This window comes from Poecile atricapillus, chromosome 33 (assembly GCF_030490865.1).
Source record: "Poecile atricapillus isolate bPoeAtr1 chromosome 33, bPoeAtr1.hap1, whole genome shotgun sequence".
Classification (NCBI taxonomy): domain Eukaryota; kingdom Metazoa; phylum Chordata; class Aves; order Passeriformes; family Paridae; genus Poecile; species Poecile atricapillus.
Window position 1 is genome coordinate 16,296 of NC_081281.1, and position 262,442 is coordinate 278,737.

The following is a 262,442-nucleotide window of genomic DNA, read 5'->3' on the forward strand; positions in this document are numbered from 1 at the left end:
GGAGGGAAAAAAAAAAAAAACCCCCCCAGCTGGGGATTTTTTATTCTAAATTTAAAAGTGAATTTAAAGTCCTGAAAAGCAATACACACAAGGTTAGAACCCCACAACACACACCCCTCCTACCCCACGGGAACTTGGTTCCCGGGGGCCTCGAAATCACCCTGCCTGACGAAAACCCCGGTCCGGGGCCGGTCCGTGCCCAAACTTAGGCGATGACTGTCGCCTCGCAGACCGGCCGGGACCGAGGAAAAAAAAACCCCAGCTGGGAGGGAAAAAAAAAAAAACCCCCCCAGCTGGGGATTTTTTATTCTAAATTTAAAAGTGAATTTAAAGTCCTGAAAAGCAAAAGCAATACACACAAGGTTAGAACCGCACAACACACACACACACACACACCCCCCTCCTACCCCACGGGAACACAGTTCCCAGGGGCCTCAAAAATCAGCCTGCCTGACGAAAACCCCGGTCCGGGGCCGGTCCGTGCCCAAACTTAGGCGATGACTGTCGCCTCGCAGACCGGCCGGGACCGAGGAAAAAAAACCCCAGCTGGGAGGGAAAAAAAAAAACCCCCCCAGCTGGGGATTTTTTATTCTAAATTTAAAAGTGAATTTAAAGTCCTGAAAAGCAAAAGCAATACACACAAGGTTAGAACCGCACAACACGCACACACACAAGCACACCCAGACCCACCGACTCTCACAGACAGACACGCCCTGACACACAGCAGGAGACTCTAACTCACACAGTGACCGCAACCCTTATTTGAAACACTGTGCTGAACAAAATGCCCCGAGACATCTTCTCGCTGCTGCTTCTCAACATCAAATGGTAGATCCTCAGAAAATAGGCATCAGAGACCTGCAAGACAACACAAGGTGGTCAGTGAGGGATTGTATGATAGCTATGACTCAGCCCCCCTCTAGGCCCACACATTTTGTACACAAAAACCTCATAGAAAACAGGACCTATAACCTTTTATACCTGTTCTACCTAACTCTAACTAGGTGCCAGGGCAGGGCAGCTCCAAGCCAAGGCACTTTACAGAGGCGAGCACAGCACAAGGCACTTTTTTACAGAGGCGAGCACAGCACAAGGCACTTTTTTACAGAGGCGAGCACAGCACAAGGCACTTTTTTACAGAGGCGAGCACAGCACAAGGCACTTTTTTACAGAGGCGAGCACAGCACAAGGCACTTTTTTACAGAGGCGAGCACAGCACAAGGCACTTTTTTACAGAGGCGAGCACAGCACAAGGCACTTTTTTACAGAGGCGAGCACAGCACAAGGCACTTTTTTACAGAGGCGAGCACAGCACAAGGCACTTTTTTACAGAGGCGAGCACAGCACAAGGCACTTTTTTACAGAGGCGAGCACAGCACAAGGCACTTTTTTACAGAGGCGAGCACAGCACAAGGCACTTTTTTACAGAGGCGAGCACAGCACAAGGCACTTTTTTACAGAGGCGAGCACAGCACAAGGCACTTTTTTACAGAGGCGAGCACAGCACAAGGCACTTTTTTACAGAGGCGAGCACAGCACAAGGCACTTTTTTACAGAGGCGAGCACAGCACAAGGCACTTTTTTACAGAGGCGAGCACAGCACAAGGCACTTTTTTACAGAGGCGAGCACAGCACAAGGCACTTTTTTACAGAGGCGAGCACAGCACAAGGCACTTTTTTACAGAGGCGAGCACAGCACAAGGCACTTTTTTACAGAGGCGAGCACAGCACAAGGCACTTTTTTACAGAGGCGAGCACAGCACAAGGCACTTTTTTACAGAGGCGAGCACAGCACAAGGCACTTTTTTACAGAGGCGAGCACAGCACAAGGCACTTTTTTACAGAGGCGAGCACAGCACAAGGCACTTTTTTACAGAGGCGAGCACAGCACAAGGCACTTTTTTACAGAGGCGAGCACAGCACAAGGCACTTTTTTACAGAGGCGAGCACAGCACAAGGCACTTTTTTACAGAGGCGAGCACAGCACAAGGCACTTTTTTACAGAGGCGAGCACAGCACAAGGCACTTTTTACAGAGGCGAGCACAGCACAAGGCACTTTTTACAGAGGCGAGCACAGCACAAGGCACTTTTTACAGAGGCGAGCACAGCACAAGGCACTTTTTACAGAGGCGAGCACAGCACAAGGCACTTTTTACAGAGGCGAGCACAGCACAAGGCACTTTTTACAGAGGCGAGCGCAGGCGATGTCTGCCGGGTGAACGTGGCGATAGCCGCGGGGACGCGAAGGCCGGTTCCTCGGACGAAAAAATCCACGACGACGTCGAGAGGCTGAGACGGCCGACGACGTGAAACGCGAGAGCGTGAGAGGATGGATTGGAACTGCCCTGCCCGGCAAAAGCTCTGGGGAGCTCGAAAAGAAACCCTCTCCCTTGGCTTCAGAGGGGCCCACCCCACTACAGCCCTGTCCTGTACCTTAACTTTAAATTGGCTCCACTGATTATAAATGCTTTTCCCCTGATCCCAACTTCCACCTGTGACGCTTACCTTTTGTAACGTAATAGGACAAGACCCATCCTCGATAGGATGCGTACGTCGAGACGTCCCCCGCGCTGGCTTCGGTGCGGCCGATCGCAAACTTCGGCTCTGCCTCTCTGCACGGAACCTCGGACGAAACAGAAAATATGACTGGCACCATCCGCAAGGTGGAATTCCTGATGCGGTTCCTTTATTCCATCTTGGACTACCAAAGCTTGTCAGCCAACCAGGGACTTAAACAGAAGAAAAACCACTCAGTCCCACCTCTCGTACTCAAAGATCCCCTGTAAAGTTCTGAAGACAGAGCCCTCAAACGAGTGTGGGGTGCTTTGCATCTAGGCGTGTGCAGTTTTTAAAAAATTCGAATCGCCTCCCTTGCTTTCTAGACACTGCTCACCGGCGTGGCAGGCTAGGGGCGGCTGAGGCGAAACGTCTTTCCCCCGATACCGAGTGCACAACAAATCTGCGACCCCTTCTGTCTCTCAGAATCCTGTCCGTGACACCGATTCGTGTCGGGATCCACGAGGTGGGATTTGTCATGTGGTTCTTTCATTCTATCTGAGAGAACTAAACATTATCAGCAAACAAGTACTTTAAACAGAAAAATCAGTCAGTCCAAACTCTTGTACTCAGATATCCCTTGTAAAATTCTGAAGACAGAGCCCTCAAACGAGTGTGGGGTGCTTTGCATCTAGGCGTGTGCAGTTTTTAAAAAATTCGAATCGCCTCCCTTGCTTTCTAGACACTGCTCACCGGCGTGGCAGGCTAGGGGCGGCTGAGGCGAAACGTCTTTCCCCCGATACCGAGTGCACAACAAATCTGCGACCCCTTCTGTCTCTCAGAATCCTGTCCGTGACACCGATTTGTGTCGGGATCCACAAGGTGGGATTTGTCATGTGGTTCTTTCATTCTATCTGAGAGAACTAAACATTATCAGCAAACAAGTACTTTAAACAGAAAAATCAGTCAGTCCAAACTCTTGCATTCAAATATCCCTTGTAAAATTCTGAAGACAGAGCCCTCAAATGAGTGTGGGGTGCTTTGCACCGAGGCGTGTGCAGTTCTTGAGAAATTCGAATCGCCTCCCTTGCTTTCTAGACACTGCTCACCAGCGTGGCAGGCTAGGGGCGGCTGAGGCGAAACGTCTTTCCCCCGATACCGAGTGCACGACAAATCTGCAACCCCTTCTGTCTCTCAGAATCCTGTCCGTGACACCGATTCGTGTCAGGATCCACAAGGTGGGATTCGTGATGTGGTTCTTTCATTCTATCTTAGAGAACTAAACATTATCAGCAAACCAGGGACTTAAACACCAAAACACACTTAGAGCTTGCACCCACCTGTCCTCTGGCATCCTGGGCTGGGATATCTTGCAAGTAGACCACCTAACATAAAAAAACAAGGGATTAAAGTTATAGCAGAAAATGAGACCCCAGCAAGAACAACTGCTTCTCTCCACCGACTGAGGCTCACCTTCACAATGCTTCGCCTTCACTGCTGCTATCCGGCTTTACTTCCTGAAAAAAAATACAAAGAGCAGAGCTGTAACACAGTGACTGACTCCAGCCCCGCTGCAAAAGAAGAACCGTGACCGACCTTCTCGGGGGGATCCCCTCATCTGGGACAAGGCGCTCTGCCGGGAGGTCGATCCATCCGCATCTGAAAGAAAGTTAGGAAAAAAGTCAAAGTGCTGCAGGGTAACTTCACAGCTCCAGACACCTTCTGCCAACATAAGAATACTACCTAGACTCCAACTACAGCCCATATTACGAGTCTCCACTTACAAGTGCCCGGGACTTGTCCTTGAATACCTGCAACGGGGCCGGGCGGCAGGGCAGAGCAGTTCCGGACCCAATGCCCCCAGACACCCGTGACACGTGAGACGAGGGGACACGACAGGGAGAGAAAACTCTCTGAGACGAGAAAGTCCTCACGAGGACCAAGAGAATGCTGAACGAGATGACCGAGGGGGGACCGAAGGCGAGCCCGCCGGGCTCGGATGACCCCGGGGGAAAAAGATGCTAACGGAACGACTTATTCCGAGAACCGCGGACACGGATGCCTGAGAATCCTGTGGCTGGAAGCCTCTGCCTGCCTTTAAATCGGCACAAGTCCTTATCCACTGTAAAGAAAGATGACTGCACACAGCTGTCAACACAGCTGAGAACAAGACCTAAGAAGACATCCGATCGGATGCTTCTGAAGAGAGATGCAATTCCGACGCCTGTCCGAGCTCCCGAATCGAAACTTCGCCGGCGTCGGCCCCGGGCCGAGGAACGCAAAGATGGGAGATGACCGGAAGGACCCCGGGGTTTCTCAAAAGCCCCTGGGAGGACTAAGGCAAGAGACATGTTACACGAGATGCGCGGAAGACACGGAAGGCACGAGAGACATGTGACGACACACCCTGGGACTGCTCTGCCCTGCCCGCCTCAGCGCTGCGAGCCAAAGTGAGGCTTTCCCTCAATGGGGCCTATGGGGTCATTTCTAGAGCCTCCCCATCCCCAAAGCTCACTCAAAAACCCAAACCGATCTGAGTCCCGACCCGCCGCCCTGCTTTGATCCCCTCTGCGGGCTCCGCTTATCTCTCGGGTGGCTGAAGACGTGAGTCACGGCGAGAGGCCGGTCGGGGGCCAAACGAAGCCACCTCGCCATCTGGGAAGTTCTTCTCTCGCCGAGCTGTTGTCTCAGACAAGTATCATCACCTATGATAAAAAAAACCAAATATAAGTGCAGAATCTTAGTGGCATATTCACCAAAACCCAACTATGCTCCTACTCACCGTCTCTTAGGAACGCCCGGGTCCTCGGGCCGCACGCTTCGGCCACGCTCCGAGGCGGACGCCGTCGTCGCGGGGCACGCCTAGAATAAACGGAGAGGAGGCGATGCGGCGTCGCTAAAAGTTGAGCGCGCCGTCGCCGCTCCTCCCGACGCCCCCGACTCGCCGCGACTCCTCGGCCGTGGCTAAAGGCTACCCGGACCGCACCTTCACGTGGACGAGGTCGAGGCTTCGTCACGGACTCCGGTAACATTTGCTGGGGCTCACCGGAGAAGCAAACCGGGTCTCTTGGCATGTCAGTGAGGGGGCCTCAGCACAACATCAGGAGGCAGCCTAGAACACACAAACAAGCAGGAATGCTGGAAGTTGCACCAGAAACTGAGACCCCAGCAAGAACAACTGCTTCTCTTCACCAACCGAGGCTCACCTTCACAATGCTTCGCCTTCACTGCTGCTATCCGGCTTTACTTCCTAAAAATAAAGACAAAGAGCAGAGCTGTAACACAGTGACCGGTTCCAGCCCCGCTGCAAAGAAAAACCATGACCGACCTTCTCAGGGGGATCCCCTCATCTGGGACAGGGCGCTCTGCCGGGAGGTCGATCCATCCGCATCTGAAAGAAAGTTAGGAAAAAAGTCAAAGTGCTGCAGGGTAACTTCACAGCTCCAGACACCTTCTGCCAACATAAGAATACTACCTAGACTCCAACTACAGCCCATATTACGAGTCTCCAATTACAAGTGCCCAGGACTTGTCCTTGAACACCTGCAACGGGGCCGGGCGGCAGGGCAGAGCAGTTCCGGACCGAATACCCCCAGACACCCGTGACACGTGAGACGAGGGGACACGACAGGGAGAGAAAACTCTCTGAGACGAGAAAGTCCTCACAAGGACCAAGAAAATGCTGAACGAGATGACCGAGATGGGACCGAAGGCGAGCCCGCCGGGCTCGGATGACCCCGGAGGAAAAAGATGCTAACGGAACGACTTATTCCGAGAACCGCAGAGACGGATGCCTGAGAATCCTGTGGCTGGAAGCCTCTGCCTGCCTTTGAATCGGCACAAGTCCTTATCCACTGTAAAGAAAGATTACTGCATACAGCTGTCAACACAGCTGAGAACAAGACCTAAAAAGACATCCGATCGGATGCTGCTGAAGAGAGATGCGATTCTGACGCCTGTCTGACCTCCCGAATCGAAACTTCGCCGGCGTCGGCCCCGGGCCGAGGAACGCAAAGATGGGAGATGACCGGAAGGACCTGGGGTTTCTCATAAGCTCCTGGGAGGACTAAGGCAAGAGACATGTTACACGAGATGAACGGAAGACACGGAAAGCACGACAGACAAGTGACGACACACCTTGGGACTGCTCTGCCCTGCCCGCCTCAGCATTGCTAGCCAAAGTGAGCCTTTCCCTCACCGTAGCCCCAGAGGCCAGTTCTCAAACCTCCCCCTCCCTGTAGCTGACTCAAAACCCTAACCGGTGTGAATCCTAACCCACTGCCCTGCTTCGATCCCCTCTGTGACCACAGCCCTCGACTTATCTCTCCGAAGCGAATCCATCGGAGAGACCGATCTGCTGCTAAGGAAAGCTGCCGCAGTGGTTCCCTTTTGTGTCACGATGAATCTGCTGAGAGAATCTGAAGTATCGCACTTGACGTGACCGAGAACTTCAGGAAACTGCAATCCTCCTAAAAAAAACCCAAACAGAAGAATCATTATAAAAGCATCTTATCACCCCTGAACTCCCAACCCAAAATCATGAACTTAAATACTCCCTGTGTTCAATAATGTTTTCTTCAAGGTGTTTTCAAAACCTCTGCTGCTTCAAATGCCCAAAAGATACCTGCTAAAAGCAGGCTGGAGTAAATTGAAAGAGCCTCTTCGCTGAAATGAGAGACAAGCTCTTTAGCCCAGCTGATTCCCTTGGAGGGAATAATGCCCCTTAGCACAGCCTGGGGTTAATATACCCCTAATTGAGCCCGCCTCTTTTTCCCACGATGCCTGGGAAAGGGGAGGCGGCAAATCCCACCGGGTATAAAAGCCCTCAGAGGGACCGTAGCTGTTTGGCTCCTCTGAGTTAAAATTGAGGTAAGGAGCTCTGCGTAGAAGAAAACTCTTTGGGAAAAGACAGTGTTTTCTTTTTTTACTGCAATTACTCAGAGCAATGGAGCAAAGGAAAAAAAAAAGGTAAGAAGCAAAACTTTGTGTTTCAGCAGTGTTGTCGGCTAAGTTGGATAATTTATGGACTTGCATAATTATTTATTAGTGATTACTAAGTAGCACTCCCCCTGTAATTAATTAGGGTGGAGAAGAATAGTATAGATATGAATGGTGTCTCACAGGGACCTCTAATTCGGGCTCTCTACATTATAAATGAAAATAAGAAAAAAAATAGACTCCCAGTTGGCATTACCGTTACGTACCTGCTGGACTCGCTCCTGTTGGAAATATTTGGTGCCGGGGCGTGGGTAGAGGTATCCTGAAATGCAGCTTTAAACCCTTGAAATGCTGTGTCCTAGTTTAGGGCAAATTAGGGAGGAAAACTCCAAATGGGGATTTCCCCAGGGAAATGACCCCTCCCTACCAACTGGTCCAGGAAAGGAAAAAAAAAATTCCTTGGAAAGAAGTGGAAAAAGCTGTTTATTTAACAGAAATTGAATAATATGAAATAATAAAACTTCTCACTGTTCAATGGGATGGCAAGTCTAGGAAGAAAAGTCCTTTTCATGTGGTGTAGCTCGCCTCGCTCGGGTTCTTATCGGTCCTTCCGGCGCTGAAAAGTGCCGAGGCCCGGGCCCCGGTGGGCCAAAGGCGTGAGCTCCCGGGGTTTGGCCGGGTGTTCGGTCCGGAGCAGGTTTGCACAGATCCAAGGAAACAAAATAAGGAAAAAAAAAACAAAGGTCCAGGGAACTCCTCTGCCTCAGCTAGCTAAAACCAACTAAAAGCCAGAGAGAAGCTCTGTCCCGTTGTCTGTCCGTGCTGCAGACACCACGGTCCAGGAGCGGGATGTGTGGGACTGATGTTTGTTCCTTAACGCAAAGGGCGTGCTTCTTCTTCCCCCCGCTCTCGCCTTCAGAGCCGGTCTTAAAGGTGCAGAACTTAATATTTAACATAAACCAGACGATTGGGGATACCGGTATCATAAAGTCACCCCAGGACATGCTGGAAAAGGCAACGCTAAAAATGAGCAAATGGGGCAGCTACATCCACTTAAACGGATACAGTGGTAAATAAATGGCTTCTCCCCTTTAATTTAAACGTGTCAAATATTGGGAAAAAGAGTGGTTTTCCTCACTTTAAATCTCTCTGGTGATTGAAAAGGGGGCATTTTTCGGTTAATTCAGATCCATAAAAAAGCATCATCCCTGCTTTCCCTTTCCACTTAAAGTGGAAAAAAATAGAAAATGGGCATTCTCTATCAATTAATATCTCTAACAGCACAGAAAAGGCAGAGTACCTCCAATTGAGACTATCAAAATTGCAGGGGAAGTGGATTTCTCTTCAATTCAAACACAGGCGATTGGGGAAAAGAAAGCTTTTTCCCTCAGCTTAAACGCCTTTTTTCCTGATAACCCATCCCTTCTTTGGGGCTGTGGAGATGGAGTAGCGAGGTAGAAGAGGAAAGCTGAAAACTGCCGCCCCCCGCGCCCCCCCCCCCCCCCCCCCCCCCCCCGGGAATGTGCGTGCTGCCCCGCCCGCTCGGGTGACCCTGCTCGGCAGGACGGGCTTTTCTCTCGGCTTTATCTTAAAGTGACGCTCCCCGTCCGGGTGAAACCGCCTGATCCCCCGGTCCCTGCTGGGTGCCGTGACCCTCGTTCCCGGAGGAACTCCCGGGATGCCCCCGCTGGCCCCTCCGGCGGCTCCCTGCACGAGCCTTGCCCGGGTAACCCTCTCAAAACTGCCTCTGCCGGGAGCTGCTCCCTTCTCGTCCTCACCGGTCACGCCTGAGGCTGCACCTTGGAGTGGGGGGGGGGGGGGGGGGGGGTTGGGGGTGAGGCGCAGAAACGTGCTGCCGGTCGTTCCCTCCCTTACGTGTCCCGCTGTCCGTCCCCGAAACGCCGGGGTGCTGGGCTTTCATTTCCGCGATAGAGAACCGGTATCCTCCTCCGAGTGCCGTGGCCGAAATTGGGATTCTGCCGCATAAATCCCCTGCGTGCTGGGTTTGTGATTACGGAGGAAATTCCTCACGGGGTCCTAGGCGATTACCGGTTACTGACTTCCGCTTCCCTTGAGCGGTCGGGGGTTGGCCCGGCTCGTTTAGGGCTAATCCTGGCCGACCCCGAGCGCCCCCGTCGCTGCTCTGCCCTGAATTTCAGTGAAATATCGATATAGTTTATAAATGCTCCCTTTGCTCGCCGCTCGGTCTTCCCCCGCGCAGCCGCGCGGACCGGGCTGGCTCTCTGCTTCGATCCCGGCCCCGGCGGTCCCGCCCGGAGGCTGCGGGTCACGGACGCGAGCTGAGGACCGCTACAAAAGTGGGGTTTTAAAGAAAAATTTTATTACGCCCGGCTAAATGATCAAAATAACTACGTGTATTGATGATCACCAGGGAAAGCTTTTCAGGGAAGAAAATAGCCGTTCTGGTAGCACAGATCCCGTTTTGACAATAATTGCATTCATTTGGGTTTGGGAATCCTGCCGGTGTAAGACATCTGAGAACTGGTATTTTGCAAATAGATATTTTGAAATTGGGTGCTTTTCATATTTTGGAACTCACTAGTTTACTATTTTGAAACGGAATCATTTTGGAATTTTGGAACCCCGTATTCTGGTATTTTGCAATTGGATTCCTTTGGAAATTTTCAACTCGGTGATTTGAAACTGCGTGACGCTGGTATTTTTGGACTTGTTCTGGTGTTTTAGAAGTGGTCATTTCTCTCCCCCTCCGCGGTTTGACAGCCTGGCACGGGGGGGGGAGACGCGGGGAGCGCGGGGACGGCTGCAGGAGCCTCGGCGATAAAAGCTGTGATTGCGCATGCGTGGATGGCGTCAGCGCCGCAGGGCAGCATGGGGGAGTGGTGTACGGCAGCGGGAGTTTCGGATCGGCCCGGGCCGCACCGCTCGGATCGGTGTCGCTGGACGGCGGCGGCGGCGGCGGCGGCGGGGCCGGCGGCCCCACGGGCACCGGGAAAGCGAAGCCTGTGGGGCGGCAAGGCGGCGCGGGCGGCACAGAGGGGGTGTAGGGGAGCTGAGCTGCGGGAACGGCGATGCCGAGGGTGGGCGGGGTGGCGGAGCCGGGAACCACGGTGTCGGCGGGGGAAGGCGGGGCCGCGGGGACGGCGGCGGCGGGGACCATAACCGCGGGGACGGTGGAACGGGACGGGACCGCAACATCGGGGGTAGCTGGGATGGCAGGAGGGAGGCAAAAGCGGGCGGGCGGTGGGAGGGGTGGGAACGGAGCGTACCGGAACTGGGGTAGGGGGAACGGGGGGCGCGCGGTCGGGGGCGCGCCGGTCTCAGTGGGCAGGAAAGGACGGGGGCCGGCGGGGACAGAGGATGCGGGGGCCGCGTGGTCGGGGGGAGGGGTAGGAGATACGGGGGTTGCGGGGGTACGGGGGGCTCGTCACGCGTTGTGTATTGGCAGCACGCATTTCTACGAGTGCTCTGCAGGCTGGGAGGAGCTTAGCGGCCGCCATAGTTCGGCGAGAGATGTTATTAAAAAGCTTATTATCAACTGTGTCCCAAAAATCTCTAGTAAAAAATTCTGAGTGTTTTGCGTTTGGGAAATTAACTAGAGTCCAGGTTAGGAGGGTTTTTAGTTCTCGTTTAGGCAATTTACTTTGGCTGGCTTTTAGTGAGAATTTTAGTTGCTTATACAGCTTTTTTTCTGGGGTTGAATAGTTTTGACCCGTGATAGACTGGTTTGTGACTCACCTCTTATTTTAATGATGTCGGCTCGTCTCTCAGAGCTCGGGTGATGGGTGCTGGCCAGGCACCTCCCGTCCGTTCTCGGGTGTCACTTAGTAATACTCGCACATAACCACGCTGCAGAGTCGTCTGAAAACTACAGTGTGGACGCTGCAGCGGAAAAACTTTTAGAGAGTTCGGGGTGTAGATGCTGTGACAGCGTCTGCCCCTCGCTCGACCACGTAGAGGCTTTGCCCACCTAGCCCAGGTGAGACGTCGCCTCGCAACGCCCCCCTGAGCTCGGGGGCTCCACGGAAACCAGGGGTTCAGACGCTGCTTGGCAACCTTCACCCCGAAGAAACCACGCAGGGTATGTCCCGTGTAGCACAGAAGAGGCGTGGCTTTGCCACCCTTCTCAGTGCCGCGGGGCCCTGCGGAAACCAGGGGTGCGGACGCCGTTCGGAACGTGCGCCCCGAAAAAGCCACGCGGCGGATACCTCTAGAGCTCCGGAGCCGACGCTGCTGAGCGACGGCCGGCCGGTGCCCGAGGGTGCCGCGGAACAGTGGAAAGAGAGTTACGGTGTTATGGTGATCAGCCGCATAAACTGCGCTCTAGACGGCCTTAAAGGGTGAAAAAACCTGTCTTCGTAGTTGCCAGTGATGATGGAGCAGTGTCTCACCGATGGAGGAGTCGTGGGATGGCTCGTAAACGTGCGGGTGCCAGGTATTGGTGTGTAAAAACGCTCACTCACGGTGAGAGACTTCTCCGGGGTCAAGCTGTTCAAGTATAAGCAATTTATTATAAGGGTAAAAAGAGGGGAGATCCGTGTCCGCCGCCGGCCTCGGCGTCCGCGTGGTCCGGGGAAGGGGAGAGAGAACGGGTAAGAGCAGGGGAGGAGAGGTTGGGAAAGGGGAGGGAGGGAATAAGAGAGCAATAGAGGGAAAGAGGGAAAAACCAGAGGTAGACAGTAGGGAAGACTAGTGGGGTAGGACCAGGGAGAGGGGGCTGAGAGTTAAGAGTGGGGGAGAGGGCTAGACGGGAAGGAGGTGAGGGAGCGGGGTTCAGAGGTAAGAGCGGGGGAGAGGGGAGCTGAGAGAGGGGTAAGAGTTGAGAGCGAAGTTCTTGTTACAATCCAATATATCTTTTTCTATCGTGAATATTCTAATTCTTAGTAACCGATCACCATGAGACACGGCCACTAAAGAGTTTACATACAGCCTATGCGCTTCCCTATATTAACATACAGTGCTGCACTTTAGACTCTACAAAGCTTTACAAGTTCTTTCCTTGCTTCTTTACCTTTGGACTTCTCGATCAGCAGAAGGACATTGTTTTGTCAGCAGGGATTCTCGTTCAACTGGCTAGGCTATTGTTCTTTGGTTAACCGGCACTCGGTATCCTAGGACTCAGAGCAGGCTTTCATTTCTACTTTGATTCTAGCCTTCATATTTTCAGAATCTTCTGACAAACAATCACATTCATAAGGTTTCCCTGTTTCACCCTCCCCAATGGAGTTGCTTCCCTCAGTTTCAACTACTTTCGTCCTCATCATCCCCATTTTTTCTAGGGACGCTTTGGAGGGACTAGGAAGATGAAATCAAAAGGAAAAAAGGAGAAAGATCCCCCCTGCAAATCCAGTTCCCCCCTGCAAATCCATGCACCGGTTCATCTGCTCGGCTGCTGCTGCTTGACAGAGGTTTGTCCGATACCCGCTGCTGTTGCCCCTGGGTGAGAGGGTAGGGGCGGAAAGGGCTCGCCGCTAGTTCCCTGAACGCCTCGTTGTCTGCGCCTGACGCGCTGGGGCGCTCGGTTTCCCTTTATGTGGCTAAGGACTCCTGTCCTCCTTCGGGTGCCCAAAGCTGAAACTAGAATTCCACCTTCAGAATTTCACGTGTCTCGGGTTTGTGACTCCTGAGGAATTTTTCCCCAGCAATCATTCAGTCGTGAATTTTTCCTCTGCAGTCATTACTGCCTTGGCCTTCTGTGGACGTGTTTCAAACGCTCATTGAGAGCTGAGGAGCCGAGTTGGCTTGTTTATGACTTAGCTGACAAGCCCAGGCTAAATCCAAACGCCCCGAATTACGGCGAAATATTAATGCGGTTTAGAAAGAGGCCTCTTCCATGCGACTCGGTCCTTTGCCGCGCGTCCCCGGAGATTTACTCCGTCCTTCGTTCCCGACCGTGCCTCTTCGGCGGCCCGCCTCTCGCGGACGCAAACCGAATGAAATTCTACTACGAGTGTTGCCTTGAAAAATAATCTTCTAAGTACATCTAGCTACGTGATTAAAACACATCCGTGCCTTGGCGGTCGTGTACGGAACGCTTTTCAGTGGAGAAAATAGCTATTTTGATAGCACGCTTTCATACGCCTTCAGAAAAAGCAGAATTCGTACCGGCTCCTGAGACTCCCCGCTGAAGAACCCGGCCGTCCTCGCGACGCCCGATGCGGCGGACGTCGGGGGAAAAGCCGAGCCTGGAGTGAAAAAGAGACGGTGAGTATGCGGCCTTTAAAAAAAGCCTTCGCGCGACAATAACGGGAACCTGTCGTGTTTATTCTTTGCTCATTTTTTCTGATAATGTAAATACCACGTAAAAGTACATGAAACACGAAGCAGAGCTAGGATTTTACGGGTCTTCATTTCGGCAGTCTGGATGAAAAATGTCTCTTCCTGCGCTAACACCCGGTCCGGTTTGAATCCATATTTAGCCTGAATCTTCCTTGCCTCCCGTTTCCCATTTCTAGGAACTGCTTCCCGGTCTAAGGACGAGGCTGGATGCCAACCCTGTTCCACAAAGTTCAAGGAGAAGCTGGATGTCCTGTTTGATCGCTTGTGACCATTTGTACCACAGATCTTCTCTGTTGTATCCTGACCAGAGGCAGAAGTGAATCCTCAGGTCTCCAGAGAAGTAACCCACATTTCTTCGATAATTTTACCGACAAATATTGTCCACGTATTTGTTACTACGGCCTAAAGGAATTACTCACGTGAGACGCTTACGGCCGAGGTCACGTGGGGTAAGTTGAGATTCAGATGTGGGCTCTGGGATAGCCTTCCCTCCTGGCATTGGAGGCCCGGTGATTAGCTTAGGACTAGACGGGACTAGTCCCTGGTGCTTCGAAGGAAGGTACGAGAAAGCTCGGGAGTAATAACTGTTTTATGCGTCCATCCGTAAGTTTTTGATCGCTGTAAAAGTGTTCTTTCCTATATGTATACGTATGCGTGCGTATATGATACCGTTTACGGCAATCAAAAACTGGTTAAGAAGACGCATAATTAATATTATGCGATGTTAAACTTATCTAAATGATCTGTAATATGAATTGCCAAATGTACTAAATATATACTCTCATCCCAGAGTCTGCCACAGCTGGTAAATCAATGGAAGATTGGAAAATCGTGTCCGGATAACGATTTTCCGAGCCCGCCGTAAAATCTAGCTGCTATATTAATTCACTAATTGCCAAGTCCAATTGACCTGAATATTGCTTTGATGCGGAAAACTTCTGGGTTTATTGGTAAATTCTCTATCTAGGTAAAGTCAAGGCTTGGTCAGAGCCTAAGGTTTAAACTGGAAGGATGTCTCTGAAGTAATTTTCAAAGCAAGGGGTTTAAAAATAGCAGCTATAGGGTGCTTAAAACACAGCAAACCTTTAAAGGCATTTGTATAAAACAAATGATCGGATGTCTTAGGTAATTGACTAATTAAACTATCCAATAGTTAATTTAATCTGAAGTTTCTTTCATAACACTTAACTTTCAACCGTGACGCATTTTCTTAGAATTTTGGAAACTAAAATAATAAAGTTACATTGGATTAGGTAAATGTAAATCTTTTTAAACAAGGAAAAGAGTAAAAACTAACACAAAAAAAAACTCTACGTAGAAGCAGCTGCATAACTTACTGACCGAGATACATCTGTAGTTAGAAAACAAAAAAATCTCAAATGACACGTGTCTAAAAGGTAATTACACAAATATATATCAAAATATGTATAAAGCGGGCTGTAAATAAAACGACGCTTTATAGATAATGCTTATCATAGAAACCTATAAATTTACACTATACAATGCATATGTCATCAGTAAGTGTCTGAGGAAATCGAGATAATATTTTTGAAACATTCCTGTCTTAATGACTAAAAATGAATTAAAGTGAAAAACTTTTAAATTTTTTGTAAATAACTATCATTATTTTTTTGTGCAACTTATAGAAAACTAAAACTGCAGAGATTATAACAAACGATAGAACTTCTAATGAAATCAAGGGTGTCACAAACAGCATTCACCTCTGTTCTTAAGCAGGTGTTCACCAGTGTTCTATCACAGCTGTTTCAGTTGTAGTTTTTTTCATCTTTCTAGGAAAATAACTATGTAGTTTAAACAAATGTCTTCAATAAGACATGAAGCAATTTAAATTTTAAACTTGTTAAAAATTAATTATGACAAAAGGAAGCAACAAAACTTAACATTAAAAAATACCAAAGTTAGAACTGAAGTTAAAAACACTTAAATTTAAACATAGTGAAGTTTAACTTTGCTTAATTCTGTTAACACTTAATCTATATTAGATGAAAACATGACTTAATCTTACTCTGTTATTATAAAAAAAGACAACTAAAAGTTTGGTACACGCTTTTTTGAACACAATATAATAGGAATATTGGTTCACGATAGAGATTATAGGGATGCAACAAATTTATCACCTTTCTATGTTACTTGGTTTTGAGAATAACCTATAATAACTGCAGATGTTATTAAAAATGCTTATTCGTAACAAGAATTTGCTTGGCCTATGTTTAAATGTATTAGGATTTTTAGAGTGCAGTTTTACTGGAAAAAAACCACAACACCACAGATTTGGTAATTTGCTATTCAGCTTTTGTAGTACTTTTCAGAAACATTAAGTCTAGCTTTTTAACTTAAATTCAAAATCTAAATTGGTATATATGCTGTTATACATGTTTGGGGTTTTTTTTATAACAGAAAGACTCATATTAAAATTACCTTATTAAAATTGTAAAAAAATACCAAGCAAATGGGTAATATATGGTTAATATATCTTTGAGATTTTTGAAAACTATATTGATCTAAATCCACAATACACTTATTCAAATGAAAGGTTAAAAATGAAAGCAACTTCTTATTCAATCCTTTTTCTGTAGGGTTAATCATATGATTTTTAACTCAATTTTAAAGAAAAGCATCTTGCAGAAATTAACTGTAATTTCGGTAATAATACTTGATCACTCCATATCATACAATACTACATTATCAGCAGATGTATAGAGAAGATAACATTTTCAAAACTTTCATGTATTACGAATACTGAAACAGAAGAAAAATCTTTTAAATTTCTTGGGTGCGTAAGTATCATCTTTTTCCATGTTATTCTGTAGAAACAAAATCTACAGCTATCATTAGAAATATAACATCTATATGTATTCTATTATGCAACATTTTTAAACTTTTTGATCCATTTTTGAAGGCATTTCAATAGGGGCTTCTCTCTGAAGCTTGTGACTGCTATAATTTGCAGATTAGCCAGTAATGCATCTTACAATGCTTTTGATTTTTGCTTTTCGGCTATTTTTCTGAAACCGTGAGAGAGATGCTGGACTTGATATTGACATGTGCCGTAACCCTGTGTCCATGTCTGTGGGAGGATTGAAAGAACTGCATTAGCACGGCTGTGCTCAAAAGACTCTTGGCTTTATGTGGTATCCAGTGAAACCATCTGCTGTGGTGAAGCTGTTGTTTTTCCAAGCTGTTGTTGCTCTGCTGCAGCTGTATTGCAAAGCGAATTCAATTTTAAAAGTGCCGCCGCAGCGCTCGGTGCACGCCGAAGCTCGGTTCCTCCACCCGCCTGTGCCCCGGCTCCGGGCTGGGCATGGAGGGACGGGACCACGCCTCCCTGTGACGTCACGGGCGCCCCGGATGACGGCTGGCCTGGGGACGGTGCCGCAGGCGGGGTCTGGAGCTGCGGCTGTGCTTGCGTCACTGCTGACGTCACGTTGACTGACAGCTGTGGCTCAAAGCCCACCCCTGGAAGGCGGGGCACAGGGGTCGCCGTGCCCGTGGAGGTCCCGGACCGCTCTGGCTTGGGCCGAACCCTCCCGTACCCTCCCAGGGGGGACAGGGCTGTCCACTCCACTCCCTTAGGGCCGGAAAGGGGCTCGGCTGCTGGCACGCAGGCGGCCAAGGAAATTTCCCCTCCCTGTTCTGCCGGCACCGGCAGACCGGGCGCTGGAACAGTTTCAAGAGAACTCAGACGCTCTTGCAAAAGCTCTAAGACCCCTTTTTGCAAATTCTGCCCGCATTTTTGAATCGCCTCCTTGTCTCGGTATAGTTGTTTGTCTGGGCTTTCAACAGGCTTACACATTCTCTTTGCTAAGGTAGATTTCCGGGACGCTGACACAGACTTTACAGCGTGCGGTAACGAGCATTCCGCATCTGACTGAAACAAACCCTTCTGTTTTTCTGGACCCATAGTGTCCCTTGCCTGAGTTTCAGAGTCCCATATACTGGCGATGACTTCATAAGTCACTGCAGAAGCTGTTAGAAGTTCAGCTGCTACCTCGTCTCTAAGAGTGGTTTTTTCATATACTCTGACGTTTATCTTCTCCCATAGGCTTGGGGTAAAAATATTTTCTGAATCCACGTTAGGGAATTCTACCCGTACCCAGGATAGAAGGCTTTTAAACTGATCCGTGCAAACAGAGAGCGGGTGCTCCTTTACCGTAGCTTCCAAGGTAGCCGAAACCTCCCCCTCAGGTTTGGACACGTTTCCCATATTTTTGCTCCCTTTTGATGGCTTACCTGACCTCAGGGTCAGCTTTGTCTCAGCTCCTCTATCCGTGATCCGTTCCACAGCTCACAGACGTCCGGCTTGGCTTGTCCGCTCTCACCGGCGCCGGGATTACCGAGATCTTCTTTTTCCCCTTTCCAGGGAGTTTTCCAGCTTTCTGCTGTCTTCTTTTTTTTCCAGCTTCCCGCTGTCTTCTCTCTTTTTTGGGTTTTTTTTCTGTTTGTTTGTTTGCTTGGGTCTTTTTTGTTGGGTTGTTTTTTTTTTTTCCTTCAACAGGAGCATTCAGTTCAAAGTGCCCCAAGGTTGGGAGCCATTTGTCTAGTTAAAGGACTTTTGGATTTGGGTTCTTTTCCCTTTGAACTGAAGATTGATGAGAGGGAGGCTGGTTTTTCTCGTTTGGTCTCAGTTGTTTATTTTTTCTTACGAGCATTACAAGGTACAAGGAGCTATGTGCACTACGATAGAAAAGGGGTAAAATGGCTAACAAAGATCTTCTTCAAGGTCTTTTATATGTCCGTTTACCCAATTACCAGATGCCAACCAAGCTATTTTTCTTAGTGACCCGATGACCCGACAGCTGTGTGCTGCACTGCCGCATTTTCTACCCGATGACCTACTACTACCCAAAAACCCCTAGGAAAAGAACATGAAGAGGAAAGAAGGACAAGAGACAACACCCTAAATCCTCCATCTTGTCTCCTGTTCCCTAAACTACTTTTTCACCTAGTGATTTAAGAAACTTTCTAATCTACACATTTACACTTTCCCGATCTAACTTGAACATTTGTTTTCATGTATCACCAGGAAAACATGCACATGAATTTCATATTATATGAAATTCAGTGTTTCTTTGAATCCTAGAACTAAATATTAAAAACAAGGGCACACAGTCTGTATCTCAGACTCCAACATCTCATAGCTGCTACTATTGAGAACCTTGTTTCAGTAATACGTTAAGAGGCATCTTTCCAGTTTAAACCTTAGGCCCTGGCCAAGCCTTGACTTTACCTGGATAGAAAATTGACAAATAAATCCGGTTTTCTGCATCAAAACAATATTCAGGTCAATTGGACTTGGCAATTAGTGAATTAATATAGCAGCTGGATTTTTACTGTGAGCTTGGAGAATTGTTATCTGGACACGACTTTCCAATCTTCCATTGATTTATCAGCTGTGGCAGACTCTGGGATGAGAGTATATATTTAGTACATTCGGTAATTCATATTACAGATTTAGATAAGTTTAATATCGCATAATATTAATTATGCATCTTCTTAATCACTTTTTGATTGCTGTAAAAGTTTTATTTCCTATATCTATACATATGCATGTGTTTTACTTTGGTTTTTCATTGTCAGAACAAGACAGTGGATATTTTACCTTTGTTTATAAGAGAGGAGGAGGAAACGGGTTGCGGTTCAGAAGCGTGGAAACGCTATGTATGTATTTTAGATTTTGGAAAAAACGCAAATATTGTATATCTATTGCAAATAATTCTTGATCGGTCCTTTTTAAACAAGTCTTTCACGAAGCCAGTTCCATCAATTATCAGGTATTCTTCTAACAGTACTCAAGCAAAGTTGAGAGAGAATTCTTTGGTTCCTGTCAAAGGTTCAGAAGCAAGAAGATAAAAAATTAATTTCAGTTAGTAATTTGGAGTAAAGTGTAGTTTCTGTATTCACAGGTTCAAAGCAGAAGTAACTTGCTAGCGAAGAACATGGAAACTCATCAGGTGCAGAGACGAGCAGACGGCCCAAAGAGCAGAAGAGCGAGCACGCCGATGTGAACCGTATCGAGACCGCAGTTGACGGCTGAACACCTTTGATCCCGCATGCGAGAGCGATGAACTTTGGGTTTCGTGTGAAAGAGTAGGAAAATCGATATTGTAAAGCCTCATTTGTTAAAGCGTGGTGTGAACTGTGTCAAGATTCAGAAACCTGCATGAGAGATAAAGTCCTTGAAGATGAAGGTGAATCAGGTATCCCCCTTGAGCTGTATCATTTTGGTGATCGCTTTGTGATGCGATTTCACCTGCATCGCTTCTTTTAGTTAACTCAGAAGAAAGTATACCTTATCTCAGTGAAAATAAATTTTGGTATAATATTCAATTTTTCTTTTTATTTATTATGTTCTATATAAAGAGTCAACATCTTAGTGTAACCTTATATCAATCTTAGTCACACTTGATTGTGAAGAGTTTGACTCATGAAATTTCAGGTAGAGATTTATAACAACTCAGCTTTCAATTCAAGTAGTTTCAGCAGAAACTTTAAAGCAATTAGACAAATTAAGCTACTGGTTAAGTAAGCAACCTAGATCTAATACTCTAGCTTTGAGTGGTTAGTTAACTGATGTTCAAACCTGGAGGCAGAGCGCTCTGTAGAACAGAGCAGCAGTTCTGTTGTTGGTGCATAGGGCTTGAGAGAAGGAAAAATAACCCTGAGTAAAAATTAATCAAAGAAAAGGTTTGGGTTGATTTTTTTTTTTATTTTTTTTAAGGAGTGGGGCAAATGTTGGAGTCCGGAATACAAAGTGCATGCCCTTGTTTCTGATACTTAGTTATAAGATCCAGAAAAACATTGAATTTCATATAATATGAAATTCATGAGCATGTTTTCATGGTGATACATGAAAACAAATGTTAAAGTTAGAAAAAGCTAAAAGTGTAAGGGTATAGATTAGAAAGTTTTTTTAAATCACTGGGTGAAAAAGTTTAGAGAACAGGAGACAAGATGGAGGATTTAGGGTGTTGTCTCATGTCCCTTTTTCTTTCTTCTTCATGTTCTTCTCAGAGAGATCAGAGATGTTAAGAGAGACACCGGGGTTTCTGATAAACCCCTGGAAGGGATAAGGCGAGGCACGTACGACACGAGAGGTACAAAAGGCACGGAAGGCACGGTAGAAAAGTGACACGACACACCCCGGGATTGCTCTGTCCTGCGCACCTCAGCACTGTGAGCCAAAGTGAGGAATTCCCTTGAGGTGTGGCCTAAGGGGACACAGCTTGGACCTCCACATCGCCAAAGCTGACTCAAAAATCCTTGGCCACGAGTGCTGACCTAGCACACCGCTTTCATGCCCCTCTGTAGGTCTTGGACTTCGACTTAGCTCTCATATGCGTGGGGACGAGAAGCCACGTGGGGCACAAGGGAAGGCCGCCTCACCGTCTGGCACGTTTCTGGCAGGCTGTTGTCTCTTGGACAGGTACAATAAAGAAAACCAAATATCAGTGCAAGATCTTAGCAGCACATCTGTGAAAACCCAACACTCACGGTCTCCTGACAATGGCTGGGTCCTTCGCCTGCATGCTTCAGCCCCGCTGGGATGCTGAGGCTTGCGGAGCGAAACTCTTCAAGCGGTATTGCTGTGGATCCGAATGAACCGCCGCCTCGATGAGGTTTGGGAGCCTCCCCGGTTGCGGATGAACGGGGAGCCCGGGGTGGGCCGGGGCTGGAAACCCCTGGTTATCCCACACAAGTGGGACCTAAATGGCCACTATTTCTTCTCAACTGGCCCTAGAACACGGTGTACTGCCTGCACCTCTCGAGGTTCTGGCACTCTGCTGCTTTAGGATTCCTGCCTGCAGCTGCCTCAGGGAAATGGGAGCGCTGTTAGGGCTGCTGTTTAGGGTTGGGGGTGGGGTACAACTGTATTCTACTGTACCTGTACCCCTTCTTTTCACTGTTTGGTCAGCCTTTTTTTTTTTTTTGGAATTCTTGTGACAGATTGAGGGCACCGGGGAGGGACTGCCAAGATGGAATCAAAAGGGAAAAGGAGAAAGATCAGCCCTTCAAATCCACACTGGCTCACCTGTTCAGCTGCTGTTTCCTGGCAAAAAGCTTTGTCCCTCACCACCTCCTCTGAGCAATGCTCCGGGTCCAAGTGCATCCTGGTGCTCCCCCAGACCCTATGAGATGCTCTCACCGTCATGTTGGAGTCTGAGATACAGACTGTGTGCCCTTGTTTTTAATATTTAGTTCTAGGATTCAAGGAAACACTGAATTTCATATAATATGAAATTCATGTGCATGTTTTCATGGTGACACATGAAAACAAATGTTAAAGTTAGATAGGAAAAGTGTAAATGTGTAGATTAGAAAGTTTCTTAAATCACTAGGTGAAAAAGTAGTTTAGAGAACAGGAGACAAGATGGAGGATTTAGGGTGTTGTCTCTTGTCCTTCTTCTTTCTTCTTCATGTTCTTCTCCTAGGGGTGTTTGGGTAGTAGTAGGTGATTGGGTAGAAAATGTCACAGTGCAGCACACAGGTGTTGGGTCATTGGGTCACTAAGAAAAATAATTTAGTTGGCACCTGTTAATTGGGTAAATGGACATATAAAAGACCTTGAAGAAGATCTTTGTTAGCCATTTTACCCCTTTTCTATCATAGTGCACATAGCTCCTTGTACCTTGTAATGCTGATAAGAAAAAATAAACAACTGAGACCGAACAAGAGAAAATCAGCCTCCCTCTCATCAATCTTCAGTTCAAAGGGAAAAAGAATCCAAATCTAAAAGTCCATAAAGAGACAAAGTCACTCCATCAGATGTCACTGGGAGCCCACCACAAACTCCGCTCCTCCAGCATTCCATGCCAATGTTGATTTGCCACTCGAATTTGGCCCTGTAATAACGGCAAAATTGTTGCCGTCCGTCAGGTATGTGTTGTTACACCCAGGTTTTTCCATAGCCATCTTTTCAAGAACGGGGTGCCATCCCTGCTTGATTGCTAAATTATCAATAAATTCTGGAAAAACTAAATAAGAAAAAGAATCTAAGACACTGAGGAGTTAAAATGGAAACCTTTATATCATTAAAGTAGTATGTTTTGAAATAAAGTGAATTCTTCCAGGCCTACTGCAAAAATCAAATTCCTAAAAATAAAATAACCAAAAAACAAACAGCATCAAATTCTCATCAATGTCATCAATAAAATCACTTTCTCCACCAACTAAGGGAAAAAAAATCTTAACCTAGAAAAAATCTGAACCCCCTCAAAAAGATTCAACACTGAAACACAACTCATCCAAACACTTCAACTAACAATACCAAAACAAATTTTCAAAACAAATATTCCCCCTATCTAAACCACCAATACCACATAAAACAACTAATGTACTCTCATCACAGTGCATCCATGTCAAAAATCTAAATTGCCCTAAAATTTTTAATTTAATCACAACCCCAAAATAAAAACTTTAATGTCACTAACAAAAAAAAAAACCCAAAACAGGTAACACAAACAAAACCCACACCGTACAACCAACTACCAGCAAAAACAGATGCTATGCTCTGTCACTAACAGTTCTTATCACATCAGCAAAGTTAAATGTAAATAAAAAGCAACCCTATTGAACTCCAGACAACAAATCACACCAACTATTAAAAAATAATCAGACCGATGCACTGAACTCAAAACCATTCAACTAACCCAAACATTAGTTAAAAAAACCCCCAAAGCTCTACCTTTATACTAATACATTATTACAATACTCAATAAAAAAAATAATACCTAATGAAAAACATAAAAAATCCATCTAAACTACTAAAATGTTAAAAAAACCACCCCCAAAAATATACCTATAAAAATCCACCATATAAATGCCTGTGTCCCCAGAAGTAAAACTAATAAGAAACACCACAACCGAAAGAAATCCGAACTTATCATCAACACCTAAACTAAAAAAAAGACAACATTAAATAAATAGAACATATATGTTATTATACACCAACTACAAACAAAATAAAATTATACCATCAATTACTAAACATTACCTTAAATCCACTCAATAAAAAAACTTTCAAAAATTGAAAACTGCATCTAACAAAAGCCACCTAATTAACACCCAAAACTCAGCTAAACAAACCAACCCTACCCCATCTGAACCCCTACATCCAATAAACAAAACCCAATAAGGTGTGTTCCTTCTATCCCAGGTGAGTTCCAGATGTATCCTCTCCATCCCAGGTGTGTCCCAGGTACCCCCAGGTGTCCCCAGCTGTCCCCCAGATGTATCCTCTCCATCCCAGGTGTCCCCAGGTATGTTCCCAGGTACCCCCCCCCAGGTACCCTCAGGTGTGCCCAGGTGTGTTCCTTCTATCCCAGGTGTCCCCAGGTGTGTCCCCAGGTGTATCTCAGGTGTCCCCAGGTGTGCCCAGGTGTCTCCAGGTATATCTCAGGTGTCCCCAGGTGTGTCCCAGGCGTATCTCAGGGGCCCCCAGGTGTCCCCAGGTGTGTCCCCAAGGTGTCCCCAGGTATCCCCAGGTGTGTCCCCAGATGTCCCCAGGTGTGTCCCAGATGTCCCCAGCTGTCCCCAGGTGTGTTCCAGGTGTGTTTCTAGAACGTGTTCTAGATTGTTCTAGATCGGGTTCTAGACTGGGTTCTAGATTGTTCTAGAGTGTTCTAGATCATGTTCTAGAGTGTTCTAGATCACGTTCTAGATTGTTCTAGACTAGGTTCTAGAGCGTTCTAGACTGGGTTCTAGACTGGGTTCTAGATTGTTCTAGACTGTGTTCTAGAGCGTTCTAGATCACGTTCTAGATTGTTCTAGACTGGGTTCTAGAGCGTTCTAGATCACGTTCTAGATTGTTCTAGACTGTGTTCTAGAGTGTTCTAGATTGGGTTCTAGAGTGTTCTGGACTGGGTTCTAGATTGAGTTCTAGACTGTTCTGGACTGGGTTCTAGACTGGGTTCCAGGTGTGTCCCCAGGTGTGTCCCAGCTGTCCCCAGGTGTCCCCAAATGTCTCCCAGATGTTCCCCAGCTGTCCCCAGGTGTATCTCAGCTGTCCCCAGGTGTGTCCCCAGGTGTCCCCAGGTGTGTCCCCAGGTGTCCCCAGGTGTGTCTCAGGTCCCCCCAGGTGTCCCCAAATGTCTCCCAGATGTTCTCCAGGTGTCCCCAGGTGTGTCTCAGGTATCTCAGATGTTCCCCAGATGTTCCTCAGCTGTCCCCAGGTGTGTCTCAGCTGTCCCCAGGTGTCCCCAGTTGTCCCCAGGTGGCCCCCTGGTGTCACTAGGTGTCCCCAGGTGTGTCTCAGGTCCCCCCAGGTGTCGCCCCAGCTGTCCCCAGGTGTGTCCAGGTGTCCCCAGGGGGCCCCAGGTGTGTCTCAGGTCCCCCCAGGTGTCCCCAGGTGCGCTCACGTTGTCAGTCAGGGTGACGTCGGCCCCTCGGGTCAGCGGTCGCCGAATGACCTCGATGTGTTTGTGCTCGGCCGCCCAAATGATCGGGGTGCAGCCGCCGTTGTCCTGAGGGGTCATCCAGGGGTCAGCGCCGCCTCCAGACACCCAAAATCACTCCAAAACACCCCAAAAACAACCCAAAACCAGCACAAAAACAGCCCCAAAATAACCCCAAAAACAACCCCAAAAACAGCCCTAAAACGGCCAAAAAAACACCCGAAAAACAACCCCTCAACAGCCCAAAAACAGCCCCAGAGCAGCCCTGACCCTCTGACTACTGCCAGGACACTCCGGACACTGAGTGGACACTCAGGGGTCACTCACTGACCTCTCACCTGGGCGTTGACATCCACCTGTCCAGTTCCCAGCAGGGACACACAGAGTGGACACTCACACACTCAGGACACACTCAGGGCTCACTCAGAACACTCAGGACAGTGAGTGGACACTCAGTGGTCACTCACTGACCACTCCCCTGAGCGTTGACGTCCACCTGGCCGGTTCCCAGCAGCAGCTCCACCATCTCCAGGTTCCCGTTCTTGGCCGCGTGGTGCAGGCAGGTGGAGCCGTCCTCCTCCTGTGACGTCATCGATGGCAGAGCCGTGATGTCATTGACGGCAGAGCCGTGATGTCATACACGGGGGACATGGTGACGTCATACACGGGGGTTGTGACATCATATGGGGGCATGTGGTGATGTCAGACACCGGGGGGGTGGTGACGTCATACATTGGGGGGGGCTTGGGACGTCACGAGCTGGCGATGACATCACGGAGTGCGGATGACGTCACCGGGCGGGATACGAAATTTCTGTGCCTAAGTTCCAGAGAGACGAGCGCATTTTGCACTCGGGGTTCACCAGGGCTTTATATTTTTGTCATTCTGACCTGTTAGCTGAATGAATGGGTAGAGTTTCAAAGAGAAAGCAATGCAAATTTCAAAAAGCAGAACATTGGAAAGAGAAATATATAAATCTATACATGTAAAAGTAAATATAGGGGAGCTAGATAGATATATAGAGAGAGAGAGTTAGAGAGAAAGAAAAAAGAAATAAATACAAGTAATCCAAATCTAGACAAGTAGATTAATATTCAGTATGAAAACCATATGGATAGATGCTAATATAATATATTTTAATATCTGTTGTGTATTATATCTAGGTGTATAAAAAATGAAGTTCAATATGATAGAAATAGGTATGAAAAATATTTAAATCAAGGGACTATTTGTTTTTTATTTAATTACAGGCATGGCATTTAAATGAATAATATAGAAATGAAAACATACACATCTATAATAAACAAATGACTATAGATAGACAGATAGATAGGTAGCCAGCCATAAAATAGAAATAAATACAAGTAATCCATTTCTGGACAAGTAGATTAAAACCTCAAAAAAAGCTCAGAGACTAGAACTACATGAAGGCCTCCACCCTGAGAGAAATGAACTTCAGCAACACCATTACAAAGTCCTTTATCCCAAAGTCCTTTTTCCCAACACAAAGGAAGTACCAATACAACGTAAGCAGTATAGATTTTTCTTACTCTTTTGAACCCCACATCGGGCAGCAAATAATGTAATGGTTAGAAAGCTAAGACAAAACTCAAAGAGCTGAAGGATAACTTCACAGCTCCAGCCACCTTGTGTCCATCTAGGAACACCCGCTAGACTCCAACTACACCCTACATCACAAATTTCAAATTACAGGGGCCTGGGACTTGGCCTTTTACACCTACACCCAGGCTGGGCAGCAGGACAGAGCAGCTCCGGGACAACTACACCCAGACACCCGTGACACACAAGACAACAGACGAAGGGACACAACAGGGAGACACAGCTCTGGGCCACAAGAATAGCCGCAAGGACCGAGAGAACGCGGAATGAGATGAGCCGGGTGAGAATGAAGGCGAGTTGATGAAGCTCGCAGAACCCGGGAGGAAGAAGATGCTGACGGAATGACGAACTCCAGCAACTGCCAAGACGGATGCCCGAGAATTTTAGGGCCACAGTCCTCTACCTATCTTTGTGTTTCTTCAAGACCTAAGCCGCAACAATGGATCCTCGCGGCGCACGGCTGTTGACACAGCTCGGAACAAGACCTCTAAAAGACATCCGATCGGATGCTTTCCAAAACAGATGCAATTCCAAGGCCTCTGCGAGCTCCTGAGGCAAAGCTTCGATGGCATCGGGCTGAAGAGCCCAGAGATCGGAGATGGTACGAGCGACGCCGGGGTTTCTGGTAAGCCCCCAGAAGAAATAAGGCGAGGCACATACAACAGGAGAGGCACAAAAGACACAGAAGGCACGACGGACAAGTGATACAACACGCCCCGGGACTGCTCTGTCCTGTGCACCTCAGCACTGTGAACAAATGTCAGGCTCTCCCTTCACGTGGCCTAAGGGGCCACAGCCTGGACCTCCCCATCCCCAAAGCTGACTTGAAAATGCCAGATCCAGAGTCCCGACCCGGCACCCCACTTTCAGCCCCTCTGCAATTCGCAGCCTCCGACTCAGCTCTCGGATGCCCGGCGGGGAGGATCCACGTGGAGCGCCAAGGAAGGGCGCCTCGCCATCTGGGAAGTTCCTGCCATCGCCAGGCTGCCGTCTCTCGGTCAGCTACAATAAATAAAACACAAAATCAGCGGCTGATCTTTGCAGGGCATCAGCCAAAATCCGACAATTCCGCGACTCACGGTCTCCTGTGAACGGCCGCGTCCTGAGGCCGCACGCTTCGGCCACGCCAGGAGCCGGACGCCGTCGTCGCAGGGCGCGCCTGAGTTAAAAGAAGACAAAGTGATGCGGCATTGCCGAAACTCAAAGGGACCCTCGCTCCTCCTCCCGACATCCCCAACTCACGGCAACCCCTCGGCCCGTTCCTGAAGGCCACCCACACGGCCCCTTTACGTGGAAAAGGCTCCATCACACGGTTCCATAACGCTTCCGCAGGGCTCACGGGAGCGGCGAAACAGCTGTGCCGGCCGGTTGGTTGGGGAGGGGATCTCGGCGAAATGTGACTGGACCGCCTAAAGCACCCAAACAAAAAGGGACGCTTGGCATTTGCACCAGAAACTGAGAGCCCAGCAACAACAACAGTTTCCCTCCACCGGTAAATGCTCACCTTGCCCGCTTCGCCTTGACCGCTGCTAGCCGGCTTCACTTCCTAAAAATAAAGACAAAGAGGAGACCTGTAACACAGTGACCGGTTCCAGTTGCCCTGCAAAGACAAACATTGACTTACCTTCTCGCGGGAACCCCCTTACCCTGGATGGGGCGCTCTGCCACCGATTTCATCCGTCCGCATCTGAAAGAAAGCTGAGACAAAAGTCAAAGTGCTGCAGGGTAACTTCACAGCTCCTGACATCTTGTGTCAATCTAGGAACACCCGCTAGACTCCAACTACACCCTACATCACAAATTTCAAGTTACAGGGGCCTGGGACTTGGCCTTTTACACCTACACCCAGGCTGGGCAGCAGGACAGAGCAGCTCCGGGACAACTACACCCAGACACCCGTGACACACAAGACAACAGACAAGGGCACACAACGGGGAGACAAAACTCTGGGCCACAAGAACGGCCACAAGGATCGAGAGAACGCGGAACGAGATGAGCCGGGTGAGAATGAAGGCGAGCTGATGAAGCTCGCAGAACCCGGGAGGAAGAAGATGCTGACGGAATGACGAACTCCAGCAACTGCCAAGACGGATGCCCGAGAATTTTAGGGCCACAGTCCTCTACCTATCTTTGTGTTTCTTCAAGACCTAAGCCGCAACAATGGATCCTCGCGGCGCACGGCTGTTGACACAGCTCGGAACAAGACCTCTAAAAGACATCCGATCGGATGCTTTCCAAAACAGATGCAATTCCAAGGCCTCTGCGAGCTCCTGAGGCAAAGCTTCGATGGCATCGGGCTGAAGAGCCCAGAGATCGGAGATGGTACGAGCGACGCCGGGGTTTCTGGTTAGCCCCCAGAAGAAATAAGGTGAGGCACATACAACAGGAGAGGCACAAAAGACACAGAAGGCACGACGGACAAGTGATACAACACGCCCCGGGACTGCTCTGTCCTGCGCACCTCAGCACTGTGAACAAATGTCAGGCTCTCCCTTCACATGGCCTAAGGGGCCACAGCCTGGACCTCCCCATCCCCAAAGCTGACTTAAAAATCCCAGGTCCAGAGTCCCGACCCGGCACCCCACTTTCAGCCCCTCTGCAATTCATAGCCTTCGACTTAGCTCTCGGATGCCCGGCGGGGAGGATCCACGTGGAGCGCCAAGGAAGGCTGCCTCGCCGTCTGGGAAGTTCCTGCCATCGCCAGGCTGCCGTCTCTCGGTCAGCTACAATAAATAAAACACAAAATCAGCGGCTGATCTTTGCAGGGCATCAGCCAAAACCCGACAATTCCGCGACTCACGGTCTCCTGTGAACGGCCGCGTCCTGAGGCCGCACGCTTCGGCCACGCCGGGAGCCGGACGCCGTCGTCGCAGGGCGCGCCTGAGTTAAAAGAAGACAAAGTGATGCGGCATTGCCGAAACTCAAAGGGACCCTCGCTCCTCCTCCCGACATCCCCAACTCACGGCAACCCCTTGGCCCGTTCCTGAAGGCCACCCACACGGCCCCTTTACGTGGAAAAGGCTCCATCACACGGTTCCATAACGCTTCCGCAGGGCTCACGGGAGCGGCGAAACAGCTGTGCCGGCCGGTTGGTTGGGGAGGGGATCTCGGCGAAATGTGACTGGACCGCCTAAAGCACGCAAACAAAAAGGGACGCTTGGCATTTGCACCAGAAACTGAGAGCCCAGCAACAACAACAGTTTCCCTCCACCGGTAAATGCTCACCTTGCCCGCTTCGCCTTGACCGCTGCTAGCCGGCTTCACTTCCTAAAAATAAAGACAAAGAGGAGACCTGTAACACAGTGACCGGTTCCAGTTGCCCTGCAAAGACAAACATTGACTTACCTTCTCGGGGGAACCCCCTTACCCTGGATGGGGCGCTCTGCCACCGATTTCATCCGTCCGCATCTGAAAGAAAGCTGAGACAAAAGTCAAAGTGCTGCAGGGTAACTTCACAGCTCCTGACATCTTGTGTCAATCTAGGAACACCCGCTAGACTCCAACTACACCCTACATCACAAATTTCAAGTTACAGGGGCCTGGGACTTGGCCTTTTACACCTACACCCAGGCTGGGCAGCAGGACAGAGCAGCTCCGGGACAACTACACCCAGACACCCGTGACACACAAGACAACAGACGAGGGGACACAACGGGGAGACAAAACTCTGGGCCACAAGAATGGCCACAAGGACCGAGAGAACGCGGAACGAGATGAGCCGGGTGAGAATGAAGGCGAGCTGATGAAGCTCGCAGAACCCGGGAGGAAGAAGATGCTGACGGAATGACGAACTCCAGCAACTGCCAAGACGGATGCCCGAGAATTTTAGGGCCACAGTCCTCTACCTATCTTTGTGTTTCTTCAAGACCTAAGCCGCAACAATGGATCCTCACGGCGCACGGCTGTTGACACAGCTCGGAACAAGACCTCTAAAAGACATCCGATCGGATGCTTTCCAAAACAGATGCAATTCCAAGGCCTCTGCGAGCTCCTGAGGCAAAGCTTCGATGGCATCGGGCTGAAGAGCCCAGAGATCGGAGATGGTACGAGCGACGCCGGGGTTTCTGGTTAGCCCCCAGAAGAAATAAGGTGAGGCACATACAACAGGAGAGGCACAAAAGACACAGAAGGCACGACGGACAAGTGATACAACACGCCCCGGGACTGCTCTGTCCTGCGCACCTCAGCACTGTGAACAAATGTCAGGCTCTCCCTTCACGTGGCCTAAGGGGCCACAGCCTGGACCTCCCCATCCCCAAAGCTGACTTAAAAATCCCAGGTCCAGAGTCCCGACCCGGCACCCCACTTTCAGCCCCTCTGCAATTCATAGCCTTCGACTTAGCTCTCGGATGCCCGGCGGGGAGGATCCACGTGGAGCGCCAAGGAAGGCTGCCTCGCCGTCTGGGAAGTTCCTGCCATCGCCAGGCTGCCGTCTCTCGGTCAGCTACAATAAATAAAACACAAAATCAGCGGCTGATCTTTGCAGGGCATCAGCCAAAACCCGACAATTCCGCGACTCACGGTCTCCTGTGAACGGCCGCGTCCTGAGGCCGCACGCTTCGGCCACGCCGGGAGCCGGACGCCGTCGTCGCAGGGCGCGCCTGAGTTAAAAGAAGACAAAGTGATGCGGCATTGCCGAAACTCAAAGGGACCCTCGCTCCTCCTCCCGACATCCCCAACTCACGGCAACCCCTCGGCCCGTTCCTGAAGGCCACCCACACGGCCCCTTTACGTGGAAAAGGCTCCATCACACGGTTCCATAACGCTTCCGCAGGGCTCACGGGAGCGGTGAAGCAGCTGTGCCGGCCGGTTGGTTGGGGAGGGGATCTCGGCGAAATGTGACTGGACCGCCTAAAGCACGCAAACAAAAAGGGACGCTTGGCATTTGCACCAGAAACTGAGAGCCCAGCAACAACAACAGTTTCCCTCCACCGGTAAATGCTCACCTTGCCCGCTTCGCCTTGACCGCTGCTAGCCGGCTTCACTTCCTAAAAATAAAGACAAAGAGGAGACCTGTAACACAGTGACCGGTTCCAGTTGCCCTGCAAAGACAAACATTGACTTACCTTCTCGGGGGAACCCCCTTACCCTGGATGGGGCGCTCTGCCACCGATTTCATCCGTCCGCATCTGAAAGAAAGCTGAGACAAAAGTCAAAGTGCTGCAGGGTAACTTCACAGCTCCTGACATCTTGTGTCAATCTAGGAACACCCGCTAGACTCCAACTACACCCTACATCACAAATTTCAAGTTACAGGGGCCTGGGACTTGGCCTTTTACACCTACACCCAGGCTGGGCAGCAGGACAGAGCAGCTCCGGGACAACTACACCCAGACACCCGTGACACACAAGACAACAGACGAGGGGACACAACGGGGAGACAAAACTCTGGGCCACAAGAACGGCCACAAGGACCGAGAGAACGCGGAACGAGATGAGCCGGGTGAGAATGAAGGCGAGCTGATGAAGCTCGCAGAACCCGGGAGGAAGAAGATGCTGACGGAATGACGAACTCCAGCAACTGCCAAGACGGATGCCCGAGAATTTTAGGGCCACAGTCCTCTACCTATCTTTGTGTTTCTTCAAGACCTAAGCCGCAACAATGGATCCTCACGGCGCACGGCTGTTGACACAGCTCGGAACAAGACCTCTAAAAGACATCCGATCGGATGCTTTCCAAAACAGATGCAATTCCAAGGCCTCTGCGAGCTCCTGAGGCAAAGCTTCGATGGCATCGGGCTGAAGAGCCCAGAGATCGGAGATGGTACGAGCGACGCCGGGGTTTCTGGTAAGCCCCCGGAAGAAATAAGGCGAGGCACATACAACAGGAGAGGCACAAAAGACACAGAAGGCACGACGGACAAGTGATACAACACGCCCCGGGACTGCTCTGTCCTGCGCACCTCAGCACTGTGAACAAATGTCAGGCTCTCCCTTCACGTGGCCTAAGGGGCCACAGCCTGGACCTCCCCATCCCCAAAGCTGACTTAAAAATCCCAGGTCCAGAGTCCCGACCCGGCACCCCACTTTCAGCCCCTCTGCAATTCATAGCCTTCGACTTAGCTCTCGGATGCCCGGCGGGGAGGATCCACGTGGAGCGCCAAGGAAGGCTGCCTCGCCGTCTGGGAAGTTCCTGCCATTGCCAGGCTGCTGTCTTCTGGGTCAGCTACAATAAATAAAACACAAAATCAGCGGCTGATCTTTGCAGGGCATCAGCCAAAACCCGACAATTCCGCGACTCACGGTTTCCTGCGAACGGCCGCGTCCTGAGGCCGCGCCCTTCATCCACACCGGGAGCCAGACGCCGTCGTCGCAGGGTGCGCCTGAGTTAAGAGAAGACAAAGTGATGTGGCATTGCTGAAACTGAAAGGGACCCTCGCTCCTCCTCCCGACATCCCCAACTCACGGCAACCCCTCGGCCCGTTCCTGAAGGCCACCCACACGGCCCCTTTACGTGGAAAAGGCTTCGTCCCACAGTCCCCGTAACGCTTCCGCAGGGCTCACGGGAGCGGCGAAGCAGCTGTGCCGGCCGGTTGACGAGGGTGTCTCGACGAAACGTGACTGGACCGCCTGAAGCACGCGAACGAGAAGGGATACTTGGCATTGCACCGGAAACTGAGAGCCCAGCGATAACAACAGTGTTCCCTCCACCGGTCAATGCTCACCTTGCCCGCTTCGCCTTGACCGCTGCTAGCCGGCTTCACTTCCTAAAAATAAAGACAAAGAGGAGACCTGTAACACAGTGACCGGTTCCAGTTGCCCCGCAAAGACAAACATTGACTTACCTTCTCGGGGGAACCCCCTTACCCTGGATGGGGCGCTCTGCCACCGATTTCATCCGTCCGCATCTGAAAGAAAGCTGAGACAAAAGTCAAAGTGCTGCAGGGTAACTTTACAGCTCCACACATCTTGTGTCCATCTAGGAACACCCGCTAGACTCCAACTACACCCTACATCACAAATTTCAAATTACAGGGGCCTGGGACTTGGCTGCAGGCTGGGCAGGGCTGGGCAGCCAGGCTGGGCAGCAGGACAGAGCAGCTCCGGGACAACTACACCCAGACACCCGTGACACACAAGACAACAGACGAGGGGACACAACGGGGAGACAAAACTCTGGGCCACAAGAATGGCCACAAGGACCGAGAGAACGCGGAACGAGATGAGCCGGGTGAGAATGAAGGCGAGCTGATGAAGCTCGCAGAACCCGGGAGGAAGAAGATGCTGACGGAATGACGAACTCCAGCAACTGCCAAGACGGATGCCCGAGAATTTTAGGGCCACAGTCCTCTACCTATCTTTGTGTTTCTTCAAGACCTAAGCCGCAACAATGGATCCTCACGGCGCACGGCTGTTGACACAGCTCAGAACAAGACCTCTAAAAGACATCCGATCGGATGCTTTTCAAGAGAGACGCGATTCCAAGGCCTCTGCGAGCTCCTGAGGCAAAACTTCGATGGCATCGGGCCGAGGAGCCCAGAGATCAGATGCAAGGAGTGACGCCGGGGTTTCTGGTTAGCCCCCAGAAGAAATAAGGCGAGGCACATACAACAGGAGAGGCACAAAAGACACAGAAGGCACAATGGACAAGTGATACAATTCACCCTGGGGCTGCTCTGTCCTGTGGACCTCAGCACTGTGAACAAAAATGAGGCTCTCCCTACATGGGGCCTAAGGGGGCACAGCCTGGACCTCCCCGTCCCCAAAGCTGACTCAAAAATCCCAGGTCACGAGTCCCGAGCCGGCACCCCGCTTTTAGCCCCTCTGCAATTTGTAGCCTTCGACTCAGCTCTCGGATGCCCGGCGGGGAGGATCCACGCGAGGACGCCCAGGAAGGCCGCTGCGCTATCCGGGAAGTTCCTGCCATCGCCTGGATGTCGTCTCCTCATCAGCTACAATCTAGAAGACCAAATATCAATGCAGGATCTTAGCGGCACATCTGTGAAAACCCAGCACTTACCTTCTCTAGAGAATGCCCAGGTTCATGGGCAGCAGATGTCACCCCACAGGGAGGCAGAGGCTTGCTTCACAGCAGTATTGGCTGACAGCCAAATTACCACCACCTCAAGGAGGGGAGGAAGACTCTCCAGTCAGTGAGGGACAGGGAGCCCAGGGTACCCCAAGGATGGAAACCCCAGCTTATATGACAGCAGTAGGCCCTAGCACGCACTATCTCTTCCTGGCTGGCCCTAGCACCAGGGGTACTGCCTGCAGCTCTCGGGGGTTCTGGCACTCTGCTGCTTTAGGGTTCCTGCCTGCAGCTGTCTCAGGGAAACGGGAGCGCTGTTAGGGCTGCTGTTTAGGGTTTGAATAGTCCTGTACTCTACCTTATATCCCAACCTGTACCCCTTTTATTTTCACTGTTTGTCTCCAGCTCTCGACCTCTGAAGCCCTCCCTCAACCTCTCTGTGTCACTGCCAAGCTCCCCCGCTGAACCCTACAAACTTAGTTAGAACCCTACGCTTGCAACCGGGGATGCTCCTTATCCATAGGCCCCAAGAGATGTCCATTAGCCCGGACCAGGCAATCCACAGTTGCTCCCTACCCTACCTAAGTTTGGCCCTGAGACAGGGCAGAGGCTGACAGAGCCGAACTCTTTGCGGAGGCTAGGCACGAAGCCCTGCCAACCGCCGCCTCGAGGAGGGGTGGGAGCAATCCCCGGCTGCGGAGGGACCGAGAGCCCAGGGTGGGGCGGGGCGGGAAACCCCCTGTTTCCCCAACCCTACGGATCGTCCCCCCACTATCTCCTGGCTGGCCCTAGCACCAGGGGTACTGTCTGCAGTACCAGGGGTTCTGGCACTCTGCTGCTTTAGGGTTCCTGCCTGCAGCTGTCTCAGGGAAACGGGAGCGCTGTTAGGGCTGCTGTTTAGGGTTTGGGGTGGGGTGCACCTGAACTCCACCTTACCTATACCCCTTCTTTTCACTGTTTCCTCAGCCTTTTTTTTTCTTGGAATTCTTGTGACAGATTGAGGGCACCGGGGAGGGACTGCCAAGACGAAATCAAAAGGGAAAAGGAGAAAGATCACCCCTGCAAATCCACACCGGCTCAGCTGTTCAGGTGCTGCTTCCTGGCAAAAAGCTTTGTCCATCACCACCTCCTTTAAGCGGTGCTCCGGATCCAAGTGCATCCAGGTGCTCCCCCAGACCCTATGAGATGCTCTCACCGTCACGCCATCAGATGTCACTGGGAGCCCACCGGAAACTCCTCTCCTCCGGCAAATCCATGCCAACGTTGATTTGCCACTCGTATTTGGCCCTGTAATAATGGCAAAATTGTTGCCCTCCGTCAGGTACGTGTTGTTAGACACAGGTTTTTCCACAGCCATCTTTTCAAGAACGGGGTGCCATCCCTGCTTGATTGCTAAATTATCAATAAATTCTGGAAAACCTAAATGAGAAAAAGAATCTAGAAGACTGATGAGTTAATATGGGAACCTTTACATCATTAAACTAATAGGTTTTGAAATAAAGTGAATTCTTCCAGTCCAACTGCAAAAATCCCATTCCTAAAAATGAAATAACCAAAAAACAAACAGCATCAAATTCCCACCAATATCATCAATAAAATCACAGTACCTCCACCAGCCAAGGGAAAAAAATCTTAACCTAGAAAAAACCCAAACCACCTCAAAAAGATTCAACACTGAAACACAACGCATCCTAACACCTCAACTACTTATACTGAAGTAAACTTTCAAAACAAATATTCCCTCTGTCCACACCACCAATACCAGATAAAACCAATCAAGTACTCTATCACAGCACCCCCGAATCAAAAATCTAAATTGCCCTAAATTTTTTTAATTTAATCACAAATTAACCCCAAAATAAAAACTTTAATCTTGCTAACAAAGAAAACCCCAAAACTTGTAACACAAACAAAACCCACACCGTACAACCAACTACCAGCAAAACAGATGCTATGCTCTTTCACTAACAGTTCTTATAACATCAGCAAAGTTAAACATAAATAAAAAGCAACCCTATTGAACTCCACACAACAAATCACACCAACTATTAAAAAATAATCAAACTAACTCACTAAACTCAAGACCATTCAACTAACCCTAAACATTAGTAAAAAAAACCCAAAGCTCTACATTTATAGTAATACATAAATAATTACCAATAATTTATAAAAAAATTTAATAGCTAATTAAGAACATAAAAAAACCAAACTACTAAAAAGTTAAAAAATACCACCCACAAAAATATACCTATAAAAATCCACCATATAAATGCCTGTCCCCAGAAAGGAAACGAAGAAACGCCACAACAGAAAGAAATCCAAACTTATCATCGACACCTAAACTAAAAAAGACAACATTGAATAAAGAGAACATATGTTATTACACAGAACTACAGACAAAATAAAATTATACCATCAATTACTAAAAATCACCTTAAAACCACTCAATAAAAAACTTTCAAAAATTGAAAACTGCATCTAACAAAAGCCACCTAATTAACACCCGAAACTCCCCTAACCAAACAAACCCTACCCCATCTGAACCCCTACATACAATAGAGAACTAAAATCCCAATAATACCTATCAAAATCTATTTTAATTGATTCTACCTAAAATACAAACAAACCCATTCATAAAATCATCTTTATTCAGAAACGAAATTTCACATAGTATACAACATAAAAAAATAAAGCAACACACTGTGTACCACCAAAAAAAACTAATATTGAATAAAAACCACATATAAATACCTCTGCTTACTAAATATTACAACCGCTATTTATATTTATCTGTATTTCTATAAAAGTATATCTAAAATTAAAAAGCATTAATTTAATCATTAAGACAAAGATATACAATAAAAAATAAAATGTCCTAAAATTCCATTATATTGTATCCCCACCATCTGCTTTATGCCCAAACATAAATTCTGTAACTTCAAAACTAAGAAAGAAAAAAATTCTTTGAACACACAATCTACATACAGTACTAATACAGCCTCACACAAATTCTCTCTCAAATCTATTGTCTAACAAAGGCAACAAGAAATCCATTTTTTTACTTTTTTAAAATAACTTCTCAGTGATTAGTGAATACAAAATAATTGCCAAAACCGTAACAACTTCTTCTAAAACTATTCAGCTTTACTCCGATCCAAAAACCCGAGCTACCGCCAAAACACCCCACGGCTCAAAAGGATCCACGCCGCAGCCCAACTCCAAAAACATCCAAACCACACGTGCAGAAAAACCCTTCTAAATCTCCTGCTCTTTTCTCCACAACAAAACGATTATAATTTCGTTATTCTTCCTTTTTTTTCCTCTTACCTACGCCCTACTTATTAAAATAACCTTTTTTTTTCAATTTTCCTCAAAAGAAATTTCCTTTAGAATCAAAAAACGGACTGAAACCTGCCTTCTATTAAGAAACACATTCATTTTAAAACGTTTCCTCCCAGTTTGTCTCAAACCTTTCTAAGGTTTGGATCCCGTTCCAGTGCACCAGAACCAAATCAACCTGCTCTGGCTCTGGAAACATCAGCGACACCAAACCCAGAGCACGAAGCACCTCGCCGCTCCTACCCCGCTGTCCCTCGGCCCTGCTCTCTCGCGTCCTACGCTGCAGAGCGCTGGGAGCCAGGTTCAGCCCCGAGAATTGTCGCATCCATTTCCTCGGACATTCCAGCTTCCACGGGGATATTGCGGGGACCCCCTGCATTCCATTCCCTAGTACAGCCGCAAGACAAAGTTCTCCCCCAGCCCGCGTCTCCAGAAAATCGTGTACAAGCCTTAAACAAGCTCCGAGGTTTGAGAAATACGGCCTGCCCAAAAAGCCCAACTCTGCATCCAGAGGAAATGAACATCACAAACAGATTCATGCACACTAGATGCACGGGACGCTGTCAGCTTGGACCTGCAATTAACTCGGCAATGGAAAAACCTGAGCTCGAAGCCCTCATGTGGGAGTGCAAAAGGTATTGGACACAGTTTCTAGAAGGCGCCACATCGTTATTTAAAGGCGCGGCTCGGCTAAAGAGCAACACCGACAAAGCCCCCACACAAAAAGGCCGGAAGGTCGGGCTTTTCCCCCTCCCCTCCTCCCAGCGGCTTTTGCCAGCGCACTCTGAACCTGACGAGCCACGAGTGTTCCCCAGCGGCCCTCGCCGGGACTCGCTCCCGGGCTGGCGCCGCTCCAGGTGCGGGGGGACCGGGGGAGCCACGCGAGCCCCGGCAGCGGCGGCACTCGGCACCCAGGGGCGGCCCCGCGCTCCTGCCCCCGGACGGACCGGGGCTCCCGGCAGGAAAGCGGCTCCTCCGGCGGGCGGGGGCGGCCCCGGCCCCGGGAGAGCCCGGCCCGCCCAGCGGCACCGGGACCGGCCCGAAGGGGCCCCGGCGGTGCCCGAGCCCCGCGCCCGGAGCGGCCGGGACGGACACAGCTCCGCGCCGCGGCTCCCGCCTGCCGGCCCGGCAGAGCTCGCCTCGCCTCCGCACGGCTCTGTCGCTCCCCGGCAAGATGAAATCAAAAAGGAAAAGGAGAAAAGTCCCCCCTGCAAACCCGCACTGGCTTACTTGCTCCGATGCTGCTTCCAGACACAAAGGTTTGTCCCTCGGCACCTCCTTTAAGCAATGCTCCGTGTCCAAGTGCATCCAGTTGTTCTCCCAGACCCTACGAGATGCTCCCGGTATCGTTCTATGAGACACCCCCGGGGAGCCCACCGTAAACCCCTCTTCTCCAACTGCTCCGTGCCCAAGTGAACTGAGGGAAACCCTCCCCCTAAAACAGCCCCGGGCAGGACCCACCCGCTCCTCATCAACCTCACTGCTCACACCTGGGGCTGCTCTGTCCCCTCATCAACCTCACCGCTCACACCTGGGGCTGCTCTGAGCCCTCATCAACCTCACCGCTCACACCTGGGGCTGCTCTGAGCCCTCATCGACCTCACAGTTCACTTTGTGCTGTTGCCACTCTAAGAGTGAGGGGAGGGGCAAAAGGAACTTGTTGCTCATTCCCTGGACAGCTCATTGTCTGCACCTGACACACTGGGGCACCAGGCTTTCCTTGCTATGGATGAGGACAACTCTCCTCCTCCAGGTGCCCAAGGCCGAAAATGGAATTCCACCTCCACAATTCCATGTGTTTGAGTTTCATAATTCCCAATGTAATTCTCTATGGATCATAAGACATCACCTCTAATTTTTCCTCTAGAATCGCTGCTGACGTGCCTTTCTGTGGAAGGGTTTGACACATCGATGCAGCATTCAGGGGCTTGTTTATGGCTTATCCCGACGAGCACAAAGGAAATCCAAACACCCATAATTACAGGGAAATATGGATAAAGTTTATAAATACTCCTCTTCCCTGCAACTCCCTGGCATTGACCTCCAACTTTTGACCCTTCACCTTTGACCCTGACCCTTGACCTTTTACTCTTAACCTCTGAATTTTGACCTTTGACTCTTGACTTTAGCTCTCTGAAGTTTGATTCCCTGAGAATTGACCTTGAACCACACAACTTTGGAAAATTAACCCATAACATTGGACCTTGGACCCTTTACTCTTGATCTTTGAACCCTGACCATTCACATGTGACCCTTGAAGTTTGAATCCCTGACTTTTCACTTTAACCATTGACCCCTGATCGCTGAGCTTTTGCCCTTGACCTCAGCCCTTTGACCCTGCCCCAACATCAATATCACTGACCTCCAGTGATTTCAGCATATGAATGCTACCGTAGTTATCTCACCCAGCAGTGTCAATCCAATGATCTGTCTCTATCCCAGCCCCACAGTGATTATAGCTCCAGACCTAGTGACCCCTTCCCTGACCCAGTCCCTTCTGGAAGACGCTCAGAACCCTCGGGATGGATCCAGCACCTTCTGGAAGACGCTCAGCACCCTCGGGACGGATCCAGCGCCTTCTGGAAGGCGCTCAGCATCCCTCGAGACGGATCCAGCGCCTTCTGGAAGGCGCTCAGGACCCTCGGCATGGATAGAGGACCTGCTGGAAGGCGCTCAGGACCCTCGGGATACCACCAGCCTCAGTGTGCAAATGAGGTGAAAAGGAGCCCCTAGATCAAGCGGAGCAGATGAAAGACAGACAAAAGAGCCTCATAACTGAACTGACAGAGAGACCAGGATGTTCCTAGCCTCGACTCAGAGTCCGCGCCATCATCAGGGAAGAGCTTGACTGGGATGACACCCCTACACAAACAAGCCACGAGGGGTCTTCCACGGATTCCCGTGAGGATGGAAGCCCCGGGCCTGCCGAGGGGACAGGACCGGAACACCTCCTTCCTGGTGACCTCGTGGGAGCAGTGGTAGCGTGCGCAGCCCCCCGAGCCCCCACCCCAGAGCTGATATCTTCATAAAGGCACAAAAAGGACTCAGGCGTCCTGCCCATTCATTTCATTACCTGATTGTCACCTGACGGGAAAGGGGAGAAATCTAAACCTGTCGAGAGACAAACAAAAAACCCCAAAATTCAGCTTCTCCAAACAGAAGAGAATTTCTGTTTCTTTTGAAACTAAGGAGCTCACAGGCAAAGGTAGGGGGATAGGAATAACAGTACTTTACTAGCATGTATAACCAACGCAAACAAACCACAATAACCGTGGCATTAATAACAAAACAGAAACAGGGACCCTGTGACAGCCTTCTCAGCTGAGACAGGAAAGGATGGAGGAGAGGCTGTGCTTCACAAAGACCCTGAAAGACCAACTGAATTTCCTGAGATAACACACAGTGCTGCCAGGACACCTCAGCACGATTTTCCAGTGACAGTCCAGGCTGCTGGGCAGAGGTGCAGTCCACCAAAAATGAGCTACAGGGCCCATGAGGAGAGAAGAGGAAGATGGGGGCAGCTTGGAGGGGGTGTAGTAAGAAAGCAGAAGCCTCGGAGTAGGCCAGAGTAAGAAAATGAGGGGCAGGGAACAGGACAACATAGTAAACACACTGGTTTTATTTCTTTCATATAGGTACTCTTTTATTACATTTTTCAAGCCTTCAATGGTTTAATCTGTATGTACAAGTTATATTTGTATGTGCTGATGTCATGTGAGTTATGGCATATAATCTTGAGTGTGGTACCATGAGTTTCTTCCAGAGCCACCATCCTGAATGTGATGGCACATAACTAACCTTAAACTTGGCCAAAATCTGGATTCCACCTCCAAAACTCAACACATTCAAAGATTGCTCCCAGATGAAAGCTGCCAGGACAGACAGGTCATGCCAGGGACAGTGTCACTGTCTGTCAGTCATGGGAGACAAGACCGGTTTTGAGGGACACAAGAACAGTTCTGTGTGTCTCCCATGTCCTGTGTGTGTCCCCATGTGTCCTGCATCCTCGGTGTGTCCATATAATGTGTCTGTCTTGTGCGTCCATGTCCCCTGTGTCTTGCGTCCCCACGCCTGTCTGTCCCTGCATCCTGTGTCACTGTGTCCAGTTGACATGCAGGTGCATTAGCAACTGCTGCTTTATTCTCCTCAGCAGCACAAGCGCTGTGGGCAGAGGCATCTGATCCCCGTCCCCATTCACGTCCCCATCCGTACCCCTGTCCTTGTCTGTGTCCGTGTCCTTGTTCCCGTCCTGTTCCCTCATGGCCTCTTCGTGGTGCTCTCAATGAATGACTCCAGCACAAAGATGGTCTCATCCACCTGGTTCTCACTGGCATCAATCCTGGGGGACAGACAGTGATGGGCAGCCCCCCACAGGGTCCCCAACTCCCATCTCTATCCCCGTTTCCATCCCCCCTTACTTGTTGACGTTGTGTTTTAGGGTCTCAAGCTGCTGCCGCTCGGGACCTGTGATCATCTCCTCGACCTCGTGCAGCTGCGCCGCCTCAGCGCCCGTGGCCTGCATGGAGGCCAGGATGGCCTCCACACGCTGGGACTTCTCTAGGAGCCTCCTAGGAGGGAACGTGGACTCATGGACATGGCAGTGGAGGATCTGGACCCACCACACCAGGCCGCCCCCAGCCAGAGCACTCACTTGTTCTCCCGCATCTCATGCTGCCTTCGTTCCATCAGGTTAGCCACGCTCTGGGAAAGAAAAGGGTGAGTACCTAGCACGGGTGTGTTGGGGAGCCCCAATATGAAGAACCCCGTGGGGGAACATGAGCACGGTCACTGCCACCCTTGTGGCACCACAAGGGAGGGGGCCGTGACACTTGGATCCCGGAGTAGGAAGGAGCTCTGGAGGGAAAAGAACCAGGTGAGCCCCTAGCCCAGGTGTACTAGGGGGCACCGAGGGACCCTACGCTCCCAAAAACCCAGCGGGAGGACACACGGAGGACAGTGCTGCTGCTGCCATCCCTGTGGCACCAGGAAGGAGGGGGCTGTGACACCTGGACACGGCACTTCCAGGACTAGGGGCTGCAACGGTTCCCTGGAGCAGGAGCTGGCGGCAGGGCCTGGATTCCCCGGGAATTACTACGTGAGTAGACCAGGATCTGTGACACTTGGGGCACTGTGACACTTGGGCAGGCCCTTGGGATTCACCTTGTAGCATCTGTGAAGCAGCATCCGAGCAGCAGCCATCACATTCACCGTGTACAGGTAAAAGGTGCGGGATGGAGCGTGGTCCGGAGTCTTGGGAATCTCCTGGGCAGGGGCAGACACGGTGGGGAGTATCCCCTTCCCCAGAGGTGTCCCTGTGTTCCTTCCCCCATAGAATTCCCCCTCTCCAAAAGGTTCCCCATGCCCAGATTCCAGTTGGGATCACTTGGAAGTGCCCAGAAGTGCCCATCGCCTGGACAGCTGTTACACCTGGGGAATGTCTGGGATCCCAGAGCTCCGACACCGGTGGGGACACCGAGGTCTCCAGGATCCTGGAGATCCCTCACCTGCAAGGACACCAGGTTCTCTGAGAGCATCCTGTAGAGCATGTCCTTGGCTTCCTTGGCTGGGATCATGGCAAAATCCTCCACCTGCTTCTGCTCCAGGTGCTTCTTGCGCAGGAGCAGGCGGAATATCCTGGCGCAGCGGGAGCCAAACCTGTGAAGGAGGGGTGGGATAAGGGAGGGATGTGGGAAGGAGCTGGGGGAAACCCTGGAGACTCCGGGTCCCCACGTCACCTCTCCTCCACAATGGACTCCAGCGTGGCTGTGGCCAGGGACACCAGAGCCTTGTGCAGGTCTGTAGGGGCTGAGGTCAAGGACATTTCTGGAGCTTGTGAATGTTTCTGGCCTGGGAATGCCAAATTCCCCTCAAAGGATACTGACGGTGTAGGTGCCCCCACCGCTGTCCCCCGACTTCCCCACAAATTCCAGCTGCAGGGAGAGACAACGGGGAAAAGTTCAGGACACCCCGTGAAGGAAGGAAAATACGGATTTTTTTTCCTTAAAATCCGGAGTGGGAAGACTAAGAAGATGTTAAGGAGAAAAGATCTGGGACTTTAACAGCCTAAAAACATTGGCCAGGTCTTAATGACACTTCCAGGGGCTTTTAAGTATCTTTAATATCTCTTAAATATCTTTAGTGTCAGAACTTTAGGTAGCTTTAATGACTTTGACATAACTTCAGTATTTTTAAAATAACTTCGGGATCTTTTAGTACCTGCGATATATTTTACATTATCTCTCCAGTACCGTTAATAACTTATGTATCTGTTAAATAACTTGAGTATTCTTAAATAACTTCGGCATCTGTTAAGTATCTTCAGTGTCTGTAAAATAACTTTCATACCTGATAAATAATTTCAATATCTGTTTAATATCTTTGCTATCTGTTCAATAACGTAAAAAACCTTCGGTATCTGTTAAAAACCTTCCTTAACTCTCAGTAAAACGTGTTCCACCCTCAGACAGACAAATAACCAAGGAATCATTGAATCAACGGAGACTGGAAAAACCCTGGGATCTCCCCGGTGCTGTGTCCAGTGTCCCCGAGCTCACCGGGTCATCGGCCAGGAGTGCCAGGTACTGGTCCAACACCTGCTTCCCAATGTTGTACCCAGATGGAAGAGATCGGAATATCTACGGCGGAAAAAACAGGGAACATCAAGGGATTCCAAGAGGTACCGGCTTCCCAGGGGCTTCCAAGGACCCACCTCATTGGAGGAGAGGGGCTGTGTGTGGGATGCACCCGAGGCTGTGGTCACCTCGCTCATGCGCAGCATCGTCCGCACCACCTCGCTGCTGGTCTGTATTGGGAAAACCAGGAATCGGAACGGGAAAAGCTCGGTTCCAGAGTGGGAACGCAGGTGGGAGCCACAGACCTGGTCCATGCGGCTGGCCACGGCGCTGACCAAAGCCTGGTCACGGAAGTGCTGGTGAAAGCGCTCCAGGTTGACTTGCCAGTAAATGCCATCATCTGGGGGAGTCTGACATGGGACAAGGACGAAAAGTGAGGGCAAAGGGGGCAAGAAAACAGAAGAAAATGGGGAAGGAAACTAATGAACAGGAGACACAAAACTGAGGGATGCGAGCCAGAAAAATGAGGGAAAAGAGCCACAAAAAGTGAGGAAAAGGGAACCACCTGGTTTCCCCAGAACATGTTTGGGAATATGGATACCAGTCTTCCCGTGTCCCAGTTCTTAGGCCAGAGTACTGAGGGCACCGTCACTCCAGCATTCCCAGTACCTCTGAGCTTCCTCCGTCCTGCTTCTGTCTTTTGGTTTTGTGCTCCCCCTCCTCCTCCTCCTCGTCACACGAGTGTCTCCGCTTCCCTTTCCCTGTCAACCGAGACACTATTTCCCATCAAATCCGTGACTGCGGCCTCAACGCGTGGCTGAGTGCTGCCTGAGGCCTTCCCCAAATCCCAAGGGCTCTCACCAACAAGGCTGAGCCGAGGCACGATGTACATGTCCTTCTCGTCAATAGCCAGGGCGGGTGCAGAGTGCGGCAGTGCCTTGGCACTCCGGGGGCTTTCTGGGACTATCGGGCACCTCTGGATGAAGTGGGTATCTGCCAGGCGCACAAATGTGCTGGACACTTCTGTGTAATCCATGGTTTTCCCATCTAGGTGGGGGGAGAGACACAGTGGATGGATCTGGAATGTTCCTGAGGCTTCAGCAAATGTGGTCATGCCATCCTCATTGCCAGGACTGTGAATACCCCACAGATCCTTTGGGACCACATTCACAAACCCAACCCCAAATCTCTGTTTTTTAAGAAGCTTCCCATCCTCCGTGGTCTCAGTTAGCCTGTCCGAGACCAGGTCCTGGATGTTCCTGAGGCTCAGGAGTACACGGTGACACCACGGCCACCATCACAGTCTGACTGTGAATAGCCTATGGTGCCTCCGGTCCCGTTCACCGACTAAACCCGCTCCCAGAACCCTTTTTTTTTTCCTTCCCACCTTCCATGGTTTCAGTGAGGCGATCAGCGACCCTGGCAACGGCGCAGCTCATGGGAAGGTGCCCGTGGAGCAGAAGTTCCTCCACCAGCAGCTCCCCTGGGTCCCCATAAAGCGTCTTGGCTGTGTAGATATAGCGGGGGTAGCGCAGGATCCGCAGGATGCGCTCGCTCCTTGCCTCATATTCCACGGATCCCCGGGGCTGCACCTCGTACCGTACCAGGTTGTGCTGGATTAGGACACAAAGGGCCTTTTTCACCTGTGGGAGAGAGTGGGAGGGCTGGACTCTGCCTTTTAATGGTAATGGCCCCATCCCAGTCTTCCCGGGTGTTCCCTCCCTGCCCAGCATCTTCCCTAGGGAGAATCAGAATTTCCCTGCTTTGCTTCAAAGATCAGTTTTTCAGGGAAATACAAGCCACCTGTTACATTAAAATCTTTCTTCCTGGTTTATTAAAAATTCCTTGTCCTTTGCCAGGTTTTCCCACCAATCTTGTCCCTGCTCCTAGACTCTATTCCTGCCTTTGCTCACTACAGAGCATTAGTGTTCCTCCTTCTTCCTCACAAATTAGTTTTTTCAGAGACACACGGACCTCCCACTCCTGATTTATTTATTTAAAAATTCCTTGTCCTTCTCCAGGGTTTCCTCTCGGTCTCCCCTCCTGGACCCCTCCCATGCCGTACCTGATCCGGGAGCAGCCCCGTGTCCCCCACCAGGAGCCGCAGCGGCCGCGGTCCCGTCCGGAGCAGGGAGTTCCCGACTTTTTCCACGATCTCCCCGAAGTGCTCCTGGAGCAGGAGGGAGCAGAGCCGTAGCTCTGCCTGCGTCATCCCAGCGGCTCAGGAATCCTAGGAACGGAGCGGGGGGAAAGAACAGCTGAGTGGACGGAGAGGGGACGGATGCTGACCGTGTTGCAGGGGTCCTGTATCCCCTGCCGGGGGAGGATCAGCCCTGTCACAGGAGTCCTCGTGTTCCCCCAGGTGAGATTGACCTCGCCGTGCCCTCCCGCGAGTGGGACTCCCCCGCCCGGGTGGGACCCCCCGCCCCGTCAGGGGTCCCGGTGCTCCCCCCCCGGGTCTCACCACCAAGCCTGGCCTAGGCCGTCGCCGCCGCCATGACGACGGCCACGTCCGGTGTCCTCTTCCTGTCCCGCCACTTCCGCTGCCGCCACCCCGTTCCCCATTGGGAGCTTAGGCACTGCCTTACACCAGGGGGGGCGCAGGCCGCTCCCCGCCCCGGGGGGCCGCTCCATCCCGTTCGTCCGCGCTTTCCAGAGCGGGCGCGGAGCAGACGAGCTCGCCGGAAGCGAGGGGCCTCTCTGGGCCGCGCTCGCTGCCCTGGGAGGAGTGACGGCAACGGCGGCAGTGGGGGGAAGATGGCGGAGGCGGCGGCGGTGCCGCAGCACCGTTTTTTTTGCCACAGCTGCAAGGGCGAGGTCAGCCCCAAGCTGCCGGTGAGCCCCGGGCAGGGAGGGTCGGAGAGGGGGAGCTCTGAGCTTCCGGTGAACACGGGGCGGGGAGGGCCCGGGCGGGGAGCCCCGAGCTGCCGGTGAGCCCCGGGCGGGTGTAGGGGCAGCGCTGATACCCCAGTCGCTCCCTGTGTCCCCTGAGGAAGGGGTGACCTTCAGCCCCCGAAGTTGTTCCCACATGGAACGGTTCTCAGACTGGAAAAGGACTGGGGGAATCTTCTGTTCCTCATGGAAGGTGATCATCCCATTCCCATCCCACTCCATGAGCAGCCCTTGCAGCGTCTGCTCGTCCGACAGGATGGGCGTTCTCCATCTACTCCTAAATTATCCCAGTTCCTATTCCTTGGAACTGGGAGCATCCCAAATTTTTCTTTATGCCACGCTGGAGGATCCATTTTTCCCTCTAGTATTCCCAAACCCACTTTTTAAAAGGAAACATTGTCCAACTCCCACTCCAACTTCTCCATCCCCAAAAACTGGGCTTTCCTGGTTCCTCCATCACCTTCCTTGTTTATCCTGGGAGGAAACCTCCAGCTCCCGGGGAAGCACCGGGGAAACACCTGAAATTTAATTTCCTGGCATCCTCCACCGGGTCTTGCTCCAGTTCCCCTTTCGGGAGCCTCCCAGGCACCTGGCAGAGGGGAGACCTGGCCCTGTGGCTCTGCCGATGGACCCCAGTGAGGGCTGCTCCCCGCGGATTTGTCCTTGGAGAATCCAAATCCAAAACACCTTTTTGGGCCATAATTCCCTGGTTTGGGTCATTGAGAGGGATTGGGAATTAGGGATGAGGGCATGGAAAAGGAGGCATTGCCAAGCAGTACTTCTCCTGCATCTCTCAACACCAGAAGTGGAGATGTTGGGTTGGAGAATCCCAATCCTCCGGGAAGTCATCTGGAGACTTTCTAAGGAGACACTTCCCCAACCACATGGTATAAGGAGGGTCTGGACACATGAAAATCCCTGTGGATTGAGAAGTGGAACCTTGGAGGTGCCAGGGAGATAATTTTTTCTCTTGCTTTCCAAGTGAGGAATGTGGGGATATCGGAAGGGATGTGGAATTCCACAAGGTATCGATCCAATGCTAGGGTGCAGAAGCCGAGGTATTCTGAGTGGAGACCGGCGAAAGGGAGAAATTTAAGTTGGGTTACAGCTATGGATGAGCTGGTGAATGGAGCAAGAGCCAAGGAAAACTTCTGCACGGTCCCATTTGTTCCACACACCTTTCTTTGGGGTTCCATTTGCAACTCTCTGTAATTTTTGGGTGGGGATCGCCTGGAAAACCACCTGATCCAACTTTTCTGTCCAGATTTGGGATCAAGTCCAGGCTGGATGTGGATGTGCCATACAGCTCCAGCTGCCTCAGGAATGGTCTGAGCGCAAAGCAAATACTCATGGTGGGATTCTGGTTTGTTTTCCTTCTGGAAATCACAGACCACCAGGCTGGAAGGGAGTCAGAGCCATGGGATGCCACCGGATTACTTGGAAAATCTTTTCATGGCTTGATCCCACTAGGGAATGAGATCCCTGTGCAGATCCCAGGTCACGAGCACCCAGGAGGCTCCGGGATCATCCACTGCATCCCTAAACATCCCAGAGAAAGCAGGGAGCTCATTCCAAGGCTCTGCAGGATCCCGCACACCGTCTGTTCCCGTTTCCCTTCTCTCTCCTTCCAGAGCTGTTTTTCCCAAATGCTATTTTTATCTTTCTCTAGCTACTGGGTGGGAAGCTGAGTTCCCATATGGACTCCAACAGAAAAAATATTCCAAAGCTTCCAGGAATGCATCAGCATCCCACCTGCTGCTGGTGATGGTCTGACCCAAGATTTGGATGAAGTTCCCACAAAATCCACACCGAAGGTGTGGGGAGCATTCCGTGTGTTGTGGAATAGGATGCAGGATTTTCAGGGGCCTGGGAAGCATGGATGAGGGGAAGAATTTTCTAATCCAGGGGGACCGATTGGTTCAGGATGAAGATCTCACAAAAATTGGTGCTCAAAGTGTAGGATTTGGGAAGGCTCTGACTGCGGGACGGGAAGATCCGTGAGAGAGGTTCTGCGGAGTCTTTTTGGTTTTTCCATGGTTTTCTCCAAATCAAAGCCAATCTGCAGCTCTGGGACAAAACTCTGGGGATGGGAACAGGGAAAATTTTTCTTCTTTGAAGGAATTATTTTCCATGCCTCTGCAATTCCCACCAGCGACTCTTTTGCTTGCTGGTGCCCAAATTCCATGGGATTTGGATTTTGTTAGACTGTTGTTAGGAGCTGCTTGGGATCTAGAATCGGGAATCCTCCTGAAGGGAGATTTTTCTTTAGAATTCCAAATATTTTGAGTCTAATCCCAGATTCCTTTTGTCTTTCCAGGAATATACCTGCCCCCGCTGTGAGTCCGGCTTCATCGAGGAAGTCACTGATGATTCCAGGTACCAGAGAACCCAGGGATATCCAATGTCCAGGCACGTGGAGAGACAATTTCACTATTTTTGGTGTTTGGGTTTTTTTTTTGTTTGTTTGTTTGTTTTCTTCTTTTTTTTACCCTTTTTGGTCCTTTTTTATTTTTACCCCTTTTGAGGGAATTTCAGGAAACAAAAGGAGGATTTGGGAAGCACGGGGGGATTCTGGGAATGGGTCCTGCCCTCACTCTCCTCTTTTTCCCAGTTTTTTCGATGGCAACGCCCTGGACGACAGCCCCTCCTCACAGTTCGCAGAGGTGAGCTTTCCTTCTTTTCCTGTAGCGTTTTCCCCGGCAGCTCCTTTTCCTGAGAGTTTTGAGTGATCTGATCCCGTGGATTTGGGAGTATTCCTCCTCAAATTCCAGCCATTGAAGAGAGGGAGAAGCCAACCCCACAGCTTCCAGATTTACTGGGGTCTGTGCGGAGTGGGGAGTTGCACTGAGGTTGTTGCATTAGATCTGGATCCACTCGGGCTATAATTAAGCCTTTCTGCCAGACTTTTCCCCGGGATACACGACAGCTATGGGAACGTGCTCCAGCGAAGTGGACTCCGCTGCCTCCGCGTCCCGCAGGGATGAGCGCCAGAGCTAAGTGGGGATCGTGTCTCCTGTCTTCCCCTTCTCCGCAGCTTTGGGACCACTTGGACCACACGGTCTTCTTCCCGGATTTCCGGCCATTCCTGAACAACGGCTCCCTGGATCCAGAGAGCCGGGACGTGGAGAGGGGCCCCCCAGCCGAACTCTGGGGCCCCAGTCGCCCCCCACGGCTGCCGATGCCTCGGAGGTACCGTTCCCGTGGCAGCTCCCGACCAGATCGCTCGCCTGCCATTGAGGGGTGAGATTTTGGGGAGAAACCTGCGAAAATGACTTTCTGTCGGCACCCTTAGCACAATTCTGGTTCATTTTCCGTGTCCTGCTGCCTGGAACGCAGGGCATTCTCAGCACTCGCATCCCAGGATGAGCTCTCATCCCTAATTCCTTTGTGCTCTCCCTCCATTTTGGAGGTTTATCCAGGAAATTTTCAGCTGTGAGCCCTGTATCCATGGGGAAAGGATTCCCTGTTTTACTGCCTATTCCTTCTGCCACTATTTATTTATTTAGCTTGTTATTTCCGTGTTTTTCCTTGGTTTTCCGTGTCCCGGTACCAACTCTTCCGTTGGAACTCGAGTCATTCCCACTTCTCCCACCCTGGGATGAGCTCATATCCCTGATTACTTGCTGCTGTCTCTCTCTGTTTTGGAGCTTTATCCAGGGATTTTCAGTCATGAGCCATGCAGCCAGGCATCCAAAGAGCAGGAATTCCTGGTTTACCTGCCCATCCTTTCTTCCACCATTTATTTACTTACTTAACTTGTTCTTCCCATGTTTTTCCTTCCCATGTTTTTCCTTCCCATGCCTCCTTTTTCAGGATAATCCAGCAGATCTTTGCTGGGTTTTTTGCCAACTCAGCTGTTCCTGGCTCCCAACATCCTTTTTCCTGGTGAGTAGCTCAGATCCCACCAGTAATTACCAGTAACCCGGCACCTAGGGCTGGTTTGGGATTGGAGGGAATTCCTGGACTCTCCCATTGGCAGGAGCGGGATGCTGCACTCCAATCCTGGGGATTATGCGTGGGGACAGAGCGGCCTTGACGCCATCGTCACCCAGGTGAGGGGCACCTGTACCAGGGTCAGATCCCATCGCAGATCCCTGCTCCTGAGCACAGAATTTTTCCCTCTCTACAGCTCCTGGGACAGCTGGAAAACACGGGACCACCGCCAGCAGACAAGGAGAAGATCTCGTCGCTCCCAACAGTGCCAGTGACGCAGGAACAAGTCGGTGGGTGACTCCATCCCTGGATCCGATGGCATTTGTGTTGGCATCGGGGTGTTTGACATCCTGAGCTCCCCCAGTACCGCTTTGTTCCCTGTGGAATTGGGCTGGAAACGATCGGCTCCCGAGCTTTGCTGCTGCCATCTCTGGTGTTCATTTTTCCCGGGAATCTTGGAGCGCCACCGTTCTCCAGAGTGCACGGAGAGTCCTAGAATATGCTGTTCTGACTTCTCATTCCACAGTGGTTTTCCTATCCCAAATCCCTGTTTGTGCTCTCGACTCATCCCTTCTTCCCTTTCAGGATGGCTCTTGACATATTCTGCTCTGGAAATGTCATGGAAAACTGCCAGCAGGGGCCTGGGCATGTCTTGGAACAATCCGGGCTTTGCAATTAAAAATCCCATGAATTTTTCACCCCAAGGATCCCTCCCCCTCCCAGCTGCTCAGTTACCAGAACCCTCCTCCTCCATTATGGTTAAACTAGACAGTTCTACGCAGGATATTTTTAGCCCGTGGTTTTACGTATCCCTCTGCCCTCCTCTTCTCTGGGAAGCCAAGGACTAGCTGAAATTCCATGTGTCTGAGCCCACGGGGCCCAAAAAGGCTAGGAATCGTGAAATCTTGGAATATCCAAGTTGGAAGGGAAACCTGGGATTGCTGAAGGAGCTCGGCTCCTGGCAATGTCTATGTCAGCATCACGAGCTTGGAACAGGGGGAGAGGGAGTGAGATTTCAGCCACCTCCCGTCGCTGGTGACGCACAGCTTGGGGATCGTCGAGCCATATTCCAGGCTGGGAAGTTGTGGTGGGCAACCAAACATCCTGACTTTGATTTTTGTTTGTTGATGGTGATGTACAGAGAATATCAGGAATTCCTTATAGTCCCTGGGAGTTGTGTGTGGATGGGTGGATCCCAGCTGGTGGAGCTCAGAGCTCATGTTCCCAGCGGGAATTCTTCATTCCCATGATGCTCCATCCCCTGTGGATTGTATCCTAGCTTGCAGATCCTGATGCTTATGTGTCTAGTGGGATTTCATTGATCCCTGCGTGCTCCATCCCCAGAGGATTTAGTATGGATGGATGGGTCCTGGCTTGTTTCTGGCAGGAATTCTTTTATCCCTGGGTGTTTTCATCTCCGGCAGACATAAATGACCTGTAAATTCTGTTCCTGGTGGGATCCTTTTGGACACCCCATTCCCAGTAGACCCTACTCAAGTGACTCCCAAATACCAGAGCCTTCATTCCTGTTCCCCTAACCTGCGATTACCTGTTTTCTGCAGACACGGGGCTGGAATGCCCGGTGTGCAAGGAGGATTATGCCGTGGCGGAGCAGGTCCGGCAGCTCCCCTGCAACCACGTCTTCCACAGCAGCTGCATCGTGCCCTGGCTGGAGCTGGTAAGATCCCAGAAAACCCATGTATCCCACAGGATAATCCCCCAGGATAACGGCTCTGTGTTCCCCACAGCACGATACGTGTCCCGTCTGCAGGAAGAGCCTAAAGGGTGAAGATTCCACCCGGCAAATGCCGAATCCTGATGCTTCCGACAGCCCTGTGCAGGAGCGATGGACTTTCTGATCCTTCTGAAAGGTTCTGGAGTGCTCCAGAGGGTTCTGGAGGCCGGAGCATCCCCGCTCGAGGTGTACATTATCTGAGAATTCCAACAAACCCCCCCAAGTAGCAGGAATTAGGGGGCTCACCCTGTGGGATTACAGCACCAAGCGCTCTTCTCCCAGGAATTTATCCTTCTGCTCCATGGAATTGCCGCGTTAGTCCTAAATTGGGAATTTTGGAAGTGATTTGATTTCATTTTGTATCGGAAAAGGTTTTTTTCCAGTGGGGCCCAGTCCGGAGAGGGGTTCCGAGTCCCTCATAGCCTTCTCTGGAAAAAGGTTGGGATAAAAAGGGGATTTTTTGGATCTTCCTGCACTCTGGGAGATTGGAATTGTATCCACGAGAGATTTTATCGCCCTGTTTTGGATGGAATCCTTGGCATCTATAAAATCATGGCAGGTGGAAGAAGGAAGGGTCTGGAGCCCTTCCTTAGGGAGGTTGGACCCTCGGGAGCCCCTGTGGTCCTGGAAGAGGTCTGGGAATGCTGTGGTATCAGGAATGTGCTGAGCAGGATTTTGGCTCGTCCTGAAATATTCTTGGGGTTGATTCAGGTTTTTCTGACCCTTTTCCACATGCCTGTGGCCCCAGATGTGTCCAAACCCCACTCTGCCCCCACAGGTCATTCCAGGCAGGAATTACGGACCACTCCCTTGGGAATGCCCCTGCCCTCCCCTATATAAGTTAAGGAAACTCATTATTTTTGCTGATTATTCAGTTGTTTTGAGAATTTTTTCCCATTTCTGTGACTCTTTTCCAGGTCTGAATCCTGGGAGCTATCCTTGTACTCGTGGTATCCACTGACTGCCCTAGGGGGACATTGTGACCCAATGCATCCCTTGTTGGGGGGACAGTCCCAAACCCCTTGGGCTCAGTGGTTCCACATCCACATGGATTTAATTCCTGATTTTCTTTGCTCTTCCGTCCAATAAAGGCCTTTCTCAATGAACTCCAAGTCATCCTTGGAGCTGGGAAAGGGAGGCAGGAGCTGGGGTACTCTGGGGGTGGGGGGCAGAAATGAGCTTGGAAAAAGCTTTTGGGGAAGGAAAACCCTGATTTGCAGTATTTGTCTCCTAGGGAGGATATCCAAGCACCTCTTACTCTGTTGGGACACATTGTCCCTGTCCTCCCTCCCTGCTCTGCTGGAAGCCGTTCTAGACACAGGGACACCCCAGTCCTGGGGCAGGAGCTAGGACTGTGGAGCCACAGAGATCAGTAAAATCCAGCAGTGTCCTGGGTTTATCCCAGCGCTTTCCTGTTACCCAGCCTGTCCAGCTTCCCTAATAGGGATTTCTGAGGGGGTCACACCGACTCACTTTCTGCTTCCACCTCTTCCCTCTTCCGCATCGTGCTGGAAATCAGGAATTCCTTCTCTGTGGTCCTGGATTTAAGTCTGGAGCCAGTGGGGGCTGGGGTTTAGATTTCCCCCATCCCTCTCTGTGTTGCACTTGGGATCGGTCCAGAGGCTTTTCCCTGAATCAAGCCACTTTCCTGCTCTCACGTCATCTGCGTGCACAGGGATGCAGGACACGGCAGAACCGCAGGCCAGAGCTTTATTTCTGGAGCTGCTCCATTCCAGCTCATTGCCACTTTTCCTGCTTCTAGATGTTCCCCCAGATCCTCCGGCTCCACCCTCACGAATGCTTGCTCATCCCTCCACCAGCCCAGGAGTCCCCCATTCCAGGGATGGCCCTGGAATGTGTCCCCGGGAGGGAGGTTCTGGGACATCCTCCCGCCAGAGCTGCCATCTCAGTGCTCCTCATCCTCCTCCTCTCGGGAGGGCTTCCGGTGGGAGAAGAATCCCAGCTACAGGCAAGGGGGAAAGAGGAGGAATTGAGGAGGTGAAAATGTCCTTCCTCGCGAGGGAGGGGGGGGGATTGATACCTCCCCCTCGGGATGACGTCGTGACCCTCTCAAGGTGGCATTGTGACCCTCCCCCAGGGTGATAACATCACCCTCCTCACCCTCCAGAGGCCAAGGCTGAGTAGTGCCAGGAGCAGGAGTCCCCCCAGGGCACTGCCTCCCAGGATCCACAGAGACACGGGCACCCGCCTTCCCTGGAGCACTTCCAGCACCAGCTGCAGGAACACAGGGATTGTCGAGAGGAAGGAGAATTTGAGGAGAAAACCAGGATGGTGGGGAGGAAGAGGGAATTTGGGGAGGAAAACTTGACTTGGGTGGAAAGAAGGAATTTGTAAGGAAAAGCAAAGATGAGAGGGGAAACAGGGATTGGAGGTAAAACAGGCATTGATGGAGAATAGGGAATTTGGGGAGGGAAACCAGGATAAAGGGGGGGTAAATGGGGAACTGGGGAGGGGGTCCTACCTCCCTGCGCTGCACCCCCTCCTCCAGCACCAACATGCCCCCTGTGACCCCCAGCCAGACACCGCTGACTATCCTCACACTCCGGAATTTCACCTGGATATGAGAAAAGGGGAGTTCTGAGCCATGTGTGCTCCCCACTTGGGATCCTCCCTGGAGTGGGGGCACCCCAATTCCCCACATGCCCCCCCCCTTTACTCACTCCACTGAAGAAGCTGTCGTGGAGGGTCCGCAGGAGCTGGATGGAGACTCCCCCACCACGCTCCAGCCTCTCCAAGTGGCAGCTCAGCTCCTGGCACCAGGTGTTGGAACAGTCCTGGGGGGAGAAAATTTGGGGGGGGAGTGGTGGGGATCCCCCCCTGAACCCTCCAAATTCCTGGGGGGTGGGGGTGGGCACAGTGATCCCTACCAGCCTGTCCGTGTGCAGCAGATCCTCAGGGGGCACCGGGACCACCTGTGTCCTCTCATCGGGGAGTTGCAGCATGCAGGTGGCCTGGGGAGGGAGAGAGGGCGTTCAAAGGGAGGGCACAGGGACCCCCGCTGAGGTCCCCTAAGTATCCCCAGTACTCACATTTTCAGTGAAGACATGGGTGACAGACAAGATGGTGGCCTGATGGTGGCCCAGTGCTGGCAGGGCCATGTGCAAGGTGACATTCTGGATGGGGTAGCACCCCAAATTCTGCACCTGGACGGGCATGTGATGAGCCAGGGCTCCCCCAGGGCCCACTCCCCAGGCCCTCATCATCTCACCTTGACTGTGGTGGTAAACTCAGGGCCAGAGCTGCGGCTGAAGGTGCCAAGGGGATGAACTTCATAGCGATGCAGGTTGATATTACTGAGGGGGGCACACAGGAGAATCGTATCCATCATGCGTGTCCCCCTCCATGACTCCCCCACTCTGCTTTCACATTCTCTCAGCCCCACCTGGACAGGAACAGGTTGGGCTCATAGCGGATGGGGACAGAAAGCTTGACCACGTTGTCCTGTGGTGTCACCTCAGTGCTGTCACTAGACAGGGGACACTTGGAAGTATCCCCGGACTCCACCCATGCCCCTGGGGTGCACACCCCACCCCCTTCCCCCCCACCTCCTGAGGGTTCAGCACTCCCCCCAGACTCCTACCTGGTGGCCTGGAGAGTGACTTCGGCACGGTCCAGAAGGACGGAGCAGCTGAACTCCAGCTCCAGGGTGAAGGACACCTGGGGGGGCTCAGAGGGGTGTGGTGGGGGTTTGGGGGTCCCAAGGGGCTCATGAGGGTGTCAGGGGTCCTACCTTGGCCTGCGAGTGGAAGACAGGGTACCCGACACTGCAGCGCCGGTGGTGCCTCCCCAGTGCTGAGCACTCCAACTTCACCGTGCTGGGATCCTGCCAGGGGGACACGACGGGGGACCAGGACATCAAGTTTGGGTACTTGGGGCACTGGGATGTGGCAGCGATAGACCTCCACAGGGGGATACTGAGGGGCCACAGGGGACCAATGGAATACGATCTCCCACCTGGGAGGAGTTGGGGACACAGTAGACCCCCAGCTCCCGCCTGGGAGAGGTCGGGGACCTACCCCCCTGTTGCACTTGAAATGGGTTTGAGGTTCCAATGGACTCCAACCCATCCCACCTGGAATGGGTTGGAACAAGAATGACCTAGAGGTTCTCCAAAGACCTGTGTCTCCGCCTTTACCCTTTACACCTCAGCGATTTGGGCCTCCCCCAGGCCGTACCTGGAGCACGAGGCTGGAGAAGTGGAGGTTTCCAGGCAGGTGCAACCACAGGCTGACATTGTAGGCATTCTCCTCACGGTTCTCCAGCTCCACCTCCACCAGCATCCGCCTCCGGCCCTTCCGCAGGATGTGGGGGCTCTGCCTGGAGGCCAGGGATTCACAGGGGACTCTTGGGATCTCAGGGACACCATGAGGACACTGGGAGGACACCAGGGGTACCTGGAGCCCACAATGTCTGTGGTGGCCTTGAGCACCAGGTCGGTGACACACTCGTCGTCGTCCCCACAATCCTTGAAAAACGGGATCTGGAAGAAGCCAGGGGTGATCTTGATGTCTGGGGGTGATCCCAGTGTCTGGAAACACCCCTCCCAGTACACACCAGTTTGCGGATGGTGGTGGGAGATGCCTCGTCCAGCACCGACGTTGCAGCTACATCCAGGGCCCAGGTGAGGCTGAGGCTGAGGGGCCTCAGGTAATCTGAGGTGTCCTGCAGAATCAGGGGATCCTATCAGCCTCACTCCAGTCAGACCCCAGGAATGGGGGGCAGAAAGAGCCCTCCTGTGGCGCAGGGAGGAGTCCTGGGGCTGACCAGGACGTGGAAGGGGATGCGGATGCAGCTCTGCCTTCCCAATGGGAACTCAATTCGGCGCTGGAGCAGTCGGCGGGCACCAGAGTCAAAGGCGGCACGGGATCCCGGGATCTGCTCCTCCAGGGATACATTGTACCGGAGATCTGGGGGATAGGGAGCAGGTCAGGGACCAAGACACCTGCAGGAGGGGGTGCTCCAGTGCGACTCCACTGAAGTCTGGGGATGCTCCAGGGACAGGCTGGCTTGCACCGGGAGGGCACCGGGGAAGGTCAGAGGCTCCGGGATGTTGTGGCATGATCCGGTGGGGCTCCAGGAATCCCAGCAGGGATATGGGTGCTCTATTGATATTCAAGGGACACTACAGGATGTTCCTGGGAGATTCCAGGGCTACCCTGGGATACTCCAGGGGTGGTCCAGGATCACCGTCTATATGCTCTGGAAAGATTAAGGGAATGCCCATGGGATGCTCCTGGGAGGCTCCAGGGACATTGCGATCCTCCAGCAACACCCAGTGAGGGTGTTGCGAGGGCCCATCCAGGGCTTTCAGGATGCTCCAGATATGCTCCAGAAATTCTCCGGGACACCTTGGGACACTCCAGGAATATTCCAGGGACGCCCTGGGATGCTCCTGGAATGTTCCTGGAATGCTCCCACGTTCTCTAAGAATCCTGGAATAATCCCAGGGTGCTAATCCCACCCTGGGATTCTCTGGGGACAGCCAGGCATGTTCTGGTAATACCCTGGGATGTTCCAAGGATGCTCCAGGATGCTTTGGAATGCTTCCAGGATGCTCCAGGGACAACCAGGGATACTCCGAGGATGCTCCAAGGACCCTGCAGTCCCCTATTGCCAACACTCACCGATATCCATGTCCACGGGGTTCCGTGTGCGTGTCTCGGCATGGAAGCAGATCCGGGCCCGGAGGCAGACGGCACTGGAGCCACTGCGCTGGCAGTTCCGTTGTGTGACACTGACAGCTGCTGGCTCCACAGACATCCGTGCGAACACCTGGATAATCCAGCGGGACCTGAGGGACACGGTCACACCTGGGATTTCATCAGGATCATGTGGGAACAGAGACACCCACCCGGCCCTAACCTGGATCTTGTCACAGGGGAAACTGAGGCACGGAGAGCCCTGGGAGGATCCCACGTTCTTACAAGAGGAAACTGAGGCACAGAGTCCCCTTCCCCCTGAATGTCCTCATGACCCGCATGTCTCTGTCCCCGAGCTGTCTCTGTCCTTCTCCGTGTTCCTTCTCCTCCGTGGCTGGGATGTCCGTGTCCCTCACCCCCTGACCCCTACTTACCGGAGCACTACAGCCGCACCCTGTGCCCCCACGGCCACGTCCACCAGCCCGTCCCCGTCCATGTCCACCCGTCCATCCACGCTGATCCCGAAATACCGGAGGCTCCACCCCAGCGCCGCCGCCTCGATGCGCTGGGAACGAGAGTTGTGCCACAGCCAGTGGCTCGTACAGGGTCGTGATCACCGCAACCCCGACACCGAGCCCCTCCCAGCGCCATCTCACCTGCTTGTACTGGGGCAGGAGGGTGTCCGGGGAGACGTGGAACACGTAGAGAGCGCCGCGGTGCTCGTCCTCCAGCGGAGCTCCCACCACGGCTCCGGCCAGCCCGTCCTGGCTCAGGTTCGGCACCACGCCCAGGGCGGAACCGAATCTGGAATCCTGCTGCCTCGGCTCAGGGTGCAGCGACCCTGCGGGGCTCAGGCGGTCCTGGGTGGTGCGGGGGGACCCTCGGTACCCCCACGGGACAGGCACCCTCTCAATCCCGCTGTGTTCCCCCGATACCCTCCAATCCCTCTGCATCCCGCTGATCCTCCCAGACCTCTGTCCCCCGTGCACCCCGACCTCCCTGTCCACCCCGGTCCCCCGCCCGTCACCTACCCTCTCCCCAGCCCCCCACCTGCCCCACGACGTACAGCTACCCACCCTGCCCGACAGCCGCAGACCCACACCTACCCTCTCACCTGCCCCACACGGTACACATAGACCCTCCCAGTCTCCCTGCTCTGGCCCCCCAGGTAGGTGGGCGCGCCCACCAGCAGCAGGTCACTGTCCCCGTCTCCCTCCAGGTCCAGGGCCAAGACCTCGCTGCCGAAGTAGGAGCCGATCTGGGGGTACAAGGGGCTGTGAGGCTGAGGGGGGGTACGAGGCCCAAACTCTCTGCCCGAGGCCTTCAAGTCCCCCTGGCCACCCCTCACCTGCTCCCCCATTAATGCCTGGGCCACCGTCACGGTCCCCATGGGGTCCAGCTGGAAGAGGAGAACTTTGCCCTTGTGCTGGAATCGGGGGGCACCAGCCACTAACAAGCGCTGCCCCTCCGGGAGCTGCAGCGAGGACACAGAGTACCCTGGGGGGGGGGGAAGCAGGGTCAGTGAGACAGCCCCAGAGAGACAGGGTCCCCAGTGTGATCCTGGGCCACCCTAAATATCCAGGTTTGGAACATCCCTGGAGTATGGAGTATCCCCAGGGCACCCCAAATATACAGGACGTGGAGCATCCCTGGGACATGGAACATCTCTGTATCACCAAGCATCCCAAATATCCATTACATGGAGCATCCCCACTTCACCCCTGATCTCCAGGATATGGAACACCCCTGATTAATCTCAAATCTCAAGGATATGGAGTATATTCCTTGGGACACCCTCATCCCTTGGGGTCCCCCATACCCAGATACGCTGCGTGATTCTTCAGCTCCAGCGGGAATTCCTCCTGAAACGCTTCCCAGGGTGGAACAATGCGCCCACGCTGGCTCTCCTCCAGCACACCCCCCTCCCAGTCATAGGCTCCAACCATTCCAAAGAGGATCCCATCCTGCCAGGATGGGTGGGACATGTCAACCCAGAGACACTGCAATGCCTCAGTGTCCTCAACCCCCACCAATATCACTCTCCCTTCCCAGGATACTCAGCGGGGCTGAGATGGGCTGAGGGTTATTTTCCACTTTTCCCAGTGGGATCACCTCAAGGTGGTGGATAGAAAAGCCGATCTGGGACATCTCCAGCTCGAAGGCACTCTCGTTGTCCCCATGGGTGCCTGACCAGGGGAGGAAGGAGACTCTATTCCTCCAGCTGCACTTCCAGCTGGAATTCCCAGCCCGTCCTGGGATGCCAGCCTCAAGCCAGCACCTTCCAGGCTGAAGATCCGATCTCCCAGAGCATCCACGATATCATTGAGGGCAGCCTCATCTGTGACGTTGAAGAAATACTTCTCATCAGGATCACTGGCAATGAACTTGATTTCCCGGATGAAATCCTCAGGATCCTGCTGCCGACGCAGGTAGTGCCCCAGGACCTGAGGGAGAGGCAAGGGTCAGCAGGAGCCCCCCTGGGAGTAAGTGAAATGCAGGGATGGGGATCAGTGGGAGGGGCCTCACGGCGATGGCATAGCGGGTGACATTGTGCCGGTCGCACTCCTCCAGCGCTGCCGGCAGCTCGTCCCCGTCGTGGGACTCCCCGTCTGTCACCACCAGCAGCAGCCGTGTGGCCCCTGGGCGCCCACCTTGAGCCGGGCTGAAGGACTCTGTGCTGTGGGAATGTGGCTGGCAGAATGAGCCCTTGTTCCTCCTAATACTCCCCCCAGTCCTGACCAGCCCTGCTCCCAACCCTGATCCTGGTCCCAACCCCAACCCTGATGCAAATCCCAGTCCCAGTCGTGACCCCAACCACAATCCAAATCCTGACTTGATCCCAAGCCTGATACCAATTCCAATTCCCATCCTTTTTCGAATCCTAGACCCTAATCCCAATTCTGATCCCAATCCTAGCCTCACTCCTGATCCCAATCCTGACGCCAATCCCATTTGCAATTCTGCCTCCATTCCCAATCCCGCTCAAATTCCCATTCCAGAGCCCACCATGCCTGCCGGATGGCCATGGCCGTCCGCGTCTCCCTCCCCTCCTGACGCGTCAGGTTCCGGGCGGCCTCAAGCAGGCTCTGCGCTGTAGGGTGCTGCCCCAGCGCCCACTCCTGCACCAGCCGCTCCCCGTACTGCAGCACCCCCACCTGAAACGCGGAGAGTCAGAGCCAGAGGGAGCCCCAAATCCACACGGACGTCCCTCAAACCCCCAGGGAATACCCAAGTCCACAAGGACTCCTCAAATCCCCGGGTGCTGCCCCAACACCTGCTCCTGTACCACCTGCTCGCTGTACGGCAGCCCCCCCCTAAAATGGGGAAACCTGAGCCAGGGACCCCCCAAAACCCAAAGGGAGCCCCCTAAATCCCAGGGGAACCCCTAATCCCTGGAAAAGGGAACCTTTGGCCCCTCCAAAACCATCTCCAGCTGGCATAGTCCTGGGGACAACGATGTCACCCCAGGGCAGCATCTCCACAGGGGTGGTGTCACCTTGGGGAAAATGATGTCACTCCAGGGACAATGACATCACCCCAAGGCTGGCATCACCCCAGGGGCAACAGCATTGCCCTGGAGACAACCACCTTGCCCTTGATGGTGATGGCGACACCATCCCAGCCTCGGGGACACCGTGGTGGCCGAGGTACCATTGCCTGACCTGGGTCTGCCCAGGACCAATGAAGAAGCGTCCCAGGATGTTCCCGAGGAATGCCTGCACCTCCTCCCAGGGGTAGATGCTGTTGGAGCCGTCCAGAACCAGGATGATGTCCATGTAGGTAGAACAGCCTGGCAGGGGACACGGTGACACCAGGGTGGCACATCACAGTATATCCCAGTACATCCCAGTACATCCCACCCCACTCACGCTGTGCTGTGGGTGCAATGGTCCCCGTGAGCTGGAGCTCCTCATTGAGATGGACACAGCGGCCAGAGCTGAACACAGAGGTGCCACATTCCTGGGACCAAAGCGGGGCGCACGCCTTGGGGGGTGACATGAGGAAAGAGCAGGGGGTGACATTCATCTCCCTCCCCCCTTCTCCTGCCATGCCCCAGTTTTCCTCTGCAGAGGTTCTGCTTACCACAAACCCACCATCCTTGGAGTCCACTAGTGTCATCCCTAGGTGTCCGGCGCTGCTGCGGAGCCACGGAGCTGCAGCCCCTTGAGGACGCAGGGACAGAAGCGGGGTGAGCACCGTGGGGCGCCCCAGGCCTTACCGGCCACACCCACCCACCTGTACCGAGGTTGGCCTTGGCGCAGGAGGAGTTTTGGAGTCTCACGCCGCACTTGTAGATGTCACCTTGACCATTCCCATCCCACGGGGCCCCCACCAGCAGCCTGGAGGGACAATAGGGGAAACACAGAGAAGGACACATAGGGGACACTGTGGATATCACCACCCTCGCCCCATTCCAACCCAGCTGCCATGTTTTTGGGGTCAGGCTCTGCCTCCCACACTGCAGCACTAAGGCCGTTTCCGTCTGTCTGTCCAGCCATCTGGCCGTGGCCTCCTGCTGCTCCGGCCTCTGCCCTCATATGCTCCCCCTTCCCAATCTTAATCTTCCCCCTCCCTACCTAAGTTTCCCTTTCCCAAACTCACTTCCCCCGCTTCCCACCGCAGTTTTGGCTTCCCACCTCAGTTTCCCCCTCCCTTCTCCCCTTTTTTGACTCAGTTTCCCCCACCCACCCTCAGTTTCCCTCTTCCCCACCTCAATCTCCCCTTTCCTGCCTCAGTTTCCCCTTCTCTCCTGTCTCCCCCGGGTCCCCACAGAGATCACTCACCACTTGTCCCCATTGCCACCCCACTGCAGCACCCGGTACCCAAACTGGGACTCGGGGGGTCCCTGGAAGATCCGCGAATGCCCCACGTCGATGTTGAACCCCTCGCAGAGCCCTGCAGAAGTGACGGAGGGTCCTGAGGTGGGGAGGGCATCCCGCACCCCTCCAGTGGCACCCGGGAGGGGGGTTGGGGTGCCCAGCACCCCAGTGGGAAAGAGGAAACTGCAGGGAAGAGGGGAATGGAGAACCCCCAGCACCCCAAACGCATCCCCGCCACCCAAATTGAGTCCCTAGCCTCCCCCACCCGAAGTCCCACAGTGCCCAGCACTGCCCACGTGCCTCAGTTTCCCTCGCCGTGGGGAGCGTGGGGGGACCCCGCTGGGTTGTGGACGGGTGGGGGGATGAATATCCCCCCCTCCACCGGGGGGAAAGGGGGATGGAAATTCCCTTTTTGTTTTTTTTTTTTTTAATTAAAAAAAAAAGATTTTCCATTAAAGCCGGATTTTAGGTCCACTTTTGTTCCACCCTCACTCTACCCCAAATCCAAGGAGATATAGTTGTCTTCTCCCCCCAAAAAAGCTCCAAAATATATTGGGCGGGGGCAATGACCACAACCGGCCTGTTTTATCCCAAACCCTCCCCTCCCCCAAGACATTCAGAGAGGGGGGAACCACGCTTGGCTGCACTCGGATTAATGAGTACCCGGATCCACACCCTCCCTCCTCCAACAGCCCCCAAACACCCCAAAATGGCCCAAAACCAGGGGATTTGGAGGGGAGGGGGGAGGTAGGTGTGGGTGTTACCTGGGAGCAGAAACAGCGCCAAGAGCACCCCCCGGATCCCCACAGCCCACATTGCCGTGCTGAAGCTCAAAGGTGACTCTGGCTCCAGCCAGGACAAAATCCTGGGTTTTTCCCTTTTTCTTTGCTCTTTTTTCAGTATATTTTCCCTCCTCCTTCATCTTCAATTGGCTGCTAAAAATAAATGTGGTTTTGGGAGGGAGGGGGGGTGGCAAAGAGTTTGGGAGAAAAAAACAGGCAAAGTGGTACAAACACAGGAAAAAGGGGAGCGGGAAGAAGGGAGGAGGTGGGTGCAGGATTTCGTGGGGGTACCAGGCATTTGGGGGGTGCTGCAAAGGGATTTTTCCACTTTTTTTTCTGGAAAAATGGGGAGGGAAAAGTGTGTATCTCCCCCAAGGACCGAACCACACAGAGGTGGCAGTGACACCTGGATCTTCCCCGTGGGGACCGTCAGGAGTGGGTTGGAATAAGGGGTCTTGGGGGTCACCACTGGGTCTGGGTGGGGTTTGGTTAGGGCTTGGGCGTATTTTGTGTGGTTTTAGGTGGATTTTGGGTTGCCACGTCCTCCTGATGACACTGCCACCTCCCGGACTGAGCTCTTGAGTGGATTCGGGGGAAAAAAAAAAAAAAAAGGAAAATTTCAAACTCTGCAATTTAGGACAGAGGGAAACTTGTGCTGCCAGCGGCTGTGGGACGGGCTGGAATTTTCAGGGGAAAAAAAACAAGGAATGAGGAGAAAAACAGACAAACAGCAACTGTGCAGCTCCAGCTGCGGCCACAGATGGCCCCACCCAGGTAGGGCACCACCAGCACAGGTAGGGGCCTCCTCGGTCACAGGGGAAACTGAGGCACGGGGGGAGCTTCCTACCGCTCCAGATTCTTTCTCCTTCCCAATGCCCAAATGTTGATATATTTTATATATTAGTAAAGGCCTGTCTGCACAAACCAGTCTTTGAAATAAGTCGTGATATTAACGGCTAAAGTCCTTGAAACCTTCCTGCAGAAGAGAGAGTAAAGCAAAACAATATCCTTGTGTACAAGGGAAAAAAATGTAAACTTGTGTGCATTAGCCAATAGTAGCTTGCCTTGCCCGCGGACCCTGTAGAACCCTATAAAAGGTGTGCTAAAGATAGAAATAAACGGTGTTCACGTTTACTTCTGTGAAGGCTGGTGAATAAGCTGGTGGTCTCTCAATACCCAAATCTCACTGGACAACTCAAATCCCCCTCCAAAATCTCTCCGCTGCACCTCACCCCCGCCAAACCTCCTCAGGGCAGCCTCTGGGGTGCAGGAAGTTGGCCCAGGCTCAGCTGGGACAGGAAGAGCAGCAACGCCAGAGAGACAGGATGGGAATGGGAAGAGACAGGGAAGGGACTGGGTATCCCCTCTGCCCACCTTTTGGCACCAGGAAAAGCAGGGATTTCCCCTCCCCAGTTCCAAGGGTTCTCCAATGTCCCCTGAAACCACAGGAGGGTCCCAGGCCAGTACTCCCAGTCCAGCATTCCCAGCCCATCCCAGTGCCCTGCATATCCAAATATCCCAGGACATGGGGACTGGAGGCTGCTGCACTTTAATAATTTAATTAATTAATTAATTACACTGACGCTGTGGGATCCCCTGGAGTGCTTCCCCCCCATCCCAATTCCCACTAGGATATACACTGCTCCAAAGCCTTCAATGCCTGGTTTTTCCAGGAAAAAGCCTTTGGCACGGTCCAGATGGGCCCAGGAGTGGGTGGCATTTCGGTACAGAGCTCCCAAAAAACCTTCAAGAGGACATTCCTGCTCTCCCAGGAACAGGTCCAAGGACAATCTGTCTCTGGAATTAAGTAATTCCCAGCTCCCGGTGTGTCCCTCGGTCCAGGGCTTAGTAACAGGCATCAGAGCTGGGTTGGGGCCACACGCAATCCAGGGTTCAGAATCCAGGGAAAAAGGGAATTCAGTGAGGGAGCAGCACCACGAATACCAGGTGCAGGGAATCCCAACAGAGAGCCAGCCACATTCTGATTTTTCCCAAAAAACACCGCTGAACAGGATTGCTGGGAAGGGAAGTGCAGCCAGGGTGGATCTGTGCAGCTCTGGGCAGAAGAAGGGAGGTGGATCTGCTGGGAAGCACTCAGCATGCCAAGTCCCCTCCGTATTCTCCAGTGGAGGGAAATCCCTATGGGAATGCTGGGAGCGATCCCCCCCGGCTTGACGCAACTCACTTCAGTCACTTCCTTCCCCTGGGCTTTCATGGAAGGTTCAGGAGAGCAAATTCCTGCCTGAATTTCCCCCCAAAAGCCATGGATTTATCCCTGACACCCATTCTTCCCAGTCCCCTCTCCCTGCACTCAGATTTCTTATAAGGCAGGAAAACTGCCCAAACAATTTGGGGTTGGATACGCTATCTGGCACCAGATTCATCCCAAACCCATGGCTTCACCCCACCAAAAACCATGAGAAGCCCCCAGCAATCCTCATTTTCCAGCCCCAAAAGTTCCCCATTAGTTGGCTCCATGTCAAAGGCGCTTCCCAGACAGAAAGGGGGAATGTTGAACCTCCAAAATTGCTGGAAAAGTCAATGGGGAGAAACACATTTTGGGAGCTGATGTCCCTGTGGGATCCAATGCTGCATCCAATGCTGGAACCTTGTGGCTCCAAGGTCTCAGGAATGATGGGAATGGAATGAGCCAGTCAGCTCCAGGTGTCACAGCCCCTGGGATAAGCCCCCAGGATTCCCAAACATCCCAAGGAAGCCCCTGGGATAACTACGGCTTCAGTTTGAGCCAGGGATGGAGGATGGTGAGGATGGAGAGCACGGAGGAGGTGAGGCCACAGAATCCCACGATGCCTGGGCTGCTCCGGCACAGCCCCAGCTTTTCCAGCGGGATCACCAGGTCACAGGCATTCCGCAGCAGGTCCAGCAGTAGTGGGGGGTTGTCCCGGAGCACCTGGAGCAGGAGCTGCAGCTGGAGCTGCAGGTGGAGCCAGAGACGCTGGATCCTACCATCAGCCTGGAGCTGGGGCCTGTTTTCCGGGCTCTTCCCACGCTTCCTGGCTGCCTCTGCGTGCTCCAGCAGCACCCGGATCTCATAGGCATCCCGGCTCAGGTTCACCACCAGAGCAAACAGGTAATACCTGGGAAAAACGGGGAGCAGAGATAGGAGAGTGGGAAACAGTGGCAGCAGAAGCCTCTGGCCACTCCCAACAGCTACAGAAATGCCTGGGGGAATGGAAAAGTCATGTTCAGCCAGCAGGAACCCACTCTCAGGATCTCAGGGATTCCATTCCCTGCCCTCACTCAGGAATTCCATTGCCCAGTCTCCCTCAGAAGGCCTATTTCTTTGGAAATTCACCACTTGCTCTCCCTGGATGAATTTAATTCTCTGCCTTCTCTTGGGGAGCTCATTGCCTACTCTCCTTCAGTAATTCCACTCCCTGTCCTCCCTTGGGAATTCCTATCCTTATTCTCCTCAGGGGAATTGTCACTCCCTGCTCTCCCTTGGCAATCTGACCTCCCTGCCCCGCTCACCCAACAAACCTGCGGAAGCTTTTCCAACCTTCATTCCACAAATGCCCCACCTCACTCACCTGAAGGACCTCTGGCTCCACTTGTCCGTGGCAAGGCCAGGCAGAATCCCGGTTTTCCCGGCCCACAAGACGTTATCACAGGCCAGGAAGAGGGCACGGTTCAGGTGGGACAGGGTGAGGCAGAAGCGCAGGACAGGGTCGGGTAGATGCAGCGAGCGCTGGGCCACTCCCAGGGCCTCGGCCGAGCCCCCCAAGCGCAGCACTGCAGGAGGGGACACGAGGGGGTCACCGGGGGGCCCTCCATGTTCCCCCTCAAAACCACCCTGATCCCCCCTACTCACGCTTGCGGCCCAGGCTCAGATGAGCCTCCAGGTGCTGGAGGCGGCTCAGGGTCCCGGAGCTGCCCTCGGAGCCGTTCCCGGCGCGGCTCAGCGCGGCCCCAGCCAAGGCACAGGCGTACTGCGCGGCCCTGGGGACAATGCTGGAGTCAGGAGGGGCACGGACCACTGGGGATATCGGCCCGGGGCCTCAGACCCCCCTTCTCTGGGCTCTATGGCATCCGGGACGGCCCACCCGCCGCCCCGGGATTTTGGGAACCCCGCGACCCCCCTCCTCGGGTTCCCGGGTCTCAGTGACCCCCCCCCCTCCCCGGGCTCTCCGTCATCCCCCCTGCTCCCGTGACCGCCCCCTCCGAACCTCCACTACCCCCTTGCCCCGGGCCCCCCGCGACTGCCCGCTGGCCTGGGGAGCCGGAGCTGTACCTGAGGAGACGCTCCCGGGCCTGGCTCTGGGCGCTAAAGCGCACCCAGGCCTCCATGGTGGGGCGGGGGCCGCACCGGGCCCAGTCCCGAACGCGCTCCCGAGCCCGAACGAGCGTCACTTCCTATAACCACCGCGGCTCGTTCGCATTGGCTGTGCGCGGTTCCGCCCACTCCTATACCAAAACAGACTCCGTGATTGGGCGACTGCTGCAGTGTCAGCTTGTAAATCTGTGTCGAAGAGTTTGATTGGTTTCTTTTGCAATTAATTTCTTTTGCTGATCAATAAGAGTGTGGCTGTCATCCCGTACCGCCGTCTCTGCTCTTTTGTGCTTCCTGCATTTTGATTCGACTTTTCGCCTGTCAATGTAACAAACCCCAGCGCGATTGGACAATGAGCCCCCTAATCCCCGCCCTCTTACCGCCCCACGACCACACACCGCTATTTGTGTTAGTGGGTGAGTGCGCCGCGCCCTGTCCCCGCCCCGCAAGCCGCGCACCGCGTTGTGATTGGCCTGCTGATTCTTTCCCCGCCTCCGCCGCCCCGATCCGGCGCTTCTATTGGGCTGCTGGGCGCGGAGCGGCGCTGATTGACAGCGCGGTGCTGCGGAGGGAGCGCGGCTATGGAGGCGGTGCGGGCTCAGCGGCTGCAGCCCGGGGTGGGTGCCGGACCCCGCGGGGCCCGGCCCGGCCTCACCGGGGCCCCCGCGGGGCTAGGACCGGCACCAGGAACGGCGTCGGGGCTGGGGCCGGGGCTCGGTCTGCCGCCGCCGCCGCCCCCGCTGGGTCTGCAGGGCCCCCCCGCGCCCCCCGGGACGGGGGCCGGGGCCGTGCCCGGGCCGCCTGCGGTTCTGAGGGAGGCGGTGGAGGCCGTGGTGCGGAGCTTCGCCAAACACACCCAGGGCTACGGCCGCGGTGAGCGGAACCGGGGGGGAACGGGGGATGCCGACGGACCGGGGGAGGTCAATTTTCCCTTATTCACTTTTCTCACTTTTCCTTATTTCCGTGTTCCTTTTGCTTATTTCCATGTCCCACTTCCTTCCTTCTTCATGCCCTTCGCCCTCTCCCCTTGCCCCTTTTCCTTCTTTCCGTGCCCCATTGCCACCCTGCCGTGCCAATCCTGGGGGCTCTTCCCGCCGGTTCTCCCGGCTGTGTCCGGCAGTGAACGTGGTGGAGGCGCTGCAGGAATTCTGGCAGATGAAGCAGTCGCGCGGGGCCGAGCTGCGCAACGGCGCCCTGGTACTCTACGAGATGGTCCCGGCCGCCAGCCCCCCCTACGTCTGCTATGTCACCCTGCCCGGCGGCAGCTGCTTCGGCAGCTTCCAGGTACCATCCCGATCCCGGGAATACTTCGCCCGGACCCCACGGGAATCGTTTCCCAAATATCTCCTCCTAGTGCGGGCGTTCTCCTGCCGATTCCAGCCCCTGTGTCTGGCTCTAAACATCTTTAGTTCCAAAGAAATTTAATTGCGAGTTGCTCCTGGCCTGTAAATCCCCACCAGATCCCAATCTGGGAAGATTTGTCTGTGGATTGTGCTTTTTTTGTGTCCTTTATTCCCTATTCTGGTCACTTGCACCTTAGTGCTGAGGTAGGAGATGGGATATCAGGGAAGACTGTTGGAGTGGCTGGATCTGATCTTCCTTCTCCCAAGATTTGATCCTTCCTTTTCCTTCCCAGAATTAGGCAGAGGTTTAAACTGGCAGAGGAATACTCCTCTGCTGGGGCTCAGGATTCGTCCCAAAACCTCTTCTCCGGATGCCAAAAGACTCTGGAAATCAAATCAGAGCGTTGGGTCATGGGGTCCTGGAATAGCTTGGGTTGGAGAGGACCTCATACACCGTCCAATTCCAACCCTGTGCTGTGGGCCGGGAACATCCCACTGGAGGAATCCATTCCTTCACCCCTCCTGGGAAAATTCCTGACCCAAAGAGATTTAAGTCCCAATGTCCCATCAAATCCTGCCTGTGTTCCACATTCCTTCCTGCCCTTCCTCATGGTCGGGAACATGGATCCAAAGGAAACAATTGCAGCAGCCACAGGGTCATCCCATCCCAAAATCCTGGTCTTTGGGGGAATTCCGGAGCAGTTTGGGTTTGAGGTAATTAATTAATTGACAATGCAATGGGAGGTTCTGAACCTCATTTGATTCTGGGAGCATGATTTCCTAATTCCACCCCCGCTCAATTCCCATTCCTGGTGGTCCGGGGGGTGTCGGTATCCTGGGAACATCCTGACTCTGGTTGTGTGTCCCCAGTTCTGTCCCACTAAGGCTGAGGCACGCCGGAGCGCAGCCAAGATTGCGCTGATGAATTCCGTGTTCAACGAGCACCCTTCCCGCCGGATCACTGACGACTTCATCGAGAAGAGTGTCTCTGAGGCCTTGGCGTCCTTCAACGTGAGGATGGGGATGGAAAACCCCAGGAAAAGCCTCAAAGAGTGGATTAGAACTCCTTGGTGGGGGGTTTGATGGAGTATTAGGATTTTAAGTGTAGCTTAACTCTCTGTTCTGTTCTTTGTGCTGCAATCCAAGGTGGGATAACAAGGCTGTGGATTTTTTTGGCTGTTCCACGATAGGGTTGTCACATCCACTAGTTTTCCTTAAACCGAGGATTTTCTGGGAATTTTAGTTTCTATCACTGGGAGCTTTGCATTCTCCCTTTCCTGCTCTGATTATCTCAGAGGGAATTCTTGCCATGCGGCTCATGGTGGTCTGTGGTCTCTGGGGTGTTGTGAAAGCCTTAGAATCGGTGCAGGAAAAATCCTGTTCCCGGGGGATTCGCTGCTCCAGGAGAGCCAAATTTATCCTAAGGTGCTGCCCCAGATTTGTCCAGGGAGTGCCATAGTGGCCCATGCCATTCAGTCGAGGCCGGATCACCTGGATAAGAGTGCGACAACTCAGCCTGTGCTGGCATCAGGCTCTCCTCGATCCCGCTGGGATTTCTGGGAGTGGGAATGGTGCAGTGGGGATAGGAGCAGATCCGGTGGGAATGGCACCTCCTGTCTGGAATGTCTCTGCAGGGCAATCGAGAAGAGGCAGATAATCCCAACACTGGGATCGGGGCCTTCCGCTTCATGCTGGAGTCCAACAAGGGAAAATCCATGCTGGAGTTCCAGGTACTGTTCCCAGTTTTTGCAGATACTGTTCCCGATCTACCCAGGTCCCATTCCTGATTTGGTCAAAGGATATTTGGGTTGATCTCCCAGCTGCATTTCTAGTCTTTTCTATGGAAAATGAACTCAGGGTTTCCTTCTGATTCTGGTCAGATTCAGGGTACTTCTAGGTGCAAAGTCCTTGGAATTGGATTTCTCACTGTCACTGATGTTTCCAGGTGCTACCTCCAAATGTCCTAATTGCAGTAGCCCAGTTAATTAGTGGGATTCATCCTCTCCCTGAAAACAGGGAAGCAAGAGCTCTCACAAGGAAAGATGGGAAAATGTTTCCCCCAAAGACACTTGGATTGTAGAACTGGGAGCCAGTGGCATCATGACGCTCCCCCAAACCACAGGACTATCCTTGTACCCCATGGGAATGTGGCTGGGAAGAACATCTGGACAATGGGAAGTCTGAGCTGCCAAGGGAAAGTTCTGGAACATGGATCGAGATTAGGAGAACAGCTGGGAATGGAGAGTCCTCTGGGCTTTATTCCAGCCTTTATGAAGAAACAGATGGGAGTAGTGCCAGGGAAATGAGGTTTGGAACTCCCTGTCCATCCTAGGATGTTGTTCCAATAGTTCCTTGAGATTCCTGAATCCTTTTAATTTCAACTTGGCCTTTGGTAGGGACTGGGAATGATTCTGGAGCCGGATTTTCATTAGAAGAGAAATCTGGGTGTGACTCTGCTCCAGGGTTACAATCCAGCTTTGGAATGTGGCTGTGTTTGGAATTCTGTACTTTTCCAACCCCTCTGCTGGCTCCTTTCCCTGGTATGGGAATGCTCCAGGATGACAGACAAGCGGTGTTTATGTTCGGGGCCCTGTTCGCAGATGGAGACTCTGGGATGAAGATTCCCAGCTCCATCTGGGTTTGGGAAGCCTAACAGGTCCCAGTTTTTGAGCAGAATTTGTCTGGCCTGGAGGGAGAAATCACTGGAAAACCTGGAATTGTACCTGGTGCTGATGCTGGTTCATCTTGGAGAGGAGAATCACAGAATTCCCAGGGCACGGGGTGTATTGGAGGCTCTGTCTCCGTTGTAGTCCAGATTAATCAGGGAATTTTGCCCCAGTGTCCTGGTGCTGGTGGTGCCTTTGGATGAATCCATGTCCAGGGAACCTGCCCCATCTCTGGAAGTGCTCCAGGCCAAGTTAGAAGGGGCTCAGTGACACCCAGGCAGGTGTCCAGTGTACCCCCTGGGCTCCAGGTGATTCACAAGGTCCCTTCTGCCCACCCCATGATTCCATGATCCTGGTCCTGTATGTGTTCTCATCGTGCCTCCCGCTTGCCATCCCAGGAGCTGATGACAGTTTTCCAGCTGTTGCACTGGAACGGGAGCCTGAAGGCCATGCGGGAGCGCCAGTGCTCACGCCAGGTGAGTCCGGGGCTGCTCAGGGGCCACCTTGATCCTGCTGCTCCTTCCCACTCCTAAGCTTCACCCTGCATCCCATTCCCACCAGGAAGTCCTGGCTCACTATTCCCACCGTGCTCTGGACGATGACATCCGGAACCAGATGGCCCTGGACTGGGTGAACCGGGAGCAGAGCATTCCGGGTGCACTTTCCCGGGAGCTGGCGGCCACGGAGCGGGAGCTGGATGAGGCCCGGCTGGCTGGGAAGGAGCTGCGATTCCATAAGGAGAAGAAGGACATCCTGTTGCTGGCAGCTGGCCAGCTGGGCTCAGCACACTCCTCCGGCTGCTGAAGCCCAGGATCCCGCCCTGGGATCCTTCCCAGTGCTCCCAACACCCTTTCCTGAGTCCCAGCCCGTTTGCACATTTGAAAGAAATTTAGGGAAAAAGCTCCTGAATAGATTTTAGCAGTTTCATCCTGTTTTTTAGAGCTGGTCCTCAGTCTCCTCATTCCCTAGAGAATTTCTTATTTCCTTGAGAACTCCTTATTCCCTGGAAATTCCTCATTCCCTATGGATTTTTTTCTGTCCCGTATTTTCAGGGTTCAAGTCGCAGGTTTTGTCCTCTCTGCACTCCGTTGTTACTGGAGCAGGTGGGATTCCATGGAATCCAGTGTTTCCTCTGGAAAAGCCTGTTGGATCCAATGCCTGGCACCCACTCCCTCCTGTAGCAGAAAGGGATCAATTAAACCTCTTTGATAACCTCCTTAATTAAATCCAAATGAATGCCAACAAATGCAATGCCAAATATCCAAAGGGATTGAAAAGTGCAGTTTGGAATTAAACCTGGGATCAGCCTGCAGCATTCCAGCCCCAAGCACAGCAGGATCTGCAGTTCCCCCTGGAATTGCCCCGTCTGTAGCCCAACATTAGCACTGGCCTTTTCATGGAAGCATGGAAAAGTGGAGTTTGTGAATGAGGCAGGGATTTTCACTAATCGTTCCATATCTCTTGTATACATCTCCATATGGAATTTAGACTGTATTTAGCTTTAGAAACCCCTTTTATGACATGGAATTGTTCAAACAGCTCTAAGTTCACCCAAGAAAATGTCAGTGTATCCATGGAAATTTCAATCTTACTCCCCTTTTCCCCAGCAGACTGGAAATAGAAACTAAATTCCAAGCCAGAATTCCTTCTTTCACCCCAGTTTAGACCTTTTCCCACTTCTTATCATCCTCTTAAACCCTTCGGATTCCACTGTTCCCACCTTCCTTCTTCCCTCTTCCTGACCACAGGATATTCCAGCAATAATCATTGTTTTAAGACAAAATTGGAAGAATTCCATTACCTGTAGGTACCCCATTTTTATATCTGCATCCTAATGAGCCTATTTTGGGGGTTTATATATTTTTTATACTTTCTACAACCTATTAACGTTTGATGTCGCCGGAAATGGGATTTAAAAGGGATGGGGGTGGGGGGGTGGGGTGTAATTTTCCTGAAATATTGGAAAAAATTTGATTTAGGAATAACATGGAGTTAATCCCGCAATTTATACCCCTGATTCCGCACGTAAGGGAATCCCTGAAGCTCCTTCCAGCTCTTCTGGTGGCTTCTTTATGCTCCAAGTAAACAGATCCGGCAGGATTTTGGCAGTTCCATCGTTGTGGAAGAGAAAGAAAAAAAAAAAAAAAAAGAAAAAAAAAAAAAAAAAAGGAAGAAACCGGATATCCCATTGCCTGTGGGACTGAGGCACCAGTTTGGAGGCTCCGGATCTCCTTGGAAGGTGTAAAATTAAATTCAAGTTTTCTCAGTATGGAGAAAGTTGTGCTCCCTGTTGAGGCAGTGGAATTAAGGAAATCGGGCGGGATAAACACTGCTGTGGATTTTATACAATAAACCCAGCAATTTTGGTTAACTTTGGTGGTCTTGCTCGTTTTGTGAGGCCGGTCGTACCCAAGAGCTGCCTGAGCCGCCTGGTGCGGGGTTCAGGATCCCCGGGGCGAAGAGAAGCGTCCCGGTACGGCGGCCGTGACCTTCTCAGCATGGCTGAACGGGCACTTCCGCCACGTACCCTCCCACTATGGCGGCTCTTCCGGCGCGTTCCCGGCGTGCCCCGGTATCCTGGGCAAGATGGCGGACGTGCTGGATCTTCATGAGGCGGGCGGAGAGGATTTTGCTATGGACGAAGATGGGGACGGTGAGCGCGGGGCCGCGGCGGTACCGTCCAACCCAGAGCGGCTCCGCCGACCGATCCAGGCGGGCCCGGGCTCAGCGGAGCCGCTCTGGCCGCGTCCCCAAACCCCATCGGCCTCATGGACAGCCCCGGCACGGGGCGGATCATTCCCGGACTGGGGTGGGGGCTCCTGCTCGGCGCTGGGGACTCATTCCCGGCTCATGGGACCATTCCTGGGCCGGAGGAACTCGTGGGGTCCTGTTCAGCCTGGGGGAGGTCATTCCCATTGTGGGGAGACTGTCCTGTCTTTCCCGGGGGTGTCCAGGGTGTCCTGCCCAGCCCAGGGGGGCCTTTCCCGGCCAGGATGAGGAGTCCCTGTCCATCTGGGGGGGCTCCCTGCTCCTGCTGACTCCATGATCCCGGTCCCTCCCTGCAATTCCCACCAGAGAGCATCCACAAGCTGAAGGAAAAGGCCAAGAAGCGGAAGGGCCGCGGCTTCGGCTCAGGTAGGCCCCACAACACCCCCAAACCCCTTCCATGGTGCTCTGCGAGGGGCTGGGTGACCCAGAAGTTTGGGGGCCCCGTTCTTACCTTGTTTTCCTTCCTTTCCAGAGGAAGGATCCCGCGCTCGGGTGCGCGAAGATTACGACAGCGTCGAGCAGGATGGCGATGAGCCAGGGCCACAGAGATGTGAGGGGGGACACTGGGGACCTTGAGGGCTTCATGGGGGCTCTGCAGCTCCGGGTCAGGGCTCAGCCTTGCTGGGACAATCCCTTCCTCTTCCTCATTCCTAGGATTTATTTTAGGGCAAACCTCAGCTCCATATCCCCTTCTCAAGTTGGGAATGGGGAAATTTGGGGGAGATGCTCCTTCCTGAGAACCCCATGGTCTCCAAGTGTCACCAGGGGCACTTTCCCCATGGAAGGGAGGGGGAATAGGGGGGGACAGATGTTCTGGGCTCTGGATTGGGGTTCAGCCCCACTGGGATGAGTTTTCCCCAACCTCACCCAGGATTTGTGGATTCTGGGCCTCCCATCTCCCTTTCCTAGCTGTGAAAAAGAAGTGATTTTGGGTGACAGACCCTTTCCTGGGACCCACCACCAGAAGGAGGAGGAATTGGGGCCATGGTGGGATGATTCTTTCCCACCTTCCCGGGATCACTTTTGGGTCAACCCCCAAATCTCAGCCTGGAGGGCTACACATCCCCTTCTCAAGGCAAGAGATTTTGGGAGGAAGCTCCATTTCCAGCTCCGTGACACCCCCTTTTACTGCCCAGCCGTGGAGGGCTGGATCCTGTTTGTGACAGGGGTGCACGAGGAGGCCACAGAGGAGGATGTGCATGACCGATTCGCCGAATTCGGGGAGATCAAGAACATCCACCTGAACCTGGACCGGCGCACAGGATACTTAAAGGTGGGGGGCAGCATTTGGGGGATCCCCAGACTCCATCTCAGCTTGGGGGAGGCTCCAGGCTGGGAGGTGCCATGGGTGCACCCCAAAACCGAGCCAATTCGGGGGGTCATGGGAGTCCCTGCATCTCAAAATTGACTTACTGGGAGGTCCCTGCATCCCACAGCCAAGCTGGGAGTTGGGCTGTGAGCTGGATTCCCCCAGTGCCTGGGGTCATTCTCATTCCTGGTCCTAACCCCGGAGTGAGCTTGGGGTTCCCAGTGCCCAAGATCATCCCCATTCCTAAACCCAGGGTGTCAGGAGGTCCATGCACCCCAAACCCGAGCTGGGAGTTCCCCTGGTGTCCAGGCTCATTCCCAATGCTATCCCATCCCAGGGCTACACGCTGGTGGAGTATGAGACGTACAAGGAGGCACAGGCAGCCATGGAGGGGCTCAATGGGCAGGAGCTCATGGGGCAGCCGGTCAGCGTTGACTGGTGCTTCGTCCGAGGCCCCCCCAAGGGCAAGAGGAGGTGAGCGAATTCCTGGGAATTCCAGGAGCTGGTAATGGGAGGAACCTGTGGGAGCGCTGGAACCCTTGGCTGGAGGAATGGGGGGGCATTCCATGCACCATCATGAGGGGCAAGGTTAAAATAGGGATGAACACCCCAAAATGCCCTCCTTCTAGACTTCATCCTTACCTCTCCTTTCCCTCATTTTCTGTACTCTTTTCCCTCCCTTTCCCCCCACTTTCCCTATTTCCTCCCACTTCCTTCCCTTTTCCCCCTTCTTTTTTTACTTGCCTTATCTCCTTTTCCCTTACACCCTTACCCACCTCTTCCCGGTTTTCCAGGGGTGGACGCCGGCGGAGCCGCAGTCCGGACCGGCGCCGCCGATGATGGATCCAGACTTCCACCCATTTGTGTTCCAAGTCATGCTGGGGTAAACTGGGAAAACAGGGGTTTGTACACAGCCTCAAGGAGCCAAACCAGCTCCATCCCTGGGGAAATTCGGGTTTTATGGAATTTTATTGTTTTCAAAGGACAAATATGAGGGAAGCAGCAGCCTCTGAGGGTTGGGGAGATTTCCCTCAGGTTTGGGGTGATCCCTCCCACCCCCATATCCCAGTACATCCCAGGAGTTTTTTCCATGCCTCAGACAAATGGTCCCTAAATCTACCATGGCATTTATCCCACTGGGAATTCCTTGTTTTCTGTCCAATAACAAGTTTTTGTCTAAGTTTGTCTTCTTTTTCTTTGTCCTTCATTAAAACTCCCCAGCCCCTCCCATGGCCCTTTCCCTAAAATCCCTCCCCATCCAGGCTGCTGGATCCCCAAGGATCCTGAGGATCCCTCCCAGCCTGGCAGTAGAACAACTCAGGTCTTGGAAACCTTTTTTTCCTTAAAACTAGCATTGCGAAGCAACAGCTGTGCAGCTTCGGGGGACCCAATGGAGTTCCTGTGGCCACATGTCCTGGTGTCTGGCTGTGCCAGCGTCCAGCTGCACCCCCCAGCTGTCCCCTGTGTCCCCAAGCCCATAGATGTGCCCCCCTCTCACTCAGAGCCACTGATCTACACTGAGGCCTTTATTGCCAGAACCTGGGGACCTCCAGCAATGGGTCTGGGGGAAAAAGCTGCTGGGAGAATGAGGCAGGAACAGGAGGAAGATACCGGGGGGGGGGGGGGGGGGCCCTGGGAGTTGGGAGTGCACTCACCAGCTCCCCAAATTCAGGGTCGTGCAGAGTTTGTGCCAGCAGAGGGATGGAAGAGTTAACCCACAGCAGGGTTCAGAGCAAACAGTGCCACCACCCATGTGAGGCCTTCCCGAAGGGGTCCTGGGCTTGGGGGTTCGCCATATCCCTAGGGGGCCCCTAAGAGCCAGGCTCGGGACCCAGCCCCCCGCAGAAGGCCCCAAGATGCCGCAAGGCCTCTGGCTGCATGGAATGCCGGCGGAGCAGTGCTCGGGGGGGCAGCGGGGGCAGCAGCCCGGCCCTCCCCGGCCCGGGGGGCTCCAGGGGAAACGTTCCAGAGCCACGGCGCTCCAGCAGCCCAGCCGGGTGCCGGAGCGGCCCAGGGGTGGCTAGCTCAGGATTGGGGGGGTCCCGGCGCAGGGGTTTGCCCCGTGGAGGATCGGGGGCTGGGGCCCAACGCCCTGGGGTGGGGACGGGGGGCACCCGTTCAGCCCAGCTGACTCCTGGCAGTCCTGAGACCTCACGCCCCTCCACGCTGTGCCGGCGCGGGCGCAAGTGCAGCCCCTCCAGCCCCACCGCCAGCTGCTCCAGGGGGGCTGCCGTCCCTTCCAGGGGCCCCCGTGGGCCCTCAGGGGAACCCCATGAACCTTCTGAGGGGCCTCGTGTTCCCTCCAAGGGTCTCCGTGTCCCCTCCGGAGGTCCCCATATCTCATCTAAGGTTCTCCGTGCTCCCTCTGGGGGTCCCTGTGTCCCCTCCAGGCTTCCCTGTGTCCCCTCGGAGTATCCCTGCATCCCCTCCGCTCCCGGCACCGCCAGCCCCCAGGGCTCCGAATTGAGCCTTTTCAGCTGCCGCTTGGGCACGGCCCGGGATGGTTCCGAAGCGGTGCCTGGAGCCGCAGGTGGGAAGCGGAAGACGTCGCGCTCCTCGTCCCTCGCGCTGGCACCCGGCGACGCCGCCGCTCGCACCTGCACCTGGGAGGGGGACGCGCAGAGGGCGGGCGACGGGGGCGAGTTCAGGTACTGCCGGGTGGTCTTGGTGCCGCGGGGAGACGTGGCCGAGGTGATGATGATGACGTCGCGCCCGCGCTCCCGACACGCGTCCAGCAGCACCTGCAGCGTCTCCCGGTCCCCGCGCTCCAAGGCGTAAAGCAGCGCAGAGCCGCCCGCGTAGTCCCGGGCGCTGGGGTCGGCGCCGTGGGCCAGCAGCATAGCGGCCACGGCCGGGCCGGCGCGCTCGGCGCAGGCGTGCATGAGCGCCGTCTTCCCGGATTTATCGGGAATGTTGGGATCAGCGCCGTTCTCCAGAAGGTACTGGACCATCCGCGGCTGCTCGGGCGGGTCGGCGTAGCCGGCACGGCACGCTGCCATCAACGGCGTCGTGCCCGCGGCATTGCCTTCGTTGATGTAGGCTCCCCCCTCCAGCAGCAGCCGGGTCAGGCGGAATTTCCCTTGGGATACGGCGCGCAGCAGCGCCGAACCCTCCGCCGGGATCATGGGGAGCCCCAGTGGCACCGCGGCGCTGGGGGGGCGGCGGACAGGGCTGGGCATGGCCGGACTCACAGGACAGCGTGCAGGGACAGGGGTGGCACTCTCTTTCTGCAAGGGGATAGGACGTGGGGTGAGACCCCCGAGTCCCCCGGGATAGGCAAAGGCCACTCCCAGGATGGACACACCCTGGAGGGCCCCAGGAAGGGGCGTCCCCCCCTCCCTGCCTCAGTTTCTCTGGCAACGGAGGGATCCCGCGGGGCCGAGCCCCCCAGCCTGTGTCACTCACCCACGTCCCCCCTGCCCGCACCCACAAACCACACCTGCCCCTGCCGGCAGTTCCTCACATTCCTCAAATCCCTTTCTACACCCCCTCCTCGTCCTTCTCCCTCTCTTCCCTTTTCCCCATCTGCTTCTCCTGCCCACAACCCCATCCCTACCTGTACTCTCATATCCTGCCCGTACCCCCATCCCTGCCGGTACCCTGATCCCTGTCCACACCCCATCCCTGCCTGCACGGTTCCCATGGCGACGGCCGCTCATCCCGCTCCGAGCAGCCGGGAAAATGGGGGAGAATCCACCACCTTCCCAGTCCCCTCAGTGAGACATCCCCGAGCCCGGGCCTGGGGGCTGTCCCACCACCGCCCCCCCACGCACTATGTCCCCCGCAGTGGGGATTCCCCATCCAGCCCCTCTCCATCCCAGTTTTACCGTGGCAACGGGTGCGTGGGGTCCCTCTGCTCCGGCTCCCGGTTCCCACGGCCCCGGGGACGGGGGTGTTGGGGACGGAGGACCGTGGCCGCCATCCGGGCCTGCCGCCGGTAAGGTGGGGAGGCGGGAGGTGATGTGGAGGGTGTCCCCCCCCCCCCCCCCTCAGCGCTATTTTTGGCAGCTGCCGGCGCGGGGGGGCTGGAGCAGGATGAATCACCCACGACGCATCCAGCGCCCGGCCCTGCGTGGGAGTGAGGAGAGGGGACCAGGGGCTGGGGGGCACAAGCGGCTGTCGGAGGCCCGTGGGGCAGCTTGACCGGGGGTCACAGTCCAGCAGGACTGAGGGCCATGGGGAAGCGGGGCTGGGGGTCGCCGTGCAGGAGGGCTGAGGGCCCTGGAGCATCGGACATCGGGGGAGGCCGGGAGGCAGCGGTCCTGGGGTTCCAAAACGGTAGGGCCGGGGGCCGTGGGGCAGCGGCACTGGGGGCACAGCACAGCGGGGCTGGGGGCCAGGGTGACTCTAGTACCGGGGGGGCCGAGCTACCCCGGGGTAGAGGGGCTTGGGGAGTCAGGGCGTGGGGGGCCAAGAGACCCTTTGAGTCCCCCGTGTCCCAACCGGCTCCCCCACCCCGGCCATCTATTTATATCGCTCTAGGCCCCGCCCCTCACGTGTCTCACCAATCAGCGCGGGGGTCGCGCCCAAGCACCACCCCCTCTGCGCGGGGCGGGGCAGCGGCGGGCGGGTACACGTGGGGACCGACTGCGCATGCGCGCGGTGTGAGCGGCGCGGGGGGGCGACACCGAGACCGGGGGTACGAGGGGGGACATCGGGACCGGGAGTGCCACCGGGAGGACCCAGGAACGGGGATCGAGACCGGGGGCCACTGGGGGGAACCATCGACACTGGGTGGTGCATCGGGATAGAGATGGGGAGTACGGCAACGGGGACCAGGGGGATACACCGGGACTGGGATCAGGACCGGGACCAGTTTTCGGGAGGGCAAAGAACCGACACCGGGGAGCACCGGGACCAAGAAAGGGGTGGAATCGGGACTGTGGGGGAATACCGGGATCAGATCGGGGACCAGGGGTCGGGACGGAGGATAATCAGACCCGGGAGAACTGGGATCGAGTGGGTGAGAGAGGTACCGTGACCGGACCGAGGGAGGAGCTGGGCTGGGGAGCGGGACCGCGGGGAGGAGGGAAAGGACGGGGACTGGACTTGGGGCATCACCGGGACCGGGCAGCGGGGAGCTGGATGGAGGTGTCACCGTGCCCCCCTTGTCCCCAGCGGCCCCCGGGGCTCAGCATGGCGGGCCGGGGCCGCGGCCGGGGCCGGGGGCAGATGACGTTCAACGTGGAGGCCGTGGGGATCGGCAAGGGGGACGCGCTGCCCCCGCCCACGCTGCAGCCCTCGCCCCTCTTCCCGGTGAGTCCTCCGGGGCTTTGGGGGTCCGGAGGCCCCTCGGGGGTTGAGCACTGACATGCTTATCACATCCGTGCCCCCGACCCAGGCCCTGGAGCGCCGCGCCGCGCCCCTGCCCGGGGGCGAGGAGGGCGAGTACATGCTGGCCCTGAAGCAGGAGCTGCGCAGGGCCATGAGGGGGCTCCCCTACTTCGTCAAACCGGGGGCACCCCGCAGAGGTACCGGGGAGGAGGGGGCGGTGTGGATCCTGACCCTCCTGTGTGCCCCTATGCAGAGGAGGTGCAGGAATGGCTTTGAAAGGGAGCCTATCCCAATCCCCATTGTCCACCCTGCTGCTCCAGCGCTGTCACCCCCCTCAGCCTCCTCACCCCCACCCCACCAGGCTGGGACCCCCCAGCCCTCCCATTTTGTTTCTTCTTCCCCCATTTTATTCCCCCCAGCTGCACCACCTCGTGCCATCAACCATCCCCATGTGGGCCCCACTGGTGTCCCCGGGGTGGGTGTCCCCTAAGTCGCCCCAGAGGGTTTCCCTACATTCCCCCCCGCTGCCCCTGCAGACATTGAGCGCTACTCAGACAAGTACCAGCTCTCCAACCCTGTGGACAGTGCCATCGACTGGAACCCAGGTGGGGGGACACAGGAGGGGACCTGGGTGGAACATGGGGACGTGGGGTTGACTGGGAGGCTGACCAACCTCCCACTTTGCCCCCCAGACTGGAGGCGGCTCCCACGGGAGCTGAAGATCCGGGTGCGGCGGCTGCGGAAAGGCAGTGAGTGACCCCTTCTTGCCCACACCCTGTGTGTCCCCTCTTTTCCCCTGGGGGCTGACAGTCCCCTTTGCCCCCCCAGGGACCGCTCCCCTCGTCCCCAAGCAACACGTGGCACTCGACAAGGAGGAGACTATTAAGAAGCTAGAGGTAGCGAGGTGAAGGTGGGGTCGTCCCTACTGGCTGCATTTTAGAGTGTCTCCCCCCGGTAATGCTCCCCTGATCCACACAGAGCCTGGAGAAGAAGGAGGAGGAGGTGACGTCAGAGGAGGAAGAGGAGAAGGAGGAGGAAGAAGAGGGAAAGGAGGAGGAGGAGGAGGAGTACGATGAGGAGGAGCACGAAGAGGTGGAAAGGGGAGCACCCTGGGGAGGTTGGTGGGTTGGAGACATCCCCAGGTGCCACTGTGTTCCCCCGTGTCCCCCCACAGGAGACTGACTACGTCCTGTCCTACTTTGATAATGGAGAGAGCTTCGGCCCTGATAGCGACGATAACGGCGACGAGGCAGTGTACTGACCCCGCGAGCGGGTACCTGCGAGAGCCTGCACCCCGTAGGCTGTGGGGACCCTCCTGCAGCAGCGGGAACACCTTGAAAGCGGGGACTCCCCCACACTTCTCCCACAGCAGGGACCCTTTGCCCCTCCCACAGGACAGGGAGGACCCCCTCACCTCCCCAGGACAGTGGGGACCCCCTCTCGCCCCTCTTTGGGGCAGCGGGGTCTCCCGTCATCCCCCGCGCGCCGCCACCAGGTGGTGCCGGTGGGCCGGGCCCTCGGGGGGGGGCGTGACCATGCCCGGGGCGTGGCCACATGGGGGGCGTGGTCGTGCCGGGGGCGTGGTCATGCCGGGGGCGGGGAGGGGGGGGCCTGGTGTTGAGGTGGGTTTTGGTGATGGGGAGTCAGCAAACGTGCCCTGGCCCCCCTCTGATCGCCCTCCCCTTTTACAGCAGCTTTTAACGTTTGTGCTTTTCTAATTAAACAAATTAATCAAATTTTGCGTGGATTGAAGCGGATTTTGGTATTTCTGGTTTAGCTCTGGGTGCTTTTTGCGTGGGGGGGTTGGGTTAGGGGGTTACCAGGGAAAGGTGGTATTTTGGGAGGAAAGGTTTTATGGAGAGGGGAAGGTTGGGTTTTGGGTGGAAAAAGTGGTTTTCAGGAGATAAAGTTTTTTGGGGGGAGAAAGGTGTATTTTTTTGGAAAAGTTTTTTTTGTGTGGGAAGATGGGTTATTTGGGAGTAAAAGTATAGTTTTGGGGAGGGAACGGTATTTTCAGATAGAAGGTACATTTTTGAGGGAGGAAAGTTTGGTTTATTGTGGGGGAGGTTTTCTTTGGAGGGGCAAGGTGTATTTAATAATATGGGTTTTAGAGGATAAAGTGGATTTTGGGGGAGGGAAAGAGTTTTTTTCAGGGATGAGCTTTTGGAGTGATGAAAGGTGGATTTTTGGGGGGGAGGTTTTTCGGGGAGAGAGGCATTTTTTTGGTGGAGAGAAATGGCTCTTTTGGGGGAGGGAGTGTTTTCAGGGGGATAAAGGTATTTGGTGGGGGGGAAGTGTTTTGGGGAAAGGCAATGTGGGGTTTTTTTTGGAGGAAGGAGTGTTTTTTCTCGGAGGGGGTGTGTTTGTGCCGCAGGCCAGGGGCAAGGCTGCTCACATGAGCATCACATGCTGGCCCCCTCTCCACCCCCCCAAGCTGGTTCCTGTTTGGAGGCCAGAAACCTTCCAGCAGTTGTGGACTTGCAGCTGCTCCCATGCCACCCCGCTTTTTATCCCTGTTTCCCTCTTTCTCCCCTCTTTCCAGGTGTGTGTGGGAACCATGGGACCCTCATCTGTAGCCCCCAGTGCTTTCAGGGGGTGGGACCTACCCCTCCCCACCCCCTCCCCCCCAGCCTGGGGAAGGATTTGGGACGGGGCGAGATGCCCTAATCCCTTGGATACATGTCACCCTGTCAGCCGCATGCTTGTTTTCCCGGTATTCTGGGGCCTGTCCCACCTCCATGGGTCCCCTGGTGCTTCCATCCTGTGCCCATCCCATATTCCCACCCCATTCCAGCCCTGGAAGGCTCTCACTGCTCCCCTGCCAGTGCTCCCAGTTTACCCTTTGGCCCAGTTGGAATTCGTCAGGAAGCTCCGGAGGCAGCATGGATCAGAGACCGAGAGCCAGGGAGCTGCCCGGGAGGGGGTCCCCAAACTACGGGGAGTCCCCAAAAACCAGGGTGGGTCAGACTGAACTGCCAGATCTGTGTGGACCCTGCTTCAGAGCTGTTCTGGTACAAAGGCCAGGCAGAGGAATGGTGGGGGAAGTTTATGGCCTTAATTAAGTTAATTAGAGCTGTAAACTGGGGAGGGGAGCAGGGTGAGTGTAGGGTTCAGCCCCTAGGGGCGGGGGGGGGGGGGGGGGGGGGGAGCCTGGAGGGTGGTGCTGGCTCTTCCAGGGCCTTTTCCAGGGGAGAAAATTAATTATTTCAGGGGGGTGTTACTGTAGGGTCTCCAACAGGGGGCTGGCAGTTTCGCCCTACTCTGGGGGAGGCCCTGGGCTGCCTGTGCCCCCCTCCCCACAGCCCTCTCGGCCCAGCCCACGCTTGGCCCAGAGTAGGATGACCCTTTGCCTCCTTGGCCAGGAGCCAGAGCGGCTCCAGTGCCAAAGGAAAACTGAGGCACAGATGAGGACCAGGCTGGGGGGGCCAGCAGGGGAGGCAGAGCAGGCTGGGGGGGTTCCAAGTGGGTGAGAGAGCAAGAAACAGAGCCAAGGTCATGGCCTTGTTCTGCAACACCAGCACCTTTCAGCCACATCCCGAGAGTCAGCCAGGGGCCCTCTTACAGTAGCGCCAAAAAAAGGCAGGAACAGGAGGAATACTCCCCCACCTGCCTCAGTTTCCCTGCTCTGCACCCCCCTAAGCCTGTTTCAACCTCTCTGTGCTTCAGGTTCCCTTCCTTGGACCACTTCAAAGCTTTTTGCTTTTTCCCCTGGAAAAAACAGGAGACCCCGCCCCAGGGCTGCTCCCAGAAACACGGGGAATTGGGAAAGTAAGGTCAAATCCCCAGGCCAAAGAGGTTTCTGCCATCCTCCCACCCATGAGAGATATACGAAAGGCACCATTTCATTTGTTTATTACAAACTTTGCCCCCCAGGGGCCACACAAAGGTACAAAATTTGCATTTTTGTGCTTCCCCCCCCCCCCACGCCCCCCCCAAATACTATGTACAAAACCGAAGAGTACAAAAGGTGCCGGTCACAAAAACAGGTTTGTGTCACGACAGGACGGATTCACGATGTCACAGTGTCCCCCTCCCTCAGCGGGAGTGCAAGGCAGCCAGAGCAGCACCCAGAATTACAGAATTAGGATGGAATTAGTTAAAACCAGAATTTCCTGCCCATCACAAGTCATGACAGGGCAAGGACAGGCATTGTGTTCCAACAGTCACGACAGCCAAGGTTTTCCAGCTCTTTTCCAGCCGGATCTGCCTTGTCTCCCCCCAGTCCTTGCGGCTTCTCTGCCAGCTCAGAGTGCCAGGGTGCCCAGGATGGCCCTGCAGCAGAGGTTCCTCGAGAATGCAGCAGTTCCTCGGGAATGTGGCAGTTCCATGGGAATGTGCACTTCCCCTCCAGATGTGGGGCCAGACGTGCTGCAGGCGTGTGGCACACGGAGCCAAGTCCAGAAAAGTGGGAGCAACCCGCCGAGGTGGTGCTCACTGGACATTGTTGTTGGCGACACAGGGATCCACCTGGGCGACGGAGCAGGAAGCAGGTGAGGGATCCAGGCAGGTGATCCCAGATCCACCCGGCCCGTCCTGTGCCGGCGCCGCGCTCACCTCCGTGTACGTGGGGGGGGGCATGAACTTGAACTCAGGTGCATACATGAAGATGGGGCTGTCAAATCCATCGGGATCATCCAAGAGTGGTGTGGTGGGGCTTTCCAGCCGGTGATCCTCAGGAACGATGTCCAAGTAGCACGGGGGGGCTGTGGGAATGCAGGGAGGGATTGGTGAGATCACCTGTGTGCAGCCCCCGAGCCACTTAGGGGCTCCCCACACTGTGATCCCACCACGCAGGGATCCCACCCTGTGGATCCTGCTCCACTCACCCTCTGGAGCATCCGGGAGGTTCAGGTCCACCCAGCTCATCTCAGAACTTGTCTGACTGGCCATGCTGGAGCTGCGGCTCCCAATGCCCGAGCGACTCCCAATGACCAGTGGCAGCTCCAGGATGATTTTCTTGGAGCCTGGGACACTGACATAGATCTGCAAGAGAGACGAAATTTAGGGGTGTTTGGGAAAGGATGAAGATCCCCAGGGTAAGGAGGAAGATGAGGAGGAAGATGAGGGGATTCCCCACTCACCTGCAGGAAATACTCCACACGCAGAATGTTGCAGCCCAGTATAGAGGGTTTGAGCTTCCGCACACGGATGGTTTTGCCACGCCAGGATTCAGAGGTACCAGAGATGATGTGATTGCCACGAACACAGGAGAGTTTCTGACAGAAGACCTTGGTCTGGCCATTGGCCAAATACGTGTGCTTGGCCACGATGGCTGCCTTGGGCACCACGATGCGCGAGCAGGTGTTCTCAAAGTCCGCATTGATACAGATCTCATCGCCTGCCAAGTAAAGGACCCAGACATTAGGGATGTCAGCGGTTTCCTTACCATCTTCCCGGCTCCCAATTCCCTGTTCCCAGCAGTCCTCACCTTCACAGAAGCCCTTCCTGTCAATCTGGGCGCTCACAGACACACGTCCGTCCGGGATGAACATACATGACACTTTCTTCTCTTTTTTGGCTGCAACTGGAGACTGCAGAGAGAGGGAACGGTCACACACTGGCCCCATCCTGTCCTTCCCACCCTCCACCCTTCCTTCCCCTTTTGCAGCCAACCCTCCAATTCCCCTGGAGTACAGAATAGGCCCCGCCCAGTGTCAGTTTCTGGAATTATCCAGAACTCCTTAATCTCACCCTTAATCCCACTCAGGCCAGATCTGATTAAAGACACCTGGATGCCACCGGGTTGGGCTGATCCTCCCCAAGGGCTTTCCTCCCAAGCCTTTAGAGCACTTGGGGCTCACCAGCAATTCAGGGGTGTTCACATCCACAGGATCCATCACCTCGAAGCGTTTTTTAATCTGCTGTGTGGGGCACGCTGGACGCTCCAGAGACGCCTTCACCCAGTAATCCACGCAGCCGTACTTCCCCTTGAACGTGGTGCCCAGTGGCCTACAGACATGCAGGGGGTCACTCCAAAGCCCAAACATGGATTTTCCAATTTAATTCCATCCTCAGGGGTGGGTGCTGCCTCATACTCACCCCTGGGGCAGCTCAAAGCCAAACTTGTACTCATACTTGTTCCCAGGTCTCAGGATAACGGAGCCATCCTCATCTGGAGGACAGAAGGGGAGGGAAACATCAGATGGAGCTCCTGGGTGATCCTCCATTCTAAGGGCGTTGGGTAACACCTGTCCACACCCTCAGAACCCCGTGTTCTCTCCATGCTGCTCACTTCACCTCACCAACACCCCAAGCCCCCAGGGCAGAACACAGTGTCTCACGGGCTCCACCCCACCTCCAGCTCCCCCTTATCTCCTGGCTCCAGCCCCAGGGTGTGATCCTGCGCCACTCCCTTACTAGGCCACCAATGTTACCAACCCCTGTGGAGTCAAAACACACCACAGGAGTTCCCCAGGCTCTGATTTTGTCCTTTAGCTTCAAAACTTCAACTTGACTTGGCCAAACCTTCCAATGTTCCTAAGTTTTCCTAGATTTGGTCATTTTTCCACAGCATCAACTCTGTCCTGGTGGTCAAGGAGCTCCACTAGGACCCACAGCACCAACGTGGCCAATCCCAGGGGTCTGTGTCTTTGTCCCCTCCCAAACCCTCTGCCCCCATCCAGCCCCACCACAACCGCCATGTGGCCAAGCCCTGGGTCAGGGTTGGGGTTATGAACCGGTGTTTAAGGCAACCCTTTCTCCCCCTCCAGCCCCGTGCCCTCACCCGTGGGCTGTTCCTCAAGCGCCAGCACGTCCTCGAAGCGCAGGTACTCCATCTCCTGCCGGCACTGGGCCGGGCCCCTGGCCCAGGTCACCCTGGCCACGCCGCATGCCAACACCTTGACGGCGCTGACACGGGTCACCTCGGCCACCTCCACCAGCACACGTCCGGCCACCTTGTCCCCGCTGCAATAGACCTTGTCGGGCTCGCTGAAGGCCACCATGAAGCTTTTCACCTTCTTGAACATCACCATGGTTGGGACAGTACGGGGACGCACAAAGCAGCGGCTGCGACGCTTTATCCCCGTGGAGCAACAAAAGTCGCCCGAGTCAAGCAAGTCCGGGGCAAAAAAGCGACCGAACGCTTTGTTTTGAAGCGCTCCGAAGCCGCCAGAAGCCCCTCAGCCCCAGCACCTCAGCGCTCTGCGAGAGCCGCTGCCGCCGCTGCCTTTTATAGGCTCGGCAGCCCCACCCACCGCCGCCCGCGCCCGCTGCTGCCGGGGCCGCCACGCCGAGCGCGCGTGGCCAGGCGTGCTGCTCGCGTGATCAGTGCGCCCATTGGCTGTCGCTGCCTTGTTTACAGCAGCGCCGACCAATCAGAGCAGCGGCTGCGGAGCGTGGACAGCGTGTGAAGGAAAGCCGCGCGTGTTCAATGGGGCGGGCAGGAAGGAGGCGGAGTGACAGCTAGGCGAGCCAATGGGGAGCGAGGACGGGCGGCAGCTGTGGCCAATGGCGAGCGCGGAACACGATGTCATGTTCCCAGGCTCGGGGGCGCGGGGGTGGTGCTCCCAGTTTCGGACAGGCCGTGTTGTACTGGGCGAACTGGGGGGTGTGGGGGCTTCGCCGCCGTCGTCAGACTCCTTTTCCCCATCTAGGGCAGCCTCCTTCTTAACCCCCCCCCTCTAAGCTCTCCCTTGTTAATTGGGGTAAATAAGGGCGGATTTGGGGTACGGGATCGAACGTCACTGATCGAACTTTTCTGAGGAGGAAAGTCTGACTTTGGGGGTTCCCTCCCTCCTTTTGGTGTGCTTGTGCGAGTGTTTCCACCACCTCTGTTGCTTCCCGTTCTGTTTTGGGGACACTTCCCACTCCTTCCCCAAAATATTTCTCCCAAATACTGATCCAAGGTGAAGCAGACACCCACATCAATTCCATAAACTGTGGCCCTGTCTTCCAGCTGGGATCTGGGGAGTGCGACAGCATTTTGCCTCCCCCCTAACCCCTTCAGGAGATCTTTGGCTTCCACGAAACCCTCAGATTTCACTCCCTGGATCAGCATTTCTTCAGGACAGGAACTGCCTCTTTCCCCCTTTCTTCCCAGCCCTTAGTGCTTTCCCATCTCAGGAAAATGCTGGGAGCAGAGGAAACAGGAGAACAATGTTCATGGAACAACCCAGCACTGGAGGAATGGAAATGGGGGGGCTCCCCACCATGACGAGGAACAGGGAGGTGTTTTTGTTGGGAGTTGTCCTTCAGAGGTTGTTTGTCAGAGTGCTCCTGGCACTTTTCCTGCCCTTCCATTGCCTCCTTCCCCCAGAGTTAATTCACACCTGATCGTATAAACCGATAAAGCACTGGATAAACCGTGGGGCATAAACTGTTCTCCTGCCAAACCACAGGACAGAATTCCTCCTTGAGAGGGAATTATTCCGTGGTTTGGTGCAGAATGGAGGAATTGCACCTTTTTTTCCTCTGGTCCCCATTGTCTTCCACTAGGAAAAAGATGGTGGGTTAATGGAGAATTAGGGATTTGCTCTAATTTGGCAAAAGGTGGGGAGCTTTTTCCAGCCTTCCCTGCCATGAGATATTTGACCCCTTAGATCTGTGCTGGCGTTCCTGTCAGAGTCATGTTTACGCTCTCCCTCTCCAGTTCCCGTCGGTGTGTGCCTTTCCAAGGAAACTGTCCCCAGCCTAGGGCTACTTAAACACATTCCAGCAAAGCCAAAGGGCCTTGGAGCCCCACACCAAGGAACTTGTCAAGGATATGATCCAAGGCATGTTCCGCGTCCCAAATCCTCCCTAAATTCCTCCAGACTTGTCAATCAGTGCTGCCTTTTCCCCCCCTGCCCTCCATCTGATGGCAATCCCTCCCCACTCTCTGCTGCCAGAATTCCCTTGGGGGTCAGACTTGCTCCAGGAACAGTTCTCACACCAGCAGCACCCCTGGGTGGATCGGGGGGGGTCAGGAACACTGTGGGATTTTCACTCGTACAGTGTCAGACCTCCTTCAAAATAAGAAAATCAGGAGAGAAATCATCAGGAGTTCTGGGCAGGGACAACCAACCTCCTGCTCTCACGAAACTGTTATTCAAGGCATTCATACTCCTCCAAGCTGCTTTCCCATGGGATTCTGGGGCTCAGAGGATCCCCCACACTCATTTCCACTGCTGAAGGTGGATGGATGGGGAGAGTGGCAGGACCCATTGCTTTTCCCAGAGCTCCTAGCTCGGGGAAAGAGATGGCCAGGACAGTGTGACTAACACTTAGCCTCAGAACATCCCACTTCCAAAGCCACAGAGCGAGAAAATGGGCCCTGGGGTGACTCACTGAGCTCCGGGTGGGTCCCGGGGAAGGAACTGGGCATGGCATAGACTTGTTTCTGCCAGCACAGCTCCTGGTGCTGATAAGATCCTTGTTTTTCTGCTCCAGGTTATCAGGATTGGTTTCCAGGAGAAGCCACGCTGCTCCTGTGACAGCCTGGCCTTTGTCCTTGCTATCAGACAAGCAGTGTCCAGCTGGGATCGCTGGGAAGCCGGAGGGTACTGGCAGCCCCGCAGCTTCTCTGGGCTGTTTGCTCCATATTTCTCACCTTATATGGTCTTTTCCAGCATATTCCAGGCTGGGAGGGGGCAGAGAGGGCCAGGGAAGGGATCCACAATGGCTGGAGCGTGAGGACAGAGTGTCCCGGGTGTGCAGTTGGGAGCTGGGGTGGAAAAGGCATTTCCTCTGGTTGTTTGTGTACAGGGAACATTGGGACTAGATCCCAGCTGGAAAACAAGGCACTATGGGACTGGGGTGGCTCCTGGAAAGCAACTGCTTGTCCCACACCGGGGATTTTCAGGAGTGGAGGCTCCAGAGTGGGGTCAGATCAGTTCCTAAATCTCAGCAGTTTGGGGGTGGGAGGGAAGGTTTCTAGTGCCTGCCTGGAGGCAGAGAACGATCAGCTATGGAGGATCACCAGGTAGAGAGGTTCAACATTGATTTTCTAAGAATGGCTCAGAAAGCTCTCAAGGCAGATTCCCACAGGGGATTCCAAAAAATTCCCCTTTTTTGCTGTTTTGCCCCCAGCAGAATCTTTTGACCCCGATGTCTGAGATTCTCCAGGGACACAGATCGGGATCCCCTTTTCCTCTTCCCTGAGCAGGGACAAGTCCTCTCAGGGCTTGCACAGGAGGGTTTTCCCCCTGAAGTCCCACTTTTCCAGCTCCCACTGGAGACTGGGATGTGGAAGCTCCCCCTACCTGGCAGTTTCTTCCCCTGTTTTTTGCCCAGAGGCTGTTTTTGGAGCAGGGAGGGGGAGATAAGGCTCCAGAAGAGCTCAGACATCCGTAAACAAGGAGGAATTCAGATCCTGGGTCTGCAAAGTCCCGTGTTTGTCATCTGCTCTGGCAGGAAGAAGCAGTGACATCAGCTCCACTCCAGCTGGGAGAGAGGGGCTTTCCCCAGCTGCTGGCAGAGCCCCTGGAGCCCCTCAGACAGCAAAGGAATATGGAATTTTTCCTCCTTTTCAGCAGCCAAAGCTGCTCCAAGGCAGCAAGCAAGAGCTGGGACTGTCAAGCTTGGGGAAGAGAAGTGTGACTTGGAGCCATCTAGTCTCTGGAGGGTGGCCCTGCCATGAGCAAGGTGATCTTTAAGGTATTTTCCAGCCAAAACTAATCTGGAATTCTGTGATTTGTTTGGTGTGAGGATGGACATCCTGGCACTCTGGAGCTGACTGTGCTGGAGCCCTTCCTGTGCGCTGGGTTCTGTGGACACCTAGAGGCTTTCCCAGGAATGGCAGAGAATTCTCCATTTCTCCATCCATCCATCCATCCATCCATCCATCCATCCATCCATCCATCCATCCATCCATCCATCCATCCATCCATCCATCCAGGTTTCCTCCTCTCCAGGCTGGATTTTTCAGCTCTCTCTCACAGCCTTGGAGCAGTCTTGGCTGCTGAGAAAGAGGAAAATGTCTTTATTCTTTTGCTGTTGTGAACTTTCCTGGCTGTGAACACCTCCAGGGATGGTGTCCCAGGTGTGTTCTGAGTGTCTCCACCTCAGATGGGCCCTGTGACTCAGAGTCTCGCCCCTAGAGGAGGAGACTTTGGCCAATGCTCCCTGGACAAGGTGACCTGGACCACTCAGAGCAGCTCACGGTGGGGCTGCAGCTCTGGCTCTGGTCAGGGCAGACATGGGATGTCACAGCAGGTCACAGGGCCACCACCTCACTCTGTCACAGGGATACCAGCTCCTCTGGACACCCTGCAGAGGTTCAAACCTGAGCTGTAGTCAGGCAGAGGTTCAGCCAAGTGGGGAGAATATGCCAAGCATGGGATGGTCCTGGCCTATTCCCAAATCATTCCACACTACCCTTCCTCAGCACGAAGGAGACATGAGGTCTCTCAGAGCCGCACTGAGGCAGAGAACAGACCTCTTCTCCCACCCTGAATAGAGGAGCAGAACGTCGGCACCAATCCAAGTTGTAGATGTCAACAAGCGTGTTTCCATTGACGTCAGCGGACTTTGGATCGACCCTTTCCCTCCCCGGCTGATGTCACCTGCTAAAAACCATCCAGCTCCAACAGGAACCCACTTTGTGTGGTTCAGCATCCACGTGCCCAGCCTGGGTGGTTGGAGCTGAGGGGGTTCAGGGTAGTCTCCCAAGGGGCAGGACCAGGGAAAGAGGCCTCAAGGGAAGGTTTAGGTTGGATATTTGGGAAATTGTGTTCATTGGAAGGGAGGTCAGACATTGGAACGGAGCAATGATGGAGGCACCATCCTGGATGTGTTCAAAAGTAAGTGGATGTTGTACCTGGGGTCATAGGTCAGTTGTTGTCACTTGGCGGTGCTGTGGGAGAGTTAATGATTAATGATCTCAGAGGTTTCTCCAACCTTAATGATTCCATAATTTATCAGCAACAGCTTCTCCATGTTGTAATCCTTTTGTCAGAAGTCTCCATGTTGGGCCACTCCTGGTGTAATTCTGGGTCAGGTGGAGCCTCAAACCAGGAGTCAGAGCTCTCCAAATCAGGTGCATGTCTTTAGAATTCCTGGACATTTTCAGTTTGGGAGCTGCACTCTAAATTTCAGAGGTGGCTTCTGAGAATGGGTTAGCAAGGAAGGCACCAGGCCCAGTCCTGGTGGTGCAGATGATCAGCTGTTCAGGAGGAGGGGAAATCTGCTTCCATTGGGAACCCTCCTTTCCCCATGGAATTCTTGTTGAATGGCTCTACTGGCCAACAACTAAAGGACAATTAGGTTCTGCATCATCAAATCCATCCCATTTCTATCAGGAGCTCCAGCACCATCAATGCTGCTCCTGAGGATTTCATCCCTACAGAGGATTTTATCGCCATGGAGAATGTTCTCCCCACAGAGTATTTTCTTCCCATGGAAGATTTTATCCCTCCACAGAGGATTTTATTCCTCCCCAGATGATTTTCCTCCCAAAGGGACATGTGGAGCACATCAGGAAGCAGCCTGCTTTCCTTGCCTCATTCCTGCTTCATTTCATCCACCCAAAGCTCTGGAGTCAAAGGAGCAGGGGAGGAAGGAGATATTATTATCTTCATCTGCCACTGCCGCCCAGCGACATGAAGAGACAGATGACAGGAAATGGGGACTCAAAAATAGACCCCTTTAATGTCAAAACCCATCAGGGATTACTAGGAGCAGGGTGAAAGACATGGAGCAGGTCTCCTGCTCATCACTGTGTGCTCCAAGCACCCATCCAAGGAGGAATTTGCCATGATACCCATGAAATTATTTCCTATGTATTTTTTGTGCTTTTGGCACAAAAGAATAAAGAGAGAGAAAACCCCATGGATGTATTGAAACGTGAATTGTAGAACTTCCCTTGACGCAACCTCCATGCCTGGAGGGGCTGCAGTTCTGTTTCCCCCATCTCCACAAGCCCTTCCTGCAATTCTCTGGGACAGGGATGGCCAAGTTTTTAATACTTTACTAAAAAATAAAGGAAAGTCTTCCCTATGGAAAAGATTTCTCCCGTAGAACTCCATCTGCCTTACTGAAATCCCCTGACATATATGAAATTTTCCCTCCCCTCTGCAGTTCTGCACCTTACACAGGGCAATGCCCTGCCCATCTCTGTGCCTGGCTGACTCTTTGCCATCAGGAATTCTGTTTTCCAAGCAAAAAATCCAGTTTTGCTTGGAAACAAAGTGACATTTTTTGATTTGTGCGGTGACAGAGAATCTGGGCCCAAGGGAGAGAATTCCCAAGGGGTGTTTTGTCCTCCCTGAAACCTGACACCGATCCCAAGTCCAGAGCCGGCTAAATTGAGTCTACAACAGGTGCCAAGAAAACAAGGAAAAATAGCAACAGTGGCCTGGGATATAGGAGGTCTCAAGCTCCACAGCTCCCACTGCTGGAGATCCACTTGTTATCTATCCTGGAAGAAGAGCATATAGCCAAAACTGGCTGATTTCTACTCAAAAGTCTCCCTGTTGGTCACATCGCTCCCCAAACCGATTTGTGGCCTTGCTCTGCTTTGGGAGGAGTGAATCCATTGTAAAACCATTATTTTCTGCTAAAAATTGGGCGTTGGGCTTTGAGTCTATTATTTCTGGATCTGTAGGGTTCCTGAGTGGAATTCTGCCAGATTAACACCAGGAGAAAGGTGGGAAGTGAGTTATGGAAAGGCTCTGAGGGACAGAGAGGGTTTCTAACCCAGGGGGTTTATTTGTCTTTGATGCACTGCTGTGTCACATCCTTAGGGGAAAAGCAACATGTCAGAATGGAAATTTGGATCTACCTGAAGGAGAGGAGCTGGGAACAGCTACACCATCCATATGAGACCAGTGGGTGCAAACCAGGGGTTCATCTCTCCCCTCTCCTGAGTCTCTGATTCCTTGTGGCTCTGGAGACACTTCCTTCAAGGTGAGGAATCTCTTCTGTCTGCAGCTCAGAGCCAGCAGCTCTCACGGGTTCCCTATGGAACAGGCTGGGGTTAAAAGTGCAACAAAATAGCCCAAAGTCCACAGGGGAGGAGGAAGAGGAGGAGGAGAGATGATGGAGGGGTGAGTGGGCAGCCCCCCCCAGCTTGGAAGATGTGGAGCTTCTCAGCATCAGGCAGGAACAGCCGGGCATCCTCCAGTGCCCCGTGTGCTGCCATGGTAAAGTTGGCATCTCCCGAGGTCACCACGTCGAAGACACACGACTGGAAGTAGACATCCTCCACGGGCAGCATCTCCCGGCAGAGCGCTCGCGCTGTCTCCGTAGGGACACGGCCGCGCCCACGGGGGCTGCGGGACATGCGCTGGCTGTGGGGGCAGCCGCCCACGCACAGCTGCAGGTCCTGTTCCTCCGTGAAGGCCTGGGCCACCTCCTCGGCAGCACGGATGGAGAAGGACAGCTGGCGGCCAGCCTGGCGCACGGCAATGGTGGTGCCGATGTAGTCGGCTCGGATCTCCACGTGCCGGCCGGGGCTGTGCTCCCGGATTGCCAGGCTGCTCCCACCTGGACGCGTGCCCCCGTTCACGGAGCCGTCCTGGAAGGCTGCCGGGACGTTGTCCAGCTCGGCCTGGTAGACCTTCTGGTCAATGCATTCCTTCATGTTCTTGAATATGATGGTCAGCTGTGGGGAGCAGGGCAGGAGGGGGATGAGCACGGTGGCCATGTCCCCATCCCAGGTATTCAGGGTATCCCAGGATGCAGGTCCCACCCCACCTATCCATCTTCAAACCACTCCTTTTAGGAGCACAGATCAAACCAATCCTTTTAGGATAACAACAATCTTTCCTTCTTTCTTCAACACCATTTAAGCAATGGAAAACTCAGGTGGAGCCAAACCCAGCAAGATTCCTCCAGGTACCCCATGGACCACATGGTCACCTGACAGCAACACCAATGTTGTCCCTTCTTCCTCATCTCCCCTGCGTTTGAAGCAGTTCCAAGGATTTTGGGAAGTATAGGAGGTGCCCTGACTCTGGATTTGCTGCCCAGCCGGTGCGCTAACGTTACCTTGCTGGTGACTGTTGCGTTGGACCCCTTGGCCACCGGTGAACTGGTGGCCTGCACAAACAGGTAGTCATTGTCCAAGAGCGGCCAGGAGCCCTCCACCCGGCACGTGTGGAAGTCATCGTGGAAGGTGCGGATGTGGGGGTCCCCAAAGGCAGCACAGTGCTGGAAACCGGGGGGGCGGCCATGCTTGTAGAGGAAACTCCGCTCGTAATCACAGATGTCAATCGACTCAAAGCCGTGGGGGTTGGGGGCCGGGGGCTGGGGCCTTGGTGGGGCTGTGGGCCCTTCCTTGGAGCAGTTGTTCTGGATCATGAGGTCCTCGATGCCGTGCACAGCAGAGTGGAAGGCCAGGTCTCCACGGCAGGTGCGGGCGGTGCGCCGGGTGCACAGGGAGTAGGAGCGGAGCGCGGTGCAGAACGCGGAGCCGCGGTCGGGGCCGCGCAGGTGCAGCGTAGCCGCCACATACTCCGAGTTGCAGCGTAGGATCTTGCACTGGGAAGAGACTGGGAGAGACGGGACAGCTCTGTGGGAGAGGGGATGGGGTGGGGAAGGGCAGCCTCTCCTCCCCCCACCACCTCCCACCATCCAGCCTGCTCTGGATTCTCATGGAGATTCTTCCTGGAAGCACTTGTCTCCTGGTTTTTACAGGGAACAACTCTGCCCATGCAGATCCTTACCATGCCTGCAGAGGAGAAGGAGCAGGAAAGCTCGGAGGAAGAGGCTGGAGTTTTCCAGCTGCCCTGGGCTCCCACTGCGGGCAGGTCTCCCCATTCCCATCCATGCAGAGCCTCGGGGGTCTCTCACCCACCAGCAGCTCCCAGCTTCATTTGGCAGCTCCCCTGGAACCAGAGGTGGGATTGGGAGAGAGACCAGCAGATGGGACTAAGAGGGGCCCTGCAGCTGGCAGCAAGTCCAACCAAGCACTTCCAAGGCCACCACTTGTCCCCCAGTGGCACATCAACATGGCTTTGAACACTTCCAGGGATATGACTCCATCACTGCCCTGAGTAGCCTGTGCCAGGGCTTGACCACCCTTTTCATGGGGAAATTTTCCCTAATGTCCAACCTAAACCTCCCCTGGTGCTGCCTGAGATGTTTCCTCACAGTGGTGTTGTTGAGCATTTCACTCCTCCCTCACTTTGGGGATACCACATGCAGAATCGGAGCCTGCAGCATTCCTGGGTGCCAGCGATATCCCTGGACCCTCATTCCTGCTTTCCTGCTGCCCCACTCACCTGTGTCAGCCTCCTCGGGGAACGATCTGGCTCCCAGCGCTGGGAGCTCCTTCCCTGTGGGACACATGGGCGTCCTTGTCACAAGCTCTGCCCCAGGTGAGAGCCAGAGAGACCCATGGGATGACCCAGGAAAGTTCCAGTCTCCCTGGGCTCCTCCATGGCCTCGCAGCTGGATAAAATCTGGGGTTCCACAAGCCTGTCCAGGGGCCAGGGAGTGGAGCCCCCCGTGGCTCTTCGTCCCTAGCCACCTTTGCTCCGTCCTTTCCCCTGCGGGGCAGAGGCAGGAGTTGAAATCGATCCTCCTAAATTTAGCTGGGCTCTGATCCAGCCAGGAACAACAGCCGGAGTGTGGAGAAGGTGGGGCACAGGAGCTCCAGGAGGAGGCGGGAGTCCCCAAACCCTGTGGACTGTGGGGTCATGTCACCCATGGGAGCTTCCCTGGAGCTCCATGGGTTTTCCTCCTTGGAAAGCCTCTGCCTGCAACCTGCAAGAGCGAGTCCCTGTGGAAAAGCACCATGCTTTGCCCTGTGGAATGTGTACAATAGGGAATGGGATGTTTCCTGACAGGGAATGCTTTCCAGCATTTTGTCTCACAGCCTGCCCTCCCGGGGCACAGCCAAGTCCTGAACACAAACATAGCACAGGCCAAAGTTGGCCAATGTCCCCAGGGATCGATGACCGCCAGATCATGCTGGCTGCACTCCTGAAATCCCACCTACACAGGTGCAGGAAGCAGCTGCACCATCCCCTGCTCCCTGCAAGGAGGAGGAATGGTCAGGAATGTCCACACCAGGATTTTTCAGGTCCATTCCAGAGGCCATGGAGGAGGACAGGGATGGGAAGTTGGTCCCTCAGCATTCCAGCACCCACAAATCCCTCTGGGAACACATTCAGGGAAGCCTTCTGCTGCCTAAACCAAGTTCCTGCTGTTTTCCACAGCCAGCTCTGCCCTGCAGGGAGCAAAGCGTAGTGCCCAGCAGAGATACAGCACTGGCACTGAGGTGGGAAGAGAAGTATTTGGGGAAAGCGGCATTTGCCAGAGAGCTGGAAGAGTGGATCCCTCTTCTTTCCAGGATGTGCCATGTGCACAATCAATCCCAAAGGATGCACTCTTCCTTCCACACCATGCTTGGCATAAATCCCATCCCTCCACCCCCACACCTCTGCCAATGATCCCAGCACTCCACTTACCCTGGCAAATGCCACGGGATGGGCACCAAATCACCCTAGACCCTCCAGAGGAAAATCCTGGTCCCCTGCCTGGGTCTGGCTCCGGGTGGGAATGAGGAGGAAATCCCGGCTGTTGCCACCCGGGCTTGGAGCAGAGGGAGCAAAAAACAGCTGAAGATTCTGACAGCCGGATCTGTCACTGGGAGCGGGAGCTGAGTGGGCTCCGACAGCACTTTAAAAATAGCTGGTAGGATTTTTGATCCCAAAAGGCGAATTCCAGTGGAGAGGGGAAGGGAGAAAGCAGGGAGAGCCAAGACTTACCAACTGCACACACAAGTGGTGGGTGAGGTGGACATGGAGCCCCTCAGAGCTGCCCATCCTGAGCTTTCTCCAGGCTCTGGGAGAAACAAACAGGTTGGCAATGCAAAGTGCTACTGGAAGTCCAAGGAGGCTCCCATTCCATCAGCACCTGGCAGCGTGCACCCCAGCAGGTGAGCACTCCCCTTCTGGCTCTGCGAGAGATGGCAAAACCCATGGAGATGAGAGTGGTGTCCAGTGGAACTTCTCCACTGAGATTCTCCATTCCAGAGTTTTCCCTTTCCCTCCCTTGGAGAGCTTGGGAGGTCCTGGAGAGGGGCCGACATTGGGAGAAATGCATATCCTATGCCTGGAAGACATTGAGAGAGGTGGGAAAGGAACCACCTGGCTCAAAGGTAGGACCAAAATCCCACAGGGCCCCACCTGTGTGAGCCGCTCCCAGGATACTGGCATGTGGATAAATCCCATCCCCAAGCACCTGCGCTGGGGCCGGGTAGCTGGGGGCTAAAACAATCCAGAGCAGGCGGAGGCAGGCACTCGTGAGCTCCGCGGAGAGACCCCGAGAGGGCTCCAGCGCTGGGCGCAGGACCCCCGGCGTCCCCCCCGCGCACAAGTGGCTCCGCCCCCCGATGCCCACATAAGGATAAAGAGGGGGCGGGGTTTGCTGAGGGGGCGTGTCCATCAGCGGAGGGGGCGTGTCCATCAGCGGAGGGGGCGTGTCCATCAGCGGAGGGGGCGTGGGCTCCGGTCAGTTTCATATATTATCTTGTGGTCACGTGATGCCGCTCGGCCGGGGTCACGTGACGGCGGCGGGGCGACCCCGGGCGGCGTGACCGGAGCGGGCGGTGAGAACCGGGAACCGGGGAGGGGCCCGAGGGAGATCGGGGGGTCCCGACCGGCATTGGGGACTATAAGAGGAGCTGCTCGTCCCAGGGGGTGTCCTGTGGAAGAATCAGGGGGTTCCCGACGTGGGTTCCACGGGGTTAGGGGGGGCTCTGGCCACACTCCCGGCTTGAGGGGGGTCGGGCCCTTCTCTCCTTCTGAGCCTCCTCCCCAGCTGCGAGCCCGAAAGCTCCTTTGGACCCCCCCTGCGACCCTCTCTGCCGTTCCCGGGTCAGAAGCTGGTCCCGCAGGGCTCCCCAGATTCGCCACCCCCAGCACCCCCTCGTTCCCCCTTCTGCCGTCCCCAGTAACAGCGGCTGACCCGGCAGAGCCGCCTCAACTCGCCCCTCCGTGCTGCCCCCCGCCTGCCATCCCCGCTTTCCATGTGGGATCCTCCAGAGAGCCTCAGTCTCGCTCCCTGCTCCCCCCCCTGCCCTCTCCTCGAGCCTCTTCCCCCTTTCAGCTCCCCCAAACCTCCTCCTCAAACTCCTCCGATGCCGGGGCCTCTCCCGGCGGCCGCGGTCGGCCGGGGGAGCCTCTCTCCCTGCAGCCCCCCAACTCACCCGTCTCTTGCAGCCCTTCTCCGATGCGGGGTCCCCTCCTGGCGGCCGCTGGGGGGGCCATGGGGGGCGCGGGGGGACCCCTGGCCCGCACCATCCGTGCCAAGCTGACGGCGGCTCTGCAGCCCACTCACCTGGAGGTGCGGGACGACTCCCCCCGCCACGGGGGTCCCCCCGGCGCCGAGACGCATTTCGGGGTGCTGGTTGTGAGCGGGCGCTTTGCGGGGCTCCCCCTGCTCCAGCGGCACCGCCTGGTGCACGAGGCGCTGCGGGCAGAGCTGGCCGGGCCCCTGCACGCCCTGCAGGTCATCGCTCGCACCCCCCAGCAGTGGGAGAGTGACCCCCAAGCCCCCCCCGCGCCCCCTTGCCTGGGGGGCTCCAAGAGGGAGCAGCGTCGCGGGGACGGGGAGAAGGAGCAGGAGGCGCCGGGGCAGCAGTGACGGCCCCGGAAGCCCCCCAGGAACAGTTCGGGGCTCCCGGGACCCCCACCCCGGTGTCAGCGCAGCAGATGGAGCCTGGAGTTGGGAGGGGGGAAAAGTCCTGGGGGTGACCCCGCCCTCATCATCCTCTGCCCCAATCCCCGCACCCCATACCACCCCCAGCCCCCTCCCCCCAACCTGGACCCACCCCCCTGTTCCCACCCTGTGGGGGATTTTTGGGGTGTCCCTCCCATTTAATGTCTGAATCAATTTAAATAAACGTGTTCTGGGGGCAGCTGAGTCTGGAGAACCCTTGGTGGGAGGATTTGGGTAAATTTTGTGCTTTTTTGGGATGTTTTTTCCATTTTAATTAATTTACAAACACCTGAAACTACAGCACGGCACAACAGAGCTACAGGGGGGCCGGGGGGGGCCCCAAGGACCAGCTACATCAAGGAGGGGACAAAGCACACGGGGGCTGCTTGGAATGGGAGGGGGCTGCCTGAGGGACAGGGAGGCTCCTGGGTGGTTCTGACCAACCCTGCCCAGCCCTGGGGCTGATCAGGTAGGGGGGCAGAGCATGGAGGACCCCCTTAAACCCCAGGTTTGAGGAGCACAGCACTGGGACCCCCTTGAACCCCAGATTCTTTTGAGGAGGACACAGCACTGGGGACCCCTTGTACCCCGATTTTTTGGGGGTAGGGGCTGTTTGTGCTTTGCAAACCGCTGGTGGTTTTGGGCTGGGGGGAGGTGAAAGGGGGTGCAGGGGAATAGTGTGGTGGAGGGGTTAAAAGGGGATGTGGGGGGGACATGGGTATGCAGGGAGGGAAAGGGGCTGGGGGAAGGAAAAGAGGGTGCAGGGAGCCTCCTGCACCCCCCCTCACCCACACCTGCCTCCCTCTAACAGGGAAAATCCTTTAAAAATCAGTTAAAAATCACTAACTGGCAGTTTTGGGGGTCCCCCACTGCTGCACCCCAAATGAGACCAAGGGCTGTGGCTGGGGAAAGCTGTGCTTTGTACCCTGAAAGTTGGGCACCCAAAAGTGGGGGAATCCTGGGGGAAGGGGGCATGTGCTTTAAGGGGGGGCACCCTAAGATTGTCAGGCAGCCCCAAGGGGATTCTTCACCCTCAACTGCTGCACCCCCCAAAGAGACCTGCACCCCAATATCCTGTGCCTCCCCAGGGCATTGCTGAGGCACCCCAAGGGCTCTTGCTGCCCAAAAGGCTTCCCCCTGATGCCCCCCAAATCCGTGGGGGTTTGGAGGACCCTGCTGGGTGCCCTCCACAGGGATGGGGAAACTGAGGCACAGAGCCCCCCCCCCCCTCAAGACTTCATCTTCTTCCTCCTTGGCTTGGCAGGGATTTGGGGGATGTACAGAGATAGGTGGGTTCAGAGAGCCTGTGCCATCCCCCCTCGATGCCAGGGCCCCCCTAAATCCTGTCCCACAGCCCCCCAGGAATGAGCAGCAACTCACATAGGGGGTGACACCAAGAAAAGAAATAGGGGGGCTGAGGGGGGTATTGGAGGTTGAGGGGGGTCAGGGAGTCGGGGCTGAGTTTTGGGGGCCGGGGGAAGTTTGAGGTGTTGGGGAGGTTTTGGAGGTACAGAGGGATCCGGGGGGGGAGAGGGGTCCAAGTGCAAATGAAAAAGATCCCAAATGCTCCAAGAAGACGTTTCACAGTGTCTAACGCGACTAATCCCAGGGGCACAGGGGGGGGGAAACGCTGGAGTTGGGGGTGCCCCGGGGAGGGGGGATCCCTCTCCCCCAGCCCCCCATCACTGCAGGACCTGCCCCCGTGTCTCGGGCAGTTTGAGGGCCAGGGAGCTGCCGAGGGCCAGCGCGGCTGAGGCAAACAGGATGGGCACAGCCTTGGTGATGCCCACAAAGGACGTGAAGATGCTGATGCCCAGCACAGCCGCCAGCTTGCACAGCGCGTTCAGGAACCCAAACGCCGTCGTCCTGGGGAGGATGGGGAGGGCTGGGGTCAGTGGGGACAGCCCTGGGGGTAGGGGTGGGTACCCAGCCTTGGGGGACACCTGCAGAGGGCAGGTGGTACCCCAAAATAGGCACCTGGAGGCCTGAAACCAACACCCGGCACTCCAAAATGAGAACTCAAAACCCTTGAATGTGCATCCAGTACCCCAAAAGGAGTACCTGGCAGCCCAGGGCTGGCAGGCAGCAGCCAGAAGCAGGTACCAAGCAGGTGGTAACCCACACCTGGCACTCAGCACCCCAAGACCTGTACCCAGCAGCTGGTACCTCAGGTCTTGCGCACAGCATCCAAAACTTCCCGACCGGGACTCCACATGCTTCACCCAGAACCCCAGACTCTCCCACCTGGCACCCAAAACACTGCCCCCAGCACCCAAAACCTCCCACTTGACACCCAAAAACCTCCACATCTGGCACCCAGCCCCTAAATCCTCCCACCCTACCCCCAAAACCTCAGCCCCGGCAATCAAAACCTCTCACCCAGCACCCAAAACCTCACCCCTTGCACCCAAAAATCTCTGTTCCAGGCCCGCACCTCTTGTCAGAGGGGTACAGCTCCACGGTGAGCACATCGAGCGCATTCCAGGAGGCAATGCTGACCCCCCCAAAGAGGCAGAGCAACGCAATCATGGCAGACTCGCTGTTCCCGAAGGACAGGAAGAAGCAGCTCACGCAGGACATGACACTGGAGCCAGCTGCGGGACACGTGGATGTGTCAGAGCACAGGGAAACTAAGACAGGAGGTGGGACTGGGAGGGGGGGCTGACAGTCCCAAGAGAGAGAGGGAGATGGGGGTGACCCACCAGGAGGGACAGGGAGGTCCCCAAGAGATAACAGAGGTGGAGGTGACCAGCAGGTGGGAGGAGGATCAGGAAGGTCCCGAAGGGGTGACAGAGGTAGGGTGACCCACTGGGGTGGTCACCAAAAGGTGATGGTGATGAATGATGGTGGGAGGTGGGTCAGAAAGATCAAGAGCCTGCTTTGGGCTGGAAGGCACCTCCAGGATCCCCCACCCCACCCCTGCCACAGGCAGGCCAGGCTGCCCCAAGCCCATCCCACTGCCCACCCAGCATGCGCAGGCGGCCGATCTTGTCCATGAGCAGGGCCGAGACGATGTTTCCAGGGAGCACAGCCAGGGTGCCCAGGAAGCTGACAAAGTAGATCATGTAGGCGTTGTTGTCGTCGCTGAAGTCCAGCTGGCAGCCCTCCTTGTTGTGCAGGAACGTGCTGTTCAGCACCCGGCTGTTGATGAACTTGTACTCAAAGAGATCTGGGGGAAGAGGGGGCCACGGGGTCACCCCATCTCCTTGCAGACCTGCCTGGCTACTCCCACCTGGGGGGGTCCATCCCACCCTTACCACCCCAGTGGGTCACATTATCACCCCAGCTCCATCATGCCACTGGGGACTTTTCTGATCCTACTCCAAGCTGGTGGCTCACCCTCATCTCCATCAAAACCCTGGGGCCACCCTGGTGGGTCACCCCCTCCAACCACGTGGAGATCCCATTCCCCCACCTGTGTTGTAGAAGACAGTAGAGATGAAGGTGCAGTTCTTGAAGAAGGTGTTGCTGGAAGTGATGTCCTCGAAGTAACACTCCTCAAAGAGCGAGTCCTCAAACGTCACCGACTTCATTTTCAGCCCGATGAACCTGCACAGGGGGACAGAAGGGAGGCCTCAGATGCCCCCCACTCCTGGGCTGAGCAGCCCCAGGCTCAGCAACGCCACACTCAGCCTCCCTGCACTCACTTGTCATTGAAATACTCCCCGCCACGGTGCACTTGGTTCTCCAGGGTGAAGTTGAAGGTAAAGTGCCGAACCTTCTCACGCGTGAAGAGCTTTGTGCGTGACGCGTACTCAATGCTCTGCAGGTGCTTTATCATGTCCGGGAACCACACGGTGAGCCCATAGTAGCTGCAGAGAATGGAGTGAGTGGGCACCACACACCTGGGGTTCCCAGTGCTGGCCCAGGGCTCCCAGGGCCAGCCTGTGCTGCCCCAGTGATGCTTGTTCCATCTCATCCCGCTCGGTGCTGCCCTGTCCCGTCCCATCCTGCCCCATCCTGCACTGTCCATCCCATGCCAGTCCCACCCCGCAGCACCTGAAGGACATGGTGAACCACACCGCCATCATCATTAGTGTCACCCGCCGGTACTCAGGCACAAAGCACTGCTGGAAGTTGCTCCAGACCTGCGGAGGGACGTGGGAGGTGACAAGTACATGGGAGGTGACAGGGGGCACATGAGGCACAGGGGACCCTGGGTGGCGCCAGCCTCACCTGCTGGGACAGGTTGAGACATCGCACCAGCCAGCGCCGGTACCATGTCCCGGTGTCCGACTGGATCTCGATGAGCTCGTCCTCCCGCTTGATGGTCTTGATGTGGGTGACCTGTGGGTGGGACAGTCTGGGGACACTGGGCAGAGCAAGGGGCCTGCCTTGTGCCTCAGTTTCCCCACCTGTTACAGCAGCACTGCATCCCCCGGGTGGTGCTTTTCCCAAAGGTGGGAATTGCACCCCTGCTCCTGGAGGACACCCCACCCTTGCTTGGGGTGCTGGGGACCCCAGGGCTCAGCCCCAGGATGCTCCTTACCGAGAAGACCCTCTCAGGGTGGCCCTTGGCCCTCATGTTGGTGTCATGGACCTGCTTCAGCACCATCCAGGCCTCGTCGTGCTTCCCATTCTGTGAGGGCAGGCACAGGTCACCCTGGGACAGCCCAGACCTGGGCCCTGACCACCCCATCAGCAATCCCTGCCTGGGTTCCACCACCCACCTGGGTCCTGCAGCCGCCCAGGGATCCCTCCACTATCTTCATCGCCTCCTCAGGGTCCCCCATCCCTCTGGGGTCCCTGGCTGGGTCCCATCATCCACTTGGGGGTTCCTGGCCAGTTCCACCCCTCTCCAAAACCCATCTGGGGCTTCCTCTCCAGGCCTCACCACCCCCGCAAGGGTCCCTGTTGGGGTTGCCCCATCTCCGCCCCACCTGGGGGTCCCTTCCTGGGGACCCTCATGCCCCCCTCCACTCCAGGTACCTGATGCACTCCAGATTCCCCCCAGCACACAGCCACAGCCTCCCAGACCCCCACCTCAAGGTAGAAGCGCGGGCTCTCAGGCATTGTGGTGAGCGCCCCAATGGCAAAGACCGAGGGGAAGGCGCAGACGAGGACAAAGACCCTCCAGCTGTGGAATTGGTATGCAGAGCCCATCTGGAAGCTCCAGCCTGGACAGGGACAGGACATGGTGGTGGGGCCGAGCCCCGGTGCACCCCCTGTGCACCACCGGCCCAGGGCTCCTACCGTAGTGGGGGATGATGGCCCAGGCCATAGCGGAAGCGTAGATGCCCCCGATCATCCAGAACATGCAGAGCCAGCTCAGGTGCTCCCCGCGCTTCTCCTGTGCCAGGAACTCCGAGAAGTAGGAGAAGACGATGGGGATGGAGCCGCCGATGCTGGGGATAGAGGGGAGGGAGTGGCATCACCCCCCGCCCCACACCCCAGCACACACAGGGGGGAGTCAGCCCCTGCTCTGGGGGTCCCTCTGCGGCTGGGCCCCCCCTTACCCCACGCCCGAGAGCAGGCGGCAGAAGAGGAAGGTGCCATAGCCCTGGACGAAGGAGGAGAAGAAGGCGAAGACGCTGTTGACGGAGAGGGAGATGAGGAGGCACTGCCTTCGGCCCAGCCGGTCGGCCAGCCCGCCCCACACGAACGCGCCCACCATCATGCCCAGGTACACGATGAGTCCTGGGGAGGGGGACACACAGCGAGGTCAGGCCCGGGGGACCCAAGGACCTGCACCTTGAGTCACCTGGAGGAAGAAGAGCATCCTCGGCACTTGGGGTGGGGCATAGGCAGGGACCCTCTCCTGGAGACACTGGGTCCCCTTGAAAGGAGGGGACAGAATCCCATGTCAATGGGTGGTGGAGGTTGTCCCCCTGCTCTGCCCAGGGCCTGTGGGACATGGGGGGCAGATGTGCCTCCAGGACCCCCACACCCAGCCCCTCCCCCTGCCCCAAGATTGCCAGATTTCAGGGATGGGGGGCACTGGTACCCCCTGGGATTTCGAGGGGTGTCGGGCTCTGGCAGGCATCACAGAGAAGAGGGAAGCAATTGAACAAAGCCCCCCGTGGCCCCCCAAACCCAGTCTCAGCGTCCACTAATTAGCCCAAGTTTCTGAGCTCACTCCCCGCAGCTGCCCCTTGCCATTGCTCATGTGGGGACCAGTGTGGGACTGGGAGGAGGATGGTGGGAGCCCTATGCCCAGAGGGTCCTGCATCCTTCCTTGTCCCCACATCCCTTCCTAGACCCCATACCTCACGGCCTCCTGGCACCCAATTCTTCCTGTGCTCTACCATAACTCCTATGGCCCTCCACATCTCCCTGAGCCCCACCATGTCCTTCTCCATCCCCAACTCCCTGTGTCCCCACCCTCCTGTGCTTCTCTGTCCCCCAACATGTCCTCATGTCCCCCTGTGTTCCACATGTCACTCTGTATCCCCATATCCCACATGGGATTCCCTCCACATCTCACCACACCTCCTGCATGGAGAGTGCCCCTCCATGTCGCCCTGACCCTCCCCTATCCATGACTCCCACATGCCCCTACCTGCCCCCCGTGCCCCTCTCCTCACCCAGCATGCCCTTGTTGGAGTCGGAGAGGCACATATCCTTCTCGGCGCTGGGTAGAACAAAGCCCACCACAAAGACCTCAACGCCATCAGCCATGAGGGCCAGACCCAGGACAAAGTAGAGGGTCCACTGGAACCGGCCGTGGCCACATTCCTGCAGGATGAGCTCGTACTGCTGCGCCAGCTCCTCCCGGTCCTTCCTCCGCTGCCCCTCGCTGTCGTCAAAAGCGCCGGCGGCCGCCGCGGCTCCCAGGCGCTCCCCCCCCTTCAGCGACTCCTGCCGGGGGATCCCTTGGTACTCGCCCTCGTAGATTTCATCCTCCTCGTCGTGGCCTTCAGTGGCGTCGCTGGACACCCCCTCCTCCTCGTTGGCCCCCTCACTCCCCCGGTAGTAGCCGTCCTGGGGCGCGTAGTCTTCGTCGTCCTCCTCCTCCTCGAAGCGGGAGTAGGAGCGCCGGGTGTACTCGTCCTGCACTCGGTCCATGCCCCGGCTCACCTTCTTGGCCGCGTGCTTCTTCACCTCCTTGGCAATGTCCTTGGCGCCGCGGATGAACGCGGTCCGGTCCCGGAACGATTCGTCCATGGTGCCGGCGGGATGGGACGCGGCGCTGGGGGTGCCGGGGGTCTCTGTGTCGGGGGCTGTGCCCTCAGGCCCGGGGTGCGGGGACAGGGGTGACGGCGCTACCCATCCGTGGAACGGGGTGTGGGAGGACCCTTGACTTGGACCTGGGAAGCCCAGACACAACCAGGGCTGAGGTTGAGTGGTAGCGGCCCTGCGTTCCACCTTGCGCTTTTCTCTGTCTCAGATGGAAACAGGAGGATTTGGGGACCCCCCGGTGAAGTGGCAGGCGAGTCGCCACGGGGTGCAGTGGGGGCTGGAGGGGAACAGGCTGAGAGATGCTGGCTCCATGCCAGTCCCCTTCCCCTCGCCTGGCGGACTCTAGCTCCCACCGTTCACTGGAACCCCCCGGTCCCCCTGGATCCATCCCTCCTGCATTCATCCCAAAGGATAGGGGGAGCTGCGGGGGGAACCAGGGGCACGGCTGTCCCTGAGCGTCCCCAGTCTATCCCACTATGACCACGAGTCTCCCGGAAAAACAAGGCCATCAGCAAGTCCGGGCTGAAGCCCCCCATTTCCTCGGGCACCACAGGGAGAATGAGGGGATCAGCCCCTGAGGGCAGGGAGGTCCCCGAACCCTCCCAGTGCCTCCAGTGCCCCAGTTGGACAGTTCAAGGTCTGGTACAGGAGGATCCCTCAGAGGATCCCTTGTCGGGGGGGGTCCCTTGAGTGACAGAGACCTGCGCGTGCCGAGCCACGCTCGCTGCGGAAGCTGCCAGGCAGGATTTGCTGCGGGAGATGCCAGCACCAGCAGATGCTGACCCGGCCAGAGGGGGCTGGGGGTACCACGAGTCTCCTGGGGCCCAGCCCTGGGGTAGGTGAGGGACATCCAGGTACCTGGTGTCTCCTTATCCGCTTACAAACCAGAGTCCCGCCCCCTCTTCCCCAGCCCAGCGCCCCCACACCCACCACACAGAGCCCACAGAGCTCGTGACAGGGATGGACCCGCAGCCCCCCAGCCCGATGCTGCTGCTCCACCCGCAGGGGCCGTCGTGACCCCCCCAAGTGCTATTTTTATCACTGGCGAGGCAGGAAGGAGCTGCGGGCAGAGGGACGCAGCCGGCGACATATCCTCCCCTGCCCAAGCGAGGGGACAGGGCACGCAGGGACGCTAAATTTAGCCCTTCGGAAACCCTGGAGGGAGGGGGGCTGCGGCACAGCATAGACCCCCATTCCTGAGCAGAGCCAGGCAGGTGGTTTTACAGGATAAAATGGCAAATACACTCATGTCCTCCCCTCCAACTGGGGGGAGACCCCAGTCCCCTCCTTGGGCATCCCGTGGACATCCTGAGGCTCCTGGAAGGGGCTGATCCGTGACCAAGGTCATTTTACTCCAGCCAGGCTTGCAGTTCCCTTTGGAACCTCCCAATGTGGGGCCGGCACTCCACAGACCAGGAGGTATCGGGGGCCAGCAGAAGGAATGGGGGAGCAGGGAGAGGCTGGGTGCACAGTGAGGAAGAGGATGGGCTGGGGAGCAAGGTCACTGCTGGCTCCGTGACAGAGAGCGGCCGTACAAACCAGGGAGCCTTGAGGGGCCAAGCCGACACCAGGAGTCAGCACTGGATGAGATCAGGGGTTTGATCCCACAAGAGAGCCAGAAATCCCTCAGACCACAGTCCCTGAAATGCAGGAGCCAGGGAGGTCCCCAAAAATGCCCGTCTGGGGGCTGAACATGCTGCCGGCCCTGCAACCCCGTCGTGGTATTGGACAGCTCTGGACAAGGTTATCGGATCTGGATCCGTCTCCTCCTGCCACGCATCCAAGCGGAGCCAAGGATTGATGCAACCATGCACACCAAAACCCCCGGGATTCCCACGCTGAGGGTCTGCATCCCCCCTGCAGCCCCCAGCCTCCCTGCGGAATGCCAGGAACATGGCGACAAGGGGGGAGAGTTGGAAATCACTCATGTCCAAGGTCACCCCCCAATAACCCCCCTTCTACCCCTTCCCCAAAACCCCCCGGTTCTCCCCTCCCATCCCTGCGGTGAATTCCCGATCCCCTCCGGCTGCTCTGCGGCCGCAGGACGGCGCAGGGGATGACAGGGGCCCCCAAAAACGCACATTCAAAGGCAGAGCCGGGCTCCAGAGAAGGTTTTCCAGGACAAAATGGCCACAGCAAGTGGGAAGGGGAAGACGTACCCCGAATCCATCAGCGGCCTTGAGGACACCGATTAACGCCGCGGGGAGGGGGGATGTGGGGTATAAACCCGTTTTGCTCCCCCTTACCTGGCTCAGCCCTCGCCCCACTCCAGCTTCAGCTCCTCCGGCGCCGGCGAGGAGGATCTCCGGCTAGGAAGGATGCTCGGGAAGGGATACGGAGAGGAAAGAGGATGCTCCGGCAGCGACACGGCGCGACAGCAGCTCCCGAGTACCAGCGCTACCGCCGCAGCCTCCGCCGCACACACGGAGCGCTGGGAGAGTCCATCGGCGCAGCCCCGGGAAGGGAGGGATCAACGGCGCCACGCGGCGAACCGGGGGGGCTCGGCGGGGGAGGGGGGCTCGCCCCACGGCGGGGGGGGGACGATGGAGCTCCCGGGATGCGCCAGCGGAGCTCCCACGGGATCGGGGTTCCCGTGCTGGAGCTGCTGGGATGGACCCGCTCCGCAGGCTGCGGATGGCGGGGAGCGCTGGTGGGATTGGGGCATGAGCCGGTGGCCCCCCCGGATCCCTCGGCGACGCTCAGCCCACCCCCCCGCCACCGCCCCCGTCACGGCTGAGTCACGGCCTCCGCGGGGCTGGATTGGGATTTTTTTGGGATCAAATCATCCCCGCCTGGGCTGGCCAGACTGGGCCCCGAGGCTACAACACGACACAAAAGCCCCCGATAAATTTTTTAGGGGGGGGGTTTACGGCTGGAGATGCACATGGCGATGGTATGTCCAAACCGACCCCCATTTCCATGAATGTCTTCCTGAGGGCTGGAAACTCGGACCCGCAGTCCTCCAACCCCATATCCCCAGGGCTATGGGGTACTGGGTGCTCCTGGGACTGGCTGAGCTCAGACTGGAGGTCCCCACACAGCGAGCAGGACTGGGGGTGCTCCCAGAAGCAAGATCTTCCCTGAGCCCCCTTCACTGAAATTCCAGTGCTCCCAGAGCCCCTTCATCCTGCCTCTCAACGTTCCCAGAGTCCCAACCTTCCCTGAACCCCATTCCTCCTGCAGCCCTGCAATGAGCTGACCTAGTCCCAGCTTCCAGGGTGTCAACCCCAAAGCCTCACAATCTGTCAGGATCCATCAAGGTTAGCACTTTCACCCCTCAGACTGGAAAACAGGGATGAGAACCAGTCTGCACTAGTGGTGCCAACACAGGGAAGGATTTAGAAACCCAGGAGCTGAGAAGCAATTGTGACATTCATTGTTGGAAAAAAAACCTAAAAGGGGGATGGAGTGCAGGACAAGGCTGTCAGTCGAGGAGCATCCCCAGGAAATGGGCTGCACCAGGATCCATCCAGGCTGTGCCCTCTGGAGATCAAGCACTCAGTGAACCCCACCCCAGGGTGCCACCTCCTCAGGCCCCCAGTGACTCATGTGCCACTGTCACCACAGAGCTCCACATCCCCTGCTTGGCCCAGGGTTTTTTTGGTGGATCATCAGAGGGAACAGGCTTGGCAGCAGGACAGAGAATGGCTCCTCCTGTCCCAAGGGCCTCATCCGTATCTGCCATGGCCTGAAACACAGGGAATGGGATAGAGCTGAGGGGAATGCGATAAAAATGGGGGGATGATGGGAGAAAGTGTGGGGGGGAATGGGATAAAACGGGAGGAAAAGGGAGAAAATCAGGGCTGACAAGCAACTACAATCAGGGGAAAGATAGGATGTAACTGAGAATGACAGGGTAACACCAGGGATGACGGGATAAAACCAGGGGTGACAGTGGATAGCTCCAGGGGAGAAAGGAATGATTGTGTCCATGCAGGAAGATTGGCTGCCCTCGGTGGATCCCGGTGGCTTCCATGACTGAGCAGCAGAGAAATGCCACCCTGGGGCTCCCTGGATGCAGACAGGAATCACTGGATTCTTCGGATACTGGAGATCTCTTAAGCCCCTTGGCTCTCAGCACCACAGGGAAGCCTCATTTCCACACCACATATCCCACCCCTTACACCTAAATCCACTCACTCTACTAGTCCATGTGGGATTCTTCCCACATTCCTGGATGTGAAGGATCAGGAGGGCGTTCCAACCTTGTCCTTCCCGTCCTAGCCCATCCAGACCCCAGGACTTCCTACCTGGATGTAAGGCAAAGCGCAGCCTCGGCACAGAAGATGATGCTGGGATGAAGAAGGAAGGAAGCAGCACATTCCCACTTTCCATGTCCCCCCAGCCCTTTGAAGATTTCTCATGGCTATGTTTGACTTTGGCTAGACCTTGGCACCAAAATATTCCACAGCCAAACCTCAGCTCCCTGGATGTGGGCAGCGATGGCCCAAGAACAGAAATCCAGACACTCCTACGGAGCAGTTGAAGGGAGCACACAGCTCTTCCAGGCTTACTGGTGGAGCAGGGATCAGACCATGGACCAGCTCTGCCACTCCTCAGGCCCCAAATCCCTCCAGCCTGGTTCTTCCCAGTGGCCCAAGCAGGGAAGAGACGTCAGCTGGTGACAAATAGCCAGAGCCTCATCCCCAGTCTGAGGACCCTTTTGGCTCCCAAACCCTTTATTTGCAAGTGGGTGGCCACTGCTTTCCATACAAAACCAACACATCCAGTTAAAAGGAGCTTGGAAAAGCTTCCAGGGGACGAGAAATGGGAGGAGGTGGGGAGAGTGAGGAGAATTAACATTATAAAAAGAAACGGGGGGAAGAAATGGAGAGGGAAGGGAGGAGTAGGGGATGGCCCCCAGCCCTTTGCAGGAGTGGGAATGTCGATACAAGGAGCTGTGGAAGGCTGAGGATGGGGACCAGAGAGCGCCCCACCTCTCAGGGCAGGGGTCCCCGCAGGGGCCCGCGGGGGGGGACTCCAGGGGGTCTCTGTGCCGGCCGGGGGGGCAGTGGGACCCTCTGGTAGCCATAGGGGGGGGGCCGGGGGGGCCCATTGTAGCCGTGGGGTGGCATCAGTGGGGGGGGCCCACGGAGCCCGTGGTGCGGCAGCGGCCCGGGATGACCTGTGGGAGACAGGGGGGTCAGCACCAGGGGGGAAAGGACAGAGCCCCCCAACCCCCTGGAGGAACAAGGTCCACTGGCCCCAAGCCACCTCCCACACTTCCCAGGAGGTGCCCACCACACCCAGGAGTGCCACATCCAGCAGGTGCCCCCAGCTTGGCCAACACCCCCTCTGTCTGAGGGTCCCAGAAACAGGAATTTCTCCCAAGACCCCTGTGGGCACGAAGGGCCTCCAGAACCATCCCAAAGCTGTGGATATCCCAATGGGGGGTTGCAGGGTCCTACGTCACAATGAGGAAACCTTGTGAAGACCCCACAGTGGGGCCAGGTCCCCCAGGTCTTGCTTCATGCCCAGCTGCGCAACCCCTCCTCCCAGCCCCAGAGCAGAGCCCCCCAAACAGGTCCCACTCACCCATGGGAGATCCAAAGTGTGGCCCCCGAGGGGGGAGCCCCATGGGGGGCGGCCCGGGGTGCGGCATTCCCGGAGGGGGCCGGGGGGGCGGCTGCCCTCCGGAGCCTGGCGGTCCTGGGTGATGCTGGCCCATCCCAGGTGGCCCATGGTGCACCTGCATCGGTGGCATTCCTACGGGGAGGATGGAGTTAGGGGTGCCGGGAAGCAGCTCCAGGCACCCCCGGACCCCCAGGAACTGAAATTCCATTCCAGCCAGATCTCTGGAAAGCATAGGTGCAGAGGGGCTTCTGCTGCCAAAAAGAGGCTTAAAGAGAAAGGAACACAGAGATTTTTGGCAAGAGAAAAGGGTTTGGATGCAAGTGTGTGGGAAAAGAGATGGGATAGCAAGTGTGTGCAGCCTGGGACAGTGAGAAATCCTCATCCCTGGAGACTCCAGACAAGCTCCCAGAGCAATCTGAAGCTGGAGGCTGCCCTGCTCTGACTGGACCTCCCCCAGACTTCCTTTTTCCCAATTATCCCATTAAAAACAAACAAACAAACAAACAATTCCTTCCTCCCAAGCCTGGTTTTCCCTGGCCAGGTGTAATTGGCTCTGCTCAGGCCCTGCAGCATCTGTTCCTGGCATGGCCATAGTAGGATCACACAAAGCTCCCTAATTAGGGCAGCTCCAGAGCCACGGGCTCAAACAAATCCCAGAGAATGATTAAATTGCACATTTCACAAAATTTGTGCTTTTGAACTCGGAGCTGAGATGCAGCTACATCTCCTTCCCAGGACCACAGGGCCAAAATGTGGGGAATCAGGGAAAAAACTGGTTTCATTAAATTATTAATGCCAAAAGTAGCTCCTGCCTTCCTTCTCTGCTCCACTGCCTTCCCATGTGCCCACCTTCTTTCCTTCCCGTGTCCCTGCCTCCCACATCTTCCCAGCTAAAGGCAACTGACACCTCTCCCTGTTCAGGTGCCTCCCAGACAGCAATGACTTCCTAAATTCCCCAAATCCTCCAGCAATCACAACCCCCACTCCGTGACTCAGAAAGACGAGAGGACCACCCCCCCCGCAGAAGGAGCCCCGCTCCCGCTCCGTACCTGGGTGGTGCATCCCTCCCGGGGGGAAGGGGTGTGGGTGGGGGGGGTGTCCCCCGGCGGGGGCGGCTCCTGAGGGGGGCCCGGGGGCTCCAGCGCCCGGTGGCATCGGCGGCGGGGGCATGGCCGGGGGCATCCCGGGGGGCAGCGCTCCAGGAGGTGGCACCGGCGGCGGGAACGAGCCAGGGGGAGGCAGGCCTGGAACACAGCAGGAAGGTGGGCCAAGGGAAACCACGGCAACAGAAAAACTCGGGAAAGGAGGCGGAATCAGGACAAAACAGCAGGATGCCGGGCCGGCACCTTGAGCCCTGCCCGAGACAGGTCTGCCACCCACCTGGAGGGGTGACCCCAGGCCCCAGCGCAGTGACCACAGGTGTGGGCACGGACGGGGGCGGGGGGGCGTCTGCGAAGAGCTGGTGGGGCCGGTCGGCCTGGGAGAGGGGGTTCTGAGCCGCCAGCAGCCGCTCAGCCGCTGAGCCGTGCCGCTCGCCCTTGGAGTCCTTCTTGAAGGCGTAGGACACGGTGATGGGGCGGTTGCACAGGTACTGCCCGTTCATGGCCTCAATGGCTGCGTCTGATGCATCGAAGCTGGCAAAGTTGATGAAGGCGTAGCCCTTGGAGTTGCCCGTGTCGGGGTCCCGCATGATCTTGGGGGTCTGCAGGATTACCCCAAAGGCGCTGAAAGTGTCGTAGAGCAGCTTCTCATCGATCTCGGGATCCAGGTTGCCAATGAAGATGTTGGCGCCCACATCCAGGTTCTTGTTGTGGGCCGAGGCTTTGTTCACCCGGATGGGTTTCCCGTAGAGCTTGATCATGTTCATGATCTTGATGGCATAGTCAGCGTCCTCCTCGCTCAGGAACTCCACGAAGCCGTACCCTGCAGGACCCCAAACGGGTTCAGGGGAGGGGCAAGAGACCTCAAAGGCGTTTCACTGGGGACCCCAGGAGGACTTCAGGACAGAACGAGATACCCCACACCCCCTCACTTGATTTAAAACTCAAGTTCATTGAAAACCCCACTGAATTATTGACTGAAACCCCCTTTATTTCATTTACACATAATACTTGATTTAGTCCCCACTTAATTTAAACCCTGGGGCCCCCACGCCTCTTGAGGGACAGGGGATGATCCCCCTCTTCCACTCCCACCCCCAGCTCTGGCCCTCGTTGGGATGTGGGAGTTCCTCACCCTGGTGCTGGCCCGTGACCCGGTCCTTGGGCATGTGCGTGTTGACCACCGGCCCGGCCTGCAGAAAGAGCTCCCAGAGCAGGGGCTCGCTGACCTTCTCGTCCAGCCCCCCCACGTACACCGTGGCATCTGCGAGGAACCGAGGTCAGAGCCGAGACAGCCGCGAGGTACCGGGGGCTCGGGGCTGACATCGCTCAAGCCAAAGCCCCCGAACCCGAAGCCCGCCCCCGGCAGTCCTTAATCCAGCAGGCGGCCCCTAAGCCCCTTTTTCCTTCGAAAGACCAGAACCCACCGTGGCCCCGAACCCAGCGTGGCCCCCCTCCTTGTCGCCAGGGAGCCCAAAATTCCCTCCAGCTCCTTCCCGTGCCTCCAGGATACACCAGAGCCTCGCCACTGCCGCCAGAACCCCCCCGCCTGCGCCCCCCGATGTGTACACCCAAGGTCTCCACAGGACGCCCGCGGTGTCCCCCTCCGTGCCCACAGCGCTGCCCGTATCCCGCCGGGCACCCCCCGCCGCTCCCACCCTGGTTCCTCTCCGAAATCGGCCCCGCCGCCATCTTATCCCGCTCCGCGCGCGGAGCCGCACGCAGGCACGCAATGCGTGACGTCAGCGCGCAAGCCTGGCGTCCGTGGGACGGGCCGGAAGTGGCGTGTGCGGGGAAGGCGCTGCCGCCATCTTGGGTGTGGCGGGAGGGGCGGGCAGGGGCCGCCGCCGCTCTGTCGGGACACGGAGTGTCGCCACTCTTCTGTCGCGACATGGCCATTGCGGCCAGGAGTGCCCCCAATGCCCCATGTTCGCAGTGCGGGGCTCCCAGGTCTGGGCTCCCGCAGAGTCCTCACTCCATCCCCATTCCAGTCCCATCCCTGAGCTCCTCGAGCCCCATGGAGGCAGCACAGGTTTAATGGAAAGCCGCGACCCCGCAGTGCTCGCCCAGCGTCGGGGGCGCCTCGGGACCCCCAAGCACGCAGAGGGAGCCGGGAGCAGCTGCAAGGAGAGGGCACGGGGCTGTCGCAAAGGCCCCAGGGCTCGGGAGATGCTGGCGGTGTCTGGCCGATGCTCTCGGGGTCTCAGTGCGGTCTCTGCGTCTCCCAGGCACGGAGCCGGTCCTGGAGCAGCTCCAGCTCCTCAGCCAGCCCGGCCAGGGACGGGGCCAAGCGCCCACGCTGCTGAGAGACAATGTCCAGCCCAGCACGGGGATGCAGGGCACGGGACATGAGGCTGGGACAGAGACATGGGACACAGGGACGAGGACATGGAGTGTTCATCATGGGACAGGGACACAGGGACGAGGACATGGAGTGTTCACCATGGGACAGGGACACAGGGACGAGGACATGGAGTGTTCACCATGGGACAGGGACACAGGGACGAGGACATGGAGTGTTCACCATGGGACAGGGACACAGGGACGAGGACATGGAGTGTTCATCATGGGACAGGGACACAGGGACGAGGACATGGAGTGTTCATCATGGGACAGGGACACAGGGACGAGGACATGGAGTGTTCACCATGGGACAGGGACACAGGGACGAGGACATGGAGTGTTCATCATGGGACAGGGACACAGGGATGGTAACACAGGGCAGGATGTCCAGCGCAGGACAGGGACACAGACAGGACAGGATGGATGGATGGACATGGGGTCCATCCGTTCATCCCTCCCCGCTCGTGCACACACAGATAGGGTTAGCTGCATGGACACCAGCTGGGTCCAGCCCGAGCAGCAGGACAGGCTGGGACCCCCCAAACCAGGACCCCCCCAAACCAGGACCCCCTGGGCCCCAGCCTCCCCCCGTGCTTCAGTTTCCCCAGTACCTGTTCCTGGGGCAGCCCCCTGAGGTAGCAGCGGTGCCAGAGGCGGATGCAGGGCCCGAGGGTGCAGGGCAGGAGCAGCCCTGGCGGGGGCTGGCTGGCCCCCAAGAGCCCCCCTTGTGTCCCCAGGCTCCCTGAGAGGGACACCCGGTGGGGGGGGCGCAGGGGCGGGCGGCTCCACCAGGGCAGGGGGTGGGGGCACAACGAGCCCTTAGCCAGCGTCAGCACCAGCCTGGGTCCCCCCTGCGGGCAGGGGTCTCCAGGCTGGGAAAGGGGCAAAACAGGGATTAGCAAAAGTGGAGGGTTAGGGTGAGGGTCAGGGTTAGGGATGAGGGTCTGAGGGATGAGAGAGAGTAGGAATTAGGGGGAAACAAAAAGGGGTGAAGTCTGTTGTGAAGGGAAAACGGGAGGAAAAGTGGGGTGAAAAAAGGCATTAGGAATAAAAGGGGCTGAAAGAGGAAATGGGGGGAAACAAAAGGCATTAAGGGAAAAAGGGAGGGAAAAGCCAGCCAGAAGGACAAATGGGAGGCAAAGGAAGGGTGCAGCCCCCCAGCCCAGCCCCACTCACCGTGCCTGGGGCCAGGGACTCAGCAGGAGCCGGGGGTCCCATAGGGTTCCGGAATTGCTCCTGCTGCTGCCGGGTGTAGCGCCGCCCCCAGGCCCAGACCGGGGGGAAGGTGCAGGTGCGGGGGCCTCCCCTGTGCCCCCCAGGGTCCTGCCAGCCCCCCACGGGCCAGTAGGTCTGGCTGGGGAGCTGGGGCTGCGGGGCAAGAGTTGGGAAGTCAGTCCCCCATTTGGGATGGGGAAACTGAAGCAGAGAGGGGAAAAGAAGGGGTGAAATGGGAGATCCCAGTTTGGAATGGGGATGGAGAAACTGAGACAGAGTGAGGAGAAGGGGTGAAATGGGAGGGTTTGGGGATGCAGCAATCCCACCGCTGCCCCTCACCATGCTGCTGCGGCCCCGCTGGCGCTGGCAGCTGAAGCGGAAAGTGCTGAAGTAGGGGCTGAAGCTGCTGTCGTGGAGCGCCAGGAGAAAAGCCTCAGTGAAGCCAAAATCTGCCGGGAATTGCCACAGGAGCTGCCACGTGCAGTCCAGGAACAGCAGGAACACGGGGGCCTGGGGGTGATATGGGATGGGGTGGGCTCACCTCCTCCCAGGCAGAGTCCCAACTCCTGTCACCCCGGTGGGACAGGAACGGAGGGGTCTCACCTCCTCCCGAGGAGCGTCCCGGCAGAGCAGCCCCAGGCGGCGCGGGAAGGGGTGTCCGGCTGCCACCCACTCCCGCTGCACCAGGCTCTGGAAGCCAGGCAGGGAGCGGGCGTGGGGGTCCCCCAGGAGCTGCACCAGAGAGGCCAGGAGGCAGTTCAGGTCCCGATCCGAGGGCTCTGGGGGGGCAAGGTGGTGAGGGGAGGATCCCCTTTCCAGCCTCCTCCAGCCTTTTCCATCCCCCATCCTGGTGCTCCCACCTTGCAGGACCACAGAGCAGCGCTTCCCTGCCAGCAGCAACACCACCTCCACAGCTTTTCTCAAGCAGGTGCTGGGGGGCAAAAGCAGGGGTTCAGGGCACCCCAAAATGCCACAGTCGCCCGTTCGGGTGGCTCCTGCACCCACCACAATGGCCACATCACCCCACAGTGCCAGCTGGCCTGGAGGGGACGTTCCACCATGGGATTTACGGTGAATTTCCTCCCTAAACCCCAAAATACCTCCCTACACCCCAAAGAGCCCCTGTGTCCCCTGCTCACCGGACATGGTCCAGCCAGCGTGTCCCCTCCAGGGCTGAGAGCCACTTCTCCTCTGCCACTGCACCTGGATCCCATGGGATGGGGTTTCAGTGGAGGGGAAGGCCCCTGGGTGGTCAGGGGGTCCCCAGGGCCTGCCCGGTGCCACTTACCAGGCAGGCAGAGTGCCCGCAGCCTCAGGTGGGCGAGCTGGATGTCAGCGAGCGTGGGCAGCTCAGCCGTGTCGGCCAAAATGCAGGGCCCACGGTCCCCCAGCAGCAGCGCCTCCAGGCACCTGTGGGGCACAGGGAGCCCCAGCTGGGGCCAGGCCAGGGGTACACCTCAGCCCCCCCAGGCCCCCTGGGACCCACCTCACATCCTCGCTGCCTGGCTCTGAGGCTGGGTGAAAGCTGGCGGCTCTCAGCAGGTCCCCCCCACCCGGGTGGTGCCAGCACAGGCGCTGCAAGAGAAACGGGGTGATGCCCCCACATCCCCCTGCCAGTGCCCCCTACCCCGCCAGGGCCTGCCCAGGCACTCACAGGCACCCGTCGCTCCTGAAAGTGGGCAAAAGTTTGCTTGAGATCGTGGTCCAGAAGCCCACTGGGCACCCACAGGTACTGGGGGAGGCTGTGGGAATGTGGGACACAGGGTGGAGTCCCCCAAATCACAGGTGCCAATTTCCAGTGGCTCAGACAGTGTTGGGGGACTGACAGGCTGTACCTGGGGGCCATGTCGAAGCGCTCATTGACGGTGCTCACCCTCCAGCCCGCAGTGCCGAGACGCTGCAGCTCCTTCTCCCAGTCCCACAGGCTCTCGAAGAGCAGCATGGTGGACGAGCCTTCCTCCTCATCCTCCTCGTCCTCGTCCTCCTCCGGGGTGGCTTCGCCAGGGCAGGACCAGCCATCGTGTCCCTCAGCAGCGTCCCCCTCCCACTCAGCTGCCTCCCGTGCCTGTGCGATGGCATTGGCCACCTGCGAGGGCAGCCGGGGTGGGGTGTGAGCCCCCCAGGCTTCCTCGGAACCGTGGGGTACCCCAGAGTGAGGGTACAACACTTCTGAACCTCCCTGGCTCACCCGGAACGCCTGCGGAGCCAACCCGTTCTCGGGGAAGTAGAAATGGAGCAGGCGGAAATCCCGACAGAAGACGGCGAGCTCCTCGGGGATGAACTTGAGGGTGGAGGCGGCCGTCAGCACCTTGGGCTTGGAGAAGCTGCTGGCTGGGGTCAGGGGGATGAGGCTGTCGGGGCCAGCCGAGACCTGCCCAACTCATTACATGGGGCTGAGCCCCGAGACCTGCCCTTGTACCCCCGGATGTCCCCATTACCTGCCACCAGCTTGTGGATGCAGGGCAGGGCCACCTCGTCCTCAGAGTGGAGGAGGCCACGGGAGCCAGGAGCCTGTGGGAGAGTGGGGAGGGCTGGAAACTGCCCCAGAGTGTCGCCCCAGTCCCAGGAAGGGTGGTGGCGATGGATCTGGACCTGGCTGTCCCATGTCCCTTGTCCCCCACTAAGTCCTGCAGTAAGGAGTTCCCAGGGTGGAGACGGCGGGTTCTGCAGTCAACGAGCCAGGATGGGCCGGGCGGGAGCTGGGATGGGAGTCAGGGATGCGGTGGGGTGGGGCTGAGCCGAGGGTCGGGGTACGGTGGGATGGATTCGGAATGGGATCGGGATGCGGTGGGATGGAGTCCCGCCGGGGCAGGGGTCCCCCCGGGCAGGAGACGCGGGGCCCCGCCGTCCCGTTCCTGATCCCGCTCCCGCTATTCCCGGGGTTCCTGGTGTTCCTGTCGCACCTGGCCGGGCAGGAAGGCGAGGCGGCGGTTGGTGCAGAGCAGCGTCCCCGGGACGGAGCCGCCGCCGTTCCCGCAGCGCTGCCGGGCGCCCGCCGCCTCCTCAAGCACCCGCTCCCCTGCGGGGACCGACACTGGGTCCGGGGCTCCGAGCGCGCCGAGCCTCCCCCAGACCCCGGTCCCGGCCCCGGCCCTACCTGGGAGCCCGGGGAAGGTCGGGCGGCGCCCGCCCGGGGCCCCGCTCATGGCGCAGGGACTTTGGCCGGGCGGGCCGGGAGCGCCGGGGCCAGAGCAGCCCGGGAGAGAGCCCCGAGAGCCCGGCCCGGCTCCGGCATCCCGCCCTCCCCTCCGGCATCCCGCCCTCCCCTGGCATCCCTGCCCCGGCATCCCGCCCCTCGGGGCCCGGCGCTCCGCGCTCCGCCATCCCAGTGCCCGGTACCGGCGGCGGGACAGGGGGGAGCCCGGGCCCGGGAGCTCCGCGGGCGGAGGGGGAGCGGCCTCAGGCACCGCAGGGCTCCAGCGCTGGGGCGGGGGTGCAGCCCTGCGACCCCGTCAAGAACGGGCGGTTCTGCGGTCCTGCAAGCGCTGCCCGGTGCCGGGAACCCCCAAACCCCTCCAGCAGGGTCACGGGCGGGGGCCCGGGGCCCCTCCCGGCACACGGGAGCAGAAGCTGCTCGGTGACTCACAGCAGAAGCACGGAGCCTTCTCCTCCCAGCCCAACGCCGGCTCCCAAGCCAAGCCGTCCCCGCTCCCGCCGGCCCCTGCCTCGCAGCGGGCAGCAGGTGCACGGTGGCCCCGGGGCTACCTGTGCCACCCCTCAGTGCCACGAGACCTCCGGGCACCCCAAAACCCACAGCCCGAGGCAGCCGAGGTAGCAGTGCCGGCACGTGTCAGGATAAATCCTGACACAAACCAGGCACATGGAAAACTCAAGGGAACTCCAGTTACTGCTCTGATTTTTATTGTATTTCTCCCCAGATGTTTGGGGCTGTCCCAGGTTTGGAGGCTGCAGCTCGTGCACCCCAGTTTTCCTCCTGCAGGAGAATCATCTGGCAGAGGTTCCCGGGGCCTTGGGTAGGCTTTTTGCTCTGGCACCTGGCAGATGAGAGGAATTTCCTGGAGGCTTTGAGCTCGGACCTGCTCCAAGCCAGGGGTCAGTCTGGGCCACGGCAGGAGGAAAGATCCTGGAAGGAAATCATCTGGCACAGGCATGGAACCGGGCATGGAGTGTCCACTCACAGAATCAGGAGGAAGGAAAAACACCAGGAGCTGGGAGAGAAAATCCCAATGACAGAAATCCTATGGGAAACTGCTCCTGGGGTTCCACCCTCTGCCATCCATCTCCAACCACCCCCAAACCTCTTCTTCCTCTTGTTTAAAGCCTCAGCATCCATATGGCCCATGTGGGACTTTATCCCTAATTTTGTCCTGAGACTCAGGTACCAAGGGAACACACCTCTGGGGTGGCCTCGGGATGCAGCTGGAGAAAAGGCTCCAAGACCAGCAAGGATGGAAAGAAACAGGGAGGGAAGGGTGTTTGAGGGTATTCTTTTTTAAATGAAAGCCAAGAATTAGTACCAAAATGGAATCACACAGTTAATAATAGAAATAATAACCCCCAACATAAATAATAAATGATAACCCCAAAATCCCAATAATTGGATGGAGAAGGGGATGAGGAGCAGCCCCAGGACAGAACTGGGGATGCCCAGAGCCCTTGTGGTGAGGGGATAAAGGAGCCTCAGGTGCATCAGCTGAAGGTTTTTATTGTCAGAGTCTGTGGTGCCACAATGAGGCCACAGGTACAGCCCAAGTGCAACGCTCTGGCCCTGTTCACCAGGAGGCCAAATATCACCAATTAATCTGGAATTAATTAAAAAAAAAAGGGGGGGGGGGGTTTTGAATAAACCACTGCATAATTGATTCACTCAGTGTCATGTTAGTGAGACCCAAAGCTGCCCCAGCCTCCCCTGCCAAGAGGTCGGGGAATGGCGAAAGTGAATCTCATCTAATAAAATCAAATCAAATCTCATTAATGGGTTTTACACACGCTGATAGACAAAGTTTTCCTCCACCAGGATCCAATGGCAGCAACCAGTAAGTGCACTTAGTTTGACCTTGGGGTCACGCCACAGTCTCCCCATCCCCATCTCCAGGGAAAAATCCCTCCTGGGGGCAGGTTTGGTGCTTCTCCAGTTTTTGAGTTTTCCCTCCAGGACTGGTGCTTTTCCTACAGGTTTTCTGCCTTCTCCCTCTCTCTCCTCCCCACCAAATCAGCGAGGAATTCTGGGGGCTTCCCATCCCCACCCAAGCCCAGCATCCACTGGGATGGAGCTAACCAAACAGGAGAGAAACTCCCCCAAACCCCAAGGAACAAGTGATGAAGCACGTCCCGCCTTCCCCCCCGTGCCCTGGAGCATCCCTGCTCCAGCTGCTTCCGGGATGCCAAAATAAAGCTGCTGCTCCGATTTTGGGAAAAATAAACATCAAAAACTGGAATTTAAACCAAGTTCCCATAAATAGTGTAGGGTTTGGGTTGGGTTTTAACCATTTCAGCTTAAAACTTGGGGTGAAGCAAGTTGGGGGCAAAGCCTGTGCCACTTAACCAGCACTGCATGTCCCTTGCCCCGGGGTTAAAGTCCATTGGAATTCCTGCAGTTTGAGGGAGAAATGTGGAATTTGTTCGGAGGTAAGGAGCCAGCTGGAGTGGGTGTCACACCCTCCCCTTCCCACAGCTTCAGCCATGCTCAGGGATTTTATAAAACCAGGGAAAACAACTCACACTGGAGTCAAACCATCCCTGGGGTGTCTGAAATTTGGGTGTAAAAATCTGCAGACGAGGAGCATTGCTGGCTGGTCTCAAAGTGTTAGGATCCCACTAGGAAAGGCCTTATTTGGGGGCATTAAGGTGTAGGAAAGGCCTTAATTCAGGGGGCTTTAGGTCTAAATTAACATTTTTAGGGCCAAGTGTAAGGTGCCGGGTGATCCCCCAAGCTCAGCACACTTCCAGCTCCTCCGCCCAGGCCCCCATCCCTTCTCCTGGATATGGCCATGGGCAGGAAGGGGTTGCAGAGTTTGATGCCTTCTGGAAAATCAACCCAAAAATAAAATCAAGGGAATGTTGTAAAGCTCTGGCTGAAGAATATAACTCCTGTTTTATTTCCATGTGATAGGAAATGCTGCACCTCACTCCGTGCAGGATCAGGCCCAGTTTGGAAGCTGCTGTTACCAAAAAACCCAAGGAATTCTGTGCAAACATCGCAGTGCTAAAGTGAATCCCACCCTGGGAGCCAGGGAGCTGGGATGGGGTCAGGAATGGCGCGGGACATTAGTCACAGGAGGATTTTACCTTATTGTTCTGCTTTTTAGCCCTGTTATCAAAAATATGGATTAATTCCGCAGCCTAAAGGTCAGTTGGTGGCTCAGCACAACGGAGCCGAGTTAATCAGGATCAGAGGTAGTACAGAGTAGCTGTGCTCAAGTAGGAGTTATATGGGGCTGTGACCCCGGGACTGGGGGTGCTCTGGGACCCCCTCCCAGTGGGTATTCCTGGGGGATTTGCCCCATGCCACTGGGAATTCCTGGCAGGAGATGCTGACCCAGGATCTCACCTCAGCTCTCCTGTGGGCTGGGGGTTCTGCACAGGAAGAGAAACCTCCAATCCCCTGGCTCCCCCCGCCTCAGAAAGAGTTTAAAAACAACATTTTAAAACCAGACTTGAGCTAATCCGTAGGAGGGGGGGGGACAGAGCCCTGAGCCCATCCTGGTGCTCGGAGTCATCCAGGACTGGGTGGGGGGGCGTCCAACCCACCTCACCTCACCAATGTCCAACTCCAACACGGTGTCGCTCAGTACCAGCAAGAAGAAATACAGAATAAAACCAGTGTTAAAAAATTCCATTAAAAGGTTTGTGACGCTCAAAATGGGGCATTTTTGCTCGGTCCCAGGTGGTCAGGAAGCGGGAAGGACCTGGTGGGAGCTGCTCCCCCTGCCCACTCCCAAAGCTTTGGTCTGCTTTATTGAGTTTTTGAGGAATTCTCCCCTCTCACCCTGTGCTCCGACCCGAGCAGCCCCCACTGTCCCCAGGCACCCCTGGGAATCCTCCTCCTCCTCCTCCCTCGCAGGGGCTCTGGGAAAGCAGGGGCTGGGTTCCCCCTCTCTCCCTCCTGCCCCCCGTCAATCCCACCAGCCCCACGCCCATCCGGCCGAACGCCTGCTCCCACCTCCTGCAGAGTGGGAGAGGAGCGTGGGTGGGTGTAAAACCAAACTGGATCTCTGTTATTGCATCCCCCACGTTCCAGGGGTCCGGATCCGCACAGGGGGAGCATCAGAACCTGTGCACCAGCGCCTCCCGCTCCCTGCGCCGCAGCTCCTCCTTGTAACAGCAGGAACAGAAATTCCCAGTCTCTGGGTGTCCATAAAAGCTGCAGTTGGGCTGTTTGCACTTGGTCTGCTGGATGTTGTAGAGGGCTTGGCTTCTCATTTTATCCGCTGTTCCTGCCTTGTCCTGCTGGAGGAACTCCCGGCAGCCGTTGCTGTGCGGGGGGAGGCAGCCGGAGCCCTCGCACTCCGCAGGGAAGGGAGGCTGGGTGTCCATGTCCGTGGGGGAGAACCGGCCCAGGTGGGCAGGGCCGGGGGGACAGGGGCCGAGCCGGCCCTGGTGGTGGCGGGGCAGGGTGGCATAGGGGGGGACGCTCCCACAGGGCCCCCCCGCCAGCTGCCGCCGGCCCTCAGGGCAGCTGGGTGGGTGCAGCCCCTCAGCACTGCCCATGGAGGGCCTGGGGAAGGTGAAAACGCCGGAATAGCCGGCGGGAAAAGCGGCTATTTTAGCAGCCACGGCTGGCTCCAGGGGCTGGGGAGGGTAGGTGGGGGGTGGCTGGGAGAACACGGGGCTTGGCATCACCTCCTCGCTCCGCTGGGCACCCACCTCCCCTTCTGGCCTCTTGGCCGGGGCAGCGCTGCCCAGAGCCTTCTTCTCCGCCTCCTTCTGCCGCTGCTCTGCCAGGAAACGTTCCTCAGCATCCAGGAGGTACCTCTGGATCATCTCCTCCTGGAACTGGTGCCGGCTGCTGGTCTTGAGGTGGCTGGCGAAGATGAACTTGCGCTCGCCCTGCATGGCCGCGCGCAGGATGCTCAGGCTCAGCCGCACGTCGCTGCTGTACTTGTAGGGATCTGACGGCTTCTCCAGGGCTGCTTTACCTGGACACGTTTTCTCTGCAGGAGCTAAGTCTCCTGGGGAACATTCCTCTTTGCTGTCTTTCCGTGTCTTCAGAGATCCTTTCTTCTTCTTCTCCAGGGTGTCTCCCTGCCCATTGCTCATGCTGCCCTTCACAGCTTTGCTGTGCATCAGGCCCCCCATGTTCTTTTTTAGTTTGCTGCCCAGAGTCTTCCCGAAGCTTCCCAGCTTGTTGGCTACCGAGTCTGCCCGTTTCTTATCCTTCTCCTTCTCCCGCTCTTTCTTTGGTTTCTCCCTGTCCTTGCCTGCCCTGGTGCCCCCGTTGCTGGCAGAGCTGCTGCACACCGACTCCTTGTCCGACTCGCCTGACTCTGCTGCCGAGCGAGGGTCATCACCTGCGGAGGCCGTGGGGGATTCTGGCTGAGCCAGAGGCGCCTGGGGAGGAAGGAAAGACAAATATCAAAGTCTAGAAACTCCTTGGGTAAAGATTTTCAGGTGGAACATGAAGCAGAGGAGGTGGTGTTGCCTGGAACACGGAGGGGACACTCACTGTGTCCCTGGTGCATCCTGCACATCCTTAAATATCCCTGTGGCACCCCTTCCACCTGAGCTACTCCAGGATCTTATGCTTCTGTTCTGTAATTCTATGATGCCTCCACTTGCTCGAGGTTTCAGATGCAAAGCCAGGGAAGAGGGGGGTGAGACTTGTCCCAGTCTCAAGGTGGCCGTGAACCAAGAGCTCCCATTTGTTTGGAACACGGGGTATCCCTGAGGGGCACAGGGGCTTCTGCGACATGTGAAGACTGAAATGAGGCATGGAAAACTCTAGGGAAAAGGTGCCCAGCTGCAAAACAGAGTCACTTCCCTGCTCTCTGAGCAGAATCAGCCACAATTCCTGCGGGCACAGAACCCCACAGGAGGCAGAGCCCCCAGGTAAGGCCCTACACCAGCTTCGCTGTAGAGAGGAGGGCTGAATAATTAATAGGTAAACAAGATCCCCCTGGTCCCCTTACCTGCATGTCACAAGGCAACGTGATCCATCGGACATTCATGTAGCTGTGCAGCAGGTGCAGTTTGGCTTCCAGCGACAGCGTCACGCTGGCATTGGAGCAGAGTAAATCCACAAGTTAGAGCCATTTTCCATTTCCCACCTGGAAGTATCTCCCCCCATATTTACATTATTCCTTGTGTTATGTATCTAAATGGGTGTTTTCCTACAGCAGGTCCAATGGCACAGAAGGGACAATGATGCAGCATTCCTTTCAATGAAAACCCAGAGGGAGAAATCAGATTCCTCAGTGTTGGAAACAAAATGCTTCTGCCTCAGACACAGGAATTGCTGGGACCAAACCATGGTGAGACCTGCCCAAAGTCTCACCCAAACCAGGCATGGTTTGCTGGCCACCCCCTACCCACTCTAGGGACCCACAACACAGGGATTTGGTGGAGAATGGAAAAATACACCTTTGTTGTGCTACTGTGACAGAAGATCTTCCACTGCTGGCAGTGTTTTGAGCTATGCCCAGCCCAGAGCTTCACAATATGTGGGAATAAAGCTTGTGAGGTATCACTGCCCCACCCAAATCATATCAAAATGAAGGAAAATGAAGGAAAAGCTGCTCCATCCCATGAAGAGTGTCATTCCCTGGGCACAACTTTCATCCACCACAAGAAATCCCCACTGGGCTCAGGACTGACCCCGTCATCCTCTCTGCTTTGCAGATCACCCAGACCCTCCGTGGAGCCTCACCCTGGATCACCTGCAGATCACCAACCTGGCCAGCTTGACATTGTCACTGTCGTCCTTCCCCCACTGCCACTCCTTCCCGGGATCCACGGCGAAGTGCACGGGGAGCAGCTTGTGCTCAGAGTCTGTCAGGGGGATCACAGCTGCCCCGGGATAGAAAGGTCACGTTTACAGCCCAAAAGGACAAATACTCCACACTTGGAGCCAACTCTGAGCACCCACCAGGAGCACTGTCACCTCTGATGGGAATGGCCTCATGGCAAATCCCAGTGACTGCCAGTACTTGGGACCATGGAATCTTCAGAGCACCATGGAATGCCTCATGACCCTCAAAGGAAGAGCTTCTTCACAATATCCCATCTAACTCTGCCCTGTGTCAGTGGGAAGCCATTCCCCTTGTCTCGCCACTCCAGGCCCCTGTCCCAAGTGTCTCCCAGCTCCTGGAGCCCCTTTGGGCACTGCAAGGGCTCCAAGGTCAGGACACTGTTGGTTTTCTGGGCTGACAGTGCATGTTAATGGGTCCTGGCCAGCTTTTCCCCCCCAGCACCCCAAAGTACTCCTCCTCAGTGCTTTGTTCACCTGAATCTCATCACCCACCTTGATCCTTTGTGTTTTCCTTCTGCTCCATGGAGACCAGGGCAGAAAAATGGGCTTGGTCATAAGCCAGAACCAGTGGAGACCGGTGGCATTTGTTGGCTGGGACTTCCAGGGGCAGATAGATCCCCCCAAAGGGAATGGGGGCGAATGCTGGGAAGAAACAAGAGCAGTTAGTTCTGGTCACAGGTTCAAGAGTTCAGAGTTGTTTGTGCTGCAACTGCCAGAATGAGCCATTTGCCTCAGTTGAGGGCTCACCTGCAATTATCTGTCATCAAAGGGGACATTAAACAAAACCACAACCCAAAATAGATGTTTATTTTACATCAGTAGGATTTAAAGTGTAGAATAAACTGGCATTTTCTATAAAAAGCCCTCCACTTCCCCACAAGACAAACTTTGCCCACAGAACGATGGAAATTGATTAACCTTCTCTGACAGGAAATTGACACTGATGGTGGAAAATCCACCACCCAGGGAACGGAATTTCCCATATCTAGATGTGTGTATAGGGGCAAAAGAGGTAGAAGAAAGAAAAAACCTTGTGTGGATGCTCTTAAAGCAGCAGAAATTGGGTTGGGAGCCAAGCCTGGCCCTGACCCCTCTATGGGTTCACCGGTAGCAGGCCAATTTTCCCCCCTGTGCCATTCCCAATTCCAGGTCCAGCCTTCAGGGCAAAGAGGCCCCAGGAAAATACAGGATGGAAAGGAAAAGGGGACAGATCAGAGAGGCTTTGGGAAGTGAGGCAGGTCTCACCTTCGCCGCCCGAGTCCCGCAGCATCGTGTCTGCCACCACCACGATGGGTCTCTTTAGCACATGGGCCAGGACAAAGACGTGGAACTCCTCCAGGCTCTCGTACACAGGCTCCTCTGAGCTCTCCACCCTTGGGGAAAGGGGAAGTTGAATGCCATCCCTTGGATATTCAACCATTTGCTTTGCAACACCAGGAGGAGATTTCACAGTCAGCCATGTAGAGGTGGGTGGGCAGCACTAAGGCTGATCTCAGCACTAATCTAAGGGTTTAGGGTGTGGATTCCCAAAACGTCCTGCTCCAAGACAAGGGCTTGTGCCCAAGGAACACCCAGCTGCTGCCTGGCGTTGCTGGGAGTCCCTTACCTAAGGAGCTGGACAGCAGTGGCAGGGAGGTGTCTTTGAAACAGAAGTGAGATGGCAAGAACTCTGGGTTACTCTCTCATTTCAGAGCAAGCAACATAAGGAAAAGATTCATTCCCTACTCAGTCCGTGCGCTACCCCACAGAAGAGGCTGTGCAGCACCAAAATCCTTTCCTGGGATGCTCTATGTGCCTTGTGTTTCCTCGGGATCCTTTGTCCTTCCCCTGACACCCCAATGAGACAGAGTACCACAGAGCCACTGCCCTGCCCTGGAGCAGCATGAGAGCTGTGCCCTGAGGGAATACATTCCCTGTTTTAAACCTGGATGTGCTCTCTGCTCCGTACCCGCTGCAGCCGCCGCCGTTGGTGCCGTAGTGCACGCGGGGCTCACTGGATGCCAATTTGATCAGCTCATTCCACTCCTTCTGCCACTCCTCCTCCGTGTAAACCAGGCCAGACTGAAAAACAGCAAAGAGAACCCAAAATCCTCCAAGTGAAACTCTTCCAGTTGCTCCAGCGCAGGTTTATACCCACAGCACAACTTTCCCCTATGGGTTTATGCAAAAACAATCAACATACTGTGCACCACGTCCTCAAAAGTGCTTCCCAATACTCATCCAAACTTCCCCTCTCAATTTAAATCCATTCCCCTTGTCCTGTCACTTGTCCCAAGACCTTTTCATTCTGCTCCAGCTCTGACTGCAGGACACCCTTTACCGCAGCACAGTCCAATGGCACAGCAAGGAGCTGCCCAAAATTCCAGACCCGACAGGAAGCACCTCCCAAACCCACAGGATGTTCCCCTTGGCAAAGAGGGCCCAAAGCAGCATTCAGCTGGCTCCCACCTCCTTGTTCTGCTGCGTCTGCTGCCAGCGCCATCTCCGCCTCAGCGCCTCCCGCTCCACTCCCTTGTCCATCAGGGTGTAGAGGGATTTCCGGAGCATGAGATCCCGGTCATGGAAGCCCCACATACCTGCAGGGAGGAGGAACGGACTGAAAGGTCAGGAAGGGCTAGTGTCACTCCCTGACCCACTGAGCTCCCTGCACAGATGCGCCAGGGAAGGGAAGGGGCTGCTCCATTGTCCCACATTTCCTTCAGCAATCCAGGGAAACTTGCCAGACAGAGGGGGAGAAGGATTTGAGAAGCATACAAGCTGCTGGCAGCCCCTTCCCTTCAAACCATCCCACTCCTATAGCCCAAGCACTGCGACTGCTCTTGCCCACCAATGCTGTTGCAGCCAGAGGAGCAGCGGCATCCTGGTTTCCCACTAGAACAGGTGGGTCCTGCTCCCAAAGGGGGATCTGGGCTCTTGTCCAGGGACTGGTTGGCTGTTTCCCTGGGGATTAAGCAAAGCCTTACCCAGGGAGGCAGCATGGAGCAAGCAATTCCCATCGCCAGTGGTGGCCAAGGGCAGCAGCCGCTGGCAGCTCGGATCCACCGTCACCCACCAGTTGAGACGCCCTGGGGAAATTTGGGAGAGCATGAAACCATGGCATAACATGGACTAGGGAACCCTGGGGGGCACTGAGGGGCTCAGCCCTTCTGAAACCACAGCCAAAAACCAGCTGAACCAGTGGGGGAGCGCCTGGACAGGTGGGAAGGTACAGACCCATCCCAGGACTGGGGAGGGGAGGAGTCAGGACGGCGACAAAGCAACAAAAGGAGGAGGCTGGAGCTGCAAAACTCCCCAGGGATGCCAGGAAAAGACTGGGCTGAATTAGGGGTCACACATATCAGAATTACACACAAACAGGAGCCAGGACTTCCACCCAGACCAGTTTTCCTCTATCTGTTTTTCCCCCACACCCCTTATTTCCCTCCCCATAGCCCATCAGGCTGAAAATGTGTCCAGGAACACAAACAACTTCTCCAGGGAAAACCAGCCTTTTTCTGCTTCTTGGAACCAAGTCCCTCCAGTTTCAACTCTCACATGGCCGGGTTTCCCTGCTCATTGTTTTTTAGGCAGAATACTCCAGGATTTCTGCTGATCCCAGCAGCTTTCCTGCTGCAAATACAAACCGACAGCACTTTAGACTGGGAATTTTGGGTCATTGTGGTGATTCAAGTCAAGAGCAGCTAAAAATAGAAGGCAGGGAAAAATGCCCAGTGAGCCCAGTGTGGCTGTAGATTCAGCCCTTCCCAAGGGAGCAAAGCCGGGCTGGATCAGGACTCTGAAGCCCCCGTCTGTATCTTGCCCTGCCCTCAGCATCCCTCCTTGGCTGCCGTATTTTCCAGGATTTTTGGATCCTGTGTAACAGGCAGTTTTTTGGCTGGATGAGGCTGTTTAGGTTTCCAAGTTGTATTTAAATTTCTCCTGCAGGAAACCAGCCCTTTCCCATCGTTTCCAAAGAGCCTCTCCTTCCTCTGGAGCAAGGATCCCAGTACAGACATAGGATTGCTGGGAATGCTTTGTACAACCTCAAGCAGGGCAGCTGGAGAGGAACTGAATGCAGAAAACAGGGCTTAAAACAGCCCCAAACACTAGAAAACAAAACCCACGAGGTTCAGCATGACACAGGCAGGTTGTTCCTGTCCCCAGCGCCAGGAAAGGGACCCGCCAGAGCTGGGAGCGTTCTGCACTGAGCCTGGGACAATGGCTCTGCAAGGAGAAGCCGGCTGTTCCCTCAATATTCCCAACAATATACTCCTGGCACGGAGGAGTCGGGAGCCTGGCCAAGTGGCCCAGGGCCAGGGGAGCAAACGCAGCGCCTCACAGGAGCTGTCCCACACGTAACGCTGCTGGGGCAGCACTGAGAGCTCCTTCTTATCCATTTTTCCTCATTCCTGCAGGATTTGATGCTCTTCTCCATGGAATCTGCATGTCTGGTTGGTGCTTCGGAGGCTGCGCAACCTCTGCCCAAGTCAGATCTGAGGGGACACACCTTGGAGAGGTATTTCTGTGCCCAAGTGTTTGCACTGACTCCAGTTACGCAAGAGAAGTCGTCTCCAAAGGAACTGCACGCCCAGCCCTCCTCCCAATGTTTTGCTCCCGTCAAGGCGGCGGAAAGGCCGAGAGGCTGCCCAGAAGTATTGAAAACAACACATTTCTCTGTGTGTGGCTCGTAAGAGCCAGCCCTGAGAGCTCTGCAGGGAAATCAGCTGGATTTAGGAGCCTGAGGGATCTTCCCAGAATGGCCATGGTGGCAACAGATCTGCACACAGGAAAAGTCCACTGGCATCCAGAAGCTCCCTCTGCATCCAGCACCATGACCCTATGTTACCCCACAGGGTAACCCTGTTTGTCCCCACAGGGTGTTTGGGGAAATCCCATCGTATCTTCCAGCAGGAGCCACCTGAACAGGTCAGGGAAGGAGCTGATGGCTCTGCCCAGCCTGAAGGGAGGATTGCCTCATCCAAACCACAAATGGCTTCCCCAAGGCTACCGGGAATCCACTCTCGCTGGTGACACAGGGAGCGTCCCAGGGATCCAACACAGACACCGTTCATCGCCCTGTGTGGCACCCAGAGACCAGCAGGGGTTTCTCCCTGGTAGAGGTGAAGGACCAGGATCAGGATCTTTCAGTTCTTCGTGATTTTTTTCCCCTAATATCCTCAGGTGAGGCACCATGGACTTCTCCTCCCCGTGTGCCACAAGCAAACCCACTCTGCAGCTTCCCAACTCAGAGCAAGCAAGGCCCAACTCCCGATCCACAAGGGTTTGTGTCAAAGGATGCCAAGGCTCCATTGAGGGCCAAGATTCCACCTGCACCACCTTTCCATACCACCCCAAGCACATTCAAAGCATTCCCAGAGGATCTCATTGAAGTTTACAGCCACTTTTAAAGCACTTACTCTGCCACAATGGTGTAACAGGACCTCTGAATACATGGAGAAGAGGATCTGAACATTTATTGGGCTATAAAATATTTCCTTAATCCCCTAAGGACGGTGTGTGCTAAATTAATAACTGGAGTCTCTGTATATCACAGCACCAGGCTCAAAACCCTACTTGGAATCCAGCTTGGAATATTTCATAGCTGCACTACAGCCCTTTGTTACAGACAAAACACTCATTTATAACAACCCACAGACATTCAAGTCTCCGAAAGGCATTTTCTAAAACTGAATTTCTAAATTCCTTCTCATTAATGGCATCTCAGCACACCTGAAATGCCCCCAGCCCACGGATGAAGCACCCAGCAACCCCCAGCCCCACACCCCGTTTGTGCTGGGACACAGGAACCCAACCCCTGGCTCTGCTGGGATGAGATCTGGGGTTGATCTGCACCAGAGCCAGCAGCTGCTGTCACCGCAGGGCGTGACAGTGTAATGGGATCGCTGGGATCAAGTGCTCATTCCCAAAACATGAGAATATTTCTTACAGCAACTCCTGAGCAGGAGAGGGAGAAGTTGGGCCCCCAGAGTGTCTGTTATCCCTAAGGATAACGTGTTTTCTGGTATGTGCAGCACCACGGGAACAGCGGGGGCTGTAAACCCTCCTGAGATCCCTCACAGCATCCTGCCCCTGCCCACAGGAACCATCCTGGTTCCAGGGATGAGGTTTTTCCCTGCCAGCACAAATGTCCCTCATTTACAGACCCCCTGGCAGCTCTTCAGGAACCTGATGGAAAGCAAAGCAGGGGGTTCCTCCTCCAGCAGGCACTGGAGCAGCAGCATCAACCTCCAGGGTCTGTAATCAATGCAGGATGTGTTACACAGGAATTCCCTTTTCCCAGTCTCTCAGTGGGATGGGCAGGATGGAGCACTGGGATGCTCCAAGGGTGAGACAATGCCAGTTTTGGGGTGTTTTCCCTCTCAACTGTGCACAGTGGTAACAGCCCTGGGTTATTTACACTCAGGTTCCATGGGTGAAGGGAAGCGGCTCCTACTCAGCCCTTGCACCAGGTCCTAAAAATGCTGGAATGTTCCCTGTTGGATATGCATTCATGTGCTATCCCGGGGTGCTCCCATGGGTGACACTGCCCAGCTGCCCACGGCACACGCCACCAGCACGGATCCAGCACTCACCAGCCTGCTCCAGTGCTACCAGCATGGACTGCTCAATAAGATCCCGTTCGATGAAGCTGCGGAAATCCTCGGAGTACACAGTGAGGTCAGGCAGCTGGAAGGTGCAGATGGGCATCTCCAGCAGGTGTTCGCTGCTGCTGCCGTTGCTGGAGACGTGGGAACGGGCCAGGGACACGATGGTGGAGCTGGCATGGGAGATGCCTCGGGACAGGCGCTTCTCTAGGGGAAAGAAGGAAGAGCAAACAGCAAAGTGGGGCAGGAGCAGCAAATCTGGCCAGCACCAAAGCTCTGCGGTTCTGGCAGTGAGCGGATCACTCTGGCACAGGGATCTGGGAGATGCCTCTGGCTCCAGGACCCTGACCTTGCACGATGTCATCCTGGCGCTGCAGCGGGGGCCTCCCCGGCCGCGCCACCTCCCGCTCCGGGGGCCGGGCCCCGCGGCCCTCGTTGAAGGAGTGCGGGAGGTTCCCAGCGTGCACCTGCCGGAGCTGCTCGAAGTCGCTCAGCGCCGCACTCAGGTCCCAGTTCTTGCCTGGATGGGAAGGGAGCAGCGCTGGTCCCCTCACCCGGCACGGAAACCGAGGCACTTCCTAAACGTCCGTGTCGGAAACTATTCTGACCCCAGCTCCCTCACCCTCTTCCAACCCTTCTTCCTCCTGGCTCACCGTCAGCCACCCCGGGCACTTCCCTCATTATTCCCAGTTTTCCATACCTTCAAGGAGGTCTCTGGCCAGCCCCGGCTCTGCCCCTGTTGAGCGGACAAAATCCGACAGGACGATGTCCATAGCCGAGGCCAGGTGGAGTCAGCGGCACCGGATCGGCTCCTCGGCATCAGTCTGGGAACGACACCAAGAGCAAGCCTGGACTGCACATCCCGGTCGGGAATGAGCTGAGGGGGATGTAAACCTCCCCCGAAAATTAACTGTGCTTGGGACTGCTGGTTCATTCTTTGGGAATGGCAAGAACAACACCCACTTTGCTGCAACCAGCAAAGGGCATTTCCTTGGAAAATTCACAAACTAAACCCAATTCTCATCTCAAAGGTGGTGGAGCTTTTCTTTCCAAATTAGGAATAAGGATCCAGGAATAAATTATATAATATATGAGTATTTGGGAGCAATGAAAAAGCAGGAAGTTTCTCCTGTACATTTACAGGAAGCAAATCCTTGTCCCATTCCACTCCAAGCACCCCAGCTGTGAGGCAGGGAAGGGGAAGTAAGGACAAAATGCTAGAACTAGGAGATGTGTCCTAAGAAAAATACATTTTAAAAAGCCCCTTTCAAGCCAAAAAACAAGCCAAACCAAATGAAACAATCCAAATTCCTCTTGCAGAAAAAATCAATGTCCAGACAGAGCTCCTTTCCACTCCAGAGCCCCTTGCCAGGCTCCTTTGACTCCAGAGCTCCTTCCCAGAAGGGAACAAAACCACAGATCTATTCGTAAATCTGGATTTTGTCAGGTTCTGAGCCTGTGGAAGGCGTGTGCTCCTGCCATGCCTTCAAATCCTGATTTTCCGCATTCCTCGGGGCAGAGAGGGAAAGGAAGAGCAGCCTCATCCATTGGAGTCCAGATCAGCAAAGTGCTCCATGGAATTTGGGGTTTTGCAGTTAAAGTCTACGATAAAAATTCTGCCATCAAGGAACAGAAAAGAATGGTAAAAAAATTTATGCTGAGCTGAAAATCTGGAAGGGGAAAATCTGGGAAGGCTGGCAGAGGGAGCTGCTGGTGTACTGAGCATAAGAGCAAATTTCAGGATTGTGTGGCATATGAACAAATCTGGTTGTTTTCCTGGTACCCAGGAAATAAAGTCTCTTTTTCAGGATTATCCCTAAAGATGGGCAAAACCCCCTGGGTGCCTTGAAATGTTTTTTTTCCAAGATTATCCTTAAAGGTGGGTGAAATTCCCTAACAGCACAATTCCCCACAAGCAACCGTTACGTCCAGTCTTTAACCTCAAATTTCTTGGCTTTGCTGGAAAAACACCATTCCCACTCCCACAGTCGTGTGGCTATTAAGTTCCTCCTCCCAGAAAAACTCTGTATTCCTTCCCTGCTGGAGCAAGCCAGGAGCTGCGTTGCAAGAAGTGATGCCAAAGCCCAGTGCATTCCAGGAGCACAATCTGGCAGTGATTCCTGCTCTTACTCCACCAATTTAGGGAACATCCCTAATTAGGAGTCGCACGTTTGGATCCTCTAATCCCTGGCAAGAGCTGCAGGAACAAGCAGCAGCTCCAGGATGAAACTGGCTGCAAGAATGGGTAAAACTCCCTTCAGGCGGGCGTGGAATTCCAGTGAAAATGAAAACTCAGCACACGCAGTGGAGGTTTGGGGAGGGAACAAGAAGCACATCCCACCCCCTCGTCCTTGGCATTCTGAACTCCCGCGTGCAAAAAAATGCCAGGGAAAACACAGATGGAAAACTCTGGATCCAACAAAGCTTGTTGGAGATTTACTGAGGGTTCCGACAGAGAAATGTCCCCACCCCAGAGTTACTGATTATTTCCCTTTCCTTGTGGAAGGGAAATGCCCTCTCCTCTTCCCTCCCTCCAGAACAGGTTGGAAATATGAGCCCAGGTAGGAAATCCAAGCCCCAGGAGATCCACAACTGCAAATCCATCCCCCAGCAATGGAGCAGGTGCTGAGCATGCCCCAAAGCCCCTGGGAGCACACGGGGATGAAGCACGGCTGGGTGTAATCCAAAGTGAGTGTTCCTGGCACATTCCAACCAGAAATATGTGGAAAACATCTATTTAGGACTAAGCCCAGTTGTTCCTGTGATCCTGGCGATCCCAACAGTTCTTTGCAGGACACACCAGCAGGCTTTTCAGCAAATGTTTAACAAATATCCCCCCACACTTCCACAGGGCCTGAGCACGGTAACTAACGCTCCTGCTGGAAGTGAGGAGTGATCAGCTGTGCTGGAGTCGCACATCGCTCGGACCAGGAGCTGCGCTCCATGCAAGCAGCATTCCATGGTCTCACACCCATGGGAACCCAGCGAAAGCCCTATCCCAACATGCCAGCAGATCCACCCAGCACTGACACCAACCTTCAGCCTTCCAGGCAGCAGGAATCTGCCCAGTTCCGCCTCTAGGAATGGGACAAAGCCGGGTTTAGCCAATCCCAGCAGCCTGCAAATCCTTCCTAACAGGAATTCAGACTTTTAACAACAAATGTCCACCCAAAATAAGGGGAAAGTCATAAAACCCTCCGGAGCCTCCTCTCTCTTTCTGCCTACGGCCTTTCCCAGGGCAGCTCCAATGGTCACATGCCAGGTTCGGGAAGAGACTCACCAAGAGCAGCAGAACGTCCTGGCCCTCCCTGCAGCACTGCACTCCCTGCCCTGACATCATCAGGAAACCAAGGGAGGAATTCAAGAGGACACAACGTGCAAGAGCTCAGTGTCACTCGGCTCCATCCTGGGGGAAATAAACTTCACTAAAGTGAAGCAGTTCTTCACTTTAGTGAAGAACCAGAACCAAATGTGAAGCAGCAAAACCAGATCCGTTCAAAGATCCAGACTGGAATTTATGGCGCTTTAATTCCCTTATTTTGTTAAACTTCAATCGTGCTGAACATACTGCAGAAACAGGAAATAATTCTCTTTGTTAGGGCCAAATCCTGACCCAAGGTCGGCCACAACCGGTGGCTCCAGCATGTTTATAAAGAGACTTCCAGAAATATTTCAGGAGCAGCAAACTCTGATGTCTCTCTCCTAGATCTGCCACGTGATGTTTTGCCGAGGGCAGGAACCAAGCTGGAAGCCAGGACTCCACTCCCAGGGCTCTCCTCCCAGCCCAGCCCCTCTGCCACATCCCATCCCCACAGGGACACGGGGAACCCCAGGCCAGACCCTCAGCGAGCTTCAGGTGAGGCAGGAGGTGCCCAAATCCATGGGAAATTTGATCCTGCCAGATCCACACGGATGTTTTTGCTCCCAACATTGGGGAGCTGCAGCAGAGTGGCAAACCAGCACGTATCAAACTCCTAAAGCCCGAATCCTCCAAATCCCAGGGATTTGGCAGCACTCAGTGCTAAGCAGGGGGTCCCAAGGGGAAAGGCCATGCTGGGACCTGCAGGTGGGACATGGGAGCAGCTCCCACTTGGACCCTACTGGAGTAACAATGAGAAAAATGAGCTTCTCCATGAGGACCAAGCGAGCTTGTCCTGATGCTCCTGAAGGAGGTTTCTGGCTTCCTGCTGCTCCCCAGAACAGGGGGGGCTGCCTCCATGCCATCCCACATCCCTGTCCTGGCCCAGCAGGTTACCTAACGCCGCCGGAACAGCCGCACGCCGCGCCGAGATTAACGGCTCCCGTCCTGACCTGACACCTGTGCTGTGCTCACTAAGCTCCGTCCGGAAGCGCTGGATGGGCCACAGACCATGCAGCTCCTGCCTCTTCCAGGACGGGAATCAACCCGGCTTATCATCATCATCAACTAAAAACAGCTATTCCTGATAAAACTGATGGTGCAGGACACCCGTGGAGCTCATCAGCCCCCCAGCCCAGAGGAGGGGAGCTATGAGTGCAGAAGGAAGCCAGTCCGAGAGGGAAGAATGAAGATGTTGGGGAACAGATGGCACAGGCAGCTGTGGCAGTGCTGGATGTGGCTCTGTGGCTGCACCTCATGCGTGGCAGGAGCAGCTCTCCAAGATTTACCATTCTGGGAACCGCAGGCTCTGGAACCTCCGGCAGAGTTTTAGCACAATCCAAAAGGACAGCACATAATCCCTGCAAATGAGCTTTCCCAGCAGGGTAAAGGGGCTCCTAAAACCACGCTGGTGCTCACGAGTCAGAGCGGGAGTGAAGCGGCAGTTATGGAAATCATACCATTTTTATAAAGCTTCAGTGCTTCAATGAACAGCTTTATCCCGTTTTTTCCAGAGCTCCGGCTGCTTCCCAGTGCTCCAGACACAGCTGGGCTCCTCCCAATACCCGGGTTATCCTGAACCTTGGGCTGAAGACCCCACCAGATTGACACCTCCAAGACAGATAAAAGCTGAACAAACACAGCAGCTCCATCAAATCCAGGCTCTGTCCCACCATCATTATCCCTCCTGGTTATCAATTCCTCTTGCTCCCAAAATTATAGGATTCTCTAATGAAGCACTGACAACAAACTCAGTTCTCTCGGTGTCTGCACCAAAGAAATTCCCTTTGAGCCAAGTTCTCCCTAAACCAGGCCGTGACTATTTCCAGCCTGACCCTGGTTCTCTGCAAGAGCTGTGCCTTGGCACACGCTGTCCTTGCCTGTATCCCAGGGGGATGCTCCAAGTGTCCCCTCTGCAATCGAGGCCACAGCAGCTTCATCACCAGTTCCGCGCATTTTCTCCCCAGAATATTTCAACCCAATGCTCCTCCCACAAGGAAAATCCATTTTCAGTCATTTGCAGGGATGAGTTCAGGGTGTAACTCAGGACTGTGAGAGCTGAAGTGCCAACTGAGGGCCCGAGCATCTCCCAGCACTCCCCCACAGACAGAAGAGCCACATCCCGGCACCGAGTGGCACAGATTCACTACAAATACCAGCAGAAAATTAAATAAATTCCAACAGAAAACCAAAACAATCTATACTAAAGCACCAGGAAGAGCAGAGTCCTAAATTTTAAGCGATTTGGGCACACGGCTCCTTCTCCCATCCCCAGCCGTGCTCCATCCCAGTGGAATTCGGATGCCTCTGCCCACACCAGGGGCTGACAAGGGTCTCACACCTGAAGCACACACGGGAGATGCAGGATGTGTATCCTGACAGCTGCCCCTTCAGACACATCCAACACTGCATCCACAAGTGGCCACACCATCTCCACTCCAGAAGCTTCCTTAGCACAAAACCACCTTTAGGTAGTTTAAACATCTCATTTCCCCAAAGAACGACTCAGCATGGACATGTGCCAGGTCAGGAAGATAAAACCCAGCGGTGCCAGTGATTCAGAGCGAAGAATCCCGGCTGGAAGTTTGGACTTTCCAGCTCCGTGACTTCAGCAGACGAGGCCGTTAGGAACCCGGAGGTGCCCGGCTCCTGCCCGGAGCCACCCCAGGTGCCCCTTTCACAGACAGGAAAGCCGAGGGGCCCCGCAGCATTCCGGCTGCACTGAGATCCAACCCAGCTCCCGAGAGGCTCCGTCCCGCTACCATGAGCGTCCGCCAAGGCCTCGGGACAGCTTCCCCGGAGCTGGGGATCTGGGGCCAGGAGCTGCTCCTCGCTCACATCGACAACACGGACGGACACCGGCGAGGCAGCGGGGAATGAGCCAGACGAGAACTCCCTTTCCTCACGGATCGGGACTCGCAGGGTTGTTTCTGAGCTCGTGTTTCGCTGCCGACGGACCCGAGCCCGGCCCCGGCGGCCGCTCAGGACTCTCCCCGCTCGGCAAGGGACCCCGGGAGCGAGCCCAGCCTGGACCGGGCAGCCGGCCGCACATCCCGGCGCTCCCAGGGGAAAGAAAGTACCAAGAGGACAATTATTTCGCTCCAAGTCGCCGGGACCAGGAAAATGTCACTCCCCTGCCCCAGGGGCAGCGGGGTCGTCGCCTCCCCTGGCGGTGGCTCCAGCGGCGGGACAGCCCGGGGGGCTCCGCACCGGGAACGGGCGGGGGGAGCCCTCCGGCCCCGGCCCCGCAGCTCTCCGGGCTGAGGCGGGACCCGCACCCCGGGACCCACCCTCGTACCCCGAGACGACCTCCGAGACCGACCCCAGAACCCGCATCCCGAGACCGACACCGGGACCCGCCCTCGCCGCCCCCTGAGGCCGCGCCATGACCCCGCGGGCGCCGCCGACGCCGCCCCAAGGCCCGGCCCCGCCAAAACTTTCCCGAGGCCGAGCGGGGGCCCGCCGTTACCTACGAGAGACTCCATGGGCGGCCTGGCACGGCCCGGCCCGGAGCGGCCCCCAGGCCCTCCCGCCGCCGTCGCCGCCGCCGCCGCTGAGGCCGCTCCCGGGGCGGGGGGGAAGGCGGAACGGAACGCGCCACCCGGAACGCGCCGCCACCCCCGTTCCCGCCCGGAACGCTTTGGCGGGCGCACGCGGCCGTGCCGGGAGGGGCCAATGGCGGCGCAGCCAGGCCCGGCCCCGCCCACCGGGGGCGCCACCGCGCGCGGACGGCACTGGGGAGCAGAGCGCCCCCTGGCGGCGTGACCGAGACCCCCGTGAGGAGCCCGAGACCCCCGTGAGGGACCCGAGACCCCCGTGAGGGACCCGAGACCCCCGTGAGGGACCCGAGACCCCCGTGAGGAGCCCGAGACCCCCGTGAGGGGCCCGAGACCCCCGTGAGGAGCCCGAGACCCCCGTGAGGGACCCGAGACCCCCGTGAGGAGCCCGAGACCCCCGTGAGGGACCCGAGACCCCCGTGAGGGGCCCGAGACCCCCGTGAGGAGCCCGAGACCCCCGTGAGGAGCCCGAGACCCCCTGTACGGAGTCTGAGACCCCCGTGAGGGGCCCGAGACCCCCTGTACGGAGTCTGAGACCCCCTGTACGGAGCCTGAGACCCAGCTGAGGGGCTTGAAACCCCTGTATGGGGTCAGTAACGCCTTCGATGGGGCCTGAGAGCCCATTTAAAGGGTCTGCAATCCCTCCCAGTGTGAGGCCTGAGACTGGGAGTGGCAGCCCCTTGCGTGGGGCTGAAACACCAACCCCGGAGGGTGAGAGGGGCACCACCTGCTCCCTGAGCCTGATTCTGTCTGGACATCGCTTTCCCTACCATGGAAAGCTTCCTGTTCCTCGCCCATGGCGCGGGAGCAATGCTGAGCGGGGCAGCAGCTGCAGAGCTGGTGCGATGGCCCGAGTGCCCCACATTCCCTGTGCCGAGAGCTTGGCATTCCCTGGGCTGTGCCCACGGCAGCGGGGCGTAACAGCGTGTCCCAGCGCTGTGCCAGACCGGGGCATCTGGTGGCCAGAGCAGGGGGCTGGTGATGCCACCAGCTGTGTCAGGATGTGCCAAGAAGTGCTGGCCCAGCTCCCATGAAGCCATTGCTGGTGTATTTCCCCCTTGGTCCATCTCCCACTCAGCCTTCTTCTTCCTTCCTGGAGAAAACCTCCAGGTTTTCTCTTAGGAAAACACAGGTGGGCCAGGGCCTGGGCCAGCGGGCGCCAGGGGCTGCTGGGGCTGGTGGCAAAAGGCCACGTCATGCGCACAGCTCAGCTGATCCCGATGTTGAATCCATTCTTTGTGTCCTGCCAGGAACCTGCCCTTGTTTGCGTCCTGCACAAAAGGATTGTTTGTGTGTCTGGGCAGGGAAATGTCCAGCACAGAAAGGACAGGCACAGGGTTTGTCCCTGCTGGCTGCACTGTTTGTCCACACAGTGGATCCTGCCTGATGTCCCTGGTGCTCAGCAAGGGGCCAGAGTGTCCCTGTGCTCTGGAGTGTTCCCTGTTCTCCAGAGTGCTCCCCATGCTCCAGAGTGATCCCTGCCCATTCCATCTCACCCTAATCCCATCCTGCTCCTGCTGGAGCCATGGTGAGGGGTCAGCACAGTGTTAAACAGACATAAAATCCCATCTCATTTCTGACAGCTCCAGTTAGAACCATTCCCAGATTGAGCAAAAGGGTTTTATTGTGAATTTACCACTGAGGAACTGGGGGGGCCTTGGTGCTGCTGGTGCTGCTGGTCCCTCCAGAGCCACACACAGGGCAAGGCAGTGGGGACAGCTGCCCCACACAGGACACCACAGGGATGGAGGGACATGAACCTGGTCTCCTCCGGCACTGTGATTCAGCCAGATATGCTGGGGGACATTTGGATCAGTTAGGAGAGGGCATAAAGAGGATCAGGGGTGGAGAGAGGGGATAAGGATGGAGGAGCAGATGGCACTGGAGGAGGGAGGCCAGGATTTTTCATTTCACTAGTGAAGGCAGCATCCAAGGACAGAATGCAGAGGTTGGGGACACAAGATCCCTGCAGCTTAACTTGGGATCCACCCCTGGCTCTGGAGTGATTGGTGAAGGTGACATTCAAGGGCCTTGGTAGCAGGTTGGGAAAGAGCTTTTCCTGCCTTAAAGTCCACTTGACTTTCCCCCAAAGCCCTCTGGAGCAGCCAATGAACATAACTGGCACAGGGATGCTGCTTCCTAAAGGATCCAGTTGGGCCTTTCAATGTTTATTTGGTTTTTTTTTTCCCCTCTCACTTCTACGAGTACTTTAAAAAGTACTTTAAAAGTACTCTGTACTTTTACAACTGCTTTGTAAAACAATAACAAGGTGAGATAAAGCCCCTCGTGATTCCTGATCTCCAAAGCTGGGAACTCATCCTGGCCTTACTTTACCGTCAGGAGCCTCTTTTCATGGAGCGTTTTCCTGAGGAGATGCCTGGGACACAAGTGCTGGCCCAGTGTGGAAGAACAGGGGAAGGGAGGGGTGTTCCCAAGTCACCCAGGAGGTGCTCAGGAAGCAGAGGCTGCCGTGGCCATTTCTCCTTGGAATCAGGAGTGGAGAATCCATTGCTTTTCAAATAATGGACACCAAATTCGATCCCTTAAAATAGCTGTGGCATAATCCTGGACAATCCTATTGCCTCAACTTAGGGACCAACATCCATCCTCGTGCTGGGCCAGTGGTGACAGGCCCAGGGCAGTTATTGGTGAGGTTAGATCAGGGTTATTTACAGAAATTATACTTGAATAAATTCTTAAGGAAGGTTTAAATTAAAAATTATAGCAAATGCAGAGGTCTTTTTCCAGCCTAGTCGATTCCATGATTCAAACCACTCCTGGGACATGGAACTGTACTCCTATCCCTCCAATCAACCTGTGGGGAATGAAAAGTATAAAATTTCTGCAGAATAAAAGTTGTTTAAAATGTTCTACCTGGAAGCCAGGGATAAACATCCCACTAAAAAGCCTCAGAGATTTGGTTTGTGATTAATTTCATTAAAATGGCACAAGAATGGGTTTGTCTTCCCTAAGGACAAGGACAAAAATGGATTTAAAGAGGAGATGACACCCTGGGTTTGGTTAGTTCACAAGTAAAATGCAAAAGCATTTCCAAGGAAACTGGACAATAACTAAACCAGCACTTTACAGACACTTAATCATTTGACAATAAGGCCAGAAAACAATCAAATGCCATTAAATCCCGAATTTTTCTTCCATTTGCCATTATCCTGTATCCTCTGGCCAGGAGCATCCACACACTCCTTAAGGCATCAGTTTGGATATGAGAAACAAAATCAGGCAAGAAATTAAAAAAAAAAAAAAAAAAAAAAAAAAAAAGAAAATATTGGAATTGTATTTTCCTAGGTAAAACCCTATTTAAACCACTCAAATCTTTGGGGTTTGTATGAAGATCTGCACGTGAGCAAAACTCCCCAGCCTCCAGGAAAGAAGACCCGAAGTTGGAAGTAGAATGTAGAATCTCGGCAGGAAATTGAAGGATTAAAGATGGCAAAGGCGGACGTCACTGAGAGGAAAAGGGGAGCCACTTAATTGGAAGTGAAAGGCAGGCCATAATCATTAATTAATTGTTATCCCCTACTATAAATAGGGCTTTGGCAGCGGGGGCATGCCTGGCCCCGGGTCAGCTCTGTCCCGCCGGGAATAGCACCTAATCCCGGCCCCGGAGATCAGCGGCTCCCGGAGCGTCCAGCGAGCGGCTCGCTCCGTGTGCAGTGAAACCGAGTCCGGCCCCTGTCCCTGGGGACCCCAGGGGACCCTCGGGAGAGCCGGGCCTTCCTGGGGGCTTGGCCTGGCTGCATTTGGGGATGCTTGGGGTTTTGGAGTGGGTTTGGGTAGATTTGGAGGGGGTTTGTGTGTGTTCGGGGTGGGTTTAGGTGGGTCCGGGTGGATTTGGGTTTCAGGGTGGATTTAGCATAGGTTGGGGTGTGTTTGTGTTATTTTAAGGTAGGTTTGAGTGGGTCTAAGCATGTCTGGGATGAGTCTGGTTGGGCTCAGTCTCCAGCCGCTCCGCCGTGCCGAGCCCCTTGCAGCGCTCGGGCGGGGAAGGTCGGGCCGGGCTCCCGGAGCGCTCCCGCTGCCGGACTACAGCTCCCAGCAGCCGCCGGGGCCGGGCCGGGCTCCCGGAGCGCTCCCGCTGCCGGACTACAGCTCCCAGCAGCCGCCGGGGCCGGGCGGGCCAGAGGCGGGCCCGGGACTGCCCGCTGGAGGAGCATCCCCGCCAAGATGAACGCGGTGCTGGCGGTCCGGCAGTACGTGTCCAAGATGATCGAGGACAGCGGCCCCGGCATGAAGGTGCTGCTGATGGACCGGGAGACGGTGAGCGGCGGGGCCGGGAGCGCGGAGGGCGGCGGGGCCGGGAGCCGGGCCCGGGGCCGCCGTGACGGGCGCTGTCCCTCTGCCGCCCTCAGACCGGCGCCGTGAGCGTGGTGTACACCCAGTCCGAGATCCTGCAGCGCGAGGTTTATCTCTTCGAGCGCCTCGACTCCCCCAACAGGGAGCCCATGAAGCACCTCAAGGCCATCTGCTTCCTGCGGCCCACCAAGGTACGGACCGAAGCGGGAGGAAGCAGCCTCAAATCGTGCTGGGGAGGTTTAGGTTGGATGTTCAGGAAATCTCCTCCTTGGAAAGGGTTGTTCAGCCCTGGCGCAGGGCAGTGGTGGAGCCACCGTCCCTGGAATTGTTCAGTTCCATGCGGATGTGGCAGCTGGCCTTGGCAGTGCTGGGGGAATGGCCAAGATCCCTCCCAGAGGCTTTTCCAGCCCTAACAATTCCATGACTCCGTATCCTTTAACTCTGCTCTCCCTGGTGCTGTTTCCATCCAGGAGAACGTGGAGCTTCTGGTGCAGGAGCTGCGAAGGCCCAAGTACAGTGTCTACTTCATCTGTGAGTGTGGAGAGTCCAGGGGTCCTGGAGGTCCATAAATCTGGAACAGGCTCCGTGTCCCAGGCTGGATAGGGCAGGTTCCTCAGCTCGGTGCGGATCACACGGCACCTTCCTGTGCCGGGTGTATCGGGCAGGGGCTTCCCAGACGTGCTGCTCGTGCCACAGAGCGTTCCATGAGTTTGGGAATGAGGCAGAATGACTCCAGCCGGTTTGGGGCTGAAGTCCAGTCCTCCAGGCCAGGAATTAGTCAGTGGGATCCCAGGAACTGGGTGAAGTGGCCTCTAGATGTCATTGTGGCTCTGCAGGATGCAGCGGGAGCAGGCGCTGGGGAGATGGGCAGGGAATGAGTTCAGAGCATCCCTGGGAGGTGGCTCAGGATTCCAACACCTGCAGGTGTAGGGTTAGAGGGTCTCTGTGGGATCTGCTCCTGCTCTGGAGGGGATCAGACTATGCCATCCCACAGGGTCTCCACTGTCCCTTCCCTGTTTCCTCCCAGATTTCAGCAATGTCATCAGCAAGAGTGATGTGAAGGCCTTGGCTGAGGCCGATGAGCAGGAGGTCGTGGCTGAAGTCCAGGTGAAGTTTGGATGTTTTGGGTAGATCCAAACCCAAAAGCAAAGGGAAGCCCAGGCTGCCAGACACTGGGAGCAGGAGGGCTCTTGTTCCCAACTGGTGCATGACAGACCTGTGTGCGATGAGGGACGGACACAAATGTGGGATGAAGAGCTAAAAGACAGAAAAGGTCCCATTTCTCTATGCCATCTGCTTTCACAGCTGCTGCTATTCTTGGTGTCTCACAAGGTGCTGCCAAGTACAAATCCATGTGGATGTGGCACTTGGGGACATGGGTTAGTGATGGTCTTGGCATTGCTGGAGGGGTAGTTGGACTCAATGGTCTTAAAGGGCTTTTCCAAAGTCAGTAATTCCATGATTCCATGTTTGTGGTGCTGATGAAGAGCTGGGCACTGGAGTAATACGAATGGGAGGGGAGTTGTCAGTGGGATTGGAGGGGTTTGGGGTGGAGGAAGGAAGTCTGAGCCAATGTGTGCAGGAGGTGGTTGGGGCTGGATGGCACATGGCTCTGGCTGGGGTCAGGGTTAGAGACACAGGACTGTCCTGCTCCCCTCCCCAGGAGTTCTACGGCGACTACATTGCGGTGAACCCACACGTCTTCTCCCTCAACCTCCTGGGCTGCTGTCGGGTAGGAACATGGCGAGTTGTCCTTGCATTGGGTAATGCACAGCCCTCGTAAACCGGGGCCATGGGGGGCTGCTGGAGGGGCCAGGCGAGGGGAATAGGCCTTGGCATGGAGAGGAACACCGGGGAGTTTGGGTTCAGCCCCTGGGTACCTGCTGCTCCAGTGCAGCTGTGCTTTCCTGTGGGACTTCAGGACTTAAAAACAAGGATGTGGGAAAGTTTGGGACCAATGCATCCATGTGAGGTGCAGCCTTTCCTTCCAGGGCCGCAGCTGGGACCCAGCTCAGCTCACCAGAACAACCCAGGGTCTCACTGCTCTGCTGCTGTCCCTGAAGAAGTGCCCCATGATCCGGTACCAGCTGTCCTCGGAGCCAGCGAAGCGCTTGGCCGAGTGCGTGAAGGTGAGAGGAACCCACAGCATGTCCCTTTGTGATGAATTCAGCCTTGGTTGGTTTTTCACGTGTGGATCCACTGGGAGGAAACACCTGTTTTCAGCCAATTCCTGTAAATTCCATCGTTTACTTTGAGGCCCAGCAGTGGGCAGGTCATGTCCCGCTCTGCTTCCAGAACAGCAGCTGGAGTTCTACAGCATTCCTGGGAGCAGTGTCCCAGTTCCCTGGGGCCTTCAGCTCCTCCCTGGCAGTGCAGACAAAGCAGCACAGCTGGGGTCTCACCCTCCCTTCCCTGTGTGCCTAAGTCCACACTGGAGACTTTTCCAGCCGTTCAAGTGGGATTTTTCCCATTTCTCCACAGCAAGTGATCACGAAGGAGTATGAGCTGTTTGATTTCCGGCGCACCGAGGTCCCTCCCCTGCTCCTCATCCTGGACCGGTCGGACGATGCCATCACCCCACTCCTGAACCAGGTGAGTCACACCTAGGTGTGTCAGGCCGGGACAGGGGTGGGAATCCTGTAGCAGCTGGAGTTCTACACCTGGCAGGTCATGAGTTGGATGTAGGACTTGCTTCCTACTCCCAATCCCTGCAAAATCCCTCTTTTATCCCCTGGCTAGGTTTTCCAGACCTGAGTGGGGGGTGTTTGTGCTGGCGTCAGTGGCTGATAGATGCAGCACCCTGGAAAATGGGGCCACTGGCACTTCTGTGTGGCTTCTGGAACCCCAGTGCTTTGCAGGGCCTTTCCCAAGGGTTGTTTGTTGGGCTGTGGGCAGCACACAGCTGTCGAGTGACCTTGCCCTGCTGAGTCTTCCTCTATTATCGATAGCTGCTGGATTTGCTGGGAGCTGTTGGATTTATTTGTTCCATACTGTGCTGCAGATCGTGGCAGGATCTGTTGGTCTCCCTCCATTTCTGTGAGGTTCCCTTGGAACCTGGGGATCAGGACCTGCACCTGGGTGGGATCAGCAGCCCCAGAGCTGCTGTAACACCGGTTCTGCAGGAACTGGAGGGGACATCTGTGTCACAGAGGGGTGTGGCTGTCAGAGCACAGCTCACACCTGGTTTGTGGTGTTTAGGACTGTGCTCAGCACCGGGCGTTATCTGCTGTTTCAGGATTTCCTATCTCAAAGAGATTCCTGGGGATGTAAATGGAGTGTTGGGCATGGCAGGGCTCTGATCAGCTGTCACTGTTCTCTCTGGGTTATTATTAGACTTTTCAGGATAAAAATAGAAATGCCTGATGTGCAGAAATTCTCCTGCCAGTGGAGCATGTAGGGAATTCTGCAGTGGAACTGTGGGACCTCTCCTTGCCCAGGAAGAAAGTTGGGGGATTTGGTGGCCAACAGAGGTGTTGGAACAGGAATGTTAATCCCCATCCCTCTTCAGTCTCTTTAGAAGGTACCTGTAGGAATTCCTGATCTGGTGGGAGGTGTCCCTGCCATGAACAGGATGGGTTTAATGTCCCTTCCAACCCAAACCATCCCGTGATACTGTGATTCTGGAATGGCCCTGGAGGGGGGCAGTTTCCCTCTGCACTGTGTCCCCATCTGACGATTTATCAGTGATGTTTATTTTCATTGGAATGTCCTGGCTGGTTTGAGGGACACACTCCCAGACTCTGCTGTGTGTCCTGGGGTGGCAGGAGCAGCTCTGGCTGGGTTCAGCTGAAGTCCATTGATTTCTCAGTGCTGTGTCTCACCAAGGTCATCCCTTTGCCTTCCTCTGTCCCCTGGCAGTGGACGTACCAGGCCATGGTCCACGAGCTGCTGGGGATCAACAACAACCGCATCGACCTGTCCCGGGTGCCAGGGATCAGCAAGGACCTGCGGGAGGTCGTCCTGTCCGCTGAGAACGATGAGTTCTACGCCAATGTAGGTGTCCCAGGGGGGCTTCACCTGCTCACAGATCTGGGAGTTTGCCATGGGAAAGGAGCTTCTTGATGACTTTGAGCTTCAGGGTGGGGATGTGCCATTTGTGACCATCAGTGTGCAGCACCAGTGACATCTGACGTGAGAGAACATGTCCTGTTTGTAGTTTGATTTCAAACCCTGCTGCAGGTTTTGGGGGATGGAGCCACCTTCTCCCAGCTGCTCAAGGATCTTCCTTGGCCAAGACTCTCAAGTAAGTTTCCCTCTGCTTCCCATCTTGTTCCACTCAGAACATGTACCTGAACTTCGCTGAGATTGGCACCAACATCAAGAACCTGATGGAGGATTTCCAGAGGAGAAAGCCAAAGGAGCAGCAGAAGCTGGAGTCCATTGCGGATATGAAGGTATGGACAAAGTCCACCCCAGCTGTGTCCCATCCTTTAGTATTAAGAGTAAATAAAAAGTACATCCCTCCCAGAAATCTCCTGGTAATGAGAGAAATCATGTGGGCTCCTGGGATCAAGGTGTCTGATTCTCTGCACGCCTGCACAGGGCTTGGATTGCTGGGAATTTGTACAGTTTATGGCTGGCTGCACCTATCTTCTATCTCCTGCTTTTCCCTGGAAGCATCTACTGCCTCAGTTTCCCATCACAGGCCTTTGTGGAGAACTACCCTCAGTTCAAGAAGATGTCAGGCACAGTGTCCAAGCACGTGACAGTGGTGGGGGAACTGTCACGGCTCGTGGCGGAGCGGAACCTGCTGGAGGTGTCAGAGGTGGAGCAGGAGCTGGCCTGCCAGAGTGACCATTCCAGTGCCCTCCAGGTACTCATCCTGGCTCTGGATTGGGGGGTGGGTTTCATCCCGTCACTCCCCTGGGAGTGAGGATTTGCTGCTGGGAGGCAGTGGGAGCTCTGTATGGATGCCCTGTGGGGAGGGACACTGGATGTGGAATTGCTCTTCGGTGCTCAGCTCAGATGGGAATGAGTCATCGTTAATAACTGGCTTGAGAAGCATCTTTGCAAATCCTGTCCTTACATCCCACAATCCAACATTCTTTTATTATATTCAGCCAGTTGTCTTCTGGCAGGAACCCGGATAAAACAACCTCAGATACTCTGCAGGAGCTGTTGTGTTTGTTGGGCAGGAGAAGAGCTGGGATCCATGGAATTGTCTTTATCAATTTTTTTAAGAATAACCACTGGAAAGGGTCTTAGATCCAAGATTTCTTTGGCAGGGAGGCCTGGAAAAGCTGGAGAGGCTCTGTGTCAGCTGAACGTGGCCCCTTGTGCCATGGCCAGGGCAGGGTCTGGCAGAGTCAGTGGTGATGCGTTTGGGCTGGTGTTCAACAGCAGCATTGGGATGGGGCTGGCTCAGAGCAGGGTTGGAGCAGCCACTTCTGAGAAATGATTCCTTGATTTTCGGTAGCAGAGGGGGATTCCCAACATGTAACAGACCCTTGCATGGCACTGGGGATGCAGAAGGACTGGGAAATGAGGAAAAGCATCTCCAGCAGGTTTGAGATCAGTTTCTTCTCCACCTCTGTAACTTTGAATAACAGGTGGGGGCTGAGGAGATAACCCTGGACTGTCCCCAGAGGTGGAATGTGCTCCCATCCCCTGAGCTGATGCTTCCCTATGGACCAGCAAGTGCAGGGATGGGCTTCCATAGCTGGTGTCTGGCAGGATTTACATGGCTGAGTATGGAACTGGGAATGCAGCCAGAAATGTGTTTGCTGGAAGCAGCCTCTGAGGTCCTCATGCTGTATCACTGTCTCAGCTCAGGTTGTTGCAGTTTAAAAGTCAAATATTCCCAGTCTGCTTCCTCCCTGTGCCATGAGCCATGATTTTTGATGGAATATACGCATAGCACGGAGCTGGTGCCAGGTGAATCCTGGTGTTCCTGAGGTCACCTTGGTCCTGCTCTACAGAAAGTGTTTCTGTAGTTTTAGAGCAGAAATGCTGCCTCAGTTTCCTTCCAGCCCTGTGCCTGAAGAGCCCTGTTTTACTGCCAGCAGCTGAAGCCACTGGAAGATATGCCTGGAAGTAAATGGAAACCCCTGTAAGTGGGATCTTTGTCCCTGCAGCCACCCTGCCTTGGGCTGTCCCTGCTGCGGCTCCCAATGGCTGCAGGAGGGGCAAGGCCAGGGCACAAGGAGCAGCAGCCAGAGCCCGGAATAAGGGTGGAATTGTTCTCCCTTGATGTCACTTCAGGGATTGTTGGCTATCTTGTGGCCTTGGGCTCCCCAGTCCAGGACATTTGAGTTCTTCCTCCCCTGGGCTCTCATTAACCCTGACACAGTGCATGAGCCCTGGGAGCTGAATGGAGGGTTGGAATCCCGGCTCCTCCCATGGACAATGGCTGTTCTGTTCTCTGCTTCCCACTCGTCCTGGCACTGCCAGCACAGGAACCTCCCTGGGGCTCTGGCCTTCTCCTCACAGGTGAATTCCTGACCTTGAAATTCCTCTTGATCCTCCTCACAGCCAGGATTTTATGCTGTGTTTTTGTCACTAGTCAGCATCCGTCAAATAGATGCCAACAAACATCTGGGCCAGGGTGGTGAATCCAGCAGCAGATCAGGATCCCTGCTCTTCCCTGGAATCTCTGTTTCCATACTTTAATTCCTTCCCTCCTTTGCTTCCAAATGTGCAGCTTATTCCTCCACATCTCACATCCAAAGGTTTGCTTGATGCCTCTGCCTTCCACCTTCCAAAAAGGAAATGGAGTTTGAGGGATTGCCTGAGGGGTTTTTTGGAGCCGGTATAGTGGTGGAACCTGTGGGGTGGCTCTGCTGAAGCTGGAGGGACCCAGGCAGAGCTTGGAGGTGTCTGAAAGTGCCTGTGCACAACTTCCCCCTCCTGCAGCACCACAAGGGGCTCAGGACCCATCTGAGGTGGGTTGTGAATTCCCAGCTCCATGGAAAGATCCAAACCCAAATTGTACTCCAGGAAATCCACCTGTGGAACACCTGAGGAGCCGGGCTGTGGGGTTTATGCCACAACTGGATTCTCTTGCATTGCTCCTGTGGCAGTGTTGTTGCTGGGCAGCAACACCAGTGGAACCAGTCTGATAGGTGACACTGATAAGTGACTGATAAGACAGTGACACAGTGAAGGCAGTCTGACTCGGTGTCCCTCAGGCTGTGGGCACCGGAGCAGTCCCTGATGTGCCGTGTGTCCCGCAGAGCGTGCGGCGGCTGCTGCAGAGCCCGCGGGTGTCGGAGCTGGACGCGGCTCGGCTGGTGATGCTCTACGCGCTGCGCTATGAACGCCACGGCAGCAGCGGCCTCCCGGCACTGCTGGAGGAGCTGCGCAGCCGTGGCGGCACCGACAGGTACCGCAAGGTAACCCCGGGGCGGGGCAGGACCGGGCAGGTACCGCAAGGTAACCCCGGGACGGGGCAGGACCGGACAGGTACCGCAAGGTAACCCCGGGGCGGGGCAGGACCGGGCAGGTACCGCAAGGTAACCCCGGGACGGGGCAGGACCGGGCAGCCCCAATGTATTTATAGACAGGATGGGGGAATCCCTGCTCTTTGGGGTGAAACCTGCCTGCTCCAGGTCAGCCCAGGGCTATGTTATTGCACAGAGCCCTGAGCTCCGCTGGGACCTGTGGGTGTGGCTTTAAAAGGTGTTTTAAATAAGTGACTCGATTTCCATTTCCTAAATCAGTGATGTTGGGGGTTGGACTCCAGAGGTCCCTTCCACTCCTGACTAGTCTTTGATTCTGTAATGTTATGAAGGATTTAATAACGAAGGGATGGCAGGAGCCTGCTGGGAGGAGGAGTGTGGCACATACATGGGCCTGGGATGTGCTTCCTTTCTTCTTTTCCTCCCCCACTTTTCCCAGCTTCTGCAGCACAGGCAGTGGCTGCAGCGAAGGGCTGGGGATGGAGAGGAGCTGGCAGGGAGGGAACAGGCGATGGTGCCAGGAGCAGCTGGGGAGGAGGTGGAGGAGCGGGATGATGTCACCTCGTGTGGAGGAGCTGATGTCGCTGCTGCAGGCAATGGAGATGAAGCCTCTCCTCAAGCAGGAGAGTCGGGGTGGGCTGGGGGGCATGGGGGTCCTGCTGCTCTGTCCCCTCACCTCCATGTGCTGTTCCATTGGGATCCTCTCCGTGGCTCCTTGTCCCTGTTCCACACCTCCATGAGGTGTCTGCAGTGACTCCTCAGCACAGCCTGGTGCTGTTCCCAGGCTGACAGGGCTCCTGCCCTCTCCCTGCACAGCTGGTGTCCGCCGTGGTGGAGTATGGAGGGAAGCGGGTCCGAGGCAGTGACCTGTTCAGCCCCAAGGATGCCGTGGCCATCACCAAGCAGTTCCTCAAAGGCCTGAAGGTACCGAGCTGCCTTGGGGAAACGGGGAGACAGTCTCAAGGAAAACTGCAGGGCTGGCAGGAATGCTGTGGGCTGCTGGCTCAGGACTGGGGTTTCACAGTGAGGGCAGTGGTTTCAGGGTGTGATTCCACTGAGCAACAGGAGCAAGCTGCTGGAGAGCTTCTCAGTCCCAAATTCAGGGGTAGTACCTGCTGTGCCTCTACTGATCCTCCTTCCTTGCTGGGCGACTTCCTAAAGAGCTTTTCTCCTGCTGCAGGGCATTGAGAATGTGTACACCCAGCACCAGCCCCTGCTCCAGGAAACCCTGGACCAACTCATCAAGGGAAAGCTCAAGGACAGCCAGTATCCCTACCTGGGCCCCAACACACTCCGGGACAGGTACATGGGGCCTTTGAGGCAGAGCCTGCACTGGGACACACTGGCTGCCCCTGGCACTGGGACATCCCTGGTGTCCCCTCAGTGGGGTTGGACTGATGCTGGATAGAACTGGGGCTTGGCACAGAAATCTCTTGGATGTGGAGGTCTCGTATCCCCAGGAATGTTCCCTGGGGCAGGCTCACAGGACTGGGATATGTCTCATCCTGGCTTGCCTTGCTGGCCTGGATGTGCCATTCCCATTGGGAGGCTCAGGTGAAGGATGAAGCCCTCACTCATCAGAGCTGACTCTGATGGCTGTGCCATCTGGTGTTTGGGGACTGCCAAAAATAGTCCAACTGCAGCTCTCCTGCCTGAGCCAGCACTGTTCCCAATGGAAATGGGATCCTGCTGGAGAGGGTCATGCAGAGCTAACCCAGACTCTGGGGAGACACAGGCTCTGTGGAATTAGAGGTGATACAGCTCGCATTGGGAAAGGACTGCACTCACTTTTCATGAGTTTTCTTTCCTCCATCCCCTTGGGCAGGGAGGAAGTGGTGTGGAGATCCATGGAAATCTAGCAGCCAACATGCTCCGTGTCCCAACCAGGCAGGAGCAGCTTTGCTCTGGGTCATGCTGTCCATGCAGTGATCCAAGAAAGAAATCCCTGGTGTTGGTCCTTGCAAGGGCTTGGGAGGGTGGTTACAGGAGAGGGAAGGAGCAGCTCATGTGAAAGCAGGACATGCACAGCACACCTGAGTTTGTGTTGGGATGGAGGACGGTGCTTCCCTCCTTTCCCCTCTTCCTCTTGCTTAGCTTCTCTCCACCATCCCACATTTTCCTGCTGACTGGGAAATGTCCCCTCAGGTGAACTGAGGCACAAATCCTGGCAGTTCCTGATCAGTCACAAGTGTGAGCTGCCCTGAGCCTGGGAGCTCCAAGGCAGCGCCGTGTCCTTGCCTGACTCCAGAATCGATCCTCATTTCCCAGCCCCAGCAGATCATGCATTAAACATGGGCGTGTGGATCCACAGGGGTCGGGGTGGTGCTGCTGGAGGCTACTCAGGGTGAAAGTTCAAGAGAGGAGAGGTTTTGGGGGATTCAGTGGGCTGTTTTCAGCTCTGAGCCCGGCATGTCACAGGGATGAGGGAGGCTCTGGAGGAGGCACCCTGGGGATCATGCATGACTGCCTCCAAGGTGCAGGATTTATCCTTGGCTTTGTCTGATCCCAACTCAATATTTGTGGCTTCTCCATCCCAGAAAGTGTCCAAGGCCAGGTTGGACAGGGCTTGGATCCACCTGGTCTGGTGGAAGGTGTCCCTGCTGTGAACAAGATGAGCTCTTAGGTCCCTTCAGCCCAAACCATTCCATGATTTGTGCCTTTATCCCAGGCCTCAGGACATTATCGTGTTCCTCATCGGAGGGGCCACCTACGAGGAGGCTCTGGCTGTGTTCAACCTGAATCGCTCCAACCCTGGCGTCCGCATCGTGCTGGGTGGGACCACCATCCATAACACCAGGAGGTAAAATCCATCTCTGCAGACCCTGCCTGTGAAACTGCTGGCACAGCAGGAATGTGGAATGCCTGTAGGATCCCCACATGGAAATGGGTGTCAGTGCTCCGGATGCAGCTCTGCTCATGGTGGCCCAGGGACAGATCCCTGAGCTGGAGGTTTAACTCGTGTTTCTGTGAGTTCAGGGGTGGGCTAGGAGAGTTTTCTGTAGAGTTTTTCTAGTTCATAACACTGGGAAGCCACAGCAGCACATGGGAATTTAGCACTGAACGAAGCTGCAGCTGCTTTGCTGAAGGTGGGCAAAGATCCCTGTCAGTATGGAATTCCCAGTGGGAGATTATCTGGTTTATAAATACAAATAACTTCTCCTGAACCCAAATTACTCACTTTGGGCACAGGAAAGAATTGAGGCTACAGTGAGAATTGCTTCCCATCAGCACAGCTTGCTGCTGGCCAGGCAGGAGAGCAGGAATTCTCTCCAGATTCCCAGTGCTCAATGTGGGATGGTGGGAAAATCCTGAGTTGCTGCTGAAGCTCAGGATCTGCAGCTCCATCATTAGCTCCACTTGGACTGGTGCTGCTAGAAGCCACTCGGGCTGGTTTGGGCTCTGCTGCTGGGCAGTCCCTGAATTATTTACAGAAAAACTGGGATTCTGTATCCAAATTTGCATTTCAAAGAATGAAGTGGGGAAAAAAGGGAAATAAAAGGGTGCTTTGGAAGGGCTGGATGTGGCTAGGTCCTGCCTGGGGAGGACAGCAAAGGGCCTGTTCTGAAACAGCCCAGTCCCAAATGATCCATTTTCCCTTGGATAAGGTTTCCCTGAGGATGGAAGGACAATAAAAACTGTCTCCTGTCCACTGTTACCCATGATTCCAGCACGATCCCAGATCCCTAGGATCAGGGATATCTCAGCACATCTGTGAGGAGGAAAGCCAGGTTTTAGTGTGTCCCAACCCCTCACGTAATCCATGACCTTGCTGATTCCCGCGGGATTAGGGCAGATATATCACCAGAAACAAGGGGATTTGGTTGTTAATGCGCCGAGCAGCCGTGTAAGCACCTAATCCTGGTTCCATTGTTCTTATTCCCTGCTGGAACTGGGACCAACATCTGTGGGCCCAGAGGGGTGGCCCAAAGGATGGAGAATCCGCTCTGCTCCTAGGGATTCCACAGCAATTCAGCAGGGTTTGGAGGAGAAAGGGTTACAAAGGATCAATAATCGGATAAAAAGGGTTCCAGGAACATCTGGTGCTGGGGCTGACTCATCCTGGGCAGGTTGAGCATGAACCTGCTGGGACTAATCCCAGGATGTGGGGCCTGACCCAGTTACCCAGTTACGGCCGCAGTGGCAGCACTGGCTCCTCCTGGGGACCCTCCTCACTGTGCAAGGTTCATCTCTCCTGGGACTTCCACCTCCAGGCCCTGGTTGGGTGGAGCAGCTCTGGAGGTACCTGCAGATGCCTGTGCTGGGTCCTCACCTGTTCCTGCAGGGTCCTTGGAACAGCAGCCTCAGCAGGAGGATTTGTGCTGTGATGCAGCTCATCCCTGGAGGGCAGGCGGGAGTGTGGCTCTTGCCTCCAGTCACTCCAGACTGGGAATGTGCTCGGAGAGGCCATGCCAAGGGACCCTGAGGTGTCATTGTTCAGGGGCACAACCTGCTCCAGACAGCACAGAACCAGAAGACCCTAAAAACACCAGTCATTCCCTGCCAGAGCTCAGTTCTGCCTGGTTGTAGTGCCTAAAAATAACCTGGAGGAGGGAGAGCCGGCTGCCAGAGCCTGTGCCAGAGCTGCTGCTGTTGTGGGCAGTGCCCTGGCTGTGCCCCCTCCCAGCTGTGTCTGATGGGACTCAGAGCTAGGTGTTGCTGCAGGGTTTTGCAGGAGATTTTAGAGTTTTACTATTTTTCAAACCCCTCTCAAGATTCACAACCTGGGCAGGAAGAGCTGCTCCAGCCCCAGTTTTGGGGAATCCCATTTCTGTAGGATTTGTCGCATATCTTGGTTTGTTTTTCTTTTTCTTTTTGGGTGTTTTTTTTAAGCATTGCTGTTGAGATCACCTGATCAGCACATTGAGGGATGAGTCAGCCTGGGAATGGCCATGGTGTCTCATTGCCAGAGGAACCATCCTCCAGCAGCATCCTTCTGGCTGGGAGCATTCCTGGCTTTGGGAGCTGCTCCCAGCCATGGGTGTGTGATGGCAGTGGGCCTGAGGCTTGTGCTGGGGACAGTCACAGCCCCTCTGGCCTTGGACACCTCTCGGACAACTGTCAGGGTGCTATGACCCTTATTGCACTGATCTGAACCTTTCCTGGCAGCTTCCTGGAGGAGGTCACAGCCACAGGATTCCGTGGTCGAAGCACTGACAGCTCCCAAGTCCCACCAAGGTCTCTCAGCCGACGGTGAATCCTGAAGGAATGAGTACTTTTTCGCACGTTGAGAGCTTTCCCAGAGCAGAGCAGGATCTTCCTGCCCTGCAGCTGGAGCTTCCCCTGCACACCCAGAATGACAGCGAACGCTGGAGCTGGCACTAGCCCAACAGCAAGGATGTGCCCCCACTGCAGCTCCTTCTTGTGCCATCACAAACAGCTCCAGGACTGGGATTGTCACCTGAGGAGAGCCTGGGAAAGCCCTTGAATCCCTGCAGCTCCTGGCTCTTTACCAGGACACACAGGATGAGTCCCATGAGGAACCCACAGTGCTGCCCTGTGCTGGGGGAGCAGCTGTGGGGTGCGGCTGGTGGGCACAGGAGCCCTTTGCTCTGCTGTCTGTATATGTTGAGTCCTATTAAATCCCCCTCTTTGGCCGAATCTGTCTGCTAGATGATTCCCACTTTCCCTTTCCCAATGCCACAAGGTGCAGCTCCTTTGCAGGAGCTTTTGCTCCCCTCCAGGACCACATCAAGGAGCCTGCAAATGCATTTCCAGCTCTGCTCCCTGGCCTCTAATCGGCACTTGATTGGGAATTAACAAGCCAGATCAAATGAAATGAGCTCCTAAATCCCTGGGAGTTATCTTGGCATCACAACTAAGTCCTGTTGATGTGGGAGAGAGCAAAGCCCTGCAAGGAGGAGGGAGCCTGGCCCTGGGGGTCCTGGGCAGTTCTTTGGGGAAGGGAGAGGAGAACACAACTTGTGCTGGGGTGGGTTCTCTGCCCACAGCCAGAGGCAGAACTGGGTGGGCACTGGGTGGGTGAATTTTGGGTTGTTGGGACAGGCAGAGCTGCAAGTGAATTCCCCCTTAGAGGTGACTCAGGTCTTTGACAGCCTGAGACCCCAGCACAGGGGAGCTGAGTCACAGCTGTCAGAGGATACTGGGCAGCTCCCTGCCCCATCCAGTCCTCCAGCAGCCCCTTTCCCAGACACCAGCACTGTAATTATTGCCAGAGACACAGAAAATCATGTGTCCTAATTAAACTGTGCTCACCTTCCAGGCAGCAGCTTCACACTTGATATCCAGAGGCAAAATGCTGTGTGTGGGGTGTTAAATATGTAAATAAACAAAGAATTTGCTGATCTGCTCTGCAAGAAGGGGTGATTTTGGCAACTCTTGATTATGGATCAGCACAAGGAGCAGCTACAGCATCAGGGCCAGGGGTAGCAAAGAGGCTGTGTGAACATAAAGACACAAACACATCTTGGAGAGGCTTTCCATTCTGCCCACAGGGATGGCGATGGGGACAGGGATGAGAAGCTGCACAGACCATGTCACCTGTCCCACTGGTGAGCAGCCTCCAGGGTCAGCCTCACTGCTGCAAGTACAGCCGCCTGTTTCTGGTACAGAAATGGGAGACAGGTTCCCTCCTCTCTCATTCCTTCCATGTAAATTGTTGATGTTTCCAGCTCTGAATCATTGGTCACATCCTTCACAGCATGACTCACTGTTGCACTGTCAGAACAGCCTGAGGATTCCAACTGCAGCTGAATTCCTGTTCCCAGGGATGGGGAGGTGTGTGCAAGTGTGTTACCTGCTGTGGTTTCAGGGCAACTTCCCCGGCACCAGAGGACATTTGGGAAGAGCATGGGCTGTGGATCCAAAGGGCACGACGGAGCTGTCCTACTGCCACCAGCACTGTGCCATCTGGTATTGGCCATCAGCCGATACTCTGCAGGCCCTGGCCACCAAAAACAGGATGTGCGGAAGGACAAGTCTGGTTGGGAGGCAAAATGTCATTAAATAAACTGGCAGGTTCTGTGGTGTCCTGGGGATACACTGGAGGCTCTGGGCATGGCTCATCTCTCCCTCTGCCATCAGCCCTGCCTGGACCAAGCTTTGGCCACATGGGGTAAAAGGGGAAACTGAGGCACAGCGATGGCAAATCCTGGTCCTGGGCCCCATGGAGTTCAGGGCTGCACAGGCACAGGACAAAAAGGCAGCCCCTGGATTTGGTGTAGAGACTGACTTGTGTCTCTGTCCCAGGTATTCTCAGGTGTCCAGTGCATCCACAGCTCATGGCAAAAATGCTGATGCTCCGAATGGGGTACAGACACTCACAGAAGCTCTGGAAACACTCCTAATCCAAGTACATCCCTAGGACTCTGTGTGCGTTAATTCTACAGTACTAGGGTGAAATTACACTTGAAATCAGGGGTGGGGGGTGTTGTCCAGCAATGGAATGGACACTGTCATTAGAAAGATGATCCACTGATGGATGGATCAATCTTTCTGGACAGAACTACTTTCTCCTTTCTCTGCTTTTCCCTCTACCTCACCCACTTCTGATCCATAAATCCCATCTGTGACCTCAGTCTCACTTGCAGGACATGAAGGAGACAGACAAAATAAGCCAAAAGAGGGCATTTTTTAGGAAGCTCAGTGTCTCCTCACATTTGGAAGCCATGCTCTGAATCCAGGCTGTGCAGACCCTCCGTGCTGGAAGCGACCCCTTCCCACAGCCCCCTCCCCAGGAAATCTCTCAGCTCCTCTCTCCAGCGGGATTTGTTCACACTTCCGAACACCTTTAGGGGAGAGAAAACCCTCCCAGTGCCACCCGGCTGCTTTTCCCTCTCCTGGGAAGTTTCCCGGTGACCCGTGAGAGCGCCGGGAACGCGCCCGGGCCCCGCTGGGCACAGCAGGCGCGGCACCGCCCGCCCCGCGCCCGCTGCCCCACGGCCCCGCGTCCCCGGTGAGTCAGAGACAAAGAAGAACAAGCCCCGTGGGCTGCGATCCGCGCCGTGCCGCGAACCCCGACGTCACGGCCGCGCGGCTATAGATGGAGCTCGGGAGCCCGGCGCAGCCCGGCGCAGCCCCCCGAGCTGCGGGATGGTGGCGGCGGGGGGGGACGCGGCGGCGGCGCTGGCGATGGCTCAGAGCGCCGGGCTGGGCGCCGTGTAACGGGAGAGGGCCCTGAGCCACGCGGGGCGAAGGCAGCGCGGATCGCGGGCGCAGCCCCGGGTGTTCCCCCGCGCCGGGAGCCCCTCTGCGACCCCCCGCCCCAAATCGCCTCCGAGCGCACCAGGGAACGATGAAAAAAAATAATTCTGCAAAAAGGGTGAGTAGAGAATCGGTTCTTCGCCGGGGCAAGGCGGGGTGAGGGAGGCTCCTGGATGTTTCGGGGAGGGGGGCTTGTCTCTCCGGGGCCGGTTGTTCGCTTCGCCTCTGCTCCCCCCCGCAATAAGCGCACAGATCCCCAGGCAGACCCGAAGAGACCCAAACCCTGCGCCCGGCCCTGCTCCTGCCCCTGCCCAGCGCCCCTCCTGCCTCCCGCAGCCGCCACAGACACTGGGTGATGTAGGCAGGCAGTTTTCATCTTGGAACACAAGGAAACGATAAAATCCGGAGGCACCATCAATCCGTCGCTCTTTGCGTGTTGTGTGCTGCACCCAGCGATCCCATCGCTGCCTACGGAGACACCTCTGATATAAACCAACCGTAGATTTCACCTCTTGCGTTAATTGCTCATGAAAAGCTCCAAAATGCAATTTCCATCGCGGTAAAATAACCCAGTTGGTTTAAATTCCGCCCATCCCCCTCCTGTTCCCCTTTCCATGGATAAATGCCCGTTGGATGAGGCGATAGAGACACCGGCCTGTCTTATATAACCGCGGAGGGAACCCTGCCCGCTCCTCGCAGCGTCCTCCCGATGCTGCTACTGTCGCTTCGTGTCTGCAGCACAAAAATCCCCGTGGAGTGACCCCGGGGAAGGGACTCGGTCCCGGCGTCGGCGGAGAGAGGGGCCGGAGGCGGGGGGAGACAAAAGTTGGGCAAAGAGGGAAGGGGGAGAAAAGGAGTGTAAAACCAAGAATAATCCCGTTTTCCCCCATTTTCTTCCCTCTCGCTTTGTGTTAGGGGCACCAGGATGGAAACCAGCAACCTGTGCAGCCAGAGAAGGTCGGCTGGGTGCGGAAATTTTGCGGAAAAGGCATTTTTAGGGAAATCTGGAAAAACCGTTATGTGGTTCTGAAGGGAGATCAGCTTTACATCTCGGAGAAGGAGGTAGGATCGGTTTCAGTTTCCTTTCCCATCCCCCCTTCCTCCCTTTGCATATGAAAGGCGCAGCCCCGGCCCTTCGCAGCGCCAGCCGGGCCCAGGAGGTTCCTCGGGGGCTTCTCCTCTCCCCGGGCTGGCGCCGGCGGGACCCGGCTGGGGCCGGGGTCGGGGTCGGCTCTGACAGCGATTTTCCCAGACAGCGCTGCTGGGCGACATTTTCCCAGCGTGGACACGCGAAAGGATTCACTTAGCGAGAGTTAAGCCCTCAAACCTCTTTCGGCCGCGGCGACAGCAATGCCGGCTCCCTTCTGTGCCTATCCTCTGTCCTTGAGCCAAACACTGCCTTGTTTCCACCTGCTTACTCTCTATTTGGAAATAACTCCACTCTCCCAACTGAAATGGAGTAATTTACAGGTTGATCTCTTGTATTTTTCCTCCATGTCAAGAGGAAAACGGGGAAATTTTACCCCGGATCGACATGGTGTTGTAACACGTGCCCCCTCCGCTGCCCCTCATCTCCTTGCTGGGTGCTGAGGCTTAACGTGATGTTGCCACTGGACGTAATCGGATGTGACCGTCCGGCTGAGCCAGCACCTGGCTGTCCTTGTACGCCCCCCCTGTGCTTTTTGTCTCCATAAATCCATCAGGTAGAACTCCCCAGGCCAGAGCCTCTATCCCCTGTGACATCCCAGAGCTGCACCAGGCAGTGATGCCCACCTCAGGCATGGTGGTAGCCCCAGTTCAGGGACTTTGGGATAAAATCCTGGTCTCTCTGGGTTTCCTCCACCTCAGAGGAGGTAATTTCCTCGCAGACTGTGGTTGGTCTGCCTGGCCTGGCTCTGTCAGCACCTGGAGAGAGCAAGGGACAATTTGATTTAAGGACATGTGGACACAGCACAGGCAGAGGGTCAGGGCTTTTTATAACAGAGAAATGGCCTAAAAAGTGGACTGAATGCCCAGGGTGTGCTGAGCTGCTTGCTGGCATTCTAGAGCTTGCTCCTATCAATCTGGCTGCTCCAGAGACAAACAGGAACGGGCAATAGATGTCCAGGTAGCTACAGGTCAAATCCAGCTGTGCTGGGAGCACCAGAGAGGGATGAGGCTGGAGGAGCCCGTTCTGAACAAGAAGCTCTCGTGTTTGTGTTTCATAGGGGGAAAAACTCACAGCTGGGCCTGAGGCGGCCCCCGGGCTCCACGTGTGTGTGATGGACCATAAATAACACGCGGCAGCCGCTGCTGAGGCTTTATATGGAAGAATCTGTGTGGCCAGCAGAGATGTGGCCACAGATGACATCTGGTGCTGGTGTGCAGAGGTGACTCCGTGCTGGCCATGGAGGTGACATGTGCTGCTGGTGTGTGCTAAGGTGACTCTGTGCCTGTGGAACAAGCCATGTCAGGGGGTCTGGCATCCTGGGGGTCTCACTGTAGGGAATCCCGAGGGGTTCCTGGGGGGTGTCCCAAGACTTCCTGCTCACAGGGTTTGATGCCAACCAGAGCACCAGCACTTAGCAAAGCCAGGACCCCTCCTGGGCCCCAGGGAAGGCCCATGTGTAGCTCCAAGCTCTGCTCCCAGAGCGCCTGCTGTTTCCTGGCAGCTCATCTCATGTTGCATGGCTGCTCCAGACGTGGTTCTGCAGGTGAAGTGACATTGCCAGCCCTCCCTACCATCTCGGAGCAGAAAGGGTTAAATCCTAAGGTTCCTGGAAGCTCCTTGGCTCTGCTCATTAAATGGATTCATTTATTTACTTTTGCCTCAGTTTCTCCATTTGGGAAGCAGGGCAATGAATCCCATCTCCCCAAAGCCCATGGGGAAGGGGAATTGTCTGTTCCACACCGGGATCCCTCGGGAAGTATGTTGGCTGGGGCAGGTGTTGATGCTGCACAAAGAGACCGTTCTCAGAGCTGAGCATGGGCTGAGGTCTGCAGTGGGGAGATTTCCAAAATTCAGACTAACAAAATGCCATCAATATTCATGCCAATTCCTCCTGGGAATTTGTGTACTTTTCCAGTTCTCTGTCTAGGACTGGGCTTGCAGGTCAGAGACCAGCCCTGATTATTCAGTTTTGTCAGGAGAATTTGGGAATGTCTGATAGAAGCCTGGGCTTCTTCCTGGCAGAGCCAAGTCTGTAAGGAGAAGAAATACAATTTTGCAGCCCAGCTGATGGAAAATGCTAACAGGGTGTTTGAGTGCTGCCCTTTGAAAGCTGTGGGACTTGTCTGACACCTCCCGAAATGGGAGCTTGAGGCTCTGGCCGTGCTCACTCTGCTCCCTCATGGCTGCTGAACTCCGTGAACTCACACCAAAATCCTTGGTTATTCAGCGTTTGGTCATAGGCCAGAACCAGCTCTGTAGGGATGAGGTGCAGCGGGCTGAGCTCGGCTGAGCACACTGCCACCTTCTCAGCTCACTCTTGCATTCTTTCCCCTCGCTCTCCTCACGACGGTTCCTCCCCCCGGTACATTTCTGGGAATTGTTCCCTGTTCCTGACCCAGCTTTGTCCCTGCCTGCGCCGGGGAGCAGCGGCCGAGCTGACACAGCTGGGCTCGGGCTCGGCACTTCCTCGCAGGAAGCCGGGGGCTGCCAGGCAGCTCGAGCCCGGCCGCCGAGGGCGATGAGGAAACGCTTCTCTCGAGCATTCCCTTGTTTGCTACCAAAGGCATTGGCTCAATTAGCACAAGAGCACTCGAGGAGGTGCCGCTCCTCGGTTCCAGCTCGGCACGGCCGGCGAGGGGCTGGGGGTGTGTTCGCATACTCGGTTCTCTAATGCTCCGTGGGGCGTTTGCCCTCAGTGAGCGCCGCTAGACTCAGTACATTGGGATTTTGGGAAGAAATTCCTCCCTGTGAGCGTGGGGAGGCCCTGGCACAGGGTGCCCAGAGAAGCTGTGGCTGCCCCATCCCTGGAAGCGTCCAAGTCCAGGTTGGATGGGGCTTGGAGCAATCTGGGCTGGTGGAAGGTGTCCCTGCCATGTCCTGCCACCATCCCCTCATCAGCTAAGGGCAGCGACCTGGCCATGACAAGGACTGGACAGTCCTGCTCACACCCATGTGCATCCCTGTCCCAGTGACAGCCTGGCTTCAGCCAGGTCTGCAGGCAGCTCCATCCCTTGTTGAAGTAGCGCTGCTCAGCTGGAGGAAGTGAAACTTTGGTCGCAGCCTACAAGGGGAACTGTCTGTCCCAAAACTGCCCATGTTTGGGTATTTGGCTGCACTGAGAGTCTGGAGGTTTCTGGTTACATCCTGAGCCGCACTGTGGCCTCCCAAGTGTCCCGTGGGTGCCTCACACTGGGTCTTGTGATTTTCTTTACCTTCCGCATTTTTCTGTGTCCCAGTGCAGCAGGGAACTGATCAAGCAAATTGTCACCAAAAATCCCAGACTGCTGTGACTGAGCACCTGCCCTGCCCTTCCATTCACGGTTTGGCCCCAAAACACAGCCCTGACCTGGGTCCAGGAGGTTCAGAGTCACTGCAGGTCACAGCTTGGTGAGGAAATTCAGACTCTCACGAGTGAGACACCCAAGGGTGGTAAATTAACCCAGGTCAGAGACCCTCCCGCTGCCAGCGCGCTGCAATGAGCCTTCCTATGGGAGCAGAGTTCTGGAAGCACAAACAGCTGTGACCCTCTGGAGAAGGGATTTGGGTGCCATGGCTGGTCTTCTGACCCATTACGTGCTCACAGCCCCTCACATCTCAGGGCACAGGGAGTGCTGGGTGCCCCGGGGGCTAACCCAGGCGGGCGGCAGCTGTGGGGGAAGGAGTGAAAGGAGTGCAAGGAATGCAGCTCCTCTCCTCAGATCCGAGCAGTGTCAGCCTTGGCACAGGCAGTGACACCCCGAGCAGGGCCAGCTGCCAGGGGAGCGGGGCTGCATGATCTCATGGCTGCAAAGAAGTATTCCTTGCTGTAGGGATGGGGGATGCTTCTGATTGCTTTTCCATGCCTCAGTTCCCCTTCCCTCACCTGGCCACAGGTAGGAGCCAAGTGGAACCCCAGGGCACGGTTGTTTTGCCTGCCTCGCATGGGTACAGCCCGACAGCAATGCCAGCAGACAGCCAGGGCAGCACCTGCTGGGATTGATTCACCTTAATCCTTCCAATCCCTAGCTCCCCACAGGGCACGGAGAGCAGGACCCACCTACCACTGAGGCTCTGAGATCCCTCAATTCTTAAACTCTCTGTAGCTTTGGGGAAGGAGAGACCTGCTGGAAACCTCCCAGCTGGGAATGGTTTTGCCAAAATCAACCATCAACCTCTTGCTTCCTCCTCTCCTACGGAGAACTGATACCAGAGGTCACTTCCTCCTGAGCACTGACAGGGTGCTGGGACACATTCAGACAAATCCTCTTTGGAGAAGCCTGGAAAGTTTGATTTGGATGGCCCCTATCTCACTGAGAACATGGAGGAGGTGACACCCTGCAGGTTTGTCACCCACCTGCAACTGACAGTGACCAGGGTTTCAGCTCTGTTGGCCTCATGGTCCCAGTAAATCTGTGGCTCCTCAGGCTGCCTTGTCCTCAGCCTCTCCTAGCTCCAAGGCTGCTCTGAGCAGCCTCTCATGCCACCACCTCCCTCCTTTTGGCCTCAGGAGCCTCCCGCAAAGGACAAAAGAGCTGGCAGGTGCCTCTGGAGTTGCCTTTCACCTTCTTTCTGTCCAGTTTTTCTCTCTGCACACTGGATGCTCTGTTACATGAGCATGAGAGGGGACTCAGCTGGCCATGCCCCATGTGAGACACCCGCTGTTTTTTCTGTGCCACCACAGCCACCTATTCCAGGCTGCTGCTGATCCTCTTCCCCCAGGAATCCCTCTGTGGATGTTGCTTATTCCCAGCTTTAAGCATTTTATAATGGGTCAGACACAGGAGCAGGATCCCCTCAGTGTGTCCGAGTGCAGTGTCCCCTGGCTCGTGTCATTTGCAGGTGTTTGAAGGACGAGCTGCACCTGCAGGGTGTTTGTCTGAACAAAGACACCTGCTCTGTCCTGCAGCTTCCTGGGGATGCTCCTGGAGGCAGGAGGTTGTGTGAGCTCTGCAGAGGAAGGGAAGGGCTGGGGAAGCCCCAGTGACCCACATGAGCAAACATCTGGAGCAAGGGCTCTGGTCTCAGCCGCAGAGCGCAGCTGGGGGTCGGAGGGGGATCGGCTTTTCCTGCTGCAAATGAGTCGGGCACAATTCAGCTGAGATTCTTGGAAAGAGGTGGATTGTAGGATGGGAGTGGGAAGAGATCAAAGCCGATTAGCAGCATGTAGGGAGGATGTGCAGCCAGACAGTCTCTGTTATCACACCCAGACACAGGGGATGTGTCACAAGCAGGAACCAGCTCGGGCCGTCAGGGATGGCAGTGCCGGTGATTGTCCTGTGGATCCTGGGGACACACTCAGGAGCACAAGGACAAAGGATAGAGGGGAGCTGCTGTCATCAGGCAAGGCCAGATGGTCAGTTTATCCATGCCCCTGGTTAGGAAGCTTGTTTAGTCACCCTCTTTGATTAAATTCTATGGAAGAATCATGGGGAGTTCCTTCAGTGCTTCCCAAAACTGTGGAGGAAATGTATGAAATGGGGTGGAGTCCTTTCAGGAAATCCAAGGGCTCAGACCTCACCACCATCTGCCTTCCCAGCACCCGAGTTACACACCCTCCACTGCTGATGCAGCCTGGGATGACTGGCTGGAGTCGGATTAAGCAGATGGATGTGGATTTGAGCCTGGTGCAGAGTTTGTAATGGACATGCAAGCCTGAGCTGTCTCCCACCCCGGTTTCCTAATTCCTTGTGTTTACCATGGAAGAGCAGAGCTTCCCTGCTGTAGGAGTGGGATTGAGGATGGTGCATTAGGAGAGCAATGAAAAGGAAGGGAGAGCTTTGCCATTTCCCCTTTGCTCCAAGTCTCCGAGGGACAGCACCGTCAGGGATCAGCATCCAGAGCCCTGTGTGCCCCTAGACCCCTGCCTGTCGCCCAGTGACCCTGTGCAAACTCCATCTCTAATCTGAGCCTCTGTGACACTGATCCATCCCCATCTACCTGTCGCACTGTGGCAGAGCAGAGTGTTGCGGAACAGACCTGGAAAATGGAAGATCTTGTGGTCACTCAAGGACTCTTTAAAGGACACTGAGAGCCTCGGGACAGCCCGGCAGCCCCTGCCCTGGGTGGTGGGTTCTGCCCACAGCCCCCTTGCAGGGCTGGGGCTCAGTGTCATGTCCACACTCTGGGCCCGGTCGTACTTCCCCCAGAGCCAGCTGCCAGCACAGGGTAAAAAATAGGAAGTGCTAATCCTTATTGCTCCACCTCTTGTTCTGCTGTCTGCAGAGAACAACTGTCCCCTTGTACCAGAGATGAGAGCCCACCTTCTCCTGCACCTCTCACCTCCACCCTAGCCCCCTCCCAGCACACAGGGTCCTCTCCTTGTGGCTGGAGTAAATCCTGCACATTTTGAGGGCCCACAAGCAGGAATGCTGTGTCTGATCACACCTGCATGACTGTTCAGCCTGATGCCAGTAACTCTGGGGATGGAAGAGCCAGGAATTAACCTGGCAAATTAACCTGGCAAAGTATGATTTTCTTGCTATCCTTCTAAATATGCCTCCTCATTCCAGAAGAGACTAGTCAAAATCCTCCTGTTGAAATCCTGCTGGCTAGAGCAGTGGCATCTCTGACATCTGCAAAGTTCTAATTTTCTTGCTGTTTTGCAGGTGAAAGATGAAAAAACCATACAGGAAATGTTTGACCTGAGTGACTATGAGAAATGTGAAGAGCTCAGGAAGTCCAAAAGTAGAAGCAAAAAGAACCACAGCAAATTTACTCTCGCCCACTCCAGGCAGCCTGGAAACACGGTATGTGGGGTTTGCCCAGATGCAGCCAGCCCAAGAGCCACTGGCTCCAGGGGTGGGTAGGGGTGTGGATGGTCCTGGGGGGATGCAGGGAAGAGAGGGATGTAAATGGTCCTGGGGAAAAGAGGGTTGGAGGCTCTGCTCTGCTTTGCCTTTTCTGTAGAGCCATAGGCCTCACGCTGGCCAGGGCCCATCCCTGTGTGAGTTCTGGCACTGACCTGAATTCCCTCTTTTGTAGGCACCAAATCTGATCTTCCTGGCTGTGAGTCCAGAAGAGAAAGAGTCCTGGATTAACGCCCTCAACTCTGCGATCACACGTGCTAAAAACCGGATCTTGGACGAGGTGAGCAGGATTCAGGCTGAATCCCAGCTCCCGTGTCTCAGCCCAGGTGAAGGTTTGAGATTGCTGGGAACAGCCCTGTCTTAGGGACACATCCACACAAAGTGTCTCCAGCAGAACTCCTCCTGCTTCTCAAGGGGCGTGTGGAAGTCCCAGTTACACAAAGCAGCCTCTGCCAGGAAAAATAACAGGGCAGCCCCAGTTCAGCCTCCTCCTGGGGACACAGGGTGTACTTAGAATGCCAGGTGGGCTGGCAGAGGCACGTCAGGGTGAGCATTCCCACAGTTTCCTTCAGTGTGAAGGAGAACCTAGCTGGAGCAGGCTGTGCCCTCGCTCCAGGCCTGACTCTCACATTAATGTTTCATGGCAACCCTTCCTCAGCTCAAACCTGTCTCAGCTCTCCCATTCACACTCAGCTTCCCACAGTGCCACGGCACTGCCAGGAGGCTCTTTGCTCTCCTGGAAGGCAGCACAGAGCCTGTAGTGAAGGAAAACCAAGGTCAGACTATGGGGGAGGCTTTAGAGCAGGAAGCAGCACAGCAGACACCAGGAGAGATGGCTTCCAGGAGAGTCTGTCACAGGAGTCTTTGCAAACAGGTTCAGTTGTCAGGAATGACTGGAGCAGATGTAATCCCATCATGGCACAGAGAGCAGAGACCAGGCCAACACTGTGTCACTTCCAAGACTGGACTCCCACACCCTGTTCACTGCCAGTCTCCTCCTGCTTACAGCTCCAGGAGCTGGGAGTGGCTCGTGTTCCGTGCTCACAGCCTGTGTCACCCTGCAGGTCACTGTGGAAGAGGACAGTTTCCTTGCCCACCCAACGCGTGACAGAGCCAAGATCCAGCACTCCAGGCGCCCTCCCACGCGGGGTCACCTCATGGCTGTGGTAGGTACAATCAATCCCAGACACCTGCTTGGGTGAAATTCCCCTGGAAGTGTTCCATTTGTCAGTAAGTGCAAGGAGAGCTGGTGCTGGAGCTCCATGCTGAACTGAGAGCTGCCGTAAGGACAGCTCTGGGTCATCAGCACAGCACTGTGCAAACCTTCTGGCAAAAGCCACCCCGAGGCTCTGTCACTGAGTGAGGGAGCATTCCCGCTCCTTCTCTGTAGTGTGTATCTGCAGTGCAGAGACCCTTGGAAGCAGGGGCAGCCATTCTGGTGCCAACTGAGCTCTGCTTTCTGCTCCTCCAGGCATCTACCTCAACCTCCGATGGAATGCTGACCCTCGACCTGATCCAGGAGGAAGACGCCTCTCCGGAGGATCACGGCACCTGCGAGGAGAGTTTCCGGGTGGATCTGGACAAGTCCGTGGCACACCTCACTGCTGGGCGGCGCCGCTCGGACTCGGAGAACACCAAGTCATCGGAGAAAGGGAGGACAGGGAGCCTCCCGCGACAGGAGGTGACCTCATGGGATAGAGCTGGGCAGCGCAATGACTCCTTTGACAAAGGGACCATGTACACACCGCAGGTCCCCAAAAAGCTCTCGCACTCAGAAAAGAATAAATGTGCCTCCATGGAAGAAATCCTGTCCCGACGGGACTCTTCCACGCACCGGGCGGTGCTGAGGAAGGGGCTGGAGGCTCAGTTTGCCTCGGCAGAACCAGAGCAGCTGTCCCGGATACAGGAACTGGTTGCACTGAAACTGGAAAAAACTCAGGAACTGCTGACAGAGGTGAAGGGCTACGGGGAAGGCAAAAGAAAGACCAAGGACTCCAACACCAGCACCACCATCACCACCACCTCTTCTTCCTCATCATGTTCCAAGTCGGACTCTGAAAGGATCCTGCAGGAATCTGAGAGGCTGCTGGGGGAGGCTTCCTCCACCTGGAGCCAAGCTAAGAGGGTGCTGCAGGAGATCAAAGAGCTGAGGGACCTGTACAAACAGTTTGAGCTGCAGCAGTCAGACTCGAAGCCCAAACAGAGCTCACAGTCGCCATTTAGGAAGAGCATGATGTGAAGGCAAGCCTTGGGATGGGAGGGAGGGACTGGGGAGGGCAGCAATTGGGTCTTTTTTTTTTTAATTATTATTATTTACAGTGTTCAAAAGAGTGAAAAGGTGCCTGTTCTCTCCCAAATTTGCTTCTCAAAGCTTGGACCCTTCCTTTCCTCCATCGCATCCCCTGATGAATCAACCCCGTGTTCCAATAAATCAGTTGCAGTTTATACTCCTTTGTAAGAGCTCCCTTTGCACTGCAGGCCCCAGCTCCTGTCATGCTCCAAGAACAGGAGTGAGCACTGGTTCCTGGGAACTGCCCGTGTCTGCCTGGAGCACTCCATGGAGTGGAGCTGGATGAGCCCTGGCATTGCTGCTTTCATGTCTGGGCTGTGCCCCAAACTACGTCTCGTTCACTGGGACACTTGCCCTGTTCCCTCTCAGAAATAAGTGACATTAAAAGGTTAAAAACGGTGTCCATCCCCACCACTGCCGGGAAGTCCCCAGTGTCCAGGAACTTCCCTGAAGATGTGGGAAGTCCAGGCTGATTGCCAGCGTTACACAGGCCATTGAGGCATTTGCTGGGTGCAGCTCGCAGAGCTCTGTCCTGGCACAGTCCCCTAGAAAACTTGGGGCTGGCAGCTGTTATTTTGGGGTGCACACAGAGCCCTCCGGAAGGGCAGCAGCAACACACTCCATATCCACCCTGACCCTGTCAGGCCATGAATGCTTCACAGACCCCCTTGGCCCCGAGCAGTGGGAGGCAGCAGCGACGTGTCTTCCCTTCTGTGCAACCAGAGGATCAAAGCCTTGGATTCGACAGCCCACACAGGCAGTTGGGGGGGTTTGGGCTTTTCCATTCTCAATTCTCTTTTTTTTTACCTTTTATTTGAGCTGAGCAATAGGGGTGTGTGCAGGAGCCAGACACCACAAGCCAACGGCAGTTTTGGTAGGTTTGCCTTGCCCTCTCAGGTGTCATAGACAGCAGCAGGCTCTGCTTGGGCTGTCCAAGATCTGAATCAGCCTGGCTGGAAAGAAAACTGAGCCCAGAGCAGAGCTCAGATCGTCAGCTCATGGGCTGGCTCAGCTTTCACACCCACGAGCAGGACGTGGCTGTGTCTCACAAGTTCACTCGTGGTAACATCCAACTGTTCCTTGTTTTTTAAAAGGAAACCTAATTCTATTACCTACATGGCAAATAGTCCACAAAAATATTAAACCCACAGAGTTACTTCCTGGGTCATGGTTGGTGTTTTCTCTTTCCTTTCCTGGCTGTGATGATAAGATTTTTTTAAATTAAAGAAAAAAATAAAACCAAACCCCAAACCTTTCTCAGTGAGTTTGGCTTAACCAGACCCCAGTGATACTTCCAGGGATAACTTTCAGTGCCTTTCCATGCTAATGAACTGGATTGCTTCACAAAGTGTTTTGCAAGGAACTACTGAACCTCCCTTATGACCTGCATCGCAGTTAGTGCCAGCGAGGTGCTGTATTTGTGACTCCCACACCAGCAACTCTCCTTGGATTTTGGAATGCTCACTGCCATGCTGCTCTGAGTGCAGGCCTCTGGAAAGGTCCCCACGAGCAGCACACCTGAGCAGCCCCGTCCTGCTCTCCCCAGGGAGGCCCTGAAGCTCCTAAGGGCAGTTCTGGGGATCTCGCCTCTCTGCTCACCCCTCAGTTTTCCCCCCTCTGTTTCCCTGCTGCCTCCCGCCAGCCCCTGCCCGGCCCCTGCCTGCGGAGGCATTCCCAAAGCCGCTGGCACGGCGCAGGGAGCCCTACGGAGCAGCAAAGCCAAGGGCAGCACAGACGTGGCTTTGTGCATCATCGCCCCCGGCCGGTGGGTCTATCCATGCGGGAATAACTCTGCACAACGGGGCTGCGCTCGCCCAGCAGCGGAGCAGCCGGCTGCCATTCCCAGAAAGGGCCGGTATTGTCCGGCGTGGCAATTATGTTGGGTCTAGAGACAAAACACTGGATCATTACAGGAATACAGAGCGCCCTGGCCGGGCAGTGCACAGCAGAGAAGTCTGAAGCCTGATAATGGCCAAGAACTCTGGGTTCTGCCCAACTGTGCCTTGAAAACATGTACAGAATAGGGAAAAGGGGGCTGGGAAGGGGATTTCCCATTACACTAGAGGGAGACGGGATTGGGACTGGATTCTTAAGATGTAGGCAAAGCGTCTCCTATAAAAATAGCTGCAATTTGCTCAACACATGGTGAGGAGTGGGCAAGCGTGTGCTGTGCTCGTCAGCTGGCACTCGGCTCCAGTGCCTGCACTCCCTGCCTGCTTCCCAGCACAGCCAATCCCTGGAATGCTCCCGCTCCCAGCCAAATAAGGACCGCGGGGCGAGGAACCCCGGCTGCATGCGGCACACAGAAGCCCACCCACCTCCCCACCAAAGCGTCTTTTTTTGGTTATTTTCTCCCTCCCTGCCTCAAAAGCTTTAAGCAAACCCCCTCCTCCCTCCCTCCCTCCATCCTCTGCTTTTCCAAGGGAATAACAGAGAAATACCTCAGGATGGAATTCTTGGGAAGAAATTCCCTCCTGTGAGGGTGGGGAGGCTCTGGCACAGGGTGCCCAGAGCAGCTGTGGTGGTCCCAGCCCTGGAAGTGTTCAAGGCTAGGTTGGATGGGGCTTGGAGCAGCCTGAGATAGTGGAAGGTGCCCCTGCCCATGGCAGGGGTGGAACTGGATGAGATTTAAGGTCCCTTTCAAGACCCAAATCATTGCATGATTCCATAACTCTGTGAAACACTGGCACCCAACAGCTGGGTAGAGAGGGCTGAAAACCCAACAAATCCCCCAAGCCACAGGGGCTGTGCTCAGACACAGCTGTCCCCACCCAGAGAGTTCCTGCCAAGAGAACATTTTGGGGTGCAGCCCCACAAACCAGCCCCATGTGACACATGGCCACCCTAAGTTTCACCCGTTGCAGATCTGGGGACAGAGGGAGCAGCTGCAGTGTCTCTGCAGTGCTGAGAGGCCGCTGGAAAGCAGGAGGTAACCATTAAGAGGCTTTTGGTGGCTTTAAATAGAATTTACACTTGGAGGCAACTCTCACACTGCTGACAGGCAGCAAAACTCGGGTGTAAGGCAGAAAGGGGTTCATGTTGTTCCAGTAGCAGTGGGCTGTTCTGCAGGCTGAATTACACCTAACAAAGCAGTTCACAGGAATAAAATTGTGGTAGATAAAGTCCAGTTTCTCCAGCAGTTTCCATCCTTGGAAAAAGCCCCTAACCTCCCGAGTGGAGCAGGAACACCAGTAACTCATGGTAGAGGGTTCTCAGGCTGAGGAGGGGGTGGATAAATACAATTTTTCAACACAGCCAATGGCTCCTGCTGTGAAGAAGGATTTTCTGGAGTTACTGACGGAGAAAACTGCAGAAATTGTTGCTTTTTTTTTTTTTTCTCCAATAAGGCAAATGCCTTAAAAAGAGAAAGTAGGATTTGTGTCCAGATGTGGAAGGTGGGAAGTTACAGATCCTCCAATATCCCAACTGAATTATATGTTCAGCATGCCCTTAGAATAAATTGTATGAGATCCCAAGGCACTCTGATACGTTATCAGAGCTGGGGGCATTCTTTCCTGTGTCAGCAGCTGTAGGTGAGCACCTGGTGCTCCAGTGATGCCACTCACTCACACGACCCTGTCCCTCATCAGCTTTTACCCCCATGAGACAATCAGTTTGGGCTTTTGAAATAAAATGGGAAGTGTGGTGCTTTCTACCTTGGACTGCTGGAGGATTGAATCTTCTTCCAAGTCCCTAGAGATGAAGAGACATAAAATAGTTTGACCCACATTCACAAGAATAATTATTGACTTAACAAGTTCCAACTGGGTTTTCAAATTAAAGCTCAGCAAGAACAGACCCACTTCCCTAAAAAAAGATAGAAAATAGAAAAATTCAGCAGTTTTGCATGCCAGATACACCTGTGTGCAAATGTATCCCTGGAATATGCACACGTGGAGATTTGTCCACGTTCTCTCTCTTTAGGAAGGAATTTTTTGGTGAGATACATAGTACAGTGCCTTGGACTTCTTTTCCCTAAATCCAGTTTGAGCTGTCAGAAAGTTCCTCCTCAGGCTCAGAGATCCCCACACTCCTCTCCCTGAGGGGCTGGTTCAACACTGGGGATGTCTGACATGACACCTGTTAAAGTGACACCACAGAAAAGGTGAAAGGTGCAGCTGTAGTTGTACCTGTTGGAAGTGTTTCCTGAGCCTGGCCCAGGAATAGCAAATCTCTGCTTTCAGACACTGCTGATTTGTTTTACTCTATAAAATGTCCTGAGGAACTGAAAACTACAGTGATTCTTCCACTTCCTTAATTTGTAATGTGTTTAAAAATTTGTTGCTCTGTTTTGACACAAATCATCCCAGCCCAGAGGCAAGAGAGGGTTTCAAAATCTTTTTAACATTTGGGAATGTTTGGGAGGGGCCAGACCAGCCAGAGTTCAAAGGACAGAGCTCAGCCCTCTCCTGACACCAGTGGCTTGGGAGTTCTGCACTGAAATGGTAATTTCTCCTTCCAAACCCCTGCCCTGGGGCTGACGGAATGGTCAGAATAAAGAGCCCATACATGTAGGACAGGAGGACAGAGGGAACCATTCAGAGCTGGAGGAATCTGTGGCTCACAGGCTGATACTGGGCAATAGGCAAAGGTCTGGCATCGACTGGAATGATGCCACAGTGGAGATGTGGACATCATTATTTAAAGGACTCTCAACAAATGGACTGAGTCATTAATGGCTTTAAACTGAAAGAGAGAAGTTTTAGATGGGGTTTTGGGAAGGAATTCTTCCCTGTGAGGGTGGGGAGGCCCTGGCACAAGCTTCCCAGAGAAGCTGTGGCTGCCCCAACTCTGAAGTGTCCAAGGGCAGGTTGGACAGGGCTTGGAGCAGCCTGGGACAGTGGAAGGTGCCCCTGCCCATGGCAGGGCATGGAACAGGATGAAGAAGCGCTGAGAGCAAGGGATCAATCTGTGTGTACCCGGTGTGCCCCTGGCACTGCCCAGGGCTCTCCTTCACTCCATTAGTGCCAGCTGCCCACAGGCCAGCACTGGCCCAGCTCCACTCGCCAGATGCCAGTGGTTTGTGCTGCACCTTACAACACTCCCTGGGTTTCTCCAGAGCATCCTCCTGCTCTGTGCAGCCAAGTGTTTCTCCTCCCAGCCCACTCGCTGCTATATATAATTTGAGCGCTGTCTACCTTTCTGCAGACCAAGCTGGGAGTCGTGCTTCCCAGAAATCGTGAGGTGGCATTCAGAATCCTGAAGGTTCCTGGAAAAGCCTGCTCGGAATGCCTGCTCCAGCCTGCTGGTTCTCTTGTCCTTTATAGGTCACAGGGTCACTCAGGTTAGGTCTGCTGGCAGCTCACAAACTGGTAAGGTTCAATAAATGAGAGGTCTGGCTCATAATGCTTCATAAAAATAACATTTGGCTTCTGTATGTCAAATAGATCCTTTGGAAAACAGGTTTCTTTCTCTCCTTGCTCAAGTCAGATATTTGCCTGCTGCCATCTGCTCCCTCCTGCTTTCCAGGGAAGAGTTCACCCACCAGCTCATCACTGAGAGCAAAACCACAGACAAATCTGGCTGAATTCTTGTTCCTTCATGGGCACAGCTCACCCTTCCCGTGACCTGAGTTTGTGCTGCTGCAGCATTCCTCAGGCAGCTCGTGACCTCAGTTATTCCTCAGCTCTCAAAACGTCACTGCCTGTATTTTCAGGTGTTTTAAAACCAGCTTCCCTTTTTACAGTGCCATTGAAACAGTTTTCTGTCATTTTCTACTGCTCAGCAGTTTGGGAATATATCATTACACAGAAAAGTTATCTCAGGGGCTCAGGGCCCAGGATTTGGGCCCTCACGAGTTATGGAATAACAGGATCAGAGTATGACAATGAATCTAGAGCCTGTGAGGCAGGAAGAATGGGGCCGGTTGTTCAAACGCTGCCTCTGCCAGGTCCTTGGGGCATGATCTGGGATGAATCACCCTGTTCTGTGTGCCCTAACCCCATGCCAAGGGTAAGTATGAGATGGCTGCGCTCAAAATAGGAAGAAGCTGCTCCTCCCTCATGATTCCCTGCAGGTGAGCTGCATCTTCCTATGTCAGGGACAGGATTCCTGCAGGAAGCAGGCTGATGCCACAGGGCAGGAGGCACATTTTCAATTAACTGATGGTGCAAGCGACAGCAAAGGAAGAATTCAGTATTCCCTGGCACAAAACATTCCCTAAGATTTTCCCACTTCATTTAAAGGGAAAATACAAACCAGCAGTGCAAATTTAGCTCCAGAGGGGAGAAGGGAGACTCCAAATGGGAACAGACCAGGTGCTCGGTACTGGGTAGAGCATTGAGGGTGCCAGGGAGGAGGGAGCAGGGTAAGGAGGGTTGTGAACATATTTACAGCCATCTGGCACCCTGAATTATCCAAACAATGAGGCTGCTGGAGCACTCACTGAAACACAGAGATGGGGAAGGAAGGAGTTTGTTTGGGCAGAGGATCCTGAGGGCTTCGTGCTTTCAATATATGCTTTGTGGAAATGTTTTATATCACTTATAAAATTATTTATGTTACTGGAGATACAGGGAAATGAAATCAGAAGGAAATGGAAAGGCTATTCCTTCCAGAGTTTTTCCTTCCAGCTTTCTAGAAATCAAGTCATAGGAAGGAAAAGCTATCCTGGGAAATCTTGGTTTCTTGGGAGGCAGCAAGGGGGATCAGAAATGAATTAGGAAAGTTTGTCATCACCAAACTTCCACGGTACTCAGTGCAAAGAACAGCATAAACCCACCAAGTTCAGTCAATTTCAGTCACGGATTTCCTGTATTTTCTGTCTTTGATTCCTTCCCGTGCTTAACAAAATTCTTTTCACTCTTCTACCTAGAAGAACCAGAAAGGTGCCATTTTACGGAGTCACTTGGACTCTGACGCGGGGAAAGGCAGCTCAGAGACAGCCGGGCTCTGCTCCCCCCCTCGCCAAAGCCCGCGCCCGTCGCTGGTCGCGTTCTGCCCTCTAGTGCTCGTTCTCCCGGAGCTTCTGCAAGCCGAGTTCACCGCGAGGACTGGGAACGCGCTCCTACGGAACAGCCGTCGGGAGCTTTCCATGGAACTGCAATTACTGAGCTGTTTCCCTTCCCTGCTCCGCACGTAGCACAGGAGGAATCACACGGGCTCTGCAGCAGCGTGCTAGTGCCCGGCTCCCGTGCAGTGCACGCACGGCTTGACAGCAACATACACCCAAGAACAGCAACCCCGAGTGCTGCCCGCTCCCAGGCAGCCCTAACTTCGCTCCAGACCTGCTTGATTCCCAGTGGAAGAACATTTTCCACACCATTAGAAATCCAGGTGAGTTGGAGAGAGGAGAAAGAGTGATTTGAGAAATTTACTAAAGCACTTAAGAAACTTGCATTGAGATGCACATGGGAATTCCCAAATTTAACCAGTTTGTCTCTGCGGGCATTTGACTATTCCCATCTTCTCACTTTGTTCTAGGGAATACTTTTTGCTTTCCTGGGAGTTTTCTTTGTAGTGAGAATGATTAATATTCATGCAGAAATTCTGCAGCAATTGAAGCCTCCAGCAATCCAGAGCCTCAGAGCAGAAAGAGGTTAATATTCTTCCTCCTTCCATTCCTCCTGTTGCTTGCAGAGGAACGATGTGGTCCGTGCAGGGATATGAACGAGGAGGAACTCTGGGTGATTGTGGGAAATAAAGGGCTCTCTCAGGAAAAAGCTCATTAATTTGTGTAGTATATTAATGTAAGAGAGTTCATCAACAGCAACCTCCCCCCCCCACCCCCAGTGCTACATGACTGAGATGGAAATACCCCCCAGTAGATCATCAGAGAAAACATTCTCATCTCCACAAGTCTGTGCTTCAAGGCACACCCCAAACACAGAATTTAACACCAAAGCTTTTGGAGCCACACGACTGTAGTGGGAGTATGGGGTGGGTGTGTATGGGAGGTGTGAGCACAGCCACCATTTGGCATTAAAAAGTCAACGCTCAATTACATTCTTAAATGACTTATGACTTGCACAAAACAGGGCAAGACTTGAATTCTCAAGGCTGATCCTACAGCTTTTGGTGTGGATCCTCCAACAGTGATGCTGATGAAAGAACAGACTAAAGATGTTTTTGGTTTCCAGGAACACAAATTATCCAATTCATTCCAGTCAGGTTTTGCTGTGACATGGGAGCTCACTCAAAACACATGGAGCGTAGAAGAAACACCACAGCACTTTTAAGCAGAATAATTATGACTCATCATGGTGATGAAGCTGAGAGACACAGATGTGATTCTGAAATGAGTTCAGAAAGGCACTTGCTGCAGGGATGCCTTAGTTTCAATATGCCATTATCCCTTCCAGCCTCAGATTCCTATTTAAACATGATTCCTACATGTCCTCAACATTCCCAGGGACAGGGATGTGATCAAGCCACTCACAAATGGCCACAAGATACCAGTGCTTCACCAAAGCAATGCCGAAGAGCTCTGGCTGGCTGATCCTCAGTCATTACTAGATTATTTTATTTGAATTAACTCTAGTCTAGGAGGAAATGCCTCTCAAGCACCCTGTGTGAACATGTTTCATTCACACAGGAGAGACCATCTCCTTTTCCAACATGAACCCACACTCTGGGGTAATTTTTTTCCTAGAACAGAATCCTCTTCTTAGTACTAGGAGTTCCCAGCTTTAACGTGTCCTGTGGTTTTCTGCTGGTTTGCTGTTGTGGCCAAACATTTATTTTTGGATTCTCCTTCATTTGTGCCAATTAAATTAGAAGCAGTAGGAAAGACTTTCCTTGGCTATTTTGGGGGCTCATTTTTTATTTTTTTAATGAGACACACTCAAAGCAGAAACCATGCATACTATGAAGCATACTATGAATTGTAATTTTAAAGTTTAAAACCAGAAAAGTGTTCCCCAGGAGACCAAACTCTAACTCCAGTGAGAAACCTCCCAACAGCAGTAGCAACAGGAATTTCCCTGCCCCGGGCCCTACAGAGGGACATTTTCCATGTCCTGCTTCAAGCAGCAGCTGTCCCTGACTCCTTCTGCTCTATCCCATGCGTTTTGGTACCCCGGGGGAGCTGCATTCCTGACTCTCCATTTGTGCCAGTTGATCAATGAGCAAATGGAGAACACAAGTGTGCACATCTAATGTGACAGTGCAACCTCTGGCACACCAAGAGACTCAGGAATGGATAAAAATAATTCAAGCATCATTTTTATCTCATAAATTCAGATCTCTTCTTTGGTTGAGACCTTTGCAATGGGTATGACCAGTGAAACTGGTATATTTTTAGCATACGGCAGCTCTGCTGCCAAAATCAACAACAGCTCTGTTCGCTGGAAAATGGAGCAGTTTTCATTCTGAGATTCCTCATTACTCCATCATGCAGCTCAAAGGATTTTACAGTTTTCTCCAAGGCCAAATTCCTGAATTCATGGGATTCCACGATAACGTCGGCTTCCTCATTCTCACGTAAAAATATAGATGAGGAAAGTTGAAAGTGAGCTGCCTGCAAGCTAGGCATTGAGAGACCCTAGGGGTTTATATCCTCGGCAGTACAACGTTTTTTACATTAACTTCATTTGAGGGAGTATGAAGGGGCGAAAGGGCTAACGGGTCATTATGGAATGTGTGGGAATGGCAAGAGATAGTTCTAGTAGCTCTTGGTCACATTTCATACCAAAAAAACCCTCCCTTTTTTGGAAGTCTGACTTGTGGGAGCCCCAAACCTTCACTCCCCTGGCCCAGGCACCTGGGTCACAACAGTAACCCCAAATCCCTTCAGTACTGTGGCTGGACTGAATTAACCTGGAAATGGGCAATGGGATACAGGGATGCAGTTGAGAAAGGAGGAGATATGCCTTGGAACCTGCACATGCCACATTGCCCTGGGAAAGCAGGAGCAATTTGGGGGTCATTAGGAACTACATGGCAGCAGGAGCTGCCTGAAAACACACACTTTGGAGTTCTCTTGCTACTGGGTTAACTAGGCAACCTGAAGAATCTTATGAGGATTTTTTTTTCTGTTTTCACCCGGTGCATTTGTACCAAAGCCTGGCTGAATTTATCCTTACTTAGACGATGTTGACATCGGGATCACGGTCTGTATTTTCGGTTTTTTCCTCCGCTTGGGCTCCGAACGACGTTGTTTTTCATCACCGGAATGAAGTTCACACAACCTGAGGGGAAAAGCTTCTCCTGAAGGCTGGGGGGGGAGGAGAGGGGTAGAAGAAGCTGTTTGGGGTGGAAATGGAGGATTTAGGGGCACTTTCCCCCTCACGGTCGCTATGAGGGCCCTGAGGGGCCGTGGGCGGGGCGCCGCGCGCGCGGGTGGCGGGAAGGCGGAGGGGCGGAACTGCGGCAAATCCCAGCCAATCAGCGGTGAGGTCGCGGCTCGGCCCCTGCTGTCCGCAGCTGGGGAACCCCGTGGGTCGCGGTTTCCCGCGCGCCCCCTGAGGCGGCGCCTGGGCCGGGGGGAAAGCGCTGAGCCCTGAGGAAGGAAAAGGGGGGAAGCTGCACCACTGAGAGGGGGAGATAAGGGCGGGAGTAACGAGGGGCACCACAAGACAAAAGCCCCGGGTGAAGAAAGGAGCAGAACGGAGGAAGCCGCCTGCCGGCACGGCTTCCCCTCACTGCCACAAAAAGGAGGGACGAGGGGGCGGCTGTCTAGTGGGACACACCACGGGTAGCGGCCGCATCCCTCCATTCCTGCCTAATTCCATCTCGAGACCCCCGGAGCCCGGCCTTGGGTGCTGTGTAAACCGGAGGCTGGGGCAGGGAGAGCCGGTTCCACACACCTCATGACAAGCTGAGGAAGCCATTGGCCACACAGCAGGTTTTTCCTGGCTTTCAAGATGTGCCCGCACACTACTTGAGCCTTCTCCTCTCTCCTTTGCCATCAAAGTACCATGTGACAGCCTGGTGGTTTTACCTCACTCACCTGCAGCCCCAAAAAGATGGATTTAACATGTTTAGTCATCCTGAACAGGGCCCACATCCAGTAGGAAATGGGCGCAGAGGGTAGAGGTGCCAGCGTGGGGCTTCAACTGGAACAGCAATTCTTACCCATCCTTTAAAACTAACTAAATAGAATATCCCAGAAAATCACCACCCATTTCTTGCCTAATTGCTCATCCAGCAGCAGAGAAGCCTGTTTGCCAAGGGCTTTCTCAAGTGCATCCAAGGGATTTTTGCCAGGAATGCTGGACTAATCCCAAGATAAAACAATGCTCTCTCCAGCTCGGGAGGAGCAGCAGGGTTTTTTTTAAACATTGTTCTTGTGTGAGGAATATTTCAGCACCAGACTTGGCTCAGGCTGCCAGACACAAGGCAGGATCTGTGATAAGCAAATCTCAAGACTCACCCAGACTCGGATGTCTATGACATCTGAGTTAAACTCACCTGGAAACACTTGGGGAGCCACTCAGGTTTTCCAGAACATCCTTCCTCAACTGTTCCAATGTTACCAAGGACTAAAGTATCACAAGTCCAAGTTCCATTCTAAGAAACACAGATTTCCACCCAATTAAAACACAACCAGAAAGAAAATTCCCTTACTCCATTCCTTGAGAAACATCCTATTCTCCACAGGTGGACATACCCCGAGAAGTAATCCAATACAATAGTCTCAATTTATTTGAAATAATTCGGTTTGAAAACTTTTTAATTTAAAATTTACAGCACACATGGGGAGGAAACATGTTTTGTTACAACTAAAAGTTACCAGAAGAGTGCTGCAGGGCTGTTGTCTTTAATTTAACACTGTCATGGCTTTATTCAAAACACAGTTGCACAAAATCAGTTACTCCAAAGTTTCAGGAAAGAGTCGGAGAAGGAACCAAACCACACTATATACAGACTGCCATACAAAGAGCATTAAAATAGGACAAAACCTCTACAAAATATAAAACCCACCCTGACGTATTTGCATGAAAAGACCACCCACCAAGCAAAAAAGTTTCAAAAGTTATCTGGAGGCTCTGAATTCCTCATTAAAAAACGCTGTTGCTGCATGCCGGGCGGAGGACACGGGACCGGGGATGTGACACTGGGACAAACAGATTCTCGGGTTGGTGAGGGGCTCAGGTTCCACGTGGCGGCTGACGCACGGCACTGCGGGTGTTTGGGAAGTCTGGCCTAGGGAAGGGCTCTCACCCCTCGCAGCTCAGTCTGGTCTCAGGAGCTGGACTCGCTTATCCAAACAAGCCAACTACCCACATTATTTTAATCCATCAAAATAGACTCTTTTTTTCCATTTAAAACTAATTTTATCTGCATCAGTAACAGACAGTTAAGTAAAACCCTGATATGGAGGTGCTCTAACGTACACACTTATAAATAACAAGTTTCAATCTAAAGACAGTAAGCAAAAGGATGGGAAAACACTTTTTCTCTCAAAGCTGAGCACGGAGTGAGTGCCTCGCCCAGAGCCTTCAGGACGTGACAACCGTGCACTGACCCACCCAGGACTCATCACAAACACAGGACTTGGCTGTGGCTGCAAAGCAAGTTTCACCATGGCTTTTCTAGTGTCTTTAGAGATATTTTTAAAAAACACAAAGCCCAAGGAGTCAGTTGTTCCCGAGTGTACCACCACCCGCCAGACTCCGCTTCGAGGCCGGGAAGGCTCGGCCCCGCTACACAGCTACAGGAGAAACCCAGAGTTAAGGCTCTAGTTGGGGGGAAAAACCACACACACAGGGAGTGAGGCTTTGCAGAACTTCAACCCTGCATGATCTAAACTCCACCGAAGAGCTGGAGGTCACACTGAACTAGTGTGTGAAATTCCTAAGGAACATCCACAGGGAACCAGGTGATGAGGAACTGACCCTCTTAGGCCCAGGAATCTCCCTCCTCCCACCCACAGGCTCTCCCCAGTTTCTGGCAGCTATTGACAGCCAGGACAGGTACAAAAATAAGTCTCTGGAATAAAGCTGTGTGTGATATTTGGTTCAGGACCTATGTGAGACAATGTCAGTCAGTGTGACACCACGACTACACTGTGTGAAACCCAGATCATGCCTGAAGGAGGAATGCCAGAAGTCAAAATTTGTTTCCAACAAGAAAGATGATACATTGGGGCAGATTAGGAATTATAAAGGCTGCTAGAAAAAAGCTACTCAGCACATCCCCCATGCTTGCTCCTGATGCGTCTCTGCAGCCACTCAATGTAAACCCCCAAATACTCCCAACTGTTATACACAAACTGAGCCTTTTGCCTACAGCCAGATTTAAACAGTTTAAGAGGTGACATGCAGAGAAGGGACAACTTGGGTTCATCCTTCCCTTCAACAGTTCTAGAAAAGCTGGGGGGTGGAAAACAACACACTTGGAGGAGTTACCCGTTCACTTCTGCATCAGAAATGCATATTTCATCTATTTTATACATTTTATAGCCATGAGTGGTGCAGAATTCCCAGAATGACAATGCAAGAGCAAAGTGAGTGAAGGTTTAACAAAGATTTCTAGCAAAAAGGTTTAAAACTACACATTAATTGCTTTGTTAATACCTGCAGTGACAATGGACTTGGAGAAAATTTATGGATTGCAACCCTTTAAGGACCACAACTCTTTCAGTTTGCCAAAATACACCCTTGAGGGAATCTAGTGAATACTCCAAACACTGAACATTGGAGCAAGCAGGAGAACTAAAACATCTTCTGAAACCCACTGAGGCTTTACCCTGGAACACCCAAAATAGAGGAGCCTTCAAAAAAAATAAATCACCTTCTAAAAAAACTGAAACATGGGTGTCATCTAATTGGGGGTTTCCAGTTGAATCCATGGAAAACTTGGCCTAGAGTCAACTGATTTAAGAGAGTGGGGAATTCGCTGTAGAGCATTTTTCAATTCAGCTTTTTAAGTGTAAAAACTTTAAAACCCTGAATGAAAACTCCCAGTATTAAACCCATGGGGCATGGGGTTGGATTCAGGGCTAACAATGACCAACACAGCAAGATTGTACGAAATGAAAGAGCTCCAAAGAAAAGTCTGGTGGGGGGAATTTGTCAATGGCTTTAGTGATTATAGGGCTGAAAATTGTTCTCTACAGAAGGTTCCCTATGGGCTATCAGAGTTTATCTGGAATGATAAAAGGGGCAGGAATAGTAAAACCACACTTCTGCTATAAAAAGTTAACATAGGATTTCTGTCAGGACATCTATGGTACATGGACATACAGAGCTGCATAATCACTATTGCGTCTTCCGTAACAGGAGAGTCTGGTCCTGCAAATTAATCCTCCTCTTCCTCACCTTCATCCTCGGGCTCTCGTTTCCTCTTCTCCCCTCGGACGCCCTCTGCTAAGGAGAGGGGGACACACACAGCCCGTTACACTCTGCCCACGCAGCACTGACAGCCAGGGGATGGCGATGGGGATGGCACAGCCGCGTTCCTGACGGAACATCCCTGCACGCCCAGCAGCACCAGGATGCTGCACAACAGCCCCGAGGTTTTCCAGAGCAAAGGGCTGTGTGTGGGTGGTGTGCTGTGCGCTCTGGTGGTGGGAGCCTGCAGGGAAATGCTGCCCCATCCAGCCCAGGAATTCCCCAGCACTCATTCCCTGGCCCCTCCTGGCTCCAGGGCTGCGTTTGTACAGAGTGAAAAATCCACACTGCTCCTTCAGAAATACCGTTTCTGCCAGTGGAAAATGCAGCACCCAAACGTGCTCCACCGAGCCCAGCATGTGGAGGAGACAGGAGCTCAGCTGGGGAGAAGTTCTGAGATGTGTCTTTACAGAGACATGGAAATTTTTATGAAAAAACTTATTAAAAAATACTCCAGTAAGCCACTTCTTGCAAACAGAGCTTTGTCCCTGTAGCAGAATTGCTTATGGAGAAGCCACTTTCTGCTGGATAAAAGGAAAGCTCCAGCTGCTCCTGGGGCTGCCAGGTTTTGCTAGCAGAGACTGGTGCACTTGAGGGATATTTTCAATGTATGTAAATAATAAAATGCACAGCAGAGCCCCACTCCTCTCCACACTGGACAACAACAGTTTCCAGCCGTGCAGGAGATAGTGAGTTTCCTTTCAGAAAGCTGTTGTTTCTTCATCACTTTTACTTTACTTTTGTGTTAACGTGCATGTCCCAAACCCACAAAAAATTACAGAGGATTGTTTCTGTCACAACTTGAATACCTGAGCACTTACCTTCTTCCTCTTCATCACCTCCTTCAACATAGTCATCATCATCCTCTTCATCCTGTACAAAAATTGGGAGATATTTTTACAATTGCTGTTTATTGAAGTCTTGCTTCCATGATGATCCCAAGCAGAAAAACAGGAATTCCCTGCACTTTCCCCAGCAGGGCATCAGTCAGCCCCAGAGGCTCATTTCTTTGCTTTTCCCCACTGTTCACTACCTTAGGCCAGCTCAAGGTTATTGACAAATTAAGTGTGAGAGAGATGGCAGCAGCTCAAGATTGCCTTTCAATGAACCTGCAGTCAGTAAGGGCCTGGAGGAAAAGGTGCACAACACTATCCTCTTCCCAAGTTACTGTGATAATTAGTAAGTTGCTGCACTTTTTTTTTTTTTGTCTTGTTCTAAAGCTGATAGATTAGAAATGTAAATGAATTAACAATCAGCTCCATAGAATTTGACAAACCCAAGTCTTGTTTTTGTATCCCTCTGCTTGGTGGAATTAGACAGCGGAGTGTGACAAGCACAAATGGGGAAACAGGCTTCTGATACTGGCTCCTGGAGTACTGGAATTAAACCCACTCCACATTAACTCCCTGAGCAAAGTGAACTCTTATCAAAGAACCAGTACTGGCTGGCCACAGGGGCCTGCAGTCCCGAGCCAGGGTGCTGCTGGTGCAGCCTCGCACACAAAGCCCCACAGCAGGCACAGTTCTCCTGTCGAGACCTTGCAGCCATCAGGGGCCAGGACCCGACCAGGGCCCAGGGCTTTACTGCTGTCCTGTAATTTGTGTGACCAGTTTAGAGCTACAAGAACTCTACTCATCACCTTCTGAAAGGTGGCTGTTTTCTGTACTCTGGGAACTGTACCAGAAGTGTTTTCCGTAATCACGGAACCCCACAGGAGCTTCTCTTTGCTTCCTGCATTTGGCAGAATTTACAAACTTTACCTGAATTTCTTCTTTCATCAGGTATGAAAGACCAACTTCCTCCTCCTCTTCACCTTCCCCCAAATCTGAAGCTCCATCATCCTCATCATCTTCCTCTTCATATTCTCCTGGAGGCCCAGCTTCATTCTCATCATCATCGTCATCTTCATCCCCTTCTGCAGCAAAGGACACACATGCAGACCAGAAGTTCAGTTTTGTTCACTCCTCTCTGAGTACAGCAGGATGGGCTGGCTCTAATAGTTTTTTTCCTGAAGGATTTGGGGATTTTTATTTTTTTCTAAATCCAGGCAACACATGGGAAATGACCATAATTGTAACCAAGTTAAATTCTGTCATTTTTTCTCTAAGAAAGACTCCCAGAGTTTTTCCATCGCAAGCTTCAGGCAAAACTCTCCATGTCTGAAGCAGCTACAAATGCAAACCCCTGCCAGCAGAAGGGGCTGACAGCCATAACAGCTCCCTTAAGGACTGCAACCAAGTTGGGGCCAAAAGAAACTAGGTGAGCTTTTGGAACTAAAATCTGTATTATACGGAAGCAGGTGGCTGAAGCCATTACCAAACCCTGTAAAACTGTAATTTTTTATCCAAAACAGTGTGCGTGTCCCCTTGCTCTGTATTGCTCAGTGGCACAAAGGCCTTTAATGCTGGCAGCAACTTTGAGAATATTTGTGTCTTTGCAGAAGTATCTTTAGTCCAATTCCCTTAAACCCAAGCGGCTTCTGCAGGACTGGAACCCTCTGACGGGAGTTTCTGCTCTGTATCAGTGCATTAATGCCAAACACACTCTGGACTCTGCTATTCAGGAAGATGCCATGCTACATGGAGAGCTTTATTCCAGCATCCCATTCCTACTCCCAGTTTGTTTCAGGAAGTTACCGTCATCATCATCCTCTGAGTCTGGTGCCTCGTTGTCCTCCTGATCGAACCCATCCAGGTATGTGATCTGCTGGAGCAGCTCAAAGATGCTGTCCCTGTAGTCCTCAAGGTTTGTAATCTCACAGTTGAACAGGTCAAGGCTCTTCAAATTCTTCAGGTTTTGCTGAAAATAAATGATAAGGTTTTTTTTCCTGTAGTGCTCCCAGATACAGCAGGGTCACAGCCCAAGTGTAACAGAATTTACTTTGTCCTCAGCCCTCATTTCTAGTTAGAATTTTTCTCCTTCAAAGTTCAGTCCAAGTTGCTGGCAGTGGCCAAATCTCCAGTGCAGGCACTGGGAGTTGTGTGGAACAATTCCCACGCAGCTCCCAAAGCCCCAGACTTTCCCACACCTTGGGGGGTGGGTTATGTGCGCAGAGCCCAGCTTTGGACAGAAACCCAAATCATCCAGAAAAATGGCAGAATGGATCACCACGGGCAGCTCCCTCCTCTGCTTCACTGTCCCACTCCTGGCTGTATCACACCCGAGTCTGAGTCACTTCACAGCTTAATGAAAACCCATCAGACAAACACACCTTAACAAACAAGCACAGGGGAATCAGCAGGACACGCCTTGGCCACTTTTTCTTCAAAGACAGAGCAAGCCAAATCATCTCTGATTTGGGACATCCCATTCCTGACACATTTTCCAGCAGTGCGGTTACACATGCTGTCCTATAACCATGGCACCGAGTCTATCAAACCAGACCAACCATGAGACTGATGAAGATTTGTACCGATATTAAGGGTTCTTGATAAAAAATAGTACTTATTACATCTCCCCAGAGCTCCTCCCACTTCACACTCACAAGAGCTTCCACAGTGCCAAGATCTTTGATTTTGTTGCCACTTAGATTTAGATATGTGAGATTAGGACATCTCTCTGCAAGGACCTCCAGGCCTCCAGAAATGACGTTGTCGCTCAACTCCAGCTATTGTACAGAAAAAAAGGAATTAACAATTAGATTTTCAGTCTTAGATTCAGCTGCATCATTGTTAATTGTTCTCCCTTTAAGAATGTAATCACTTTTGAAGATTCACCCAAGGTAACATACTTTGTCTGTCAAAAAGTTCCTCTGAGAATTAAAAACTGTTCCTTGAAGTCTCATGGGTTTGGGCACCGCAGTTTTAAGTTACCAGGACTGGAGTTCACTACCAGCAATGAGTGACCCAAGGGCGTCCCACCAAGGCACCCTGCTCAGCAAGGCACAGCTGGACCTTCACCATGTCCACAGCCAAGCACTTACTACCCCAAGAGTCGCTGACCAAGCCCAACTCACCACAGTTAACTGGAGACACCCAGAACAGTTTCTGTTTTCAGAAACACCTCTCAGAGACATGTGAAGCACCTTCAGTGCCACGCGAGTCCAACCACGAGTGCCGCAAGGTGCGACCACGGTTTGTCCCCCCCTGCCTCTGCCATCCCAGAGCACTGGCAGCCAGGAGATACCCACCTTCCGCAGCTTACTCAGTGTGGGGAGCTTGGCCAGCGACGTCAGCTCAACGTTGGCCATGCTGAGAAACTGGAGCTCCTTAAATGAGTCATTGAGCCCTTCGATTTCCCCGTTGCTGGACCGGCAGTTATCGAGCACCAACTCTGTCACCTGCAAACAGGCCAGTGCGGCACGTGTGGGTGCCACAGCAGCGACCCCCCACCCTCACCTGAACCCCACCCCAGAGACCGGGCACAGGCTGCTGCCTTGGGGCTTCATTAAAATCAGAGCAGTCTTCTGCCCAGAAATCAGCGACACACACCCGATTTAAAAATCATGCAGCAACTTCCCTTCCTCTAAGCATGCATTAAACTCTGCAAAAACTACCACCTGACCCCAAAACTCCATCGATGGACTGGTACAGCTGCTGTGGCTCCCCACAGAACCTCTGCAGCCAGGACACATCAGCTGCCCTGTACGCAACTGCTGACTTCTCCTCAGGTCTCATCATTTAACTGTGCATAACCAAACTCATAAAACCAGTTTCTCTCTGAACCTAAAACCTTCTGACTCCAGATTATTTTCCCGGAGAGTCCTGGAGGTTAATTGAGCCCAAATAAATAATTTCCTTGTGCCCAAGCCACTCGATAATCAATATAGGTCGTGTACTTGGAGAAGCAGCAATAAGAAGCAACGAATTAATTTCAAATTACTTTATCTAGAGTGGAGCGTCCACTTGATAAAGAACAAGGTGACTCTTTCCTTTCCCCAAACACTAACAAAATTTTGGGAGTGTTGCAGACCCCAAGCAGCACGAAGCCAGCTTCCCACTATTACTTTATTTTTTTCATTGAAAGACCACCATTATTGCACACAGACACGGAATTGTAAGGCGAGCCGCTGGGGAGAAAGGGAGGTTCCCAGCTTGGTACCCGGCAGCTGCACGCTGGCAGCGCGAGGAGGCCTCTCCGGGTGCCTGCCTCCCGCAAACACGGCTGCGTGGGTTAAATCAACAATTTCGGGCAGCTTTTCCCCCCAAACCCACGTGCGCCAGGTCAGGGAAAGCGAGGGGCTCTGGAGTTTTCTCCCGGGGCGGAGCAGGCGCCGCTTTCTCCGCGGGAAGGGGAAGCGAAGCTCCGGAGCCAGCGCGGGGCCCCGCCGCGCACGTGCGCTCCCACCTTCCCGGGGCTTCGGGGCTGCCTTTTTCGCTTTTTTTTTCCCGGTTCTTTCCAAAGAAATGGAAAGTTGGAAGCGCGGGGGGACGCGGGAGGGGTATGGGGAACCCACGGCACGCCCGGCGGGGCGGCGGGCGCGGGAAACAACGTTAATTATATTAATTAAAGGCGCCGGGATGAACGACGGGCCGCGACCGGGGCCGCCGCCGTGACCTGTTTACTGCGGCCGGGGGAAGCGGCGGATTAACGTCGAGGGAAGCCGAGGCCGCCGCACCCCCCGGGAACTTCGGGGCACCCCGAGAGAGGAGGTGGAGGGGGAGTGCGGGGGGGCCGCGGGTCCCGGGGCCGCGCCGGAAGCGCCGCCCGCGCCCCGCCGGGCCCTGCGCCACGGCTGACCCAGATTCGGCAGCGGTGCCGCCGGGCCCGCGCGGCCCGAGGCGGCAGCGACGGCCCCACGGGGCGGGGGGAGCGCGCCCCACCGGCCCCGCCGCCCCTCACCTTCTCGGGGGCCCGGTTCCGCAACTCCAGGTTGATGCGCTTCTTCATCTCCATCGCCCCCCCTCCCGCGGTTCCGCACTGGCGAGGGAGGGTGGCCGAGAGCGGCCGCGAGGGTCGCTGCGGCTGCGGCGGGCGCCGGGAGCGCGCCGGGAGTGGGTCGGGGGTCGCCGGGGCCGCCCCGGCCGCGCCGCTCCGCCGCAGCTCCGGCACCGTCAATGGCCGCCCTCACACTGCGCCTCCATGACACGGCGCATGGCGCCCCCCCCGGCCACGCCCCGCCCCGGGGCGGGGCCTCCCCGAGCCGCGCCGTCATTGGCATGGGGGGCGCCGCGCCATTGGCCGAGTGCGCTGCCCGTCCGGCCGGGGGGCGGGGTTTGTGTTCGCGCGCGGGGGCTGGCGGCTGCGCGCGCCCTGAGGGGGCCGGGCCGGGCCCGGAGCTCTGAGGGGGCCGGGCCGGGCCCGGGGCTCTGAGGGGGCCGCGGCTCTGAGGGGGCCGGGCCGGGCCCGGGGCTCTGAGGGGGCCGGGCCGGGCCCGGAGCTCTGAGGGGGCCGGGGCTCTGAGGGGCCGCGAACGGCCGATGTTCGCAGCCCCGGAGGGGCCGGGCCGTGCGCGGCCATCCCCGCCCGTGCTCCCTTGTGGGCGCCGTGTCCCGCCGCGCCGCCTCGGAAAGGGTCTGCCCGCGGCCGTTGCCGCCCCCGGAGCTCTGTGTTCCTCGGGGCGCGCGGGGCTCCACACGCCGGGTGTCGCGGTGGAGGGAGGTTCGCACCCCGGTCCAGAGCGGGCGGGACCCTGCGGGGTTGGGGACATCCCCTCAGTCCCGCGGGGGTCGCATGCCCGGTGTCATGAGTGAGGGTCCAGGGGCGCGCGGGGTCTCCGGCCTTGCGAATTTGTATTATTTTTGTTAATTTGCGCGATGGCAGCACTGCCAACGCATCGGGGAGGGGAGACAGTTTCACACAGCTGAGGAATAGTCCCGATTCCTAAAATCTGAGCCACTCGGGGGGATATATGAGGCTCATCTCCCTCTCTGCGTGGATACATGGGATTTGTATCCCCCTCGAGTTGCATATGTGGGATTTCTATCCCCCTTGGGGTGGATAGATGGGATTTATATTCCCCTTTAGTTGGATATATGTAATTTAGATCTCCCCAGGTGGATAGATGGGATTTATATCCCTATGGAAAGTCTTTTCCTATTTATAATTAATAATTAATGAGCATTTCTCTATTGAAGCTTTTCTCCTGGAAAATGATCCCTGAAAAGAGCCTGCGAGCCGCCAGCTCATGCCCAGGCAGGACAATCCTGGGACAAGCAGTTCCAAATATTTACATGTTGACTCTTTTAACTTTGGAGACACAAATAACCGGAGACATTTTGGCAACATGGTGACAGAATTTAAAAAAACAAAAACCAACAACCCAACATGAGAATCTTGGGTTTGTTCCAGCTTTGTGTAAACTCCATGGAGAAAATATTTCCTGTTTCAGGATCAGATGGGGAGAGGTCAGCCAAGGAGTTTGTCTTGTCTTTTAGGAAAGGGTTAAAATAGGGTTGGAAAGGCTGGATATTGTGAGTGCAGGAATGGAGGAGAAATGGGAGAGATAAAGGAAAATCAGTGAAGGATTATTTATTTTTGTTCCGGATCCATGGGATGTGGATGGAAGCAGTTCATGTTCTTCACAGTGGAGCTTGAAGGGCTGACCTAAGGTTCATGTTGATGGACAATAGTCCATCAGTGGTGAGGACAAGGAGTTGGGAATTCACTGAGGGAAGACAAGAACTTGAGAATATTAAAGGCAGGAGAGCAGCCCCAGCCCCCATCCATAATTGCCTAAATCTGCACCAGATCGCCTTCACAGATCACTAAACAGGGTGTTTTCAACCCCGGAGCCAGTTCCCTCCTCACTGCTGGCTGTGGGTGGCTCTTCCCTGAGCATGTTTGTGTGTCCCTCACTGGTTCTTTTGCAGCTGAAACCCAAAAACAGCCGCTGTGGGCTGTGGCTGCCCCGGGACACCGGGACACCGCTCCTGGACTGTGGCAGGCGTGCTGGGAGCAGGTGTGGCAGGACTTGGCTCCGAGATGGTTTGATAAGGAGCTGCTGGAAAACGCCAGAGACCTGGAGAGCTTCTGCTTGCTTCCTGCTGGGAGGTAAGTGGGAAAGGTTCTCACAACTGCAGGGAAAATCCTCTTTGTGTTAAAGCTGCTTATCCCAGGGGTTTGCTGGGAGAGCTGGGTAGCTGCTCACGGAGACAGTGGCTGTGGAGCCACCACCATCTTCTGAGTGGGGGAAAAAGGGTAAATCTGGGAAAGGAACTTCCAGAAGAGCCAGGAGGATGGTGTCATTTTGGGACTAAAGAGGTTTGGGTGAATATTCCCAGCTTTGGGAGCAGGAAATTTCGGGGTGTGTCCATGTGGGGTGCGTTTCTGTCAGGACATCACTGTCCCAAAACATCGCTGGAAGGTGAGGATTTGATCGGGAAGGTTTGTAACTGGAGGATTTGCTCTGGAAAGGAGCAATTCGATTTATAGTTAGGCCAGGTTACAACAAACTGGTTTATTTTCAATGTCTGCATTAGAGGGATGGTTTATAGAAATATACCACTTCTTTTATTTTCCTTTAATTGCTTTTTACTCCACTCCAGGCTTGGAAATCTCACTGCTGTGTGATCCTGAATAATTTTCCGGGGTGTTCTTGGCTTTTTTCACTCCATCTTTATGGCAGCCCAGAGCCAGGAGGTGGCACTGCCAGGCAGTTTATCTAGTCTCTCTCCTCCAGACCCTTCTGAGCCCTTTTCAAGCCTTTTCGCTTCCGTAGGAAACAGAAGTTTTCTTTCCAAGGCTGGGGCCTGGATAAGCTGGGAGGGGTGGGACAGGCCAGGGCTGGCGCCGCTGCTCCGTGGGTGCAGAGGAGGTGGGTGGGATGGGTCGTACCTGCTCCGGTGGCTCGGGAGATTCTCCTGGGGTCTGGGAGGTTTCTGAAGGGAGCCAAGGGCTCTGGGGACTGTGGCCACCATGAATCTCCTGTTGGCTCGACTCAACGTCTTTTGTCCTCTAGGGTGCACCTGGGCCAGTTTTCTGTCCCGTCTTCCTGTTAACTCTCCCAAGGAAAAGCAACGTAGGCACCGAGTGTGGGAGTTCACTTTTTTCCTCCAAAAAGGTATTTAACTGATTTTTTGACCAAAATCAGCCATTTCTGCAACAGTTTGCTCTCTGTGAGGGGGGCTGGGGTGGTGGGTGGTTTTCTGGTCCAGTTTCTCATCACACCCAGATATTGTGGGTGTTTCTGGAAAATAAATGGTGTGAAGAGCAGTTGTGGAAGAAACAAAGTTGGGAGTTCCTGGCTGGGTTTCGAGGCTCAAGAAGATCCTTCTGATGGGACAAGCACTGCACACGTTGTTTGTATTTGTTATGCCAGTTCTGGTGGTGGTTACGGGTTATTTACCATGAGAGACCGTGCACCAAGTATTGGGGATTTTATTGACAGAGGTTCTTATTTACAGCAGAATCTGAGGAGGCAGGAAGGGACTGAAGCATTGCAGAGCTCTCTGTGCTCGTGCCGTGGGGTGGCACCGTCCCTCCACCAAAACCTCAGACACAAAATCTCACAGTTCCAGAACAGAGACAACGCCTCGTGGAGAGGATGTCATTGTCAACACCTGACAGTGTCCTGGTCACCACCCCAGCCACCGTGTCTGGAATGAGGGAGAAAGGTAAGCAGGTTCCAGAGCGTGGCAGGACAGGGGTCGGCATATTCCTGGGATGCTGGAGAGCTCCATCTGTAGGATAAGGTTCGTCAGGTGGGATGGAGCTTCAGAGGAACCTGGGCAGGAACCTGCTGGTCTGTGAGGTTCATCCCAACCCAAACCATTCCAGGATTTTATGGAACAGGATGTTTGAGTGAATGAGCAGCGGGAAGTGCCTGGTTGCTCACACCTGTGAAGGTCCCACTGAATGCCAGGAGGTCATTGGGAAAGTGCCCTGGAAAGCCTCTCCAGGCCATTAGTGGCATCAGAGCTGCTGGTGAGTTCCCTGGCATCACATCTGGATGCCTGGAAGGGTTTGTTATCTTTCCATTGTTTTGGAAAGTTGCTGCTTCAGAAAGAATTTGATTTCCCTGGGTTAAAGGACACACTTTGAGTGAGTGTTGAAATCCCAGAGTACCTTTGGAAGAGGAGTCTGGGGGTCATAGCAGGAGACTCAGGAAGCTGAGGAGGATGATGAGGGTGAGGTGGCCCTGCAGGGATGGTCCCAATGATTCCTGGGAATCCTGGTGAGCCAAGGAAAATCAATCAGTAAGAAAGCCCCAGCTCTGCCTGTGGCAGAGCTCCTGAGCTGACAAGCACCCACCTGACTGTTGTCAACATCCCTGGAATCCCCTGGAGCATTTGTGTCTGGTAATCCTGAAATCATGGTGGTGGCATTCTCTACTGGAAACCACTTCTCCCAGTCCACCTCTCCAATGGTGCTTGTCTGGATGTGCAGAAAGAAATAACCTGATATGTCACAGCATAGGATTAACTCCTAGTCTAAAAATCAGCAGTTTTAATCCATTTATTTTTCCTTGTGGCAGAGATTTGGGTGAAGAAAACCTGTTTTTTGGGGAATACTGAGATAAACCCAACTCACCTCATATGTATCCAACTCATACATGTATGTGGCAGGGGTTGCCGTGATGTTGTCATAGTAATAATCTTCTGTGGAGTAATAGTAATTACCTGGAATGGAAACAGTTCCAGGTGAGGTGGCGCTATGGGGGTGGAGGACACCTGTCCAGAATGGGGTGTGATGAGTCCCTCCCCCATGTCCTGGGTTGTGATCGCCCAGCTTTTCCCCCTGAGAAGCCAGTGTATCTCAAATTAATCTGGACAACTCGCATAAATCCCTTCCCAGCCCCAGTTAACTCACTCAGGCTTGTGGAAAATGGTAAAAAGGCTTAAAAAAGGCATTTCTCACTTAAATGTGCCACGTAGTCATGTAAATCCTGTGTCATCTCCTCCATGTCATCTTGGACATCTGCCTTCCCTGAAAGCAAAGGAACAACGTGTGGATCATCATGCAGCGCCTCGGGTCGAGCCGTGGGTGTGGGGTCACGTGAAGTTTCATTGATTTATTGGTGCTTTGGGCAAAACCCGTTTCCTGTGGGACTGATGGATTTACAACCTGACCCATAATTAGATCCCAACGAAAGGTGTGGGAGGTCAGACCAGAGCTGGGGTTTTCCTCCATTTTTGTGTGTGGATGTGCTGGAAGCGAGAGATGCAGTGGTGGGGATGGAGCCTCTGCACCCCAGAGCCAGAGCTGGGCTGGGTCTCCCCCAGGATGAGCTGCTCATCCAGGATCCAGCTGCTCCAGCGCCTTTGGTGTGGAGCTGCCAAGGGCTCAGAAGGGACCCTCATGTTTCCATAGGGCTGAGCCACTATAAATAAATTTTGGCCCATGTGACATTGTCACAGTTGGAGCAAGTGGCTCATTCCCTATTCCAAACATAAGGTTCTGTGTGTTTTCTTGTTTTTCGGAGGGATTTTTTAAAGCAAATTAATTGGGAATATTAATGTTCTAATAGTCACAGATTCATACACTAAGATACTCATGAGAATGGAAGATATGGAATAAGGTATTTTTATAGTTTGATATTCATCTATAGTCATAAATAAGATAATATTGTCATTATAAGTTGCACCATTAATAGCTGGAATGATGCTGTCAGTCATGCCCAGGGCCAGCTGTGGCTCCAGGTCTCTCTCCAAACCCTCCCACTTCTTCCTCTCATATCCCTGACTTTTTCAGCACTGGCAAAGCCTGTGGGGGAAGCCCAGGTCCCAAAATTCTCATTAGGGAATTCTCTGAAAAGAGTGACTGAGGCTGAAGATTGCAGGGTGGGATCGGGGCTCTGCAGGAGGGACAGTGTAGCCTCGCCCGTCGTGGTGTCAGGCGCCCCAACCTGTCCCACTCCCATCCTGAGCTTTTGGGGAAATTTGGGCTGAAGTCAGGACCTGCCCCATCCCTCTCCTTCCCACGCTCATCCTCTGACAATGCCCCAGCAGCGCTGAGCTCTGGCTCTGGGGCACATTATCCTGTGCTTTCCCAAAAGCCACTCCGAGCCGGCTCTTGTGTTTACACTGCAGTCACACTAACGGCAACCGTATCCCAAAAAGAGCTAACAGCTGGGAATCCCCTCCCTGATGTTTCATGTTTGGGTCCGTTCCTTCTCCTTCAGTGAGGAGAAGAAAGGGAAAGAGGAAGAGGGAGAGCATGGCAGAGCTGCAGTTCCCCTCAGCCGGTGCTTCTCTGTATCCGAACTTCTCAGAGATGGGGGAATACCATGCTCATCCCTAAGCAGCTCCAGGCTGGGCTTTTCTCCCTCAGTATCTTGATTCCACTCTTTCCCATCTCAAAGTGCCCACATAACTCTCAGGAAATCCTGTTGGGGCTTTTTCCCTGTGTCTCCTAATAGCTCCCAGCTGGAATTTGCAAATGATTTGAACACAATGCGGGAAACATTCACTATCCCACTGTTCGGCAAGCACACATTTGTGGAACTTTCAGTAATTTACATGGTGTATTCCTGGTATTTTTTTGCCTGCAATCCCCTTTCTCCAAGAAAATCCCCCCCAAGATCTTTCAGCTTCCAGATCCCCCCTCCATCTGCCCCGCGGCATCCCAGGAGTGTGGGAATAATCAGAGCAGCGAGCTGAAATCCAACTGCCCTTAGGAAAGCCCGGGAAACACGGGGAATGTATTTACCCGTCAAGGAGTGAAGGAGCAGGAGCACAGCGATGCAGAAGTTCATCGTCCTCCGTTGGGTGTCGGCTGCCGGGAGCGGCTCCGCTCCTGCTCCGCGGGCCCTTCCTGAGCCGTCCCGGTGGGGCAGGAAATGACTCGGGGGGGGTTGAGAGCGGGAGGGAGCCCGAGCTGTGCCCGGCGCTGCAGCGGGGCGCGCTGAGCGTGTCCCGGGTCCCCTGTCCCGGGTCCCGTGTTCCGTGTCCCCTGTCCCGTGTCCCGGCGGTGGAAGTTTCCCGTTGTGGAGGCGTTTCGGATGGCTGAATTGCAGATCTTGGGAAGTTTTCCCCGGGGAGGGTTAGTGCCGCTGGATGAGCTCTCATATGGAGGGAGGATGGTTTTGATTATGTTCTAACAGAGCAAAGCAGAGCTATAAATAGCAAATTCTTCTGGGAGCGAAAGCAGAGATGCTGACTAGGAGCCAGAGTAAAAGTCCTGACTTCCCATAAAATCTTGGGGTATTTTTTTGTCTTGGCTTCATTTCCCCTTCCCATGCCTCAGTTTCTCCATCAGGAGGAAGAAACATGAACAGTCATGGATTTATTTTAATTTATAGTGGCTAAAAACACCCTGAGGAGAAGGCAACAGAAGAGCTCCTGCGAGGAGCCGGCGGGATCCAGGTGGGAGTTGGTGCAGACTGGAGGGGGAAGGAAAAGGGGAAGCGAAAGAGATAGAGATGATGTAAAGGTGGTGTAAAATCAGTATTTTTGTGACTCTTGAATATGGAGGTTAGAAAACCAGGAAAGAACAAGACGAGCCTTGCTAAGTACAGGAGAAGCTCTGTTTTGGGTCGCAGGGCCATGGAATCATGGAAGGGGTTGGGAGTGGCCTCAAAGCTCATCTCCATCTCATCTCATCTCATCTCATCTCATCTCATCTCATCTCATCTCATCTCATCTCCCGTTGATTTTAAACCAAAGATTTCTGCAGATTTTAAGGATTCAAATCAATTTTAAGCCAAAAATTCCCCAAAGCAGACTTTTTTTCCTACCAACAGTGGACCCAACTGAAGAATTTTTCCAGCGTATCCCAAAGCCAATTCTCAGCCTCCCTGGGGTTCTCTGTGCTTTGCCAAATGAGCTTCCCCCATCTGTAGAGAGATGTTTAGCGAAGGGTTAAATACCCAGGAATGCCGAGCAGGAAGTAATTCTCCTCAAATCCTCCTCTCCGAAAGATCCTCCTCTCCCTCCTCCACAAAAATAACATTGGAACTCAAAAATCCCAACCCAAGCAGAAATCTGAACTTGTTGTGAAGAGTCCCAGCAGGGCTGGAGCTGCTGGCTCAGCCGGGAGGCACTGGGGGAGCACGGAAGGGTTAAAATATCCTGGGATTAAAGGAACGGGCAGGGAAGGGGCGAGGAAGGTCCCTGAGGATGATTATGGCTTATCAGATGAGTGCATGGGGTTGAATGGACAAACCCTTGGCGTGAGAGCTGGGAGTCAGAATTCAGTGGGATTTGCTGGCTTGGGGTTTTCTGACTCTTCAGAACTGGGTGTGATGGTGTAAGACTTGGAAAAATTGAGAAAACTTGGAGAATCCACTAAGGGAGATGGATAAAATGTGCCATAAGGTGGTAAAAGGGGGAAACAGCTGCTCTTCCCTGGCTGTGACCAGCTGGAACATCCCAGCAGCATCCTGCATCCCAGGTGCAGATCTTGAATTGTGTTTCTGGATGGAAAAGGAAACCTCTCTATTTTTGTTCTGTTTTCTTTTTACCTTTTTTCTTACTGATTCTTCACATCTGGTAACACAGAGCAAACCCAATGCAGCCACAGAAAGGAGGAAGACCAAGGGCTTTTCCATCTCCCATCCCAAAACCTTGTTTCCTATTCCCCAAATCCCTATTTTGCTCAATCTTTCTACTTTTTTGTCTTTAATTTTTTAATTATTAAAGGGGTTTTTTTTTGCCAAAATCCAACAGTAAAATCTGCCACAGCAACAGAGCAGCAAGGGAGGGGCACCTTTCCTGAGGGAAAACTCAACACATGAACCAAAAGAGAGGGAAAAAGGAAGGAAAAGGAGAAAAACAGAAGGAAGAATGAGACTCTTGTTTTTTGCCATGAGGGAGCTGCATCGCAGGGATGCTCGGGGCACCCAGAGCCTGGTGCTGTGTCGGGGGGTTCAGTCCAAGGAGGAAGGTGCAGCTGAAGTCAGCGATGCTCGGATGCGTTGTGTCATTTCCCAGCTTTAATAGGCGGAAGCAAAACAAGAAGGGAAATTAATACAACACAGCCGGTAACTCCCGGTTCTTCCCTGAACAATGCCTCGTGCCCAGGAGATGGCATTCGCGGGATTCCTGCGGAAGAGGCTGCAGGGGACATTGTTTGGAGTTTTCCTTGCAGGAGACGTGAAGATGGATGGAAAAGCCAAGCCCTCATGGCACCAATGCCCAGCACTCCCTGCAGCACCATCAGGGAGCTGGAATGAACTGTCCATCCCATGGGAATCTGGAGGGAGCGGCTTTGGAGCCGTCCAGGCTGTCCTTGCTGGCTGATGGAATTTTTTAGTCTAAATAAAGTTTTCCTGCTCTTCCCAGCTCCTCTGTAAACAGTGGCAGCATGGGGGTGGAGGACAGAATCAGAATCAGAAAGGGGCTTGGAATGGAGAAAAAATACTGCTTTAAAGAAGAATTCCTTGAAAATAGAAGAGGAGAGAGGAGAGGAGAGGAGAGATGATCCGGCAGATAGGTGGTACTGGGCATGGACTGTGTCAGGTGTCCCCAGTGCAGTCCCTGTCCCGAGTGTCGCTGGCCCGAGTGTCGCTGTCCCGAGTGTCCCGAGTGTCGCTGTCCCGAGTGTCGCTGTCCCGAGTGTCGCTGTCCCGAGTGTCCCGAGTGTCCCTGTCCCGAGTGTCGCTGTCCCGAGTGTCGCTGTCCCGAGTGTCCCTGGCCCGAGTGTCCCGAGTGTCGCTGGCCCGAGTGTCCCTGTCCCGAGTGTCCCTGTCCCGAGTGTCGCTGTCCCGAGTGTCGCTGTCCCGAGTGTCCCTGGCCCGAGTGTCCCGAGTGTCGCTGGCCCGAGTGTCGCTGTCCCGAGTGTCCCGAGTGTCGCTGTCCCGAGTGTCGCTGTCCCGAGTGTCGCTGTCCCGAGTGTCCCTGGCCCGAGTGTCCCGAGTGTCGCTGGCCCGAGTGTCGCTGTCCCGAGTGTCGCTGTCCCGAGTGTCGCTGTCCCGAGTGTCCCTGGCCCGAGTGTCCCGAGTGTCGCTGGCCCGAGTGTCGCTGTCCCGAGTGTCCCGAGTGTCGCTGTCCCGAGTGTCGCTGTCCCGAGTGTCGCTGTCCCGAGTGTCCCTGGCCCGAGTGTCGCTGTCCCGAGTGTCGCTGTCCCGAGTGTCCCTGTCCCGAGTGTCCTGAGTGTCGCTGTCCCGAGTGTCGCTGTCCCGAGTGTCCCGAGTGTCGCTGGCCCGAGTGTCGCTGTCCCGAGTGTCCCTGGCCCGAGTGTCCCTGGCCCGAGTGTCGCTGGCCCGAGTGTCGCTGGCCCGAGTGTCCCGAGTGTCGCTATCCCTAGTGTCGCTGTCCCGAGTGTCGCTGTCCCGAGTGTCGCTGTCCCGAGTGTCCCTGTCCCGAGTGTCCCTGGCCCGAGTGTCGCTGGCCCGAGTGTCCCTGGCCCCAGCTCCGGCCCTGGTCCTACCCCCCCGGGAGAGGCCTCCGGGCCGGCAGGGGGCGCAGTGCGCGGCCGCCACGTTCGCGGTGCCGGTGCCGGTGCCGGTGCCGGTGCCGGGTCCCGCCGGTGCCGGTGCGAGGCGGGCGGCCCCACACGGGGCTGTGGGGGCCAGCGCGTTTCTGGCCGTGGCGGGGGGTCTGGCAGGCCCTTGGGGGGCACCGGGGGTCGCCGCGGCGCCGGGGGCGGCAGAGGGAGCTGGTGCCGGAGTGAGGATCCCTGGGGCGAGTTCGGGGGCAATGGAGAGCATTGAGAGAGCAGCACTGGGGCTTTGGGGGTCCTGGCCCGGCTGTACCGAGTAGCTCTGCCTGATTCTGGTGAAAATTGTAAAAGGGTTTTACTCTTAATCCAAAAAATAATTTGGAATGGAATTACAGAGGACAGAGGCACACCCAGCCTTTTCTGGCATATCCATCAGGGTCTCCCTCTGTCTGGACCTTAATAGGCAGATGCCCTGGGGGCAGTCCAGGGCTGGGGAGCTCAGGGCAGGACCCCCCGTTCTCTCGTGCTTGTCACCCTGGGGGGGTCCCTACCCCCGGTGCAGCCAGTGGTGCTGGGGCTGATGCTCTGGGGGTGGGGGGCACTGGGACTGGAATGCTTTGCCCTTCTCTCACCCCTGTTCAGCTCCCAGGGGGGTTTGAGGTGCAGCAGGGGCTAAATTATTTTTTTGATTGAGAGTAAAACCCTTTTAACAAGAGCACGGGACACTGTGGCTGGTGGGGAGAAGGGGAGGGGGGAGAGGGGTCACTTCCCCCATTGTGCTCTGCTGCTGCCCTGGGGGGTTCTGGTTTCTTGGGGGTGATGGGATCCAGCTCCAAAGCCCCTCAAAGGCCCCCGTTCCCTCCCCATAAAGAGCCACGAGGAGGGGGAAAGGGCTTTATTAACAGTGGTGGGAGGGCAGTGTGGGCCCCTCCCAGCCCAGCCTGGGGGTCAGCGGGAGTGTCCAGTGGCCATGGGGGAGCGGCGGGAGGAAGCCTTGAACACGACGTCCTGCGCCTGTGCCCGCCTGGCGCTGCCGGGGCAGAAACCAGCGTGAGAGGGGAGGCTCTCCATGGAGCTCGGGGTCCCCCTGCTGTGGGGGAGCCTCTGAGGGGGGTGGGGGGGTCTCACCGCATCCGCTTGGCCCCAAAGTGGACGGCGAGGAAGAGGCCGACGCAGCCGGCGACGGTGCCAAAGATGATGGCGATGACCTCACCTGTGTGACACCGGGGGGCTCAGGGGGGTGCAGGGGTGACCCCCCAGCCCAGCCTCCCGGCCTGGCCCTACCTGTGGAGTATCCCTCTGGCTCTGCAAGGGAAAGGCCAGGGTCAGGGCCACTGTGCCCAGCTGGGGCTCCAGGAGCCATGTGGGGGGTGCAGGGGGTCCTTCCCACCCCTCCGCTCACCCCTGGGGAAAGACGAGAGCACCAGGCGCTGGTTCAGCTCCTGCGGGGCGCGGAAATTGTCCACCAGCAGCTGGGGCTCATCCGGCTCGGCCTCCTCCGTGGAGTAAAGGCTTCCCTGGAGCTGCTCCAGCTGGAAGGGGAAGGGGACAGCACTGGGGGCCGCGTTCACCAAACCTGGGGGGCTCCCCCCAGAGCGGGTCCTACCTGGGCCCGGCTGATGCGGACGGGCTGCGGGAAGACGGTCCAGAGGACGCTCTGGAAGCAGGGCGGGGTGGTCAGGGACCCGTTGTACCGATAGTAGCGGTCGAGGTGCGCGGGCAGCAGGTCCCGGATGCTGAAGGAGGGGATGGCCACCGTCTGCCCTGTGGGGGGGGGAGCAGTTGGGGGTGCTGGGAGGGGGATTTGGGGTTCCCCCCTCCCTCTCCTCACCTGCGTAGCGGATGCTGCCAAGATGCTTCAGGATGTTGTCATAGGCAGGGTGGGGGTCATCTCCCACCTGGAGGAGTGAGGGGGGGTCAGTGAGGGGCTGGGGAAGCGTAGGTGGGTGGGGGGCTGTGTGGGGTCCGTACCTCCAGGAGGACGCCGAGCACGGCCAGCCCGCCGGGGTGCTGCTGTGCGGCGCTGGCATCGGCGAAACGCTCGGCGTCAAAGTGCACCACGTGCATCTGCGGCACAGCGGGGACCCCCTGAGCCCCAGCCCTGCCACCCCCAACCCCTGCCCCGGCTCCCTTCCTGCACCGCTGCCTGCACCCGTCCCAGCACCTCCGGCAGTGCCCAGACCTGCTGCCTGCTCCCAGACCTGCTCCCACTCCTGTTTCCCACCCTTTTTTCCTTCTGCACCCCGTCCCCTCCCTGCACTCATTTCACATTTCACATCCCTGGACCCATTTCCCTCAGCAGGACCCCTTTTCCATTCCCTGCAGGAAATTCCTGTAGTGCAAACCCATCTTCCACACTGTTCCCATGCTGCTTCCCACACTGACACCCCTTCCCACAATCATTTCCCACACAATTCTCATGCCATTTCTTGACCCCAGACCTATTCCTGTCCTCCTTTCCCACTCCATTCCTCATCCATTTCCTGCCCCCAGACCCATTTTCGGAGCTGTTCCCCGGCCGGCCCGCAGAGCCCGGGTACCTCGGCGGGGGCGCGGTGCCCGTCCAGCAGGTGCTCAGCGCCAGCAGCGTGGCCAGGCCGGCCCCAGTGGAAGTGGAGCTGCACGGCAGTGAAGGTGTGGGGCAGCCCCCGGAGCCGCAGCGACGGTGGCAGTGCCAGCACGGCTGTGGGACAGGGGGTCAGCAGGGCTGGGACACCGGGGCCTCCCCCGTTTCTTCCCCCGGTGCTCACCGGTGTGGCCGTTGTTGGCGAGGCTCAGCCGGGGGCTCTCGGGGTGCTCGTAGCCCTCAGGCTGCAGCGGCGGCAGCGACAGGTCCGGCTGTGCCCACGCTGTCGCGATGTCGATGGGTGACTGCGCCCGACCCCCACACTCTGGGTGTCCCTCGTGCCAGTGCTGCTGCCCATGGGGGCCTGGGGGGCACCAGAGTCCAGCTGGGACCCCCCAACCTCACCCTGGGGGCTGCTTCACCCCGCAGGGCCCCGTGACCCAAAGCGCCCGCAGTGCCCCCCAAACCGGGACGCGGGTGACATTCCCGAGGGCCTCGTTAATCTGCTGGGGACATTTTTTCCAGCTGGGGGAGCTGGGACAAAGCCGAGCCCGCGGGGCCGGGGGGGCACCCATGGGTCCCCTGGGCCCGGCAGGATGGGGCTTAGCGGGATTTGGCCAAGGCCGGATCCTAATTGGATTTGGCAGCAGGAACCTTACGTAAAGGAGCACAAAGGGACCATTGGAGCGAGGGGGACAAGGGGGGGCAGGAAGGGGAAAATGGGGGGCTGCACCCATTCGTCCCCGCCTGCCTTGGGGACCCAGGTGGGTGCCCATTTGGGGGGACCCGGGTGTCTGGGGGGGAGCGAGGGGAGCTCTGCCATGCACCCGTCTCCATCCCATTTGGGGGACCCAGGTGTCCAGGATCAAGGGGGAGCTGTCACCCACCCACCTCCCCACCCTCTGGGCAGACCCGTGTGAGCCCCGCAGCTCAGGGGGTGCGGGGGGTGGTTTGGGGGGGTGGGGATAAATGGGGGTCCCTGGGTGGGGCTCCACTCACCCTCATACATCCAGTGCGGACCTGTTGGGGAGAGCAGAGGCATTGGGAGGGAGGCTCGGCTGAGCCCCCTGGCCCAACCTGGGGTCACCTGAGGGGGGCTAGGGCTGCACCCCAGAGCTGGATCTGCCAGGGGCACCCCGGGAGGACTCACCAGCGGGCAGGGCGGGGGCCAGGCCCCCCAGGAGCAGCAGCACACTCAGCATGGCGGGGGGCAAGGGGGGCTGGGTGCCACCGGCCCGGCCCTAAATACCAACCCAGGGGGACGGGCCCCCCCGGGGGGACGGGGAGGGCTGGAAGGGCCATGCCCGGGATGTTGGGGTGTGAGGAGGGTGGAGATGGGGCTGTGGGCTTGCAGGGTCTGCGGGGCTGTGAGCTCTGGACTTGTGGGGTGAGGGGTTTGTAGGATTGGGGTTTGTGAGGTCTGGGGGACTTTGAGGGTTTGGGGGGCCTGAGGGGGGCCTTGTGCCTTATGGAGGGTCGTCAGCTGGGGTCTTGGGGGGGTCTGGGGGTCACCCTGGGCCTCGTGGAGGGAGAGCTGGGCTGGGGGCTCGGGGCCCTGGGAGGGATTTTGGGGTGAAAATGAGGGGGTGGGGGGGAGGGGTTGGGGGTTCTCGGGGGGGGTGGGGGGGGGCAGGCAGACCCTGCACGAGTTCCCCGGCCCCGCCCCTCCCCGGGAAGCCCCGCCCCGCGGGCGTTCCCCACGCGCGAGCGTGACGTCACACGGCCCCCGCCCCCACGTGGGAGCCCACGCGCCGTCCCGCCCGTTATGTAACGACGAGGGGGCGGTGCCGCTCCGCCCATTGGGCGAGAGGCGGCGCCGGGACCGCCGCCCATTGGCTGGGGGCACGGGGGGCGGGGCCGGCGGGACGGGGGCGTGGCCTGGGACCCCGCAGAACGCGCCCCGCTGCCCGCCAGGGGGCGCTGCCCTCCGCCGCGTGCCCCGAATCGCGGGGCGGGGGCGTGGCGAGAGCCCCGCCCCGCGGCCAATCAGCGGGGGGGGGCGGCACGAACCAATGGGAGCGCGGCGGGGCGGGGCCCGGGCGGAGGCACGTGCGGCCGCGCACGTGTCCGCGTGGGGCCGCCGCGGGCGGGGCGGGACCGGCACCGGGGACAGAGAACCCGGGACACCGGAACACCGGGACCGGCACGAGGACAGCGACCGTGGCACGGGGACACCGGTACGGCGACAGTGTTACTTGCTCAGGGACATTGACACCGGCACGGGAAACGGGGACAGCGATACCAGCAACGGCATCGGGACCCTGATACCGGGACAGGAACGGGGACGGTGATACTGGAACAGTGATACCGGCACTGGGTCAGGAACGGGAACGGCGACACCGGCACCACCGCAGCTGCAGCCGGGAGCAGGTGGGATCCGGGGTGACGGGGGTGGGGGGGGGGAGGTCCTGGTCCCGGGGGTCCCGGTGCGGGGGGAAGGGCCCCATCACGGGGGGGTCTCGGCCTGGGCTGGGGGCGGCCAGCGGTGGAGCTGGTGGGGGGGTTCCGGGACTGGGTAGTCCCGGGGCCGGGGTGTCCCGGGGCTGGGGGAGGAGAGGGAGGTGTCCTGACACCGGGGATGGTCCCAGCGCCAGGTGGGTCCCTGCACCCCCCACCCTGTCTGAGGAGATGCCAAATCTCCTTCCCCGGGGAATGTGAGGTGGCACTGGGGGTGTGGGGGTGACACCCCCATGGGAGAGCAAGGCAGTTCCTCGTCTTCCATTTTTGTCCGATATCCCCCTTTTTTTCTGTGTTTCCCTCCCTCCCCAGACAGCCTCGGCTGGGTGACCCTGCTGGAGCTGAACGCAGGGAGAGGCTCCCCTGGGGGGGCCACCCCCGCCATGGAGCCCCCCGCCCGTGCCTGCTCCTGCGGCTCCCCTGCCTCTGACAGCGAGGTGGAGGCTGGCAGCCCCCCCCGGAGCCCCCCCAAAGCTGAGCGCAGCCGAAAGCGCCCGGGGGGGCTGGACCGAGCACCCCCGGAATCGCCGCCGTCACCCCGCGGGGGGAAGCGCCCGCGGAAGGGGGAGGGAGGGGATGTCCCTCCCAGCGATGGCGATCGCCTCTTTGCCCAAAAGGTGAGGTTCTGGCAGAAAAGAAAGGGGCACCCCCAAAGACAGGAGGTGGGAGGAGGGCTTGGTCCCCTAAAAAAAAACCTGTGTCTGCCTCAGTTTCCCCCCCTGAAACGGGTGGGTAGCGATGAGCAGGATTCGGGGGCTGAGAGAGTGGTAAGTGGGGTTTGGGGGGTGAGGGGGGATAAGGGGGTGCACGAGACCCCCTTCCCAATCTGGGTGCAGCCTGGTCACTCCTCCTGCCCTTCCTCGCAGTGCCGGGAGCTCCGGGGCTTCATCCGGCCGCTGGCGGAGCTGCTGGAGGGGCTGCGGCGGGGCCGCTACGACAGAGGTGGGTGCCCCCCGCAGCTTCCTCCTCCCCCAGGTGCCTCTTTCCCCCTGTGGAAAATTGACACCATTTCGGGACTCCCCAGGGCTGAGCAGCTTCCAGCAGAGCGTGGCCATGGACCGGCTGCAGCGGATCATTGGGGTCCTGCAGAAGCCAGAGATGGGGTGAGTGTCCCCAGACGTCCCGGGGGCGGGCAGGGGACGGAGCTGTCTCCCCCTGCAGAGGGTGACAGGAGCCGTGTCCCCGCAGCGCCCGGTACCTGGGGACGCTGCTGCAGGTGGAGGCGATGCTGCGGCTCTGGTTCCCCCACGTCGCCCCCAAACCCGCGCTGGACCCGGCGCCCCCCGCGGCTCCCCCGCGCCGCCGCCCCCCCGCCGGTCCCCCCGGGGCTCCCCGCTGCCGCCGCCTGCCCGGGGACCTCCCCGGGGACCTGCCGGTCGCCAGCCCCGCGGGGACGTTACAGCAGCGGGGGTCCCCCCGGTGCCAGGCCGGGACCCCCGAGTCCCCCCCGGCGCCGGACGTGTGACACCCCCCCCGGCTCGGGGGGGGAGATCTCGTCTGCATTTCTTGGTTTTGCCTTTTCTGATTGTTTTTTTACCAGTGGTCAGTGAGACCCGCGGGCGGGCGGGACTGACCGGGGGGCCCGAGCCCCCCCAGGAGCCCCAACCCCGGGGCGGCCGCGTGCCTTGGCCGGAGCGGAGCCCCCTCCCCGCGGGGGCCGGGCCCTCCCGGGCTTGTGCCTTCCCCCGCGGCCTGGGGTGGCTGGGGGCGACTGTGGCTGAGGGCTGCGGACCCCCGAGCGGGGATGTCCCACAGCCGGCCCTGCTGGAAGCAATAAACGCCGCGGGAGCGGCCGGGGCCATTCGGTGTCGTGTCCTCTGTCCCTTGTCAGGGCGCGGGTGGGTTCCTGTCCCCGGGGGGCTCAGAGCCGTCCCCTCCGCTGTGGGACCCCGAGTGCCCGCGGTGCCTCCAGTCCCGGTCCCCGGGCGGGCCTGGCGGGAGGGAGCGGCCCCTGGTCCCCGGTCCCGGTCCCCGGGCGGGCCTGGCGGGAGGGAGCGGCCCCTGGTCCCCGGTCCCGGTCCCCGGGCGGGCCTGGCGGGAGGGAGCGGCCCCCGGTGCCGGTCCCGCTCTGCCCCGCCGGAAGTTCCCGAGGTACCGGAAGTTCTTCCCAACGGAAGTTCCGCCACAGCAGCTTCCGGTCCGGGCGCGGAGCGGCGGCGGCTCCACCGGGGTCAGGTGGGGACGGGACCGGGGCCCTGCCGGGAGCGGCCTGACCCGGGCACGCTGCGGGCGGGGGGAGGCCCGGGGCAGGGGCAGCGCCCCGCCAAGACCGTTCGTGGGGCGGGAGGTCCGTGTTCCCTTGGGGCTGTGCGGGAGGGACCGGCACCTCCGTTCCCGGGGTTCCCTGCCGTGTCCCGGGGCGGGGGGCGCGAGGGACCGGCTCCTCCGAGCCCCGGGGCCGCCCGGTCCCAGTCACCGCGTTGCCAGCAGCGCGGCCATGGCGAACCACCTGCGCTTCGTGGGCCGCACGGTGATGGTGCAGAACGGGAACGTGGAGGCGGCGTTCGGCGTCCTCAACAGGTGAGCACCGCGGAGAGCCCCGGGACCGGCGCTCCACAGCCCGCCGCTGGGCCCGGAGAGGCCCCAGCTCCTTTACTGCCTTCAGAACCAGGATTTCACGAGCAGAAGGTTTCGGGAGGGTCGGGCCGGGTTTTTCTCATCAGCTCACGCGGGTGTGAGTAGTGTGAAACTCAGGAACAGCTCAGCACAGACCCGGGCCAGGGCGGTGGAGGAAGAGACGGCGCCACCGCTGAGCTGGGTGCGATCGCCGGTCCCACCTGAAATGAAATTCGGGGCGGATTCCTGTCCCTCATCACGGAGGGACGGCGAGGAGGAGCCGAGGGTCGCGGTGGGGACCGAGCTGTGCCCGGGCTTTGCAGCGTGGGGTGCTCGTTCCTGCCCTCCTCGTACATCCCGGAACTGCTGCCAGCGCTGTCTCCGCTCCCGCAGGATCCTGGCTCAGGACGGCGTGGCCGATGCCGTGCGGCGCTCCCGGTACTTCGAGAAGCCGAGCCGGGCGCGGCGGCGGCGCGCGTTCGAGGCGTGCCGGCGGGTGTACTGCGCCGAGATGGCGCGCAGGATCGCCTTCCTGGCGCGGAGCAGCCGCCAGGACCCGTGGCTGGGCTGCTAAGGGGGGCAGCCCCAATAAAACCCTGTCGCTCTGCTCCCCGTTAATTGAGTTTAATTAATGACGGCGCGAGGGGAGGGGCGGGCTCGGGGGCGGGGCCGGGGGCGGGGCCGAGCGCGCGGGGCTCCCCCCGGCCGGGTTCTCCCGCCTTCCCGGCACCCCCCGCGCCGCGCACGCGCCGTGCGCCCGTTTCCGCTTCCGCCCCGACGCGCCGTCACCGTCAGGGGCCGCCGGGCCGGGACCGGGAGCGGCGTGAGGGGAACGGGGCCGGTGAGGAGAGCGGGGCCGCCCCGGAGGGCGCGGAGGGAGCGAGGAAAGCGGGCGGGCTGCCGAGAGGGAGAGAGGAGGTGTTATAAGTGGCCCCGGGCCCGGGCCGCGCGGAGCCGCTCGCCCGGCGCGCCGCGCTGAGGGGGCCGGGCCGGGCCCGGGCGCAGCTCCGCGGCTCCGGGGGGTGCCGGCGCCGCGGCACCGGGGGCGGCAGGAGCCCGGCGCGGTCGGGCGGTGCTCGGGTACGAATTCATCGATCCTGGTGAGGGTTTCGGGGCTCCAGCGCTGCGGCTGCTGGAGCTGCTCCCCCGGTGTTACCGGGAAACGCCCGCGGAGCCGCCGCTTCCCCCGCAGCTCTTCCTGGGAGCTGAACCGACTCCAATTACACGAGTTCTGTGGGTGATTACGGACACGCTCAGAGCTGTTGATGCGTGAGGGGCAGCAGTTCGTTCGTTGCGCTTTTCCTCGGCCTCTGCAGGCTCAGAACTCACGGGGGGAACGGCAGGATCCCGGTTTGGGCTCTGTGTGAACCCGTGTCGAAGGAAGCTGCCAGGAAAAGTAGAACCTGTGTAGGTTTCCAGGCTCTGGAGGGAGGCCGGAGCCTGCAGGAAGCAGCAGCCACATCCTGGAGCTGCTCCCGACCTGAAACCAGGGGCTCTCTGTGAGAACTGACCCCGGGGCCCATTCCCGGCTCCAGGAGGGGCGACTGAACCCCTGGATCCCGGTCCCAGGAGGGGCGACTGAACCCCTGGATCCCAGGAGCACAGCCTGGTGTCCGTTCCCGCAGGGCTCCTGTCAGAGGGAGCGCCGCGGTCGAGCTCATCCCTAAGGAGATTTTCCCCGATCGGATTTGGGCCCGGAGCCAGTTCAGAGCAGGTGCAGCCACGGCCCGGGCTGTGAGAGCTGCAGGGTGGGGGGGATGTGGCTGGGTTTGGGTTTGGGTTTGGGCTGCTCTTGGGGAAGGGGCTCAAGTTGGGGATGTGGCTGGGTTTGGGTTTGGGCTGCGCTCGGGGAAGGGGCTCACGTCCTGGCACGGCACGGGGGGTTCTCCTGCCCCAGCGGTTCCTCTCGCAGTGCAGCTCTGCCCAGGCCCTGGAGCAGCCCCAGGCAGGGATCTGCGGGCTGGAGGCCTTTACCCCTGGGCTTTGTCACCGTCAGGGGCTGTCCCGAGAGCAGACGTTCCCGGGCTGGTTCTGGAAGCTCGGGAGCGCTGCGGTGCGTCCCTCTGGGCTCTGTGAGGGAACGTGAGTGGGAGCAGCGGGTCCAGGGTCCCCTGGGGGGGTCAGGACCTTCCTCCTCATGGGGCTTGGCTCATTTTAGCTCAAAGTTTAAAATCGAGGGAGCACAAATGGTCTCCAAGAGCTGATCCTGAGGATGAAGGGCGTGGAGGTGACGATGCTCCAGGACCCTGTTTTATTTCCTTTGTCTCCTTCCAGCTGCGAGCCGGGGGCTCCGCTCAGCGCGGGCAGAGATGTCGCTGTCCAAGCGGGAGCTGGACGAGCTGAAGCCATGGATCGAGAAGACGGTGAAGCGCGTGCTGGGCTTCTCGGAGCCCACCGTGGTCACCGCGGCGCTCAACTGCGTCGGGAAGGGCATGGACAAGAAGAAAGCAGCCGGTACGTCCAGAGCTGGGTTTGTGAAACAGCCCAGACCTCCCCAGGGTGGAGGGACAGGGGCACAGGGCAGTTCTCCCAGCCTCCATGAGGTGAGTACGGGCAGATCCATCAGACCAGGCACAGCGGAAAGCTTTGGAATACGTTACAAAATCAGAGCAGTGGAAGCTAATTCCTTACTCAAGGAACTGAGAACGGTAATTTAACTAGGGTGCTTTTATTGCCCATTACAGCCCTGCTTTGCCCAGACTCCCTTAATCCCTTAGTTTAAAGCTCCTGACGACATGATCCACAGCTCCCAGAGGCTTCCAGAGCCTCAGAGGCCTCCCTGTGTTTGTAGAGTTGAATCACACTTAAATTTAGGTGGTTTAAATCTTCCAAGGAATCTGTGGATTCTCCATCCTCCTGCTCACCTCAAGCTCAGAGTTTTGCACTGATAGGATTTTCCTCTCTTCCAGACCACCTTAAACCCTTCCTGGATGATTCCACCCTGCGGTTTGTGGACAAGCTCTTCGAGGCAGTGGAGGAAGGACGAAGCTCCCGGCACTCCAAATCCAACAGTGACCGGAACCGGAAGCGGGAGCTAAAGGTGATTATTGATTATTGATTATTGATTGGTTTTTCCTGTGGTTGGGTGGCCTGCAGGCAGCACAGGTGCTCTGGCACACTCTCCTCTTCCAGAGAGGTACAGCTCGGAACGTTCAAGAGAAACGACTCCTCTCCGTGATGAAGTGTGGGAGCCTTTACCTTGCGGTTCTCTTTCCCAAAGCCAAGGTGGAAGCCTGGCTTTGGCTTTCTTTAGGCTTGTGGAGTGAATCCATGGGGATCCATTTCCCTTCTTCTCAGGGCTCCTTGTGCTTGTATTTTCATGTGGAGCCTGGGACAGCTGCTCCCAGTGACTTCCCATTGCTCCCTGTGCCCTGATGCAGCGTGTGGGGCTCTGGTGGATGATCTGGGGGGGTTTTCATTCCCTTTCTCCACCCAGAAGGAACAACAGGTGGTTGTGGCAGCTCCTGTCCTAGCACAGGATTGATTCCAGCTGGGATTCCATTGCTCTGGTGTTTCTCCCTTGCCTGGTATGGTGGAAGTCTTGTGCATCCAAAGCTGTTTTCACTTCTTTCTTCTCTTGAGGACTTTTCTCAGCATCCTGTAGAATTGAATTTTCCCATACTCGGCCAGGTCTGACAGGCCCTCTCTGTGCTGCTCCTACTCACAGTGATTTTCCTTTCACTCTTCCTGGGGTCCTATTTCACAGCAGTCTGGGTTTCCCCAACTCTTGCAGTCAGCACTGAACCGAGTTCAGTGAGCCACAACAGCCAGAAGAGTCCCATTCAGGATCTGGATCTCTTTGGGAGTGTTGGGACGAGCTGGCTCCGCTCCCTGTTTTCCACTAGGGATTTGTTTCCTTCCCTCCCTGGCAGTGGGTGCCAGGCTGGGCCCTGGGGCTGTGGGAATGTCAGGGGCTGGAGGTGCAGCTGCCCCCCTGGGCCTGCTCAGGGGCACGGCAGAGCTGGGGACAGTGGCAGTGCCATCACCTGATGATGGCAGGAGCGTGGTGACAGCCCGCTGGGGTGGCTGGAGAGCAAGTGCTGGCAGAGGGATCTGGTGATGGCAGCAGGAGCAGGGCTGGGGACGCAGCAGGGGACCCTTCCCCGGTGAAGCCACAGAGGTGTCTGGCCTGAGCACTGCTGCTGTTCCTGGCTGAGCCACAAGTTGAACTAGGCAGCAGCAGCAGAAACTGATCCTTCTTCTCTTGGCTCCTGGCATGGAGAGGGGTGTTCCTCCTGCCAAATCTTCACTCTTCTCTCTGGAATCCCATTTCTTGGAACTTCTCCATCCCGCTCCGGGTCTGTCCGGACCCTGCAGGCACACAAAGCGTCTCTGAGGTTGTCAGGTCATGGCAGCACTTGCAGACTGAGTGACCCTGCCCCAGCACAGGCTGTGGAGAGGAATTTGTCCTGGCACATGTAATCCCATGGCGTCGGGCAGTGATGATTCCAGGGCCACTTGCTGTGCCACTTCCCGCTCCTCGGTTCGCTCTGGGGTAGGTCATGGCTTGGGAAGGTCAGGAACTGAACGTAAAGTTTCCACACTTTATACTATGGGCAAGTCCTTTCTCTTGAACTTGTAGGTTTTCCAAGAAGTACCTGTGTGGCTGAGGAAGTGTCCTTGTAGGATATGAACCGTTGTAGTGAAGAAGGGATTGCAACTAACGCTCCCAACCGGTGTGTATATTTTCTTTTCAAATAACACCTTGACACACACACTAGAGTAACCCACCGCACGGACAGATCCAGGCTTCCATACACAGGCACTGACGATGGAATCCACAGCCACAGGCGCTGGGCCTGACTAGAGCTCTGTGGAGAATGTACTGTGCCTTTTGTTTGGTGACCTGACGCTGCTGAAAGCCCATCAGCGGGGCCACTGCTCCGTGTGCTCTCTGAGCTCTGCTTCTCTGGAGTGGCTCTGGCCTTGGATCTGAGCTGGAGTGGTCTGGGGTGGAGTGAGGGAATGCTGCAGGTGTCCCAACCCTCCCCAGGCCAAGGGCCGCATCCTCCTCCTGGGAGGACTGCGTGGTAGGACAGCGCAGATTCCTTCACCAAACCCTCTCAAGCTGGTGGAAGACGTGGAAATGTTTTTATCCCAGTCAGATCAGCTCTGGGCAGGCTTTTTCTGTCTTTCCACGTCGCTGAGACCTTCAATCTGCTCAGTGCCAGTCCCCCCCGACACCCGAGGGAGTGGTGGTGGCTGTTAGGCAGCACAGCCCTGCGATGTCTCCTGTCCTTCACGCTCTTGCATGGACGTCATTGGTGTTTCTCTGGTGGGGGACCAGGGCCCAGGCTCGGCGTGGGCTCAGCCTGCACGTGCTGCCCTGGAATTCTGCGTTATGGAGCTGGAGCTGAGACATGCCGGTGGTTTCTGACCTCAAATCCCGCTCTGGGAGGAGAACGCTCTGTTCTAACCACAGCCTTCTGCTCTTTCTTTACATTAGGATGTGTTTGGGGATGACTCTGAGGTGTCCAAGGAATCCTCTGGCGTCAAGAAGCGGCGCATCCCACGGTTCGAGGAGGTTGAGGATGAGCCTGAAGTGATTCCAGGCCCGCCGTCAGAGAGCCCAGGGATGCTGACGAAGCTCCAGGTCAGTGCAGCTGGGCCGTGTCCCAACACGGGGTAGGGTATTGGGAATTCATCCCGAATGGAGGAATCGTATCCCAGTGGCAAAGAAAAACTCCCTGTGTGTTTTCCCACAGATCAAACAGATGATGGAGGCAGCCACCCGGCAGATTGAAGAGAGGAAAAAGCAGCTGAGTTTCATCAGTCCTCCAACGCCACAGGTACCTGCGGCAGGCAGCGGGCACAGCCCGCACATCCCTGGCCCTGTTTCAGCTGTGACATGGAACGGGCATGGAACAAAACTTCCTTCTCTGTCAACAGCCCAAAATTTCTTCTTCATCCCAATCGGAACGGCTCCCCATCGGCAACACGATCCAGCCCTCGCAGGCAGCCACGTTCATGAACGATGCCATCGAGAAGGCCAGGAAAGCTGCGGAGCTGCAGGCCCGGATCCAGGCTCAGCTGGCCCTGAAGCCGGGGCTCATTGGCAACGCCAACATGGTGGGGCTGGCCAACCTGCACGCCATGGGCATCGCGCCGCCGTGAGTACCCTGCCGGCCAGGCCAGGGGCTCCTCGGGTGCTCTTGGTTCCCCAGCAATGGCTTTAACTGCTGCTGAAGGAACAAATTTTATTTGAAAAGAGCTGAAATGGAGGTTCCTCCTCCCTTGGCCAAGATTCCCTAATTGTGCACACAAGGTTGGAATCTCTTCTGGCCATACAGATGAGCTGTAAAAATAAACTCAACTTTCCTTTGAATTAGTGCTGTATTCACATTTGAATGCAATGTGTCTTGTCCTGCCCCCAGGAAAGTGGAGCTGAAGGATCAGACCAAGCCAACGCCTCTGATCCTGGATGAGCAGGGCCGGACGGTGGATGCGAGCGGGAAGGAGATCGAGCTGACCCACCGCATGCCCACCCTCAAGGCCAACATCCGAGCAGTGAAGAGAGAGCAGTTCAAGCAGCAGCTTAAGGAAAAGCCCTCCGAGGACATGGAGTCAAACACGTACTTTGACCCCCGGGTCTCCATAACCCCGGCCCAGCGGCAGAAACGCACCTTCAAGTTCCATGAAAAAGGCAAATTTGAGAAAATTGCCCAGAGGTTGCGAACAAAGGTATCAGAGATCTCATCCTGCTGATGAGAGCGTGGCTAGAAGGGGATTCTCCTCTCTTGGGCTGGGAAGGGACCTGGGGTGCCTTTGACTCAGAAGTTTTCCAGTCAAGTCACCTGAAACTTTTCCTTAAAAACCCTGGTTTTGTTGGGATGGTGTGTGCCCAAGTTAGCACTTGTGTGTGTAAAGGGTTTCTCACCACTGTCTTCACCTGTTGAAAGACAAAATCTTTTTTTGACAAAACGTTGAAGGTTCCCAAGAGAACACTCAGAAGTGGAGATTTAAAGGAATTTTGTTAAAATGATCCAAGTTCATGGGGAGAAGGGGAGGGAAAAAATCCAGGGATACAGTCCCTAGAGGAAGATGTTCCTTTGGGAATGTCCCATAGTCCTGGAAAGGCTCAGGAATAAGGCCAGAGTTTTGGCAGGCATGAGAGCTTCTCCTCACCATCATGTGCTGAGTGGTTTCTCTTGCAGTCTGCTTCATGTTGTTTAGGAACCCAGATAAATCAGCAGGTGATCTGTGTTCTGCTGTTTTGGAATGACCTTTCTGTTCCATTTTCCTTCTCATTCTCAGGCTCAGTTAGAAAAGCTGCAGGCAGAGATCTCCCAGGCTGCCAGGAAAACTGGGATTCACACTTCCACCAAGCTGGCTCTGATCACCCCTAAGAAGGAGCTGAAGGAGGGGGAGATCCCAGAGATCGAGTGGTGGGACTCCTACATCATCCCCAACGGCCTGGATTTGTGAGTGTTTCCAGGTGTTGATGGTTCTGCCACAGCAGGAATTTGGGAGCTGACAGTGGGTCTGGGAAGCACATGGGGAAATCAGGCCAGATGTTCCATCAAATTCCATCTCTCATCTCCAAGATCCAGGCACTGGGTTTGCTCCCAAAGTTTCTCTGGGGCTGTAGGAGGCAGCTGCTGTGGAGCTGGGGGGGTATTTTAGCCCTAAGTTGGAGAGGTTTGGTTTTGTTTCCAGCGTGAGCATCCTGCACACGTTGTGTTCACGATGGATGTGGGGCCCTGGCCCAAACCCTGAAATAGGGGAAGACACCTGTGCATCAACACCGTGTCACTGTGGGTCTCCTCCAGCCCATCGAGCTCTGGGTTGGGATTTGTGCAGGAATTTGTGCTGGAAATTCTGATGCCCAACTCTCTCCTTTCTAGAAAGGGCGGGATGACCTCAAAGAAAGACGAGTACTTCGGGATCACGAACCTGGTGGAGCACCCAGCCCAGCTCAACCCCCCGGGTATGGCCCTGGCTCGGGGGCTTTGGCTGCTCAAGCAGCCCCGACCCCTCTGCGCGGCACCGCCGGTGTCCTCCTGCTCCCTGGGACCCCCTGGCTCCTCCAGGGCACGTTCCTGATGGTCTCATTTCCCTGCCAGTGGACAGTGACACGCCGGTGACCCTGGGTGTGTATTTAACAAAGAAAGAGCAGAAGAAATTACGGCGCCAGACACGGCGAGAAGCCCAGAAGGAGCTGCAGGAGAAGGTCAGGCTGGGCCTGATGCCACCACCAGAGCCCAAAGGTGAGTGACAGCCAGGCCCTGGCCAGACGTTGATGTGTTGGGAGTGCTGATGGCAGCACAGCCCTGGTGGGACTGCAGAGACGTGAAATCCACACAGACAAGGGGTTTATGTGTGTGCAGGCGTTGTGGTGGGAAAAGGCTCCGGTGGGAGCCCTCCCAGCCCCTCTTCCATTCCCTTGCAGTGAGGATTTCCAACCTGATGCGGGTGCTGGGCACGGAGGCTGTGCAGGACCCAACGAAGGTGGAAGCTCACGTCCGAGCGCAGATGGCCAAGAGACAGAAGTAGGTGGCACCTTGTACTGGGACATTTTGGGACACCTTTGGGTGGATTTAGTGCTGGTGGCTTTTTTTGGGACCGGTCTTTTCAGTGCTGCCTGTTTGTTTCCAGGGCTCACGAGGAAGCAAACGCAGCAAGGAAGCTCACGGCAGAGCAGCGCAAAGCCAAGAAGGTGAAAAAGCTCAAGGAAGATGTTTCACAGGGAGTTCACATAGCTGTGTACAGGTGAGCGAGCTCTCTTGCTGGGCCTGCTTGGGGCAGAGGGATCTCTCAGGGCTGGGATAACAGTTCTGCTTTCCCACAAATATTTGATTATTTTTTTCATCTTACCCTTAGGGTCCGAAACTTGAGCAATCCAGCAAAAAAATTCAAAATCGAGGCGAATGCTGGGCAGCTGTACCTCACGGGCGTGGTGGTCCTGCACAAAGACGTCAACGTGGTGGTGGTAGAAGGAGGTGAGGCTTTCTAGGCAGCCCTGGGCCACCACGGAGCATTCCAGAGCTTGCCTCCAGCAGGAACTGCTGTGGAAAATGGTGGCAGGGTTAGGAAAGGACAAGGAATTGAGGAGGCAATTAGCAACTCCCTTAATTACATCATTAATGAGGTTAGCAATGACTGCAGAATGCAGCAATCCAGTCAGAAAACCCAGATCATTCCATGAGGAAGGGAACCTCTGCCAGCTGCAGGTTAAGAGATTTTCTGAGAATGTTGTCTTGATTCTTCCACAGGCCCAAAAGCACAGAAGAAATTCAAACGTCTTATGCTGCATCGAATAAAGTGGGATGAGCAGACGTCAAACACGAAGGGAGAGGGTGAGCGATGCTGTGCGGGTGTGAGAGGGGAGAGTCCTGCTCCTAAAATGGACTAAACAGGTTTTATTTTTGGTGTTTTTCCAGATGATGATGAGTCTGACGAGGAGTCCGTTAAGAAAACAAACAAATGCTCTCTGGTTTGGGAGGTGAGTGGTGGTGGTGGTTCCATGCCAGGATGGGGCTGAGGTGGGATCTAAGCCTCCATCGCATTCCTGGAGCTGTGGCCTGAAAAGACGCCTTGTCTCCCGGCAGGGCACGGCGAAGGATCGCAGCTTTGGCGAGATGAAGTTCAAGCAGTGCCCCACGGAGAACATGGCGCGGGAGCACTTCAAGAAGCACAGCGCCGAGCACTACTGGGACCTGGCGCTCAGCGAGTCCGTGCTCGAGTCCACGGACTGAGCCGGGCCCCGGCCCCGCGGCCGCTCCTGCCCCGCAGCCCCCGAGCCCGACAGCGCCCGGCGCTCTCCTCAGCACCCCATTAAAGACATATTTTTTAAAACAAATCGCCGTCGGGAGTTTGTGGGTACAGGGGGCGAAGGACCACGCTGCCTCCCCTTCTGACTTTATTTGGCTTTCTTGAGGGAGCCGTGAGGGGCCGGGGGGCGCAGTCGCCGCTTCCCCTCCTCGCTGAGGGCTCAGCCCCGGCGGGGCTGGGGGACAGCGGGTCCGAACCGGAACCCCGGGCTGTGGCCAAGGAATGACCTGCAGTGGCACTCCGTGCTCTGGGCTGGCTGATAGAGCGCCAGTCGGTCACAGCTTGGACTCCGGAGTCTTTTTCAGCCCCAGCGGTTCCGGGATTTACAGCATTCAAATTGTTTTAGCGCTCGCGGGGGGGGGGGGGGGTCGGGGGAGCCGCCATCTTGCCGGGCGGGGCTGGCGCGCGCGCATGCGCGGCGGGGGCGGGGCGTGCGCGTGCGCGTCTCGCCCGTGTGCGGGAGTCACAAAATGGCGGCGGGGGGGCGGGCGGCGCGCGCGGGGGGGGCCGGACCGTGACCGCCTCCGGTACCGGCACCGCCTCGGGCCGGCACCGCCTCCGGCACCTCCCGGGCACTCCCGGGGTCCCGCGATCTCTCCGGGCCGGGACCGCCTCTGGCACCGCCCGGGCCGAGCGATTCTCCCCGGCCGGGACCGCCTCCCGCCGCTTCTGGCACCGCCCGAGCGCCCCCGGGCCCCCCTCGATCCTCCGGGCCGTGCCCGCCGCCCGGCCCCCCCCTCCCGGTCCCCGCCGCCCCGTGAGGCGCCGCCCCGCCGCCCCCCGCGCGGCCCGGCCGCGAGCAGCGCGGGAAGATGGCGGCGGGCGGCGGAGGCGGCGGCCGGGCCTCCTCGTCCTCCTCCTCCTCGGCCGCCGCCGCCTCGTCCGGCGCGCTCGAGGCCTCGCTCGACAGGAAGCTGCAGGCGGTGACCAACACGATGGAGTCGATCCAGGGCCTCTCCTCGTGGTGCCTGGAGAACAAGCGGCACCACAGCACCATCGTGTACCACTGGATGAAGTGGCTGCGCCGCTGTGAGTGCGGGGCCGGGGCGGGACGGGGCGCAGCGAGCGCGGCCGGGCTGGAGGTGCCGGTCCCGCCGTCGGGGGCGAGCCCACAGCGGGCACTTGGGCACCGGGCAGGGTCGGGCTCAGCATCGTAGAAAGGCTTGGGTTGGAAAGGACCTTAAGGCTCATCCAGGCCCACCCCCTGCCATGGGCAGGGACACCTTCCACTAGACCGGGTTGTTCCAAACCTGGCCTTGGACGCTTTCCATAGGGCAGCCACGGTTTCTCTGGGCTACCTGTGCCAGGGCCTCACCGCCCTCACAGGGAAGAATTCCTTCCTGACACCTAATCTAAATCTATCCCTTTTACTTTGAAAACGTTCCCCTCTTGTCCTGTGTGCATCACCTTGCCATCCTTGGAGGCACGCAGCATGCTTGCCTGCACCTCAGTGGTGGCACCTTTGTCCTCCTGAATCCACGATCTCCTCAAACAGTCCTTGGGGGGCTCAAGGAGCAGGGCCTGTTCCTGTGCCCTGCCCGGCCGGAGCAGCCTGGGGTGGGCACAGACAGTCTGGGTGCCAGCACTGGGGTTTGCAGCGCCCGTCAGGATCTGTCCCTGATCTGGAGGGAGAAGCTTGGAGTTGTCAGGAGCCTCAGCACAGCAGATTCTCTGCTGCTGTGGGAAGGTTTGACTTTTCTTGTGAGAGTTCGAGGGAGCTTTGCTTTGGCAGGCACATGGAGATAACATTTCCACCCCAAAGTGTCGATCTGTTGTGTACTGAACCTTTTGGAAAATTTGGGAGAGTTGGGTTTCTCTATCAAGGCACTACTGCAGAATGCTGAAGATCCTCTTTCCCCAGAGTTTGATCTGTTTTGTCTGTGCTCCATGGAATTAAGGAGAGGAAGGTGAGAGCCTTGGAGGACGTGGCCTGGGTCCTCCTGCCTTGTTGTCACTGCCACCTCTCCTGGAAATCCTCCTCCCTTGGACACCCCTTGGCACTGTGGCATCATCGTTGGGGCTCTTCCCCTTCCGCTCCAAGCGCATGACCCCTGATGAAATTCCAGCCCATCTCTCCCTGGGATGTGCCAGCTCCTCTGGACGTGGCCTTCTCCCAGTTGTGCTGGCTCTTCCCGAGGCCCTGAGCGCACTTCCATCACTCCTTCCCCCTCCCCAAACTCATAAAAAGCCATTGAACTGTTCCCACCTGCAGGTCCTTGATGCCCTGTTTCTGCTCTGGCTCCCATCTGCTGCTGGGCTCTTAGCTCCTGCCCTGAGCCCTTGGCACCAGCCTGGAATTCTTACTGGATTTTGTGGGATTCTTTCAAGGTTTCCCTTCACAGCCCTTGTGAAGATCTCACCTCCACACCCCTCCTTTTATCCAGGTCCTTCCTTAACCATCTTACCCTACTCAACCAGTCCTTGACAGCAGCTGCGATGCCCTGACCCCTGATGGCTTGGTTACTCCCTGATTCCATAGATCTTTCTCCCTGTTCTTCCCTTCATGGTACACTTCATCCCGTGCCCCAGTGTGCCTTCTCGGACTGTGGGAAGTCCCTGTCCCAGCCAGAGGAGCTCTGTGGCAGTGCCACAGCGAGTACAGGTGGCTCTGGGTTCCTTTCTGAGCGTTTAACTCCAAAGCTCCCATGGACACATCAGACCTGCTCTTCCCAGGGAGCTCCCGGTGAGGGGGAGTGTGGTGGGGTTGGGGCTCCTGGGCACAGAATTGTGTCCTTTCAGGAAAAACAGGGGTGCTGGTATTTGACGTGTTGCTGTTGGTTTGGCATCTTGTTTCTGAGCCATGCTGGTCACAGCCAGAGCTTCCCAACAGGAATGTTCCTGCAAGGATGTTCTTCCGTATCTTCACCTTTGGGAAGTTCCTGATGGGAATCCGAGTGTCCCTGCAGGAGGGTTTGGTCAGAGTGTTTAAGTGTGAGTTAAACGTGACCCATCTGTAGGCTCTGAAATGCCATTTTTATTGGTGCCTTTGTGGCTGGTTTGGAGCAGGTGGTGGTGCTGGGGTGGGCTCAGCTCTGCACTTTCCTGTCTGCCCCTGTTTCCTCACGGGTTTAAGCTGAGAGCCATTTGCCCATTGGATCCAGAGACACTCGGTTTTCTTTGTGGATCATGTCCATAGCGTTCCTGTGGACCCAGCATGGATCTCTCCTCCTGCATGGTGTGTGTATATCTTGGTTTATAACTGTGCCTCTAACTTTGCTCTGGGTGAGTGGTGTTCTGTATGGTCAGTGCCAGGCTGGAGCCCCACTCCAGATTTCTTTCTGCTGTGTAGATGCCAGATCATTTAAATCAAAGGTTTATAGTTCTTTGAAATCTATTTTATGTTATTAAGATCTGGAATCATTGCTGTCTGCTGGTGGAACGTCTCTGGGATGGAGGGAACATCCAGTGAGCAGCAGCAGAATTGGCACTCAAGCGCTGGGTTTTACTAAATCACAGAAGCCCCATTCCAATGGGATGATGATCTGAGAGATTATCGAGGCTGGCATTTTGGAGAAAGCTGCCTGCAGATTGTTTTGGAGCACTGGGCGAGTGCAGCCCTGCTCCAGCTGAATTCCCAGCCCTCCGGGCAGAGCAGAGCACTCTGTGCTCCGAAAACCCCTCCTCAGCCTGCCTTGTCAGCAAGTTCAGGGCACAGGTTGTGAGCAACAGGTTCTGGTCACAAGTCCTTGGCTCGGTGAGTCTGTGCTGGAAAAGCTTGTCCTGGGATGTGGGAGCTGGGGCTCCGTGCGGGGCTGGGGGTGAGCAGCTGCTGGCAGTGACTCGTGGCTTGGCTCTCAGGCCCGTGCTGTGTGTCCTGGGGCAGGGACAGTGGAGGGACAGGGCTTGAGGAGCAGGGACTCCCCAGGGCCCTGCCCGAGGCTGGGCTGATGCTCGGGGGCGCAGAGCCAGAGCCGGTGCTGCTGACAGGGCCTCGGGGAGGCTTAAGGACATCGACCTGTGGGGATCTGAGCACCCATCTGAGCTAAGCCTTTTCTTGTGTTCTCAGCTCTACCTCCTCTCAGAGGAGGATCTTCTGTGCAGGATCTTCCTTTTGAACTTGAGTTCGCTTGTGAAGTGGCCCTGATGCTGGGAGGGCAGCAGGGATGGAATGTTTCTGCTGGGAGCCTTTTCAGGTTATGAGTGAGGAGTGAGCTCCCACCCAGGGCTCTGGACCAGGAAGAATGCTGAGCTTCCTGAGAGGAATCCTGGAGACCAGGAAAGGTGCAAGGTGTAGCTGTGCTGTGGGAAGTGGCTCTGCCAGCATAGAGACACCTGGAAAATGAAGCAGGATGGAGAACTGAGGGATCTGTAGATAAAAACTGATTCTGGTGTGGGCAGGGGAGAGGTGACAACACACGGGTGTGTGAAGTAACACCATCTCTTGGCACTGTTCCCCTGGTTTGATCCTTGGGAATGTCCTTTAGTGAAGTGAAGGAGCTCATTGCCAGCGTTAGCATGTGGATGAGCTTCCCGAGTTTACCCACTCTGAGGAGGGGCTTTGATGAAGTAACTCAGTTTGGAGCTTTTCAACATGAGGAGGGTCAGAGCAGCAAGCACAGCTGGGGGACTCTGACAATCATTTGTAAATGGAAGATGTCCTCTCTAGTCCCTAGGGTTTGCCTGCTGGACCTTGGAAACTCTGGAACTTCCCTGAAAGCAGCACTGAAGTATTGGGATCAGGGTGTGGCTGTTGTGGTACTTCTGTCTGATGCTGACTCTAAATTTTCTCTTGTCCTCAGCTGCTTTTCCTCATCGGCTGAACCTTTTTTACTTGGCCAATGATGTCATACAGAACTGCAAGAGGAAAAATGCCATTGTCTTTCGAGACACCTTTGCAGAGGTGCTTCCTGAGGCTGCTTCGTTAGTGAAGTGAGTAATGAACTAACAGGCTGTTGGGAGGCTGAGGGTCTCAAAAAGGGGGAATTTTTCTTCTGAGATCTCAAACTGTTTAGAAAGATCAGCAGAACATAAAGGATTCTGTTAGAGCAGCCGTGTGTTTGCAGAGTGGGCCAGAGTGGCCATGAGCTGGGTTCTGATTTGCACAGGAGGGTGGTTTGAATCAGATTATCCTGTGGAGTGAGGGGAGCCCTGCAGTCAGGGGGTAAAGAACTCTTCTCTTCCAGGGATCCATCCGTTTCCAAATCCATTGAAAGAATCTTCAAAATCTGGGAGGACAGAAACGTGTATCCTGAGGAAACCATTTTGGCACTGAAAGAAGCATTGAGTAAGTTCCTTACCCTTTGCATTTCTCACCTTACAAACTGCCACGTGAGCTCCTGAAGTTGTAGAAATAGGCTGGGGTCACTGAGCAGAATGAGGGGCATTTGCACCTGGCACAGGCTGTAACGTACCCAGGTGTGGGACGTGAACGGCGCCGGATTCTCCTGCTTTACCTCTTTTGTACCTTTCTTAAGGCAGCTGTGAATTCTTTCCTGTGAGCTGGAACTGCTCCAGCTGAGAGCAAGCAGAATGTGAGGCTGAAATGGTCCTGCAGGTCCTGACCAGGGTGCTCTGGCTCTACCTCCAAGTCCTGTTCAGTGACAGGCTGCTTTAACTAATCATTCTTGTGGGGTAGGAAGAGGCAGAAGCAAAGCTGGAGGGTGAAGAGTTCTCAAAGTCCTCAGGGAAGGAACACATGGAGTTGTTAAAACCAGGAATTAGCAGTGCAATACGTGAAGGAAATCAGTCCAGGTTTTGGCTTTGCTCACATCATTAAGAGCTGAAGGTGCTCAGAAAGCCCTCAGGTGTGGTCTGAGGGTCGGTGGCCGTCACAGCAGGAGGAATTGTGGTGTCTTGGGTTGGGCTGTGCATGAGGACAGGCTTGAGCTGGGTGTTGCATGCTGAGAAGTGACGTTTGTGCTTTTTTTTTGCTCTGAAATCGCTCATCTCTGTAACTTGAAAACAGGTCTGTGAGGTTTCAGGTAAATCAGGAATTGTGGCTGCTTTCCCTGTGGGCAGCACTTGTCTGTTTGATGTTGATTCCGTTATAGCCTCCCTAAAGAGTTTCATTTTTAGATTCCTTGTGTTTTCCCTTTTTACTGTGATTTTTGAACTGCCTTAGTGTAAGGGCAAACAGAAACTTGATTTAAAAATGGCAGACCACCCCCAGGTTGCTGCATTCCTGAGTAAACTGAGGTTCTCTTGGGCATCCAGCAGCTCCTCTAAGGAAGTTGGTCGAGGTATTTTAAAACAAATTTCTGTTCACTCTTTCACCGTGCAACTGTATGGCACCAAAAACCAGTTTTGACAGGAATCCCATAATGCCAGACTGCCAAAAATGAAATGTTTTCCAGGTACCACTTTCAAAACTCAGAAGCAGCTGAAAGAGTCTCTGAACAAACCGAATAAGCCGTGGAAGAAATCACAAAGTAAGGAACCACTGTGAACTCTGTGCACTAATGCAGAAATTGGCTGCTCGAGGAGCAGAAAGGCTGAGCCCAGCATGGGCTGAGCCAGCAGGCTCAGAAGGGCCCCGAGATGTGCACACCAAGGAGATGTTGGTAGAAAACAAGTTTGTAAAGAAAAGAAATGAGGCAAAAGTAAGATACGAGAGCAGAGGTTGTGGACAGGAGAGGAAAGAGCTGGTGGAACCTCTTGGAAACTGCTCTTAGGCTGGTCAGAGGTGGAGAGAAGACACAGAGAAGCAGGAGATGGACATTCCCTTTGTGCTCAGGAACACTCCTGCCCCAGCAGGCTGGGCTGGGAGGAGGAACCTGAGCCAGGAGTGCAGGGACAGGATGTGACAGTCCAGAACCCAGAGCAGCAGGAGACAATTTATTATAACAGAGTGAATTTAATGATCTCATTTTGCACCAACACCCTGAGTGGTCCCCACAAGAGGTGGTGAGATGTCAGGTACGACGTGTGGGACATCAGGTGTGACAGGTGGCACAGGGGGACATCAGAAGGTTAAAAGAGCTGGGGAGTGTTTGTTACTGGGCTTCACACCAGAAGCTGCTTTCCCAGACAGAACTGGGCTGTATCCAGCGTGGATGGAGGGTTTAGTGCTTTGCTTCTCATCAGCTCATTTCTTCTTTCCTGTTTCTCCTGTTTTGTCCAGAATCTGACGGATTTGGTCTCTTGGCAGCAGGACTTGTCCCCCCACCCTGTAACCAGGTGTGACAGTTGTTCAGAGCATGGTCAGACCTAGGAAGTGCCCAAGGGAGACCCTGCCCAGGAAACCTGGGCTCCATGTCAGCTCCAGGTCTGGCACTTTGGGAATAACATTCCCTTCCTTGTAGAGAGCTGTAACTCCTTGGATAAGGCTGTTAGATGGACCATTGCAGGGACTTGTCTTCCTGAGGAAAAGGTGTGCCCAGGAAATGTTCAGAGCATGTTAAAAAGCAGCAGTGTCACTTGTTGAGCTCGGTCCCAAGCCAGCTGTGCGTGTCCTCGTCCCCATGAGCTGCCAGGAGCCCGGAGCACTGAGGGACACATGCATGGAGGGGAGGATGTGACGGGTAACACGTGAAGTTTTCTTAAAATATCTTTCATTAGGGTGCCTTTTGTGACTGACTTTCCATTGGGATGCGGTTCCTTCATTTATTCACTGTTTTCCTTTATCCCCACAGCCTCCACAAACCCGAAAGCTGCTCTGAAGTCCAAGATTGTTGCTGAATTCCGAGTAAGTCTGTGAGTGGAAGTGACCCATGGCACTGCCCCCCACCTTGGGGGTTTGTGTGGGGTGACCCCAGGCCCAAGAGCCACTTGTGATGTGGCTGACACAGGGAGGGTCTGGGCAGGCTCATCCTTGTGAAGAGGAGTTTGGGGTGGCTGAGGAGTTGGTCCTCAGACCCAGAAATTGGTCTGAATTTGGTCCCCTGACAGAGTGGGACATGTTAATGAAATGCCCCTGCAGAGTGAAATGAGGAGTAAATAAAAAAGATCTTAAAAAGATCTCTTAACCAGGAGATTTGTGGAATTGCAGCTCCTGCCTGAGCCCAGGTTTGTTCATTGTGAGATTGGAGGTTAAAAATCCCGGGATCCACGTGGTTCCTGGGTTAGCTCTCGCTTGGAAGTAGTCTTGTACCAGAGGGGAGGTAGGTCTGCTCTTCCCTGGAATGTGATGAGGAGGCTTTTCCTGTTTGCTTTTTCCAGCCCCAGTCCCTGATTGATGAGCTGCTGTTGTACAAGCGCTCGGAAGATCAGATAGAGCTGAAGGAGAAGCAGCTTTCCACTATGAGGGTGGATGTCTGCAGCACTGAGACACTCAAGTGCTTGAAAGGTAAAGCCTCGAGGGCACCGAAGGTGGTGTGGGATCTCCTCAGTTCTGCTGAGATGGGAAATTCCAGAATTTGTGTCTGGAAAATACCAGAATTTGAGAGTGGGGTTAAGAACCAGCAATCAGAAACCAAAAATCTTGGTTAGTTTGAATTTCTATGGAAACTCTCAGGTGCAGAGCTCAGACCAAGCAAATGATTGTCTGAAAACCAACACTCTGCCAGCAACCAGGCCTCCTCCTTGCCAGTGCCAGTGGATGACCAGGGTGGTCTGGGAGTGTGCAGCTCTCCTGTCCCAGTATCCTGGTGCTGTCCTTGAGGCCACACTTCTGTGGTTTGGCATGTGGCAGCTCATTCCCATGGTGTTCATCTCCCTGCAGATAAAACAGGAGGGAAGAAGTTCTCCAAGGAGTTTGAAGAAGCGAGTTCAAAGCTGGAGGAATTTGTCAATGGCTTGGACAAGCAAGTGAAGAACGGCCCCTCGCTCACGGAGGCGCTGGAGAACGCCGGGATATTCTACGAGGCACAGTACAAAGAAGTCAAGGTGGTGGCAAATGTAAGTGTGCCCTTTCTGGATCCTCCCCAGGGGGAACAGCACCTGCCTGCATCCACCTCGGAGGCTCATCTCTCTATTCCCAAATAAAAAAGTTGGTGGGATTGGTGGAAGGCTGGTTTCCAAGTAGAGCAGAATGGAGGTTTTGGGCAAGACAAGGATATGCTCTCAAAATCCAGCAGCTGGATGCTCAATTTGTGTGTGTTGCTGGAATGCCTTCTAGATTCTTAAACAGGGCAAAATTACAGTTAGTGTGACAAATCCTGAATTCTGGAAACTTGGGATTTATGTGAGAACTAGACAAGCGCAGAAAGGACAGTAATAGTGAGTTACAAAAACAATCAACACCCTCCAGACCCTTCCAAAAGCCCCAAATGGGCATTTGTTAAATACAGAGGGGGTTATGAAAATTGTTTTAAGTCAGTGGAAAAAGGTTTTGTCCTCTCCATTTTTGTGGTTGTTGCCCTGTGAGTCCCACGGAGAAGCAGAGTTCTTACCACAGCAGGGTCCAGGGATTTGGAATTGTTTTCCTCAGGCTGTGTGTTGCTTCCTTAAGGAAGTGACTGAGGCATGAAAGATCCCCAGTCCAGTGTCCTTCCTTCCTTAGGCCTATAAAACATTTGCTAACCGAGTCAGCAATCTGAAGAAAAAGCTGGACCAGCTGAAAGCAACCCTTCCTGATCCCGAGGAGTCTCCGGTCCCTTCTCCCAGCATGGATGCTCCATCTCCTACGGGCTCCGAGTCCCCTTTCCAGGGGATGGGGGAGGAGAACAGCGCCCGCTCCCCAGCAGCTGGAGGCCGCAAGATGGTCTCCCCAGAGCCTGCGACAGATAATCGGGATGTGGAAGACATGGAGCTCTCTGATGTAGAGGATGACACGTCTAAAATCATTGGTATGTGATTGTCCTGTGGGAATTGCAGGACAAACCAGCCTTTTCCAGCTTCATTTGGGATATGGAGGAGGCACAAAGCCTGGGCTGGGCTCTGGGTTCCGGCTGTTGGGTTTGAATCTTCTGGCAGGGAAGTGCCAGTCGCACTGCAATCATTTCTATCTCCCAAACACTTACCAAAGATGTTTTTACATCTGTGGGAGTCAGACCTGATATTCCCTGAGTCTTTTTGGGGGCACTGAGTGACCTTTCTGCTCTTGTTCCACCCTCTCTGCTGCAGTGGAGGAGAGGAAGGACAAACAGACTGCTCCAGCCCCTGTCAAGGCTGAGAGTGTCCCCAAAGCGGTGCCATCGGCTGCTGCAGCTGCCACAGCCTCGGGGACGGTGGCGACGCCAGCCCCGGCCCCTCCGACGCCCCCGGCTCCGAAGGTGGTGAGCACAGCTCCCGTCCCTCCGGCACCAGCGCTTGCCTTACCCAACCTGGCCAACGTGGACCTGGCCAAGATCAGCTCCATCCTGAGCAGTCTGACATCAGTGATGAAGAGCACAGGTGAGTGCTGAGCCAGGCTCTGGCCACTGGCACTAACGGAGCTGGGATTGTTTAAAGCTTTAATTGTCTCAAAATAAATGTGAGTTACTGCTCTGCAAGGCCTGGCACACAGTGTCACCTCCTGAGCCTCTCCTTGCTCATGCTCCATTGTGCCTGTGGGAAACCCTGAGTCAAAAGCAGCACAGGCATTGCCAGAGCAGTGCAGGTGAGTGGTGTGTGCTCCTGCCCCAGGTGTGAGTCCCGCCTCGAGACCTTCACCAGGGACCCCAACCAGCCCCACAGCTCTCACCAGTGGCCTGAAGACTCCTGTCCTGGGAACCCCGTCTGCTCCTTCGAATCCATTAGCAAATATTCTCTCCAAAGTTGAGATAACTCCGGAAAGCATTTTGTCAGCTCTCTCCAAAACGCAGACTCAGACGGCGCCAGCGCTGCAAGGTACTGGGGTGGGTGTTGGGGAAGAGCTGGCAGGTATCTGAGGGCAGCGGCGGGGCTGAAACGTGCTGCTCTGCTTGTCCTAAAGTGAGAACAGAGGGAGAAGAACTTCATTGGAATGTTTTACGCCTCTGGCACGTGTAGATGGTCTTTCTCAGGTAGCACAGGTGTCACGGACCAGTGAGCACAGGAAGTGTCACTTCCCTGTGCTCCTGCTTGAGCTGTGGCCAAAGCACACGTATCTGGAACACTCCCTGAACAGGACAAGAGACCAGGAGGTCTCTGTGTTTTCTATGTGCAGAAATCTGCCCAGAGGTTCTGCTTCCACTCTGGCACCTCACCAGGGTCACCTGGCCAGCAGGGCAGGGTTTCCCGCTCCTGGCTGTAGACCAGGACGAGTTCTTACCCACCTGACTCGATGGCGTAATTTATATTTGTAGATCAATCCAAGCCTCTGGCATAAGGTTGCACTTCACTGGGTGCTAATGTCAGAGCAGCAAAATCCAGTTCTCTCCATGGCTGGAGACAGGAGGGTGTAAAGGAACGGTGTCCGCAGTGCAAACACAGGAGCTTTTCCCACAGCGATGGCTTGGGGTGATTTGCCTCTGCCCTCAGTACCTGATGCAGCAGTTCTGTTTTCCAGGGCTGTCATCCTTGCTGCAGAGCGTGGCTGGAAACACTGTTCAGTCAGGAGAAGCCGCCTCGCAGAGCACCTCGGCATCGCCAGCCAACACGACTGTGCCGTGCATGAAGGGGAGGAATGCTCCTTCCAACCCGCAGTCCTTTATAGCCAAAAGTTTTGGTTATTCTCCAAACTCAACCACCGCAGAGGTGTCCTCCACTTCAGTCAATAAGGCTCCCGTCGGACATACCCCAGCATTGTCAAGCTCTGGTTTTAAGCCACCAACTAATTCCCTGGGATTTTCCAGTTCCCACCCTACCAGTCCTTCCTCCCTTTTGCCAACAGAAACCTCACTGGGTCAATCCTCTGAAATTTCAAAAGCCAAGCTGGAATCAGAACCCCCTTCTCCCAGCTTGGAGATGAAGATACACAATTTCCTGAAGGGAAACCCTGGCTTCAGTGGCCTGAACTTGAATATTCCCATCCTCAGCAGCTTGGGGTCCAGCATGGCAACGGAGAGTCACACCTCTGACTTCCAACGTGGTCCCACCAGCACGTCCATGGACAATGTGGACGGGACACCAGTGCGCGACGAGCGCAGCGGGACACCCACCCAGGACGAGATGATGGACAAGCCAACATCGAGCAACGTCGACACGATCTCCCTGCTGTCCAAAATCATGAGCCCCGGTTCTTCGACTCCCAGCAGTACAAGGTCACCTCTGCAGGGCCGGGATGATGGCTATTCCCAAGAACTTCCCAGTTCCGTGCACGGCTACCGGCCCTTTGGCCTCGGCAGAGAGTCCCCAGCCAGCCTGTACAAGCCGCCTGCGGACAGCAGGGAGATGCCCTCCTCCTTGATGGACTCCTCCCAGGAGAAGTTTTACCCAGACACATCTTTCCAAGAAGATGAGGATTACCGTGACTTCGACTACTCCGGGCCGCCGCCCTCAGCCATGCTGAACCTGGAGAAGAAGCCGGTCAAGTCAATCCTGAAATCGAGCAAGCTCCCAGATTCTGCTGAGTACCAGCCAGTGCTGTCCAGCTACGGTCAGCGGTCACAGGAGTTTGGCGTGAAGCCTTCCTTCCCCCCAGCCATGAGGTCTATCCTGGATCAGAGCGAGAGCTGCGACCCGCTGGCCTCATCCCCAGGGATGTTTGGGAGCTACGGCCGCAGGGGGAAGGACTCGGCCTCGGACGGGTCCCCGTCGCCCAGCAAGAACGACGTGTTCTTCACACCAGACTCCAATCACAGCACCCTGCCCAAACCTGGCCTCCCGCAGAAGCAATACTCGGACTCGCCCCACGCGCTTCCCCACCGCTCGCTCTTCTCTCCCCAAAATGCCCTCCCCAGCCCCGTCAGCCGACCACCCGCGGCGGGCGGGGACAAACCCATGGGTTCCTCCATCTCTGCCACCTCCACCATTGAGTTCAAGAACATGCTCAAAAACGCCTCCCGGAAACCCTCCGAGGAGAAGCATTTTGGGCAGATGCCCAAAAGCAGCTCGGGTGAGGTGGGGAGCTTGTCTGGGGCTGTGAAGGGCGAGCCGCAGCCGCCGGAGGAGCACTACCGCATCGAGACCCGCGTCTCCTCCTCCTGCCTGGACCTCCCCGACAGCACCGAGGAGAAGGGGGCCCCCATCGAGACGCTGGGCTACCACAATGCCTCGAGCCGCGGCATGTCGGGGGAGCCGATCCAGACCGTGGAGTCCATCCGGGTGCTGGGCAAGGGCAGCCGGGGCCACGGGCGTGAGGGGAGCCGGGCGGGCTGGTTCGAGCTGAGCAGCAGCGGGAGCGCCTTCGACAACGGGCCCTCGGGCTCCTCGGAGCTGCCCGGCATGGGCGGCTTCCCGGCGCCCTACAAGGAGCACGTTCCGCCCTTCCCGGAGAGCGTCAACAACTTCCGAACCAACAACTTCAGCTCCGCCTTCGAGCACCACCTGCCGCCGCCGCCCCTTGCGCCGCCTCCCCTGGAGCACGGGAACCCCTTCCCGCGGGACCCGGTGGGGCCGCCCACCGTGCCCCCGCCCGCGCCCACCAAGGACCACGGCAGCCTCTTTCCGAGGGATCACTCGGTCCCTCCCCGCATGCCGTCGGTGGATCACGCCAACCCCTTCTCCAAGGAAACGCCCGCGCCGCTCCCGCTGCCCCACGGCGTCCCCCCGCCCCCCTCGGTGGAGCACGCGGGGGTCCCGTTCCCCACGCCCCCGCCGCCCCCCGTGCCCGGGGAGCACGCCGGGGTCCCCTTCCCCGCGCAGCCGCCGCCGGCCGGGGAGCACGGCGGGGTCCCCTTCCCCGCGCCGCCCCCCCTGGAGCACGGCGCCGGCGCCTTCCCCAAGGAGCACGGTACGATGCAAGGGACGCTGAAGGAGCACTTCGGGGGGGCGCAGCCGCGGGACCCCCTGCCCCGGTCCCGAGACCCCGCGGGGCCCGGGCCGCTGCCCCGGGAGCAGCTGGGGGCCACGCGCGGGCTGGGCCCCCCCGCCCACCGGGACCCCGGCGGCCGCGGCTCCGTCCTGCTCCGCACGCCCCGCGCCGAGTTCCGCCCGCGGGAGCCCTTCGGCGGCAGAGACCCCTTCCAGAGCCTGAAGCGGCCGCGGCCGCCCTTCGGAAGGGGGGGAGCCCCCTTCTTCACCCCCAAGCGCCCCTTCTTTCCTCCCCGGTACTGAAGCAGCTGCCGAGCTCCCGGAGCTGCCCTTTTCATTTGTTTTCTTTATTTTTCTTTTTTTTCTTTTTTTTTTTTTCTTTTTTTTTTTCCTCTTTCTTTCCCTCGGACCCCTGTAACCTTCTCCTAAATTAAATGTTCTGTACTTTTCGGTTGGTTCTACCCCCAGCCCCCCAACATTGGCTGAGAGAAGAAAACAGACACAAAACAATGTTCTAACGAGAGGAAGCCACGTTGCTGTTAAATAAAACCTTCAGTAGTAGTTGAAAAAGTTAAAACAAAAAAAAAAATTAAAAAAGGAAAAATTCTGAGAGCTTCGAGAGGAGCACTGAGTGGTCTTGGGGTGTTGGTTTCCAGCCGATCCCCAAATTGCTGCTGCAGGGAGGGGAGACCCCCCCTGTTCCTCCTGTCTGCCAAAAGCACCAAAAGAAGACAAAAAGAAGGGTCCAGGAGCCCACCCAGACCCGCCTGGGAGCTCCGCGGGACGTGGGACTCCGGCAGCAAGAGACGGCCCAAGCCTGTCCCCCCTGCTCGGGAAGACTCTCGGTTGGCTTTGGGTTAATTTGGGGATCTTTTGGGTTTTTTGTCTTGTTTTGTTTTTCCCCCGAGATCACTGTTGACTTTCTACGTGTGTATATAGCAATCACTTTTTAATTCCCTCTGGGATCGTTCACCAGGCGCAAGCGGAGCCCGGCGGGGGCTCTGAGGGGTTCCCCGCCACACCCAGGGCCGCCCCCGCGGCCTTTACATGAAGGTGGGATTTTACTTGATTTATTTTAATTATTTTTTTTTGTTGGTTTTTAGTTGCCTCCATCGTACCTGTTTGATACCGGTGTGGGCTTCAGGATCTGCATAAAAAGTACCAAACCAGCCCTTGGCCGGTCCGTTCTTTCTCTCGCGTGCGCTCCGGACACCCCTGAGGGGACCCCGGGCCGAGCCCCCCCCTCCCTGCGGCTCCTCCCGCCCCCTCCTTGGTTCCGTCCTGTCTGCGGCGCTCCCGCACCCCCGGGCGAGTCCAACGCGGCTTTCGCGGGGGGAGGTCGTGGTTGAGCGCGGGCCGGGCCCGCCCTTGTCCCCGGTTCCGGCGGCGGCGGCGGAAGAGGCGGAGCCCGAGCCATGTCCGCGCGCGCCGGTTCGCGGCTGCTGCTGGCGGGAGCCCCGCGGCGACACCGGGTGCGCTCGGGACCCCCGGGACCCCCGCCCGCCCCCTCGGGGGGACCCCGCGCCGCCCCCGCCCCGCTCCCTGAGCCCCAAGGGCGACCGGTGACCCCCGGTGATCCCCGTCCGCAGGTGTCCGGCCCGGACCCCGAGCGCCTCCGGCTCTTCCAGCGGCTGCGGGCGGCGGCGGCGGCGGAGCAGTGCGATGGGCCCGGCGGCGGGGCCGGGGGCGGCCGCCTCCCCCCGGGGACCCCGATCCGCATCGCGCTGCCCGGCGGGCGCAGCCTGCCCGGCCGGGCCCTGCAAACCACCCCGTTCCAGGTGGCCGCGGAGCTCGGGTACGGCCCGAGGGCATCCCAGGGTGTCCCCAGGGTGTCCCCAGGGTGTCCCCGCACTGTCCTGTCGAGGTGCCCGTGCCCCTCAAGGTGTCCCCGCGAGGTTCTCGGGGTCTCCACAGTGTCCCTATGGTTCCCACAAGGTTCTTGGGGTTCCTGCTGTGTCCCCACGGTCCCCGAGATGCCCCAGAGCCCCCCAGGGTTTTTGGGGCCCCCACAGCATCTCCGCGGGCCGTCCCTGCAGGGCTGGCGCGGTGGAGGCGGCGCTGGTGGCCCGCGTGAACGGGACCCTCCAGGACCTGGACCGGCCACTGGAATGTGACAGCGACTTGGAGCTGCTGGACTTCTCCACAGCCGAGGGGCGGGAGGTGAGCCCGGGGGCCTGGGGTGCGGGAGCCGCTCCCCGCTGCCCTCACAGCCCGTGTCCCCCGTGCCCCCCGTGCCCCCCAGGCTTTCTGGCGCTCCAGTGCCTGTGTCCTGGGGGCGGTGGCGGAGCAGTTTTTCGGGGCGACGCTTTGCAGCACCCAGGCCACCGAGGACGGCTTCTTTTGCGATGTGCACATGGGCAGCAGGTAGGGCGGGGCACACGCGGTGCTGCGGGGCCCCGGTGTGTCCCCGGTGTGTCCCCGGTGTGTCCCCTGTGTGTCCCCAGCGTGTCCCCGTGTCCCTAGGACGGTGCAGAGCGCGGAGCTGCCGGCACTGGAGGAGGCCTGTGCCACCTTCGCCCGTGCCCGGCACCGCTTCGAGCGCCTCGAGGCCTCCTGCCAGCAGCTGGCTGAGCTGCTCAAGGTGCGACCCCCTCCCCAGAGCGTCCCCATCCCATCTTAGGGTGGGGTGTGGGAGGCCAGCCTGGGGACATTGGGCCCCTCCTGGCTGGGATCATCAACCGTGGTGATGCTGATCGGGACCGGTGTCACCCCCCCTTGTACCGCTGTCACCGCCTTGGTCCTTTGGCCCAGCACGGCTGCCACCCCTCTAATATCACCGAGCCCCCCTTCAGCTCATTGCTGTCCCTCCTCAGCACAACACCTTCCAGCTGCAGCAGCTCCAGGAGGTGACATCCCCTACGGCCACGGTCTATCGGTGAGCCTGGGGGACATGGGGGGGCCGTGGGTCACTGCAGCTGTCCCCACATCCATCCGTTCATCCCCCAGGTGCGGCCCCCTGCTCCAGCTCTGCCACGGGCCCCTGCTCCGGCACACGGGGCTGATCGGAGCCCTGCGTGTGCTCACGGTGGGTGTGGGGTGGGGTCCCTGGTTCCCGGCCCCACTGATGTCCCCTGTACGGGGGTGTGGGGTGGGGTCCCTGGTTCCCGGCCCCACTGATGTCCCCCGTACGGGGGTGTGGGGTGGGGTCCCCAGTTCCTGGCCCCACTGATGTCCCCCCGTACGGGGGTGTGGGGTGGGGTCCCCGGTTCCCGGCCCCACTGATGTCCCCCGTACGGGGGTGTGGGGTGGGGTCCCCGGTTCTTGGCCCCACTGATGTCCCCCCGTGCCCACAGAGCTCGGCTGCGCTGTGGGGGGGGGCTGGGGGCCAGTCCCTCCAGCGCGTGGCTGCCGTGGCCTTCCCCAGTGCCCAGGACCTGGAGCAGTGGGAGCGGGCACAGCACGAGGCGGCTCAGCGGGATCACCGCCGGATCGGGAAGGTGAGCCCTGCCAGGGGCTGGGGGTCCCTCACAGCCACAGAGATCCCCCCAGTAATGCCCTCCCTGCTGCAGGATCAGGAGCTCTTCTTCTTCCACAAGTTCAGCCCTGGCAGCTGCTTCTTCCTGCCCCGCGGCGCCCACGTCTACAACACCCTCGTGGACTTTATCCGGGTGCGGCTTCCCCTGACCCCGTTATCTCCCTGTCATCACACACCCAGACCCCTCTGCCTGCCCTGCACCCCATCTCTCCAAACACTTGCCCCCCAGTTCCTGCCCTGGTGGCCACAGCTCTGGCCCCTCCCAGTCCCTGCAGCCCCCATGGCCGATGCTGTGGGGCTGAGCTGACATTGTCCTGTCCCTGTCCCCGCAGAGCGAGTACCGGGCGAGGGGCTTCAGTGAGGTGGTGACCCCCAACCTGTTCAGCCCCCAGCTCTGGGAGCTCTCGGGGCACTGGCAGCACTACAGCCCCAACATCTTCTCTGTCCCGGCCACGCCTGAGACCCTCTCCCTCAAACCCATGAACTGCCCAGCCCACTGGTGAGTCAGGTGGCCCTGGGGTGCCTGAGGGGCTCCTGGGGGCACTGCCTGTCTCTCTGTCTGTCTGTCTGTCTGTCCCCAGCCTGATGTTCGCCCACCGGCCGCGCTCCTGGCGGGAGCTGCCCCTGCGCCTGGCGGATTTTGGGGTCCTGCACCGCAACGAGCCCCCCGGGACCCTGACAGGGCTGACGCGCGTCCGGCGCTTCCAGCAGGATGATGCCCACATTTTCTGCACACTGGAGCAGGTGTCTGTCCCCCTGACCCCTCCCTGTCCCCCCAGAACGTATCACCTGCCCCCCTGACACCCCTTTCCCAGCTGGAGAGCGAGATCGATTCCTCCCTGGATTTCATCCGGACCGTTTACGCCGTCCTGGGCTTTTCCTTCCGCCTGGCCCTGGCCACCCGTCCTGATGGGTTCCTGGGGGACCCCGAAACTTGGGATCGTGCTGAGCAGGTGGGATGAAGCCCCCTGTATCGAGTCCCCCATGCACTGTGCCCCCCTGACCCTCCCAACCCACCCCTGCAGCAGCTGGAGCAGAGCCTGCGGAAGTTTGGGCAGCCCTGGGAGCTGAGTCCGGGGGATGGCGCCTTTTATGGGCCCAAGGTGAGGCATTTTGGGGAGGGGGGATCCTTGAAGGGGGCAAACCAGGACCTTTCTGGAACCTCCCCTGCCCTTTATTCCCGACAGATTGATATCCGGATCCGGGATGCTCTGGGGCGGCACCATCAGTGCGGCACCATCCAGCTGGATTTCCAGATGCCCGAGAGATTCGAGCTGGAATATGCCAGGTATTGGGAGGGGGCCAGGATCGGGCTGGAGTTCCAGATTGTTGTGGAGGGATCAGGGTTGGGGCTAGGGGAGCAGGATTGGGATTGAGGAATGTCAGAAATGAGCAGGTAGAACTGGGGGTTAGGAGGGGTATCGGGATTGGGGTGGAGGGACAGAAATGGGGCTGGGGTCTCAGGATTTAGGGGCAGACATGGGGCTGAGGAGTGTCAGGATTGGGATGGGGAAGGTAGAATTGGGGATTTGGGGGGTGTCAGGACTGGGGCAAGGGATCCCCCTGCCCCCCTGACCCCCATTTCCCCCCCAGCCCGAGCGGGGGCCCGGCGCGGCCGGTGCTGATCCACCGGGCCGTGCTGGGCTCCGTGGAGCGCATGGTGGCCGTGCTGGCCGAGAGCTGCGGCGGGCGATGGTGAGGGGCTCCCCAAAAACACCCCATACCTCACCCCCAGTCCTACAGACAACTCCCAGTCCCAGTCCCCAGGGACGTTCCCAGCTCCCAGAAACAGCCCCAGTTATTTGGGCCCCCTCATCCCCGGTGTCACCCCTGTCCCAGGGTGCCCCATCTTGGGACAGGCTCTCCCTGGTTTTGGGAACACTCAATCCCCAGGACACTCTCTGGATTCCCAAGATACCTCCATCCTTGGGGCACCTCCATCCTGGGGACACCCTTAGGGCACCCCCTCCTTGTGTGCTCCCCCCTGTGCTCCCCAGTGTCCCCCAGTGACCCCTGGTGCCCCCCAGGCCGTTCTGGCTGTCCCCACTGCAGGCCATGGTCATCCCACAGACCCCCGAGGTTGAGGACTATGCCCGGGAGGTGAGTATGTGACCCACCCCTGTGCTCCTCCAGGACCCCCAAACCCCCCATACCATTCTCTATGTCCCCCACCCCCGTACCCCCAGTGCCCCCCAGCTCCCCACTGCTGCCGGGGTTCAGGTGCAGGCAGTGCTGAGGAGGGGGGGCCTCCTGGCTGACCTGGATGGGGACCCTGGGACCACCCTGGCACGGAAGATCCGCCGGGCCCAACTCGCCCACTACAACTTCCAGTTGGGTAAGGGTGGGGCATGACCTGCAGACCCCCAGAACCTCCCCGGCACCCCCCCTGGAGCCCCCCGGGACTGGCTGGACACCCCCATCCCCATCCTGGGTGCTGCTGGGGAGGAAAGCTGGGACCCTCCCCCTGGGAGCCCCCAGCACCCCTGTGAGACCCCCTCAGGAGTCTGCTGAAGCCCCTCCTGAGACCCCCTTGGGACTCCAGGAGCACTGTCCTCCCTTGGGACCCCGCTGAAATCCACTCAGGAACTCCCCAGGAGTGTTTTAGGGATCCCCACCCCCTTTGGGACCTTCTTTGAACCCCCCCCGGGACTGTTCTGGGACCCCCCGAGACCGTCCTGAGTTCCTGCCCTGGGACCCCCTCTGCACCCCAGGGCGGTGGGTGCTGCTCAGGGCTGGGGGTGCCTGGCTGGGGGTGCCTGTGCTGCCCGGGGGTCCCCGTGCCCCCCTGACGGCCGTGTCCCCGCAGTGGTGGGGCGGCGGGAGCGGGAGCGCGGCACCGTCAGCGTCCGGAGCCGGGAGAACCGGCAGCTCGGGGAGCTGGAGCTGCCCCGGCTGCTGCAGCGGCTGCGGGAGCTGAGGGACAGCCGCGTCCCCGACGCCGAGCAGCGCTTCTGAACGCCCCCCCTTCCCGGGGAGCACCCCCCAACTCAATAAACTGCTGTGAAACGTGCTGGGTGTTGTGGGGCCGGGGCAGCTCGGTGCTGGGGTGCTCCTGGAAGGTGGGGCAGGACCCTGGGGGAACCCCCCCAAACACCTGGATACCCGCGCCACAACGCTTGGGTTCCCGGATTCCGATTCCCGGGCTCATTCCCAGATTTCCGTTCCCACGTTCCCATTCCCGAGTTCCCCCCGGCACTTCTGGGTCCTTCCCGCCGGGATTTCCCCCCGCCCACGCCGAGGGGAAAGTGGGGGGGTTGCGCAAAGCCCGAGTCACCCTTGCGGTCGCCCTTGGGCAATCGGGGGGGGGCACGGGGCTGTTTTCTCCCCCCCAACACCTGCCCGGGCGTGTGGGCTCAGCCCCGGGTGGGATTCGATTCTCCCGGGATAGGACGGGACCCCCCCGCCCGGGATCCCCCTGTCCTTCGGTGACCAAGGCCGTGGCCCTGGGGACATGAGCTGGGTGATCCCTCTCCGGGGGTCCCTCTCTGCGCTGCCCTTCAGCCCCCCCAGCGCCGGGGGTGACTCAGTGGGCGGGGGCCCCAAAACGGGGCAAAACCCGCAAAAATGTGGTCTGACCGCTTCCCCCTACAGTGACGCAAGGGGGGGGGGGGGGGGCTGGGGCCCCCAGAGGGGGATTCGGGGCCACCAGGGTGGGGACAGGACCACCGGGGTGGGGACAGGGCTGTCGCAGTGTCCGCAGCCTGGTTGGGGTCGGGGTTACGACCCGGGTCCTGTTTGGGGGTGCAGGAGCCAGCGCAGCCCCCCGGGGTCCCCCTCCCGGCTCCGCCGCGACGTCAGGCCGTGACTCAGCCCCGCGGGATGTGGCCCCACGCCCGAGCCGGCCCTTCATAAGGCGGCGGAGCCGGCGGTGACCCTACACAGCCCGACGCCATGGCGGCCTTCGGCCTCCTCCTCCTCCTCCTCAGCGCCGCCGGTGAGTCCCCGCCGTCCCCACCCAGGGCCCCTCTGCACGGCTGGGCCCTCCCGAACTCTCGGGACCCTTCCCGAACTCCCGGATCCCTTCCCCAGACACTTGGATCCCCTTCCTAAAAACCTGAGATTCCGCACAGAGACTTGGGGCCCCTTCCCGCACTCCTGGGACCCTTTCCCGGACGCTTGGATCCGTGTCCCAAACTCCTAGGTCCCACCTGGGACACCTGGGATCCTGCCCAGGTATTTGGGACACCTCCACGGACACCTGGATCCCCACCCGCAAGTCAGGGCTCCCCTCCCCGGATGTCGGGGCCGCTGCCCACACACCTGGATCCCTCCCAAATGCCTGGAGGTTCCTGTTCCGAACACCTGCATCCCCTCCTGGGTGCCTGTGTCCCCTTCACGAGCACCTGGGGCCCCTCCTGAGCGTCGGGGTCCCCTTCCCAAACACCTGGGCCCCCTCTCCGTTATGGAGCTCGAAGCCCACAGGTCTAGGAAGGTCCCAGCTTGCTGTTCCATGGGTGGGGGGACAGAGGGGGTGACCCTGCTGACCCCTGGTATCCCCCATGGGTGACAGCGGCGGCCTCGGGGCAGCTGCAGCAGGTGGAACAGGAGAGCCTGGACCTGCGGCCCCCCAACATCAAACAAGGTGAGGGGAGAGACGGGGGCACCCAGGGGTGGGGGACAAAGGGGGACAGCAGGACTGGAGACGGGGGGACGCTCAGGTGGGGCTATGGATGGGGGGGACACGGGGGGTCAGGGCAGGGGGCGGAGGGACACGGTGATGCAGAAGCGGGGCTTGGATGGTGGGGACAAGGGGTGGGAATGACATGGGGACAGCGAGGGTTGGGCACTGGAGTGCGACAGCACGGCGTGGGACACGGACACAGGGACCCAATGGGGAGAGGGGGGACACGCGGGGACACCCCCGCCGTGTGCCCACCCCCTCCCTTTTGCAGTGCTGCAGCAGGAGCAGGACCTCGAGGTGCCCCCCGACATCCTGGTGGGGGGGGCCATGGGCGCTCCGCGCAGCCCCCCGCTCTGGGGCAGCGCCCTGGACGGGTTCCCCCCCGCCTGGCCCGTGGCCGACGCCGTCACCCGGCACTGCCGCGACCCCCCGACGCTGCCGCCGCCGCTGCTGCTGCCCCCGAACGCCTTCGCCCACCTGCGCCGGCAGGCGGCCGCGCTGGCCGCGCTGCGGCCCCGGCTGAACGACTGCTGCCGGCAGCACAGCCCGCTGCCCTGCGCCCGCCGCGCTGTGAGCCGGGGACACCGCGGGGACACGGCGGGGACACGGCGGGGACACGGCGGGGACACCGCGGGGGGCGGGATGTGGGGCAGGGAGACACTCTGAGGGACACGGAGAAGATGCGAGCACTCTGGGGCAGGGATAACGCGGGGACAACGCGGAGGGGGAGACAATACCGGGAGGGGGCACGGGGGGGACGTTGTGTCCGGGAGGACTCGGGGTGACACCGAGGGGGCTCTGCCCCCGCTGCCCCGCAGTGGAAGGACGTGCTGGACGGGTTCTGCACGGATGAGTTCGGGGTGAAGACGCGGCAGTTCCACTGCTGCCACCGGCACGGGGCCGCGCGGCGCCGCTGCTTCGCCCAGGAGACCCCGGCCCCCACCTGGGACCCCAGCCCCGCCTGGGACCCCAACGTCGCCTGGGACCTGGTCACCGAGCCCCCCTTTCCCCCCGGCGAGCCCACGGCCGCCAACCTGGGCAACATCTGCGGGCTGCGGGCGCTGCGCCCCGGAGCCCCCGGCCCCGGCGGCCGCTCCGGGCCCCGCGTCCGGCTGCGGGTCCGGCTGGAGCACGAGTACGGCCGCTGCTGCCGCAACGAGAGCCTGAGCTGCGCCCACAGCGCCGTGAGTGGGGGGACACGGGCCGGGGGGACGAGGCTGCGAGGGAAGGTCGCGGTGCTGAGGGACCCCGGGCGTTTGGGAGGTGTCAAAGGACTGGGGAGGGGCAGGTATCCGGGAAAAGGTGTTTGGGAAAGGGACGAGGTGTTTGGGCTGGCGCTCCGGTATCCGGGGAGGGGCCCCACGTGCCCCGGGAATGACCCATGTGCCCGGAGCGTGACCCTGACACTCAGAGGCCGGGAAGGCTCCCAGGTATCCGGGAAGGTGACAAACGTGCTAGGGAGGGACCCCGGCGTCCGGGGAGGGGACGGAAGTGTCCCAGGGATGACCCAGGTGTTCAGGGCTTGGGCGGAGCCAGTGTCCGGGCGACCCCGACCCCAATTTCTCCTGCGCAGTGGCTGAAGGGGCTGAATCGGTTCTGCCGGGAAGAGGCATCGGTGAAGACGGCGCAGCACCGGTGCTGCCAGCGGGGGGGTGCCCGGGCCCGGGGCCGCTGCTTCGCCGCCGCCGCCCCGCACCCCGAGTACGACCGGGAACTGCACAACGTGAGCCTGGCCCGGCCCGGCCCGGGCCTGCTGCGCTCGCTCTGCGGCCCCACGCGGCTCTTCACACAGAGGTGGGTGACCCCAGGGCAGCCCCGGGGGGACACCGCAGCTCTGCAGCGCTCCTCATCCCCATCCCAGCCGCCGGGGACTCCCCCTTGCTCCGGCACCCCTTTCAGGGAGGAGACGGAGCAGGGCGCCTGCCCCCCTTGAGCCCCTTGGCGGTGACCCCTTGGCGTTCACAGCCGTGTCCTGTCCGCAGGCGGCCGGTACCGGAGCTGCTGGGGGCCGTGACGGCCGCGTGCTGCCCGCTGCCCCCCCAGGAACGCGGCCCCTGTGCCCGGGAGCAGGTGAGTGACCAAAGGGGTCGGGGCGCTGGGGGACCCCCCCCAGCCACCCTGACCCCCGTCCCCACTGCCCACAGCTGTCCCAGGGCATCGCCACGCTCTGTGCCACCCCCCGGGATGCCTGGCGGGACCCCCAGGGCTGCTGCTCGTGGGAGGAGCCCGAGCGGCGCCGCTGCTTCGACAACACCTACCTGAGCCAGGTGACCCTGGGGGCCGCCGTGCCCCCCCCGCCCCCCGGAGATGAGGAGTGAATCCCCCACAGCATGAGGGAACAATAAAAATGCTGCGGTGTCACCTCTGAGTGTCCCTGATTTTTCGGTTCATGGAACTTCCTTATGCCTCACTGTCTCCATTGTTTCAGGGCCCCCCCAGGCCTCGGTGTCCCCCTCGGGGCCCCATTCCGGGGTGTGCCGGGGTGTGGGTGGATGTTGGGGTGTTTGCACTGTTGGGGTGTGTCAGGCCTGCTGTGATACCTGTGTTTGGTTTTGGGGTGTGCTGTGGTCACCACGCTCACCCACACAGGGCACACTTGGCCCCCCCAGGGGTCTCTGTGCACCTCTTCCCTGCATTCTTGTGGGCCCACAGTGTCACTGTCACTTGTGTCCCCCCCATGGCCATGATCCCAGGAGGTCCCCAAATCCCTGCATCCCCCAGGGTGCTGCCCCAGCCATGGCTGACAGTCCCTGGGAAGAGATGCTGGTCCCTGGGGAGTGTTTGGGGGACTCTGATGGGGCTGGGGGCATCCTGTGGATCCATCCATCCATCTGTCCTTCCCTGTGTCCTTCCTAGAACCACCCCCTCCGCAGATATTCCCAAAACTCCTCAGCAGTTCTCTCCCTGTTCTGCCTCACATGGGGCTCCTTGCCCCTTTGGGAAAAGGAAGAATTTCTCCCATCCCTGTGGCTGTTTCCCAGCACAAAGCAAACCAGTCCAAGCCTTATTCCCATTTTTAGTTGAAAAATAAAGTCACATCATTCTCAGCAACCTCCACTGGGATAGAGGGTGGAGGGAGAGGGATCTATGTTCTCCACTGGGAATATCCCACCTCCACCCCAGTGTTCCTGAGGCAGAGGCTGCTGTGGAACCTGTTTCCTGAAGCATGCCTGGGTGGACTGGCCTTGGATCTAGCCAAGCACAGTCCATGGGAAGGCAGAAGCCAGCATGGCAAAATGTGGAAAACAGAGTTGAGGGGGGCTCATCCCCTACTCCCTGCAGGTGGAAGAGGAGTGTCTCTCCCCTTCCCAGGGGAAATTTCTCACGGAGACAAAGAATTCCCCCTGGGAGCACCGTCATCTTTGAGACTGGGAGGGAGGAGGCCAAGCTGAAGGCAGGGCAGTGGGCAGGGAAGGGCTGGGCGTGCTCCTCACATCTTGGGGAAGCTGGCCAGGTTGGCCACGCCACAGGCGTTGTTCATGTTGCGGGCTAGGAGGACGTAGCCCTTGTTGCCCCATTCCTCGCCCCAGCTGGAGGGTGGAAAAGCAGAGCCTGAGCCTCTGGAAGTGCCCCAGACACCTGTGATTCCCAAGCCATCCCGATCCCACAGTACCAAGAACAGTACCTGTTCTTGATGATCCAGTGCTTGGTGCCCTTCTGTGCCCCGTAGCCCACGGCCAGCACGGCGTGGTTGATGTTCTCAGCGTTGCAGCTCTCGTCGTAGTACACACCTTGGGGACACAGCCGGTGTCACCGGGCACGCCTCAGGCCCCCGAGCAGCCCCACGGCCCCTGATCTCCCCCCAGCCCCTCACCCCGGCTGTAGAACTGGAAGGAGGGCAGGCTGGCGTCGATGCCCACGGAGATGGGACCAATCCGGGCCACCGCCCTCTTCAGAGCCTTCTCATTCCCTTCGGGAATCTCACGGTAGCCACGGCACTTGGCCGCCTTCCCAGTGGGGCTGTACATGCAGCTCTCGTCCTGTGTGGGGCCGGGAAGGTGGAGGTGAGATGGGGACGGGAGGGATGGAGGGGGATTTGGGGCTGTTCCCCCTCACACCTGGCCAATGTAGGGATAGGAGTCCTCGGAGTCGATGCCGCGGTTCTGCCGCACGTACTCGAAGGCGTTGGTCATGTACCCGCCCCCGCAGCCATCGTTGTTAGCCACACAGTCCACCAGGTTTTGGGGGCTGAGGGACAGCAGCTTCCCTGTTTTCCTCTTCAGCTGCCCCTCCAGGGCACCCACCGAGCTGAAAGCCCAGCACGAGCCACACTGGCCCTGTGGGGAGACAACAGGTGACACCAGGGTGACACCAGGGTGACACCAGGGTGACCCCATGCTCCAGGCACACCCGTCTTACCTGGTTCTTGACAGGGGTCACGTAGCCTTTCTTGCGCCAGTCCATGGCAGCCGGGGCTCTCTCGGTCCAGTCGGGGACAAAGAGCGTCTCGTTGTGACGTTGGTGACCAGGGGGCACCTTCAGCCCGGTCATTGTCCTCACCACCTCCTCGCTGGTCTGGGGAAGGAGCCCCGGTGGGTGAGCAGGCGGGGGGCAGCACCCACAGGTGCTCAGCCCCACTCTGTCCCCTCCCAGGGACACCCACCATGTCACCCAGGTGGTTCATGGCCAGCTCGAAGGTGTGGATGCCCAGGGCATGCTCCAGGTTGTGGGTGTTGATGTATTTGAGGTTCTTCTCCCAAATCAGCCTCCGCGTCAGCTCGTCCTCCTGCACCGTGGGGCAAGATGATGCTGGGCCAGGGGTCCTGCCTGCGCCCCCCACCCTCGGGACATCCTTGTCCCACCCTGGGGACGTCACTGGGGGTCCCAAGCACCACCCCCCGTACCTTGCCATTGTACTGCTTGCGGTGGGTTTTTTTCCAGAGCTCCCACTGCGCATCCAGTTCCCGCTCCGGGTGCAACTGGGCCAGCGCCGCAGGGACCAGCAGCGCCAGCAGCAAGGGCCACCACATCCTGGGGACCAGCTGAACACTGGGGACGGGGAGAGCCTGAGCCAGGGGGGCCGGGTGGAGGCAGGATGCTGTGCCCACCCTCCTGTGGACCTGGGACCCCCTGCCAGCCCTGGCCGGGACCGGGGACCCCTCCCTCCCCCGATTTGGGGCCAGGACACCCCCGCGGGCAGCGCTGGCCGGGCGCCGGCATCACATGAGCCGGGACAGCCGGTTCCCGTTACCGCAGCCCGAAGCCGGGGGGGATTTTGGGGTGCAGAGGGTGCAGGAGGGGGGACGTCCCAGCGATCCTGCCCCTCCCTGGCTTCACCCAGCGCCCCCAGCCCCTCGCTGGGGAACAGGAACTTGGGACACTTCCCCGAGCCGGGGGCCCCCGCGCCCGCTGGACGTAAAGTGCCTCAGTTTCCCTTTTTGTGCCTCCGAGGGTCCCGATTCCCTCCCGTTCCCACTGGGATCGATTTCCCTGGGGAAGAAGCCACCCGCCCCCTCCCTGGGTGTCCTGGGGACCCCTCCCCGCCGCTTACCCAGCACGGAGCCGTCGGTGGGAGCGCCGGGACGGGGCCTGCGGGAGCCGCGGCCGCTGCGCTTTTATCCTGCTGGATTGAGGAAGTTCGGAGGCAGCCGGAAAATTTTGGCAGGCATCGGGCTTGGATGGGCTGGAGGGAAGGAGGGGACGGGGAGGGGGGACGCGGGGGCTGCCCCCGGCTTCACGTGGTGCTGCGGGAGGAGCTGAGTCAGCCCCGGCGCGGGGCTGGCGGCGGGTCCTGCCCGGGACATCCTCCTGTCCCGGGGACGTTCTCCTGTCCCCGGGACGTTCTCCTGTCCCCGGGACATCCTCCCGTCCCCGGGACATCCTCCCGTCCCCGGAACGTTCTCCTGTCCCCGGGACAATCTCCCGTCCCCGGAAAGTTCTCCTGTCCCCGGAACGTTCTCCTGTCCCGGGGACGTTCTCCTGTCCCGGGGACGTTCTCCTGTCCCCGGGACATCCTCCCGTCCCCGGAACGTTCTCCTGTCCCGGGGACGTTCTCCTGTCCCGGGGACGTTCTCCTGTCCCCGGGATGTCCTCCCGTCCCCGGAACGTTCTCCTGACCCGGGGACGTTCTCCTGTCCCCGGAACGTTCTCCTGTCCCCGGGATGTCCCCCCACCCCAGCATCCTGCCCTGGGGACACGCTCCTGTCCCGGCACCCCACCCTGGGGAACATCCAGTGTCCCCAAGTCCTGCCCGTGGCCGAATCGGATGGGGCTGAGCACCCACTCCCTTCAGGAGCAGCGGGACGGGCAGCTCGGGGACATCGTGTGACAGCAGGGACAGAGGACAGCACCCCACCTCTGTCCCCAGTGTCCCCAGCCCGGTCCCCCTGCAGTGACCGTCACCTCGTCACGCGGCTCCTGCCAGGACAGGGCAGAAGGTCCCGGTGGCACCAGTGCCCCGTCCCAGACATGTCACATTGGGGACATCAACTCATCATCATCATCACCATCATCATCACCATCATCATCATCACTCTCCATCCACGGGAGCAAGGATGGATCATCCCGGGACGGGAGAGGGGCGAGGGGGATGGAGCAGCACCAAGATGGGGGTGCGTCCCTGTCACCCCTTCCCAGGGGGGTCCCCAGCAGAGGGGTCACCCCCGTGTGACCTGAGCCCTGTGGGGACGGGGGCTGAGTCACCCGGGGCTCCAGGGCAGGATCAGCGCCGGCAGCACGAGGCCCTGACGTGGCACTGAGTGACCGGGAACCGAGGGAGCCACGGGGGGGGAATAACGGGATCTGGGGGACAAAACAGGGAGGGGAGGGGGATTTGGGGACATTCCTCCAAGATGGGGACAGAAAGAGGCAGAAATGAGACAAAGGTTCTAAAAAGGGAAAACCTCTTGTTGGAAAAACTCTGCAGCCCAGAATCCACGGGAGCCGAGGGACCTGGGGCTGGGACACCCTCGAGGGGTTCAGCTCCTGCCCCGCAGGGAGTTCAGGATAAAATTTCCCCCAGGACCAATGCTAGAGCTCCCAAAGCACCCCGCCTGTCCCCTGTCCCCCTGGGAACCCTGTCAGCCCCTCCTCATCCTCCTTCCCAAGGATTTGGCTGCTCCAGCTGGTTTCCTTCTCCCAAGATCGGGGAAATGTGGGGGGGTTACAGCCATGGGACCTGCACAGGCTCAGGGAAATGGGAATTTTCCTCCTCCTTCAACAGCTGAAGAGGAAAGGCCCAGGACATGATGGATCACAGGATGTCTCCGAATGGGATGCTCCCACTTACCCGTAGAGAAATTTGGAATAAAATAAAAACAAACAAACAAAAAAAAAAACCACCCCAAAACAAACTAAAACAAAACCTTCAAGTCTTAATTTTCCAGAGGGAAAAGGAGAGAGAAAAATAAAGCTTCCTGCTCCACTTACAAGAGGGATCTCTCTGGGTTGGTGACACAAAGGTTTCAAAGCTTCCTACGTGGGTATTACTCAGGAATGACAGCTCTGGAATCAGCTCTTGGAAAGGGAGGAGTCTCCCCCTTCTTGCCCTCAACAGCAGAGAGAACCACACAACCAGCCTGGGGGTCCCAGAGCCCCCCAGCATGCAGGGAAAAGGGGGGGAACACCCACATTCCATTCAAAACAAAAACAGGCTTCCAGGAAAACTTGGGATCCTTCCCCAGCTGCTGTTGTGCCAAGTTTCTTTCCAAGTCCAACTCTGCAATTAATTTTCCTGTTGGAATTGAAGCAAGAGGGAATCAAACAGTTCTTCCAGCCCCTGAGGAGAGCAGGGTTGGCCACAAGTTGTTTTTTTTTTCCATGGAAAAAGCCAGAAGATTCCAAGTCAATGTTTAAAAATTAAAAATTTTATATATATAGATATATATATATATATATAAAAAATCATTCTGTTCCCTACTTTTCCAGCTCTCCTCTTACAGTTTGTGATTTGGCAACAGGATCATCCCATGGCAGGAATTCTTTTTTAAGGAGGTGAGTGAGCAAATGTAGTGAAAATACAGTTCCTCAGCAATTCCCTGATGAAATCCAGGGATTCTCCTACATCCAGCTCCACGAGGACTCACGAGAAACTCATCTACATGTGATAAAAGTTCATGGACAGCGTGGACCAGGTTTTATCCCAAAAAACCTGTTGAAACTTCGGTTTGTGGCAGCACAGGAACCATCAGCTGGAAAACGGATTCATCCAGAAGAAAGCTACATGGGTAATATTTTTTATGGCTTGTTAATTATCCCGGGGTAACGGGGGGTCGTGGATCACACCGATTTCATTGCACAGTTCACAGGAGAGAGAAGATTCCAAACAAACACTGGAATCTCCACATGGAGCACCCTGGACTGGAGACGCTGTAACAACCCTCCAAAAACAGCCAAAACTCCTCCAAAAAGGAGGAAAACACTGGCTTAGGACACGGATTCTTACTCAAGCATCTTCCAGGATTGTGTTTACAGGGATAACACTTGGAAGAGTTTCTTCCAGCATTTAAAAATTCCAATAGTTTGTGTTTTATAGAAAAAGTCACGGCAGAAAACGAAATAAAAACAGTCAAAGCCACCTTAAAAGTTTGGAAGGGCTGTCTGTGATCCAGACAGGAATCCCTCCAAAAAAATCCACTTGGGAGCGGCTCTGGGAACACGGGGCCTCCGGCCTTGTGGCACTCAAGTCCTGAAGCTTCCAGAACAATCCCACATGGAGGAGGTGTCCAAACCACCTCCTCCTCCACGGCCATCCCTCCTTGGAGCTCCACTTCCAGAAGGTGGGAAGGGTTTAGACAGTTCCTTGAGAAAAAGACTCGGCTGTTTTCCTTTACATGTGGATATTGTGGAGAGCTTGATGCTGTTTCCCCTAAGGCTTGTTTTATTCAGAAAAAGAAGGGAATATATTCAACTCTGGGAATTCTTCATTGCTGTAGTTGGGCCCTTGGTCCCCCAACATGGTCAGCATGTCCTGTGAGGATACAAGGAGAGAGTTAGGATCCAGACTGGAATATCACGTATGCAACAGCCTCAAGGTGTGCCAGGGAGGGTTAGACTGGAAATTCAGGGGAGTGTTTGGACTCCATCTCAGAGGCTTTTCCAACCTCAATTCCATGGTTCCATGATCATGTTGGCAATTTAGTCACGGGTTTGCTGGAATAGATAGTGTGGACCACACTGGTCCCTTTCCCAAGGGAACACAGGGTCCATGTCCAAGGCAAATTTAAGGACAGCAGCAAATTTAAGCTATAATCACCAACTGCTGGGACAGCTGGGGCGAGACGATTATGAATTCTCAGGAATTAATTTTAACTTCATTGGACTGTAGCTTTTTTTTATTATTAATTAGAATTAGAAGGGTTAATCCAACTGGAATTTCACATTGATTCTGCAACAGACCAAGACACAAAGCCAGTCCTGCCCTCTCCACTTCCAGCTCCATCAGATTATCCAGGAGTTTGGGACCTCCCCAGCTGATTTCAACCACAGGGACAAGCTCTAGGTGACTCAAGATCAGTGGATCCCACTGGATTGGGAGGTTAAAAAGCTCCATCTTACTGGGAAGACCTCAGGCTGGCTGGGCTGGGGCTGCTGCACGTGCTGCTCCCCGGATCCTGGGCCGTGGTGCTGTCCTTGCCACTGCGGCCACATTCCCACGGCGTCGGCGGCGCGGGGCTGGAACGGGGCCGGGGTCTGCGCTGCCTCTGTGGCTGCTGGGCAGAGAACACAGGCAGTGAAGCATCCCTCCTCTGGGAATCTCATTTCTCCAGTGCTCTCATGGGACTGGGAAGGGCAGTGCTCTGTGCGGGGCCGCTGCTGGTGGCAGGACAGGGTCGCCCTCCAGGAATTCTGGCCACAGGTTCAGAATTCAGGTGTTTGCCATGGGATAGAACAAAGGGACTCCCAGAGGGGTTTGTTTCCTGCCAGTTAGCCTTAAAATGGTTCAAAATTCATCTGCTGGGATGAGCCCAGACTATCCCGAGCTGCAAGGGATCCACAAGGACCAAAGAGTCCAACTCTATGGTTGGAGGATGATTGAAGGTGATCAGTGTCAGCCAAAGCACAGATTCAACTCTGCTCCCCACATTTAGGCACTCCCAAAAACCACAAAAAATGACAGAGAGCACATCCCTCCAAAGCTGGATGCTCCCAGCTTTCCTCCCAGGGGTTTTTTCCCCCCAGTCCCCACTCACTGAAGCCTGTGCTGCGGCTGGCCAAGGCTGGGTACGGCACCGTGGTGGGAGAAGCCGTCGATCCCGGCCCTGCCATGGAGCTGAAGGAGGACGGCGTGCCCTGGAATGTCCCCATGCTGAAGGAAGGCGGTCGGGTCTTCACGGCCTGGGATGCCACTTGCTGTAAGAGAGGAAAAACACGGGAGAGGAAGAGGAGGCACGGATTCACCCCGACCCTCAGCTCAGGGAGGAGATGCCAGCTCAGCCCCGAAGGAGGAAGCACACGGACACGCAGCGCTGCAGAGTGGAAGCAGGACGGTTCCCCATGGAGAGCAGGGTCTGGAAGGCAGCGGGGACCCGGGGGCCTGCACCTGAGGGTTCGGGCTGTGCTACCTGGGGTGTGAACACTGGCCGTGTCCCTGGAGCCCAGGTGGTCCCGCTGACCTGAGCTGGGGTGGAGTGGCGGGAAATCTGGGGCAAGATCCGGCCGGCGGGCGAGGGCTGCTGCTGGATGATGTTCACTGGAGGGACCATGCTGCTGCTCCTGCAACAGAAGAGGTGTCTGAGGCCACGGAACAGCACTCACAGGAGGAAGAGGCACCAAACCCTTCTGCTCAAGTTGTTGGTGGAGGGAAATGAGCCCAACAATTGTGATAACTCTGCCCATCTGGGAAGGGTGTCACCCCTGGAGTGTCCCAAGAATGTGTGGATGTGGCACCTGGGGACTGGGGTCAGTGGTAAACACAGGTTAACAGTCAGACTTGATGGTCTTAGGGCCTTTCCAACCTGAATGATTCCATGATTCTATACTGGGAAACAAGTGAGAGGAACTTGTGGGGTTGTGTACACCCAGATCCTGGGCATGTCCAAGGCGCAGCGGAGGAAACAGAGGGAATGGGGGCAGGTGAAGCTGGCCAGGTGAAGCCTCACCTGAAGTTCTCAGCAGGCCGTGCAGCAGTGAAGGTGTTTCCCTGGGCGAAGAGGGGCGGGTTGGCCGGCATGGTGCTGGCAGGGATGGCTTTGCTCTGGTCTGCAGAGAGAGCACGAGTCATTTTTGGGCTGGGACATCTCAGGAACAGGGACAGAGAACCACTCGGAAGAGACGTGTCTGTGTGAAGGAAGACTCCTTTGTTCCTTCTCCAGACACAGACTCCAGATGATTTCATTAAATCCCGTTTAATTTGATTTTCTCTCCATTTTCTACTCAACTCACACGGAGGTTCTCTGGGGTCAGAGCACCCACCGCAGACGGGGAGCAGGGAGAACTGCTCCGCAGGGACAGGCCGGGAGGATGTGACCAGGGCAGGCAGGAGGAGCAGACGTGTGCTGCTGACCCACCTGTGCTGATGCCGGGGAAGATGTCCCCGAAGCGAGGGTCCCGCTCCTGGCTGAACAGGCTCTCGGCCTTCTCCAGGGGCTTGCTGTGCTCGGGGCCGGCAGCGCTCACGGGCTGGACGGGCACCTGGGGCGGGACACGGCTGCTCACAGCTCGGCACAGGGGAGGGCAGCGCAGGAGCCGCTGAGGGCCCGGCTGCTCCCGGCACTCTGATGCTTTCCTGGGATAGAGGGGCTGTTCGGGATGCTCAGTCACATCCCTGCAAGTGCCCAAGGCCAGGCTGGACAGGACTTGGAGCAACCTGGTCTGGTGGAAGTGTCCCTGCTGTGGCAGGAGGTGGAAGTGGATGGGCTTTAAGGTTCCTTCCAACACAAACTATCCCACGATTCTGTGATTCCACATTATAAACGGTGGAATCGAGCAACACCTTCCCCTCAAACCCCACCTCAACCTGGTGCTATCACCTCTAAACCTCCAGCAAAACAGTGACTTAAAACAGTGCAGAACAACAAACAGGGAGTGCCCAAATCCCTCTGGACTCACCTGTGAGTGCTCGTACCCAGCCAAGCTCTCCCTTCCTGGGCCCACTTCCAGCTCTGCCTGCGGTGGCTGCTGCTGCCTAAAATAGAGAGCGTCTGTAACAGGGGAACACACACAGGCTGCTAAAGATAATTCCCAAGGGAACAGGGCTGGGTGGTTACAGCAGGGATTTGTCAGCCTGCAGTTCCTGGCTGCAGAGAGGGGAATTTGGGAATGAAGGGTGTGTGAGGGGAAGGCGGAAATGGGAAAAGGAGCTGAGCTCCTCCTGACCTTGAGGGCAGTGGGGCCGTGCCCATGTCCAGGGGAAGGCTGACGCTCTGCCCCAGCTGAGGCCTTGGCATGGAGTTTGCCAGGGCAGGCCGAGACTCCTGGCTCGAGTTCCTTCAAAGCATACACAGAAAAAAGAGATTTTAGAAGTCCCAAGTGGGAGCAAAAGCTGGGTCCTGTAGGGAGCGGGCTGTGGCTGTCTGAGGTAAGATGCAAAACCCCATTTGAGTGAAGGGGTTTTTGGGTGAGTTTCCACTCAAAAGGAAAGGTGGTGTCATGGCACAGGATGCTCCAGATGTGGGGGTTGTGCCTCTCTCCTCCACATCCAGTCCCAGCACACCCCAAACACAACCACAGAGACACTGCTGCTCTGCTCTGAACTTCCACAGGGATTTTAGGATTCTGGATGTGGGAATGGCTGCATGTGGAACAAAGAAGTTCAAAGAGAGAGATTTCCTGCATGGGGCAGGAAATCAGGCCTGCAGCAGATTTCAGCCCTGCAGGGAAGCAGGGCTACTTTGCCTCATGGCAAAAAAAGCCTGGATTTCCCTTTCCCAGGCAATCCAGCCTTCTGTTTGCCTGCTGGAGCTGCCCCTGCCGAGCCTGCAGCTCTAGATCACACACAGGCACAATTTCTAGGTCCTTTCAAGGGGTGTGGAGCTCCCTCATGGAAATAGAGAGCAGCTCTGACCATTCCCAAAGATGAGAGCCCCTGGGATGTCACAGCAATCCAAGAGCATCCTAAGGCAGATTTCAGCAATTTCAGGCACTGCTGGAGCTGAATTTTGGCAGCTTGTTAAGCTACACAACAAGACAGCCAAAGGCATTACAACTCCTGCACTTTTTAGTCCTGCAGTGCCTGGCACAGCCCAGCAGAGAACGGGAGCTGTAGGGACTTGGAGACTTCTCCAGGTTTGGGAAACTGATGGGAGGCTGGTGAGGGGGAGAGGCTGAGGCTCCCCAGCTCTGGGGTGCTCTGGACTGAGAGCCCTTCTGCAGGTACTCACTTGACGTTGGTGTTGGTGCAGATGATGTACTCGATCTCATCCGAGTAGGGGTTCTGGAAGGTGAACGAGCTGGTTCTCATCCACAGCCATTCCCGGTTTTTGGATCGGAAGCGGAACATGACTGACAGAACCTGGCCTTTTAACTTCACCACCTAAAAAAAATGGAATGACATCAGTAGCACCTGATCAAAGGTGGGGAGAGCAACCTGAGCACGAGTTCCTCCCCCAGACCCCTGCGATGGCCCTTTGCCTCAAACCTGGACCACCTCGTCTCAGTCTTCCCAAACCAAATGGCACTATTCCCTTGGGATAGCTTGATTCCTAAAGGATACAAGAGGGGAATCTAAAATCCCCTTTTTGGCTTCACTTCTCTTATCTCTTTGCACTGGTGAGATGTATGAAAAAGCCTCCAAGAAATGAAACACATGCTGTCGCTTCCCGTTCCAAGGGTTTGGAGCAATGGATATGAGCAGCTGGTTTTTGGAGTCATGAAAGCACAGGGGCAGCCTTACCTGCCCTGCCACCAGTCCAAGGCCCTCAGAAATAACAGTAACGACAACAGGGCAAGAAAACCACCTCCACTGCGGGCTCTGGAGCACTGGGCTGGGCCCTAGAGATGAACCAGGGTTTCAGCCACGTCAGGCAGGCACTTGGGAGCCACATCCCTGGCCCTAAAAGCCAACTGGACCAGCAGCCAGAGCTGGAGTTAAGACTGGATTCAGGAGTTAAGTAATCAGATGCTTCTGTTCCATTTTGCATTTAATGATACCACTAAATCTGCAACTGTTTGCATAGGAGAGTTATCTAAGTTTTGTTTTTCTTCTTGGTTTTCCAGTCAATTTCGTTGCTTTGCAAGCACCACGACATTCCAGTCTCGGAATAAACTCCAATCTGAATTCCACCCTGCATGCAAAGGGCAGCTACAATGCTTTTACCTGTTGAAAACTGTCCCGTAAAAGCTGTTGGTCTTCTGGATGGCAGAAATCCACAATGTCTTTCCCCAAAAGTTCCTATTTTTGAAGGAATTGTGAGAGATTGAGTCAGTTCATCTGGCAGGCAGATTCAATTATTAATCCATCTTTGGACAGGTAGTTCCTGCTCCTTCCCCCCAAATTCCTGTTTACACAACCCAAGCACAAGAGCTGGTGTGCTGTTTTTTAAAAGAAAAACACAACAGTCGTTGATTAATGTTTGATCTTTAACTCAATTTGAAGCAAAAATGGCTTTAATTGACATTTGACATAATCCAGAGACACCCAGCCTTCCCATGATCAAAGGACTTGGAAAAACACATGGAAAAGCAACCAGTGGAGAAGAAACACACGTCTGGGTTAACCCTGGGCACGGTTTATCAGCTCTGTTGGACAAGCAGAGCCACGATGCAGAAGGAAATTTAAGTTCAAAGAGCACTTTTTTCTTGAAAAGCTCCTAAAGGTCCTCACCTGGGGCTGGTAACCCACGGTGGCCACGCAGCGGTGGTCGATGAAGGTGAAAATCCCTTCGGTGTTGTGTCGGGAGATGAATTCTGTGGGCTGGCAGACGTTGTTCATGTCTGTGCAGTTGGGGGAGCTGGTCACCTGCCAGGAGCACAGGGAGAGTCAGACACCAACCCTGGCTGCACCTGAGCTGCCAGCCCTGCTCTGGGATTTGTGGCCATTGGGGAATGTTTTCAGACAGAAGAGTTTAAATTTGGGGACTCCCAGGACAAGGCAATGCTGGAAAAGGGGAGCAGGGCACTCACCTGGAGCCTGCCAATGGCCACGAGACAGAACTTGCTGCCCTGGCCAGCATCGGGGTCATCGTCAGGCAGGGAAACACCTGGGAGGGGAGGGCCAAAAACTCCAGCAAGGTTAGTACAGGAAAAATGGCTCATTTCAGAGGAACAGACTTCAAGACATCTCCGTGCCCTGGTTTGTAACCCAATACCCTTCCCCATTAAGGGATTTTGGAAATTAAGGTGCCCTCTCTCCCAATGAAAGTCTCTGAATTTCAGACAGTTCAATATTATTTTCATCCTCTACAAACAGAGATCTGCTGCTTGGCCTGCAAAAATTGGGTCAATCTTGAAATGAAAGTCAGAGATACGTTTGCAAAGCACTTCCTGGCACCTTCAGCTCCTGGAGTGGCAGCTTTAGACCATGTGCTCTTAAACCCAGCCCACCTGACCACAGGTGAATCCTTACCTGCTGGGGGCCAGGCTTTGATGTAGCCCGTGCAGTGCACGACGACATAGTGAGGCTCTCCATCCTTGGCTGCACCTAAACCATTCCTTGGGAGAGAAACAGGTTGTGCTGCAGTGGGGGAAGGTGAGGGAAGGGGTTCAGCTGTATTATTTTTATGCTGTAGGTATATAAGCTATTTATGTATCATTTACCTGCAGCGATTCCTCATGAAGCTGAGACGATTGACAGAGACTGGATCCACAGAGCTGTTGCCACACCTGCACCAGGGTTAGAAAGGATTTGATCTTTTTTGATCAACGTGAAAATAATAAGAATAACAGGAACTTCCATCACACAAACCCTTTGTTCTGAAGAACTCAAGGGAAGTGACACTTGGGGCTAAAACTAATTGCTACTTTAAACTGGATCTTCTACAACAACAGGGCAAACAAACGCCTCAAGAACTTGACTGTAGGGAATGCTCAGCCATGTTCTATCATGTCTAGATTAAAATGAGCCCAAAAATAGCTGAAATAAAAGCATGGAAGGGCCAGGGTTAGGGAGCAAGTTTGGTGTTAGGGCCAGAGATTTCCCCAGGGAATTCCTTCCCACCTCATTCGGCAGATGAAAGATCTCCGGGAGCCCATGCACATCCTCATGGACTGCTGCCCTTCCTTCTTCACAGTCCCCGTCTTCAAATCCAGGATACGACCTAAGAAAAGAGAAAGGAGATGCTGCTGCACTGGGAGTCCTTCCAGCAAGACAGGTGTGGCACCAGGTAACGTAGTGGGAACTGGCAGGACACGAGTGTCACTGGTGATACCTTTAGATGCATTCTCAGGGGGGGCTGCAGCATCCTTGGTAGAAAGGCACCAGGGCTTGGTTCCCTCTACAAAGGGAAGGGTTCAATCCAAGCCCTCTGCAGGCTCTCCCACCCGCCAGCCCCTCGCGCCCCTGCCCGTGCTGCTGTACCTGTGAGGGCGTTCTCGGAGGTGGAGAGCTGCTCCCGCAGCTTGCCCACGTCGTCGGGGTGCACCTGCTCGTACAAGGTGCTGCCGAACCACTCGGACTGCGGCTGGTTCAGCACCGGCGTCACCGAGTCCGACACATAGACCACGCGCCCCGTCTCGCAGGACACGATGAACAGGAAGCCATCAGCTGCCTCCAGGATCAGGTGTTTGAGTTCCTGCAGACACACAGACACCTCTCAGCTGCACGGCCAAAACACACCCTGGGTTTGGACTTTTTCCTCGCACCCATGATTTAATTTTCCCCTCTGATTGCTGTAATTCCCACAAAGCAGCACCAGGCCAAGATCAGAAGGTTTCAGGGACACCTCACTGTGGCTTTCCAGGACCTTAAGGGGCTCAATAAAAAAAGAGGGACTTTTAGTATGGACAGAGACCTGGTCGGTGAGAAAGGAGGGTTTGTAGGTGCCATCTGTGGAGGTGTTGCCAGTACCACGCAGGGACTTCATGTGGGACACGGCCATGCGCAGGATGGTCAGCTTGTCCGGCTTGCGGGCCAGGGCGCTGCACGTGGGCACCATGTCCGACAGCTCCGTGATGTAGGCGGTCATCTTGTTCCTCCTCCTGCGCTCGATCTCGCTGTGGTTCTCCCTGCGAGAGGCCGAGGAGGAGAAAAGGAGGAAGGTGAAGTCACCGGGGTGGGAGGCTCAGACACGTCCCCACGTCAGCGCTCACAGGACACACAGAGATGCACCGGGGCCGTCAGGATTAGGAGTCAAGCCTCACATGCTGGGCGTGCACAGGGAACGTGGAGAGGGGCAAGGAGGAGAGGCTACACCTGGACCTTCCTCGAAGTCACAGCGGCTCTGTGGAACCTGGGGCCAGCGAGGAGCTGGGCTCACCTTCCCCACCCACCCACAGCACTGCAGGAAGACAAAGGAATTGCTGCTCTGCTCCCAAAACGGGGTCACCTCACTGCAGGTGACCTCAGCACTGTCCATCCGAGGGTGGATGAGACCATCACACCCACCAGGTCTGCAGCTAGAGCTTGGGCACCTGCTCTTCTGGGCAACCTGGGCTAGTGGGAGGTGTGAGAGCTCTAAGGCTCCTCCCAACCCCAGCCACCCCAGAATTCTGAGACCTGAATTAGCTGGGTCTCGCCTTGCAAATTCTCAGTGACATCAAGAGCCCTTCCCCTGTCACAGCAGGGAAAGCTTCCAAGCAGCTCACACCTCACTTCTGCACAGATGACCACGGCCAGCCAACGTGGGCAGCCCAGGGTGGTGACACCAACCTCTAAAGAGGCTCTCGGCACCCCTTTGGCTCACAGGGCACAGTTCCCTTCAGTCCCACAGACCAGAACTTGGTTCTTTTATCCAGGATACATAATTTAACCGGGTTCCTAAGGTGGGTTTTCCAGAACAGAGCTTAAAAGCCAGGTTTCCTATACAGAAGGATGGATCAGGTGCAAGGAAGCACATGGTGGGAAGTGAAATGAGATGGAAGTGTTGGAAGGAACAAGGATAGGCAGGTGAATAAACAGGATAAATACAAAAATGGAGCATTTATCACTACAAGGTGTGTGCAGACATTCATTGACCTCACCTTTGGGGCAGCTTCTCTAAAACCACAAGCTCAGGTGTGAAAAACAAAGATCCTTCAACTACAAAAGCTACTGAGGAATCACCAGACATTTACATTTCACTTGCCCACTGTCACTCTGCCACAAGGAAAGGATGGGAGGACTGGGATTGTCCATCCTGAGGGATGAGAAGGCTCCAAGGAGACCTTGGAGTGTCTCCAGTGCCTAAAGGGGCTCCGAGAGAGCTGGAGAGGGACCTGGGACAAGGCCTGAAGGGACAGAACAAGGGGGAATGGCTTTCCACTGACACAGGGCAGGGCTGGATGGGATTTGGGGAAGGAATTCTTCCCTGAGAGGGTGGGGAGGCCCTGGCACAGGCTGCCCAGAGCAGCTGTGGCTGCCCCTGGGTCCCTGAAGTGTCCAAGGCTGGGCTGGATGGGGCCTGGAACACCCTGGGATAGAGGAAGGTGTCCCTGCCATGAACGAGATGAGCTCCAAGGTCCCTCGCAACCCAAACCACTCCATGCTTCTCTGAAACATTCTTTGCTCCTGGGAACAAACCCTTGGAAGGCTTCCCAAGCCTCACCTCTGTGCCTTCCTGATCCCCTCAAACATTTCAGCACAGCTTGGTGCTGTGAAAGGCACTTTGGGGGGCAGGTTTTGCTTTGAAGACAAAACTGCCCAGGATGGCTTAAATCTGCAAGGCGGGAAGCAAAGAGCAAAAGGCTGCTGCAGGTGTGCACAGGTGACAAATCACCTGCACGTGGGCACAGGAGTCCTCACGGCCCATTCCTGGATTCCTGGTGCACCATTCCAGCCGACTGCTCTGGTGCTTTCAGGAAATCTCTCATTAATTACTAATAGAAACCCAGGGAAAAATTAAATCCAGGGAACCACCTTCCCTGGCAGGAAAACACCTGAGCTAACACACCTTTTCCTGCCTCTTCTGAGAGTCCAGCAGCACTCCCAGGACACAAAACCTTCCCAGATGGACAACTTGGACAAGAGGAACTGTGTTTAGCATAGGTTAGCAAAGCTACAGGTGAAAGCAGGAGCCCAACCCTGTGGCCTTTGGTAAACAAATCCTGTCATGTACTCCCAAAAAACATTCTTCCAAGGATGAGGTGTGCCTTTCCTCAATGCCTTTCCCCTCCTAATCACAATTCCATAGCCATTTCCAGGAGTCTGTTAAATCCTCTGCAGCAGATGAGGGAAGGAGGGAAAAAAAACAAAAAAAAAAAAAGAGAAGGGATGCCTAGAGAAACATTACGGAAAGGAAAAACTCTGCTTGTCCATGCTTGAAATCTCCATTCTCCTACCTGGCAAGTCTCTCCTTATCCGCTGAACTCTGCTCATCATCAGACCTAAAAATAAAATTAGCCAGCTAAGCTAAAAATGGAAAAAAAGTTGAAAGAAATGGAAAAAAAAAATGGAAAGATGGACTAGGAAACCCAGCCTAGGGACGGGTCTGTTTTGCAGAGGAGCAACTCCATAAAATAAAACAGTCATTAGTTTGCAACATTCCACATTAAATTGGTGCCTGATGTGCTGAATTTTAAAACTTTTTCTGAGGCTGTGACCAAGTTCTAATTTGCTTATTTCTAATATTAGAAATATTCTGATATTTCTAGCATATTTTTTTTTATTTACTTGACTTCAGAAGGACTCAAACCACTTAAAAAGCTGGAGAGTCCCAGCTTGGAATTCCCTGCAGCCCTTTGGCAGGTAACAGCAGGACAGTGATCCCTAAATCCTGGGGGCCCCTCCTGGCAAGAGGGACATTGATGGGCTGGAGTGTGTCCAGAGAAAGGAGCAGAGCTTCAAATAGCTGTAAAAATACCATGGGCTCGCTCCCAACGCTCAGAGATACTGTCAGACACCAAAAACTGATCAAAGTGATCCCAGAACCTCCAGAAAATCCCCAATTTGTACAGCTTCTGTGTAATTCCCCACAAAACACACAAATCACAACGTGTGCCAGGAAAGCCTGTTCAAGGAAAACTTGTACTAAGCAGGAAACTCGAATCTCTGCAAGTTTCTTGAGCAGGATGAAAAGAATGAGAGTCCAAGGCCAGAGCTGAAAGGAACGGTGAAAAAGAGGAATGTCATCACACTCAATGAACTGGTCCAAAAAACATCAAGGAGTACGTGTGGGTCCCTTGGAGCACCTTCAAGGAGAGATGATCGTGAGAAGGATGCTGCAGGATCCCTCTCATATTAAAGTTTTTTGGCACAAAAAGCTTTAAAATCATGGAATTCTTACCTGGCAAATCTCTCTTTATCGTTGGGCATCGGGTCATCATCACATCTAGGAAAAGGGGGAGAGGTTAAAGTGTTTACACTTTGTTCTTTCCCAAAAAACCACAGAGAGATCAAGGTTT

The 262,442-nt window shown here is 55.8% G+C and overlaps 27 protein-coding genes and 4 long non-coding RNA genes across 79 annotated transcripts in view; 14 read left to right on the forward strand and 17 right to left on the reverse strand.

The window, feature by feature from the left end:
- Window positions 1-2,555: 2,555 nt before the first annotated feature.
- On the reverse strand, window positions 2,556-9,481 carry LOC131590519 (uncharacterized). Of its 5 annotated transcripts, none has more exons than XR_009280100.1 (8): window positions 7,702-8,473; window positions 5,826-6,966; window positions 5,704-5,747; window positions 5,484-5,609; window positions 4,094-5,359; window positions 3,971-4,014; window positions 3,838-3,882; window positions 2,556-2,624 (listed from the first exon to the last, which is right to left on the reverse strand). It is a non-coding gene; the product is annotated as an uncharacterized LOC131590519 (long non-coding RNA). The 5 variants fall into 5 exon arrangements; XR_009280104.1 differs by lacking the exon at window positions 2,556-2,624 and adding an exon at window positions 2,636-2,730; XR_009280103.1 differs by lacking the exon at window positions 2,556-2,624 and adding an exon at window positions 9,311-9,481 and having other exon boundaries at window positions 3,591-3,882; window positions 7,702-8,440.
- A 4,591-nt stretch (window positions 9,482-14,072) lies between these two features.
- Window positions 14,073-21,370, forward strand: LOC131590520 (uncharacterized). Its single transcript, XR_009280105.1, has 4 exons — window positions 14,073-14,142; window positions 19,618-19,911; window positions 20,726-20,897; window positions 21,023-21,370. It is a non-coding gene; the product is annotated as an uncharacterized LOC131590520 (long non-coding RNA).
- Window positions 21,371-29,704: 8,334 nt separating this feature from the next.
- On the reverse strand, window positions 29,705-31,567 carry LOC131590521 (uncharacterized). The gene is made up of 4 exons (XR_009280106.1): window positions 31,409-31,567; window positions 31,246-31,325; window positions 29,950-31,168; window positions 29,705-29,854 (listed from the first exon to the last, which is right to left on the reverse strand). It is a non-coding gene; the product is annotated as an uncharacterized LOC131590521 (long non-coding RNA).
- Window positions 31,568-32,963: 1,396 nt separating this feature from the next.
- On the reverse strand, window positions 32,964-34,457 carry LOC131590522 (uncharacterized). Its single transcript, XR_009280107.1, has 3 exons — window positions 33,390-34,457; window positions 33,131-33,294; window positions 32,964-33,047 (listed from the first exon to the last, which is right to left on the reverse strand). It is a non-coding gene; the product is annotated as an uncharacterized LOC131590522 (long non-coding RNA).
- A 7,191-nt stretch (window positions 34,458-41,648) lies between these two features.
- Window positions 41,649-47,204, reverse strand: POLR3C (RNA polymerase III subunit C). 4 transcript variants are annotated; one of them, XM_058860538.1, is made up of 16 exons: window positions 47,069-47,204; window positions 46,670-46,834; window positions 45,992-46,247; window positions 45,466-45,651; window positions 45,274-45,365; window positions 44,910-45,014; window positions 44,742-44,834; window positions 44,587-44,667; window positions 43,911-43,962; window positions 43,768-43,828; window positions 43,537-43,687; window positions 43,193-43,294; window positions 42,684-42,733; window positions 42,451-42,600; window positions 42,245-42,371; window positions 41,649-41,942 (listed from the first exon to the last, which is right to left on the reverse strand). In XM_058860538.1, the coding sequence occupies exons 2-15, from the start codon at window positions 46,814-46,816 to the stop codon at window positions 42,290-42,292; spliced, it is 1,608 nt and encodes a 535-aa protein (XP_058716521.1). In that variant the 5' UTR covers window positions 46,817-46,834; window positions 47,069-47,204; the 3' UTR covers window positions 41,649-41,942; window positions 42,245-42,289. The 4 variants fall into 4 exon arrangements, with proteins under 4 accessions (XP_058716521.1, XP_058716520.1, XP_058716522.1 ...); XM_058860537.1 differs by having other exon boundaries at window positions 41,649-42,128; XM_058860539.1 differs by having other exon boundaries at window positions 41,649-42,371; window positions 45,992-46,217.
- RNF115 (ring finger protein 115) lies at window positions 47,074-54,270 on the forward strand. Of its 4 annotated transcripts, none has more exons than XM_058860541.1 (9): window positions 47,074-47,439; window positions 49,814-49,872; window positions 50,108-50,159; window positions 50,531-50,736; window positions 51,310-51,381; window positions 51,476-51,548; window positions 51,626-51,719; window positions 52,992-53,107; window positions 53,178-54,270. In XM_058860541.1, exons 1-9 carry the CDS (start codon window positions 47,101-47,103, stop codon window positions 53,286-53,288), a joined length of 1,122 nt encoding a protein of 373 aa, XP_058716524.1. In that variant the 5' UTR covers window positions 47,074-47,100; the 3' UTR covers window positions 53,289-54,270. The 4 variants fall into 4 exon arrangements, with proteins under 4 accessions (XP_058716524.1, XP_058716527.1, XP_058716525.1 ...); XM_058860544.1 differs by having other exon boundaries at window positions 53,201-54,270; XM_058860542.1 differs by having other exon boundaries at window positions 51,638-51,719.
- A 65-nt stretch (window positions 54,271-54,335) lies between these two features.
- ITGA10 (integrin subunit alpha 10) lies at window positions 54,336-65,822 on the reverse strand. Of its 4 annotated transcripts, none has more exons than XM_058860532.1 (30): window positions 64,409-65,822; window positions 63,609-63,720; window positions 63,067-63,164; window positions 62,908-62,987; window positions 62,694-62,808; window positions 62,487-62,614; window positions 61,831-61,979; window positions 61,351-61,501; window positions 61,103-61,268; window positions 60,937-61,010; window positions 60,644-60,788; window positions 60,173-60,321; window positions 59,939-60,082; window positions 59,481-59,684; window positions 59,259-59,389; window positions 58,810-58,976; window positions 57,950-58,092; window positions 57,740-57,847; window positions 57,580-57,665; window positions 57,361-57,502; window positions 56,916-57,008; window positions 56,766-56,842; window positions 56,568-56,651; window positions 56,394-56,478; window positions 56,215-56,328; window positions 56,053-56,136; window positions 55,846-55,959; window positions 55,647-55,739; window positions 55,286-55,399; window positions 54,336-55,127 (listed from the first exon to the last, which is right to left on the reverse strand). In XM_058860532.1, the coding sequence occupies exons 1-30, from the start codon at window positions 64,458-64,460 to the stop codon at window positions 55,071-55,073; spliced, it is 3,459 nt and encodes a 1,152-aa protein (XP_058716515.1). In that variant the 5' UTR covers window positions 64,461-65,822; the 3' UTR covers window positions 54,336-55,070. The 4 variants fall into 4 exon arrangements, with proteins under 4 accessions (XP_058716515.1, XP_058716517.1, XP_058716514.1 ...); XM_058860534.1 differs by having other exon boundaries at window positions 59,481-59,636; window positions 63,061-63,164; XM_058860531.1 differs by having other exon boundaries at window positions 63,061-63,164.
- A 137-nt stretch (window positions 65,823-65,959) lies between these two features.
- Window positions 65,960-69,008, reverse strand: PEX11B (peroxisomal biogenesis factor 11 beta). Its single transcript, XM_058860554.1, has 4 exons — window positions 68,679-69,008; window positions 68,259-68,386; window positions 67,978-68,179; window positions 65,960-67,524 (listed from the first exon to the last, which is right to left on the reverse strand). Exons 1-4 carry the CDS (start codon window positions 68,732-68,734, stop codon window positions 67,155-67,157), a joined length of 756 nt encoding a protein of 251 aa, XP_058716537.1. The 5' UTR covers window positions 68,735-69,008; the 3' UTR covers window positions 65,960-67,154.
- A 244-nt stretch (window positions 69,009-69,252) lies between these two features.
- Window positions 69,253-73,639, forward strand: LIX1L (limb and CNS expressed 1 like). The gene is made up of 6 exons (XM_058860553.1): window positions 69,253-69,590; window positions 69,838-70,001; window positions 70,931-71,071; window positions 71,695-71,790; window positions 73,125-73,202; window positions 73,288-73,639. The coding sequence occupies exons 1-6, from the start codon at window positions 69,299-69,301 to the stop codon at window positions 73,528-73,530; spliced, it is 1,014 nt and encodes a 337-aa protein (XP_058716536.1). The 5' UTR covers window positions 69,253-69,298; the 3' UTR covers window positions 73,531-73,639.
- Window positions 73,640-75,274: 1,635 nt separating this feature from the next.
- RBM8A (RNA binding motif protein 8A) lies at window positions 75,275-77,984 on the forward strand. The gene is made up of 6 exons (XM_058860555.1): window positions 75,275-75,379; window positions 75,802-75,861; window positions 75,968-76,045; window positions 76,632-76,768; window positions 77,142-77,278; window positions 77,599-77,984. Exons 1-6 carry the CDS (start codon window positions 75,313-75,315, stop codon window positions 77,642-77,644), a joined length of 525 nt encoding a protein of 174 aa, XP_058716538.1. The 5' UTR covers window positions 75,275-75,312; the 3' UTR covers window positions 77,645-77,984.
- Window positions 77,749-80,763, reverse strand: ANKRD34A (ankyrin repeat domain 34A). Its single transcript, XM_058860540.1, has 2 exons — window positions 80,632-80,763; window positions 77,749-80,031 (listed from the first exon to the last, which is right to left on the reverse strand). The coding sequence occupies exon 2, from the start codon at window positions 79,981-79,983 to the stop codon at window positions 78,616-78,618; it is 1,368 nt and encodes a 455-aa protein (XP_058716523.1). The 5' UTR covers window positions 79,984-80,031; window positions 80,632-80,763; the 3' UTR covers window positions 77,749-78,615.
- A 183-nt stretch (window positions 80,764-80,946) lies between these two features.
- On the forward strand, window positions 80,947-83,624 carry POLR3GL (RNA polymerase III subunit GL). Of its 7 annotated transcripts, none has more exons than XM_058860551.1 (8): window positions 81,349-81,443; window positions 81,923-82,060; window positions 82,146-82,275; window positions 82,615-82,683; window positions 82,771-82,827; window positions 82,907-82,974; window positions 83,057-83,170; window positions 83,253-83,622. In XM_058860551.1, exons 2-8 carry the CDS (start codon window positions 81,941-81,943, stop codon window positions 83,337-83,339), a joined length of 645 nt encoding a protein of 214 aa, XP_058716534.1. In that variant the 5' UTR covers window positions 81,349-81,443; window positions 81,923-81,940; the 3' UTR covers window positions 83,340-83,622. The 7 variants fall into 7 exon arrangements, with proteins under 7 accessions (XP_058716528.1, XP_058716529.1, XP_058716534.1 ...); XM_058860549.1 differs by having other exon boundaries at window positions 81,403-81,541; XM_058860550.1 differs by lacking the exon at window positions 81,349-81,443 and adding an exon at window positions 81,446-81,538.
- Window positions 83,625-85,992: 2,368 nt separating this feature from the next.
- TXNIP (thioredoxin interacting protein) lies at window positions 85,993-89,216 on the reverse strand. Of its 2 annotated transcripts, XM_058860322.1 has the most exons (8): window positions 88,803-89,216; window positions 88,118-88,190; window positions 87,880-88,027; window positions 87,507-87,609; window positions 87,160-87,416; window positions 86,905-87,061; window positions 86,633-86,781; window positions 85,994-86,545 (listed from the first exon to the last, which is right to left on the reverse strand). In XM_058860322.1, the coding sequence occupies exons 1-8, from the start codon at window positions 89,050-89,052 to the stop codon at window positions 86,510-86,512; spliced, it is 1,173 nt and encodes a 390-aa protein (XP_058716305.1). In that variant the 5' UTR covers window positions 89,053-89,216; the 3' UTR covers window positions 85,994-86,509. The 2 variants fall into 2 exon arrangements, with proteins under 2 accessions (XP_058716304.1, XP_058716305.1); XM_058860321.1 differs by having other exon boundaries at window positions 85,993-86,781.
- A 6,458-nt stretch (window positions 89,217-95,674) lies between these two features.
- HJV (hemojuvelin BMP co-receptor) lies at window positions 95,675-100,254 on the reverse strand. 3 transcript variants are annotated; one of them, XM_058860319.1, is made up of 8 exons: window positions 100,132-100,244; window positions 99,860-100,057; window positions 99,712-99,787; window positions 99,412-99,535; window positions 98,221-98,487; window positions 97,663-97,824; window positions 96,986-97,488; window positions 95,675-96,599 (listed from the first exon to the last, which is right to left on the reverse strand). In XM_058860319.1, exons 3-8 carry the CDS (start codon window positions 99,766-99,768, stop codon window positions 95,973-95,975), a joined length of 1,740 nt encoding a protein of 579 aa, XP_058716302.1. In that variant the 5' UTR covers window positions 99,769-99,787; window positions 99,860-100,057; window positions 100,132-100,244; the 3' UTR covers window positions 95,675-95,972. The 3 variants fall into 3 exon arrangements, with proteins under 3 accessions (XP_058716302.1, XP_058716301.1, XP_058716300.1); XM_058860318.1 differs by lacking the exon at window positions 99,860-100,057 and having other exon boundaries at window positions 100,132-100,254; XM_058860317.1 differs by lacking the exons at window positions 97,663-97,824; window positions 99,412-99,535; window positions 99,712-99,787; window positions 99,860-100,057; window positions 100,132-100,244.
- A 200-nt stretch (window positions 100,255-100,454) lies between these two features.
- Window positions 100,455-101,864, forward strand: BOLA1 (bolA family member 1). Its single transcript, XM_058860491.1, has 2 exons — window positions 100,455-100,553; window positions 101,167-101,864. The coding sequence occupies exon 2, from the start codon at window positions 101,177-101,179 to the stop codon at window positions 101,588-101,590; it is 414 nt and encodes a 137-aa protein (XP_058716474.1). The 5' UTR covers window positions 100,455-100,553; window positions 101,167-101,176; the 3' UTR covers window positions 101,591-101,864.
- Window positions 101,865-101,920: 56 nt separating this feature from the next.
- SV2A (synaptic vesicle glycoprotein 2A) lies at window positions 101,921-113,287 on the reverse strand. 2 transcript variants are annotated; one of them, XM_058860486.1, is made up of 14 exons: window positions 113,035-113,287; window positions 111,031-112,472; window positions 108,190-108,912; window positions 107,122-107,302; window positions 106,859-107,010; window positions 106,649-106,782; window positions 106,155-106,244; window positions 105,842-105,952; window positions 105,665-105,753; window positions 105,313-105,477; window positions 105,081-105,214; window positions 104,631-104,834; window positions 104,100-104,259; window positions 101,921-103,531 (listed from the first exon to the last, which is right to left on the reverse strand). In XM_058860486.1, the coding sequence occupies exons 3-14, from the start codon at window positions 108,767-108,769 to the stop codon at window positions 103,348-103,350; spliced, it is 2,184 nt and encodes a 727-aa protein (XP_058716469.1). In that variant the 5' UTR covers window positions 108,770-108,912; window positions 111,031-112,472; window positions 113,035-113,287; the 3' UTR covers window positions 101,921-103,347. The 2 variants fall into 2 exon arrangements, with proteins under 2 accessions (XP_058716469.1, XP_058716470.1); XM_058860487.1 differs by lacking the exons at window positions 111,031-112,472; window positions 113,035-113,287 and having other exon boundaries at window positions 108,190-110,706.
- Window positions 113,288-113,429: 142 nt separating this feature from the next.
- SF3B4 (splicing factor 3b subunit 4) lies at window positions 113,430-117,357 on the reverse strand. The gene is made up of 6 exons (XM_058860489.1): window positions 117,117-117,357; window positions 116,594-116,722; window positions 115,739-116,281; window positions 115,408-115,602; window positions 114,320-114,490; window positions 113,430-113,909 (listed from the first exon to the last, which is right to left on the reverse strand). Exons 1-6 carry the CDS (start codon window positions 117,355-117,357, stop codon window positions 113,725-113,727), a joined length of 1,464 nt encoding a protein of 487 aa, XP_058716472.1. The 3' UTR covers window positions 113,430-113,724.
- A 263-nt stretch (window positions 117,358-117,620) lies between these two features.
- Window positions 117,621-122,281, reverse strand: MTMR11 (myotubularin related protein 11). 7 transcript variants are annotated; one of them, XM_058860481.1, is made up of 15 exons: window positions 122,114-122,272; window positions 121,920-122,035; window positions 121,455-121,527; window positions 121,205-121,347; window positions 120,852-121,102; window positions 120,671-120,758; window positions 120,503-120,591; window positions 120,305-120,426; window positions 120,156-120,219; window positions 119,877-119,947; window positions 119,620-119,795; window positions 119,356-119,526; window positions 118,978-119,169; window positions 118,413-118,673; window positions 117,624-117,760 (listed from the first exon to the last, which is right to left on the reverse strand). In XM_058860481.1, exons 1-15 carry the CDS (start codon window positions 122,160-122,162, stop codon window positions 117,662-117,664), a joined length of 1,965 nt encoding a protein of 654 aa, XP_058716464.1. In that variant the 5' UTR covers window positions 122,163-122,272; the 3' UTR covers window positions 117,624-117,661. The 7 variants fall into 7 exon arrangements, with proteins under 7 accessions (XP_058716463.1, XP_058716464.1, XP_058716465.1 ...); XM_058860480.1 differs by having other exon boundaries at window positions 117,621-117,757; window positions 121,920-122,278; XM_058860482.1 differs by having other exon boundaries at window positions 119,356-119,465; window positions 119,620-119,748; window positions 121,920-122,281.
- A 2,771-nt stretch (window positions 122,282-125,052) lies between these two features.
- On the reverse strand, window positions 125,053-142,496 carry OTUD7B (OTU deubiquitinase 7B). 3 transcript variants are annotated; one of them, XM_058860475.1, is made up of 12 exons: window positions 142,356-142,496; window positions 136,229-136,352; window positions 135,878-136,048; window positions 135,517-135,735; window positions 131,908-132,009; window positions 131,393-131,520; window positions 130,893-131,005; window positions 130,190-130,317; window positions 129,437-129,586; window positions 128,868-128,982; window positions 128,106-128,190; window positions 125,053-127,527 (listed from the first exon to the last, which is right to left on the reverse strand). In XM_058860475.1, exons 2-12 carry the CDS (start codon window positions 136,299-136,301, stop codon window positions 126,244-126,246), a joined length of 2,568 nt encoding a protein of 855 aa, XP_058716458.1. In that variant the 5' UTR covers window positions 136,302-136,352; window positions 142,356-142,496; the 3' UTR covers window positions 125,053-126,243. The 3 variants fall into 3 exon arrangements, with proteins under 3 accessions (XP_058716458.1, XP_058716460.1, XP_058716461.1); XM_058860477.1 differs by having other exon boundaries at window positions 142,360-142,490; XM_058860478.1 differs by lacking the exon at window positions 142,356-142,496 and adding an exon at window positions 138,809-141,493.
- Window positions 142,497-146,310: 3,814 nt separating this feature from the next.
- VPS45 (vacuolar protein sorting 45 homolog) lies at window positions 146,311-159,752 on the forward strand. The gene is made up of 15 exons (XM_058860488.1): window positions 146,311-146,721; window positions 146,814-146,948; window positions 147,228-147,288; window positions 147,785-147,864; window positions 148,421-148,489; window positions 148,749-148,886; window positions 149,239-149,349; window positions 150,616-150,750; window positions 151,038-151,151; window positions 151,403-151,570; window positions 153,930-154,088; window positions 154,971-155,078; window positions 155,335-155,456; window positions 156,823-156,954; window positions 159,261-159,752. Exons 1-15 carry the CDS (start codon window positions 146,629-146,631, stop codon window positions 159,346-159,348), a joined length of 1,713 nt encoding a protein of 570 aa, XP_058716471.1. The 5' UTR covers window positions 146,311-146,628; the 3' UTR covers window positions 159,349-159,752.
- Window positions 159,753-162,066: 2,314 nt separating this feature from the next.
- On the forward strand, window positions 162,067-173,795 carry PLEKHO1 (pleckstrin homology domain containing O1). Of its 2 annotated transcripts, XM_058860692.1 has the most exons (7): window positions 162,070-162,432; window positions 163,230-163,376; window positions 170,049-170,189; window positions 170,425-170,529; window positions 171,314-171,415; window positions 171,721-172,490; window positions 172,569-173,795. In XM_058860692.1, the coding sequence occupies exons 1-6, from the start codon at window positions 162,406-162,408 to the stop codon at window positions 172,486-172,488; spliced, it is 1,290 nt and encodes a 429-aa protein (XP_058716675.1). In that variant the 5' UTR covers window positions 162,070-162,405; the 3' UTR covers window positions 172,489-172,490; window positions 172,569-173,795. The 2 variants fall into 2 exon arrangements, with proteins under 2 accessions (XP_058716676.1, XP_058716675.1); XM_058860693.1 differs by lacking the exon at window positions 172,569-173,795 and having other exon boundaries at window positions 162,067-162,432; window positions 163,239-163,376; window positions 171,721-172,527.
- A 10,304-nt stretch (window positions 173,796-184,099) lies between these two features.
- ANP32E (acidic nuclear phosphoprotein 32 family member E) lies at window positions 184,100-192,879 on the reverse strand. Of its 2 annotated transcripts, none has more exons than XM_058860499.1 (7): window positions 192,594-192,879; window positions 190,942-191,091; window positions 190,297-190,419; window positions 189,449-189,611; window positions 188,573-188,727; window positions 187,634-187,685; window positions 184,100-186,785 (listed from the first exon to the last, which is right to left on the reverse strand). In XM_058860499.1, exons 1-7 carry the CDS (start codon window positions 192,645-192,647, stop codon window positions 186,721-186,723), a joined length of 762 nt encoding a protein of 253 aa, XP_058716482.1. In that variant the 5' UTR covers window positions 192,648-192,879; the 3' UTR covers window positions 184,100-186,720. The 2 variants fall into 2 exon arrangements, with proteins under 2 accessions (XP_058716482.1, XP_058716481.1); XM_058860498.1 differs by having other exon boundaries at window positions 184,100-186,788; window positions 192,594-192,878.
- Window positions 192,880-203,168: 10,289 nt separating this feature from the next.
- CA14 (carbonic anhydrase 14) lies at window positions 203,169-207,135 on the reverse strand. Of its 4 annotated transcripts, XM_058860776.1 has the most exons (10): window positions 206,729-207,135; window positions 205,763-205,963; window positions 205,553-205,695; window positions 204,984-205,079; window positions 204,844-204,910; window positions 204,619-204,776; window positions 204,415-204,544; window positions 204,297-204,317; window positions 204,141-204,225; window positions 203,169-204,042 (listed from the first exon to the last, which is right to left on the reverse strand). In XM_058860776.1, the coding sequence occupies exons 1-10, from the start codon at window positions 206,778-206,780 to the stop codon at window positions 203,961-203,963; spliced, it is 1,035 nt and encodes a 344-aa protein (XP_058716759.1). In that variant the 5' UTR covers window positions 206,781-207,135; the 3' UTR covers window positions 203,169-203,960. The 4 variants fall into 4 exon arrangements, with proteins under 4 accessions (XP_058716759.1, XP_058716758.1, XP_058716757.1 ...); XM_058860775.1 differs by having other exon boundaries at window positions 204,141-204,317; XM_058860774.1 differs by adding an exon at window positions 206,578-206,598 and having other exon boundaries at window positions 203,169-204,317; window positions 205,763-205,942.
- A 521-nt stretch (window positions 207,136-207,656) lies between these two features.
- Window positions 207,657-209,836, forward strand: CIART (circadian associated repressor of transcription). Of its 2 annotated transcripts, none has more exons than XM_058860778.1 (5): window positions 207,657-207,948; window positions 208,352-208,652; window positions 208,902-208,977; window positions 209,060-209,138; window positions 209,224-209,836. In XM_058860778.1, the coding sequence occupies exons 2-5, from the start codon at window positions 208,419-208,421 to the stop codon at window positions 209,498-209,500; spliced, it is 666 nt and encodes a 221-aa protein (XP_058716761.1). In that variant the 5' UTR covers window positions 207,657-207,948; window positions 208,352-208,418; the 3' UTR covers window positions 209,501-209,836. The 2 variants fall into 2 exon arrangements, with proteins under 2 accessions (XP_058716761.1, XP_058716760.1); XM_058860777.1 differs by having other exon boundaries at window positions 207,661-207,948; window positions 208,348-208,652.
- Window positions 209,837-210,137: 301 nt separating this feature from the next.
- MRPS21 (mitochondrial ribosomal protein S21) lies at window positions 210,138-211,209 on the forward strand. Of its 2 annotated transcripts, none has more exons than XM_058860779.1 (3): window positions 210,138-210,210; window positions 210,466-210,555; window positions 210,985-211,209. In XM_058860779.1, exons 2-3 carry the CDS (start codon window positions 210,473-210,475, stop codon window positions 211,163-211,165), a joined length of 264 nt encoding a protein of 87 aa, XP_058716762.1. In that variant the 5' UTR covers window positions 210,138-210,210; window positions 210,466-210,472; the 3' UTR covers window positions 211,166-211,209. The 2 variants fall into 2 exon arrangements, with proteins under 2 accessions (XP_058716762.1, XP_058716764.1); XM_058860781.1 differs by having other exon boundaries at window positions 210,165-210,210; window positions 210,463-210,555.
- Window positions 211,210-211,342: 133 nt separating this feature from the next.
- PRPF3 (pre-mRNA processing factor 3) lies at window positions 211,343-220,384 on the forward strand. Of its 2 annotated transcripts, none has more exons than XM_058860757.1 (16): window positions 211,343-211,432; window positions 212,866-213,045; window positions 213,501-213,631; window positions 216,038-216,184; window positions 216,297-216,380; window positions 216,481-216,701; window positions 216,966-217,272; window positions 217,846-218,012; window positions 218,436-218,518; window positions 218,655-218,798; window positions 218,981-219,080; window positions 219,187-219,300; window positions 219,412-219,530; window positions 219,804-219,887; window positions 219,972-220,033; window positions 220,140-220,384. In XM_058860757.1, the coding sequence occupies exons 2-16, from the start codon at window positions 212,901-212,903 to the stop codon at window positions 220,284-220,286; spliced, it is 2,055 nt and encodes a 684-aa protein (XP_058716740.1). In that variant the 5' UTR covers window positions 211,343-211,432; window positions 212,866-212,900; the 3' UTR covers window positions 220,287-220,384. The 2 variants fall into 2 exon arrangements, with proteins under 2 accessions (XP_058716740.1, XP_058716739.1); XM_058860756.1 differs by lacking the exon at window positions 211,343-211,432 and adding an exon at window positions 212,123-212,305.
- Window positions 220,385-221,100: 716 nt separating this feature from the next.
- RPRD2 (regulation of nuclear pre-mRNA domain containing 2) lies at window positions 221,101-234,619 on the forward strand. 2 transcript variants are annotated; one of them, XM_058860736.1, is made up of 11 exons: window positions 221,101-221,391; window positions 225,102-225,231; window positions 225,486-225,586; window positions 226,656-226,730; window positions 227,934-227,986; window positions 228,460-228,586; window positions 228,962-229,137; window positions 229,742-230,027; window positions 230,305-230,574; window positions 230,806-231,009; window positions 231,650-234,619. In XM_058860736.1, exons 1-11 carry the CDS (start codon window positions 221,175-221,177, stop codon window positions 234,295-234,297), a joined length of 4,287 nt encoding a protein of 1,428 aa, XP_058716719.1. In that variant the 5' UTR covers window positions 221,101-221,174; the 3' UTR covers window positions 234,298-234,619. The 2 variants fall into 2 exon arrangements, with proteins under 2 accessions (XP_058716719.1, XP_058716720.1); XM_058860737.1 differs by lacking the exon at window positions 226,656-226,730.
- A 703-nt stretch (window positions 234,620-235,322) lies between these two features.
- TARS2 (threonyl-tRNA synthetase 2, mitochondrial) lies at window positions 235,323-240,479 on the forward strand. The gene is made up of 18 exons (XM_058860755.1): window positions 235,323-235,466; window positions 235,584-235,789; window positions 236,031-236,154; window positions 236,237-236,358; window positions 236,458-236,575; window positions 236,808-236,869; window positions 236,941-237,019; window positions 237,288-237,431; window positions 237,504-237,602; window positions 237,802-237,968; window positions 238,051-238,213; window positions 238,285-238,422; window positions 238,495-238,572; window positions 238,657-238,757; window positions 239,063-239,164; window positions 239,497-239,569; window positions 239,690-239,804; window positions 240,276-240,479. Exons 1-18 carry the CDS (start codon window positions 235,410-235,412, stop codon window positions 240,422-240,424), a joined length of 2,097 nt encoding a protein of 698 aa, XP_058716738.1. The 5' UTR covers window positions 235,323-235,409; the 3' UTR covers window positions 240,425-240,479.
- A 657-nt stretch (window positions 240,480-241,136) lies between these two features.
- On the forward strand, window positions 241,137-244,459 carry ECM1 (extracellular matrix protein 1). Its single transcript, XM_058860772.1, has 7 exons — window positions 241,137-241,403; window positions 241,980-242,051; window positions 242,362-242,660; window positions 242,909-243,274; window positions 243,664-243,884; window positions 244,073-244,160; window positions 244,235-244,459. Exons 1-7 carry the CDS (start codon window positions 241,361-241,363, stop codon window positions 244,406-244,408), a joined length of 1,263 nt encoding a protein of 420 aa, XP_058716755.1. The 5' UTR covers window positions 241,137-241,360; the 3' UTR covers window positions 244,409-244,459.
- Window positions 244,460-245,071: 612 nt separating this feature from the next.
- On the reverse strand, window positions 245,072-248,058 carry CTSK (cathepsin K). Of its 2 annotated transcripts, XM_058860769.1 has the most exons (9): window positions 247,928-248,058; window positions 247,582-247,854; window positions 246,935-247,079; window positions 246,694-246,816; window positions 246,450-246,605; window positions 246,149-246,367; window positions 245,905-246,070; window positions 245,716-245,821; window positions 245,072-245,620 (listed from the first exon to the last, which is right to left on the reverse strand). In XM_058860769.1, the coding sequence occupies exons 1-9, from the start codon at window positions 248,041-248,043 to the stop codon at window positions 245,521-245,523; spliced, it is 1,404 nt and encodes a 467-aa protein (XP_058716752.1). In that variant the 5' UTR covers window positions 248,044-248,058; the 3' UTR covers window positions 245,072-245,520. The 2 variants fall into 2 exon arrangements, with proteins under 2 accessions (XP_058716752.1, XP_058716751.1); XM_058860768.1 differs by lacking the exon at window positions 247,928-248,058 and having other exon boundaries at window positions 247,582-247,925.
- Window positions 248,059-249,383: 1,325 nt separating this feature from the next.
- Window positions 249,384-262,442, reverse strand: part of ARNT (aryl hydrocarbon receptor nuclear translocator) — an 18,926-nt gene continuing 5,867 nt past the window's right edge. The window contains exons 4-23 of one of the 8 annotated variants that reach the window (XM_058860750.1): window positions 262,325-262,369; window positions 261,381-261,425; window positions 258,917-259,130; window positions 258,484-258,697; window positions 258,335-258,400; window positions 258,124-258,223; window positions 257,724-257,789; window positions 257,533-257,618; window positions 257,091-257,167; window positions 256,792-256,926; window positions 256,285-256,359; window positions 255,350-255,501; window positions 254,346-254,456; window positions 254,079-254,154; window positions 253,538-253,661; window positions 253,130-253,229; window positions 252,644-252,743; window positions 252,221-252,380; window positions 251,586-251,740; window positions 249,384-250,998 (exon numbers count right to left, since the gene is read on the reverse strand). In XM_058860750.1, coding sequence (XP_058716733.1) covers window positions 250,909-250,998; window positions 251,586-251,740; window positions 252,221-252,380; window positions 252,644-252,743; window positions 253,130-253,229; window positions 253,538-253,661; window positions 254,079-254,154; window positions 254,346-254,456; window positions 255,350-255,501; window positions 256,285-256,359; window positions 256,792-256,926; window positions 257,091-257,167; window positions 257,533-257,618; window positions 257,724-257,789; window positions 258,124-258,223; window positions 258,335-258,400; window positions 258,484-258,697; window positions 258,917-259,130; window positions 261,381-261,425; window positions 262,325-262,369 — 2,191 coding nt within the window. In that variant the 3' untranslated portion in view covers window positions 249,384-250,908. Of the gene's footprint in view, window positions 250,999-251,585; window positions 251,741-252,220; window positions 252,381-252,592; window positions 252,744-253,129; window positions 253,230-253,537; window positions 253,662-254,078; window positions 254,155-254,345; window positions 254,457-255,349; window positions 255,502-256,284; window positions 256,360-256,791; window positions 256,927-257,090; window positions 257,168-257,532; window positions 257,619-257,723; window positions 257,790-258,123; window positions 258,224-258,334; window positions 258,401-258,483; window positions 258,698-258,916; window positions 259,131-261,380; window positions 261,426-262,324; window positions 262,370-262,442 lie in introns of all 8 variants that reach the window. The other 7 variants (XM_058860747.1, XM_058860746.1, XM_058860749.1 and 4 more) reach the window with 7 other exon arrangements.

Coding starts and splice junctions, on each gene's coding strand:
- POLR3GL (XM_058860545.1), top strand. CDS start 80,980: ATGGGGAAGCGGGGCTGGGGGTCGCCGTGCAGGAGGGCTGAGGGCCCT. Junction 81,542..81,922: donor GGAACCATCGACACTGGGTG/GTGCATCGGGAT, acceptor CCTTGTCCCCAG/CGGCCCCCGGGGCTCAGCAT. Junction 82,975..83,056: donor AGACTATTAAGAAGCTAGAG/GTAGCGAGGTGA, acceptor TGATCCACACAG/AGCCTGGAGAAGAAGGAGGA.
- ANP32E (XM_058860498.1), bottom strand. CDS start 192,647: ATGGAGATGAAGAAGCGCATCAACCTGGAGTTGCGGAACCGGGCCCCC. Junction 191,092..192,593: donor GGAACCGGGCCCCCGAGAAG/GTGAGGGGCGGC, acceptor GCCTGTTTGCAG/GTGACAGAGTTGGTGCTCGA. Junction 189,612..190,296: donor TTGGCACTGTGGAAGCTCTT/GTGAGTGTGAAG, acceptor ATTTATTTTCAG/CAAAACCTGAAGAATTTGAA.
- RBM8A (XM_058860555.1), top strand. CDS start 75,313: ATGGCGGACGTGCTGGATCTTCATGAGGCGGGCGGAGAGGATTTTGCT. Junction 75,380..75,801: donor TATGGACGAAGATGGGGACG/GTGAGCGCGGGG, acceptor AATTCCCACCAG/AGAGCATCCACAAGCTGAAG. Junction 76,769..77,141: donor GGCGCACAGGATACTTAAAG/GTGGGGGGCAGC, acceptor ATCCCATCCCAG/GGCTACACGCTGGTGGAGTA.
- CTSK (XM_058860769.1), bottom strand. CDS start 248,043: ATGTCCCGGGGACAGGAGAACGTCCCCGGGACAGGAGAACGTCCCCGG. Junction 245,822..245,904: donor CTTCCAGTTCTACAGCCGGG/GTGAGGGGCTGG, acceptor TGTGTCCCCAAG/GTGTGTACTACGACGAGAGC. Junction 245,621..245,715: donor CACTGGATCATCAAGAACAG/GTACTGTTCTTG, acceptor TCCACCCTCCAG/CTGGGGCGAGGAATGGGGCA.
- ECM1 (XM_058860772.1), top strand. CDS start 241,361: ATGGCGGCCTTCGGCCTCCTCCTCCTCCTCCTCAGCGCCGCCG. Junction 241,404..241,979: donor CCTCCTCCTCAGCGCCGCCG/GTGAGTCCCCGC, acceptor CATGGGTGACAG/CGGCGGCCTCGGGGCAGCTG. Junction 243,885..244,072: donor ACGCGGCTCTTCACACAGAG/GTGGGTGACCCC, acceptor TCCTGTCCGCAG/GCGGCCGGTACCGGAGCTGC.
- SF3B4 (XM_058860489.1), bottom strand. CDS start 117,357: ATGGCCATGTCGCGACAGAAGAGTGGCGACACTCCGTGTCCCGACAGA. Junction 116,723..117,116: donor GATTTCGGAGAGGAACCAGG/GTGGGAGCGGCG, acceptor GGTTCCTCGCAG/ATGCCACGGTGTACGTGGGG. Junction 115,603..115,738: donor GCCTGGGGTCACCCCTCCAG/GTGGGTGGCAGA, acceptor GCTGTGTTCCAG/GCCTGCCTCCCCCTGGCTCG.
- PEX11B (XM_058860554.1), bottom strand. CDS start 68,734: ATGGAGGCCTGGGTGCGCTTTAGCGCCCAGAGCCAGGCCCGGGAGCGT. Junction 68,387..68,678: donor GCCCGGGAGCGTCTCCTCAG/GTACAGCTCCGG, acceptor CATTGTCCCCAG/GGCCGCGCAGTACGCCTGTG. Junction 68,180..68,258: donor TCTGAGCCTGGGCCGCAAGC/GTGAGTAGGGGG, acceptor CCCCTCCTGCAG/TGCTGCGCTTGGGGGGCTCG.
- HJV (XM_058860318.1), bottom strand. CDS start 99,768: ATGGGCAGCTCTGAGGGGCTCCATGTCCACCTCACCCACCACTTGTGT. Junction 98,488..99,411: donor ATCCCGTGGCATTTGCCAGG/GTAAGTGGAGTG, acceptor TCTGCCCCGCAG/GGGAAAGGACGGAGCAAAGG. Junction 96,600..96,985: donor ACGCAACAGTCACCAGCAAG/GTAACGTTAGCG, acceptor TGCTCCCCACAG/CTGACCATCATATTCAAGAA.
- OTUD7B (XM_058860475.1), bottom strand. CDS start 136,301: ATGGACATCGTCCTGTCGGATTTTGTCCGCTCAACAGGGGCAGAGCCG. Junction 132,010..135,516: donor GGTAGCACTGGAGCAGGCTG/GTGAGTGCTGGA, acceptor AAATTTCCCCAG/GGCGTCTCAACTGGTGGGTG. Junction 128,191..128,867: donor GACAATGTCAAGCTGGCCAG/GTTGGTGATCTG, acceptor CTCCAATGCCAG/CGTGACGCTGTCGCTGGAAG.
- LIX1L (XM_058860553.1), top strand. CDS start 69,299: ATGGAGGCGGTGCGGGCTCAGCGGCTGCAGCCCGGGGTGGGTGCCGGA. Junction 69,591..69,837: donor CACCCAGGGCTACGGCCGCG/GTGAGCGGAACC, acceptor TGTGTCCGGCAG/TGAACGTGGTGGAGGCGCTG. Junction 73,203..73,287: donor AGCGCCAGTGCTCACGCCAG/GTGAGTCCGGGG, acceptor CATTCCCACCAG/GAAGTCCTGGCTCACTATTC.
- VPS45 (XM_058860488.1), top strand. CDS start 146,629: ATGAACGCGGTGCTGGCGGTCCGGCAGTACGTGTCCAAGATGATCGAG. Junction 147,865..148,420: donor AGGTCGTGGCTGAAGTCCAG/GTGAAGTTTGGA, acceptor TCCCCTCCCCAG/GAGTTCTACGGCGACTACAT. Junction 156,955..159,260: donor ACCATCCATAACACCAGGAG/GTAAAATCCATC, acceptor CTTTCCTGGCAG/CTTCCTGGAGGAGGTCACAG.
- SV2A (XM_058860486.1), bottom strand. CDS start 108,769: ATGGACGAATCGTTCCGGGACCGGACCGCGTTCATCCGCGGCGCCAAG. Junction 106,245..106,648: donor GCCCGCGCTTCTACCTTGAG/GTGGGGGTCTGG, acceptor CTGCCCTCACAG/AATGGGAAGCACGACGAGGC. Junction 103,532..104,099: donor CTGTACCCCTCTGACAAGAG/GTGCGGGCCTGG, acceptor CATCCTCCCCAG/GACGACGGCGTTTGGGTTCC.
- PRPF3 (XM_058860757.1), top strand. CDS start 212,901: ATGTCGCTGTCCAAGCGGGAGCTGGACGAGCTGAAGCCATGGATCGAG. Junction 216,702..216,965: donor GCCATGGGCATCGCGCCGCC/GTGAGTACCCTG, acceptor TCCTGCCCCCAG/GAAAGTGGAGCTGAAGGATC. Junction 218,519..218,654: donor AGCCCAGCTCAACCCCCCGG/GTATGGCCCTGG, acceptor TTTCCCTGCCAG/TGGACAGTGACACGCCGGTG.
- CA14 (XM_058860773.1), bottom strand. CDS start 206,780: ATGCTGAGTGTGCTGCTGCTCCTGGGGGGCCTGGCCCCCGCCCTGCCC. Junction 204,777..204,843: donor TGGCAGCATCCGCTACGCAG/GTGAGGAGAGGG, acceptor CCCCCCCCACAG/GGCAGACGGTGGCCATCCCC. Junction 204,545..204,618: donor TCCGCATCAGCCGGGCCCAG/GTAGGACCCGCT, acceptor TTCCCCTTCCAG/CTGGAGCAGCTCCAGGGAAG.
- RPRD2 (XM_058860736.1), top strand. CDS start 221,175: ATGGCGGCGGGCGGCGGAGGCGGCGGCCGGGCCTCCTCGTCCTCCTCC. Junction 226,731..227,933: donor GCCGTGGAAGAAATCACAAA/GTAAGGAACCAC, acceptor TTATCCCCACAG/CCTCCACAAACCCGAAAGCT. Junction 229,138..229,741: donor AAGTCAAGGTGGTGGCAAAT/GTAAGTGTGCCC, acceptor TTCCTTCCTTAG/GCCTATAAAACATTTGCTAA.
- ANKRD34A (XM_058860540.1), bottom strand. CDS start 79,983: ATGCCCAGCCCTGTCCGCCGCCCCCCCAGCGCCGCGGTGCCACTGGGG.
- MTMR11 (XM_058860479.1), bottom strand. CDS start 122,162: ATGAGCGGGGCCCCGGGCGGGCGCCGCCCGACCTTCCCCGGGCTCCCA. Junction 119,170..119,355: donor AGCGGGGCCGCAGCAGCATG/GTGAGGGGCAGC, acceptor CTTGCCCCGCAG/CCCCAGCTCCCCAGCCAGAC. Junction 118,674..118,977: donor AGTCCCTGGCCCCAGGCACG/GTGAGTGGGGCT, acceptor CCCCTTTCCCAG/CCTGGAGACCCCTGCCCGCA.
- RNF115 (XM_058860541.1), top strand. CDS start 47,101: ATGACGACGGCCACGTCCGGTGTCCTCTTCCTGTCCCGCCACTTCCGC. Junction 50,160..50,530: donor CCTCCTCACAGTTCGCAGAG/GTGAGCTTTCCT, acceptor CCTTCTCCGCAG/CTTTGGGACCACTTGGACCA. Junction 51,382..51,475: donor TCCCAACATCCTTTTTCCTG/GTGAGTAGCTCA, acceptor TCCCATTGGCAG/GAGCGGGATGCTGCACTCCA.
- ITGA10 (XM_058860531.1), bottom strand. CDS start 64,460: ATGTGGGCTGTGGGGATCCGGGGGGTGCTCTTGGCGCTGTTTCTGCTC. Junction 61,502..61,830: donor ATGGCCATCCGGCAGGCATG/GTGGGCTCTGGA, acceptor ACATTCCCACAG/CACAGAGTCCTTCAGCCCGG. Junction 57,666..57,739: donor CCACCACCATCCGCAAACTG/GTGTGTACTGGG, acceptor GGCTTCTTCCAG/ATCCCGTTTTTCAAGGATTG.
- TXNIP (XM_058860321.1), bottom strand. CDS start 89,052: ATGGTGATGTTCAAGAAGGTGAAAAGCTTCATGGTGGCCTTCAGCGAG. Junction 88,028..88,117: donor GGCTTTGAGCTGCCCCAGGG/GTGAGTATGAGG, acceptor GCATGTCTGTAG/GCCACTGGGCACCACGTTCA. Junction 86,782..86,904: donor CCTCCCGGATGCTCCAGAGG/GTGAGTGGAGCA, acceptor GCATTCCCACAG/CCCCCCCGTGCTACTTGGAC.
- CIART (XM_058860778.1), top strand. CDS start 208,419: ATGGAGCCCCCCGCCCGTGCCTGCTCCTGCGGCTCCCCTGCCTCTGAC. Junction 208,653..208,901: donor ATCGCCTCTTTGCCCAAAAG/GTGAGGTTCTGG, acceptor CCTTCCTCGCAG/TGCCGGGAGCTCCGGGGCTT. Junction 209,139..209,223: donor CTGCAGAAGCCAGAGATGGG/GTGAGTGTCCCC, acceptor GTGTCCCCGCAG/CGCCCGGTACCTGGGGACGC.
- POLR3C (XM_058860538.1), bottom strand. CDS start 46,816: ATGACGCAGGCAGAGCTACGGCTCTGCTCCCTCCTGCTCCAGGAGCAC. Junction 45,366..45,465: donor GCCTCGGCTCAGCCTTGTTG/GTGAGAGCCCTT, acceptor CTCGGTTGACAG/GGAAAGGGAAGCGGAGACAC. Junction 44,668..44,741: donor AGCCCCTCTCCTCCAATGAG/GTGGGTCCTTGG, acceptor TTTCCGCCGTAG/ATATTCCGATCTCTTCCATC.
- BOLA1 (XM_058860491.1), top strand. CDS start 101,177: ATGCGGGGTCCCCTCCTGGCGGCCGCTGGGGGGGCCATGGGGGGCGCG.
- PLEKHO1 (XM_058860692.1), top strand. CDS start 162,406: ATGAAAAAAAATAATTCTGCAAAAAGG. Junction 162,433..163,229: donor AAAATAATTCTGCAAAAAGG/GTGAGTAGAGAA, acceptor GCTTTGTGTTAG/GGGCACCAGGATGGAAACCA. Junction 163,377..170,048: donor TTTACATCTCGGAGAAGGAG/GTAGGATCGGTT, acceptor GCTGTTTTGCAG/GTGAAAGATGAAAAAACCAT.
- TARS2 (XM_058860755.1), top strand. CDS start 235,410: ATGTCCGCGCGCGCCGGTTCGCGGCTGCTGCTGGCGGGAGCCCCGCGG. Junction 237,603..237,801: donor CCCTCGTGGACTTTATCCGG/GTGCGGCTTCCC, acceptor CTGTCCCCGCAG/AGCGAGTACCGGGCGAGGGG. Junction 239,570..239,689: donor TTGAGGACTATGCCCGGGAG/GTGAGTATGTGA, acceptor GCCGGGGTTCAG/GTGCAGGCAGTGCTGAGGAG.
- MRPS21 (XM_058860779.1), top strand. CDS start 210,473: ATGGCGAACCACCTGCGCTTCGTGGGCCGCACGGTGATGGTGCAGAAC. Junction 210,556..210,984: donor GCGTTCGGCGTCCTCAACAG/GTGAGCACCGCG, acceptor CCGCTCCCGCAG/GATCCTGGCTCAGGACGGCG.